Source organism: Homalodisca vitripennis, chromosome 3, assembly GCF_021130785.1.
Source record: "Homalodisca vitripennis isolate AUS2020 chromosome 3, UT_GWSS_2.1, whole genome shotgun sequence".
Classification (NCBI taxonomy): domain Eukaryota; kingdom Metazoa; phylum Arthropoda; class Insecta; order Hemiptera; family Cicadellidae; genus Homalodisca; species Homalodisca vitripennis.
This window is the reverse complement of record NC_060209.1, coordinates 45,498,688-45,787,045: the sequence shown is the minus strand read 5'-3', so window position 1 is coordinate 45,787,045 and position 288,358 is coordinate 45,498,688. Positions and strand designations below refer to the sequence as shown.

The 288,358-nt window shown below is 33.0% G+C and overlaps 4 protein-coding genes across 9 annotated transcripts; 3 read left to right on the top strand and 1 right to left on the bottom strand.

Annotated features, from left to right (window-relative positions):
• Positions 1-50,482: 50,482 nt before the first annotated feature.
• LOC124358639 (outer dynein arm protein 1-like) lies at positions 50,483-71,764 on the top strand. The gene is made up of 10 exons (XM_046810938.1): positions 50,483-50,855; positions 53,121-53,250; positions 54,471-54,668; positions 57,134-57,315; positions 57,941-58,073; positions 58,958-59,182; positions 60,636-60,727; positions 65,888-66,054; positions 67,514-67,727; positions 71,541-71,764. The coding sequence occupies exons 1-10, from the start codon at positions 50,704-50,706 to the stop codon at positions 71,593-71,595; spliced, it is 1,548 nt and encodes a 515-aa protein (XP_046666894.1). The 5' UTR covers positions 50,483-50,703; the 3' UTR covers positions 71,596-71,764.
• A 21,373-nt stretch (positions 71,765-93,137) lies between these two features.
• On the top strand, positions 93,138-164,579 carry LOC124356857 (nidogen). Of its 3 annotated transcripts, XM_046808119.1 has the most exons (25): positions 93,138-93,383; positions 120,499-120,780; positions 123,652-123,860; positions 128,072-128,172; positions 129,737-130,111; positions 132,262-132,462; positions 133,861-134,079; positions 134,911-135,007; positions 135,095-135,267; positions 136,661-136,795; positions 136,904-137,170; positions 137,378-137,524; positions 141,335-141,460; positions 142,081-142,206; positions 143,731-143,859; positions 145,502-145,627; positions 146,158-146,230; positions 151,993-152,128; positions 153,165-153,321; positions 157,460-157,588; positions 158,127-158,237; positions 160,132-160,303; positions 161,206-161,378; positions 163,491-163,599; positions 164,305-164,579. In XM_046808119.1, the coding sequence occupies exons 1-25, from the start codon at positions 93,201-93,203 to the stop codon at positions 164,426-164,428; spliced, it is 4,080 nt and encodes a 1,359-aa protein (XP_046664075.1). In that variant the 5' UTR covers positions 93,138-93,200; the 3' UTR covers positions 164,429-164,579. The 3 variants fall into 3 exon arrangements, with proteins under 3 accessions (XP_046664075.1, XP_046664078.1, XP_046664076.1); XM_046808120.1 differs by lacking the exon at positions 137,378-137,524 and having other exon boundaries at positions 93,140-93,383; XM_046808122.1 differs by lacking the exons at positions 137,378-137,524; positions 141,335-141,460 and having other exon boundaries at positions 93,139-93,383.
• A 2,120-nt stretch (positions 164,580-166,699) lies between these two features.
• LOC124356854 (ATP-binding cassette sub-family C member 3-like) lies at positions 166,700-244,457 on the bottom strand. 4 transcript variants are annotated; one of them, XM_046808114.1, is made up of 30 exons: positions 244,320-244,457; positions 243,710-243,838; positions 243,129-243,260; positions 242,104-242,252; positions 241,374-241,550; positions 226,410-226,590; positions 222,703-222,871; positions 218,004-218,155; positions 212,902-213,039; positions 212,262-212,405; positions 211,136-211,220; positions 210,788-210,984; positions 208,073-208,249; positions 205,643-205,855; positions 204,508-204,685; positions 201,488-201,581; positions 198,234-198,294; positions 195,490-195,709; positions 194,319-194,539; positions 192,442-192,531; positions 191,623-191,713; positions 190,516-190,624; positions 187,118-187,241; positions 185,612-185,710; positions 184,387-184,515; positions 179,811-179,957; positions 174,201-174,359; positions 172,243-172,409; positions 168,597-168,791; positions 166,700-167,782 (listed from the first exon to the last, which is right to left on the bottom strand). In XM_046808114.1, the coding sequence occupies exons 1-30, from the start codon at positions 244,422-244,424 to the stop codon at positions 167,674-167,676; spliced, it is 4,341 nt and encodes a 1,446-aa protein (XP_046664070.1). In that variant the 5' UTR covers positions 244,425-244,457; the 3' UTR covers positions 166,700-167,673. The 4 variants fall into 4 exon arrangements, with proteins under 4 accessions (XP_046664070.1, XP_046664073.1, XP_046664072.1 ...); XM_046808116.1 differs by lacking the exons at positions 166,700-167,782; positions 172,243-172,409; positions 174,201-174,359 and having other exon boundaries at positions 168,639-168,791; XM_046808115.1 differs by lacking the exons at positions 166,700-167,782; positions 168,597-168,791; positions 172,243-172,409; positions 174,201-174,359 and adding an exon at positions 175,361-175,537.
• A 3,939-nt stretch (positions 244,458-248,396) lies between these two features.
• On the top strand, positions 248,397-279,451 carry LOC124358172 (ATP-binding cassette sub-family C member 3-like). Its single transcript, XM_046810465.1, has 12 exons — positions 248,397-248,519; positions 250,146-250,331; positions 264,404-264,493; positions 265,956-266,046; positions 266,834-266,942; positions 268,483-268,609; positions 269,639-269,737; positions 271,772-271,918; positions 275,736-275,894; positions 276,970-277,136; positions 277,245-277,439; positions 278,151-279,451. Exons 1-12 carry the CDS (start codon positions 248,397-248,399, stop codon positions 278,260-278,262), a joined length of 1,605 nt encoding a protein of 534 aa, XP_046666421.1. The 3' UTR covers positions 278,263-279,451.
• The last annotated feature ends 8,907 nt before the right edge of the window (positions 279,452-288,358 follow it).

Below are 288,358 nucleotides of genomic sequence, written 5' to 3'. Positions count from 1 at the left end.
TCCAAAGTTTTGAACCATTTCTTCTGGATTGTCACAAATAAAATATATATATATATATATATATATATATATATATATATATATATATATATTATATATTTTATATTATTTTTTATATATAATATATATATATTATATATATATATTAATATATATATATATATAATATAATATATATTTTATATATATATTTATATTATATATATATAATATAATATATATATATATTATGATCTTCAAGACTTCTCTTCTTTAAAATTTTCATGGATATATTCAAAATCTAAAGTCACGTTTCTAGATTTAGATGTTTTTATTGAATCTGGATTTCTCCAAACTAAATTACACATAAAAGAAACTAACACTATGAATTACCTACATTTCTCCAGCTGTCATCCAATGTACATAAAAAATCCATTCCAAAAAGCTTGTCAGTAAGAGCAAAGAAACTATGCAGCCAATCTGATTTCTTAATCTACATTGAAAAATGTTTCAAAAATCAAATTAATAAACCATAATGTCCAAAAAATTCATATGATTATTCAAAAGAACCTAAAATTATTACTCAATTCTTCCCTGGTCTACACAAAATTAATTCTATCATAAAAATTGGATTTAATTTACTTCAAAGTTCCCCTGACACTTCAAATTTATTTCAAAAGCACCTCGAGTAATTTTTAAAGACCTCCAAATTTAAAAAACAAGCTTTTTAACACACTAGTTCCAAAATCTATCAACTATACAAGAAATGGCTGTGATCCATTTAAAAAATCACGATGTGGAACATGTAAAATTATGAGTTCTTCAAGAGAATTCAAAAGTACTGGAAGGACCTATCCTATAATTGGCAAAATTGACTGTAATTCAAAAAATGTAATATACCAAATTAATTGTAAGTATTGCTCCAAACAATATATTGGCCAAACATCGAACCATTTAAGAATCCGCATGACGGGGCATAGGTTTGACATTTTCCATAAAGATAAAGATAAACCATTGTCAAGACATTGTCTAGAATATAAACTAGACAAAATTGAAGAGTATTTTAAATTAAAAGAAATACACCATCTACCACAACGCCCTGATCAAAACTACAACAGATTAAAACTAAAGCACATGGAGCAAGCACATCAAATTATGTTGAAGACAAAAAAATCCATTTGGTCTAAATTTAAGATAACTTTTTAAATAATTGTAATACATTCAAAATTTGGTCATAAATTGCAAGTTGTACAGGTTGTACCTGTATTCCATAATTTTTAAAAATCAACTGTTCCAACAAGATTGAATTAGAAAAATTTCACGTCAGCTTTCAAATGTTATGCACTGTGTTTACATTTATGTTTTCTTCATTCTTGTTTTACGTGTTATATAATTTTTAGTAATTTTTATTTAAACTTCCTGAAGACGGGGGTATTAAATCCCCCGAAATATAGAAGTGAAAAATAGTTTTGTTTTCTTCTATTCAACACAGTGATAGTATATATATATATATATATATATATATATATATATATATATATATATATACTATATATATTAATAAAAAACTTCATCAATGATAAATATGGATTAAATTCCGAATCAATTAATGTAACTATAAAAATTAAGAATGACTAAACCAAGGACTCAACTCAGAAACAGGTTGAGGCAGACCAGGATTTAAAAATTACATGAGACCTCGTTTACTTAGAAAAGGATGTCAAGAGCCTTCATCAGCAATTCATTGAAAATGTTTATGCCTCATAACTACTATATGTGCAGTTTTTCCTTTTATTGCAGCAATACAAATATTATTATTCCCGCTATATTTTTGTTTTAAACAGGCATGCATTGACACTAGGTATCACATTAAAATTAGTATAAAAAACCATACAAAATCTTTTAGTTTTTTTAGATCTAAGTGTAATGCTAGTAGAAACCATTTTCATACAATATCTTACTTTTTTCAGTGGCTATAAAAAAACTAGATAAGAAGTTCCCTTTTAATATTTACGATAAACTATCAACTTTTAAACTGCTCACCCTATCAAACGAGAACGAACTCGGATTTAGATGTGCATAAAACTCGTCCAACTTCCTATTTTATTGGTCTTACTTTGAATGTGAAATAGCTAGAATGTATTATATATTTAATACTATCTTATCAGCTTATCTTACTTATTTTCTTGCAAAGTTGCTGATTGATGTCAGCAGTCTGATTCGTACGTAAATAGTTAGTCATCAGTTACATGATCAAGATTTTATGTTAAAAATATATGTAAATTATGACAAATTTATCAGAGATTGTACGATTAACGTGGATATTGGATAGGTTTAAAAGTTACAATCTCTAAAACACTCTGTAACTTTCCGAATGACTACCTTTATTAAGAGTAATGTGGCCGTAAAAATCTTTTGAGAATGTCTACAGACCGTTAAAAACATTCATATTACAATAGTAATTTCACTAAAATGTGTTTAACGAAACTTAAACTAATAACCACTACGGAGTATAAATTTATTTCACAATAATTTTAAATCATTAAATTTCAAAATAAAAACAAAAAATCAACAAGGATTCACCTTGAATCAAAATCTTTGTAATAAAACGAAACTATAACAGTGTATTATTTATATTTTCCTACTCTTTCTTCTCCAGTGCCAAGATTTTTTGAAACCTTAGAAACCTAGTAAATAAACATGTAGAGTATGATATGCTTATATGAGTAGAATCAATGTATAATCTTTACCCTATCCTATTAAACTATCCTTACAATGAGTCATTAATAAATAGCCCACTGATCAGGGAAATTGAGGACCCTTTATGAAGGCGAGATCCGGATCCATTTAAGACTGGTTTAATAGTATTAAATTGGCCATTGATGAGGGCAACCCCCAATTTCACTCTGAAATAATGACCCTTGCCTGGCTTTATCCATTGTTCCTCAGTAGCTTTCAAATTGTGGTATTTTTTAAAGAAATCCTTCGTTGTATCTTCCTAATTTCTCATTTTCAGGGGTTCAAAGATGTGTATTAATTTACGTTTTACTATTCTAGAATGTATTATGTCAAAATCAAAATCTTTTTTATTGCAGCGACATTGTATATACATTGTATGGCAAACGTCAATACGGGGTTTCTAAAATTCCAGGCATTCATACACACAATACACATTCATACTTACAATTTTTACAACCACGCCTCTTTCATTCTTAGCCAATATAGCCCACTTAGCACAGCAGAGTCAGTCTTCTAATTGGGCGGTCTCCCAGTCAAATGCCAAAACTCACCCGCATTATAGAATGCCTGAGACACCAAGTCTTTAACGCCTTAGGGGGGGCATGTTTAATTGAATTGGGCAGTCTGTTGAGGAAATGCACAACCGCTTGCGAGGGTAGGCGTTCATAAACTACCGTTCTGTGTCTCCCAGTCCGGTAGTTTGCTCTGCCCACTCGTCTCATACTTGTGTGGTGTCTTGGCCTCTGGTTAAGGCACATTTACTCATACAAAACAAAGTTGTTTCCAAAATGTAGAGGCACGGCAGAGTCAACAGCTGCAATTTCTTGAAAGCTTCCCTGCACGACTCTCTAAATTTGATTTTGGCGATTACTCTAATTGCTTTTTTTGAAGTCTGAATGCTCTTTGAAACTGAGTGTTTTGCGCAATGTATTTTATAACTTGATCTATAGTATAGTTCAAGGTTGATGAAACACGATAAAGTGCAGCGGTAAAATACAGGTTTAGGTCGACCTACGCTATATATGTCAGACCCTACGTCCGACATCTTAGAGTGCTTGGGAGTTTAGTCTTTATATTGTTTTCTAGGAAGTAATATTGTTTCTAAATAACTGATAAGACTTATGAAAAGACACCTCTTTTAACAAAATTATTACAATCCTTCTCTCTAAAGCTGTAAAACTAAATCTCACTTATGAAAATAACTATACAATTCGTAATCAAAACTACTATTCAACTGAGAACGTTGAACTTTTTCCTAAAACGAATTCTCAGGTAAATCAAAAATAACAATCAAGCACATAGTTATGTATTAGGATTATTACGCGAGTATACCGCGTATACTCGCGGTATACCGAGTATTAGGGAGAGGACTTGTAGCTTATTCATACTAAGTGTTACGTATTACGTTCTGTTGTGTGACTAGAGTAAAGTTATAAATGTTATCAATTTTTGAAGGGCTTAATTATCACTGTTCTATTGTGCAGTCTGTATCTACGTTCCCTTACTCCACTGCTGTTACTTACTCCACTGGTAGTAACGATTAAGAATTGCCTGGTCTGGTCTGCCAACTAAAAATATGTTGGTAATTATTGAGGCCTGTCTGACGACGATCAACGCTGAGGAGGCTTGTGTTTAATTTAAAATTTATTAAACACTAATTAAATTAATTAATTTAATAATTATATCACAATGAAATGTAACTCAGATCAATAGGGTGATGCCGTAAGTTGAACAGGAGATAAGTTTTCCCAATTCACTACTTTCTGTACAACTGCTACATCCGTTGCCAAGTATAACTTAAATCGGGTTTCCTCTGTGGAACCTTAACTAGACCCAATTTAGTTGTTTGCCACGTTTACGAGACAAAGTGGAGAAAGAGGTTAAGAAAACCCAAGAAAATGGGAAGCCGTCTCAGATGATTTGTCTATTTCCGCGCTGGAGACGTTTCAGATTTAATGTTAGCCCACTTTGTAATGTAACACACCGCCTCCACTCTGGGGCCAATTGGCGAGAGTGTGCCATGCGATCGCCCATTTGGAATAAATTGCGAGGATTTGGTTTGATGCAGGTTTTTCCCCTAAGGCTTATATATTGCTTACATTAAATACAACTCGTCCTAGAAGTTGTCCTGTAGATGGAAAATACTGCATTCTCATTAACACTAATTAAAATCTTTTCAATTGCGCAATCAAACGAAAGCTTATATCGTATACAGCATATTAATATCGTAGCAATATGAACGTTGTGGAGAGTAAGCTGAATGAATACAATTTATATTCAGTGTCACTTCCTTACTCGTTGGAAAACATCATTTCTCACACACTTCACAGCTTCTGACGTACTTTTACCGGTTAGATATTCAGTAAAAAAAAAACAGGTATAATTTATTCTGCATTCATACATATTATTAGTTTAGTACATTCAATACCTAGATCAGTCCAAGATAAACTGTCAGACGGATGTCTATTTGACAGCTGGAAGAATGGATAAATTGAGTTTAGGATTTAATTGTAAGTGTTGGTTATTGATGTAAAGCACAAATACAATATTCTTGGAATAGTGATTTATTAAAGCGGCCACATTTCTACAAAAAGTTAAACATAAGATCTCGTTAAGAAGATTTGAGCTATTTAAAAGCAATTCGAAGAATTATTTTCTTGTTATATTCTCTCTCTCTCTCTTCCGTTTTAAATTGACCACTGCCGTAAACTTCAATAGCCATTACATCAGATATGCGTACATGTGAGGGGGGAGAGAGGGTGAATGTGACGTCAGAGGTTAAAATATTCATTAAACCATTCCCGCACACAGAGACCGGGGGAGATCTGGTGATGAACAGACATCAGTTCAAGGGTAATGTGGATCATCTACTTCTTTTAAAATGTTTAATATTAAACCCAGAATATTTTATAAAATGTTTCAGAGTGTAAGGGTTAGTAGCGTGATATGCTGTGGAGAGCTATTGAGAATTCAGAAGTAGAATGCTTCCAACTAAAACATTCTAACTAATTGGTTAAAATTCTTCATTTCAGTTATGAAATGTTCATATAATTATGATATACTATATATTAAGCTAACACTTACACCAAACTTGTTTTTAATATGTTTAGTAGTTCAATTTCATCTACTTTATACCTGTTATTCATCAACTTTCACTTGTGAAGATCCATTATTCTTACACTTCGATGGTAAATTACTCACGGACATTGCGGGGGACACAGTAAAAGTTAACAGAATGGTGATTCTTGTTACTGGAGTCACAAAGATTGATCGTAACACTGAACAGGAACAAGCTAAAGCTTGTCTAAATGCTCTGATTTATTAGAAACTGGGAAAAAATGTGTGTGCTTTAGTATTTGACACAACAGCGGCCAATACAGAGTTGAACAGTGGCGCACGTGCCATTCTTGAAGACAGTTAAAATTCTAGCCTTTTCTGGATTCCATGTAGACACCATTTACTTGAAATTGTGCCTTCCTCCGTTTTTAGTAGAGCTTTTGGAGTTAGTGATGACCCTGATGTTGACATATTTAAGTTTTTCAATAAATACGGCCTCAGATTTACAAGGAAAAGTTTCCCCCCGGCAGTAAGGATTTGTTTGAAACAAATGACCGAACAAAATATCTCATAAAAATACGGTGTACTTTTAAGGTGCTATTTAAGAGGACCCAAATCAATCAAAGCAGCCTCGAGGTGACTACTTGGAGCTTGTACAACGTGTAACGTTTCTCTTAGTGATACAAGCTTGGAATCGAAAATTCCGAGCCCCAGTTGGTTTGCACAATGCACGTTGGATGGCTAAGACTATTTATTGTCTCAAAATATATTTACTTAAGGATCAGTTTACCCTTATATCTAAAGAAAAGAAGTGAATCACTGAGGTATGCTTGTTTGTAGCACTAATTTATGGATGACATTGGAACGAGGCCCAAAGCTGAGAAGGCAGTTATGAATAACGTTCTATTTTTAAAGTTGAAGCATATCCTAACTGCATTGTTAGGAAACTCGCGGTAGTAGCAGTTAAACGCAACCTATAGTTTTTATCGTATCACTTGATTAGATTAGCACTTTTTGGTTCCCGCGTCAGTAACAAAACCAAAATTGTAATGATTAAAAACTAAATAGCCACCAAAGCCTAAGGCCCTTAAAGAAACTAGAGAGTAAATAGTTTAACCATGAGAGTCCTCTTGAAACAGAAGACAACGGAACTGTTCGACATCCTACTTAAAAATGGTAAAGAAAAAGGAAATGGTTCTTTCCTTTTCATGGACTGTGTGTTGTGGCCTACTGATCCGAACTTTATGATTTTCAAGAGAAAGCAAAGAACATTAAAGTAGTGAATAATTGCGACTAAAAACGGATTGCTCTGATTCAAACATCTAATACTTCTACAACAAAAAATGAAGAACAGTTTCAATAACTTTTTCAGTAATGTTAGTAAAACTACAAAAATAACAGTTTACAACAGCGAAGAAGGCAACGCTGATGGCTGATAATGTTAATAAGCTCTATTAAACTCGAAACTATTAGAAACTTTACATTTATGGAGATATATTTATTATTTTAATAAATAAAGTTGTTTTTGTACCAAAGTATCGATGTTTAACTGAAAGTTTAATTTCTTTAAATTCTTTAAAGTGCTAAATATTGACCTATTCGCCTAAAATTTGTTTCTGTGTTATATAATACCAAATGAAACAAGGGCCTGAATGTGGAGAAAATGTGTTTTAACATTTTAGTTTTTGGACCACCTTGATATATATATATATATATATATATTACCTCTTACAAATAACTAATTCTGAGATCTTAAGAATTTGCACATACATGCTAAAATCAAAACATCACTATAAACTTCAAAAACACTCAATTATTGTATTGCACTAAATTTCTAGTTGTCTGAAAATGTAAAAAATATGGTTATATAGCATTGTATTTGTATTTTATAACTAAAAAATGATTAAAATGGCTATATGGATCAAACGAAACTTCCCTCTTAGAATCTGAACCATTGAATATTATTCTTTTTTTTCTTGTTATATAGTGTTTACTTTTTTTAATGGTGCACTTGAACATTTTTTTATACAACGTAATACTGTGTTCTGTTTTGTTCCAACTATTCAAATATTTCTGAAAATTAATTAAAATATAAATATAGATACAATATCACTATCAACAGTTTATTCCTGCTGTTCCATATTCATGGATTGTTGTATGTGCGTAAGACTCAGATAATAACCTACAACATCACTATCACTAACACCTTGGAACTGTTACTGCTAATGTAAGAAACCAAACATGGAATGTTAGTTGAAAAGCACGACACCACAAAACAAGAAGACTTGGTTTATTCCTGCTGTTCCATATTCATGGATTGTTGTATGTGCGTAAGACTCAGATAATAACCTACAACATCACTATCACTAACACCTTGGAACTGTTACTACTAATGTAAGAAACCAAACATGGAATGTTAGTTGAAAATCACGACACCACAAAACAAGTAGACTTGGTTTATTCCTGCTGTTCCATATTCATGGATTGCTGTATGTGCGTAAGCCTCAGATTGTAATCTACATCCTCACTATCTATCAATTTGGAACGCTTACGTCTACTGTAAGAAAACAAACATGAAATGTTAGTTGATAAGCATGACACCACAAAACACGATCACTTGGTTTATTCCTGCTGGTTAAGCCTCAGATCGTAACCTACAACATCACTATCACTATGACCTTAGAACTGTTACGTCTACTGTAAGAAACCAAACATGAAATGTTAGTTGATAAGCATGACACCACAAAACACGATCACTTGGTTTATTCCTGCTGGTTAAGCCTCAGATTGTAACCTACAACATCACTATCACTATGACCTTAGAACTGTTACGACTACTGTAAGAAACCAAAAATGAAATGTTAGTTGATAAGCATGACACCACAAAACTCGATCACTTGGTTTATTCCTGCTGGTTAAGCCTCAGATTGTAACCTACAACATCACTATCACTATGACCTTAGAACTGCTACGACTACTGTAAGAAACCAAAAATGAAATGTTAGTTGATAAGCACGACACCACAAAATACGATGAGATGGTTTATTCCTGCTGTTCCATATGCATGGATTGTTGTACGTGAGTAAGCCTCAGATTTTAACACCAGCAGCTTAGTGCAGTCGACCTAAGTTCACTCAGTTTGAGTTAACCTTATAGCAACATGACAATAATATTGTTATTTATGCCCTCTAAACTATTTTCAAATGTTACATCTACTGCAAATAACCAAAAAAGTTATTACAATTTTAATCGTTGATCATTACGGACCCAAAACAACAGGTAACGTGCAAAATAAATGTTCTTCTATTTTTTATGTATTTTTCTATACTTCGCAAACACCAGCAGGAACATTTACGATGAATCTAAAAAGTCCCCATCTTTCTTTTAAACAAATATTTATATATTTTCTTTAAAGTCTTATATCTCGAGAACTACTTTTTTATGTAAAATCCTGATGTCTAGAAAGTTAAAATATCATAATATTTAAGAAATGTTTTGTATAAATAACAAAATGTGTCAAGCAATATATATTCCTGAACATTATTTTACAGCTTTAAAGGTTTAGGATGGTGGTGTCTTACATTTTGGAGAAGGAACTATTATACTTATTATACAAGTACAAGAATTAAATTAAAAAGTGTTAACAAAATAACAACCACTTACTTTTTACGTTTATTTTACCTTTTTTTATGATTTTATTTCTTTCATAATTTCAATAAAAGGGCCGTACTAACTTTGTGATGGATGCAATAACATCGAATTATTGCAAGTGAATTTGTTACAAAATATAATTTTTAACTAAGCGCAACCAAATCAAGTTCACTATTTTAGAATCACTATGCTTAAACTTTTTTAATCTTGTGGGGATTCAAGTGTTTCTAGTTTATTAATATGCCAACTATAGTCGAAGTACTAACCGTGTTGCACAAATTATTGACTACTATTGGTAAACATTATAATACAGACCTAGGTGACATGTGAACAGGTGACATGTGACATGTTAAGTTGACATCTTAATTTAAATAGTGAGTGATTCGAAGAGAGCTTCAAATAAGGATGGATGAATTCCCGGCATTGTGTATGAAACAATATAAAAAGGACACTTTCATTTCAATAAACGGACGGAAACTTTGAAGTTTTCCTTAAACTCTGAAACACAAATATAATATTCTTGGAATTGTGGTTTATTTAACCAGCAAATTTTGTATGCTAAGCTAAAGATTGGGTCTGGTTGAGAAACTTTATTCTTTTTATCGGATATTACCAAGCGTTCCTTGTGGAACTGTAAAAGGTTTATATTATATTAATTTAAAGGTAAAGGAAACTTGACTTGTAAACTAAGCGGAATTAAACTAAAATAAATTAAACTCATTATTTATGTATTTAGTCTGTTATATATACCTCGGAGTTATTTTGATGTAACTATAAAAGACTAAACATGATTGTAATTAGCAACGCGGTGCAGTCACCTTAATTCACTGTCAGTGAGTGTCAGAGTGCCCGGCTACGATTGATAACAGTACTGTGAGTGAGACCTCATGAGTGCTATCTCCTGCAGTTAATAACTGCGTCAAAACGCACGATGTCTGGCAGTCAGTAGTTTCTCTCTATATGTATTTGATGTACCACCCCCTTTTCGTTGCTAAACACAACTATAACATAACAATCAAACAAGTTTTATATCGTTATAGAGTCTTACACTGTATAATAAATGGCAAGGTATGTCTAAATAAGTCACGTCACCTGTCTTCCAATAGACAAATAATAGATTATTCATAATCGTTAAACAATAAGAAATAGATTTTAATTTTTCCATCTTCCCAACGTCTTTAGGAACATGAACTTTGACACAAATGATACTCATGACTTACATAGAAAATCTAAAGTATTTTGCGAATATCAATCAGCCATAGGCATCGAAATAGGAGTGTAATCCCTAAAAGAGCTATATTTTGTTTTTAACTTCTTGATGTCCTAAATAGGTAAAGTTATATACACATGTAAAAATGCCATAAACATGCTACTGACTCCAAAAATGTCTCTGACAGTATTATATCGCAATGGCCGGAAGTAGTTAGTTTTGTTTAAAGAACACTTTTATACCTATCGTATTTGCTTAAGTAGGGCATCAATGGAAACGTAACTATGGCACCGGCAGTACATGCCGTAAATTGTAACTTTTGACTGAAATAGTCTTCTCAAACAAACGTATTTACGATTTCATATTATTTTAGATTCATAAATTTAAACACGACTATAACACCGGAAGTAGATATATGAACAACAGTACAAACGCTAGTACGCTGACGATTTTGAATTTAAATTTACGCTTTTTACCAAAGAAGATCTTTCAAACCTATTCGTGTATATATTTTCTTGTTCATGGCAGCGATGCAAACGCTATTGCACCCTGAAAATACCTCAGACCGGAATTAAATGAAATTATATTAACTTTTGGCCAAAGTAGTCTTTTCAGACCAACGTGTTATTATTTTTTATTTTCTTAATAGGGGCAATAGTACACACGCTAATATGCGACCGTATGTAGATTATACTATCCGGAAGTAGGTGCTTTTTTACTAAAGTAGATTAACATCTAAACAATACGTACCGGTACCATAAACGTGTCTACTTCAAAACCAATATTATTATAAGTTTCTATCACATTACATTTAAGTACTTCCACTAAGATTACATCGACAGACTTGGCTATTATTCAACTCTGGTCTCAAATATTTTATGTGTTACTAAGTTTGTTCGAACTATTATTAACTATAATCAAAAATATTAAGGAATTTTACAAAAACATTTGGATATATTATTTATACTCTCAACACAATTCTCTCCACTTCAGAACTTCAAAACATTTCTCTTCAAATTTAAATTTGAATTATTCTGATATTGAACAGGAGACTGGAATATCTTTCGATGGTCATTACTTATTTTCTGGAAGGTTGATTATGCCTTCTTAAAGGGCACGCCTTTGACGTAACAGTTATTAAATAGAAATTTACGAGCATAGCCGCGAAAATCTGCTAGTAATTTTATAAGGTACGGTCAATTGTGACGGAAAAATTCACTAGAGGAAAATTTCCATTCGTGATCTCACCCTGATCATGGCCAAATACAATTCGTTGTCTCGTCTTCTTCGTGGCCAAATACAATTCGTGGTCTCTCCCTGTTCGTGGCCCAATACAATTCGTGGTCTCTCCCTGTTCGTGTACCATTTTAATGACGAAACATTTCGTGGAAGCGTGCGTGATACTAAGTTAGGCACCAGTTTACTTTCATTTAAATAGTGAGACATGTCATAACAGTTTAGGAGATGTTTTTACCAGAATTAAACTAAATTTAGGACAAAACATAATTCGTTTAGTTCACAACACTGAAATCGTAATTTTAATCTTACTTTAATTAGTGTGCAAACTCAAAAAATTTAAATAAAAACAATCTATATCTTGCTCTTAATTTTTTAAATTTGATCTGACCTGATTTTCAAAGTTTGAAAGTTTCGCTCGTGGGATGAGAACTAAGTAACGAATTAAGAACATCTCAGATACTCTGGGAGCTTTTAGTCTTGTGGAGGTTAATACGATTGTCGTATCGTAGGCTAATGGAACAGAAGTAGTTCCTTTGTTAAGAGATTTACTTCAATCCCTTGTATCGGTATCATTTAGAATCAGTTTCCTCATATACAGTAGCCCGAAAATAGTATTGCGACAGCTACAAAAAAGTGTCTGATATATTATGTATTATCGATTGTGAGAAGATTTAGCGATAATCAGTAAATTTAAAGTTTGCAATTAACAATATTGTTCGTTTGTAGTTTTCTTATTGAAAAAAGTGAAGCCTATTTGGATATGCAATGCTTTCAGTCATACTTTTCATTTTAAACGATTTTTACACCCTCAGCACTAAACTAATATTTTAATTGTTAATATGTAAAACAGGTTAACCTCTCAAGCGTCCTATCCGTATAACCACCAAAGAGGAATGTGAGAATTTTAAACGTTATAGCAGTTTAGTATTTCGTTTTTCCAATAAAACCCGAAATGTTGGATTTGGGTGTGACTCCTATCATTAATTATTCTATATCAACATTATTAATCGTTATTACTATGTAGAACAAGCACCGTTCCTATTCTTTAATAATTGTTCTTGTTTGTAATATTTCTGCACATATTTAATTCTATTTTCGTTTTCAAAAAATAACATTTTCATGCTTATGCTAATGCTAATGCTTTTAAATTTAGGTTTATTTATTATTCAAAGCAAATAAAATAAAAGTTATAAATATAGGTATACTATATATATACGTTGTAGTTACTTTTGCGAAGGTTTAAGAGAGGGTGGGTTGCAGACAGGCTAGAGACCCAGATATAATCGTTTGGCCACATTCAAGACATTGTCATAAGTTATATAATCTATTATCTAGATGATACTATCTCAGGAAACTGACTTGTCCTTGTAAAATTTAAAGTTCTATGTTACACCGACTGTAGGAGACAGGCTAGAGACCCAGATATAATCAGTTGGCCACTATTCAAGACATTTTCATAAGTTACATAATCTATTATCTAGCTGATAATATCTCAGGAAACGGATTTATAGAATATACAGCTCTATGTTACACCGACAGAATAGTATGTGTATTTGTGTATTCTGAAAAATGTCATAAGTAACTGTTATAATCACTGTACTATTTTAAAGTTATATTTTCAAATTTCGTTATGCTTAAATAATATTTCATTCAGAGCTTTATTAAATAAGGAAGAACCTGAAAAGTAATGTGTAGATTCTTTCAACTATTTTCGTATAGAAAGGGATTAAATCTGCCTAATTATTGTAACCAATATTTTTTTACATTTTAATTGTATATTAATAAGGTAAGAAAACTAAAGTATTCGTACATTTTCATTGTATTAGTAATATAAAATAAACCCCTTTATATATAAATAATGTAAACTTTTATAGTAACTTTTATCCGGTTATACAATATTATTAGAGAGTGGTGCGTTTTGTATTTAACATCTCTTATCTACGAGCGACAGAGAGAAAACTGCTTGATGTAATGTATTGAACGTCTTCTCAACTAAATCAAACACTCAGTATAACGCTTTTAAGAATGTTTAGACATTCTGTTTAGTACCAAGGAAAACTGATTTCTAAATATGTCTTGGAAAATAAAGCGGCTTCCTTTGAATTGGAAAGTCAAAATATAATGTTCTGTATTATTGGTATTTTTATATTATAACCTATAATTGGAGGTCTAATTAATATTATAATGGTGTGCATACGTTTTAAGTTTTCGTAATGTGAAAGGCGTTGCCTTAAGATCTCCAAAATATACAAACGCTCCAAATGCTCTTGAAGGTCAGGAGGTTTTATACACGTATGTTTTATAATATGAGGATATTGTAAAATAATATAATAACATTACTTTTATACAAATTTCACCTTTTAATGTTTATTGATTTTAGACTCCGTTACACGGCACTTTTCAACTCTAAGGTTTGCAATTTTTTAAAGTTATACTACGATTTGTAAAGTTGTTGCAAATTTTTCTAGATTAAATCAAAATCATCAAATATTAAAACGAAATTCGTTCTTACACTAGTTCCAGTAAAACATTGAAACTTCTTTTGATCTTTGTTTGGAACTCAAATATGAACCAAGGCAGAGACAATCTTTATTCATGTAACTATGCAACTTTTATGTAATAACTCTCTTAAACTTATCACGTAAAAACAGCTGTGAAAGTCATGTGATCCCTTTGTTCGTTTGACTTTAAAAACTACGCTTATTACCGAAAATAATCGGGGCTCATTCATTTCTTTATTGTTTCATAAAGTAGTTTTGTGTTTAGTTCCCTTTCTTGCGGCTTACTTTTAGTATGATACCCCGTTTATTTTGTTATTTCAAGCAATTTTTAATACTTTCGGATATACCGTTTATCAATTCTTAGACATTCAAGAGTAGTATGTGAGCCCTGATTCTCTCTGTGGACCATTAAAGACAACGGTAGAGTTAAGTGCAGCTTCTTTCATGATTGTTGGATAACCCCCTTACCCTTTAATTTATTCTACCTTCATTCTCACCTGATTTATTGACAGTGCTATCACTTAAGACGCTAGAAATTTGTTATTGTTATTTTGTATAGAGGCTAGTTTATATGTCTGCCTGTCAGCTTTTTCGCATGATATATCAAAACGCATGATTTCACTCACTATAACTTTCGTTATTTTAACTTTGCTATGAAACCTAACTTACTGAACAAAAATCCAAATTTATCATGTGGCAAGTTGTCCCGAGAAAGATTTCATGTGTATATTTTAAATTTTTCATGAAACTAAATATCTGTCTGTTTAATTGTCAGCAGGACATCTCTATAATGAGATTGACTAGATATTTTAAATACTTCATGCAACGTCAGCGAATCCTGTTAGGCGAATCGTTTTGTTGTAGGTAGATTCTTACTAGATCTATTTATATATTAGATAAGGTAAGAATCTATAGTTTTAAACTATAGTAAAAAACTATAGTTTTTTCAGGAGTAAATTTTCCTATTTTGGCCAAGGATGATCCGTCCGAAGTATACATATTATTTTGAATCAAGTTAGAGATAGGTAGGTTTAAGCACTGTCTTAATGAATCCACAATTTAATTTTTCGATGATAATTAATAAGAATCTAGTTCTGGCTAACAAGATTAAAGTGTGAAACATCGTTATATTATAGCATCTTCTTGAACTGTAAATTGGATGAAAAGGGAATTTATTCCTTTTTGAGGCCTTATTTTGTAACAATTTTTTAGTAAGCCATATTATTAGTTGTGCTACTGTTTATATCAACATACTATTAGTACACTAAGTAATTTTAAGACCTAGCGGTATGCATCAATTTAATAAGTTATTCGTTACAGCAATTACTTTCAATTAAACCTAAAGATTCATTTAATTGAATGCGCATGTATATCTGGGAGCGTGAAAACGTTTTCAATATTGGTTGCTAAAAGTGCGGCATTTGGATCAGTGTAGTTGATGTCCCCAGATCACGTAACGGGGTTAATAAATAACACTTGTTTAATATTGAATATCGACTGGGAAGCAACCCACATTTCCCGTCTCCGCTAGTATATACTTTATTGTTTTAAATGAAAAATCGTGTTGCTATAAATTGTTATTAAAATCTTCAACCAGTTATTGAGTCATTTACTAAGGATTTTAGAGAACATGAAGATTTATAGAGTAATTAACACTAACTAACAACTAACTACGTCCAAGCCTCATGTTGACCGACATTAGACGTATTGGTAGCGTGACATCCATTGGGAAATAAGATGATTCAGTGGGTTCCTGGAACATCATTTTAATGGTTACATAACTAAGAAATTAAATTTAAACCTGCGTACAAGTTTTTAATTAGAAAAGTTGGAATAAAATAATTACGTCTTTAATATTTAAAATATTTAAGACTTAAGTCTTGTTAAGTCTTTTCTCATAAATAGTAAATGTAATGTAAAAATTTATATTTTATCATGTGATAGAAATATAAGTACTTGAATTATAAAAATTTAAAAAAATTTAATTTACGATACTCGTCTTTTCCTTCAAATTATTAGTTTCTTTTTTTACATCTCCAAATTTTCTCTCAAAACGTCTTAAATGGAGGTTATCTTAACATGAGCAAACATCACATTTCCTAGTATCCCTCAGGCAAAGTTGGAAGAAAGCTCCTTCTTTGCAATACCATAGTTTCGTTGCGCCATTTAAGAAAAATTCTCCCTTTTGTTCTCAGATCACATAGTAACAGTCAAAATAACTTAAAAATTGAAGTGCATAAAATTAGCTTTATAGTTAACACACTCTCTAATTATTAAGTTATATAAAACAGCATATGATATGCATTGTATAAGGTTATTGAGTTTCGTTTTTGACTTATAAAAAGGTTTTAAAATCCTGTACAGCCTCAATTTTGTAATGTAAAATTCTGTTTCCTTATTATTTTTAATTGCTTCCACAACTCTGCGATTTTTGATGTTATTTAATTTATACGAAAAAAACAGATAGAAACGGGTGTCTTATTCATGCTAGCAAGATAACACTATATTTTATAAGCTCGTATTTCGATTGGACATCCAACGTAACTACAACCAGTTAAGTTTGGTGGATAGACTCTTCGATAACTAAATAAGAATTATTGTCTGGAGTAGCAATGTTGAGCAAATAAATCATACTTATCTGCATAAAAAAAGGTTTAAAATTTAAAACTCTGAAACATGCTATCTGATAACAAAAGAATTGAAATCTTTCCATTTCGAAAAAGCAATAAAGACAAAGGTTTAACAATGACAAGGGAATAAGAGTATTAGGTGATGTCACACAGCCCCAGGTTTGCACATTCCATATGCAGTGATACTCCAAATCCTTTGAAGGAATCGGCAGCGAAATATTTATGTAAAACATTTTTATTTATCTCTGTCCTTAAATAATTTATGAGTTTATTTTTTTTCTTTATTTGTATAAAATAGTAGTAAAGCTTATTACAATAAAACTTCCAAAGTTTTGACCCCATTTATTCTGGATTGTCACAAATAAAATATATATATATATATATATATATATATATATATATATATATATATATTAATAAAAACCTTCATCAATGATAAATATGGTGTAAGTTCCGAATCAATTCATGTAACTATAAAAATTAAGAATGACTAAACCAAGGACTCAACTCAGAAACAGGTTGAAGCAGACCAGGATTTAAAAATTACATGAGACCTCGTTTACTTAGAAAAGGATGTCAAGAGGCTCCATCAGCAAGTCATTGAAAATGTTTATGCCTCATAACTACTCTATGTGCAGTTTTTCTTTTTATTACAGCAGTTCATATATTATTATTCCCAGTCTATTTTTGTTTTGAACAGGCATGCATTGACACTCTGTATCAAATTAAAATTAGTATCAAAAACCATACGAAATCTTTTAGTTTTTTAGATCTAAGTGTAATGCTCGTAGAAATCATTTTACACAATATATTACTTTTTCAGTGGCTAATAAAACTAGATAAGAATTTCTCTTTTAATATTTACGATAAACTATCAACTTTTAACTGCTCACTCTATTAAACGAGAACGCGCTCGGATTTAGATGTGCATAAAAACTCGTCCAACTTCCTATTTTATTGGTCTTACTTTGAATATGAAGTAGTTAGATCGTACTATATGTAATAATATCTTATCAGCTTATCTTACTTTTCTTGCAAATTTGCTATTTTATGTCAGCTCTGATTTGTAAGTACATAGTTGGTCATCAGTCCTGATAAAGATTTTCTGTTAAAGATATATGTAAATTATGAAATATTTATCAGAGATTGCACGATTAACGCCGATATTAGATAAGTTGGATAGGTTTAAATATTACAATCTCTAACACACTCAGTAACTTTCCGAATAACTACCTTTATTAATGAGTAATGTGCTCGTAAAAATCTTTTAAAAATGTCTATAGACCGTTAAAACATATTCATATTACAATAGTAATTTCACTAAATTGTGTTTAACTAAGCTTAAACCAATAACCACTACGGAAAATAAATTTATGTCACAAAAAGTATTAATCATTTAATTTGTACTTGGATTCACCTTCAATCAAAATCTTTGTAATAAAACGAAACTATAACAGTGTATTATTTATATTTTCCTACTCTTTCTTCTCCAGTGCCAAAATTTTTGAAACCTTAGAAACCTAGTAACTAAACATTTGAGTATGATATGCTTATATGAGTAGGATCAATGTATAATTTTGTGACCTATCCTTACAATGAGTCAATAATACTGTAAATAGCCCAATGATCAGGGAAATTGAGGACCCTATATGAAGGTAAGATCCTGATCCGTTTAAGACTGATTTAATAGTATTAGATTGGCCATTGATGAGGGCAACCCCCAATTTCACTCTGAAATAATGACCTTTGCCTGATTTTATCCATTGTTCCTCAGTAGCTTCCAAATTGTGGTAATTTCTTAAGAAATCCTTCGTTGTATCTTCCTAATTCCTCATTTTCAGGGGTTCAAAGATGTTTATTAGTTAACGTTTTACTGTTCTAGGATGTATTATGTAGTTTATAACTTGATCTGTTACCTTTATTAGGGAGAGGACTTGTGGCATATTTATACTAAGTTTGACGTATTACTTATCTTTCTCTTGTGTAACTAGAATAAAGTTATAAATATTATAAATTTTTGAATGGCTTAATTATTACTGTTCTGTTGTGCAGTCTGTATCTACGTTCCCTTACTCCACTGCTGTTGTTAATGGTAGTAACGATTAAGAATTGCCTGATCTGGTCTGTCAACTAAAATTATGTTGGTAACTACTGAGGCCTGTCTGACGACGATTGACGCTGAGGAGGCTAGTGTTTAATTTAAAATTTAATAAACACTAATTAAATTAATTCATTTAATAATTATATCACAATGAATTGTAACTCAGATCAATAGGGTCATGCCGTAAGATGAACAGGAGTTTTCCCAATTCACTACTTTCTGTACAACTGCTACATCCGTTGTCCCAAGTATAACTTAAATTGAGTTTCCTCTGTGGAAACGTAACTAGACCCAATTTAGTTGTTTACCACATTTAAGAGACAAAGTGGAGAAAGAGGTTCAGAAAACTCAAGAAAATGGGAAGCCGTCTCAGATGATTTGTCTATTTCCGCGCTGGAGACGTTTGAGATTTAATGTTAGCCCACTTTGTAATGTAACACACCGCCTCCACTCTGGGGCCAATTGGCGAGAGTGTGCCATACGATCGCCCATTTGGAATAAATTGCGAGGATTTGGTTAGATGCAGGTTTTCCCCCTAAGGCTTATATATTGCTTACATTAAATACAACTCGTCCTAGAAGTTGTGCTGTAGATGGAAAATACTGCATTCTCATTAACATTCATTAAAATCTTTTCAATTGCGCAATCAAACGAAAGCTTATATCGTATACAGCATATTAATATCGTAGCAATATGAACGTTGCGGAGAGTAAGCTGAATGAAAACAATTTATATTCAGTGTCACTTCCTTACTCGTTGGAAAACATCATTTCTCACACACTTCACAGCTTCTGACGTACTTTCACCGGTTAGATATTCAGTAAAAAACAGGTATAATTTATTCCGCATTCATACATATTATTAGTTTAGTACATTCAATACCTAGATCAGTCCAAGATAAACTGTCAGACGGATGTCTATTTGACAGCTGGAAGAATGGTAAAAATAAATTGAGTTTAGGATTTAATTGTAAGTGTTGGTTATTGATGTAAAGCACAAATACAATATTCTTGGAATAGTGATTTATTAAAGCAGCCACTTCTCTACACAAAGTTAAATATAAGATCTGGTTAAGAAGCTTTGTGCTATTTAAAAGCAATTCGAAGAATTATTTTCTTGTTATATTCTCTCTCTTCCGTTTTAAATTGACCACTGCCGTAAACTTCAATAGCCATTACATCAGATATGCGTACAAGTGAGGGGGGAAAGAGGGTGAGTGTGACGTCAGAAGTTAAAATATTCATTAAACCATTCCCGCACACAGAGACCGGGGGAGATATGGTGATGAACTGACATCAGTTCAAGGGTAATGTGAATCATCTACTTCTTTAAAATTGTTTAAGATTGAACCCAGGAGTTTTTTATAAAATGTTAAACCATGTAAGGGTTAGTTAAGTGTAGGGTTGTAGAGAATTCATAATCAGAACACTACTAACAAAAAAATGCCAATCAATTTAAATCCTCCATTTCAGTTATGACATGTTCATATAATTATGAATAAGTGGTAGCAACATACGCTATATACATATATTTCTATTATCTCCTACAAATAATGAATTCTGAGATCTGAAGCACTTGCATATACATGCTAAACTCAAAACAACACTATTGTTGTAGTGCACTAAAATTCTAGTTATCTAAAAAATTTACAAAATATTGTTATATAGTATTGTATTTTTATTTTATAATTTAAAAAATTATCAAAAATGGTTAAATGGCATCAAAAGAAATTTCCCTGTTAGAATGTGAACCATTGGATATTATTCTTTATTTATTTTTATACAGTGTTCACCTTTTATAATGGTGTACTTGAACATTTTTTATACAACGTAATATTGTGTTCAGTTTTGTTCCAACTGTTCTAATAATTTTGAAAATTATTTTAAATATGATATAGATACATATATTTCAAGCCACAGAAAGTCAATTTAAATTCACTTCAAAGTGTAATATTATTTATAATATAAAAATTTTAATTAGTTTTAATTATTAAAAACTATAAAGCTTAATTTATTTAAAAAATCTTTATGCATTTTGAGATTTTATATTAAATTATAATTATATTTAACTTCCAATTATGCTAATTTACAACCTCATTATCATTGAGGCTTGTAGAAACCTAATATAAAATTATAGTTGAAATACTCTACACCAGAAAGGTCCAACACAACCAACAAGAAGTTTATTCCTGTTGTTTCTTATTTATATTGTTTTATGTAAGTAAACCTCTGATTGAAACCTACAACCTCACTATCTATCAGTTTGGAACTCTTATGATTACTGTAAGAAACAAAACATGAAATTTTAGTTGATATACACAAGACTACAAAACACGAATCATGGTTTATTCCTGCTGTTCCATATTCATGGATTGTTGTATGTGTGTAAGACTCAGATTTTAACGTAACACTGGCAGCTTAGTACAGTAGACCTAAGTTCTCACAGTTTGTGTGAACTTTATATGAACACGAGAATAATTTTGTTTTTAATATGCATTTTGAAGTGTTTTCAAATGCTACATTTACCGAAGATAAACAGTACCTTTATTTAAATTTTAAACGTTTTCAATCAGGAACCAACATAACAAATAACGTGCAAAATAACTTATTTTTTTTAATGATCATGCATTTTTCCTGTACTTCATACAAAAGGAACATTCACTAAGAACCTAAATGGTCACCGTCTAGAAACTTGTTATCAAATTAGGTAAGTTAATAAAATTTTCCTGTAGAATATATTTTTAAGGCAATTAGCTTTTAAACCAAAGCTACAATCTGAAGTACATTTTTAAGAATGAAAAATAACAAATTTTATTTGAAAAATATGAATATGAAAGCCTAATTAGATTTGAATTTACAACAAATTGATATTTAATTCGTGATAAATTTCTCATATTTGAATTGGTATACAATATTCAAGGATTTATTAAAACTACAAATATGAATAGACTTCTTAACATATCTATATATAGAATATAAAACTTTTTTCCTTATTTTACATATTTTAGTGAAAACAGATAGTTAAAATCTCTGAAAATCTGAAATTTTAAATAAGTTTGATAGAACTTATTGGAAAGTTAAGCTCTTTTTAGATGAGCTTTGGGCGTAATTACACAAATAAAACACTATTCATCTTTATGTTCAAAAATAACACAACCTTTTTTTATGTGTGGTTCAGTATAAGGCAGATATTAAAAGAATTGTGATTGCTTAATCTTAATATAGTTGGAGCGCATATGTTTAAAGTCTATCTTAACTTTTAAATTTTTTTATATTTTTCTCACAAATAATAATCTTTTTTAAACTGGCTTAAAATTAAATCATCAACATTACAAATATTTTCAAATTTGACTCACTTACTCAAACACTTTCTGATATCCTAGAAAGTTTAAATATCTTAATTTTTAAGATATAGTTGTTATAAAGAATAAAAAATGTCACGCAATATATATGTTTACACATTTTCTTATATCTCTCATGGATTAAGATAGTGGTCTAATACATTTTTGGAGGAAATATACTCGATAGACATTGTAAAAGAAATAAACTACAATGTTTTTTATAATATTTAAGTCAAATCTAACAAACTAACAATCACTTAATTTTATTTACTTACATACTTTTTACTTAACTTGTTTACGTGTTTTTCATACATATTTTTTATCTTGTATAGTCTCAATATAGAGGCCGTACAAAGTTTGAGATGTGTACAATAACATCGAATCATTGCAAGTAAATACGTGTAAATGTAATTTCTAGCTTAGCTCTACCATATCAAGTTAAGTCTTTTTTTCTTTGTCACTGTATATGCATATAATTATTTTAATCTCGTGGGATTCAAATTTTTCTAGTGTATTCACATTCCAACTAGAGTCGACGTACCATCAGTGTTGCACAAATTATAGACTATTTTTGGTATACATTATAAGACAAGCCTAGGTTACATGTGCATCTTCATCTTAATCTGTCGATAAATGAAGTGAAATAATACAATAATGGATGATACAAAGAGAGCATCAAATAAGAATAGAAAGAAGTTTCGTTATTTTGTATGAAAGGATTTGAAAAGTTTACTTTGATCTCAATAAACGAAAGAAAACTTTGCGGTTGTCCTTAAAGTCCGAAGCACAAATATAATATTCTTGGAATTGCGATTTATTTAACCGACAACTTTTCTACGCAAAGCTAAAGATTGGATCTGGTTGAGAAACTTTATTTGAATTTATGCGATATTACCAAACGCTTCTTGTGGAACTCTAAATAAGATTATATATTATTTTAAAGCTCCTTAACTTGACTTAAACAAAACAAACACTAGCTAGGTAAAACGTTTTCATCACTTTTTCCTTTACTAGTTCAATTTTCCAAATGCGAATTGTCAGTTCCATCATGTATGAGTATTTATAATAAAGATACCAGAAATGCCTTTCATTAACATTAGTTACAAAGTTGTGACTTCTCCATTGTAGTCGTCATTGTATTGACTGAGACTCAGACTCACTACTCTATTATTGATGTGGACTGATCCTGCGCTTCGTCTAAATGTTACGTCGGATGGTAGCCAGTCTCACAGTAAAACAAACCTAAAGTGTTGAATCTTAGTATTAGCGAGCGCTCTGTTTAATTTGCTAGGATGAGAATTTGTTTGGAGTTTATAGTTCCCACCACGAGTCGTCTTGTCCCTCTGTTGACAATTCGACGAAGCGACACGGTGCAGTCACCTCAATGTCAGTGGGTGTCATAGTGTTCAGCTGTTATTGATAACAGTTCTATGAGTGAGGCCTCATGAGTCCTATTGAATGCAGTCAAATAACTGCGTCAAAATTCATGATGTCTGGCAGTCTTTTATATATATATATATATATATATATATATATATATATATATATATATATATATATATATATAAAATAATGTTGTCTTTATTTTCATCAAGCGTTTCTCAGTTACATACAGAACAGCTGCTTTTCAGAACAACTATCGTCACATACAACATATACATGAAAATGAAATACAAATAATAAAGAAAATCTATGCATTAAGCAAATTCTGCCTCATCTTATTCTTAAATGTAGCTATTGAACATAGTTTCACGTTTGGTGGGAGGTCGTTGTACAATTTCGGGCCGAAATAAGAGAAGCTCCTCCTTCCCAACTCCAGCCTAACTTTGGGAAAGTGAAGATTCCCATGGCGGGTTCTGCGCTGAGAGACCTCAACCCAAAATGAGAGCTTCTCACTAAGGTACTGAGGCTCCTGATTAACAAGAGCCTTGTGGACCATGCAGCACGTCATGACCCTGCAGACGGTCTCTACCGACATCATACCAGCGGCATCTCTGTAAGGAGAGACATGCTCAAATCGTTTCAAATTAAAAATGAAACGGATTGCAGAGTTTTGCAACTTTTTAATGCGATGCATGTCTTCTCCAGAAATACTATTCCCGTAGGCTGGGAAACAGTAGGCGAACACGGACAGGACTAGTGACTGCATGATACGTAGTTTCGCAGACTCAGGCAGAAGATCTCTAAATCTGTAGAGTCCCCTCAGTCTACCGAGTGCTCGTTGACAGGCATGCGTGACATGGTCAGGGCACATGAGGCCGCTGTCTAGTACAACGCCAAGAGTGCTCGCCCTATCAAATACAGCCAAACTCTGGCCATCGAGCATCACCATCACTCCTCTTTCACTGAGGCACTGCACAATGTTGTGTGGCGCCGAATGCAACACAGTGCACTTGCCTATGTTAAGTTTCAGCCCATTCGCCATTGACCAACCCAATATATTTTCAAGGTCGACATTGATCATATCAATGGCTGACACCATCTGCGATGGCTCATAAGACAAGTGCAGCTGCGATTCGTCAGCATACAAATGAACTGTGCAATTTTGCACACAGCTTGGCATATCGGCTGTGCACATATTGAACAATATAGGCCCTAGGCAACTAGGCAACTAGCTTGAGGAATGCCTCGTCACTTCACAAGCGGGGGTGACGTTTCACTCCCTGAACGTGTCACCTGCAGCCTGGAGTCTAAGTATGACCTTATCCAATTGACTACGATCAAGTCACAGCCATAATAGCTCATCTTCGCTAAAAGCATCTCATGGTCCATTGAATCAAAGGCCTTAGAATAATCCAACTTAACAATGGAGTTATATTTACCCATGTCTTTTGCGTCAATCATATAACTGAAAAGATTTGTCAGCTATGTACATGTACTATGATTGCGCCTGAAGCTCGATTGCAGCTTCGGTAAAATATCCGATGTTTTCATAAAACTGTCTATTTGTCAAATGGCAATCTTTTCCAGTATCTTAGACAAGGCTGGCAGTATTGAAATTGGCCTTAGCTGGTCTACCTGATTGGCAGCTTGCCCTTTCGGTATTGGCCGAACAATATTTGTTTGACGTGACTTTGGAAACACGCTGCCAACCAGGGAAACGTTTACCAGGTGTGTAATGGCTTTGAAGTGCGTAGTTCACTGACTTGATCATGTCAATCGAAATTTTATCGCTGCCCACAGCTTTAGATTTTATTTCATTCATTGCCGAAATAACGTCTCTTTTACTGACAGCGTAAAACTTAAATTTATCTCTGACTTGAAAAATCCAATAAAAATATAATTTCATATAATTCAGGAAACATGGCTTTCTTCTATCAAGTATATTACAACATCTGGGAGCCCTGGAATGCAATAGCGGTTTCCACTGATGAACCATTCACACCAGAACAATGCGAACTTACTCTCTATAAATACCTCATATATGACGTACCAACTTATACAATGATATGGATTATTTTGTTCTTAATTACATACCAATATTAATTAACACATTTAGACTGTCCTACAATCTAGATAGTTAAAGCAGTTGCTACAATTCTTTTAACATTGAAATTTTTAAGCTGTATAAGTGCTTCCACGATAAATTTCGTTAACTTTTAACAAAATTAGAAAACATTTATAGTTTATCAACACTTGTTTTGTTATCTTGTTTTAAGATTTAACATATAACTTCAATTTAATCTGTTACCCTTGAAATGAATTTTCTTATGCTAAAACGTAATGTTTAACATATAACAATCGATATTTTAAAATATCGTATTTTATGTGCAGTTTTTACATTACATAGACCAAGTTCATGTTAACCTGTGCGTGCTGCAATAGCAACTAATAACTATTTTTCTAAGGAAGAACTAACAACTGGCATGGGAATGAAGTAGCAAATAATACTAGAAAGACACTGTGGTTCATACAGATTGCACATTTGTATGTTCGACAGCGTCCTGAATATAGCATTTTATTATCCTATTTCTAAACATTCCTACATGCTACGGCCCATATATTACTGGTTGTAAAAGATGAGTATCTATTCATTTCTTGTGAGCAGAGAATTTATTTATACATAGTATTCTCAAATTTTTTCCCGCAATATTATTAACTATGTTCACACAATCACCGGAAATTACTAATTATGGATGGACTACTTGATCCCGTATAGCTTTTGCAGTCCTGGTGGTCATTCTATTCAACACATAGAAGTTTAAATGTTGCTTTGTAGAACTCGAATTAGAAGAATTAAAAGACTAATTACAAGAATATATATATATATATATATATAATATTAATTTCACCGTTGCGTACATGTGTTTTAAGTTCCGAATCAGTATATATGTAAATATAAAAAATAAAAATGACTAAGCCAAGGATTCGATTTGGAAGCAGGTTGAAGCAATTAAATATTTTATATGAATTCTCGTTGACTTAGAAAAGGATGTCAAGAGCCTTCATCAACAAGCCATTGAAAATGTTTATGCCTCATAACTATTCTATGTGCAGTTTTTCTTTTTATTACTTGAGCAGTTCATATATTCCTATTCTGTTTCGCCTTTTACAGGCGTTCCAATATCTATTATGATATATTAAAATTAATATCAAAGCAATACGAAAATATTGAGTTTAAAGTTGGTAGAATCAATTTTCATACAATTTCTTACTTTTTTCAGTGAACATCAAAAGCCGGCTACGAAAGTAGCTTTTAATATTTACGATAAACCATCAACTGTCAACTGCTCACCATATCAAACGAATACACGCTCGGCTTTAGATGTACATAAAACTCACCCTACTTCCTATTTTATTGGTTTTACTTTTAATGTGAAATACATAGAATATTATATGTAATAATATCTTACCAGATCATGTTGCTTATGTTCTATCGAAGTTGCTGTTTGGTATAAGGTTTGAGTCATAAACTGAAAGAGTTAGATATTAATTACATTATAACGATTCTATACTTAAAAATATATGTAAATAATTTATATTTAGCTTAGATTATATGAATTATGCAGCTATAAGATTAGTTTAATATATTAAAATCTCAAGCACATTTTAATAATGATATGCTTATAATAGTAGAATCACTCTGTAGTATTTTAACTGATCCCACGATGAGCAATTAATATTGTACCGTAAATTAGTTAATTAAATTTCATATAATGTAAATTTCGCAACCTAGTCAGCCAGTATAATTTAATATTATTTTTATCCAATGTTCCGGAACTAAATTATCGGCGGAGTAACTACCTAATTGGCACGCAGATGAATATTTTCTTCTAACCCTTTGTAGCAGCCCAACTACGTGACCGATCAGACCTCGCGCGCTTTGTCCGTAAGTAAAATTTATCTTTTCGTATTATTAAATTAGCCCTTTGATGCCAAACATATAAAAATGAATGCAACGTAAAGTTGTAAATAGTAAAGTTACTTACCCTTGAAGATCTTTTATTTGCTTGATTGAGATAGATAAAAGTTGTGGCGTCGTCCTCAACGGCGAACACGTTGTGAAAATAAGTAATTTGTATCATTAAATGGCTAATACCGTCGCGAATTTGTTTTAGGCGAGTTCACGTAGTTCACGTAGCTCACGTACCTGATGTATCTCACGTGTTGTTTGAGTAGATGGCTACCAGTTTCCCAACTTCTACTCCTCTTCTAGAAATAACCGTTCTTAGACTGCAGCTTCAATGTCTCGTGCCATGACGCCGACACCCGGGTTGTGAGTCCACATATTGCGAAAGGAAGTGAAATCTTATTGTTTTATAAAGTAGAACATCGTAGGCATAATTCCAGAGAACATTGGATATTTTAGGCCCACTTAGAAGATGTTCGTTTTTAGTTCTTGTGTTCTAATTGGCAGCAATGTGGCATTACATACTTTTCCTTTACCATCTAAAAGTGGTGCTTGTAAGTTTTCGTAATTAAACTGAACTTATAAGTAAACTTTGCATTTCTAGTATTTATTACTACGACCTCAGAAGTCACCACCCTCATGTGTTATCGTCCAACGGTACAATATATAACCCAGTTATCAGGGGAATTGGGAGCCCTATATTGAATGTAAGATCTGGATCCATTTAAGATTGGTTTGATAGTATAATATTGGCCATTGATGAGATCAACCACTAATTTCACGCTCAAATGATGACCTATGCATAATTTTGTACATTTTTCCTTAATAGCTTTCAAACTGTGATATTCTTTGTAAGAAATGTTTTCATACTTCTTAAGAAATCCTTCGATGTATATTACTAGTTCTTCATTTTCAGAGTTGTAGAGTTCTTAATCATTTAATCATTCTTAGAGTGTCGTATTCCTTGTCGCCCTGTTGTGTAACTGGAGTAAAAGTTTTAGTGTGATGACCTTTTCCTATATACTTATCACACTTCTAACAGTATTACTACTTTGTTCAAGGGCTTACTTATTATTGTTTTAGTATGCACTCTTTATTTACAGTTCACTTACTTCATTGTTGAGTTGATGGTATTAATTATAAGAGTTTCCTGATATATTCTGCCAACAAGAAAGTATATGGGTCATTACATTTTAAAAATTGGTAATTAAATGACGGCGAGTAACTCTGAGGAAGTTCCGATTTATTTTAATATTCAAGAATAAAATATATCGCAATAATTTGTAATCCATATTAATATAGTCATAACTTTAGTTGAATTAAGAGATAACTGTTCCAATTCAGTACTTTCTTTACGACTCCTCCAATTGTTGCCAAGAATCTTTTAAATTGCGTTTCCTCTCTGGAAGCTAAACCAAACAAAACTTAGTTGTTTGCCACGTTTACCAGACAAAGTGGACAAAGAGGTTAAAAAAAACTCATGAAAATGGGAAGCCGTCTCAGATGATTTGTCTATTTCCGCGCTGGATACATTTGAGATTTAATGTTAGCGGGAGTACACACCGCCTCCACTCTGGGGCCAATTGGCGAGAGTGTGCCATGTGATCGCTCGTTGGAATAAATTGCCAGGATTTGGTTAGATGCAGGTTTTCCCTCTAAGGCTTATAAATTGCGTACAATAAATACTGCTCGTCCTAGAAGTTGTCCTGTAGTTGTAAATTATAATATGCATTTCAATCTTAAGCGATTGCACAAAGAACAGCTCAAATTATTGATAGTACATTAGTATTTTAGCTATAAAGCCGTTGTGCTAAATGCATACAATTTATATTCGGTCTCATTTACTTAGACGTTCAAAAGTATCACACACTTCACAGCTCTCGCATTCTTTTACCGGTCGGACATTCAGTAAGAAAAGAGGCATAATTCCTAGCAAACGAAGGGAGTGAATCAATCAATATTATCAGTTCAGTATATCCAATAACTATTTCAGTCCAAGATAAATTCTGCTACTAATGTGTATATGACAGATGGTAGAATTGTCATAACACATTAAACTGTGTCAAGGTTTAACTTTTGGTCCTAGCTATTGATGTAAAGCACAAATACAATCTTCTTAGAATAGGGATTTATTGAATCAGCTACTTTTAAAAGCTAAAGATACGGTCTGGTTGGGAAAGCTTGTGTTATTTAAAAGAAATTTTATTATATATATTTCTGTTTATTTTCTCAGTATTTCGGTTTAAAATCGAGTCTTTGGCCACAGTCACAAACTTAAATAGCCATTGCATCAGATATGCGTACAAGTGAAGAGTGCGAGGGAGGCTGAAGGTGACGTCAGAGAGGTTAAAATATTCATTAAGCCATTCCCGCACACAGAGACCGGGGGAGATCTTGTGATGAACTGACATCACTTCAAGGGCAGTGTGGAAACGATCATCCTTCTTCTTTAAATATATTTAAAGATAAAACCCATAATTTTGTGTAAAATTGTATAGCTTACACAGTTTAGTAGGAGTAAACTGTTTTCAATACGTTGTAGAGGGTTATTGAGAATTCAGGAGAGTTTGTTTGATATAAACTGACTTTTTTCAAAATTATCAACAAACTAATTCCATATAAATAATTACCAATCTTTACTAATATATATATATATATATATATATATATATATATATATATATATATATATATATATATATATATTGATAGAAACACAAAATACGATGACATGGTTTATTCCTGCTGTTTCATATGCATGTATTGTTGTATGTGCGTAAGCCTCAGATTGTAACCTGCAACGTCACTATCTATCAATTTGGAACTGTTTCTACTACTGTAAGAAACCAAACATTAAATGTTAGTTAATAAGCACGACACCACAAAACACGATGACATGGTTTATTCCTGCTGTTCCATATTCATGGATTGTTGTACGTGCGTAAGCCTCAGATTGTAACCTGCAACGTCACTATCTATCAATTTGGAACTGTTACTACTACTGTAAGAAACCAAAAATGAAACGTTAGTTGATAAGCACGACACCACAAAACACGATGAGATGGTTTATTCCTGCTGTTCCATATTCATGGATTGTTGTACGTGAATAAGCCTGAGAATGTAACACCGGCAGCTTAGTGCTGTCGACCTAAGTTCTCACAGTTTGTGTTAACTTTATACCAACATGAGAATAATATTGTTTTAAATATGGCTTTAAAGCATTCTCAAATACTAAATTTACAAGAAACAATAAGAAAATTTATTTAAATTTTAAACGTTGTTATTACGGAACCAACATAACAGATAACATGCAACATAGAGGTTCTTTTAAATTTGTATGTATTTTTATATAGTTTGTAAACACCGGCAGGCAAATTTACGAACATTTACTAAGAATCTAAATGGTCACCACCTAGAAACTTGTTATCAAGTTGGACAAGTTAATACATTTTTGCTTTAGCAAAAACAAACATAACATTAGTTTTTAACAAAAGCTGCAATTTGAGGTAGTTTTCTTAGAATTCAAATAACGAGTTTATCTGAAAAATATGGAATTTCAAAAAAGCAAATTCGAAGTTTGCTTCCATTATTTTTATAGTCTTATATTTCAAGAACAATTTTTTGATGTAAAATACTGATATACTAAAAATTTTAAATATCTTAATACTTAAGAAATTGTTTTTTGTAAATAATAAAATATGTCAATCAATATATATTCTTGCACATGTTTTATATCTTTTCAGGTTAAAATGGTGGTGTATTACATTTTGGAGAAGGAACAACTATACTCATTATACATCGTATAAGAACTAAATTAAAAAGTGTTTTGTAATTCTCAAGTCTCTTACAACAAACTAACAACAACTTAGTTTTACGTAATTATTTTTAAAGTTATTTTAATACTTTATATAGCCTATTATTTTGTTTCTTTCATAATTTCAACACAGCGGCCGTACAAACTTTGGGATGGTTAAAATAACATCGAATAATTGCAAGCAAATATGTTAAAAAATATAATTTTTAACTGTGCGTAACCAAATCAAGTTCACTTTATTAAGTCTCTGTATATGCCTAAAATGATTTTAATCTTGTGGGGATTAAAGTGTTTCTAGTTTATTAACATGCTAACTAGAGTCGACGTACTATCAGTGTTGCACAAATTATAGACTACAATTGGTATACATTATAATATAGGCATAGGTGACATGTGCATCTTAATCTTAATCTGATATCATAACTGAAATAGCGAGTGATACGAAGAAAGCTTCAAATAAGGATGGAATGAATTCCCGGTATTGTGTACGAAAGTATATGAAAAGATCACTTTTATCTCAATAAACGAACGGAAACTTTGAAGTAATCCTTAAACTCCGAAACAAAAATATAATATTCTTGGAATTGCGATTTATTTAACCGAAAAAGGCTAAAGATTGGGTCTGGTTGAGAAACTTTATTCGAATTCATATTACCAAGCGTTCCTTGTGGATCTCTAAAGAGATTATATTATATCACTTTGAAGGTAAAGGAAACTTTACTTATAAACTAAGCGTTTTATATAAATTTTTTTTTAGTCTATTAATTATATCTCGGAGGTACTTTGATGTAACTATATAAAAACAGAACGAGATAGAAAAAGTCTTAACGTTCTTCACTAATCCCTCTTGTATCACAAACAAATCCCATACATGCCAATACAAACCTTACAGTTTAAAGTTGTTTCATTTAGGTTTTTATATGCATAGAAACAGTTACTTTATGAGTTTCAGCTATTAACCTCACTCAACTTGACTTAAACAAGGCAAACAACTCAGACATGTAGGTTCAAAGTATTCATAAGGTGTTCCTTTACCAGATTTTTTTTTCAAATTTGAATTGTTAGTACATATCATCAAGCATGAATATTTGTAATAAACGTACCGGAAATCCCTTTCATAAATATTAGTTTCAAAGTTGTTCATTAGTTTCTCCTGAGTAGTCGCTATTGTATTGTCTGAGACTAAGACTGACTGCTCTATTAATTATTGATGTGGACTGATCCTGCGGTTCGTCTAAACGTTAGGTCAGATGGTAGCCAGTCTCACAGTAAAACAAACCGAAATAGTGTTGAATCTTAGTATCAGCGAGTACTGTGTTTAATTTGGTAGTATGAGAATATTTTGGTAGTTTTTGGTTCCCGCCACGAGACGTTTTGTCCCTCTGTTGACAATTCGATAAAGCGACACGATCCACTCAATTCACTGTCAGAAGCTCGGGTTAGATTGATAACAGTACTGTGAGTGAGGTCTCATGAGTGCTATTGACTGTAGTCAAATAACTGCGTCAAAACGCATGAGGTCTGGCTGAGTAATTTGTCTCTGTCTGCATTTTATAAAATAACAAGGAGTTTATTAAATCTTAAATCTTTTCTCTTACTTTAATATTTTGATGCTTGTGAGCATTTTTTATGGTATTGAGTTTTAAGTGTACCCCGTCTCGTTGCAAAACATAACAATAACATAAAAATCAAACCGGCTTTATATCATTAGTGTCTTACATTGTATAGCAAATGTCAAAATAAAAGTCACTACACCTGTCTTAAGCTTTCAAAGAACAAATGACAATTAATGTAATGAAAATAACTAAAACCCTTTAAATTAAAACTTTTTTATTACATACACGTGTTTCGGTTTGTAACCATCATCAGTGTACATTAACCTCTAAATAAATAAATAAATAATAAACAATTAGATATACACATGTGGACCTTTTAAACATATGTTAAATTTAAATGACACAGTTGTAATTTTCTTATTAGTAATCTGTATTTAATATTTTAATTTTTTCAAAAATTGGATTTGTCTTATTTTTCAGATTACTATTTAAAATGTTATGAGGGTCTTTACTATAATTTAGATAAATATGTAATTCTTCTTTTGTGTTTTAATTTCTCTCCTTTCCTTTCGATATCTAAAATTTCCATGTTCTTTTCAATATTTGTGTAGTTATGGTCAGTCTCCAATAAGTGTTCAGCAAAATTTGATTTTATTGTAGACATTTTATTTGTTTTTTAAAGCTTGTATGTGTTCTTTAAACCTTTTATTACAATTTCTTCCAGTTTGCCCAATATAATAGCTTTCACAGTCACTACAGTTAATTTTGTATACTCCAGATTGTTTGTATAATTCCTGTTTGTCATCATTTTGGTTCACTTTGTTTTCAATAAGTTTAAATGTATTATTTCTTGTTTGGTGACTGATGGAGAATTTTGAATTTTGAAAGGTTTTTCGAACAGCTTTGTTTAATTTAGTATTGAATGGTACACATATATATTTCTGAATTTCTGTAGTATTATGATTAGGTAGTATTTTGTTGGTTTTATTAATTTTTCTTGTTTTCTTCTTAATCATTTTGTCTACAATTTGGGGTTGATATCCATTTTTGACAGCTAGGTATTTTATTATTTTTATTTCTTTATTTTTATTTTCATCAGTCATTGGTATATTTAACATTCTGTTTACCATTGAGTGAAATGCTGCTAATTTGTATTTCCAAGGATGGTTAGAGGATGATGGTATTAGAAGATCTGTTCGGGTTGTTTTTCTATAAATTTCAAATGAGTGATTTCCATTAAGATTAGAAATACTTATATCAAGAAAGTTAATTTTGACTTTTTGGATTTCTTTAGAAAACTTAATTGTTGGTGATATAGAATTGAGAAATGTTAAAAAGTGCTCTGCCTGGTTCTCATCTCCATTGAAAAGACATAATATATCATCCACATATCTAAACCAAAAAATTATTTTGTCTTTAAATGGATTAGTGTCACTCATTATTTTGTTCTTTTCTAAATGTTGCATATATATATTTGCAAGAAGGCCTGAAAGAGGAGATCCCATTGCCAACCCATCTTCTTGTTTGTAAAAGTCCCTATTGTATTGAAAATAATTTTTATTAACAGTTGCTTTTGTCAATGATAAGATATCGTCAATTTCATTCATATCTAGTTTACTGTATTTTATTAGATTATCTTTTAGGATTTGAATTGTTTCTTGTTTTGGAATGTTTGAGTACATGCTGTTAACATCAAAAGAAATGAAGAAAGAATTTAATGGAATTTAACATATGTTTAAAAGGTCCACATGTGTATATCTAATTGTTTATTATTTATTTATTTATTTAGAGGTTAATGTACACTGATGATGGTTACAAACCGAAACACGTGTATTTAATAAAAAGTTTTAATGTAAAGGGTTTTAGTTATTTTCATTACATTAATATATATAGATAACCCTATAAGTGGAGTTAATAACATAACAAATGACAAATTCACGAAGATCTCACAAGAAAAACTATATTTGAGTTTTCCCACCTTCCCAACGTCCTAGGAACATGCAATTTGATACACACGAGACTCATGACTTACATAGAAAATCGAAAGCATTTTCACGAAGATAAATCATCCATAGGGATTGAAATAACCCTTAAAGAGCTAAATTTTGTTTTTCAACTTGTTGTTGATGTCCTAAAAAGGTGACGTTTGACACGCACGTATAAAACGTCCTAAACATGCTATCGACACCGGAAACCGTTTTAAACTAACGTATTTATCTTAAGCGGGGCATGAATGGAAACGCAACTATGACACCGGAAGTACATTTAAATGAACTAAAATAGTTATTTTTACACCAAACTAGAGTTTACAAAACAACTTCCTTGATAGGGAAAACAAGGATAACACTACTATGGCGACGGAATTACCAAAGAGCCGCGGTTGACGATTCCTAATGTAAGTTTATTCATAAAGAAGATATTTCAGAAATATACATATCTATATTTTCTTGATCAGGGTATCGACGCAAACGCTAATACATCCTGAAAATACCTTACACCAGAATTAAACTATACTGACAGTAAGTAGTCGCTTTTCAGACCAACATGTTATATATTTTCTTGATAGGGGCAATAGTACACACACTAATACGAGACCGTATGTAGATTATATTGTTCGGAAGTTGATGATTTTTGACTGAAGTAGATGAACATCTAAACCATACGTACTGGTACTCGTATAAACATTTCTAGTTCAAATCAATATTATTATAAAGTTCCACCACATTACATCCAAGTGCTTTCACTAAGATTACATGCGGACTTAGTTATTATTCCACTCTGTCTTGAAATATTTCTTGATACTAAAATTGGTGGAGCTACTCATTCAAATATTAAGAAATATAGCAGAAATATTTCTGTATTTCATTGATACTCAAACAAATGTCTCTCCACTTCAGGACTCTAAAACATCGCTCTTAAATTTCAAATTCAATTCTTCTGAAGTTGATCAGGAGAAAGGGATATCTTTCAATGGCCATTACTTATTTTCAGAAGTTTTGATTATGCCGTTTAAAAGGGGACGCCTATGATGTAATTGTTATTCAATAGACACTTACGTGCAAATTACCGTGCTAATCGCGACCGCTATAAGTTGTGTTGGAGATTATCTTTTTCGCCAGTTCTGCGCTCTTTTTGATATTATTGTTTGGTCTACATTTCTTTATTTTTTATTTTATTTTAAAATATATCCAATACTATACAGTAAGGTTTCCCAATGGTATATATATATATATCTGTTCAGGCACCCTCGCGGATCGTTGTATTTTCGCCTAGGTTATTTTTTGCCTTCGCTTTTTTGATATCAATAACCTTACTATTGTTGCTATCACTATCTTTCATTCTGTTTATAAGGTTGTCATGTGGATTTCTAAAATTTGAGTTTTTGAGTAAAGTTTTCATCAGGCAATCTGCTTCCATTTGGGCTATTTCACACTTTTCTTTTATTTGCGAATTATTTACTACAGTCATGTCTCAAATAAACTTAATACGGCCGACTCTCAAAGTGAAAACACTTATTTAGAAGGTATATTCTGTTAGAAATCCCTTGGAATATATCAGTGAAGGAAGTGTTACTAAGAATGATTACATTAAACATGTTTGCACCAAATTGTCTTCAAGAATTTATGTTTTCCCAGGCATTATGGCTTGTTTTACTCCCACTTGCCAGTTGGTATCGCGGTGAGCTTGAGCAAATAATCCATTAATAAGAGCATCCAAACTGTACAAACAAGCCATTCCCGTAATTGCACAGTCTTACAAGGAAGCATTCCAAATTCTTGCTGTACATTTCCTCTAACATTTTATTTTTTATATCTAATGATGCTATGATAATTGTCCAAAACATACCTACGTATTATATTAAAATGCTCAATAATGACGAACTGGGAGGTATAGAACGGCAGTGTATAAAATCTTTTGCTCAAATACCAGTATTAAAACTATCAAATTAAAAATATTGTGTTACATTACGATTTTATAACATATATAATTTGTATATTGTTATTAATATATTTTAATATAAATGTTTGGTTAAGTAGTATAATGGGCCGGAAAAAAAATTGTCTATCAAATCACTAAAGCTAAATCACACACGCAAACGCACTCGCGTTTCATGATTTACGTAAAACCATCGTCTGTTATCAGAGAATACTACAATAAATACTTATTATGACATATTTGAAGAGATCTTTACATGAAAATATTTTTTTCTTTATACACTTTATATATATAAAATATCGCTGTTGTTTCAAACTAGCTATCTGTTTGGCAAGAAGTAATATACCTTGTAAATACAGACTCTTACTCTTATATGACACTTCTGTATTTGAAAAATGTACTACAAACTGAATTTCATATAATTCCAGAAACATTGGTTTCTTATACCGAGTACAACTGGAAGCCCTGGAATGCAATAGCGGTTTCCTCTGATGAACCAATTCACACCAGAGCAATGCGAACTTGCTCTCTATAAATACCTCATATATGACATACCAACTTCTACAATGATATGAATTATTCTGTTCTTAATTACATGCCAAAATTATATAGTTTGTTAACTTTTAACAAAATTAAAAAACATTAGTATCTTATTTTAGGATTTAATATATAACTGCAATTTAATCCGTAACCCATTCAATTAATTGATTCGGGTTACAGGATAGGCGTTACAACATAGAACGAACGAAATTTTGATATCACATATTTTTCATGTACAGTTTTTTAAAACCTTTTTATTGCAAAGATCAACATCGTGTTAACCCGTGCTGCAATTGCAACTAATAATGGAAAGGAAGTGGGAAATAATACTAGAAAGGACATGGCGCTCATACAGATTGCACATTTGTATGTGCGACAGTGTCATGTCTATAATATTTTATTATCCTATTTCTAAACATCTTCCCACATGCTGCCGCCCATATTGCTGGCAGTAAAAAATAAGTAGCTATTCATTTCTTGAGAGCAGGGAGTTGAGTTATATAGAAAGAGCATACTAAAAAGAATCATTTTCGCTATCATGACAATATTTTATCTTGGTTTTTACCTCAATATTAAAAATCTCTTCTATAATATCTATGCATAAAAACTTTTAATTTTTTGTTCTTAATTTTGTGTCATTGTTAAGAAAGTTTCTGAAGAAGGGGTTTATTTAACAAGTATCTGTATTTCCAGTTCATGTAAAAAGTATATATTGATTACATTTTAATTATTTAGAATTCTGTAATATTCGTTATAAAAACATATCTAAATTGCTTTATTTAAAAAGTACTCGTTGTTTTATAAAAATTGATAATAATCACAAGTTTACAAAAATATACCATAAAGCGCAATAGGTGTAATCAACAATGAAGATCCTACAAACATCGACTGTGCAGGATAGTCTTTACTTTTTCTAATCTAATTCGTAACAAATGTGCGTTTGCTAGTTATAATATGGAAACAGGGGAAGAATAAATATAGGTGAATAAGGAAGTCATGGTTTTATTTTATACAGATTGAGCTTTACTTTGAGATTTATGGATTTGAATTATTCAAAACTTTATTAAGTACAGTATGAGCATTTAAGAGAGGAAGAACAGAATACAGTATATACGAATCATTTAGTGGGTTGGAGCCGGATTCTAAGTTAGTATCCAGTTTACATGTTGCATGTGTTTTGGGGATTTTTTATGCCTAGAGTTAGACTAAATTTAGGCCAAAGAATAATTCGTTCAGGTCAAAACTCTGAAATCCCAATGTTATGCTTACTTTAACCAGTATGCAATCTCAGTAAAAAAAATATTACTGAATAATGTAATTTTCCATTTATGCCTCTCTCGTATATTGGAAATTAATTTTTTTATTATTTGCAAAAACATTTTGTTTTAATCCTAAATCTTGCTCTTAAGTATTATCATTTGGTCCGACCTGATTTTGAAACAGTTGCGCTGAAAGTTTCGCTCGTGGGATGAGAACTAAGTAACGAATTAAGAACATCTCAGATACTCTGGGAGCTTTTAGTCTTGTGGAGGTTAATACGATTGTCGTATCGTAGGCTAATGGAACAGAAGTAGTTTCTTTGTTAATAGATTTACTGCAATCCCTTTTATCTGTATCATTTAGAATCAGCTTCCTCATATACAGTTGCCCGAAAATCTTATTGTGACAACTAAAAAACTTGTAATATGTTATGTATAAGCGATTGTGAGAAAACTTGGTGATAATCGTTAAATTTAAAGTTCTTCAATTAACAATATTGTTCATTTGTAGTTTTGTTATTTGTTATTTGAAAACGTGTAGGCATATTTGGATATGCACTCCTTTCAATCAAAAGTTTTTATTTTTGACATAATTTTACACCCACAACACAATCCTAGTTTTGTCAAATTGTCTATGAATAATTCATGAATTGAGTAATATTAGCGTTTTCCAATCCTATTATAGGTAAGTGTATCACGTGTATTAGTAAGGTACTGTAAAATGTTACATGGTTAACTTAACAGGGAACACTGTTTCCCAAATAGATTTCTTTATTCTAAGTTAAGTTTCAAGTCTTTTGTATCTGTCTATCAAGGGGTATCACACAGACTGATAAATGAAAACGACACGATTTTAAGAAGGATCCGATTGTTTTTCATTACCTCTGACTACACTAGCAGTTACTACTCATATGTTATGTATATAATTATGTCATATTATTTGGAATCCTCAAAACTTTCGCCTGTTACTGCCATGGTTTACGTCATCGATACATTTACGTTGATAAATTACAACGTTTTCTATAGAATTTTCATAAGAAGTCTGGATTTAACAAGCATGAATATTGACAATGGCTATAAACGATACTAAATATAAAGAGGGTTTAATTCTGTATATTTTTAATTAAAGTTCAAAAATGGAGATCAGCGCCTCATTTTCAGTAATTAATTATGAGTATTTCTTCATTCAGCTTTCTCAAGCTATTCTGTTCACTCTTTGATCTTAGTTATCCAAGTAACTAGTATAATCAAATGTTTACTGTATTTATAGTTTGTATTACAAGCGTTTTATAATTTGCCTTATAATAATTTTCAATATTTATTATTGTGATAAGTTCATATTGTTGATGATCTCAATTAACGATGCAATCGTAATCCTACAATTCCTCCATGTAATCTATTATTTTCACAAAAACTTACAATTACTTATGCTGATTAAAAGATCATTTGCTTTCAAATGCTCAATATTATCTTAACGTTACATTCTTAAAATCTCAGCGTGTACTATAGTACTGATCCAGATCCACAATCATCAAAACATTTTAAGTACTTCTTGTGACTTGCAGCAATATGTCTATAAAGATTTTTAGCAATTAATATATCTACCTTAACAACAAGCAATTGTGAAAAGCTTTGTGAATCTTCATTGGTTTGCACTTTAGTACTAACATCAATCATGAGCTGAATGTAAACATTTTTAAGAAATGTACCGGAAAACCACCCTGGAAAATGTTATGGAATCCTCTTAATTCAACTCAATGGAGGATCACATTTGACATTTTACGCTAATCCAAACTATTTCGGTTACGTTTAGTCATTCTTCTTGAATATTCCTTCGCAGTAACTTTGTTTATATTTCCATTTATATTTCTCTCAAGAACTGAAGTTGCAATTAAATGTCACAAACTGACTTACCGCAGCAGCACAAAGTTTAAATAAGAAGGTAATGTTTTGAAATTAATATTAAAGTTCATTATTAACTCAGCATAACTTTGCTCTTCTATAATAAACTTGTGTTTCAGAACCAGGTTTACGCAGAGAGTTTTCAACTGCAAATAATTTTTCTTTTTTATCAACGATATTTCTATATTTTGATGATAACCATACAAAGAATTATAAATAATTAATATAAATTAAGACGATTACTATAATTAAGTAGCATTGATAATTTGTTGAATAAATATAATCTTATTTTTTTGTCTTCCAGCTATTCTGGAAGAATGACATACATACATACACATGCTCCATAACTTCTTCATTCATTGATTATACATAATCAAAGTAGAATTTTTTCACCAACGTATTATGATTTAAAAGTATATCTCTCCATCTTCATCCATAAAAAACTAAATAGAATGTATCCATAATATTTAACTCGCACTGTATGTTTTCTTAATAACAACACAGCTGTTACTACGGCACCACAAGTAGATTCTAATGGCCGCAAATACTCATTTTTGACTAATGTGGACTTCTCAGACTAACTGTCTTGATTTGGAGCAACAAAGCAATCTAATATGGCATCAGTAATGCCTTACATTAGAAGTAGTTTATTTTGATTGTTTTTATACGCTTTTGGACAATGAAGACTTTTCAAAACTATATATTTTATTAATTTAGGTGACAATGTAAACGCTACTATGGAGCGAAAATACCTTTGATCAGAAATAGATTACAATTTCCAACAGTGTATACTTCTTAACCAACATATTTAGGCTATGTATTTCCTTGATGGGAACAACTATGCAAACGCTACTACGGCTCCGGGAATATCTTAATCCTTGAATAAGATTACAGGGACCGACATTAGACTAACTTTGACTGGAGTAGGCATATCAGACCGGTTTTATTATTTTTAATAATGGTAACATGGCAAATTCTAACTATGGCGAGTGAAATATAATTGATCCGAACCAAAAATGCTTTTCCCCCTGCTTTAAGAGTCTTAAAAGAAAGAGCCTGTTTCAATTGCCTTAATCTTTTGAACCTCTTAACAATGAGCACTGAAATAACACGTGCAATTAACATACCATTTCTGATTCAAAAGTATTGTAAGGGTCCATCGTATTACGTCATAAGTACTTTAACTAAGCTTACTACGATGGTACATTCCTTCACTCTGTCCAAAAATATTTCGAGTTTTATTGAAATTGTTGGAGCTACATATTCAAATATCGCGGAATATTGCAGGGAAATTTGTATACTTTATTGATACTTTATAACAACTGTTTTACTCACCGACATCAAGGGGTATCAGCTTATGACGTATCTTATATTTAATAAAATCACATGTGAAAAGCCGCGGGTAAATGCTATCATGATAAAACTAAAACGTGATGAAGGTAAGCGAAACACATATCGAACGTATGTTGTTGTACTTTACCATCAGATATACCTTCTATAGAATTTTTACTAAATTAAGATTTACAAAACGAGTTTAAACCATCATACTGATGTACGTTGGTATTAATTTGGTTAGTGGATGTTATATGCAATATATAACCCATTATTTTTTCGTTACTGGATTGAAAATAAAGTTATTGTCTGATCAACATACGAGTGTTTTGGTAACCAGCTGTTTTAAACTGTACAAAAATATTCCCTTAATAATAACATTGGAAATTTGGAAGCATGTAAAGCAGAGCTCTATAGTCGGATGTATATAAAAACTCAACAGGCACATCTAGGGAATACGAGCTTTTGATTGATATCTAATCAGATATGGGTAGACCTATAAAATGACGGTGGAGATGTACTGCGTGAGACTCACTAGTTTACTGCTACCAGAGAAACGTTTCTTATGCAGTCAACACGTTTAGACATGTTTTGCAGCTTTAGCTGGGATTCTAATATCATTACTAGATATCATCTTGAATAAATTTAATACCAAATATAGGATAAACATTACAAATATTTACTACAAAACCACACTGTAATAATACGTTTCTAAAACAATAGAGAGGAACCACAACATTTTAATTGGTGTTAAAAGTAAACGAGGAGTTAAAAGAGGAAGTGAATGAGAATTTTGAAGTTCTGACGTGTTTGATAAAGCCGATTAGAGCTCGGTGGTGAAATGCGGCAGCGGCGAAGCTCTTGGGCCTAATCCAATGATTTCACCTCTCTGGAAACAACAGCGCTTCATTTCTAACTATGATAATGCCTATCACCGGTTCTTATATACTGTGAGAGCGTATTCATTTTGTAATATTAAATTAAAAAATAGCAAGTATTTCAATCGTGGTGTAACGAATTTATGTATTTTATTTTTTAAGTTTTGTAATTTTTGAATGAGGATTTATTGTCCTATTTCTAAATATCCACAAAAGAAGGTACCCATTTATGAGTTTTAAAGACAAAAAACGATATATAAAGAAACAGGATAGAACTAGAGCAAGGAAGGAAGGAATGTTTGGACGCTTTTCTCACAATACTATTACCTATTCATTTACTCACTCACTGGGGATTGGGATTTGTGGACTGGCTACTCGACCCCGCATAACTTTTGCAATCCTGGTGGTCATTTTATTCAACATATTGAAAGTCAAAGGTTGCTTTGTAGAACCTTAATCGAGATTGCTCTAAGCGGAAGAAAACATAAAACGCTAATTTACTAAACATTGAGAGCTATGATTCTAAATCCAGCTCTGAGTGATATTGAAAAGTCAATGTAACTGGGTTGACCTCAAGGTTGTATTTATTAGTCAAAGCCAATGACTCAGTTCAATGATCGTTTGTTGACCTTTGCAATACACATACTATTCAACACAACCATTTTATTACAATTTGTTAATAGCTTATAGGTTGTCTCCATTTCAAACCCTATATTTTATATAGGTTATTACGATTGGGCCCTCTTAGTGTTTTATATTGTGGTGCATTCCAACCGGAAAGTGTATACCGGTGTTTATGTAGTCGTAAATACCTCTGTAAATTCTTGTGTCCGCTCCAAATTTTCAAGATCCCAATCAACAGTTCTAACAGTGATGGAAATACCATCCTAAGAAATTATTTGTAAATTGATTATATTTCAAAAATATGTCATTGCTCAAAAATATATTCAGTCATGCTCAAAAATATTAAAACCGTTGAATATCAGTAATCGAAATCATTCCCCTGTGTGCTATTAAATTCATTGTAGTTGTAGCTTAGCTCACCTTTCTATACGAGCTCTTAAATTGATTAGGTACAAAAACTTCAGGACACAAAAAAAGATCTGTCTTGTCAGACACAGATGTGAAACCAAGTATGAAAAATATTTGACAAAATAGTCGTATCTTCAAAAATTCCTGTTATCCTAGGGTAGTGAGGGAAAAATTATCGGAAAATAAAATAAATTCAAAAATGAAAACATCAGATAACCAAAAAGTTAGTAGAATGTGATGAAAACTGCTGACTTTTTCCCCCTCCACCTTACTAATAAATGGAATAATTATGGATCATTGGTGCTGTCAGTTTCAGTTTAACGTCTTTTGACTAAACACGGCTCTTCCAAGCGAGGTGTTGATATCCGGAACATCGATTGTATAAAGCTAATGTTTCAACTAGGTGAAATATTCCTTTTCAAAACTATTCACTTAAGTCTGATAAAAAACGATAGAATTTTTGTAAATCAATAAAGTTTATGCTACTTAAAATTACTAACTGCAATCTCTTGGCTCGTTTAGATTGTTACTAAAACATATGTATTTTCATGTCATGTTGTAAATTTATACATGTCATAAATTTACAACATAACATGTATGTAGATATAATAACAATTGAATTCCATAAATTTCAATCTACACGAATTGTGATGAACGAAAACATTGCACTAGTGTAGTGCCAGAAAACAGCCTCCTTGATTTTGTCAACTCTTAATAGATTAGATTCCTGTGTTGAGGGTTGTATTTTCCCCTATGGCACGTGTCCTCCCTCCGATCACACAACTACTGATAAATCCCTTAGGTATACTGCAAACATATCACAGCCACGTGCCTCAAGTAAAACAGAGTACTAATTTATACCTAAATAATTGTGTCAGTAATAATATTACAACATAACGAATTATACTGGACCATATATTTAAATTTTATAAGTAATAAAACTTTATAGTTATGAAGTAATCAAACTTGTTACTGGACAAAAATATTTATTAACGTTATTTTGGTGATTTGAAACTAAATTAAAATTGTCTAAAATGTTACAGGATTGCAATTTATTAACGTATATTTTTATTTAAATAACTATTATAAAATATCTGATCTATTCATTCCATGCAATAATTTAATTTGTACTATCAAAATTATATCAATACAACTTATTCACAATTAAGATTTATTTTGTGTATTGCCATCCCTGCGTAAGTTCTTTTATTATAAACCAGTGCTTGATTACGCATACTGGTCAATTTAAATTAACAATAAAAACCATGGTATATTAATTAATACTATTATGTTAACTTTATATGTTCTATTAAGAAGAGAATGATTTTTAAATGTTTTCTTCCTTTCGTAACAAGATTTTACAAATATTTCTTAGCTTACACCTTATTCGTCAGCGGTTTTATCAAATATTAACATTTACCCGTGACTTTTTACTCAATTTCATTTCGAGAAAGATGGACAACATGACCATTTTCTTTTTAAGTGCCATTCCAAACGATTACGTTATAAGTGAAAGTCACCGAAAGATATTCCAATCTCCTTATCTATTTTATATTTAATTTTAAATAACAAGGTTTTTTGGGATACTAAAATAGTAAAGTGAAATCACGCTAATTTCTCTGCAGTACGCCATGATATTTTATTAAATAACTCCAACTATTTCAGTGATATTTTATGTATATTAGGCTAATTTCGATGAGTCTTAAAGTCGAAGTACTTAGCATTTCAGTTAACGCACTTACAATGTAATAAACTATGGAGCTCTATGAACTCGTAGTTTAAATCGGAAGTAAGCATATTTAACTTAACCATAACAGTGTTCATGGTTAAGAGCATCAGATATTAAGCGAAATTCCGTTTGGTTTTTATTTTTGGATTTGCGCGTGTATGAGCACTTCTGGTGCATATATACATATGTACTATGCAGTTCTGAGATCCTACTTTAAAAGAAAAACAAAACAAATGGTATGTGTTTTATAATAGCTTTAAAATCTGAACCAAAATAATATTGTAATTTTTTCTTATATCTACTTTACACTACTGACCCAAGCACTGCATACATAATATTTGCTAAAATTTACTAATAAAGATAAGTGTTTTTTCTACTAACTTCTTCTACTAACTAAAAAAAAAAAAAAAAAAAAAAAAAAAAAAAAAACCTCTGTGGTCAATAGTTATTAAAAAAAGGATGAAATAAGAAGTGTTGTTTCTTTTAAGTTTACTCTATGCTTTCATCCTATAAACCTAAAGAAATTTAAATTGGTACTAAAACGTATGATAATTTTGTCACATTTTAATGTTTATAAAGAACAGCTGATTATAAAAACATATTTAATATCTGCTTATTACGCCAGAAAGGAAGTTTCCTAGGAATAGTGGGCCATAGCCTGGAGGAATTTACAAATTTAGAAGAATCCTATATGTTAACCAAGTAACCTAAGAAGTCTCCATGCAACATTTCAATACAGTCGGTCCAGTAGATGTTACGTGATTGAGTGACTCACGAATATACACACGGAAACTGTTATATTTTAGTATAATAATATACATATAAAACAGAATAAAACTGAGGAGAACACTGACGCCCTCCCTATTCGTTGACAGTCGAACAGAGGGAGAGTTAACGTGGTAACAGGTTACCTGTCAATATCACTAATTAAAATGAATCACGACAAAAACAAGGTCGAATTACCATTCACCATCCAGCCTCTTTGCCACGTAGTCCCAATTCAAATATGTAATACTATATTTTATTATACTTATTCTATCAAATCGTGATCAATCTACGTGCTTATGCCAATCTGGAAAATAGTTACATACAGTTGAATCCGAAAATGGTTAAGAATATCAGCTATAAATCTCGATAGGTCGATTACTTCGTATATTCACATTACGTTACACTTTATGTTAATTTTTAGTTTCAATCTCTATTCAACCATAACCCCCACAAAAGATGTAAATTTACAATTATTTTACCTGTTCTTTAAAAATATACCATAAAGTGACTAAACGAATACTAGTTCATTATTGAACAAATCTAATGTCATTACATCTTAAATATGTAAAGCTGTTACTTTATATTTTTCCAAACTAATAAAGAAACTGTTAGAACTATAGTGGTATTGATAACGTTGATTTTTGTGAGATTTTTCATAGTAAAACCGTTTAAAATATTCCACAGAACTAAAAGAATACAGTTAATGAGTTGCATTATCTAATTAATTATAACGTTGTACATTAGCTGGATATACTCAATTCACTTCATAATCACATATTTTTATCAATAACTATAATGATAACAGACGTTTTCACAATAAAATTCTACTTATTCTTTTTTTTAAAGAATGTGTGTTTATTCGAATCTTATTGAATTATATTCTTCGCTTGAGTATAAGTCCCAAAATTGTAAGTTTATAACACACAGCAAAAGCGGAACAGTTTTTGTTATGTTGTAATGCCAAAATTGACTGCCACTCGATTTCGCGTTGTGGTAAGTCAACGGAAAAGGGAGATCTCTGTTTCAGACATTGACACGTGCCACTAACAAAAACCGTCCAATCAAATAGCTCTTCTCTGCAAACATTCCTGTGCATTGTATAATTTGTGTACAGTTAAATTAGTCTTCATTCAATATAAATTGGTGGATATAAACTGAGAACCACGATTTTTTGCCAAATATCAAATCGCTGAATTTAAAAAATAAAATAAAATAAAAAATAAAAAAAATAAATAAATAAAAAAAAACAGTACAATCATATGACATTTGAACATTAAACATTCTAATACATGTAGCCTAATTATTTGCATGCAACCTCAACACGTTGTGTAGCATGTACAACCTCCTACCATGTATAATATAATCTTAAATCTTTAATACTGCAAATATAAATGTACCTAAGGTAACACCTATGTACAAATCACGCTAACCATTATTGGTTCTACACCAAGACTATAAGGATATTAAGAATGATAACCATAATATTGTATAATACACAAGGATAATATATAATAATTAACCAAAGATAATCAAAGCACAGATGTCTTCCTGAAGTTAGTACCTTTAACCTGTAAACAGAATTCGCTAGTGATGCGCCTGTGTTACGTACAGTATAATACTTCCTAAGTCTGATTGTCAGAGGGTACGGTGAGCAGTTTTCCGATAAACTTTTGTGTTATACCTTTTCTGTGATTGGTACTACGCTCTGCCAAACAAAGTCACCTTATTTAGCAATTCTCTTTAGCATGTTGGGAAAAAAAGCACTCCGAAAATGAAGGAACATACATGAGTTCGTAAAATCAGTGCCGATACCTGCTTTACTGATCCCTCTTAATTCCCACCAGTATCATAGGAGAATAGTCTACTTCACAATGGTCTTTCAGGTATATAAGTCATAAAATAAAGGCGCTACTACTGTGTCCCATACAGCCCTGTGGCGCTACTACTGTGTCCCATACAGGCCTGTGGCGCTACTACTGTGTCCCATACAACCCTGTGGCGCTACTACTGTGTCCCATACAGGCCTGTGGCGCTACTACTGTGTCCCATACAACCCTGTGGCGCTACTACTGTGTCCCATACAGCCCTGTGGCGCTACTACTGTGTCCCATACAGGCCTGTGGCGCTACTACTGTATCCCATACAACCCTGTGGCGCTACTACTGTGTCCCATACAGGCCTGTGGCGCTACTACTGTGTCCCATACAGGCCTGTGGCGCTACTACTGTATCCCATACAACCCTGTGGCGCTACTACTGTGTACCATACAACCCTGTGGCGCTACTACTGTGTCCCATACAGTCTTGTGGCGTTATTACTGTGTCCCATACAGGCCTGTGGCGCTACTACTGTGTCCCATACAGCCCTGTGGCGCTACTACTGTGTCACATACAGGCCTGTGGCGCTACTACTTACTGTATCCCATACAACCCTGTGGCGCTACTACTGTGTCCCATACAGGCCTGTGGCGCTACTACTGTATCCCATACAGCCCTGTGGCGCTACTACTGTGTCCCATACAGCCCTGTGGCGCTACTACTGTGTCCCATACAGCCCTGTGGCGCTACTACTGTGTCCCATACAGCCCTGTGGTGATACTACTGTGTCCCATACAGTCCTGTGGCGCTACTACTGTGTCCCATACAGCCCTGTGGTGCTACTACTGTGTCCCATACAGCCCTGTGGTGCTACTACTGTGTCCCATACAGCCCTGTGGCGCTACTACTGTGTCCCATACAGCCCTGTGGCGCTACTACTGTGTCCCATACAGCCCTGTGGTGCTACTACTGTGTCCCATACAGCCCTGTGGCGCTACTACTGTGTCCCATACAGCCCTGTGGCAACACTGTGTGTTCTGTGGCGGCTTTGCATCAGTGTAAATAGAACTCTCCGATACATTACAACCAACACATTACTGGACTTCGAAAATAATTGTTTCATTTATAGTTCATATGGAGAAAGTTGTTTCAAATGTGGAATTGAAGTTTAGAACTTTATTTTGGTGGTGCAGGCTTTATTGATTCTTTTGTAAATACTCCGTTGGATTTCTAAATACAGTCATGCATGTTTAATTTTTTTCTTATTTCTTTAGACTTTCCAAAACTAATACGTAAATTAGTTTTGTAAATGCAAATTAAATACGTATATGAATCATGCATAATTAAAGTAATTAAATCTTATAAGTTAAATCGAATACAAACAATGAAAAGGTTAACGTGGATAAGTAAAAAGATTTTACTCTTGTGTACAAAATTGGGACATCAAAAATGTCAATCAGTTATAATGTCATGACTGATCGGACAAACTGTAACCCATAATCTGTTGAAAAAATTATTTGAATGTTGATTATTTTTAATTGGCACTTCTTGGTTGGTTACGGAAATTAGACATCCAATTTATGGTAAATTGTGTGGTTTCAACCCCTTAAAATTAGAAAAGGCTTTTTGTCCAAATGGATGATGTAGGGCAGGAAATTTTATCGGTAAATCTAGTTCTGCTCTCGGTCGCGGTAATATCGCTATCATACTTTAGTGTCTCTTTAGAGTTGTGATTCGTTTAGTCTTATAGTAAAGGCCTTATTTATATCATTTAACTTTAACATTTTGAATATATTTAATCGTTATTAGAAATTATTCTACATAAAATGTATAAATTCTTTTAATTTATAATATTTTTAATAACTGTTCATTTCGCCACAAGATAGCGTCCTTCCATAATGTTACAAGAGTTTAGCATTTGATGAAATATTTTCTTGTAAACTGTTACATGATTAAAGGTGCCACAAAGTGAGATTGAGTAACATTCAAATATTGCCATCAACTTGTTTCTCTATTTTATAGTATTATTTATTTTATGGTCAAAACACCACCACTCACTAATCATGAAAGCAGGTCATATTTTCTTTCTTCATGAATATTTTTCTCATCAGCTGTGCAGTATTATTTTAAAATGCATAAACTATTTTCCATAGTATTGTTTAGTAATTATTTATTTAATATTTTAAGAACCTAATTTTCAATTAATGCAGATTCAAGTTCGAAGTCTTTAAATGTACACGAATGCATATAAGTTAATTCTAAAACAAATAACTGTAATTGTCTGTTGAAAAGAATATTTAAATTTATTGCCGTATCATATACCCGTAGTTAGACCACCGTACGATGGCACCGAAAGTAGCTAAAGTCGAGATGAACGAGGAGGAGTTGAAGCTGAAGCAGAAGCTGATGGACGATATGGAACTAAAAAAGTTGAAAAGAGAACACAGGCGAATGAAGAGTATTGGCAAAAGGGATGACGCCATCGAGAGACAGGGGTAATATAACGTTTGTTGGGTACTTTGGGATTATACCGACCACACGAGTATGAAGAACACAAAAATATAAATTTATAGAAACAAACATGATAGAACGAAAAAACAACTGTTTAATTATAAAATTTCAAACATACTAGTGTTTCCAGGTATTGTGATCGGTATTGTTGTCGCTGTTATCTTATCTTTCTCGAGAATCCCGATTACGGCAGGCCGCGCGGTATCACATGATTTGCACGGTACATAATTGCCTTTCCATTACAATTCAATTTATATTTCTGATCAGCCCCTCTAGAATTTGATATTTTACTGATAGGTACTATCTCGAGGGATGTTTTTCTTTCGTCGACATCAGCGCGGCACTCGCATTTTTGGGTGGCGGAGTGTGATCAAGAATAAAAACAAGTTTTGAGTGTTTTTCAATAAAGAGTTTAGTTTTAGTTTGGTAATGTTTGTTTTTGTTGAATTTTTGTGTTTGGAGAAATGTAGAGGTAAAACACGGAAGTACAACGAAGCGACGAACCAGCTGAACGGGCGGCGAGACTCTGCAATCACGTTATCTACTAGACCGCTCGACTTTGACCTCTGTCTGAGGATGGGGAGGGGTTTGCGATAAGACAATTCCTATTTTATATTGACGAAATATTGTTCTACGCTAATCTAGTAATCAGTAGAAGCAAAATGTCAAATAACGATTCATGTCTGGGTGTAGTCGGTATAATCCCAAAGTACCATTTGTTGTTCACCGCAAATAGCATTTAAACCTTGTTCTAAAAGCTGTTTGTTTCCAAAATGTTTTTTTATTTGCAGTATACTGACCACAATTACTTGTTCATTTTTCTGTTAGACTTAACTAACTAATGTCGCGAACGTGTCCTAGAGTTATATTAGGTTAGTAAGATTTTTCTTTCAAATTTCTTAGATCTGGAAATTATAGCATGCCTTGTAGTTGCAGATTCGCATTATGCTGTACAGAACTGTTAAGTATCTTTTTCATGATATGGACAGATACAGGTACGTCAGATATCAGTGTCACAGATGAAGGTGTACTCAGGTTACCGGTAAAATTCAGTTCAGGAAATTGAAACACGCTAGTAGGTATATAAAATCCTTTTTATTAGACTTGAGGGTAATATTTAATCCTAGTAAACAAAGAAAACTAAAATTCTTGCTTGATAACTACCTAAGACATCAACACTAATAAGCTGATGTAATTTTACTTGAACTTATTTATTTTTTAATTTAAATTAAGTTGTATTATATTCAATATAAAGCAACTTAAAATTTACATTTTTAGACATTTATGAAATAAATATCACTTATAGAAATTCTAATGTTAGCCAGTAGAGTGTGCAATGGACTCAAGGTTAAACTCAAACTCAAACTTAAAAAGGGACAATCCTGCAAACCACTTTTTAAAAACCATAACAATCTCACTTTACCATCTCTATATATTCTAGAAATCCTATTACTATTTAAAACTAATAACAACTCTTTTCAAAAAAATCAAGTATTGCACCATCATGACATCAGATATCAACCCTTACAATACCCCATACACCGATTAAAACTATTCGCGCAGGGTCCTTATTATTCAGCTCTTAAAATCTATAATAAATTACCTCCAAATCTAAAGAAGGAGAATCCCATAAATGCATTTAAAACTTCCCTAACATGCTACCTCATTAACCGGGCATACTACTTAGTTGATGAATACTTAAATGAATAACAGTTGTTTACTAGTTCCTATTATTGAATTTTTAGACCAAGCTTCCAAAGCTTTGCAGATATGTAACTGTTTCTTGATTAGTTTAGTTTAGTTTATTAGTTTATTTTTAACATTGACAATTCATATGTTTATCTTTAGCTATGCTGAAAATTATAAACCTATGTGAAGCTTATAATAAATAAATAAAATAAATAAGGTATATAGAGACATCATGAAGCCAATAAATAGCGATTTATCTACTTCATTATGCTTTTATGTAACCAGAAATATAAGGAGAGGGATAAGATGATAAACCCCAGCATTATAGGAGTTTCTGGTGGAGCAAAGATATTACTATAGAGCAATCGCAGAAGACAGATCTACTCACGTTTGTTCTTCTCTGCACAAATTTTTGAGTTGTTGCGTCCGGGATAGGAATTGTATCTCAACAAAAAAAGGGGGGAATTGTTATTTTAAACTGACTTGTATGAGATAGAAAATACATATGTATGAGTAGTTTTTTTAATTCTTCATATAACGTATGGTATCTTTGTAACCAGGAAAGTTATCACAGCTCTTACCAAGGAGAGAGACAATCTGGTGAGTGACCTGAACGTGATGCAAACGAAAAAGCAATGTGTCATGGACGCCAAGCAGACCGCAGAGATCACCGAGCTTTTTGCTCGAGGGGTGAGATTTTTATTTCTGTTTCTGCCTATTTTTAAGGAATTGTATTTATCTGTCTACGAATTTTGATGCTATAGTCATATTTGAAATGTATTAGAGATAAATGGTTATTTTGGATATCTTACAATAATGAGCCAATACCAATTTCACATGCAAATTTCAAATTTTTAATTGGTTATACCAGGTTAATTAGATCACCAGGCCGCAATCTCCTGCGGTTGAACCGTAACTATAGGATTCCAACCTGACCCCCATTTTCGGGCACAACCTGTTTTTTAAATATTGCAAAAACAATTTTGCGACGTTCGCCGTATAAGATTTATTAAGGTTCCAGTTTTTGCAATGTTCTATGTTAAACGGTTCAATCACAGGAGTTTGCGGCACAGGAGTTGGTGGTCTGAAACACCATGTATAATGGACTCAGGCTATCCTGTTCACATTTTCTTAAAATTATCCGATGTTGTGATTTTCATAAGCTCTTAACTTTTCAATTAATGGCTAAAAGTATCTATCCAACAGTGAATTCCGCACTGTAACTTGGATTTTAACAGAAAAATTAATTCTTTTAATAAAGGGATGTCACAGATATTTATAAGGAAATAAATCTTTCGATTTCTCTACTTAAAGAGTGACAAACAGTTTATAAACTGAGATTACTTTACTTTCTCAGTTTTAATTTTCATCTAGCATGATTTCAAGAATTTTAAAAACAGTAACCTTCTCAATACATAAACAGGATTACTCACTCAAGTTAGTTATACAGTCTTAAATGTGAGAGTTTAATTATAATGGAAACACCACAATGAAACATTTATCTCAATTGTGTTTATTATGTTCCAATTACCCTATAATCTTTATTTTTTTCTTGCGTGAATCCAAATTTTATACTACATTGATAAAATTAAAAATTCAGCATCACTAGCAAAACCACTACTGTAGTTATATCATGAAGAGGTAACATCAACAAACCATTTAAGAATTCAAAAATCAGTGCACTGTCCCTTGCGGAACTCCTAATTGTGAGTGGAGAACTCATTTTCCTGAGATTTTCACCTTTTGGTAGATGTGTCTATACATAGAGTTTAGCATCTTCTAGAATGGCAAAGAGAACATAGTGTAGTTGTACTATGAAAACTATTTCTGAATGAATAATTGGATCACATGCCTACTAAATAACTGTTGCGAAAACAATCAGTCAGTCTTTTGATCGCAGTACATTTCAGGACAGTCTCGACGTGGACATAGCTCGTGAGCAAAGGTTCATGGACGACCTGAAATACCAGACTTACAAGGAGTCTAACAAGCTGGAGCGCCGTCGTAAGAATATAAAGAGTCAATTCTCAGCTAGTGACTACCGGCAGCATATGGAAAATCAGCGTGGAGACCGCGCTTTGGATGCTTTGAAGTCAAAACTACACGCGGTGAGTGGTTACATATCAGATGTTTGTTTTGTATGTGTACTAGCTGATTCCCGTGGTTTGGCACGCTATTCGTAATCTGTGCCCATGTATAAGCACTTCAGATTAAAGTTAAAGTCAGGTTAATTTATATTTCCAACGCCGATGTATAGTTTACCTTCTTGCCACAATCAAGATAATCTGTGTGTACATGTACTTTATTATAAGGTGGTCTAACACTCAATCTTTAAGTTTAACCATATGTTTATTTTAAAGAACTTAAAACAAATCTGTCTGTCTGTGGGATGTCATGAATACATTACAATTTAGCGCCTTCAAAAAGTGTTTAGCTATTTAATATATTAACTGTCGCGTTATTGCATTTTATAATGTGCAGGCGCTTTGATAATTTAATCTATTTGACATAGCATATAAACCTTCTACATGGGAAAATACATATACATACAGATTTTCATGATGATCGGTCAAATAGTTTCTGAGTCTATAAAGGACATACATTCACATATATACACAAAATATACACTGACAATAAGTTGCATCTTTGATTGCATTAGTTTCTCAAGAGATAACTCATAATAATGCTATAATTGAGGCACTGAAAAAGTGAGCGCTCGTACTGTATGTGGAGTGGAAGACGGGGAGCTAATTGAACGTTAACAATCAAGGTTACGTGGTCGTCCTCGGAGCCCTAGCGTTGGTGCTCAGAACTAACTGAAGTAGTCCTCCGGTTATTAACTGGAGTATGATATTGACGAATATCATTATATTATATTACTCCCTTATTATATTTACATATATTGTTATTTACTGAGAATAATTTTAAAATATAAAATAATGATTTATTCTAGCATTTTTTTACAATAAAAAGAACAAAAACTCTTTCTATGGAATAAGAACTGGCCAAGTTTACAAGTATTGTGGCCAGATTGACCAAACAAATAACAACAACAAAACTAGATTCCAGATTTGCAATTGAATGACACAGAGCCCTGCACTGTGACGTCTGTTCTTTGTAGCACACTACAATCACATTAAACTATACAGCCACAATTACAATTATTATATTTAACAAAGCAATACAATTAAGAAAACAAAAATATCAAAATTATTTTAACAATAATATAGTTTTAAAGTTTATTGTTCTAAATAATAATAATTTAAAAATATTTACAAAGTGCTTAAAGAAAACCACCATCGTTTTACCTTACTGCTATAAGTTCTTAGACCTACTGATTCTTTGATTGACAAGGGTAGCTTATTAAAAAAACGTAGGACCGCTATGACGAAATAAACATTTAAACGACGATTTAAAACTTTTGGAGTTCTAAATATTCTACGATTTATATTACGCGTTAAGTATAAATGATCAGTAGTTCCAGTATTGCCGCTTCTCTGGTAAAATAATCTAAGAACTTTATAGATATACATATGCTCAAGGGGCAAAATGTTTAACTCAATAAACAAAGGAAAAGAACTGTCACGGATTTTTTTTCTTCTTAACATAATTCTTAAAAGTGCTTTCAACAACACGCAATTTTTGAATTAAACATTTATATGCACTGCCCCATATTGTAACCTGGAATCAACTAAGGCAAAATACAACGCTCTTAACAAATGTGTAAAGAAAAAATTTCTTAGAAAGTAAAATTTTCTGACCGAAGCTTTAAGTGTTTTATGTAAGGAAGTTGTATGTTTTCCCAATTAAATTTTCTAAAACTAATCTAAAACTATTACAAGATATTAGAATTCCTTCACTTTATTAATGGTCTCACAATTACAGCTAATCTCACAAGAACGACTGATATGATACTTTAAACTATTTAAAATCAAAATTTACATATTTTGTTTTGCTAACATTTATTTGCATTGAATTTAATTCACACCAATTTCTTAATTTATGCAGATCGTCATTTAGAATTTCAGAAAGTATTTTAATATTTTTATGACAGTAAAAAAGTGCAATGTCATCAGCAAAAGCATTTGGCTTTCCATTGAGGTTTAAATACATGGTTCATTTCAATTGCTTATTAAACATATATATGGTCGTTACTATATACTGAAAGTAGTATACCACTCTTTTGACTGTTTTCTTTTGGTTCTGAAATAAATAATTATTTTAAATAGTCCAAAAAATATTTTGATTTTGAAATACTTGACGTTTTCAACACGAACTAAATTTCCATTTATACGAAATGTGAAGTAATGTAAAAAGGGTGACCTGACCTGTACAAAACCTCCCTAGCTTACACGTATTCATTTTAATCGAATTTGTAATAACTTCAATTAAATACAGATTCAAAAGTATTCAACAAATTCGTCAATACTGTATATAGTTTGATAATTTCGATGACGCAAAGACCTGTTGTGTGTCTTAAATGTACTTGCTGATTATACTTAATTTTAATAATAAATGTGTATATTGCGTTCACACAAACATATGCAATCAAACTGTGTTGTCATGTTTGCAGGAACAAGTCAAGCTGGGTTCCGCGATCAAGGAGAATGCAGAGTTGCGCAAAAGTATACTACTGCTGTTGAAGTCCAAGACCCACTTCAATCAGCTGTTTGAGGAACTCGTCCTCAAACTTAAAAAAGGGAAGAAAATCATGAAGGATATTGTGGAGCAGTCACAGTTACAGCTCAAGAAGAGGTGAGTGTCGTTGCTGGCGGAGGAGTTAAAAGAATACCAACAAAACTTGGTTGATGCTTTCAACTCATAGCCGACATTGTCAGTACATGTTTGTACGATACCACGAAAACAATCTGAGCCAGACTTTTAAACTTAAAAGTTCACAATGTCTACCTGAAGCTTACTTCTATTGATTCTATGAAACAAGTTACATTACTAACAGCTAGGAAATAAGAAATAGTGCACAGAAAGAAACGAGCGTGGGTTCAAAGAGTACAGATTGCGTGCGCCAATCTACCTTAAATTGTTTTATATCGAACAATTTCTCTTCAATTGATAATGGAAGACATACTCTTTCTTTATTGACCATAACAAAAATTAAGAAATTTTTGACTAAATAATAAAATTTCCCCTCTGTATTGATTACTATTTTCTGTATTACATTTTTAGTTATTAACGTATCTAATACATTAACTAAGTTTTTCACTGATGGGGGTTTGTAATAGAAATGCTGTAAGAGAGAAATATTCTAAACAAAAGAAAACCTGTTTTTCAGAAAGCATGCATTTCAACTAAAAAACTTTGTGATTTTTTAGTTTTGAAACTAGACACTTTGTACTTGCTGACGTAGTGTTTTTGTCTGTAGGGATGAGGTGACTCGCAAAATCCAAGCACTCAAGCAACGGGATGTGGCAGACCTGCACAAGCGACAAGAGGAGATGCAGGATCTGGAGATGAGATATGCAGATGACAAGAATTTGACGAAGTTTAGAAATATGGTCAGTGTGAAGTATTGTGTGCTGATTGATATAAGGTAAATAGGGAAATTAACTCCTCGTTTTGAAGCCAATGTTGAATGCAATTTTCGGAAGCGATGTGAACCAAATGGCCTAGACCTAATCACCTAATCATCACTTTTACTATATTTGGACATTGATTGTCAGTCTCAACGTTCCACTAACCGATTCCTGAGATAATCACCCAAATCTACAATCTCGGGACACCTCATTAAATGTGGTAGGTCAGAGTCTTTAGTGGGATTAGGATTTCAAACGTATATAGTGTACAATTTATATACTTTTACTTGTAAAAATAAAAAAGAGTTGCTTTTAAACATTAACTCCATCGTTTCATATAATTAATACTTAATAGTGCTATTTGGACTTACATAGAAAAAATCCTATTGTAAAGAAATATTTCAGTTGAAATTATGATTGGAACTACCAACGATCTATATGACTTTCGCAAGACGTAATGCTTTGTCAATTTTTTGAACTTGTTATAATCTTTTGGTTTCCAAAGTAAGATTTCTTCATCTGAGGATTCTACTTGAGAATGATAACTTAGGCTCTTCCTGCACTTGCAACTGTAAGGGACTGTATGTTTACCGTTGGATCCTCTATGGTAGATTCAAAACTATCTTGTTTCTTGAGCGAAAGATATTAAATTTTTAACATATTTCCGCAGCTTATCCAAAAGTTTATTCATTTGCCATGTTAATGTTAACCGTGATATAACCAAGAATTCGTGGTACTATATTTGAGTGTTTGAAATGTTATTTCTATGTATGTATTTGAAGCAAACAGTTCAAGTCAAAACTACATTCTCGCTGGGTAATTTACAAGATAAAAACACAAAATACACTGTTACATCTACTTTACAGGTGTTACACGTGAGGACAAAACTGAGCGAGGGTGACAAGGCGACGAAGAAGGCGGCGGCCCAGCGACTGCAGCAGGAGGAGGAGTTGCAGAAGTTGCGGGACACGTGGACAGCAGTCAAGGAAGTGACGGAGCTGGAGGAGTGTGGTGACGTGTGCGAACTGCTGTTCAGGCAGGAGGCGGAGAACTTCAGTCTCTTCAACTACAACAACGAGCTGCACGACCAGGTTTGTGCAAAACACAACTAGAACCGTTTCAGGCATCCGTGTCGTCAGCATCAAAACTTGGGGGGGGGCGAATGGTGATCCGGCGCACTCCCCCAAAATTTTACTTTTCTACAAGCAGGTTTTTCCTTCAAACAATGTTTTTCTGTCTGAAAGCATGTTTTTATTTCACACACACACAAACACACACGTGTTCTTTACATGCCCACGCTTCAGTTCACAGTGTAATGACTTGGTAATGGTACTAAACCGGACATTACAACCAGAAAGCCTAGGAGAAACAATGCTGGAATCGAAGGCTGCCTGGGACGCAACTAGTACTTTCGCCACAGAAGTTCTTAAGGAGCTGCGGTCCATCGAAAGAAAGAGATCCAAAGACATGGAAGAAGTCAACTGAAGAAGTCACTACCTGAAGAAAGAGCTGCTGCTCTATATCTTCTCCCAGTGAAGTAATGGCTGGCGGCGGTTTCCGCGGGGATACAGAGGCCAGAGAAAGAGGTTTTAGTCGGTATTGACATCTGAGTCCAACATACCCAGGCCAAACGACTCGACCTGCAGGATAAAAAAAACAACACACCACGCGCGCGCGCGCGCGCACACACACACACACACACACACACACACACACACACTGCTGTTATTAAATGCGTAAACATTAACTTTAAAATTCTAGACTTATCTCTCTTTTCATTACATTATAACAATCCAAATTGACCCCTTGCTAAAAGGAGGTATACTGGAGGTATACGCAGTGCGGGCGGACTGCTTGCTGGCAGCGACTGATCGGGCAAGCATGGGCACCTTCTGTATAATTTAAACACTTTTAAAAAATATTACGATTTCTGTATAATTTCTTACAAAATTTAGAGGGGGAGACAAAACTGAGGTTTCCAATATTGGGGAGACGCGTCCCCCATGTCCCCTTTGGTGGCGACGCCCGTCGTTTCAGTACTATAAATGTTTATTTACTATAAAAATCAAACATTTACTCTTGTTTTTAAACATTTGATTGGATTGAACACGACGAAAGTTACGGTATTACACCATTCTTACTACTCTCTGCTCGACCGATTGTACTGAAATATTATATGGACTATCTTAGGATCCCTGGTTAACATATAGGCCTGTTCCTATTTCGAAAATTTCTTCGGGTTACGCCCGACTGGTCTGTAAAGTTGCATGACAGCGAACAAAAACTGCTATTAACTAAAGACCCTGTTAAATGTAATCAACTGTTCTGTGTAGACATTGTTTGACAGCACAACCATATGATTAATTAATTGAACTATTATTTGTTTACATGTATAGTCTTGAAAGCAAAGAGTAGGCTTGATAATAACAAAACTTATTTACATTTTTTCCTCGAACCGCTATTGATCACAGATTTTAACCGGTAGTAAACTGGGTCTAATGACCCAGTCTTAAGGTAGTGCATGATGTATTTCCATGTCCATAGGTGGAGGCACTGACAGAGCAGACTGCTGAACTGTTGAAAAAAGTGGACGATGAACAGGAGGACAGATATCAGTGGGAAGATCAACAAGAAAGGTATTGATTAGTTTCCATAATGCTACCTAACAATAACTAAGCTAAGTTACCGCCAGGCGCCTCGCTTCTCGTTTGAAAAGGACAACATATACTACTGGGAAGATCAACAAGAAAGATATTGTTTAGTTTCCATAACGCTACCTAACAATAACTACGCCAAGTTACCGCCAGGCGCCTCGCTTTTCATTTGAATACGGAAACAGATACCAATGGGAAGATCAACAAGAAAGATATTGTTTAGTTTCCATAACGCTACCTAACAATAACTACGCCAAGTTACCGCCAGGCGCCACGCTTGTCATTTGAATAGGGTAACAAATACCAATGGGAAGATCAACAAGAAAGATATTGATTAGTTTCCATAATGCTACCTAACAATAACTACGCCAAGTTACCGCCAGGCGCCACGCTTGTCATTTGAATAGGGTAACAAATACCAATGGGAAGATCAACAAGAAAGATATTGTTTAGTTTCCATAATGCTACCTAACAATAACTACGCCAAGTTACCGCCAGGCGCCTCGCTTTTAATTTGAATACGGTAACAGATACCAATGGGAAGATCAACAAGAAAGATATTGATTAGTTTCCATAATGCTACCTAACAATAACTACGCCAAGTTACCGCCAGGCGCCACGCTTGTCATTTGAATAGGGTAACAAATACCAATGGGAAGATCAACAAGAAAGATATTGATTAGTTTCCATAATGCTACCTAACAATAACTACGCCAAGTTACCGCCAGGCGCCACGCTTGTCATTTGAATAGGGTAACAAATACCAATGGGAAGATCAACAAGAAAGATATTGATTAGTTTCCATAATGCTACCTAACAATAACTACGCCAAGTTACCGCCAGGCGCCACGCTTGTCATTTGAATAGGGTAACAGATACCAATGGGAAGATCAACAAGAAAGATATTGATTAGTTTCCATAATGCTACCTAACAATAACTACGCCAAGTTACCGCCAGGCGCCACGCTTGTCATTTGAATAGGGTAACAGATACCAATGGGAAGATCAACAAGAAAGGCATTGTTTAGTTTCCATAATGCTACCTAACAATAATTACGCCAAGTTACCGCCAGGCGCCTCACTTGTCGTTTGAACAGGACAATATATACTAGTGGGAAAATCAACAAGAAAGATATTGATTAGTTTCCATAATGCTACCTAATAATAATTACGCTGACTTACCGCCAGGCGTCTGGCTTGTTGTTTGAACAGGACAACAGATACCAATGGGAAGATCAACAAGAAAGGTATTGTTTAGTTTCCATAATGCTACCTAGCAAAAACTACTCTGAGTTACCGCCAGGCGTCTGGCTTGTTGTTTGAACAGGACAACAGATACCAATGGGAAGATCAACAAGAAGGAAATGTTTAGTTTCCATAATGTTACTTAACAATAGCTACGCTGAGTTACCGTGTGGTGGCTGGCGTGTCGTTTGAAATGTTTTGTCTGCTCAAGTGATTGATAATAAACAATCAGTTTTCAAAAGGTCTCATATATTTAAAATATTTAAAGCTATTCTATTTTTCGATTGCCTACATCTGAATAGCTAATTTTAGAGATAATATTTCCAGATCAGATTTTAGAGGATCGTGTGGGGATTAAGGATGCCTGGCAGTTGTAGGGAGTTATATTTTTGGACGAGCGGCACCAAACTGCCTGTCTTTTAGTGTACCATAGCATAATAATTATTTTCAAATATAATAATCTGTTTCCAGTCTTGTATAATTCTTATAGCACACATAATTATTTAGATGACTTACACATATACATTATCTAATTTCAGAAATTAAACTATTTCATCCTCCTTCACAGCACATAAAAACCACCTTAACAATTAATTTATTTTTAAATGTGTGGGGGCTGCTTGGGCTTCTTTTCTCTGATTGAGACACTTACCGCTTAGATGGGACATATTTAAACCTATAAATGTTTTTTTTTAATTGCTGGTCGAGTCATACACGAAAAAAACTGTTTTATATGTGCTAAGTTCTTATGTTACAGAAACAAGAAAAATAATATTTTATAAATCTGCAATGAGGGTTAATTATGCATTATCCACGTCCAAATTGTTTTTTTTTTTTTTCATTTTTATTTTATTTTTGTATTATTGTGACCATATTGGTCTCTGGTGGTATACTGCGAAGTATAGGGCTTTAGGTCATTGGGCTCACATACCAAGGTGAATAAGTGTATTTACTCGAAGCTTCTTAGTTGAACTTATAACAAGAGACATAATATTGCACTTTGCCAAACTACATACGATATCCTGAGCTACTGCCCATGCAGTCTGCTTCACCTTATCTAATTTATTGTGTGAGGACCACACTTCTTTTTCTCAAACAAGATAGGAGCGCCAGCAAAAGCAAACTCGCTAATTCTAACTCTAAAAGCCCACTTCTTCAAATCAAGTATAAGACACATTGCAAAGCAAAATTTAAAACATATCGCCTTGCCTTACACCAATGCGCACATGTTAAATATGCAACCTCTCGCCTGCTACTCCGTACAACTTCGCTTGCTCTCGAAATCCGTTTACACTCATTTTTGGACAATATTGATGGTGAATTAACTCATTTTGTCAGACGGATTTGCATCATCTGAAGACTAACAAGACAACAAAGGAATACGATATCAGATAAGTCGCGTCAAAGTAATGTTGGTACAAATCGAATAGTTCTGCCAAGAAGTAAATGAGCCAATATGGAGTACCAGTAAAATGGGTGCTGATTAGTCAAATATTCGCTGGCTGAGTAGAATTGAAATATTACTCATAAAGTAGTATTTCTGATATTCATTAAGAGACATGTGAGCCAAAAATAGGGTTGAATGAAACGGCTACAAATAGATAAGGTGAATTCATTCCACTGTCGAGGGGTCAGGGGGGATTAACTTATCAAACCCAAAGGTAGACAACAGAGTGATCTACGTGAACCTACTGACAGGATAGATAACGACTCCAATGATCGCCAGCCATCAGTTAATTGGATAGCAATGATTCATTGCTACTTTTACAGTAGGAACGTTCGTGTTTCTTATCACTTCATCACGCACCTCTACCGCATATCAGCTTTTATACCCGTGAAGACCCATAGCCTCAACATCTTATTTGAGGGATTACTCATCTCTTATCACACTACACTGTTTGTACAGTATTACTGCTGAACCCCGTATATAATGCCCCCTTTGACACACTATTGTTCAAGGGGGTAGGGTACGATAAGCGGACCCGGTTTTCATATCGAATATTGTAACCATAGATACCTAATATTCGCATCTCAAATCCTAGACTATCAATCGATATAAAAGTATTCATAGTCCTCAATAACAATCATATGTTTTAAATAAAAATATGAATTTAATATTTACAGTGATCAAACAAATTATTGTAACCAAAATTAGGAAAACTGAAGACGACCATATTTGCTCCTGTCACAGTTACAGTTGTTTCTTCCCCACAAATTTAAAATGATGGGTTTTTCAGTACGAGTCCAACATGTTGAAGCCACGAAAAACGTGTCTTATCATCTTTCAAAGCAATGTCGTGTAGTTCTCTAACATTGACTGCCATTTTTAATAATCAAATGTTACTTATTATAAAATTGAAATATTATCTTACGTGTATTATTTGAAAGTGTTTACAGCTGTTGATATAGATTATTTAAGTTAATTGTTCAAAATAATTAATTAGTATCGATTGATTATATCGATGGTTATGTTTTAAGTAATAACGTTTACCAATTTCGATATAAAAAAACCGAGTCCCCTTATCGTACCCTACCCGATCAAGGTGTTGCCACCTAGTTGACACAATGACTAACAACGATAGCTTGAACTACCGGTAACATAATTATGATCGATAGCAGAGTGGGGATATATAGTTCGAAATAATATTTGTATGCAACTGTACCAAAGGCGGACTCCAAAATCTATCGGCTTTGTAAACCAAACTGATATATTAGTCATTTATATCACTGAACTATGGCAAATGTCCGGAAAAAATCCTCTTTCCTTCACAATCCTTCCATCGTCAAAAATAAACTTCAAACAGAACATTTGTACTGTTGCGAGAATGCGGGAGAATCTTCCAGATAAATAGGTCAAACTTTAGTACAAGGAAATGTAACTGAACAATTGAGATCCCTGACAATAACAGAAGTTATAATAGATTAAGAGAGTCGTTGGAGAGTGAGCGCTCAGTGGGTTTGATCAGCTCCTTTGATCTGGCCCGTCTTTGCCCCTCCTATATGAGCGGTAGGAGGGCTCTGTGACCCTGCACCACTAGTCTAGTAAGTTCTCTAATTTAAATGTTCTCGAAACACTAATAACCATGTAAGGAGTTGTAGTGACCCAGCGAGTTAGTTGAGCTGCAGAAGTGATATTTTGACTCCCACCTCGTTTTTTAGATGTTGATCCAGTTTGTTCAAGGTTGTTTATCCACGAACTAATTGCGTTATCCGAAGGATCAGGCCTGTTAAGCGGTTTGTTGAAATGGCGTCGAAAAGCACGTCGCGTTTTCACCAAACTCTCACCATTTGCATAATACGCTTTACCGCGTAGCCGCGATGTTCAACTGTCTGACGATCCATCTCAACTAAATGGCGGGACACGCAGGTAGAAAGGAGCCGGCCACTATTACCCCCACCACTCACATTCCAACTGTCAAAGCCATCTCCAATCTTCCCGTTTCACTAGCTAACCCGTTATTAGTAGTAATACTCGTGAACGTGACAGTTGTTAATAGTGTTAATAACTATTGACTGTTGCATTGTAAAATAGATACGTGTGTAAATATATATATACAGTACAGGTAATAGTGATATTACGACAATATAAATTAGTGACAGTTTTATAAAGAATTATTTTATTTAAAGCCAGCCTAGTTTTAAGTAGATATTATATTTAGATTTATGTATAAGAATAATAAATATTTAGTGTATTCAATATTCGCGTTCACAGTTCGAGAGCGTAGAACTTTTGCACTACTTGCCAAGTCAAAAGCTTAGACAGCATTATTCCCTTAGGATATTACACCAAGGCCCATCATGTCTTTTATCTATTTTTTATGTTTCTAGAGATTTAACTTTTTTTTAAGTATATAGTTGTTACCAGTAGACATAATTAAAGCTCCACAATTTTACTAGAGAAAAAGTCAAATTGGAAAGCTTGCTGGATAATATGGACAATGAACAGAACTATCGGAACGACATGTGTGAGGCCAGCTTCCGACTGTTCGACCGTCTGATGACGAAACTGAGAGCGCTGTTCGACCTGGCTCAGTGTGAAACATGGCCTCTAGAGGACCTGTTAGGTAAGAGTTACTATATATCAGGCAAGTTTTGTGTTCATCATTACGAATAAATTTGTGATTGTAATAAGAGAAAAATCTGATAGTGGTCTTATTGTCAAGGTCGTGGAGTAAAGTATGGCATAACACTTGCAGAATCACCTGCAGCGTGTTACGTTTAGGACCTGCTATTCTATCTGTAAGGTTCTCGACACAAAGCTGTGCTAATAATTTCATATGGTTTAAGTTTCAATTTTCAAAAGCGAACTCTGCTCATCAGCTTCGATCTCTTATAAACCAACTCTCATGAACTTTGTTAATTCCTCACTTTCTCAAAGGGTCGTCAAGGGAGGAGTTGGTTTGGTTTTTACCGAACATAAATCAATTTTGATAAGATTTTAATGATTCCGTTTGTACTAAAACCACTTATATGCAAAATTCAAACTAAACTCGTCTTACTTTGAAAATGATTATCATTTAATTTGTATTTTTGAATACTAAATACCTATACTATTTGGGTTATTTAAATAATGTTAATTGGAATGGTTAAATGTTACTCGTGTCCACTTATGAGTTAAAAGCTAAGGGTTATAATAAAAAGTTGAGAAATATAATTGCATGGACGTGAGTGAGTCGATTTTAATTGAGTTGCACAATGTTTGTATATGAACTTAAATACACCATCACTATTATATCATTATTGTTAGACAAGCTATAGCTAATAGGTAGCAGAAAGGACAGGTTTGGTCCATTTCCAGAACCAAGTATTGTCCTTACATGGAGTCAACCCATACGACAGCGCCAGACTGATATGATGCAGTCCAGACTGATTGGATAGCTCCATTTTAATCCATTATGTTCTCTCACCCATGCACAATTTTTTGTATGTCACTCTATATTCGTGTACAGGTAACAACAAACAAGTGACGCAGTGCAACCAACGACTGTACCTGGAGTTTGTAAATCAATATTAATCAGGTTTATCACAATGTGCAAATGTGCACACAACTATACTCCCTTTACGTTGCAACATTTTCTGTCCTCTACAGCTGTAGCCTGAAAAGAACAAAAAGGAAAGATCACCCAGTCCAAATATTGTCCTGTCATGGAGCGGAGTTGGTGCAGTTCAGGCTGATTTAATAATCCAATATATATTCTCACTCGTGGAACATTTTTTATGTAATTCTACATTCATGTACAGGTGACAATGAGCAAGTGACGCAGTACGCCACCGACTATACCTGGAGTTCGTGATTCAGTATTAATCGGGTTTATCACAATATGCACACAAGCTTATAATTATATTCACTTTACATTGCACCATTTCTGTCCTCTACAGCTGAAGCCTGAAGGGAACAGAAAGGAAAGATCGCTCAGTCCAAATATTGTCCTTTCATGGAGTGAAGTTGGTGCAGTTCAGACTGATTTAATAATCCAACATATAATCTCATTCATGCACCATTAATTCTATATTCGTGTACAGGTGACAACGAGCAAGTGACGCAGTTCAACTACCGACTGTACCTGGAGTTACTGGAATCCAGGCTGATGCAGTTGATGAGTGCATGTCCACGACCTGACACAAGCCCACAGTACGGCTTCATCAGCTCGTTCGTGAACCCTGCGGCGCAGAGTAGACTTTCTCCATTGAGCACTATTGTTGTGGATAGGAAGGAAATCTCCAGACCTTGTCTAGAGTGAGTCTTGATATAGGTTATGGAATTTAAGATTTACTAAATAAGAGAATGCGTGTCAAACATTTCATCTTATACGCATATAGTTTTACTTTTTGGAGTTGACTACTTCCAAATCTCAAAGTCTACTGTGAATTTCGGATACATTTTGATTGGAGACGTTTATAAATTATTGTTGCACACCACTTGACCAATCTTGATGAATGTAATATGAGATAACCGGATACGAACTTAGCTCTACTTCCCTGAGTGACATTATGTCTGTAACATATTCTCCTATTGTCTTGTGTGCTCGTGTTCGAGCATGCAGGCCACTACGTTGTCGGAGTTATTCTTAAGAGATCATTTAGATGGTCTCTTCAGACTTGATAAGCGCTACACATGAAGAGAGTATGCACGCCGACTGCATACCCTATCTGCTGTTCTTAAAAAACATCACATCTTGAAGCTCCCATACTCGATGAAAACTTGGGTTAGCTAGAAGTTCATCTCGTTATGGTTCCTACTCATCCACGTCTTAATGTCATTGATAAAACGATGGCTCAATCTTCCTGTACCATCCCATCCCGACTGCCTTGCTACCTACCTACTAGTTTATGTCTAGTATTTTTCCAATTTCCTAATAGTAATAATACAGTTAAAACTAAAAAAACTAACCAATGTGTGGCAATGACCTCATCTAAGTCACAGTTGACAAGGATCAAGATGTACATGAAAAATGCCAGTACTCAGACTCTCTCCTTCCCTGGTGTGGGCAAAGTGTTATTCTGTGTGCTTTTTCTATGCAGTGACATGTTTGGTACTTACTCCAATCACTCAGAGCCCTCAGGTGTGTGCTTTATTTTTTTTTAAGCACAATTACAACGTGTGCAGTTCCCAACAGTTGGAGGAGGTCGATGGCATACTAATTTTTCTGTCTTTAATATATGCTTAAACCTTTGTCTTAAAGTGTTTTGGCACCTGATGCAGAGGATCGATTCCAATTACCTATATCAAATGCCAGAAACCTGTTATCCTTTCAAATCGTGAATTGGCAACAAAGAACCACAATGTTTTTTATATAAGTATCTGCCTTCATCTGTTGGCATGAAATCCTAAAACACAAGTATAATCAATCGGCCTCTACTTGCACGATAAGCGGATAAATGGTCGTATTTTTGTAAGCTGCAAATAAAACGCATATCTATGCATTCATCTAAGTGTATCTGCACTTTGAATTTTTTGTATTTACTCACCGTCTTTTATAAGAATACTGTTGCCATATGCCCGAAAACAATAATAAAACACTGACAGAATATTAGATTTTACAAGTTGCAGCTAAGCCACCTCAGGCAATAAGGTGTTGCATCGGTAAGGCCTTCTCAACCTACCCAGACCTTGCTACCAAGCATAAGTCACATGATCGGTAAATATCAGAGTACTGTCCAGCAATACATTCAAGCGTCTTCAGAGTGTCAGACACGATTAATCTTTGATCTCAGAGTTTGACTTGCACTGGACACTTCCTGATAGTTTGCAACACATGTGGACCTGCTACATGGAGTGCCGTGTACACACACACACACACACACACACACACACACACACACACACACACACACACACACACACACACACACACACACACACACACACAAACATTAAGCTAGAGGCCAAGGCTTATTGACCATTTATGTATGCTATTAACATCGGCATTGATTTTCGAAATGACAACTCTCGAGAATGAAGCTGCAAATCATCAGCATAACCATAAGCCGTGCACTAATTGACGCAGTCAGACAAATGAGCTGTGTACAGAGTCAACAGGAACGGCCCTAAACAGCTGCCTTGAGGGACACCTCTTACATTCTTGAGAGGTCTTTTGCACTCTTGTCACCTGTTATCTGTTTTCAAGACATGACTTCATCTAGCTAACGACGTTCTCCTCAAAACCAAAATAGTGTAACTTCGCCAGCTGTAGCATTCCACTGTGCTACACAGGCACTTGTCTCTCGCACCAAACAAATCACCGAACATATTAACCAAAACGGTGGTTTCGTCAGAACCCTGATTGGGGTTTCGTTCATAAAAATAAAAATAAAAAGTAAAATTCATTCCGTAGCCATACAATTCATTATCTGCTGAACAGCCAATCTATCTATTGTTTTAGAAACAGGAAGCAGGATCAACATCGTTATTATATTCCAAGCTCAACACCGCATTTCACATGCTTAGAATTACCCAAGCTTCTATGAAACATACACATCTCTCACACTTCATTTTATTGGCTATAAATAAAATACTAATTTGGCATTTTATTTTAGTTACTCATCATAACTAAACTAATTGACACACACACTAATGAAGCACATAAATGCCCTTAAAACCAACTGCTAACAGTGAATGTTAAACTTTATGAGGTTATAAATTATGAACTCTGCTGCAATAACTTGCGCATTTTATTACTGCATACTCGAGAAATGTCAGTTGTAAAACACTCCAGGAATGTAGTATTAGTACAAACTGATTTTTCCCACGATAACATACGCTTAAAATGTAACGATTTTTCTCTACTAAACTGCTGGATTTTGCGTCCAGGCGATCCTTTAGCTAACGTTGTCTATTGGTAAAAGAAACATTTATAAGAAAAGCCGTTCCATTTCAAAATTATGTGGGTATATTTAAAGTAGAAAATATACTACATAATAACATAATTATTAAAAAGCCACTTTTTTAGAATTCAAACAATTTTTACTATTACTACTGCCGTATTGTTGTTGTTGTTGTTGTTATTATTGTTATTGTTATTATTATTATTTATTATTATTATTAATATTATTATTATTTATTATTGCAGCTTCTACTTTGGTAGGGTGTCGGTTGCTTTCACAGTGCAGTTATTTTAAGTGACTTATTTATTGTTATGCGTTGGCTGAGCGTTATGGAATATTTTTACTGATTGATAATATGTTTTTATGATGGAAACAATAAAAATAGCAGAATAAAAAAATTGTAAATGAACTGTGTATAATCATATGAGATTTCAAATGTGACATTTTTATTCATAGAGTTAAATGAAAAAAAACGATAGAATGGAAATTCAATGTTAAAATTCGGTAAAAATATTTGATTTCTGCGCACTTTTGCGATGTAATGATCCCGTACCTCATCGGATTTTTAATTATGTGATCATTGCTATGAAATCTAACTGTACTATCAAAAATGTGAATGTATCATGTGGCAAGACATTTCGAGAAAGATGACATCCGTAGACTTTAAATTTTGCATGGAACTTTATTTCTACATTCTAGAAAAGAATGTGTTCTATGATTGTGCATGTCGAACTATAGAATTTGACTGAGCGTAATTTTTGAGGAAAAGCTTCTATTTAATTAACTGTTTATCTATCTGCTCGCAGTACATCTCGAAAATTAAATGAGTTATACATTAGAAATTTGGCATGCAACGTCAGTGAAGTATGTGACGCGACATTTGGTGTAGCGTGCTTCTTTTTTGTTTATTAGCTACAGTAGGGATCACGAAAGATTGTAGTTGGTAAACATGTTAACTGCCGCTTGGTATGGCGCTCTACCGGCTGATACAAACTGTTGTCACAGTGCTGTAGTATACAAACCTCAAACTAACTTAGTTAATTAGTTAGCTCAGTCTTCGTCGGCTGCTCCAAGGTCACCCAAGGTCACGTGCCAGATAGGTTCCCCTCAAATTGCACTCTTTTGTGGCCCCTACTATAGATATTAACCTTACATGCTAATTAGATACGACAGACTAATATATTCTAATGTGTTACAGTAGAGTCATATATTTTTCACTTTCTAGGTGTGAATCCTCAAACCAGGCCAAAAGGATGATCCAAGTTACAGATTATATTTGAGCGACTTGGTTTGCACGATTAAGCACAGAGGTTTGACCAAGTTGTCCTGACCTGTGACCCTGAATCTGACAGCTGTAGATCCTGGACATTAGAAGACGTACCGTTCTAAATCTGCTCAATATTACACGGGAAAATTTTGTACAATAAACAAATTCCTGTTTACAAAGTCTTTACACTCTACGTTATACACTGGATCATCTGTTAGATTCATTATACACCAGTTATATCTACGAGTATAACGCAATAAGAAATTATGTTATAGATATACCATTTTTCGAAAATATTTTCATCAATAATTTACTATAGTTTATTAAAATCCAGAAGAGATTTTTAACAATATAATACCACGCCATTGGTAAAATTGTAGTTTATAAAAACTATTTTAAAGTGTTTGTAAATTTACGATTTGAGATTTTTTTTTTTGCTTTAAATCCTTTATTAAGATAATGACTGTTTATATATAATATTTATCTTAATAATGTAAATATTATTAACAATTGTACTATAAATTGCTACTAAGTACAAGTTGTCAATCAAAGGGAATTATTTATATATTTTGAGATTACCCGGGGGCAAGCTGTATTTTGACTAATATTTTATATGAATTTGTAACGGTCTGTTATCTTTCCACCCGTTTTATACGCATCAGTTGATTTCTAGGTTATTCAAATTTTAAAATTTAATAAAAATTGTATAAGTAAAGAATTTTAATACGGTTCTAAAATTAATACACATATAAGAGAGGAATTTAGTATTTACATTCCAACCATAATGAGGAATGCATCTTTCTTAATATTTCTACTACTTAATGTATAAACTGTACACGCCTACAGTTTTATCCGGCAATAATAACGCAGTAGTAGGCAGGAGATTCAGCACTTTTCCTGCAGGCGTTATTATATTCAAATAATGAAATAAATCCTACAACGTAGTATATAAACTAATTAGGAGCTGTATGTTCTGGGAGCCATCTTCATTTTAATCTCATAAATACAATAATGTTAAAAACCAACGCCCTTATTTGAATCGTAGAATTAAGACATAAGTATCATTTTAAATGCATAATTTATTATTAATGAACAACCGAAAATTTTTAACTTTTTTTAATTTTTGGATTTATTATTCAGAAAATATTCAAACATTTTGTAGTTTGTATTTAAAATATTTAAACAGTACATACTTGACAAAAAATTAAAGAGTTTGGATGTGTATTTATTATATATTTACAAGTAGACATCTTCCACAATTCGTGGTTCAACATTGTTTCTATTTGATCAAACTAAACGTCGTTTCACTATAACTAGCTCTTAATACGATAAACTATGAAATAGGTTTCAAAATGTAATACTGTATGTGTAGATTTCCATACAAGTCTAGTGGTATTTATCTTCGAAATAGCAGCGACAAAAATAAAGTACAACTTAAAAAATCGTTATTGCCATTTATTATTTTAGAAGCGTACAATTCATTTACAACTTCGATGCCCCTTCTTTTAAATAAATAAATACCCACAATATTATCTAGAGGGCTTCATGATTATTACGTATTACAAGACTTATTATTATTTTTAATATATTTAGATCTTGTTTATCAGTATGATGCCTATATATTTTTTAATCTTTTATCTTAATAATATTAACAGTAATAAATTTTCTTATCCAATACTTTTTCGATGTGTTTTATTCATATTCACTCATGTATTTTAAACTGAATTATATTAGAATCAATGTAAAGTATGTTTGTGCTTTGAGGTTTCATACTAACATCTACGGGTGGAATGTGTCCACTCCACCCTATATTTCCTGAAGCCCAACTTTTGTCCGTTTTCTTCTTTTTTCAAAAAGTTAACAAATTGAGCAATATTGGTATAACTTAATTCCAATAAATAGTAATGCATAAAAAGTACCTGCTCCCCCAAAAACTTCAATTGTATCGAAGTTAGAACAGATATTCGTCGATACATTGACGATAGTGTAAAACTTACCGAACAACCATACTTATAACAGAGCAGCTTGGGATGTCGTGAAAAAGGAGCTGCTCTATATGAGAAAAACCCTAAAGCATTGTCTAACACTAATATGTAATGGAGAGGTTTACAGAACTGGAAATTACATATCTACTATATTTAACCATAAATTAGCACAAATATACCCAAGGAGATGAATGTTGTGTCCAATTTGGAATTTATCGAAAACAAAAAATGGTAAAATATCTCATTAATTAGTCTCTACGTGGTTTGATTTTGTCAATGTACTCGTTTTATAGCGATGCTATGTATTATAATGTTTTCTGACAATAGAGAACGTTTAGTTACTATTACAGAATATAGACCCCACTTTGTGTGGTTTGATTTGTTTGGATGTTTTTCTGAATGAAGAGCCATGTATTCTAACTTCATAAGCCGCTGCTAAACCACTTTTCTTCATATTTGGTACAAACCCCCGTAATAACGGTCAAAACTGATTGAGGAGAATTTTACAGATGTTTATTTGAGAAAAATTCCATTTTGTGGAATCGCTTTTTGGACTAGAACTGTTTTAACTATTGTTAGTATTAGTCTTAAAATTTTAAAACAAAAAGTAAGTATTATAGACGCATAGAGGAAAGTTAATTACATTTTAGCTGCCTGTATTGTCCCATAGTCTAACAAATCTTGGAATACAACGTGACGTCATATCCTAATCATTCTACCGCTTCTAATTTGTAACACAATTTACTGTATTAATTATAACTCTATTATGTGATACAACACGTTAGGTAGTTTTCTAATGATAGTCTCGACTCTCGTTACATTGAACCTCAGCCGAAAAAAGTCTAAAACTAAATTAATGGCAAGTCTAAAGGTCTAAGCTTTTACATGGCAAAATGTTAATTCTGTAAGTACATGAATTAAATATAAATAGTCAGCTCTTTAACTGTAGTGGTGGAAAAATAACAACTAAGCTAAATGTTTTGTGACACTTTCTCCAGTAGTTGTGTCCCATTGTCTCCAAGTGTTGGTCATTATAAAACGAAATCTTGTTGTTGTACCTCGTTAAAAAAGGGTAAAGAAGTTCGTAACACCTCGTTATGCATTTTCACAGCGCCATTATGCCGTTTAATTTAGCTGAATTCTACAACTCCAACTATGCGTATGTTTAACTACGCGTAACTAGAAACTACAGTACTTTATCATTGTTTAGTAACTGATACGTTCAATAAAATTAAATTCTGTTCAGGACTAAAAATACTAACTATTATTTTTTGTGATGAAACATATTTTATAAAACAAGAGAATTAGTGTACACATCAGCCCTTCGAAATTCTCAATAATATTTGCCTAATTCTTCTAATACGAAAAACATCAAACGTTTAGATTTAATTCCAGTTGTAAGTAACAGAGATGTTATCGTCCAAAATCATATTGCATTATGTATGAGCTAGCAATTTCACCAGAAATATTCACTACTCTGATTGAGTATTGCTATATCATAACAATACAAATGTAGTGTTAAATCATCACTTTCTAGATTGGTATAGCCTGCACAATCTATTACTATTGTTACCTAAAATTATGTTATTCGCTAATAATAAACAATCCACGTTCTGACTCCTCATAACCCAAGTATTAATACTCATAAACCTTACAAAGACATAGGAAACGCCTAAAAATGAAATTTAAAACCCAACAAGAGTTAACTACCAGCTCGTACTGAAAATTCTCATTAACTGTTATTTAAAGGAATACAGATTATATGGTATGTAAGGAATTAGTGGCAAACATGGATTTTTAAAATAAACCGTATAAACAGCATAAACGATATCAAAATTGTGAGATTAAGTATTCCTTTTACACAGAACACAGAACTCGTGTCTTCAATTTTTTAATCCTTATTACGCAAAACTGATAGCTCTAAACAAGACAAATAACTTCACTACAATCGGCACTTGGCTATATTTAGATAAACAGTATATTAACGGTGTCTCACATTGTACACTTTGCTCGTCGCAGATATAGCAAAATTTCCGAAAATTATTTTACTATTGAAGTGTTCCTAGTAACACCGAAAACATTCAACGTACTACTCTAGTGCGATGGTAATTCAGACAACGCGTCACACATGGATTAAGTTTAAGAAATCGACTAAGAAAACGCAAAATTATTGATTCTAAGGGACCTTTAGAAGCCCTTGGGACTGTCAGCTCATGTGGAACACGCACATCCCTGTCACTCCAGGGGTTCAACTTGGGTCACTCAAAGGAGAACCTTGTATTGTCGCCCTCCTCATTGTTTAGATTCTACTCCCGATCGGTCCATTTTGCCCACCCACCACTCAAAATCCACACTCCACCCACAGTTTTACTCTGCAGATGCTGCATTCAACAATTCCAAAATCCTATTTTTCTCGCGAGTGTGCATTCTGATGCACCACTGTGAGTTTCTTATCAGTCCGCATGATCTCCACCAAATTACTGAAGGCAAATATTGTCAATCATCATTAGGCTCCAATTAAACATTATTTTTTCCACCAAGCATCGAAAAACTTGAGGAAATTCAAAAAAAGTTGATTAATCAATGCTGATAAGACGAACTACCTAGCAATGTACTCGTACTTATATAGTAACCCGGGTCCTCGGATACCAACATTACTCTTCTATGGTGACCCGCAGGCATTAGTGCATTTACAGATTACAAGTTTAGTGGAGTCCATTTGTTAACCACGTAACCAGAAACTAATTTTTGCATTTCGCAACTGCCTCAGGTGGGTCGGGTCATAATTATACCTTTGTCTACCTGCAGTTGGTGTCCCTTCCGGAATCTTACCCTAAAGCGGTGCTTCTATTGTGTTTCGGTGTTAGACCTGATACAAGTAATAGTGACCTCTCAGAGGATGATACTAAGGATAATCTGAAAAAGAATCAACGTTACCAAAGTTGCAAATAAGTTATTTTTCAGGGCTTAATGTTTAATGAGCTTTTAACTACAAAATATTGCTTATTAAAGTTTGCAAAATAAACTTATTTCCTTGTATTCAACATTTATGGAACTCCAAATAGGAGCTATCTGGGCCCTAAAGACTGTAATGTTAACTTTTTCCTGCCGTATAGTTTTTACTGTATCTGTACAGAAATATTCTAAACCAGGTGATCAGGCGAAGTGTGGTAGTCTCGTGTTCAGCAGTTTTGCCTGGAAGGTAATCAAAATAAATAGACTATAGTTTAGAGGCGGGCTGCGTTAGTCCTTCGAGACGTTCGGACTATTAAAATCTTCATATTACCGAGAAAATACTAATAAAACATAAACATGCTAAAATTACTTTTTTTCTTGCTCAGTGACTAAGACTGGCTTTCAGGTTGTGACATGTGACAAAAATCCAAAATACCGGCTGATTGTGGCTGAAAGTCGTTCGGAGAAGCGTCGCGATCGGATTGCAGTGGATGAAGAGGGATTTAATTCCCCCCAGTACCCATAAAATGTAAAAAGTATTTGTATAACAGAAATTCTAATTATTTGAAATTCAGCAGGTAAATGTTTTACTTTGAATTGGACCTAATCTAATTTATTTAGTTTATTAGAATTATTTTGAATGTATTCCTTACATCCCTGTGCAGTATGTTCTTCAATCAGATTCACCCCCTCCCCACCCAAATCCAAGCTAAATTACGGCACTGTCCGCCTGTATCTAGAAATATAACAATATAATAACAGACTATCAACTGAGACTAACTATGTTCAAAGTCTTATTCTAGATCTTTTATTATTATTATAGCAATCAATTATATCATTTTACTGTAATTGATACAGTGTATGTCTTTACAACGTTACGTTTTCTTAAATATCGGCATTCAAGTCGCAATATAAATAACATAGTTAAGAAGGAAACGGCAGACAATATTGGAAAATATTACATTTAACTTTGACAGCTGAATATTAAAAAGAACAGGTGACGGTGACGTTAATATTGTAAAGGTTTGTCTTGGGAATATCTTATCACACTCCGTTTTATCGAACTAACCTTCAAATGTTCTCAACCTAGAGGAGTTCTCTTGAATTACGGTGTAAGATATATTTTGAGTTTGTTTAATTTAATTGACTTATTAAATTGAATATTTATCTCCACGTCAAATCTGATTACTACAAGAACATGCTTAGACTATAGGGCGTTCTGGTTTTCCTTAATTATTTTTCATGGTCTTAAAATTTTCTTACTGACGCTTTATTCAGAGAAATGCAACTTTAAATTACGCAAGTTTTACGATCTAGAGTTGAGTTATATAGCCGATTTACTTATAAAATATAAAACCGTTTTAATTAACTTTTACATTTGATGTTCTTAAGTAAAATAAGAGAACTATAATATTGTAAAAGTAGTACTAATTTTTAACTAATGAATATTCTAACTTACTTAAATCTATTTTTGTTATAACAATGATAAGAGTTAAGGATTTTTTAAATTTTCTTTTAGATAGTATGAGTATTATATAACCTACGATTATTTTAAAGGTTACAAAGGCAAACTTAAAGTTGTTTATTCAGAATAAAGCCGTTTTAAAAATGGTTCTTGTATATGACAGTAACTTTAAACTAACAGTTCTTTAGTTTAATTGTTGTGTGTTGATAAAACAACAGCTAATTGTAATTCTACAATCGTAAAGAAACCTTTTAATAAACAAGTAACTTTTAAAAGGAGGTGATTTTGACTCAATATAAGAAACGTATTATGTGATGTTGGGATGTGATAAATGAGTGATAAAGGAACCGTTACTAAAGAACCATTGTAGTGTATATATTTTTATTCGTTTTTAAAGCGTTCCCCTTATTCATTTAGGTATTATCACTAGTGTAATAAGACATTTTTTATGTTTTAAAATAACTCACAAGCATGGCAATTTTGAATAATACAAAATATTACAGTTTCGAGAGTTGCATCTTCCTTAATAATTTTTAACGGATTAAGATATTAAACGGAATAAAATGTGGATTTAAAACGGTCACACATCTTCTTTCTTATTTGATATAATAAAGTTAAATTCAAGATATCGGATTTAGAATGACTACCAAAACTCAAACTCATCACAATCAAAATAAAATTTATTTTATGAATATATACCAAAATAAACTGGTAATTCTAAGCCACTGCTGAGATTCTTCACCTACGCATTTCATTCTTTATGGACACACTGTATATTTATAATGTTGTTAAACCCATTCGATATGTGTAACAAAGCTCAGAAATAGAACAATACATCCCCGGGTGTTAATTAAAACAAAAAGTATCGTTAACAAGGATGAAGGAACACATATACGAGTACGAGTATATGTTTACGATAGAGGTGGACACAGGTCAGTGTGCACTGCGCCCAAACGCGACGCCCAGATAAGTTATTGCCCATTTTGTTTGTTGTCTGGCGGGGATTTGGCCATCAATTGTATATCTGATTTGTACACATTTACGAGGTTCAGAGCAATTCGTATTTATACGTTCGCTGCCCATCCCAAACTTCATCATTGTACGAGTTGTATATTGTATCTTTAGCTGGTTGTTTGAAAATAAAATAAATAATAGAGAGGATTAATTTTAATTATTTTAGTTTCTGCGCTTCAGGTTCTGGTGCAAAGGAACTCATTCTATCAGGGGTCACATATTCACAAAGGATAGGAAAAAAAGCACGAGTGTTCAGAGTTCTGGAGTAATGGTCGGTAATGTAAAAAAACGTGTTGAAATATCGTAATTTGGTACAAGATGATTATTATAGCTCACCATATGTGTTATTAATTTTCTTAAAGAGTATGTAAGTACTGATTAAAAATATACATTATTTTGTGTAGATAATAATCAAATAAATGTTCCCAATTTATTTGTTGGTAAATAAATGTTTTAAACTCTGCCAGCATCGTACACTGAAACAGAAAGAGAAATAGATGCATATGAGACGAATTAAATAACATTATAATGCTTATAACCAACGGAGGTTTCCGTGTACTCAGCCATTGCCACAAGGTTATATGAGACTACTGGTCCTCCTCTCTCGGAGACTCCTGGTTAACCTTTATCAGAGACTTCTAGTCATCCTCTCTCGGAGACTCCTGGTTAACTTTTATTAGGGACTTCTAGTCATCCTCTCTCGGAGACTCCTAGTTAACCTTTATCAGAGATTTCTAGTCATCCTCTCTCGGAGACTCCTAGTTAACTTTTACCAGAGATTTCTAGTCATACTCTCTCGGAGACTCCTGGTTAACCTTTATCAGATACTTCTAGTCATCCACTCTCGGAGATTCCTGGTTAACCTTTATCAGAGACTTCTAGTCATCCTCTCTCGGAGACTCCTGGTTAACTTTTATTAGGGACTTCTAGTCATCCTCTCTCGGAGACTCCTAGTTAACCTTTATCAGAGATTTCTAGTCATCCTCTCTCAGGACTCCTGATTAACCTTTATCAGAGATTTCTAGTCATCCTCTCTCGGAGACTCCCGGTTAACTTATATCAGGGACTTCTAGCCATCCTCTTGGAGACTCTTGGTTAACCTTTATCAGAGACTTATTGTCATCCTGTCTCGAAGACTCCTGATCATCCTGTCTCGAAGACTCCTGGTTATACTGTCTCGGAGACTACTAGTTATACTTTCTCAAAGGCTATTGGTCATCATGCCTCGGACACTCGTGATCAACTTGTCTCGGAGAGTTATGGTCTTTGTGTATTAGAGAATCCTGATCATCCTGTCTCGAAGACTCCTGGTTATACTGTCTCGGAGACTCCTAGTTATACTTTCTCAAAGTCTATTGGTCATCATGCCTCAGACACTCGTGATCAACTTGTCTCGGAGAGTTATGGTCATTGTGTATTAGAGAATCCTGATCAACCTGTCTCGAAGACTCCTGGTTATACTGTCTCGGAGACTCCTAGTTATACTTTCTCAAAGTCTATTGGTCATCATGCCTCGGTCACTCTTAATCAACTTGTCTCCGAGAGTTATGGTCATTGTGTATTAGAGAATCCTGATCATCCTGTCTGAAGACTCCTGGTTATACTGTCTCGGAGACTACGGGTGATCCGGGGTCCCCTTATGGCGTGATTTCCATATTTTTCGTTGTGCACGTTGAACAGCCAATGTTAACTTCTGTACATTCGGAACAGAGCCTATATAATAAAAAAGCCATAAACATTTAATAGAAAATACTACTTTAACCAACCTCATGAAAGAATTGTTGGAAGGTTTCTTTGTATTTTCTCGGATTATAAACTCCAGAACACTAAACCTACATAATTTAAATATTTAAATTTACAGTGTGTTCCAAACTCGCCAAAAACTAAATAACCCTCAAGCAATGGTTTATTTTCCCTTTCTTTGTGTTTGTTTGTATGTGTTTTTCTTTAAACTTCATAATTTTTTTAAACATGCCCAACCATAACCAAACTTTGGTAAACTATTTATGTTGATATTAGGCATATGTAAATAAAAATGTTGATAGAACTCGATACTTAAATTTCAAAATAGTAACTATTTACACTATTTGAACGAAATTTCTTGAAAATTTTAAGCATGTTTTTATAGGTTTTAAGATGACGGCCGATCACAGTTTGATAAAAGAATTATAACACATCAGTTTGTATAGAGGAGCATAATCAAAGACTTTATTAAAAGGCTCAGGTAATTTGCAATAATGTTTAATCTTACACGCTACTTTATATCTCGTAGAGTTTCCATCTGGTTTCCATCTATCTAGTGGTCTTACACAGTACTGAGTGGATACGCCGACTGCCGTAATCTCAAGCCAATTTAAAATGAACTAAACACATTTTATCTCTAATATTTCACAACATAAAAAATCGCATGTATTTTAAATTGTCAAGCAAGTTTGAGCAACTTTATTTTTACTAATTTTTCGATAAATGGTGCAGCTCAAAGTTTGGTATTTTGCAAATAGTTATATTTCATACTGTCATTATCTTAGAGCAAAGAAAATCAGAGTTTTAGAAAGCTCAGTGTATTTACAACAACGTTTGTATTTACGTGGTTTTTTTTATCTCGTAAGGTTTCAAGATAATGGCATTACAAATTATTAGAAGTGTAACGTAAATTTTAAGTGAATATGTTTACAGTTAGATTGCAAGCAAACCAAGTCAACATGTTTAGACAATATTAATTAAATTAGAAAATTTTAAGTAGGTGCAGTTTATAAATATTGGAAAATTAACATGCCAGCTTTATGCAGTCGTCATACAATCAGTTTTGCACAAATTAACACAACAAAAGTTGTGTTATAGTGTTAATATAATCATACAGGGCTTCAGTTTGATATTACGAGATGACAGGGACACACAACATCTTGATTTTTTTCCGCCTAAGACGGAAGGTTTTTTTTTCATCTATTATTGGTCAACTTAAATGTCTGAACTTTAATTGTACTATGGTCACTGTACTCTTTTTAAGTTATGGCGTCTATTGCCAGTATCGACCAATGACCTTGTACTTCAGTCCAGCCAGCATCAAATAGACCTGGTGTCTCCAAAATGTGTGATTTTGAAATAATCTTCCGGCAAGAACAAGATTTGTAGTGGAAAAGACGGGAGTTTGTGATAAAACTTATGAATGTACGACTTTCCTTTACGATAGTTATTTATTTAGGAAAACGAAAATATCTGCTCATTATTTCTTCTCAGAATAATCATGAATCACAAATCTTGTGCTCGCCCGAAGCAATCTTCACAACCTTATTTTCTCTTCTGGGAAAACATCAACCAAGAGAGGCATATTAAACTATCAATTAGGGTAAAACTAACCAATTTTACTCCGGCTGGTAAATACCTATTTTTAAAGTTTAATTTAGTTTTAACTCATATATCATGTCACATATTTCTTTGACTGTGAGCTACCCTAATACAAAAGAAGCATCAATAGAACGGAGGATGTGCTGTAGATAAAGAAATCAACAGGCTATTAATCTTGAAGCAGGTGTAGCAAGAATAGAGCTATCACCTCCATAGAGTCGCTTCCAACCCGCCTGAAACGTGACGTCTCAGTCCCTTGTCAGATTCTTGCTCAAAATAACAAAACAGACAATGTTTAATGTCAAATGAAAGTTTTTTAACAGATGAAATGATTTACTTTGATCAGTTGTTAATTTGTGTGGATGATTAGTCAGATGTAAGTCCAAGGCACTTGAAAAGTATATGATGTAATAAATTAAATTAGCTCATCTTATGTTGGTACTGTGAGTTTTCAAGTCTTCAGTTTTTTGTTACCTTCGTATAGCGCTTCCTCCTAATTGTTTTTTAACGGAGAACTTTTTTTACAACCAAGAGTTCATTCACAAATGATGGATTCGAAATCATATTTAGTAGCTTTGAAAATTCCGATTTTTGAATTGTTATTGTCAGTAGGTATCATAGATGCCATAATAATACGAGTGTGGTCAATGGTTGAGGAGGCTCTTCACTATTTCATCTCGGTTCATTTATTTGTATTCATGATGAGTGAGTTATCAAGTAGCCATTCTGGCGTTATAGTCTGAATTATCCATCTACGTGGTTTTAGACAAAAAAGTGGTAACTAAGGAGCTGACTTGGAGGATGTTTACGAGACACCAAGCGGCTTGTCTGTGGGTGTCGGAAGGTGTAGTAAAATGGAGAGATTGAGAACGTGCAAGGTCTTTAAAACTCTCTTGTCGGAGTTTCCGTGTGGGTTATATCAGGAGAAGCGGCGTTTGGAGTCATTGGAGGGGCGTAGCCATGCGGGTACCATTGATCACTGTCATTGCTATGTTCCGCTAGACAGCAACTTTCCTCTGGAAATATCTTTTAAATTTGAGACTATGGGTGCTTATTGATTTTAAGAGTATTTTCAAGACATATATTAAATTTAAAGTTAGCTATTCTGCTCTCAGATGTAACTGTACTACTTGTATTTTTAGGAGTTGGGTTTAAGCTTTTGTATAGGCGAAGATTCTGAGGGCACCATGGTCATATGTTAGAGTAGATTCTACCAAATATTTCTACGTGTGCTGCAAAGCAATGGTAATGTCATCAGGATAATGTCTGCTTTCAACACTGTCAGCACCATAAAGAAATTTAAGTATGACTGACCCTTGATCCTCTCTTCATGAAAATACCTGAAACCGCTCATATTTTAACCAAGTTAGACCTAGAGAGTAACGACAGAGGATATTGGCGAAGAATTTAAAATTCCACTAAGAATTCTTTCCGACTAATGGTTTTTTATAAGCTGCTGATAAATCTATAAAGGCGAGAGATTGTCGTTCTGTTATGTTCGTATCAATGTAAATGAAACATTGAGTGCTTAAAACTGAACCCAGATAACGGATGTATATACCCATCGTGTTAAAGAAACATTCTGACAGTGAGAATGGGAGAAATACGATTGAGGTATCGGTTGTTAGCTAGCAACACGAGCTGCTGTCTTTGCTTGTCTCAAAACAACAATACCTCTCTCAAAAGCTTTGGAAAGAGACATTTTCCCATGGATAAAGTTGAACAAAACTAACAACCAAGTTATTTTTTCCAAGACCAGCATGACAATTCCAGGTCCTATGAATCCTTCCTTGATATGCAGAGCTTCCAACAGGCATCGCAGAAATAGCCACTTCAACCTCCTGGACATACAATTATTGAACACCTTTAGGAGAGAATGTTTTAATTCATTGTCTGTAGAGCATTTGAATATGGTCAATATATGGTCTCAGAGAGATTAAAGTAGTTCTTCCGAATATAAATTTTCAAAAAATGACAAAGTATGCGAGATTCAAAGGCCTTTCAAAGTTTTCTACACACTTCTCTCTCTTCTAACGTTCTAAGAGACTGGCCGTATTTGGATATGTATTGTTAGAAACGTCATTGTAGAGATCATTATATTTAAGTTGCCATTTATGACTGTGTAATATGTATTTTTTTCTAGAGTCTCTGTGTGTACAGAATGTTGTAGAAGTCTCAAGCCGCTTTATCAATCTGTAATAGTTTATTACGAGGAGTAAATTCAATGCCATCGTTAGGTTATTTTTAATATTATTTGGACCAACTTTATTAAAAATTGGTTATGCAACGAAAATTATGTTATAAAAGTTAACTGTATCATAACAGAAGAATAACTGGCTCGTAGATTTTAAAGATGAAAAGAAACAACAGTGTTAGTCAGGTTAATATCTTTGTTGTCATCGGACTAAGAAGATAGTGCTAATGTCAGTTAGTTACATTGTACATACAAAAGAGGAAAGTTATTTATCCCCATCGGTCCCACTGTTCAAGTAGCCGCTTTACAAGACAACATGTGCGAAGATAAACAGAATGTTGTTTCTTCAAAGGTTTTACAAATATTGTTTGTATTTACATTACGGGTTTCTCGGAAGCCATAACTGTTCATATAAAGATACCATTTTGAAACTTTCATGTTTTCACCGATATCATCATTAAAGGTGAGTTCCCCGTGATTTAACAACATGAAATTTTTAAAATTACATATATGCCATGGAAATTCCGCTTGGAAACTTAAATATGGTATCAGAGAATCAAATTAGCGACTGAAGATCTGCTACTGTGAATTTCGTACAATTCAGATTTTGAGGATCGCTCTTGGAAAGACTATGTCAGTATACTGTGTTAAAATGTATACCTATATAGTTTACAATGTAATATTCGGTTGAATTAGTATTTACTGTTCAAAAGTAAAGACCCTCCAGACTCCCTGCGCCTGTTTGGAATGTTCGAGGAGTCTGTTAGCAAAATTCAACCTTCTCTTTGACAAGGTTAAGGCATTTGTCAATATTGCCGACCTTGCATACTACCCCCCCCCCCCCACCAACATATTATAACTTTATAATCTTCTCACACATGCCAATGAAGGACCATCATAATAAGGATGAAAATATACCAGTCTCTTGGTTAAAGATAATTCAGTAGTTGTTGGCGTTTAAACTTGCTTATGTACTGATTCTTTGATTTTGTGAAAATAGGCTCCATATACTCCAATTCAGAATCAAAGCAAAACCATGTATTTTCACAAGTACGCTATCTAGGTCCACTGAATGGAATCGTTCAGCCGCTCACGTCACTGTTCAGATTATACTCACGTTAAATTGCACATAACAATTAGTTACATTAATGCACAGAACATGAATGTGGCTTAAAGTCTTATATTAAAATTGCTTTGCTTTACTCTTGAAAAAGTAAGTACAAATTATTAAATTTCAAATGTATTATTAAAAAGACTTTAGTAAATTGACTATCTATATCCTTGTATCATTTGTATTAGGGCTACGCTTTTATTGAGCAGCAATAAAACATCTAATATTAATTATTTCCTAAGCTAACGCGTTTTAAAAACCAACTAATTTCTTTCAATACAAATCATTTTATCTTTATTGATGAACATAATTTCTCCATCCAACCCTCTTTACATGAATTACTTGTATTTATGTTTTACTCTCTATTCTCTTGATTTCTCCAATTCGCAGTACAATAGCATACACAAGAACTCGTTAGTTTTTTTACTATTAGTAACTAGTAACTAGTTGTTAGTTTTACTATTAGTTACTATTACTTTTTACTATCAGTCCAAATAAATGACTTACATATCAATTCACATTTATTACAGAATAACCTGAAATTTCATCTGTTATCTACCAAAAGTTTGAATTTACAAGAGAGAGACGAATCTACAAGATTTTTTATTGGAACCTCATGTGCGTCCTCCAACATCGTAGAGTCAACTGAAACTACTTGAACTCACCGCCCGCACCAGGAAAGACCAGAGATCTGTACAATTCCAGATCACCCGAATAACCCCCTTCAACCTCAGCACTGTTTCTTGACCAAAGGATCCTGCATACTGCTTTTTATTCCCTGATTCTTTGGTCTTTGACGTTAGTTATAATCGAAGATACTGCGGGAGACGCCCTCCACACTTTTCAATATCACTGCGAGCTCGTTCCGATAATAATACTCCAAGTATTTTAACTTAATACAAGTATAAATTTCTCTGCGTACAGTCCACTAAGGATTCTGAGATTACATTTCCATTCTTCATGAAATATTGCGCTACCGATCGTATTACGTACACTTTAAACAAGTTTTTCTATATAAATAAATTCTTACCTTTTTCATTTCAAACAATACTTTTTATCAATTAAGAAAGTGTTATATAATAGGGACTTATCCTTATCAGCAACTCTCAATCTCTGAGGTGGATGCAAATAGCACTTCTGCTTCCTCCCCCCCCTGGCTTTTATCAGGAACCACAGAACTACTTCAAGGTAATTTTATAATGTAAAATTTCTTATTTTTATTGATAAGTATACTTATCAAGTACAGCATACGTGTAGCAAATACTAGTCCAGAATGAATACATATCTATCTCATTCATCATCCTCTCTCATCTCTTGAAATATTCTCAATGTGTCCCCCAGTGAATGTGTACGAGCTCCTCCCGTTTGTGTTCAATGGGGTGATCGTGACAGGCGGAGAGAAAGAGTGGGGGCAGAGCCGAGCAGTACCGATAAATCCCGAACATTCCTGACAAACCCTGTACATGCGGCTGATAGCGACCTCAGTTCGGAACGGTTCTGATTTCTATTATCTTACGAATTAATGAGTCGTTTTATATCCGAATTAATGAGTCGTTTTATATCCGAATTAATGAGTCGTTTTATATCCGAACATATCTGCAAAACATAGAAATTATATCGAATTAATTATATTAATATTGAACTTTCTTTATAACTCCAAAGATACTTTACAAATGTGAGATGGTGCACAACGAATAAAATGTCATAATCTAGAATAGAATAGAAAAATTATTTATTTTCTTGAAAATATGTACAATAGTAAAATTATATAAACATCATTTATACCTTAAGCACAAACACAAACATTGCTCCTTAGTTGTAGACACAATTGACATAAGAATAAAAATAAAACAATGTTACTTTTTATTAAAGAAATATGAACATGTCTTTTTTTATTTTAATACAGCTAGGGTACATCAATAAACAAAATTCAAGAAAACAAAATAGGACCTCAAAAGGCAAGGAACTGCCTGTGTAGAGGCTCCAACTTCTTAGAAAAACAAAAGAAAACAACACTCAAGCAAATGAAATTAACAAATAAATTCAAAATACGATAAATCTACCCATTTAAAAACTAAGCTTTAATAAAACAAATTTGAATAAAAAACACATTATATAATTTTCAAAGTCTAAAGCTAATTCAGTATACATAAAATGCCATAAATATAAATTATAACCATATCCAGTTTATCTTTTTTTGTGATATTGGAATATATTTCAAATTAATAGGACAAAAAGCAACATATTATAATGTGGAGTCCTTAATTTGTAGTAAAATAAATTAATAATTACTTAACCAAAAACATAATTATAGAAATATGACAAAATCAATGACAACTACCTGACTTAAATACCTAACATAGCACGTGACATAATTAATAAATACAAAATTATCCTAATTATATTATATTACTGTACAGATTTATGATACAATTATACAAATTTATACAATTTATTGAATTTATTGTGTTGTCTGTCTGTCAGCTAGCTGCTGTAGATAAAATATAAAATCAAATAAACACGAAATTGAACTAAGAGCTTGCGTCGACAACGAATATGATTTCAGTTTTTTCACATTCAAGTTGAAATTTGCCCCGAATGTTTTTACCACTGTGGGTGTTACAAGCCCCAACACCCCTCTATTTGGACTAAATTTAAGATAAATTTTGTTAGTAATTTTTGTAGATTCAAAATTTGTCTATAGATTATTAATATCATTCCATAATTTACTAAAATCAACTATTCCACAAACATGATATACATTTCTCTGTAAAATGTTTTCGCTCCCTGAAATTTGCTGAAATTGGCTATAGCCATTTAAGCCTATATGTCCATCCCAGCTATATGCCTAAACTACAAAAATAAACCAGCTAAAATGAAAATGTGGTTCCTGTTATTGTAACTCTAGTGGTTACTCTGTGGTTATTTAAAAACTCTGGTATTTATACGTTTTAATCTGAAAGCAATTTCATCTTTAACAGTACCCATTACAAAATCAATTTCTCCAACTTACCTTTGGAAGTTATTGGCCGTAGATTAACATTACATTTAATGAGAAACACTTCAAATTATTTAGTTTAAATATATATATATATATGATAAAACTAGTGATAAGTCAAGCCAGCGTTTCTACGCCAGGTGCAGGGTTGCAGTATTGGTTGACTCATATCTCCTTTCTGTGGCATGTCCTTTGATATCTTATCGTATTTTCTTTTGAGAACTTTAGTATTTTGAAACACTTTGTTAAGTATTCATATTTTAATAACCTCAAAATTATTACGATCAAGTTTTAACTTATAGCAATAGCAATATATTTCTCTGTCTGTTTGTTGGATATATAGAGAATGAGAAATAAGCTATAGACTTGAAATTGTGCATGCAACTTCGACCAAGCCTGATAAGTGTCATTTTTGTGTCGTCTGGCGTACGCGATTATAATGCTGATCTGATCTATAGTACATGGAAATTATCGAATAATTTCTAACTAATAGTAATGTAACCTACAAATTATATTTATTTGATTAAGGCAGTTGGAAAATGCAATGAACCAAATATAATGTTACGAAACAATTTTTATTGGTTTACATTTTAATACGAAAGATGCAATTAAAAAACTCAACATAATTGTTGATTTTGTGTTTGGAGACCCTGAAGATAAATTCTTTAACTACTATGCTAAGTAGGGCTCTTTTTAATCCTCCTGGATGTTTAATCCACCCTCGAATGTTTTTTATAGCTACGGCCACTGAATGTAACGAAGTTACTTTTGTTACATTAGACTTCCTTACGTCTTTTTTGGTATTTCGATACTCCGTTGTATTGGTTTTATTTGTATGTAGACAAGAGTAATTGCCTGCCATTAATTACGTTGTAAAATCACGGTTCAATGAAATAAATTTAATTGCGCTGCATCCTGCAGCATCCAGCTTTGAAAATGTAATATATATATTACATTTATACATATACATACATATACATATTACACCACCAGGCTCTATTAAATTCAGAGGAGTACAGAGCGAGAACGCGCGGACTGCTTATTCCACTATTCTAATACGCGGGCTATCTCTAGTTGGCGGGAGGGGCCCCTCCATCCCCACTTTTTCTCTCCGCCTGTCACGATCACCCCATTGAACACAAACGGGAGGAGCTCGTGTGAATGTGTTCCCTAGTGTACCTTGCGGCTTCCCGGATCAAATACCTGATACCCTTCTTATAACCCCCATCATGTCCGTAATTGCCACTATCCGCAACTGTCACCTATCCATCAGACTCAAAACATCAGACACAATGATGTTTTGAAAATAATGTGTGGTAGTAACTTGTGGTAAGACAATATTACGTCATACCTGTTCTTACTATTCATTCAACAACAGTATTAAGTGTTTATCAAACGTAAACTTTTATTTTAAACGGTTCAAATATTTGTTTCTTACATTATCGTATCTATAAGCAGTGGCGTAGCAAAGGGGGGGCCGCACCGGGTGTCACCTTTTTTGGGGTGACACCCAATCGGTCTCTGAACTTTAAGAACAATGTAAAAACAAACAAAAATAAATCACTAGCACAAAAATTTCTTTTTCGGGGAATCCCGCAAAAGAGCCTGACGTTGTCGTGGGGGATTCCCCGTCCTATATACTCGCGATCTTTGAAGTTTCAGTTGCAACATTTCTAATTTGTTTCGTAAAGTGTGTTGTGTTTAGTTGGCGTGAACTGATAAACGTGTATTATTCTATAGTGAAAGAAGATTGGGTTTCTCTAGATTTTTTATAGTTTATTGCAGAATGGGATTTTACAGAATCTCTTCCAAATCTTATGATTGCACTGAAATTGTTCATGACGGTTTGCGTGTCCGTAGCTTCATGTGAAAGGAGTTTCAGTAGATTAAAATTAATAAAACACTATTTTTTGGTAACAATGACCCAATCTCGGCTTAGATATCTTGGTATATTAGCCATCGAACACAAGGCAATACAAAATATAAATTTCGATGAAGTTATTCGATGAGTTTGCAGCTGTCAAAGCTATAAAGAAGAAATTTTAATTGTATAACAATTCCTTTTCTGTCTTAGTTATTATTGTTTTGTTTTTTCTTCAATATTATAAATAATAAATGATCCATGACCTTTATCACATAAAATGTATTACTTTTTACTTTCGATGGGGTGACACCACCAACTTCCGCACCGGGTGCCACCCAAGGTAGCTACGCCACTGTCTATAAGTACAAATAACAAATACGTATATTGCAATAAATCCAAGAACAACTTGGTATTTAGTTTGATGTATTCTTGAACCTCTGAAGTAGGCTACATACGTGTCCCAAAACCATCGTTTTTTGGTTTCTTATGTTACAGTATGCTTCTATAAGCACTTGTAAAAGCCGATGTTTTTAAATGTTCTGTTCCATTCTGCTTCACCCACAAATTTTGGTTTTGAAAGCCAATAAAATAAAACTGTAGAAATTTTACGATAGTTTAAAATGTTTTGACTCTAAATCTAAATCTAAAAGTTTTACACTGCCATCAGTTTGTTTAGGAAGCAACCACGTTTTAAATATTTCATTCGTCTTTTTAGCATTTGCATTAAATGAGTTAAATTTATTCCAGTTTTTTTAGAGAATTATACAGTTAACAGACGATCTAGTATTTTATACTCTTCTCCGTGTATAAGGGACGGCAAATAAGCTGGTGATACCCCAAGTTGATATTTTATTTGAGATTTTGATTGTTTCTCCTACGTAATTTCCTTGATGAGGCAACAAATGTCATAAACGTTAATTTTTAACCCAACAAGTTTTTAACCTAAAAACCATGCATAGAATTTAATTATTATAAATTGAACTATTAATGAGATTTTATGCGCCGTTCCGACATGATCAAACTCCAGTTTATATATTGATGTGTTTAAATTGATTGCTACTAAACTTAAATTACTCATAACAAGTATAAAACGCAAGACAAAGGAGTTGGGTCAGTAACTGTAACTTCGCTGCTTACTTTAAATAGGTTTCTTTGTTGATTTCTTTAGTAAAAATAATTTTTTTAACTAATCAGTCAATGGTCATAAACATTGTAAAATTACTAAGTTCTCCAATTTTGTAGAATTTCTAGGATTAATGTATGAGAATGACTGATAATTCTGGGTTTTGTTTAGAGGTTGCGGAATTATAAAAAAAGCCTGCGGTTCATATTTGACAGTATCCAAATTACATAATATTTTACAAAAATCCAAAGTCTTCCTCGATACATCAATATCCCTACACTCTCTTGAAACACATTCGGCAACTCCTTCCACGAAGTCTGGCATTTACGTAAAAGTGAAAAGCTCATTCGCAATAAAAGTCGGCAGCCGGAGAAACAACAACTGACTCCAACTTTTGTAACGACGGCGCTGTGGGAAAATAACAATCATTTAAATGTGTTTACGGAACAGAACTTTGAAAGAAATGATTTAGTTTTGACCGTTTATGTCCTGCGAAAACTTTCTCAACGAAGTCGACAATTCCATACGTTATTTATTTGTTTGTTCAACTTTTACTTATTGAACACAATGTGAATATGTTACGGTTTATTCCCCTTTTTTGTGAAATGGCGTAAACCTTTGATATGGGTTTTGAATTTTTATTATTATCTGTTGGCACGAATACTATATGCACGTTCATAAATGTGCTATCTTACTGCCATTTCATTCATTACGTCATATTATTATTACAGCCTATTTAATCTTGATATTCGTTTTAAGAAAATGCATTACAATTATTGGCACGAATACTATATGCACGTTTATAAATGTGCTATCTTACTGCCATTTCATTCATTACGTCATATTACTATTATAGCCTATTTAATCTTGATATTTGTTTTAAGAAAATGCAATACAATTATTACACAGTTTTTTACACAGTGTTAGACAAAATCATAACCAATTTGTGGTGTAAAAAACGAACCTGACACTTTCCACAGTAGTAATCCTAAGTTTAGTTTGTAGAACGCATAATCATGTTACTGTTACTCTAGACAAATACTTTCAAGAAGCTAGACGTTTACCACACCACACGTGACTCATTGAACGGTACCGACGTCTACTACAATCACTGTAGGGTCAGTAAACAAACAGATCAAGAAAGGAAGGAGTGTCAGATTGGACTAATCGTGTTGAACGACCAAACAAGTCAATATTGACTGACACGACAACACGACCGAGGCGGTCGGAGTTGGAAGAGTCCCAGCACAGAGGTTGTTAACTCCACAACACGTGACGTCATCGCTGGACCATCCGTGTAATTATAACGTCCACGACGATTGTCTAATTGTTACTCAACAATGGGATGACAGATGGAGTCCGGGACGAGCGAGGCCAAGTGTCCGGACTCGGACTGTGACAGTGCAGCGCGGCACGGCGCCTATTATTAATTTTTCACTTTTGGCCGTTTGCCGCCCCAAAATACGAGCGCTGCCGGAGTGAGAAGTGGCAACACTGCCGGGAGCCTGCCGACTGCAAGAGCTGCCGCTGCCGCTGCCAGTGCAAGCCGACGGCTACTTGTGAGATGACCGCTCTTCGCGTGACTCTGTGTGTCGTGCTGTACGCCGGGGCGGCTCTGGCTCTAGACTTCTACGCTTACGGACCCGCCTATGATTCACAGCTCCCTCCTCAGAATGACATCTCCAGCTCGGAGATTCCCTTGGCGGTGCCGATAAAATTTTTTGGGGAGACCTATAACTCGATTTTTGTAAGTATTATAAGTACTTGTTATAAAAATTTCGTTGAGTTAGTATTTACGTTTTGGTGATTATTTCATATCTTCATCACGGGTTTCACTCTAATCTGTCACGTATTTTAATCGTGCATAACTCAAAAATATGATGTCATAAATCAATGTGAATTAATTCTGTAGCTTCTTTCTGCAAAATCTTACCATATAAAAGTGTTTATGTTATTCTTGTTTTGTTGCATTCCCACTTCCAACCCGTACCGGGTGCTGTAATGTCTATATGAAGGCACATGTTCAAACGTTTACATGTTCTAATGTAATATAGCTTTTACATTACTGCCGCTCTATAAAACTGTATGGAAAATAAGACAATGTTCAAACTGGTAAACCAATTGATACAAGTTCACTTTAACGCAAGCCTTATTTTACTTTATGTTATTGAATCTAAATTTTTAACTGATAAAATTGTGCATTACAATGTTTTTTTCTGTGATATTATTTCACAATTGCTATTTAACCTACGGGTAGTCTACACAGTACCGTGAAGGACTACGTTTCAGGTTTATCAAAACATTCCAGGCTCACATTATTGTGGTCAGTACACGGTTTTTGTGCGGTGCGTCATTGTATCAATAAAGGTCAATCACTGCAGTAAAAAAATAATAACAATGACACAGGTACTCACTTTATTTAGTTTTTTAGGAATCCTTGATGTCTTAATGCAAATGCAAATTCCAAGATTCAAAAGCTATGATTGTTTAACTTTTTACTTGAATCTGACTTCATGTAATGTGAACTTCGAATATCATTTGAAACGGAAATAGACAGCTTTGGACAACTTATTATCGTGTTTAAAAACAGTCTATCTCTAAGAAGGGATTTCAGAGATAAACAACAATTTATTACAATACGTTTATACTGATCCTTTTTCAAAAACAGAGACGCTTAAAAAACTTCAAGCGCGAAAGGGCACACTCAATACACAAAAGAATGTCTTTGTCATAAAAGCAATATAACCTACACAATTGGAACTCTCAAAGGCGGCAACTGTTTCAAATGAAACCTTTAAAAGTGGTGGGATCTTCCCATTGTGATGTTCTCTCTCTCTTTATCTCTCTCGCACCTACAACAGGTGTCTGCCTCTCACCTGCACGGTCTCGCTCTGCCACTGCCTCTAATGACATGGACCCCATCCTGACCTTCACTGAGGAATTTCACACTAACATGGCATGATTGAACGATTTCATTCTAAGTATAGCAATAATCTAAATCTACATCAATACATCTAAGAAGTACTAGCATGTACATGAGTATTTATTATGTAGACTGTACTAACAAGCATCTGCTACCGAAAACGCACACGTTAACTCGTGTCTGTCGGAGAAGCTACTTTTTTGAATAAATTTGAAAACTAACAGTAATGTTATACTTACTTTATTTTCTGAGGTAGGTGTAGTAATTCTTTCATTGGGTTTGTACTTCTTAAAAATATACAGATAAATAGGAGTAAAAATGAAATTTTTATGAAGCTCCTGATGGACAAGATTTTTTTGTACATTCTCAGCTTTAACCGGATTTGTATATAAGTTTTACCGGTGGCATGTTGAGGTGTATTTATGAATACGTGTACAAAATATCTATATTTAAAAGAAGTATTTGCTTCAACGGGACCCGAATCTGATTCTCTAAGGTAATACAATAAAATTGTATACACTTACAAGTATAGGTATGCATACAAACACAAAAGAAACAGCAACCTATATTAGCACACGATCTAAAACATAATTACAATTTGGAAGGTACATATTCAGTTACACTTATCAAAAACATCTCAAAATTCAAGTTCGACAGTCTAGGAACCATGGAGCAGATCCCATCGTAACAATTAAAACTTTTTAATGGTGTGATCCTATTCTAAGGTCATCAAAGGTTTGCTCTTAAAATCTCACGTTTAACATGTCTAATCAAACTGGCCCTTTTTATGTATTTATATTTTTCTGTGTTGATGTTGGTTTTTTTTAATTTTATTCAATTTGTTGTATCGTAATGACGGTTAGACCGAAATGAAGATTTTTAATCGTCTTTTCATATATTTACAGTGAATAGATAATACGAAAGAAATTATTATTATTCATTCTATTTTTTTTTTTTTTTCTTAATGAATTTAAGTTAAATAAGACTATTTAGGTGAATATTTACAGTTTTATGGCTAAAATAAATCTAAACTACATTTCATAAATCAATGTTTTTTAATTGACAAAAATACCATTATTATATTTAAAAACAAACATAATCAAATTGAAGATGTGCCTACGGGCCTTGGAAATATATTACGTTTCTAAGGCTATATTGATATTTTCCAAGAAAATTTCTAATGAGCTTATTATTATCATAAGAAAACTTAAATGTTCGCAAATGAATGTTTCATTATAATGTTAACTAAATATTTTATTACAGTTTATTTTGATTACGAAACGGTGAATCTCAACTACCGTATTTATCAAAACCATGTTTCATTTCAATATTAAAATTGTAAAATAAAATGAGTGTAGGAAGAAGTGGCCTAGATTTCTCTTCAAAAATGGCTATAATTATTACACAAGCAGAAGCAAATAGACACTGAAAAGGACGTACGAGTATATAATAAGAACACACAGACCCTCCCCCTCTCACTCTTTCTCTCATATATATATATATATGTATATGAATACAAACATTGAGCCGAGAATATAAATAAGCTTCGACAGTTCCATTGTAACGCTAAGTTTTTTTAGAATAGCAATCGCTTCTGCTCGCGTTACTTATGAGAATTATAACGTATGTACCGCACATCACAACAGAAAGCTTTTTATTTTTATCCAGAAATACAAATAGAGTAAAATTCGTTCTTGCATCTGATACATTTGAATATGTCTCTATTATTAGAAACAAGGGGAGCCAAAACAGAATCTAGGACACATTCGCGCGCCAACGCGTGCATCTGTAGATGACAACAGAAAACATGGCGGAACGACACAACAACGATTTTATACTTCATAATGACTATTTTATATTAGAAATAAAGTCATTAACCAATAGTATTAACCAGTAAATACTATTATGGGAGCAAGGTAATGGTTTTATGAAACAAAATACAATTTTAAGAACGCCCATTTTAGTTTCTACTTGCTTTTGATTGTATAAATCAATTGCAGCCATTTTTATCACTTTAGAATGAAAAAATAGGTTATTTCTCCCTCTCTACTTCCGGAATTCTATTTTCCACTTTATAATTTTGAAATTCAGCATGATTTAAAAATATGTAATTGATATTTACAGTTTCATAAACAGCATATATAACGGTTAACAAGCTCATCCTATTACAAAATGTGAATGTCAGAGTTTTTATGATAATCATTAACAAAACAAAAGAGCGGAATAAAAATTAACACAAGTATGTTTACTATGTTTGTCGCAGTCTCCATTAAATCGGATGCTTCCAAAATCTTGCATGTCCTCTATATTCAAGGCAAATTCTTGCTTTAAATCCGCTTAAAATAAGAGCGCGAGTATGATAATATAATAAGATATGTGTAAGATATGAGTATGTATGTATGGATATGACCATAAATGTAATTAAAAAATGTATATATTTGTGCTTTTGTATTATAAAAAAATCCATATGCCACATTTTATTTTATATGCATATTTTGTATCGAAAATATGGTATACAAACTGATACGCTTATCTCCTTTGTCAATGGGCAATATTTTTCTTAATTAGAAAATTAAAAATTACCAATTAGTGACTTATGTTAATAATACTACGTACTTTACAAAAGGTGAATTATATAAACATTTATTGCAAGGTCATTTTATTTGAACATTGTATCCAATCATTGGTTTATTGTGATGTAGTCTAGAACAGATTTATTTATTGTATTAGTTACAATCAGAGCTAGGATTTCATAAGCCGAGAGCTATACTTATGAAGTCCAGCTTTATTTATGTAAAGAACATAAGTTTGAATTTTATTGTATTAATTACAATCAAAGTTAGGAGTCTGTGACTCAATAGCTATATTATGTAGTCTAGAAAAGAAGCTTTGATTTTGTTAATTACAATCAAAACTAGGAATACATATATAGGCCGAGACCTATATGTATGTAGTCAAGAATAGAAGCTTTAACTGTATTAGTTACAATCAAAACTAGGCGTATATGAGCTGAGAGCTATATTTATGTAGTCTAGAACAGAAGCTTTAATTGTATTAGTTACAAAGCTAGGAGTCTAATAACCGAGAGCCAGGTAACGCTTTGTACACAACAAACATTTTTCCAAAAAATCGATAGAGGACTTTCCTCTTGGAAATAAATCTATGGTCAGCCGCATAAATTTTATTTTGAATCAAAATTGAGTGGTAGTAAAAGTACTAAATATAGGTTTAGGAATAATAATTTTTGTCCCAGATGATTTGACTCACTGAAAACTAATCATCAGATTTGTAAATAACATTCAGCCAACGGATAAAGAGACAGAAACTTGCCATTTTCAGTCAAAGAGCAGACTATATCTTTATTTGGTTGGCTACCGTTGGTTTAACCTTTATTTACGTGTCAGACAGTTGCTTTTAAATGCCTCAAGTCTAAAAAAATATGTTAAAAGAGAAATAACTGGTTGATATTTCTAAACTTTACATTAATATCCCCCTAAGATTTTTTACTAAGACGTTCATCTCCTCCATCAATTTCACGAAACACTGCATAAGTTGCATTTTTATACAATGAGAATTGGCTCTCTGGTTCTGGACTAGTTGTTTTGATATTAATATTCGGTAATCAGACGGTCACGTCAGTAAAATAAAACTTTGACTGCCCAGTATTCAATATTTATAGTTTAAACGGAACACATCAGTATATGGCCACGCTTCGCGTTTTATGACCTTCCTCTCCCGGCAGATGTTGGGCCTGTAACCACCACCTTCTGCGTTTTATTTACTGCGTTTTGCTCCAAAGACAGTATAAACTTTGTTCGCAGCCATATTGTTTTACTTTTGCTCAAGCAAAGAAATCCGAAGTGGAACGACTGCATTTATCTTAATATTTCCAAAGCTGCAAAATACAGTTGAACTGGACGAACTACTGCATGATTCTAAAATCGGGGACCACATGATACAGTGATCTATTGTTATCTATGTCATAACATATTCCTTCTTATTTTACTCATACTTTATACTTTAATATAGACCTTCCGAATATGCCCATAAGGATCTACGTTTGGATTCGTGTTTCTTTTAGATTGAGCCAATGATCCAGATTGTCCAATGAAGTAAAACTTGCTTCGTGACAGAGTTCCGTCAGTTTCGTTCTGTACATCACGTGTTTCACATTTATTCACATTCCTACAAAACGTGTTTGAAAACAACAGCTAATTTTTATTGTGTTTTTACAACTATTGAAAAGTAAAAAAGGCTAGGGAATCCTTTTTTCTATTTATGTGCGAAACAAAAGAGCGGATCATAATAAGTTGAAAATATTAAACAAATAACTTGTATGACTTTCATCATAACTTTTATTAACAGGTTGAAGTGTTTTAATGATTGTAATCTCGAAATATCGTTGTGTAAATTCTATCATATATATGAACCATTTATTTACAGTTACAGCCATTTTTAAATGTAGAAAATCTTAACCATTATAAATATTGAACAGTATGGTACCGAGTTGACCGTGTTATATCGAGTTGACTGTACCATCGACCATCCAAGCTATCCCACCTAGAGCAATTCTTAAATTTCAAACTATTTTACTACTTTATATTTAGACATACACTTTTGTAACACGTCTCGGTTATAGGTGGCCTGTCCTAAATACCTTCCGATGGATCAACAACAACTATGGGGTAAACAAGACTGTTCAGTGTTGTTTAGGAAAAAAATAAAATATTGTTTGAGTATAAATTGGTCGGGACGGAATTACAGCCATTGTCCTCGTTAATCATAGCGCTGTGCCCACTGAGGTATAGAATTGTATCATTAATTTGTCAGTGAACATTATAGGTGTAGTAAATCGAAAAGATGTCATATTCCTTTAAATTAAAATGGATTAGACGTGTTGGGAATAGATATATATATGAGAAATTTAAATGTGTAACTCCATTATCTTTTAAAAGTAGAAACAAATTGATTGAAAAAAGCTAGTCAAGTATTCTTCATCTGATAAAAAGGTGTACAGATATATAGATATATTGTAACAAGCCGTTTTTAAAGCAGGTAGTACTTAATAATAAATAAGAGGGTTTATAATTTATTAAATATATTAAATCCTCCCTCCCGCTATGAGGGCAACGCTCGTGGTTCCCAACAATATAACTGACGCGACCGGGCGCGACGCCGGGTATTTTTAACACCAACAGAAACAAGGATCTGTATATTTACAAACACTGGGGAATTAAGTGTTTTCAGAGTAAACATTTATCCTCCGCCTAAACAAACTTAGCCGTTCAGAATGCCTCTTTATGTAACTGCCCCATTCACAGCGCCCATTCGGATGCTGCAATGGGCAAATGGTAACAGGAGCTCGCAGTTGGTGATTCTTCCCCCTTCCTTTTTTTAGAATACGTCTCTAGGCCTCAAATATAAATTGATGGTGATCCTTATTTTTATGCCAAAAGTTTTCAAGCATTTCTGAAACCGATAATGATTTCTTGGGAAGATTTCAATCTCTAGATCATTTCCGTTTCGAGATGGAAAATTTGCAATGGATAGGGAAATATTATCTTGAATGGTTTTGAGATTTCACTTGAACTTACATCTGACCAACCGTTTAGGTCGCATGAATAATCGCAGGGTCTAGGGGTACTTTGGGCCCTCTTAAGACTCCCCCTTAATTTTTAGAAATCTGCTTACAGATACTAAGGAAGTATGAAATTCCCTGCCCCTTTGTTCATTTCCGAAATATCCAGAAATGAAACTTTGGGAGTACGTCTGCATCAATTGGACATACTAGTTTGCCATATTCAAAAATTCTAAGGGATTTCTCCTGAAGCTTAGTAGCTTAATAGTCAAATATTTCAAAGTAAAACTCTCACTTCATTTGCGATACTTAAACATTACAGGAGGGGCAATAAAAACTCCTTTAGAATGCTTCCACAAACTAGATAGATCAGGGATCTCCATTTTTATTCGTTTTATAGATATCCAAGGACAACTTTTCAGTTTGGACATTTATATTAATGTTCTGTAAGCACAATGTTTGAAATTCAGGAGGTCATTGTTGTCATCAAAATCTTTTTTTGCTGCGATAATTTATAACTTTGAAAATGTAATATTCCGTTCCTTAGCATTTCAATAAATATTAATTGCTTCTACGCCCGTTTAGTGAGCTGAAAACGAACAAAATAAATAACTGTTCTGTACTTTCTAACAACTGATTTGAGTTCGTTTAACTGATATCATTCGACAGGTTATGAGACGTATACACTAAACATTCAGTAACTCTATGCAAGTCGATGACTGCAACTAAGCTTACTCTATGCATGTAAAATATACCATTATATTTTGCTGGGAATGTTAAGCATAAAAACTTATTTGTAGCGGAAAACACTGTAATCCACAGTTAGAGTATTTAAAAGAGCAGCGTCGACCTTGTTATCACAATAGTAAGTTGACCTTGAACCTGTAATTGATGAAGGCAATGAGATCTCAAGCAGACTAAATAAGTAACGGATTGAAGGTTATTACAATTCAATACAAAGATAACAACACTATCAGTTCCTCTGTACTGTAAACCATGTGTGGCATGTCTGTTTTCTGCTGAGGCCCAGCTGTGCTGTAAACCTGGTTCTAGTTATAGGTTATGTTTGATGTACTGAGCCGTGCAACCAGCTTGTTTATGTTTAGTCTTTAGGCGGGAAACTGTTTACAGTCTGCGTGCAATTTTATTGAAGTTCTGTGGGTCAGTTATTTGTTATTTAGGCTATTACTGGATCAGACACTCCGGTGTTTCGTGGAATCTAAACATACTTTACAGCGTTTCATTCAAATTTTGCACTAACTATATTTTGTGTAGCAAGCGGGGTTTTATTTTTAAATACATCAAAAGGTTTCTTAGTACTTCAGTGACACAACCCATTTCTTGTACTTATTTCGAAACGCAGATGAGGCTACCTAGCCGTTTTCACAATCGAACCAACTTAGAGCCCTTAGTTCAGCAGGTACAGAATAAAATAAACCGCTAATATAAATACATTCATTTTCTGTCTCGTCAAAAGTCGTACATCCGTTAACTATTACTTACATTCTAACGCCTACAAAAATACGAGGCTCAGTCGTCAATTCCAAATGTAAAAATTCAAACTATGCTTAATATCTACAAACAGACTTGAGGGATGTACATTGTACATGAATCTTACTAATTTTGTTGTTAAGGAAAAACTATTTTAGACATTTTGGAGAAGATCGGAAACCAGAAGAGTGATAATCTGAAAGAATTCTACAAAATATTGATTACGTTTTCACTACAGGTCTGTAGCATACAAAGATTGGCAATAGCTAAATTTTAGAATAATAAATAAAAATATTATTGCATCGATCAAATTATTAGGCAACTGTTTGAGCGGATGGTTCTTCGATTGTGTAAAATACTTACATAACATAATAGTACACTTACATAAATAAAGTTTAAAAGTTCTATTAATTCAAACTTATTGATTCTGATTCTGGTTATTTAGGTATTTTTTATATTAAAATCACCATTTTTATATGACAATGAATAACTAAAACTGTGAAATATAAGCAAACTGTTTGTTAGTTGCCAGGAAAACCAAATATTACTTAACTCCATTGTACATATCACAAATATGTTGTTTAAAGTTTGTAGTTGTTATGGAAAAATATCGCTTTAAGTTAAATATTTAATTATTGTTCATCTTTACTCTATCACTTGCATTATTAACAAGTGTATTAGTAAACAAGTAGACTATTGATATGTATATGTATTAGTACTTTGTTTTATAATTAAATAATATTTAATAACGTCATTTAAAATCAAATTAACTCCAAAACATTAGTTTCGTTGATCGTTTGTAAATAGTAGGTGCAAAATAATAGGAGCTTATTAGTCCTAGTTGTACCTAACAAAGCTGTACTGTTCTAATGATATGTTGTGGGCTTGTGTGCAACAAGCAACAAACAGAAGCCAATCAGTTTAATGAATGGATCATTCATTGTTTACGAGTCAAGTGGACGGACCATTGTTTTACTACGTTTACAGTATTCCAGTCAATAAAATATGGTGAAAAAGTAGTTATATTAAACACCTGAAAGAGAAGGTGAGGTAAAAAATTGCTATAGTTTTAGGCTCGTTTGTTTTGTGAGATTTCCTAGTCAAAACCTGTTTATGTTGCTTTCTTTAAAAACAAGACAGAGCAACATTTTACAACTTTCATCAATCCGTGGTGAGTTATAGCCATGTAAGTAGTTGAAAGTAATAATATGAATTTTTATTTTGTATATGAAATATAACTCGGTTGAATGCCTTGTTTTCGTGTAACCTATGATTGTATATCTATAGAAATTAAAATTTTTCAAATATAAACTTAATTATTTTTTAAATATTCCATTTTTATAAGTATTGTTACATTAAGAAACACGTTATTCCCTTGTCATAATGTACATACAATTATTATTACATACTGCAAAAAATCCACTTAATTTCATCCATTGTTGTAGCCTGGCAACAAAATGTCCAAAACAACTATTTACTATCCCTATTAGCTATTTAATAATTGTTACTTCAGATTGCCCAACCAAAAATAGGTTACACTACATTAAGCGGAGTTAAAATTCCAAAATATAGTGTTGTGAGTAGCTTAAAATGTACTTTCTGTACATGTAGCAAGACCACAAGTAATTGGCCCGTGGCCTGTACCAGCCGAGTGCGTAGAGAGATGCACCCACCCATCCACTGCACAAGACCGAGACGGCCTCGGCCCCTCTACCGTTGTAGTAGGAGTAAAAATACCGAGCAGTGTCGTTATTTTAATTGTCTTGACGTGTATTAGCTCTGCCCCCTAAGTTGTCACTGTCGGGACCACACTTGCCTCAAGAATACCATGCGTGTCTGTTTCCAGTGCATTCCTTCAGATTTGGCTCGGTCCTAGTTCGATCGGGAGCTGTAGCACTCGGCACTGACTCATCTTCTGTTTCCCGTATATTCCTTCATATTTTGTTCAGTACTAGCTCCATCGGCAACTGTAGCACTAAGCACTGACTCATCTTCTGTTTCCGAGCATTCCTTCAGGTTTGGCACGGTCCCAGCATAATCGAGAACTGTAGCACTCAGCACTGACTCATCTTCTGTTTCCCGTTCTTTCCTTCAATTTTAGCTAGGTCCTATCTCCATCAGGAATTGTAGTACTCAGCACTGACTCATCGTCTGTTCCCCGTACATTCCTTCATATGTTACTCGCTCCTAGCTTCATAGGGAAATGTAAGATCCAGCACTGACTCATCTTCTGTTTCCTGGACGATAGTGGTAAAATATATATTGAAGAGAACAAAATTACCAATAAAATGTAAAATCTTGACCGATGAAATTGCTCAATTACTCTCTGATAGCAGGAAAATAAACATTTGTATTAGAATGTGAAACATTGATTGTACATTGGCTTATAACCCTCAGATGATAAGAGAACAAAACTTACATTAAATGTAACACAATGATTGTGAGAGGTTTCTCTATATCTCTTTGTTGGTATAAATATTTATATTAGAATCCGGAGCACTGATTGTAAGAGACTGCTCTATGATCTTCTATGATTAATTATAATATTAGAGTTTGAAATACTGATTGTGGAAGATTGATGGTTCATATTCAAAACATTCATATTCATGTTTTGGCATGAATTTGTCTATAATTCAATTTATACCGGTATTAGCACTTACCGACGTCTTTGCACGCAATTTCTTAGTCAAACTCCAAAGAATAGTTATAACTAATAATTATAACTAATAAATATCATAAACACCAAATTTGCCTTAGCTTTTATGTAGAACACTAGCTGATTCCCGCGGCTTCGCACGCTCTACGTAAGCTTTGCCCGTGTATGTGCACTTCTGGTACGAGTCAATTAGATTTCCAACGCCGATGCGATGTAGAGTTTGCCTTGTTGCCACGACCAAGAAAGTGTCTGTATATTTATAGCTATTGTACACGTACCTTTACTTTATTATAAAGTAGCCTAACACTCAAGCTCTAAGTTCAACCAGAAATGTATCTTAAAGAGAAATTCCCCATCATAACTTAGCGCCTTCAAATAGTATTTGGTTATTTAATATACATAACTGTCAGGTAATTGCAGTTAATAATGTACAGGCGCTTTAAAGACTATTATCTTTTGCAGCGTCACTTGGTGGCGAGTTACATCAATGGGCATAGCATATAAACCTTCTCCGTGGAAAAAATACATATACATACAAATTTTCATAATGATCGTTCAACTAGTTCACGATTCCATAAAGGACAAACACACAAACATTTATATATATATATATATATATATATATATATATATATATATATTTGTAAGTTTTGCCAAATAAATTACATTTATAAAAGAAGAATAGAGATTTATCTTATATTTAGACCGAATGGATGACTAGATTTCAAAATTAACATATGTGTGATTCCAACATTTCTGAAAATAATCAGATTTAGATTACCTTCACGATTTGGTTATAAATTGTAAATTCCTTGTAGGTTAAAGCAATATTTGAAATGAATTGGGGTTTGGCTACATTACAGTAATACAAATGTACACTGATTGTATGCCATTGCTCTCTACCTCTCAGACGGTATATTTATATTAGAATCTGTAACACTGATTATGGAAGATTACTGCAATCCCCTCTGTCGACATTAATTTTTATAATATAATCGGAAACACAGTTTATGGAAGATTGCACTACAACTTCTTATCGATATGACATTTTATTTTACAAACTGAAAGACAAATTGTGGAAGATTCCTTATAATCTCTTGTCGATATTTATATATTAAGAGTCTGAAACAGTGATTATGGAAGGTTACTGCAATCCCCTTAGTCGACATTAATTTTATAATATAATCGCAAACACAGTTTATGGAAGATTGCACTACCACTTCTTATCGATATGACATTTTATTTTACAAACTGAAAGACAAATTGTGGAAGATTCCTTATAATCTCTTGTTGGTATTTATATATTAAGAGTCTGAAACAGTGATTATGGAAGGTTACTGAAATCCCCTTAGTCGACATTAATTTTATAATATAATCGGAAACACAGTTTATGGAAGATTGCACTACCACTTCTTATCGATATGACATTTTATTTTACAAACTGAAAGACAAATTGTGGAAGATTCCTTATAATCTCTTGTTGGTATTTATATTAAGAGTCTGAAACAGTGATTTCGAAAGTTTGCTATAAAACTCTAAAAAAATTAGAATGTGAAAGACTATAATAGTACTGCCAGTTTGGCATTTTATTTTAGAATCTGAAACACTGTGTATGGTAAATCGTTCTATTGCTCCCAGTCGGAATTAATTTTGATACAAGAATTTGAAACATTGATTGTAGAAGATTTTTCTCTAACTATCTAACGGTATTCATTCTTATATTAGACACTGATTGTGAAATTTTCTATACAACTCTTTGTTCAGGTAAATGTTTATATGTGAAATGCTGGTTATAGTAGATGGCTGTATGAGCCTCCGTCGGTATTAATTTTAGGTAGATTACACACAAATCTTATTGTAATCACCCTCATTTAGGAATTTATGAGAGGTTTTTAGCATTTTCTCCGATCTTGATGCTCGTAATCCAAAATTACCATATTCCAAAAACTTAAGATATATAATATATAATATATATATATATATATAATATTTCAATAAACATTGAATCACAAAAAGTACTTGCTCCACCGGGACTCGAACCTAGATCTCTCACTTGCTGGGTGAGTGTGTTGCAACAGACACCCCCCCTCCAAACTACTTACAATACACTACTTAGAATACACACACACATATATATATATATATATATATATATATATATATATATATATATACTTAGAACTTAAAAACATTGTATGTAATTAGGGACCAAATCGTGCTACAGGAGCCCTAATCCGAGTGTTATAAACCATGATCATGTAAATCCTGTATGTAATTATTAGAGCGATAAAATTACCTTATGAAATTACAAGGTCTTTATGCACAGAGTGTCATCTGCTTCAGTATCTTGTTTATTGCTTAGATATTTTTAATATGTAGATCAATAAAAAGGCAATTATTACCATTTTGTCATCAACGTGTAAATAGATTTCAAAAAGTATCTTCTTCTTATAAATAAAAATGAATCGCAAAATGTGTTGGTAAGCGCAAATCTCGAGAACGGCTGGACCAATTCGGTTAATTCTTTTTGTAAAATGTCCATAGAACATCCGAGGAAGGTTTTTATGAAGAAAAAGTTAAGAAAAGTTAACCTTCAATATTTTGGAATTCAGAAAAAATTTGTAGTTTTTACGTTTCATAATTCAAATTAAACTGGCACTAAACAGTCTGATTGACAGCTATAGCTCGACAAACTTTCTGAAACATCTGTTTACATTTAAATTTTATCAATAATAAGTAAACAGTGCTTGATCGGTAGTGTAATGCAGATAGTAAATAAAACATTAATATATAAATTTTACTCCAGATTGCGCCAGTGGCGAATTATAATCATCTAATGCATTATATACTGTTATAAAACTAACTTTAGTGAACAAAGTTATGAATGTTTTCACATAAGTTACTTTAAAATGGTGGGCTTCCTTGACATTATGATATTACATTTTAACAATGGCTAATGGAAAAACAGAGAAATGAATACTAACATGCCTCAACTATTCATTCTTTCCCTGGCTACAGTCCAAAAAACAAGTGTACTCAAAACTTTAATAACGATTATTTTGGAACGTTGCATAACCTTAATAAGGATTTTCCTCTTATACCGAAAGTATATAAGAAGTAGGTAGGACTTTCCCCTAGGTCGTAATAGGCTTTTCAGTCCTACTTATGTGTGTATTTTCTTCATCAGGACAAGGCAAACTCAACTATGTCAACACGATTTTGACCAAAATAGATTTCAGAGAACTAGATAATCAAACATATATAATATTTTGATCGAGGCAATATGGCAAGCTAAACTGTGACATAGTAGGTAAGTGAATTTAAACGGTCTTAAGTAGGCACTTTTTAACCGAAGTAGGCATCTCGGTCCTACGTAAGTATATACAGTATACTTTTTCTTCGTCAGAACAACAATGCAAACTCTACTATGGTACTGGAAATATCTTAGACCTGAAATATATGACGAGGACTGGAAATATACACTTTTTGACCGAAGCAAGTTTCCGAGACCTGTGTGATCCGAGATTTGTGTTTTCTTGATCGAGATGACAAGGCAGATTCAGCTGTGATGTTATGTATATAATTAATAAAATTAGAACCAGAAATGCTCCTACACGTGCCAAACATGATATAATAATTAAGTTAAACTCTGATACTATGTACCATGAACTTAAATAATATCTACCTGATGTATGCCTACTTACGTTTTAAAATGTTTGTAGGATTCCCATCATAATTGCTTTTTATAAGGACTTCGGATCTAAACATTGCGTGCGAAGCCGCGGGTAACAGCTAGTATACTTATAAATAAAGATATATAGATGCCTATTTACGTTTTAAAATTTTTATAGGAAATCCATCATATTACATCATAATTGCTTTTACTAAGTAATGTAAGGACTTTGGTTCTAAAGATTGCGTGCGAAGCCGCGGGTAACAGCTAGTGATTATATGAAAATAAGTAAATTTTTAGATCATTATATCAACGGCATTAAAAACAAGCGTCCCCAGTACCAAATGCTTTTTAAAGAATCGTGTCAAATCTTAATTCTTACGAATACAATTTTCTTGACGAATCATTTGAACATGTTATAAATCAATATGTCTCCAAACAAGGTGCTATATTATGGATTTCTGAACGGTTCTTCAATATTTTTAATCATCCATACTGGTAGACTAAAAATACCACGTCCAATTTATACAAACTCATTGTAAAACGAGCAATTTTCTTTTTTTACACATTTGTGTACTTTAAATAAGGAACAAAGTCTAAGTTCAAGGCTGCATTTATGTCTAAAAACACCTTTATTGATATGGTTTGGTAATCTAATGAGTTGAAAGATTTAAGGCTAAATAATTTAAAACAATTAAGTAATTTTTAATTATTTACAAGGGTTATAAAAATTAAATACATGATTAAAAACACAACTTTAAAATTACTTTTTGTGTGAAGTGAGTTCATATTGAATCTGTAGTTACAACCCAGATTTATAAATAATTTGTATGACCAATTTAAGAAGCGTTTTCTTTTTCACTGTTTTCCTCGTTTAAATATGAAAGGAAAATCGTTCCAAAACGGGAAGAACGACCGATTTCTACTGATTATTCTCTATGTTGGTATCGTTGTCGTCGATCAAGACGATAGTTTTCATTAGGACAAGAAAAGTACTCTGATTTTCTGTCCATATGAAGTTCTGCAGAACTATAACCACGGTTCAATGAAGTTGTTTTCAAAGTAATCTTTTTTACGGATAATAGTTCCTCTAGAGGTTTTGCTTAGTAGTTATAACTTCCAATTCAACAAACCCACCACAGCTTTTAAAATATTTTTTGAACGTTATTAACCGGAACTATATTCTTCAAAAACGTTTAGTTCCTGTTCAATTCGTCGTTATTCGTAACCTGAAATCCACCATCAGGCGTTATGACTTCAAGAATTCCATGTCGTACAATTACATATTTAAGGTGTATACATTACTTAAAATGTTCTAATAAATACACTTCTGCAAATAGATAAAGTACTCTGCTGGAAGTAGAGTCCATCTACACTAGAACAAACCCATTCCCAAAGTAGAATAGGTCGTCGAGGAAATAGTAATCTGGATGATTCACTCTACATGTGGCACACTTAGACCTACTCTCAATTAGATCCTGAACTGGGACGATAGTTTGGCATTCAAACTCTATGGCTTGCGAGATTTTACGATTGGTTTTCCTTTATGTCATTATTTAACTTTATATAACATTGCTTTCGTCATTAAGGTGTGACAATTTAAGTTCTCTTTAACGATACAGTTTATTAACTTATGGCGTGTCATCTCAAATTTCAGAAATATTGTGCATTGAGCCGATCATTTTCATCAAAATGAATCATTTTCATACAAATAACATCTAAATGATTTCGGTGATTATATAATTTAGTTCTCTTTAAAGATACAGTTTATTAACTTATGGCGTGACATCTCAAATTTCAGAAATATTGTGCATTGAGCCGATCATTTTCATCAAAATGAATCATTTTCATACAAAAAACATCTAAATGATTTCGGTGATTATATAATTTAGTTCTCTTTAAAGATACAGTTTATTAACTTATGGCGTATCATCTCAAATTTCAGAAATATTGTGCATTGAGCCGATAATTTTCATCAAAATTAATCATTTTCATACAAAAGACATCTAAATGATTTCGGTGATTATATATATATATATATATATATATATATATATATATATATATATATATATATATATATATAGGCCTATATATGCGTTTTCATTTACTGCACAGAAGCAGCCAGCCGTCTTCGCTCTCTTGATTTTCAGCTTGTAATAGATCTCCAATGGTCAATTTTTTTCCAAGTGTACGAACCACATCACTTAAGAATGTCTCATCTTAGTCTTAGAGTCTGTAAGACGGGTTACTAGAATGTATATTCATATAAAGAGCCAAGTTCCATGAGCAATACTCTCCCGAACGCAGTTGGATGCAACATTCTGTGGCTACATCTGCACAAGGTAACTTAAAGATCCAGTACCCGAAGCCTATTAGTCTAGAGCTAACAATTAGAAATAAAAAAAAGATTTATCATCTGATGTCTGAGGTTGACATCTGAGAATCAAATCTACTCATGTAGCCTGCAATTCGAAGGAAGCCTTTGATTTCAGCGATTCAATTCAGGAATTTATATAACTTATGTTACTTAGGTGATTGTGCCAGAAATTGTTTAATCCTCATGTGCCACAAATTTATTAAGTTTTGTTCAACAAATACAAACACGCACTATATATTGCCGTTAGATTTAGGTAAGATCAAAGTTATTAACCATTCTGTAGTAATGTAATGATTTCGTAGCCAAGCCGTGCGCCTTCTTACTGCAAATGATGGAGTTAGTGATGAGTGATTGGTGACGCTAAAATTAATCCTTGAGAATTAAATATGCAAACCACTTAAGCAGTTTAGATAATATCCATACATCCGATGTGATTAAGATGTATAAAGATTGCTAAATTGCTTGCAGTAGGATACATTTATTACTAGTCATACTGCCAACATATACAATTTGCTCATATGTATATGTATTTCTTAGTGGTATAGTAAGTAACTCTATAATTTATACGCTACTTTAATTAAGTTTTTTTTACGGATCCACCTGCATGTTGCACTTGCTTATAAACTATATTGCTGTTGTAATTTTTCTTTTTATTCACGATGTTGATGTTATTTGGCACTTGTTTTGCTTGTTTTTGCTTTTGTTTGCTTTAGCATGTATGCATATAAACTATTTATGTAAGTTGTTTTTATCAAGTCTCTTGTATTTTCATGATACCTATATCAATGTAAAATGGTGTATACCGTATGTAAATAAATAAATAAATAAATATCCCTCAGCCTTTATAACTGAATTCAACTTTATTTTCATTTTATTCCGGACAGGAAGTGTTCCTTTTCTAGAAACTGTTCATGCAAAATGTATTACTTTTGGACGTGATTTAATGCCACAGACAGCTCGCAATTACTTTTAACCCAAAGACACAGAAGAAAATTAAAATCATAGAGATTCTACAAATAGATTTCTTACATGCATATATTACTTTGAAAACGGACTATATCATTAACAATAGAAATCATAATTTAAACCATGTTAAATAATTCCGTGTAATTTAAACGGTAGTATTCAACTATTCCAAGGAAGTGCCTGAAATACCGTAACGTATTTTACTGAAAAAAGAAATTGAAGAGTGTTAGTAATATAGCTGTCAATAACTGTATTTTAACGAGCAGACCGATCGGGTTCTGTGGAAATGTTTGTATTTACAATACTATTACATAAACACAGCATGACCTATTCGCCTTAGGCCTACTGATATTCAAACCCAATTGCAGCTACATGTACAACGATCCTTCTTCACTTGGTCTTCTCCATGAATTTCATGTATATTTCATTGAAACCGAATATAAACACGTTACACACGGGGTCTTAATCTTATCAGACAGGGCTGAAAAATATATAGATCGCGACGCGAAAAAGAGAGAGGAAGACAGAAAGTTTGCGAAGAACTTTGTTATTACATTGCCAAAAACGTAAACGGGAATAGGACAATAATATGAGAGGAAAGGAATTATAGAAGGACTATAGCACACACACTACTTACTATTTATTACCTCACAAAAATTTCATATGTGAAATGAGTGGAAGGACAACCTGATTCACATAGATCTTGCAGTTCTGATGTTATTGCACCATATATAAAAATTTTAATGGCTGCTTAGGACAACGATAATGTTAATTTCGGGTAAAGTAAAGTACGTTGGTTCAGTTTTTGAATATTTAAATTATAAATTAAAACTAATATATATATATATAAAATACAATATAATTGAATCGTAGAAAGTAAAGGCTCTGTGGTGTAATAGTAGCACATTCACCCGGCAAGTGAGAGATCCGGGTTCGAGTCCCGGCAGAGCAAGTACATTTTGTGATTCAATGTTTATTGAAAAATTAAATAAGGCTATTGCCATTTATACAAATTTGATTTATATATATATATATATATATATATATATATATATATATATATATATTCATATTCACTTTCTGAAAATGACTGAATGCTACGTAGAAGAGAGCGTCTAAAATTATGTAATAACTTCGCAAAAATGTTTTATCTTTCGCTATGTTTGTTAAGTTTTTGTAGTTCCATTATATCTATCAAGCAGTTTATATTGTTGTGTATTATTCTAGTTTCATACCTTTACTATTATTTAGTAAGTAGATACGTTGTTATTGATTGAAATGTATCGATAGTTTTTATTGATTGAAAAGTATCGATAGTTGTTATTCGATATATTAAACGTCGAATGGTATATCGGTCCGCTTATCGTACTTTGCTCCTGATGTTGGGCCTCGCAGCTATTGAGATTTGAGATATAAACCGAATGTACGCTCTGAACTGACCAAATTCCACGTTGGTTGATCACGCACGATGAAAGAATATCGATAGTGGCGATAATATCGTAACATTGAGGCAAAGTCTAACTCGACGATTTGCAATTCATATTCTTTAGAAACTTCGTTGATTTCATACCACTTAGCGCTTGTTTCTGCAAAACAGGTATAACTGCAGGTTTTTGTGCGGGAATTTGCGAACATGGCGTGATTTTTGTATCAGGAACTACCTAAGCGTGTAATAATCAAAATGTTAGTGAAGCAGCGCAGCACAAGTTTTAGGTTAGGTACTGAATTACAGTGTTATAAACACAAAAAGTATCTTTTTGTTACATATGGCAAATCATTAGTCTATGTAAAGTTATTTTTACTTTAAATGCTTGCTTCTGAACTGGAATCTACAGGTATGTAGCTTGTGATAACTAAATCGAGATATTAAATCTGAAGCAAGTTTCAACAGACTGATAGTCCTCAGAATTTCCACCACTTTGTATGTTCCACTCATTACTTCTCCCGTTGGCACTACTAATGCAAACGTGAGTCGGAAGAACAAACAAGGCGTTCTTGTATACGCATGAACAGAAGCTACTGTGCAGCTCGATAAGCAAATGGTTCTGTGATAGTGAAATGCCCGTTTACAATAATTAATGTCCTGTCTGAGATTCGATGAAAAAAAAATGTTCATCAAAACAGAAGATTGTCACAACTAAATGTTGCTGCTTTTCAGTGTCACTCAGTAGTAAAACCATGAGAAACAATTCTGAAAATATATGTTCGACTAAAATGTAAGATCTGTGTCATAAGAATAACATGAGTGAACCTTGTATACAAATAACTAACTTCAGACAGAATCAGGTCTGATTCGATTCAAACATACTGGAACTAGGTCTGCTGCTCTGTTTTACAGTCTTTGAGTATTCTAAGCGGATTTATTTGACGTTACTAGGTTAAGTATCGCCTAGTAATATTTCGGGCAGACCCTCCCCCTCCTTCTTCACGTAGTAGTGTCCACGTGTAGCCGGACTTGTTCTTAAACTACTACTTGTTTTCGTCATTATGGCATTTCGTTTCTTCATTAATACCTTGTTCGATCTGATGAATTATTTACTTGTCACTCACTTTTTATAGTGCTTCATTTACGAATTATATTACAGTTACTGATAGATATTTCAGTGCAACATAGACACAAGAGGATGCATCTAAATCAGTCACTATTCACCTTAATTTTAATATATGCGTTGTATTCTTTAATGTTTACGAAAAGATGTCACCTTAATTGTATTGTACCTACCATTCGTTTTGTATAAAATTTGGATATTTCTAATGTTTTATATAAACTCTATGATTATAAAAGTCTATCATATCTTTTAACGTAATCCAAGGATCACACATTTCTTACTTTTTATAAATGTCTTTGTTTTACCTCACAATATAATATCCTATGTTTTATTTTGCTCATTGAACAATAGCATCTCACTTCTTTGTTTAAAGCTTAGTATTAACTATGGATGATTTGAACATAACATAATTTCAGACATTCCCCATCCATTGTTAAATGTCATTAAAACTACGTCCCGAGAACTTGTATCTATCCTCTTATTTAGGTCTCAAACAATAAATAAGATACTATTCAAAACTGTAGTTGCTTTGTATAATGTTTTGTTTCCTTTTTTATATATGTAGTTTAGCTTAAAATAATAAATTCAAAACATTTATTTTTGTTTAAGAAGAAGTTAGAGTTTAAACAAATATGATTAATATTAACTCAATAATTATAATATAATAAGTGTAAATAACTATTGTTCTGTTGTTAATTTTGAAGAAAATTACAAGTTTATTGTTAAATTACTTCTTTCACGACATATTATTCCATGAAAGTAATGTTCACGGCAACTCTAATATAATGTCTAATAAAAAAAATAGTAAAATTGTAGCCTATTTATAGAATTATACGATTAATTACTTACTATGTTCATTTTAAATTGCGTTGTTTCGACAAATTTATCATCTGTATTGAGTTTTTAGGTTTTTATAGTCTGTTTGGATTTTAACAGGATATATTCTGAAGTACTTCTATATCCATACTAGCGCAATAGTGACAATAACCTGCTATCTCTTGCCCGCTACACTACGATATTTAACCTAAGTAAGTATTTTACCTACGAAGTATGTTAAGTCAGGTAAAGGACGGAACGGGTACTTGTGTTTTATATATATTTTATATGATCTTATGGCCTAAATTAATATGATTTTTCGGACTAAGAGTTTTGAGTTTCTAGAACTTTTGAATCGGGAGATCGCACAGACAGTCAGATAGACAACGATACTAATTTAAGAACGACCTTAATGATACCAAGGTGTATTAGATTTATGGTATCGTAAAGAACATATTCTGTTATTTAAGGAATTTGGCTGATGAAATTACGGTAAATTTTGAGAAAGTAATTGTTTATTATGATACAAAACACGCCGAGTTTGGATTTCATTTAGCTACAGTCTCGTGCATTTCCTTATTATACGATAGTCTAGTATACAGGCGGTGGGGAAGGCCATTCCAGCCAAATGTTAACAGTACATTCTTATTAATAGAAAGTATTCCAACATTTATCCTTCATGTTTCAACCCAGTATTAATTATGACCAACACATTTCCCTTTTTAGATGATACAAGAGTGTAGCGTATATTCAGTGATAAATAGTGGAGTTGGAGCAACGAAACGTAACCAAACAAAACCCCTGGCTGCGTTGCAAACTCTTATTGTCTGAACACAAAAACAGTTAAGCTGTCTTCGCGACTTTTCCTTTAAAAATATAACACGGTCGATTTAACATTTAATTTTGTATAACGTCCCCGTTCTTTCAAAAACTTGTTTGTTACATAACAAAACACATCTGAAACAGAACTTTTCTGAGTTAGTTTTTATTTTCGCAAACTAGAAATACAAAATACTCTTCCCAGTCGATCTTACTATAAACCCAATTTACGAATCAGTAAGCTGTCCAATAATTATGGTCTGAAAATATATTATTTACGAGTATATCTTTGAACTGACTTGGTAAATTTGTAATTGTACCAAATTATTTTAATAAACGCGATTGACTTGTTTTTAGTTTTTTTTTTTTTTTTTTTTTTTTTTGGACATTCTTTACTTTAAACATCAAAACTAATAATAAACCAAAAGTTTATAACCTATGAGTTGTTTCAACAGAGTCTAATCGCCAAGCAGTTAGATTTTTCTCAGTCTCAATCATGTCAATAAATAAAGGCGCAAGACTTTATATATGTAAAATTTTACGTATAAGTTAAACCACATAACTCACAACCATGTTTTTCTATCCTTGGTAACTCCAAGGGCAAGGGACTCAAATCTACCCCTCCCCCTTAAGTCAGATTTATTCTATTTATTGAATGTATACAGTTGAAAAAGTTATGACTAAAGGTATTAAACAAATTTCAAGCAAATGTTTAAAAATCATGAATTGCTTTGCTTTAATGGGAAGCATTCATTAATAAAGCCGTTGCGTTTAAAACCATATTTATAACAATTGTGTTTAACTGTAAAGGTTTATGTCTGTCAAATTACTAAAAAATTAGCGATATAAGTAAGTTCAGCTTGCTTGGACACAGTAATACGCAAGTAGTAGCGACAATTATAACTTCAACTGTGAAACATTTCACTGTCCTATCGATTCGCAAACGTTTACTCTTTCAAAACATAAACTGTCTCCTTAATAACCTATGTGTTTTAATAACAACAGATGATTTTAGCATGGTGACTGCGGTAATCACCCTAGGCCCTTTGCACTTTACACGATTCTGCCCGTCCGGACGGTAATTTTTCTTAGTTGACTGTTGAAGTGCAGGAGACTTTTCAGATTGTACGGCTACAACACCGGGACAATTTGTATCCGTGTTGTAACCGTACAGTGCCACTGGAGACACACAGTAGCCGTGTCGTCCTCCCAGCTCAGTGGCCTATGTGACCAAATGCACGCTTTCACGCTAGACGATTTTAGTAATCCGGGCGCTGTAACTTGCAGTGAGCATTCAGTCTGATTTTAGGTTGCGCTTTGGCGGTGTCTTTCAGTTTGTGCGTTTCAGTGGATTATATAAATGTTATGGAAGGAATTGACGGGAAATTTGTATAAAGCTGTGTTATAGGACAAAGCTTAAGATATGTACTCAACCCAGAATTTAAAAGCATGAGCGAGACAGAAAAATTCATTTTATATGTACTATTTACTGAACAAAGTTAATATATTGTTTAGTAAATATTCTACAGTGCAATTCATCAAAAGGAACAACTGACATACGACTTTTTTTTAACTTTCGGTCGTCATTTCTCAGGTCTTTAAGTAATACGTAAAAGGTCCCGACTTCCTCACGCCTCTGATAAGCCTAATATCACGATTAGAGGAACCCAGAGCCGATTGCCCCTTTTTTCTTTTCCGATGATACAGTAGTAGCCATAATGCTATAACTTGCTCATGACCCATATTAACAAGACCGCATAAGAGTTGTTTTCGATTTGTTTGATTAAATTTTCCCCGTCCGGGCGGAATCGTGCTGAGGAATATCAACAGACCACGATTTAAAACCGTCCGCGTTTTCCCCGGACGGGCAGAATCGTGCTGAGGAATATCAACAGACCACGATTTAAAACCGTCCGCGTTTTCTCCGGACGGGCAGAATCGTGCTGAGGAATATCAACAGACCACGATTTAAAACCGTCCGCGTTTTCTCCGAACGGGCAGAATCGTGCTGAGGAATATCAACAGACCACGATTTAAAACCATCCGCGTTTTCTCCGGGCGGGAAGAATCGTGTAATGTGCAAAGGTCCTATGACTACACTAACCGGGAATATCAATCTTGAACAGTATAGGTCTAACCTAGAAGATTTAACATTTTTATTGATATTCTTTACTTTCCCAGAAATACATTACTACCTTAGAATGACCAGTGTTTCCAAAGCATTCTATTTGTTGCCCTCATATAACATTTGTTCTACTCTTCTTTGCACAACATTTGTGCTGATAAGAATATAAGAAATGCTTTAACAGTATTTCTATTAATTCATATATCAGTGAATTGCTCTATAATAAAAATCAAATTAATCAATAATGCAAAGAGATATATCTATTGTAAATGTATAATTTAGTTTGTGCTGTAAGAGTAGTCTTGTAATAATTTTTATTTGCATGATTATTTACTTCTAACCACTTATAAATCATGTTACAACATCTCGTTACATGTTGTCAAGGATCACCGAAATATGGAAAGTAGGGACTTTTGAGCTAAGATGTGTACAAAAGATCAGAATTTAACTTTGCCCTAAGAACTTTATGCGTAATAAAACTTTTCTTCCGTAATTTAGCAAGGTTAGAACATATTCAATATAAAAGTGGGTATATTGATAGAATTAAATATTTATTAGTAAGCTATAATCTCATACTGAAATATTACAATTAAGGATTCACTCACCGCAGCGCTCAAGTCGTAAACAAAGATGATAGGCTAGGAGATACCTAATCTAACCTAGGTTAGGTTAGGCTAGGTATCTCTTAGCCTCTCATACTAATAATGTCCTTACCAATCGAGTGATATTTATCGTATTGAACGTAGGTACAGCTAAATCTATGCTTCCCATTAACCAGGTTTCCTCGTATTCCATAAATCCGATACTAAAATTTACATTTTACTGTCTCTTAAATGGACTTTTTGTCACATAATTGCTTTTACAACGAATTAAAAATAGCACGAATATTTTGTTAATCAAGTTAAATTTACATAACATAACAATAGCACAGTATTCGACTAAGGCACAATTTTCCGACGGCTTACATGCTGTCTATTTATATTGGCTCGTGCCTGACTTAAGTGTGCCGTACAAAGAACTCTGCTGGCTGACCCCCGATATCGCGCTTCTCTTAATAATAATAATAAATATACGAGATTCGACTGTATGTTGTCATGAAGTACCCTTTCATCACGGTATGTTGTATCGTTGATTTACTCTATTGTGATATAATTGCAGACGTGTGTGGTTTCAGTTGCCCTTAATACTTTTTTACGTCTAATGACAGATTCGCTTAGTAACAGTAAGAAAATTAAATTCCGACTATATAAACAGGGATGAGAATAAATAGCAATAATTTTTAAAATGAAAGATAGACAACGAAATCAGGAGAGAATTAACTGAATAGAAATATATTAATTTTCACTCCATAATTGGCACTCCATTCCTCTATATGTATTTTTATATGGATGTTTTGTGAATGTTGAATTTAGCTACTGTTCAACTTCCTCTTAGTGCAGCATTTGGAATCTAACTTCAATCACAGACTTCAAATGCTCCACTAAGAAGAATGTGAACTAGAGCTAAATATTCACATTGAATCCCTCCCCATCATAACTACGATATGTGTGGAAAACTCGGTTGCTTCGTCGTACTTAGAGATCGTGGTCTAATACATGCTAAGTGCACTCAATTGTGCACCTGATGAGACAATAAGAATATCTCTTCACCTAGATTACGTTATATTTTGTAGTCTAGGTTTTTTTATATCAAAACTATGTGCAGATTTCATTTAGAGTTTCTTCGTTTCCGGCTTTTTTGGATCTATTTAGACAATTATGACTCTCAGATTCCAGGAGTCAAGTCTGTGACAGCGTCATATTTCAGACGCTGGACTAAGGGGAAGGTGAACTGGAGCTAAATTCAACATTCACCTTGAATAATTCCTTCCCACCATAGTGGATATTATGGATATTTTATTCGAAACAAAAATTAAGCATTTAAATAATTGTTAACTATGAATTTGTCTTTAAATGTAATGCACTGCAGATTTTAGCGTAAATTATGCTACGAGCTCTATATTCCAGATACAGGTCCACCTTACAACTTCCAACCACAATATCTGATATTATTTCAGTTCTACTGGCATACTATCATTGGCTGAACGTTAGTGGAGTGTAACACTGAAGGGTTGGGCAAAATTGCTCTCCTTTCTCTCTTCCACAAAATATCTTGAGGACTAAATGAGATCCAAACTTTACATTTTGCAGAAGTTTCAGTTACATTTTGGCAAGATGGCGTTCGAGTATGATTCGTGTCTGCCCATTTGCTGTATCTGAGCGTTAGCGTAGCGAACTCTTATCACTCAATGGATACATCATGCACGAATTGATCTATAGCCTTGAATTCTTTAGCATGAAGCTTCATTGCTATGCAGGAAAGATCGATTTGGATGATGTTGCATGTCTCCCATAGGATGTGGCATTAGCGGAGCTCAACTTTCCATAGAATGTCTCAAGAATGGATTGAACTATAGACTTGAAATTTTACATATTTTGCTATCCTTCAAGGGGCTGACGCATTCTTCTGTCTGTTTTGCGCAAGATATTGTAAGAAAAAAATTGGCTAGAGGCTTAATATTTGTAATGAAACTGAACAAAGCGTGTTACGTGACATATGGTCTGACACAATCCTGCTTTGTATTATTTTAAAGTTATATAGTAGTGCACTCCCATAAACTATCTCAGAAAGCATATTTTCACTGATAAAGTAGTTGCATTAGAGTCAGTTGATTCTAAAACAGGTATACTGATAATACTAATTGAGATATCAGGTATTCAATTTTTGTTTTAAATATTCATATACCTCTGGTTAAAGTATATTTGCTTCAATAATCTCATTTATGAAGGTCTTTCTTCAACTCAATATTATAGTTAACTGTAATATCCTCATGATCTGTTTGCGTAGGTGAATAGCAATGGGCTGCTGTCATTTCTGACGGAGATCCCAATGTTCTTCAGCATTCAGTTTCCACTCAACTACCCTATCATCGCGCCTTTGTACGCCAACGTGGACACTAGTGGTCACGGGCATATCTACTACCGTGAGACGCAGGATCCAGACTTACTCAAGCGGTTCAACCACAGGGTGCAACACTTCTACCCCAACCTTCAGGCTCCGTTTACTGCCAAGAGTCTCTTCATCGCATCTTGGTTAGAAGTCGGCTACTTTCCTTCAGGTACTGATAAGGTGAGACAAACATAACATTCAACACAGAAGCAAAGGAAATTTGTATTATTTTTCAGGTGATGAGGAGGATGTAAAAGAATATAATTTCAATATTAGCAAATTGAATATCTTCAATACTGAGTAATGTATCATTGTTTTTTACTACTTTATGGATATTTACTCATCCTGCATTATATTTATATTTTATTGATTTTTAAAATTGGATTGTAAATCTTAATGACAAATCTAAATTGTAATATTACTCCCGTTATTACAACTCTACTACGTAGTTAAGTTGCGGTTAACTTTCAAACTCGGTACCTATACTTTTTTTCTGAGAATAGTACTTATTCTAGATATTTTCTAGATTATTTTCTACTAATTAATTATAAACCCAAAAGCATTGCAGGTTTAATTTCTTCAGATCCATCTTCTTAATCATTTGTATTGTAAGATGTTAGATTTTATATTTATAAATAACTAAATGGCCTGTACCGGGGGTTACCAAATGGCAGATCGCAATCCGCATCTGAACCGCCAACCTTATTTGTACGGACCTTGTGTTACCAATTCCAAATATTTTACATATGTACTTGAGTACGTTATTTGATTTTTCCCGCGCTTTTTCTTTCCTACCGTCGTCGATTCGCCAAAGGATCGGTGCGAAGCGCAGAGCGCAGGTCGTCAGCGTTTGCGCGGCTGGTCCTGTACGCCCATTCACGAAACATTGACCTCACCTACGCGCTGTAATTTATTTAAAAGAACTGAACTACCAGAAATCATTTTTTTATATATAAATTTACTTGAGATCAAAACCGTCTTTTATTATTAATATTGTTTTCGTACCACTTTTTTCTCCTAACAATATTTACAACTCTGTAAATTAGGCATTATTTATAATCAACAAATAAATCATTTATAATCTATAGTAACTGTTTTAAAGTGCAGAATCACGGAAAACATTAAATGTTCAAAATTTTTAAAACAAAAATATTATTCCATTGAAAATAATTGGAAAACACTTATGATATTCCAATTTTGATTCCAAGTTCTTCGCTTCCGCTCATGTCCCCACTGTCAGAGTAAGAATAATGATCCTCGACCATGCTGGATATTTTCTCTTCTACAATTTTCTCAACTTATACCAGCAGGATAGAATTAAGTGGGGGTTGATAGGGGAGTAGTCTTAAAATAGTATGGTCATCTATCTGTACAGTCCCATTCAATAGGTAGCAGTATAATCTATGTTTATGTAGGCCCTATATCATAATTTTAAAGTTGAAAAAGCACCAAATTCAAAAAGCAAAAAACCAGGCCTTAAAGATTGGCTTGGAAAAAATATCAAAGTGATAACATGTTTGGCCCAGAACTTTACAGATTATGTAATTTTTCTCATTAATACTGTAAAAACCCCCATGGTACTTCCTTTTGTTTATAAAGTTTGTTTATTATTTAGTAAAATAATGTTCCAAAACCCATTTGTTTCATTTATTCATTGATATTGTACCTACAAATATTTAAATAGTAAAATTAGTTTATTATTTCAGTTATTAAGCTTATAGGGAGTATTTTATATCCCATTGCGGTTATGTTATTTTTAAAAAAGGACTCTTAATAAAAGTAATTGGTGTCCCCTGGCCTATACCATAAAATATAGAATTCGTTTATTGATCACAAAGCTAAAAAAAAGCTATGTTTATGAACACAGTAAATTAATTCTATCAGTTTTCAAGAACAGTTGCATATTGATGAATGTTATAGGTAACCACAGATAACCATCACTATTACTGGGCTGTGTTTACAGTATGAGCTTTTTTGATATGAATTATAATGTGCTTAATTAATTAGTTAAACATTGGAACAAAGAGATCAAGAATTCATTCTATATTCTTGAATCTTTAGAAAAACAGATTTAAAAACGCAACAACATTAAATTGAATGAAACATACGATTTTAATAAACATATTGGTCATGTTGTTTCTCTTAAACTAGTCAAGATGAAAAAACCAGTGTTTCATAAGCATCGACTTGGCCCTTATTCACTTAGAGAAGTAGTTGACGCTGAACTAGACAAATTGAAGACAGAAGGTATCATAGAAAAATAGACTATTCTCAGTGGGGAACACCCATGTTGTCATACCTAAGCCTAAGGGTCAGATCACAATTTGTGTTGACTTTAGGGTTACTGGGAATCTTCAGGTGCTAGATCCAAGATACCCAACACCGAAGATACACATGGTTCTAATAAAAATAATGAAATTGATACATAAAATACTTATACGATGTCAGAAGATCAAAATCATTACTTTAAATATATGATAGTAAATAATGATCAAAAGAGTAAAGTTATTAATTTTACAGTTTTAGATCAGTACATTATAAAATAATCTTATGTTCTTTTCTCTTTCCCAAGGACATAGCCAGCGAGGGACAATATTTGGGTCGGGACAATATTTGGGTCGGTGGCTTGTTATTATTACCCCCTTGTAGGGGTCCAAGAGGTCTGGATTTCCCTCCCAAATTTTCAACTTTTCAATTACTTTTTTAGTAAACGATTCTTATTATTTAAATACTTCAGTATTACTGACATGTGCTGTTGAAAGATTGTTCTCAACAAAGAAACGGGTCAAGAACTTTTTAAGGAATAAAATTGGGCATTACTCTCTGTCCACTATGGGAAAATATCAGTTATCTGGACCCCCGAACATTTTTTGCTGGCTACGTTCTTGTTCTTTTCCAATGCTTTTTTTATAATTCATGTAAAATCAATCTTTTGGTAAATTTATTTTAGAAAAAACAAACCTTTTTTTAACTCAGTATAAGTTAAAAACAGCTTATTTCGTATCATATTTTTTAAACCTGAAAATACTGACTTTTTTATGTTTCCTGTAGGTAAATACATTCCAGGCCGTGATAGGCAGTGATGGATCCGAGTCATTTGTGGAATTGCTGTATCGGCCAGGTGGAGTACAGTGGGTCCAGGGTCGAGGTTCATCTGACAGACTGCCAGATGCCAGGGCTCAGGCGGGTTTTGTGGCAGAGGATGGTCGCCTCTACACTCTCAGGGGCAGTGGCACTGATCAGATACAGAACCTTGACAGGTATATTTATAGTCTTGTGCTTATTTTTCTTTTATATCATTTGGGAGATTTCTAGAACCTTTAGTGCAGCTCCATATCTCCAGAAACACCTTGAATTATTAATTCAAAATGTTATTTCCACAATGTCAACAATGTGCAGGTAAAATTGTAGTATGGGATGGAAACAGGATAGGATCAAGGTATAATGGGAAGTGTCCTGCTATCGACAATACTCACCCTTTTTACTTTACACAACTACCACATGTAAGATGTAGGTAAAACTACCTTAGTCCATTCTACTCATCAAACCAGTGGTGTTCTTGTTCCATCTTCAGTATGGCTGCCTCAAAGAACAATAATGACGATGAAAGAATAGTAATGAGTTCCCTAAGCAGCTATGATGTGATATAAATATAGAACTTCATCTACAGACATTCAAAATTTGGATAGTGCTTTAGCACAGATTCCTGTAGTGCAATTCCTTAAATATGCTAGATATTTTGGTCATCTTACTTTTTTGGTCAAAATAATTAGCTTAAATGCATTCACTGAATGTTTTTTAATGTTAGAATTTGATTTTTCACATAGACCAAGATGAGAAAACCCCTCATTGCGCTTAGTCCTGATAGGACCTTTGTGGTAAGATTAGGGGTAGAATCTCCCTCCTGACCGAGGAGGGATAACAAGGACAATCTCATTCATGTCACTCTGGAAGAAGGGAGGGCTACCTCTGTTCCAGCCTCTTCCAGTCAAAGCAGGAAGGGGAAGCCATATCTCTTCATGTTTAGGCCTTAAAATTCTTCAACATAACTGGAGCCCCATCCTTCGCAGCCAACTAGTGTACCACTTTTTATGCTGTTATTTTGACATTTGCGGTTAGTTATATGCCACTTATGGACATCCACTAGGTTAGTTTTTATTATACCTGGTATAGGTTCCACTGGCGGGTATAAGTCACCCAGAATTGACCCCTCCTGGAGGTGGTGTTCAATATGTCTTACAAAGATATCACTCCAATCTGAATTCAATCTTCAGGATCTACAGAAAAGGCATTGAGTTGGCAATGTGTTTATTCGTAAACAATGCATTCCTGGACAGCCCTGAAATATGTGATGCAGTGGATATCGTAGTGCCTGTACGGACTAGATGTGGGATCTATTTAGTAGAAACCATCATGCCAGATGTAATAAATAAACTTTTTTGTCTAATGGCAAAGTTGCTATAACTGGCTAACTCTGTGTGTTGAGAAGTAGATTGATTTGTTACAGTGGTGTCAATGCATTCAGAAGATGTTATCTTCACTGCATACATCGGAACCAATGATGCTGCCTTCCTTGTCTTCATTATCTTCTCTCAAACATGCCATTTATTATTTCGTTGTGTGCAATTATTTTTCATTCAATTTAATATTATATAAATAACAATGTTAAATAATGATTCGCTATAAGATGTGAACTAAAATAAAATAACACTTTACTTTATAGACAGAACCAATCCCATCAATTACATTTAGTTGTTCATGCTGTGTGAATCACTCAATGCAAGAAAACTACTCAGTTACATTGAGATCATCTCTTTAACAGACCGTATCATACACTTCTCACTTCACTCAGAGAAATAAGCTGCTGTAATATCTGGATATGGTGACTTGTGCAACTGTAACTGTAATAAGAGATTGTAGGATCTGTAAATATCTTGATCTTCTTAACAGTATCAGCAGTATAAGACACAATACATTGTATTCTCAAATTATGAGCGAGTCCATGCTATGCCACTACAATCTAGAATTTCCGAAAAAAATTTAGAGGCACCTCTGGAAATACAACTCAACAAAAAAAACAGCATCAACAATAATAGATTACCCGTACAATATACTACTGACCTCTCATATGCTGTGTATCTGATACGCACTTTCAAAAAAGGTTTGGCATCCCTAAATTTGCAAAAATGTTGGCAACAGCATAAACTGTATCTCTGTTAAATGCCTTCATGAGATTTACTGATATAATGTGAAAGTGATAACACAATATTCAGGACTGTGACATTCTTAGAGTTATTGTTTTTATTGTGACATACATGACTATTTTACATCTACAGGTAAGATGAGGTGTGAAAAATAAACTAAGTGGTAGTATTATTAGAAAATATGATAGAATCAAATTATAATAGAATGTATATATTGGATTCATGGAGATTGACATGTGTTGCTTAATTTTTAGTATGTGTTTATACACACAAAAGAGATGTTTTATCAAGTTCAAGTTCAAAAAATGTTTATTTATTTAAGAATTTACATATATTTATTACATTTCATATGCCAACATGGCACATGCAAAATGAAAATCAGTGTCAATTCACACATTTTATCCTAGAATCAAATTATTTAAGCACTTACACTTTTCTATCTATTTTGCTTAGTTTGTATCAGCAGTAATTAAGTATATGTGATAAAGCATATTTAGCATGCATATACCATGCCATGTGATAAAACATATTACTATTTTTAGTCAAAAGAGAAATCTTCAAGTTGTTCTCCAAAGAATGTTGACATGTTAGAATTTTTAAATGTGATTATATTAAACTAAAACTAAGTAACTTTTTTCATAGTTAATGCTATAATATTATTGGACACAATGTGATTCAGTCTGGAGAAATTTAATGCAAACAAAGCTTTTGCAAAAAAGCACTTCTTTCGTATGTTTGATTTTACAAGATATCTAACTAGGCTAATACTAGTATTTTTTTATAAACTAACAAATCTTCTATTTTCTTGAGATTTTCATTATTTAACTATTACAACAAAACATCTAATGTGTGTGGACAAGAAATGTTATCTGTAACAGTAAGTAAATAAAATTATGTTGAATACCACTATAATGTTGATTCTATAAAGCCACTAAAAAAAGATCAACCAAGAAACTAAATTCAGTGATTTATGACGGTTGTGGTGGCTTTACAGTTTGGATATTAATTTAAACCGCTTGTTATAGTCTGGTTACCAGTGCCGCATTTCCCTATAGGCCCACTAGGCCCAGGCCTAGGGCGCAAAATTTTAGGGGGCGCATAAATTTTAAAGTACACAAAAGAAAAAAGTTGCGGCGGCGGGTGGTGTTGGCGCTCGGCGGGGTGCCAAGGTCAACTAGGTCCGGGGTGCGACGTTGACTCATTCATTGGTTCATTGCTTTTATTTATTCAAAACACTCCTATATATATAATATATATATATATATATATATATATATATATATATATATATCAATATGTATTCTCTTCATGTAGAAATAAAAAACCAAATATTGGTAAACTCTTTTTATAAATTTTCGTATGTCAGCATACTTCTTCAGATAACAGTGTATAAATATTTACAAAATTAAATAATGAAACTAACTAAATACAAACAAGAAAATGAACTGAAATAGAATAATAAACAGGCGAAAAATACCTCACAGCTGATGTTTCATCACAAATACCAGAGAGTAAAAAATTTAAGAAATTAACGAATGTTCAAACCTAAAGGAATATTTGACCTTAAAACAAGTTGATGAGCAGTTTCGCTCCTTCTCAAATTAAACCTATTTACATTTTCGTTGGCATGCAATGGAACATTATTGATGCCTTTTAATTTGTAACATTTTTCAATTTTGTCCTGATTATGTTCTCTGGAATGTACAGCGAGGGGCTTGTCATCTCCATGAACAATACTGTAACGGTGACCTGTCATTCTGATACGATGAGGGTTAGAGGTTTGGCCGATATATTGTTTATTACAAAAATTACAATTTAGCTGATATATTATATTATTTGAATTACAATCAATTGTTCCTTTAATTGGATATATATATATATATACTATTGTAATTATCTTTCATCAAAATTACGTAATTAAGAAGTTTACTGGATTTCTACGTCAGCGTAATCAGAGTCCTCTGGGGGGGGGGGGCGCTTTTTGGTCTGTAGGCCTAGGGGCGCCGAATTTGTAAATGCGGCCCTGCTGGTTACTGTAAACTTTAGAATCCCAAAGTTGCCAGGGAACTTTCTTTGGTAGCAAAAAAGTACCACATTAGTGTTCATTTGAATTTTTGAATTGAATTATTTTTACCCCGCATTGCCCAGCCATGTTCAGTACAAAAATAAATGTTTAAAACCTACTTGATAATAACTATATTAACTTTTAATTGGAACAGAGATTTTTTGTTAAGGTCAATTTTGCTAGCCTCTATGATGTTCTGTAGGTGGAGTAACACTGACGAGCCAGGGGTGTGGTTATTCAGGGTGGGAAACACAGGATCCTCCGGTAACGTGGAGCCTCCTCAAGCTGACAACGGAGAGAGTGGTAAGCTTTTACACTTATATTTATGACATTCATTTCAATACAGTTTTAACTTTGTATAAATTAAATTTGTGTTGTACTTGAGTATAATCAGAAAAATAAGTCAGTACATTAATGTATGTTAGTTATAAAAATAAATGGATTCCTTAGTAGTACATTTTGTATGAGTTTTCACAAACATGCAATGAGAGTTCCTGGCATACTTGATTGGCATATATACTACTTGAATTTCTTTATTTTATTCATTTTTGTATATATAATATTTTTTATGTGAGTTTAACATATAATTCTGTCGTATAAACATAATTTGTGTTTTTGAGGAGCAAATCTGTCAATTCAACTTGTGGAAAAGCGTTGCTGCACTGGTTGGAGTTTATTTAGTTGTACAGAATACAGATTAATGTATTCAAGAGCAACAAGTTCAGGACGGGCATCATTTACAAAATAAAGTACTAGTAATGGAAAATGTCATCATGCATTTGCAAAATCCAATAACTCAATTGATTGTGTAGACAGATTTTGACACGAGCCAGCAATGCAGTTTTCTTATTAAATTTATTCCTTTCATTAATTTGTTTGAATTCGATTGGAAGAGAATTAAACAGTCTTGTTTCAGCATACACTAAATTGTGATTTGAGTTACGACCAACCGTTCGGCCGTTATCAACCTCAAATCATTAGATTAAACAAAAAATCTCTGGAATGTCAAATATTCAAGCGTGTTGTCACCTAACCATAGGAGATGAGACAAAAAGTCATTGGAACTTTTTTGTAGTTCACTTCATTTCTGACTAACAATTCTTGTCAGATTCGAGTTAGATCTAACGGTTCGCCCGCTATCTGGCTTCTAAAAAATATCTGTAAGGGTGAAAAATGTATGAATTTCTCGAATTTTTTAGAGTATTTTTCAAGTAAAAATTCCCAGTTTTCAGACTTTTACAAAAACTGGGTTATATTGCAAAAACTACCTGCGTTTCAAATTTCAAGTTTTCAGCACTTCTAGAAGTACGTTAGAATTTGCATCTATGGATCAGTCAGTGAGTCAGTTTCACATACGGCTGTATTTACAGGGTGTAAATCGATTGAGATATCTGATACGAAATGAGGTATCAATGTACAACCTTCACCATACTTATTAAATTGCTTTTTGGATTTTTTAGGGTAAAACATATTTCACCCTCCTTTGCAAAGTAGGGGATAGAAGGAGGTAACTTTAAATTTTCAAACTGCGACCGCTACCTTGTGACATGTCATTTAAAGGTCTATTCAATGGAAACACAATCTCAGTCCGTTTGGAATATATCTAGGCGTATCAGGATTTAATTTACACAATTTATAATAGGATATATTTCATTCTGTAATATACATGAGTAAGTAGGTTTATTAAAGTAAGATTTATCTGAACAAAATTTAAAAATCAATGATTATGTGATGTGGTGAGATAAAGTCTAATTGTACAGTCTATGCCATTGGTAGGTTTTAAAGGTTTTAATACATTTAGAAGTATCCAATAGCTTTTAAATTAAAATGTTCGATTTATTTATTAACTGGTCAATTGTTGTGTCAGAGAACCTGATAGATGATAGCAGCTGCCAGACGGGTGCCATGTCTTGTCACAGCAAAGCCCAGTGCATAGACCAGGATGAAGGCTACTGCTGCGTCTGCCAGGCGGGTTACTATGGCAACGGTCGCACCTGCCTGCAGGATCAGATTCCCCTAAGGGTGAACGGTAAAGTGTCAGTGAGTCTCAACGGGGTGACAGAGCAGGAGGTGGATGTGCAAGCCTACATCGTGACTGCCGATGGTCGCTGTTACACTGCTCTTAGCCGAGTGCCCCCTGCTGCCGGTACCGATGCCCAACTGATCAGCTCCACTGCTGACATTATCGGCTGGCTCTTTGCTAAGTCCATCAACAATGCACCCAACGGATACATGCTGACAGGTCAGTATAGTTTTTTTATATTAAAAATGGTTCCCATTATTTTCAAAACACTTAGTAATAGTAATAATGCCCTCATTCCCAAATTAACTAATTTTATAGTCCCACACTAACTAGTTTGCGGTATAAGGGAGCCGTATTCTACCTAGTATCCATTAGCTTTATGAGAGAGCTTCAATCTAATTCATTCATAATACATTGTTACTTATGCAATTAAATTAAGTTGAGATAGATTGATTGATTTGATAAGGATAGTCCAATTATGATACTTGATGGCTTAGATTATTTAACTTGATACGAATATCACTTTCTTTGATTAAAATTTTATTGTTAAATAAAAATATAAATTTTCAGGGTCATATATACGTCAGGGTTGATCAGAGAGAATAAGATTTTGATAGGATTAGTAGGATTAGAAACAATGCAACATGTTGGTTCAGATAATTCACTCTTGAAACCTCTAGCAAGTCAATTCCATTGACTAAAGGCTCTCTGCTTTTGGTAGCAGCCATAATGCTGAGGACAAGCAGAAAATTAATTGTATGAAGTCAGTCGCCGTAGTAGTGCTCGTTGTTTTGCAGGAGTACGTTGAGCGTTGAGTGCCAATAGCCTTATTGGTAATGGTTAGGAACCATTTCTTTCATTCCATAAGTCATTGACTCCACTTGGAATGGATAAACAGTGTATAGAGATAAGACTGCTCTATCACTTATAATCCGTGTTTCGATCATACTAGATCTCTTCATGTAGGTGTTGATCACAGATTTCAGTGATCTATCCTACAACACAGTTGGATTACAGAAAACTTGGGGATGGTGTGAAGGCACAAGAACTTGTTACCCTAAATTGATTGAAAGTCACATATTTTTTATTTTTTATTGAATTAAGAAACATAATTAAATTAAGACATGTTAAAAGCACAAGTGTCTGATTAAAACATTAAAAAACGTTACTCTTTAGTCATTCATGTGAGATCAATAAAGTTATCATGTCTAGTTGGAAGTCCACAACAAGCTCTGACAGTTCATAAATTATTCATGTTACATGTCACTTAAGTTATGGCCTAAAAATAAACAGCCTATCAGAAGTTTGGGTACACAGAGAACACCTCCACTAGTTTTCTGTTCTGACCACTGTAAAATCATATGAAGAACTACAACATACTTCAATTCTAAAAGACATTCTATTACCTCTGAGACTCATGCTTTAGTTGCTTCCATAGAGCCTTCCTTCATCCTATGTTATAACTGTGATCATGAACTGATATAGCATTAGTAGCCATTAATGCTGAATAAGTTTATCCAAGATCATGAGCTATTTTTACGTTATTAGCATAAAGTTTTGTTTACGTTTTCTTAATCACACTTAAGATCAAACTTAAACATGTTTTAAACACTATTTAACTCAGCAGAGAGTATACTGAACATCAATGACGTGGTGCGAAAATTCATAAAATTTGGTCAAGTAGTTTTTGACCTTAACCATCTAAACTCTAGGTCATTAGCCCCTTAGTCTTGCTTCTCTCATAAACCAAAGAACTACTGGATCTGAGTTTACTTGACTAAGTCTGAATTTTAATATACGGTGTATTAGATGTGCGTTTGGCAAGAAATAAAACTATTTTCATTTATCAGTCCTCTGTTTTAGTTCAATCATTTTTATGTAGGATTACTGCAGTTTTTTACTCGTATAAAACACAGATCTAAATTTATTTTATTCGGTTGATGTCAACAATTTAAAGGATTGAAAGACACATTTAAAAGCGCAAAAACACTGAACAATTAACGAAATCTTCCAGAACTTAAGTGTTTTCCTTAAACCCAAATAAAATTAATTTGGACTTTGAGATCTGATGAAGGACGAGTAAAATCCAAAAGTGCGGTAGTCCTACATATAATGAAAAACATACCATGGACTCATATATTGTATGTAAACCTATCTATTAGAAAATTAAAATTTTGGTTTGGATGCTAATACAAAGCAAATAAAAAATATTTTAATTCATTCATAACTAGAAGTGAAGTTTTAATTTCAATTTGAAATTGATCTGAATTCACACATTATTCATGGAGCCGTTGATGAGAACAACTTTTTAAACTATTACAACTATAGTTTAAAGCAAAAATGGATCACAATGGTGTTTACTGTTGCAGGAGGTGTGCTGAACCATACGGCATTCCTCACCTTCAACAACGGCCAACACCGCACTACTGTGGAGCAGAGGTTCTTGGGTCTGGACGTGTTTGATCAGTTACGAATGGAGGGTCGCATCTTCGGTACAGTGCCGCAGGTTCCGCATGGCTCCAAACTCTCCCTGCCAGACTCTCAGGTCCAGTTCCGCAAAATATCTCAAGGCAGGCTGGCATTTTTTCTTTATCTTGAGATATATAATATTTTATTGTTTTGTGACCAACACATAAATTATCAAGATTTGAGTCTTGATCTGGTTTCAAACAATTAAAGGTATTTTATGGTTCATTAGATAAGACTATTTTGCAGACACAGTGCCGTGCAGCAACAGATAATTATATAAATAAATTAATGTTAATTGATCTATAGTTTAGAGAAGAGAACCACATTAAAATATAAATACTGAAATATACACAATTGCGACTTTACAATGAGATAAATAATGAAAGTTGATATTGTTCTATAATATCACTGGATCTTATGGATTCCAGAAAGTTCCAGATATAATGGATTACAAGGTTTCTCTTTCCTTTCCTGTTATTCTGAGAATTTAAAAGTCTTCGCCTGGCAACGAGCCTGTTATCTCCCAGCTTGCATCCTTTCTGCAACAAATAAAATCAAACTACCTATTGCTTTGTAATTACAGCAATGTACAGTTCGAGGACTTAAGCTGTGCGCGTGACCTTGAGTGTGTGGTGATAGGCGGGAGGGATGGCGGGGTAGCATTATGCGCTGCGTCCCGAAAACATTTCCTGTGACTCATGGGTAAAACCCTCCTTTCAGGAATCATATTGACCCAAATAACTCATCACACTCCCTATAATCAGTCTGTTTTGTGACAGTGCTTTGTTTAATGTATTTAAAAAAATAATGTATTTGTCAATACTAATCTGCAAATAGAAATTGTAAGTTTAAAGTCGTTAAAGAGATTGTTGCGCTTTCATATCAGCGGCTAGCACATAAACGCAACCCGCCACACAGATAGCGTTTATTTGTTGAAAGGGTAGTATTAGGACCCTACGAGCACAGCTAAATTCCTCCAACTGTATTCAGGGGCTCCATGTGGTCTCTCTTCTCAAACTGTTTAAAAAGTAATACAATCTTCTGAACAGAGATTTATAATCACGTCTACTTACAACTTTAGCATGAAATAAAATTGAACATTTCATAAATTTGTAGTTTTAAGAAAGCTGACTTAAAAGTGATGTTTGTATTACTGTAGTTACTTACTTACAACCCTAAGTGTGAAAGAAACTCCACTTGCTTCAGTCTGAACTTCATCACTACACAGCAGGCTAGTTTATGTTTAGGTGTATGTGTATGTTTATAATGTGATACTTGAAACTTAATGTTAGAGATAAATCTTGGATTTTACTATAATCAAGGTTTACCAGTTCAAACTGCTTCAAAAAATTGCTATTATTATTGAAATCTTAAAATATTTCACCCTCACTGTCGAGAGCCATATCCAGTCAACAAATGTTAGACTATGAAAATTTGATGACAGTCACGACAATAGCTGAGTAAGATTAAGAATTAAAGTCTTTGGTTTGTTCCAAAAGGTGTGGTTCGGTCTCAGTCATCCTATGTTGTCCACGTAGACAACTCTCTGGATGAATACCCTGTTACTGTAGAGCAGACCATCAGTTTCACTGAACACTGCTCCACCTCCACCTCAGAGAGCACTTTCCGCCTCAAATCCGCTCGCACCTTCATCAGTTATGAGGAGACTGAGAATATTCTAAGGTTCGCTTCTACCAACAAGGTGTCATCAATGACAGGTTTGTGTTAAAATTTAAACTGTGAATTTAAATGCGGAAGTATCCTGTTTATTCTCTAAACTTATAAACTAATGTATATATGTCATAACTGTCCAATGAGAGAATCTAAGGGGAACAGTGTACATTGGAGAATAAAATGAAATGGAAGAGAAATTGATAATGTCTAAATACTAAAAAAAAGAAGAACAAAGATCTTTTTCTTTTTTAGAAAAAGAGACAATCTTTTCCTTTTTTAGAAAAAGAGGAGATATACTTGAGGATAACACAGCAACAATTATTAATTTGTTTACTGTCAACTTATTAAACATTGACTAGGTACAGAGGACATTCTTAGTTGTTGGTAAAGAACATAGTCAAAAGGTTATTTAGAAATCCAATTCTTATTCAGTGTAATATCAAAAATCCAAGTTAATAATTTAATACTCTTGTTAAAAACTCAAAATAGTACATCTATTATTTTTATAGATTATTTTGTTGATTCAATGTATCTAATTCATTTGTTATGATAATATGTGTATTAACCCTCCAAGTAGGCTACTGATTAAACCACTAAGGTCCTGGGTAGTTTTAAATACATTACTTGACTTCTTCAAACTAGTAATTTATTAAATAAACCGTTCTGTCATTATTTGGCAACAATGAATGTATTGCACAGTGCGATATTAGAAGTAGTGTTATCGTATAAGAAAGTGGGCAATAGTAGCATTTGGAGGGGTTAAGTAATCGACAGTGCATCTGTTTGCCTAATATGAAATAGGTTTACGCAATAAAGATTTGAAATGGGAATCGTAATTCAGTATAAAATACTATCCACTTCTAAAAATGTTGTAGATAATGATGACCCTTGTGTGGTCGGGCAGGTGAGCTGTGTCAACAACAGCCATTGCATCCCTGAGGGTTCCACCTTCAAGTGTGTCTGCAACAATGGGTAAGTTACTCATGTCATGGAGTATAATAATAAATATAATGTTTGTTACGTACAGAACATATATATGATTGTTCGTGTTCTTGCCAGTTTCCAGACGCTGTACACTGACGAAGCGACTGGGGACTATGGTTGTGTGGATATCAACGAGTGCCAGTCCGGTTCTCACTCCTGCGACAACAATGCTCTCTGTATCAACGAAGTAGGCTCCTTCAGCTGCCAGTGTCGCCAAGGTTACACAGGCAACGGATATTCTTGCCAGGGTAGGTGTTTATGTGTTAACTCTCATAAAAAAGAGAGAAGATTTATTTACACATAATTATAAAATACAATATGAAATTTTCTTTGAAACTTTATCCCCGTGCATCCATCTGTGGTGGGAGGTCACACAGGACTGACGTGCCATTATTTAAACATCATTCCACAATTTTAAATGAGCTGTTAAATACAGGGTGTCCCGTAACTCTCTGGACAAAGGTATACCACATTATTGCTCAGGTCAAGATAAACATATTTCACCATATGAACATGAAGATAGTTTTCCATCACTGTCTATATGCATGTTTTTTATTTAAAAAATTAATATCTTAAAAACTAATAAATTACATTATGCCAAATTTGGCTGATATGTTCATGATAACAAAACTAGTTACTGAAAAATATACTATGAAATTATCTTAAGTATTTTCAAAATGGCGGTCATTAAAACTTAAACTTTGAATATCTAAAGAACCTGCAATTTTACTTAAGAATTACAAAAATAACAGTTTTAGAGGATTTTATCACAAATCTAATGACACTAAAATTATTTGAATAATAAATAGCTGATTTAGAGCAGATTTTCTTTGAGGCTCACATTTAGGTCCTTAGTAAATAGCCAACAATACAAACACTGAGTAAACGGCAGCTCTCAGGAAAAATTATTTCCTATGGGTCAGAATTAACACATACGACACGCATCGCTGTTTGCGCACGAGTACACACCCTGTGGCAATTTGCTCACATCTTGTATAAACGGATTATACCAATGATAATATATACATAATGATAAGTAATCTTCCAAAATGTTAGCAGGTTTGTTTTTTTTATCATTATCTTTAACACATACGGATTTTACTTGGAAATAATTTTTCTGAATTAAAAAATACACACTTACTTCAACATTGCGAAAGTAAACATTTTGTGCTGTACCGTGAATACATGCAATGTTAGCAATTTGTGCTGACTTATTTTTCTACCACTATAATATGTATACTAATTTAACATATTGAAGTAAAAACAGAATTACAAGTAAAAAATAATACACCTGCTAACAAAATATACACATCAGTCAAAAACGACAGTTTTCCATCACATGCTGATCTGCAAAATGTTCACACATTAACTTAATGATCGATCAGTACGAGACCGGAAACCACTGCGAACTAGTTTTACCCAAAATCAGGTAGTGGCGGTAGGGGATGAGGATAACATGGATGTTCCACTCCTACTTTTCTCAAAAAAACAAAATATTAATCTGTCTTTGATGCATTTTGCTGTGGGGAAATGTATCAAAGTGTTAATTATCTGTCGATAGTTATTAAAAATAGTAGTAAGACAAATTGTAAGTTTTATTTTCAAATCGAACACTGATTGATGCTCACTTAACATTTCCAGAAGTTCCACAAGACTGCTCCAGTATTAGTTGTAGTCCGGGAGCAGAGTGTATCGAGAGTGCCGAGAATGGACCCCGCTGCTACTGCATCCCAGGATTCGTTGGGGACGGCACTACTTGCACTCCTAATGCTGAAGGTAGAAATGTAAGATGTTGACTGTTCATAATTTTTGAACTTTTCCAAGAATTTGAATTGAAAATTGAGACTTACGATGATGACTTTATAGCTATGGAATTTATTGCAGACGATTGTCTGATGTGCTCACCTCACGCTTGGTGCAATCGTACGACCAGTGGTGCAGTACAGTGCACCTGTCTGGATGGTTACCATGGCAACGGTCGGGAGTGTACACAATCCGAGGACACTGTGATACGGACTTGTCTACTAGGCGTCTGCTGGTGTCCTTCTGGCTTTGTGGAGAATGGACAGATCTGTGTGAAAGATGAGTCTGCTTCTACCTCTACACCAGATACCACAGTTTCCTCTAATAGCCAAGAAAACCAAGAAACCGGTGAGCAATAGCTTCAAATTTCTAGAATCAGCCTAATCTTCATTATTGATCAAACAATGTTCTATTATAGTTTTTTTTTTTTTTATTCCAACTAAGTCTTCAAATTTTATTTAAATAAAATCACATTAAATTGTCTACCAGTTTTGGGAAATATTTTACAGCTGATCTGGACAAATTCTAGTTTCTCATATTTTGTCCTTGTTGCAGATTTCTCCCAACACCCTGAGCCCGAATGTTTCTCCCAATCCCAATGTTTCTGTCCTAGAGGGTTCACTCTCTCCGGTGATGTTTGCTTACCTGAGGCAGGGGCCAATGTTCACTCGCACTTTACTAAGGGCTTCTCTGGAAATCCATGTACATAAATTTCATTCAATCTATTTTTCTATTAAAATTTTAGTATACAGCATCAAATATCATTACTATCTCAGTATGTACAAATCAGTTATTCCATTTCTACTCTAATAAAAAAAACTAATTAAATAAATTTTCTTTCTAACCTATTATTTAGAAATATTTTCAAAAAATACAATTTTTTAATTGACTATTAATATAAATTTTTGCATTGAGTACATTTTTATAAGCTTCAAGTATATCTTAAAAACTAAAGCTAAACAAATTCGAATTTTTTATTCTGATTTTGTCCAATTCTTAGTGCCGGTTCATAAGTTCGAGTTTAATGTTACAGAACCGGTTCTATCTCTCATGATCTAAAAAAAAACACATTTTTCATGAGATTAATAGTAACATTAGCTCTAGGTCAAACTAAATAGTGCAAGAATAATTCAAATACTAAAAATATGGTTCATGACTTTGAGTCTAAGTTGGTAACAATTGAACTGATAATCCAGCTTGCTTGAGCAGTTTTGGATTTTAGAGAAATAAAATATTGGATTTTAGGGAAAGGATTTCAGTAGTAGGGTAAAGAGAGATATACAATTTTCAAATAAAATCTGTTAAGTCAACCCTTATTGGTTTTATTCTTACAAGAGCAAGGTTAAATTAGGAATTAACATAATTTTGTAAAGAAAATATATGTAGCCAAACATTTGAATAAAACAATGTAGAGTCATGTGTTATTTCCTACACACATCAGTTATCAACAGTTTAAGAGTATCCTCTGAGATTGACACACATGCACACAAAAATTTATGTTTTATTAATAAAAATTCTATGTTATATAACAATTAGTTGCATGTTTAGAGTATTTTTATTTAGAAAATATACTAAAAATGGTTTTTATTGTCTTTAGACATTTACAGACAATACTTAATACAGTATGAACTATTCCATAATTCTTTTACATAATAATATGTCAACATACCTACTGTACTTCTAAAATATTTTACTGACACATACAATATTTTAATATGTACATACAAAACAAGAACATCACTACTCATCAGGTCGCATTTTAGTATAAAATTTTATACAGATGTATAAGTAAAAAAAACAAGCGATATTTACTGATAACAGTAACTCAATGCTATAAAAATATTAAAACTTTAAGAAACTAATGAATTTGTAAAGTGAAAGATATTATATATTGTAGATGTATTTTGATTAGGTCACTGTGTAGTCCTGACCCAGTTTCAGAGAGGAACAAAGAAATTTCTTTCAACATATAACAAATAATGCTGTCATTGGCTGGAAATATAACATTTAAATTATATGATATTAAATAATAGATGTCCTGTTACAATCCAAATTAACTCTAATATATTTAAATTATTATTATGTCATCAATGAATTATTCAACTTCACATCACTATAATACTTCATTAAACTTCCTATATCAAGAAACAATCCATCTAGTTTGTTGTTTTTAGCCTTCTATGGTGTGAATATTTATTGTTCACAAACCATTAAATAATAAATACTAGCAGTTTCCCGCGGATTCGCACGCAATTTCCCGTTGAAAACAGTACACTATATTTACTTATTCTTTTTCTATCACATTCTAAACATTGCTGAGATAATTGACAGTCGTTCCTTCGTGAGCCTCTTGGGCGCATTATGAAGGTATGTATCATATTCCTGCCTCTATCTTTCGTGGTTTTTGCTAGGTGTTGATAAGTTATTCAGAACAGTTACTGTATATGGATGAATCTCGGTAAACTAATTAGGTTATAAAGAATCACATTCGGTCTGTTAAAATTGATTTTCTGTCTAAGATATTTACCAGTATTATTTTAGGAGTGTGCCTTCAAGAAAATGATCAAAGAAACCAAGTTTCGATCATAAAGTGTCTTCTTTCGGCTCTTTTCATTTACCTTCGATGTAACCAAATTCGATTACCTTATGTGCAAACATTCACGGATTTGTATAATGAGGTTGTTTTCCATAATAGCGTTTAATAGTATTTTCTTTGAATTAAATAGTTTATTGATCATTGATGCAATCTGAATTTTAAAAACACTACTGATCAAGCACTTTACAATAAAAATGTTTTAAATTTTAAATGTAAACAAATGTTTCTGCCTCTTTGATGAACTTCAGCTGAAAGTATTATCAGCTGTTAAGTATCAGTTTCGCTTTGTATTACGTGTTGTAGCGCAGTCTGTCGGATCCAATATAAAAACACACCAACATCAACAACAATTTATAATTAAAAAATTAATGAAATAAACTATTAAAATTGGACTAAATACCTCTCTAAAAGTATGCCTATGTTACTTTCCAGGAACGTGTAGAATCACTGTACAAAATTTCACGATGTTTCGTGCATTGGTTCCATTTATATATATATAGATTAATAATTGTAATACCAGTATTGTCCTATAACTGAAATTGTCTCCAGCTGACCTTGATACTTTAATAATTATTCATTCAATATTATTAAACAGTAATTGAACATTGTAACTCCAGTATGTCCACTTCTGTGGATTTTAATGTGATAGAGTCATATGTAAAACAATTTTGCCTGTTATTTTATATATTCACTGCACTGAAAATGGTAAAAACTTATCTACCTGTGACAGGCAGATTTTGGCGGAACACAAACTTGTTTTCCAATTTTTTATAAAAATTCCTTTTTGTCTTTAAAAATAGTCTTGTTACAATTGAATGTTAAAAATGTGAAGAACACATATAGTCCAGTCAATGACCATTTTTCCTGTGTTTTTTATCCCATACAACACAAATTTTTATAAAAATTTGGTTTTAGGTTCTGTCCTCTATTTCAAAAATTCAATCCTGTGCCGGGGTTGCCTTTTCCCCTTGAGTAGGATGCCACCCCTCCTTGGGAGTGAGCAATTTTTACTGAAAATAAGTACGGAAATCAATAAATTGACTAATTCTAAGCAACTTTTTTTTCTATGAAATTTTGAAAAACCTGAATGTTTTAGATTTGAAGTACAAAGTTGTAGACTATATATATATATATATATATATATATATATATATATATATATATGTATAGTATATTTAAAATGCACTTTAGACATTTAAAATAAGAATATAAAATCAATAAAAAACTTGATTTTATGACAGATATATAAACAGTTTTCACTCAATAACTCTTTTGCACTAAAACAACACTATTATTATCACAACATAAAGAGATTACAAAACTGTGTTACACTTTCTTGCAACAACCAGAACAACACTGTGCAGAATGGAGGACCATGAATAACAGCAGGATGGAGTACAAGTTTAAGTGCTGAAGTGCTGATGTACATCGCAGTAAACTAGTTTTATGCTACTATATCATGTTCATATGATGTAATATGAAAACAAAGGATGTCAGTTATGAGTAGAATTATATGTCTTATGTAGATCAAATACATTTGATTTTTGCCAAATGAAAGTGGTATCAATCATATATTTTTATAGAAAAAGTATTTGTGTGTTTAACTCTTCTAGCTGACAAATTATGAAAGATATTTAGACTGAGAGTGGGTTAATTTGTGGATTTTATCGAGTCTTCCTGTTGCAGGGTTTATTCAGTCCATTTTTTATGTAACATCCAGTTAACTATGACGTATTTGCTATTTTTACCTGTCTAATTTTTTAATATAGATTAATTAGCTTTAAAATAGCTGACTGTCTAAAATTCATACCACTCATACGTAAATACATGTTGAAAGGTTAAAGGATTAACTTCATACATTATCCATACAATTTCTTTCACTGATAGCACTAATTGTGTTGTGTCATCTCTCACAGTATCATGTAACACCATCAACAACTGCCATCCCCAAGCCCAGTGTGTCTTTGTCGAAGCTCAGGAAGCATATGAGTGTCAGTGTAATGCAGGCTTTGAAGGCGATGGACTCCAATGTTCTCAAATTGGTGAGAACATGTTGTTATATAACATAGGTTTATAGATAAGATTAAATCTATTCAAATAATAATACCTGCTTCAAAAAAATTTACAAATTAGAAAAGCATTATTATAACATCTATATTGGTTCATCTTTCTACAAAATCTTTAACCGCTCAAAATATATTTTTTAAATAATGTTTTGGTTTATTTGGTGAAGATTTCTTAACCCTTACAGTGCCAGACTTCCTCGTGTAGACTGTGAGGAACATCTAGATAGTGTCAAATTATGTGATACATTGGTACTCAAGGTGACATACAGCAATAATCAGATAACAGCTATACTATGTGTTGTTAACCCTTTTAGTGCCAAAGTCTCGTGTAGACTGTAAGAAACATCTAATGGTGTCAAGTAGCATGAGACGCTGGCACTCAAGATTATCTTGATTCCTATTCACTATACTTTGTTACTATCCTCGAAGTTCTTACTTCAGCAGATTCCTATATAATCGTGTATTACATAATTGACCTGGGGTATCAAAAGGTCTATTCATGAACAAATTTAAACAGCTGTATACCAACGGATGTCCCATACATAGACTTATTCACTTAATCTTCTGTTATTACTGATTGGTATTTTCTCCCCTAGAGTCCTGTAACATCATCAACAACTGCCACGCTCAGGCCCAGTGTATCTATGTTGGTGCTCGGGATGCGTATGAATGCCAGTGTAACGCAGGCTTTGAAGGCGACGGATTCAATTGCTTTGAGATTGGTGAGACCATATTTGTATTAAAAGTGTATAGCTACAAATATATTGAAACTATTTCAATTATTTATTTATATTATAAATAGCTACAGGTTTTTCAGGTATATGTACTTAACTCTCAATGAGCAAATCTTTCTCATACTTACAGTGCTCTTGTTATCAGTACAAAATTAACTATGCTAACTTCTTTAGACGCACAGGTTTTGATAAGTAATTGTACATACCAGTAGCCTAAGGTTTTATAATGAACTAACAGTTACCCACGGTTTTGCACGCAATTTCCTATTGAACAACAGAGTCATAGGCATATCTTTTTTAAATAGCATAATGAACATTGCTATAAATAAGTGATGATCATGATCACTGGAATATGTATTCCAATCTCCTGATCCATTCCAGAATAATTTTACTTTCAATTTAACAATGTTTAGGGGCCCTGAAATTAAAGAGTGAAACAGTTTTTGTGAGTTCCACTGAAAAACACAATTTCTCTGCAAAATTTCATACTCGTATTTGAATAAATAGCTCCAACAATTTCAGTATCTTAATTAACTATTTTAGGCTGGAGTAGAGGAATACAAATTCTGCAGTAATTTAATGAAAGCACTTATGATAGAGCCCTATATTAATTTTGAATCAGAAGTAGACGTGTTTCATTTACCTACATACTATTCCATTGTTTATTATTGAGGTTCAAAAGGTAAAGCAAAATTTTCACTACACTTATTTCAGGTATAGCGTGTAAAGAAGCATTTGTGGTTCAAATCCATTATACATATTTCACACGCCATTGTAGGCTTCGCCTTGTTGTCCTAATCAATAATATATACATAATAAGCATCTACTTCCGGCTATTTTAATCTACTTTTGATCTAAGGTATTTGTGGTTCCATAATAGTGTTCGCATTATTGTCCTAATCAAGAATGTATACAAATAATTAGCCTGAAGTCTTTTTCGGTTAAAAAAAGTCCCTTTCCGGCCAGTGAATAAAAAGGACAATAAGAACACAATTCAGAGATTAAAATCAGAGCAATATTTAATCTGATTTACCTGTTACCTGGCATGGAAAACACTTTTTAGCATCCAATCACACCGTATAACTTAGTATGAATTAACAATATTTGTAAATGTACTGAATATATAAATAGGTCTACCAAAAGTATTATGTAAAATTGGTGACGTAATTAAGGGGGGGGGAGGTTATTTAATACAGGAATTAAATGTTTTATTTCGAATTAAGCCCATAAAATTGATTTACATTTAGATGTATTCATATTTATTCCATAAGGGTGTTGTGTGCTTCGCAATCAGATTCATCTCCCTAAAGTCCTAATTACACCAATGTGTAAAATAATTGTCTTTAGATTTTTACTGCTTCATATATTAGACTAATTTTCAGGGTTTCTCCTTTATTGTAGTTCATTACGCAAACCAATGCTACTTTTTACCAATATAGAATTATCTTGATAAACATAGTAATTACATGATATTTACAAATTACAACTATTTACAAATGTTGATGTTGGCAGAAATGTCGTGCCTGGATTCAGACATCTGTCACTTGTATGCTGAGTGTGTGGTAGAAGAGGGCTCAGAGAAGGGCATCTGTATTTGTGACGAGGGCTACCAGGGCGATGGCATGACCTGCTACCGTACAGGTAAGTTCATGTCTGGCACTGTGCTTGTATTTAACTTTCTCACAGCTGTTCACTGTAAAATAAATTATAAGGAATTGATTTTGTTCGTTTAATTTAAATACAAAATGTGTGCTTGCGCGTAATGAGTGCTATACCCCAAACACCCTAGTTGTTGTAACAGCAACATAGTCTGTTTTGGTGGCTTTTATATCATTGACTCTCAGTTGGAAAGTGGAAGGCTATTTAAGTGGTTTGCATCATTAAAAGGCAATCAAACATCAAGCTAACCAGTCATAGTTTCAAACTGAATAGTTATGAATCTCATAGAAAGAAATTTTAAAATCTTACAAAATAACAATGAGTGTACAGAGAGAAGCTTTTGAATACTTGTATTGTTGATGAAAAGGTTATAACGTACACTTACTATGAATTTGATTTTTTTATTGAAGAATGTAAAATAATTATATGGTCCATATCTTGAGATAAGGCGTGGTCTTAATGTCTGTTGCTTTTGGCGGTTTAAATGATAGATAAGTGACTTAATACATTTACCACTATATCATAGATCAGCAGCAGGATGTTTACTTGTACAGTAAATCAGAGTATACAGTCTTAGAATTAATTTACTTGAACAATACAGTGTGTAATACTTCCTTGTTTTTAATAAAGAACTATTTATAATTTGGCCACTTTAACAACAGGAACAAACAAACAAAATTTCAAAATCCAGCCAGCCTGCTCACTTACCTTACAAACATCCTGTAAGCATTTATTACGTTTTCTTGAGGTAAAATTGGTGCAAATTATAATTAAGTTGCTTCAGCGAATTGAACAATAATAGAAATAGCAATGTTTTCTAGTTTATTTACTGGAGACATTAGTGTGGGACTGAGGGTACAACACAGCCTGTCCTTAATCTCATGACACTCACTCGACGATATTATGCACACCACATGCACACAGAGAGGGCATAGAATTGGAAATAATGCAACTTGTCTCTGATCTGATAACACTTACTTGGTGTTATTGTTTGAAGACTGTGCACAGAGGATATAGAATGTGGGGACAATGTAGCTTGTCAAGAGATGTCACTCACTCAGAGTTATTGTTTGCAGAAATGTTCAATAAAGATGCAGAATTTTTGAACAATGCAGCTTGTCTCTGATCTGATAACACTCACTTGGAGTTGTTGTTTGCAGACTGCGCACAGAGGATATAGAATGTAGGGACAATGTAGCTTGTCTCTTGTCTGATGTCACTCACTCAAGAGTTATTGTTTGAAGAAATGTTCAATAAAGATGCAGAATTTTTGAACAATGCAGCTTGTCTCTGATTTTATAACACTCACTCGGAGTTATTGTTTGCAAACATGTGCACAGAGGATATAGAATGTGGGGACAATGCAGCTTGTCTCTGCTCTGACGACACTCACTCAGTGTCATTGTTTGTAGTCATTTGCACAATGTCTGATAACACTCAATCACTGTTTTGTTTGTAGACATGTGCACTGAGGATGTAGAATGTGGGGACAATGCAGCTTGTCTCTTGTCTGATGTCACTCACTCAGTTTTATTGTTTGCAGAAATGTTCACTAAAGATGCTGAATGTTTGAACAGTGCAGCTTGTCTCTGACCTGATACTCACTCAGAGTTATTGTTTGCAGACATGTGCACAGAGGATATAGAATGTGGAGACAATGCAGCTTGTCTCTGGTCTGATGACACTCAACGCAAGGAATGTGACTGCGATCCTGGCTATGTCATGGACTACAAGATCTGCATTAAACAAGGTCTGTATTTTAACAGCAAGTCCATGACTCCATGAAGCGGAAGAAACCTATGCGTTTCAATGTACATCAACTTTTAATTTTTATAGTTTTATGGAACTATGGTTAATTATAAGTTTTTTGTTAGAAAATGGACATTAAATATTATAAAAGATATTAATAAAATATAGTATGTAAAATCAATATTGGATTTTCTAATAATTGGACTTTTTGTAACATGTTGTATGACTAAAAACCTGTGATACTCAAATATATGACCTTATTTTTATTCAAACTTACTCTTTGCAATACAATATTTTGGTGTAATAATTTCTTTTGGGAACTCAATGTTATCAAAGTATTACAGATTTATGTGAGCAGAAAGTATCGTTTACTGCAAGTACAAGAGTTTACAAATATCGATGTGGATGACTCGCATCCTCGGCTGACATGCACACATAAAGGACTTGAGCACAATCTACAAATTATAATTTGACTATCTTACATGTGATATCAAATATTTGAATATTTTTTATAATAGACCACTGTTATAGGATGTGAGGAGTGCCATGAGGATGCTGAATGTGTGACAAATCCGGCCACTGGGCTGCCACAGTGTGTCTGCAGGTAAGCCCTAGATATATAAAATTAGACTAGATATACCATATTTTTTTTTTTTTTTCAGGAGGAAATGCGTTACGCACCTAGGGTCTCCGCTTTAGAGCTCCCCGTGTGTGGGACTCCCTTTTCTTCTTTTTCTCTACGATCCCTAGGTTTACCAACTAAAACCTCCTGCACTTCATCTACTGGAACTGGGATCACCAAAAGGCATTACTTCAGTCCAGCAGGGTCTCAGCAGTATGACATATACTACTCTACTCTTCTAGTCTATTGATGTCCTTCCTACATCTTCTTTTGCCTCATGATCCTCTCAACCATTTCTGTCACCATGTCCCACTGATCTTGGCTTTCAATCATCTTAGTTATGATGTTGCCACTCGTCAGGATGCCAAGCTCCACCAAGTACGGTCTTCTCAGCTGGTCCCACCTCTCACAATCCAGTATGGTATGCTCTGCCGTGTCTACATCCTGACAGTATCTGCAGTTCTCGGATTCTGTTTTCTGCATACGAAATAGGTATTTTTGGAAATCCCCATGCCCAGAGAGAAACTGTGTAAGGAAGAAATTCGGTTCGCCATGTCTTCTTTTGACCCACTGAGCAACATCAGGGATGAGAGTCCTTGTCCATGCTCCTTTCTGACTGCTTGACCATCTTTCTTGTCAATGATCTAGTAGTCTATTCTGTGCTTCAGTAGTTTCCATGCCATTATGCCGATGTACTCTTTCCTCAGCTTTTATGCTTAGTGGCGGGACACTTGCTATGACAAATGCTGCATCGGCTGCAATGGTGCGGTAACCACTGCAGACTCTTAGAGCCATTTTTCTTTGTACTTGATCTAATGTACTTCTTGCTCTTGCCGAGTTTAAAGCCCTTGTCCAGACTGGGGCTGCATAAAGAGCGATCGATTCAACAACTGTTGCCAGCAATCTTCGTCTACTTGGACTGGGCCCCTGTATATTCCCCATAAGACAGCCAGCAACTTTAGTGCATTTCTTAGAGACTTCTTCGATGTGGACTTTGAATGATCTTCTATGGTCTAACCAAACTCCCAGGTATTTGAACCTTCTAGTAGGTTTGACCTCAATTCTATTGAGCTCAAATCTAATGTCCAAGAGCTGCCTAATCTAATACTCTAATACTCTTCTACCTGCCATAACTATAGCTTCTGTCTTCTCAGGTGCGATTGCTAACCCATGATGTTGTAAACAGGTACTGATCTGACTGATGGCTCTGTTCGCCTTATTCATAAGGAGTCGCCCTGATGAGGCAATCACAACTAACGCTGTCATCAGCATATCCCACCAGGGATACACCCTCTGAGAAAGGAAGCCTGAGCACCCCGTCATAAAGCAAGTTCCATAAAGTGGGTCCCAGTATTGAGCCTTGAGGTACTCCACTGGATGTTTCCATCTCTAAGAAATCTTGCTCAGTCTTCACAAGTATACTCCTGCCCTTTAAGTACTGTTGAATCACTCTTCTTAGGTACGCTTCGATTCCCCTAGACTTCATTATGTCTAATATCTTCTGCCATGATGCTCTGTTGAAAGCATTCCGGATATCCAGGGTAATTACTGCCGGGATTTGTCTGGTCCGTGTGGTGCCACTTGCCGCACGATCCACTAAGCTTAAAACTTTCTGGACAGCGCTCACCGTAGAATAGCCCTCCCTGAAAGATATACCATTTACATTTCTATTTTGTGGCATTTTATTTTGGAGATCAGTTGGAGTCCAAAATACTCTAAGACTATCTTTGAAACAGCTGAAGAAGGTAACAGGAACCATACAGTAATAGACCAACAAATATCTTGGGGTTTTGGCTTTATCTAGTTATAACTACAAGGACTGTGTAGAAAGAGATCTTCAAATTAGCCTAGTGTTTGACCCTTTAAGTTTTGATGAGATTGATAATGAGAATGTGCCCATTAAGAATGTAGCCACCTTATTGCTGAGAAAGGAGCAATAGGATATTTTCTCTCTTTTGTTATTGGCTTATTTACAAAGTTCCTCCTTGCCAGAACTGGCCCCCAAATAGTGCAAAAGTCATCTGAATGAACTACTGTGAATAAGGATCCTCACTTTGCTATCATTTGTTTGTTTTCAACCCTTATTTAATATCTTTTGTTGATAAGGTACGGATTTCTTGCATAATCGTTAATTGATACAGATTGGATCCAATGTGTTTTTCTCCACTTCAAACTGTGTTGCATCGGCTGAAAGTATGCTATCTCTTGCTAACCCTTCAACTATGAATCAAAGGCAAGGGGAACATGCATGCATTCATAAAATGTCTAGGATGGATATGACCAGAGATCAAGAGAATTATTCGGTTTGGTGGAGGAGTTGCTTAAAACAAGATTCCAAATAATGTCAATGCTTTAACACTGGGCAAACATTGGTTCCTTTTGAAATCTTGGTTTTGGATTGTGTTTTAATGCGGTGTCTTCACTCAAGAATAGGTCTATGCATTATAAAAATAGTCCTGTGCCAAGCTTGATTTCATATCGAAGACTACCACTCACATAATCCAAAAATATCCAAAAACATTATAATATTGTCTGTGAAACAGTGGCTATAGCTTTATCTTATGTGAATTGAAATATGAAACAGGGAGAGTTGTTTAATACTAATACAAAACACTCTAAGTCCATTATGATATAGAAAGATCTGTACAATTATGAGGGTGCTAACATTATATTCTCATTGTACAAAATCACGTGCATGTGATCTGGTCTTCTCAAAGTGTTGATTTCTTGATGAATTTGAACCCTACATCTAGACTGGTTTAGGAAATCTTGAGATCTTTTGTTTAACATATGTTGACTGAAAATGGCTCTCTATGAGGCCGAAATGTATCAAGAATTTAATTTACATCTAAGTTTTCATGTGCACACAGCATAAAAATATCTTAGCCTTATGCATAAGTAACATTAAGTCTTCTGGTTCACACTGTGTAAAAACATTGTTTACACAGTTACATTCATGAAATATTGAATATTATATGACTGAAGATAGGTCTTTACATCAGGGCTGAAATACTTCAAGAATGTAATTGTGTAAGCAATGTTTTCACACGGTGTGAACCAGTAAACTTCAATGTTAGTTATGCATAAAAACTATGAAGGATTCTATTGTATGAGTTTATAATGTTGCAATATGCATTATGGCATTATAGGAGTCGAGCATACTCTGTATTTCACATACCTGGAATCATCAACAAATTATTCAGATTTCAGAGACATATTTTAACATCAGTTATATTTTTAATTACTTAGATATTAATTAGTGTAGTTAATTAATATTATGTCTATATTTACATGTGTAAATTCTTCATATGTAGTTTAGTGACAAATTATCTGTTATAAAATTATGATATAACGTGATGCTTAAGAATAAATAAATAAAAATTGCTAAGTAACAATCCTAATATAAATAATCCACAGTTGACCCTCACTCTTAAACATTACCCTTCACCTAAACAAAGTCTGCCAGCGCCTGTCATATTTTGAAAAATTGTAATTTATTGTTATTGCTTGTCCATTTTGTTGTTTTTGTACTCTGTTGTTGAATGTTTATTATATTTCTTTATAAACTTGTATTGCTCAACTTTATTCTGGAATGATTTAGTGCACTTGTATACGAAGTCGTGTAGCAGAATGTGGTCTAGTGTAGTTAGCTACTGTTTTAGTTTACACAATCTTTACCCTTTTTTAGTACTAGCCTATGTATTTGCCATATTTTTTACCCATTATGATATTCTCTTTGTTAACCCTCTGAGTGTCTATCGTATTTTGTGAAATGCATACCCATTTTGTGAGGTTTTGCAGGTTCAAATCTAAATAGTAACTTAAATATAAAATTTTATATATCACTCTTTTCGCAAAGAAATGTGCTTTAAGATTGTGTAAGTGTGAAGTTTAAAAAATAAATTGTTATTTTATAAATAAAAACAGTTAAAAAATAAACAAAAACAAAATTTCCAAAAAAGTATGTAGATGTATTTAAAATATTACACAAATTTGAAATTCACAATAGCAAAATGTAGGAAATTTTGTTCTGAAAACAGAAATGTATAATATTAAAAAGTTTATATTAATAAAATTTTATATAAATATATTTATTTATATGAAAAAGCACATATTTTATATTTTTTCTGATTGCAGTAGTTAAATAAAAGATTGATACAGCAATGTTCTTACTTTTTATATTATACTAAATATAGCAACAATACAATATTTAGAATAGGCTTCTTGTACCAAAATTTGCCATGAATACAGAAATATAATTGGTGTAAGATTTTTTTAGTATTCATAAATTCATAAAAATTTCATAAATATATATATATATAGAAATTCATAATATAAATATACAAATATATAAATTTTTATATATTATATATATATATATATTATTATATTTTTTTCAATAAACATTGAATCGCAAAAAGTACTTGCTCCGCCGGGAGTCGAACCCGGATCTCTCACTTGCCGGGTGAATGTGCTACCATTACACCACAGAGCGCTCACTTTTTCCGATTCAATTATTTTGTATTTGGCCGTTTCTGTCACATATGCGTTTAAATAAGCAAACTAACATATGTTCGGAAGACCAAATACCTGTCATACTTCTATTTACATACAATCTTTAATTTATTTCATTAAATATCATATATATAGGAAAATCAAAATAGTGAATATATTTTATGAAACAAATAAACAACATTATATGCAATAATATCATTTCTACCAATTAGTAACTACATAACAACAAATTGAAAAGAAAAAGGCACAAAATAAACAATAAAAAATTAAATACACACGTTCATATCTGAGCAACAAAAAAACTGTGTATAACTTGGAAACAATGTTATCTAATGATAACGATGTAGACTACGAGAAATCCAAATAGGTTATAATGTGAATTTGACCAGTCTGGCATCGATAAACTGAATTTAAAGAGTTGAATGTTTATTGTGAAAATTTTCTATGACATTCAGTGACAGTCCGAGTCATCAAAAACATTTGACGATGGATGCTCGGAAGGGTTAAATAGATTTTATGCCATGTACAGGGTGGTCCGGGAGAAAAGGAAAACATTTTAACAGGTGATTGTATACCTAAAAACAAGACAAAAAGTTCATATAACCATATGTCTGGAAATACTTCATTAACGTGATAAGGCCAGTGAAAGATTCTGCCCAGATTTCCAGTCCAAGGATTAAATTAAACCGGACTGAAACCATTGGAACGGTAACTAAGATCACATTTGCTTGTCTCATATGAATTTCAACTTGAAGAATTGTATAAACTAGGTCCCAGAACTGTAAATTCTTTAGTTTTTAAAATAAGTTGTTTAAAAAAACAAAAATGTACTGTCATACAGATAAGTACTAGTGTACTGTCTTTGAGTATCAAAGGTTTGAATTATATGAAACAAAGTTATTAAATCACCATCTTAACTTTTATTCTTGACCGGGTGATTCAATAAATTCAGCATTAGTCTTGTTATAGAACTCTTAAAATCATTATTTTTAGATTGTAATTTTGTAAAACACTATTTAAAATGCTTATTTTTTAACACAAATGTAATTGAGCAGATTTTGCTCATTTACCGCAGCCGGCACCTTCTTGTGCGAACACGCAATCCGCCAGGGTGGTTTTGCCTTTAATAGTTATTTCCTATTTTGGTTACAATTACAAGTTACCTTATTGGTTTATACATTGTTATCCTAATAAGAACAACACGTAACCTGACTAAGAGTATGTTTCAGATCTGGCCTGGTGGGTGACGGGATAGAAGAGTGTGTGGAACAGCCACTTGGATGTAATGTGTTGGCCAACTGTGCTCCAGAGGCTAACTGTGTTTATGTTTCTCCTGATGCAGGACATCGGTGCCAGTGCCGCACAGTAAGTCAATGCGTCAATATTCAAATATTTCAAAATACAAAACAGTTTATAAATGTTGGTTCTAAAAATAGTTATTATTCCTTAAGCAGATGAATGCTGCATTACAACATTCAAGATTCCCTTGCTTTATAGGCAACACTGAACATTCCACGTTTAAAACATTTAAAGTGCTCTTTCACTTGTGAATGTGTTAGTTTCAAAATGGATCTCATTTCAATCAGATTCTTCATTTATTTACTAACAAATAGTAAAATGTTTCATTTGTCATGTGTTTTTGTGTGTGTGTGTTATTTGATGAGTTTTTTCCCACACATACGCATAGTAGTTCCAGCAGTTTAGAAATGGCTGAATATGTAGTAATGAAAAATATTGCATTAAAACTGTACATGGTATTTTTTTTAATGAGTACACATTTCTACTTTTATGTATTTTGGAATTTATGGATAACGTACCTTTCGTGGGAGGTTGCATTACTATGAGCACTAAGAGGAAGGTGAACTGGTTAGATTTTATATTAAGTTTTTACAGCTATAAGATAAGTTAGTACCACATTAAAAACCCAATCAAGTATATTAAAAACCATACACTATTATGAAGTTACAAATAAAAATTATTGTTGATAATATATTAATATTCCTTAAATTTTCAATCATCAGAATTTTTAGCATTAATGTAGAATGTTAATGAAGCTAAAAATAATGTAAAATAATATATTTGTAATATATATCTCAATAACAAAATTTAAATAAAGAACTGTGGGTTAATAATTTCTGTGATAGACAACAGTTTTAAGTCATAATGTACATTAATGATTTAAATTGCACTGTGGTTTATTTAATATTATAAAGACTGACCTTGTACGCTGAGTATATTTCATTGACAATCTCATGCAATATTGTTTTGTAACACGACAATAAATATTTTAAACTAAATGTTTGAAGAGATCATTCTATTATCTTGTATGTCACCTCAAAAGCAATGATCTCCTTGTATAACCACAGATAAAGTGGAACTGATTCATTAAACTGTTGAATAGGGCTACGAGGGAAATGGTTTTGAGTGCATACGAGTGGTCAACTGCCTCAATGATCGCAGCCTCTGTGATCCTAATGCTCAGTGTGAGGTGACGGCAGGGTCTACTTACCAATGTGTGTGCCGCACTGGCTTTGTGGGCAATGGACAGAGTTGTAGAGGTAAATAATCGTACATAAAATACATTTTATCACAAGTTTTAAAAGTAAATTAATGAATTTTTAACAAGATTAAAAAGTAAACAGTTTTTTAGGGTTTGTTTTTATCAAATTTAATGAATAATGAATGTATTTCCATAGTTAAAGATATAATACAAAACAATATTTAAATTAGGAAATTACCTGATCACTTTTCCAAGTAATTGTGATCAGAGGAAACAAAATAAACAAAAAGTAAACAACAATGATTGAGCCTAGTTGGACAAAAACAAACATTGTGCCAGCCAATGCTGTGGTGATAAATCAAACTTAATTACATATTTTACAACTAACATAAATAATTTTTAAAATGAGAAAACTAAAATAAATGCAATGGGTAAAACATAAAAATACCCTATTATAAAATAAATTTGTACAAAATAAATTAACTTAATACCCTATATAAATAATCTAAGACAGCTTTGCAATTTAACAACCAAGTATTTAATTATCTAAAAAAGGATCCTTAATTAACACTAATTTTTATATCACTTGGTAAGTTGTTAAAAAAATGTGGTCCCAAAAACTATATGATCACAAACACATCACACATGAAGTAAACTATGGCATTGTATGGCTTTATTATGTTTTGGTTTTCTAAAAAAATTACTTACCTTTCTTGTGTTGTAAATAAATTTTGAGAACCAGTATAAAAACTGGAAATGTAAAAGATTCTTAAGACAAATTCTTAAGATTCTTCAGTATAACAAACAAATTCTGTATTGGTAATATTTTAAATAATTTAAATAGAGGAAAAGAGCTTTCATTTTTACTTTTTTTAAATATAATTCTCATATAAAAATTATGAGTTTGTTTCTTAAAGGGGAGCAGGTCGATGAAAATTAAAAAAAAATTAGAAAAAATTTTTTATTGCAATTTTTTTAATAGTTTTTAAAGTGTGTATTTTAAAAAATATGTAAGTATTAATGCTCAAATAAATTTATAAATTACCAAAAAAAATTCACAAACAAAAAGATGTTCACTAGTTTTTTTGCAGCCAGTTCGTAAGATGTTGGCTGACACAATCATATATATCATGTGTGTTAGTTATAAGTATGTTATGGCTTTGCTCTGTTGGTCAACCTGGTACTGACAACTGGGAATACAGATGACAGAAAAGAATATTGCTTTATTTGTTTTGATATGTTAGGAGGTTATGTTATATGTGTTTGTGTCGGATAATTGTGTTTTACTAAAAGTGTTGCACTTTATTTCATAGTTAGTGGTAGATTAGAGTGTGTATTGTTTCTTGAAGTGTTTTAACAACTTCTTATAACCATGCCAAGAGCAAAGGTTAGTTACAAAACTAAATCTAAACGTGAGTTTAGAGGAAACAAGTACCGTAAGTTGGACTCTAAATCTAGGCCTACCCAAACAGATTCTGCTAGCCCTAGCCCTAGGCCTAGGCCTACTACTAATGCAAACATTAGCTCTGCTTCTAAAAAACTGTCCTTTGATAAATATGACAATTATGAAGGAACTGGAATGGGTAGTGTTATTTTTGGATCTTAGTTTATTTAGTGAGCAATTAAAAAAATTTGTAAAATGTAAATTCTGCGATAGCGAAGACTGCATAGAGACTTTGTACTACGGATAAGAAAAGATTTGGATTGGCTGGTGAATATTGAACTGAAAGTTTGTGTTTGTTTGGAATCAACTAATTTTTACAACTCTAAAAAAAATGAGAATGGAAACATATGAGGTAAACTTGAAATTTATTTACGCATGAGAACGATTCGGAAAAGGTAATCAGTGCAGGTAACATTCTGTGTTGATTATTAGACTTACCTTATTACCACTCTCAAAAAATAGGACCTTGTAGTAACATATATATCAGGCTGTTGAAAATTGTGCTAGTGAAAGTATGAAGCAGGCAATTGAGGAAGCTGTGTCTGTAAATGAGTGTGAAGAAACGTCAAAAAGAGATTTGACGGTTTGTTAGATGGGTCTTGGCAAAGGAGGGGGACAACAAGTCACTGAATGGGGTTGTCAGCGTAACATCATTAGATACTGGCAAGGTTTTGGATGTTTTCCATAATGTCCAAATACTGTCAAATCTGCACTGTACATGAAAATAAAAAAAAAATAGTACCTGATCATATATGTTTTCCAAAAACTACGAAGGGTCAAGTGCGCATGGAAGTTTGCGGGTGCCCTAGATGTTTTCCGAAAGTCCAGAGATCGAAATGTACGGTATGTACGATACTTAGGAGAATGGTGACAGCAATGGTTTTAAAAAGGTGGTTGACGATAAGCCATATGGAGATGAAGTAGAAGTAAGAAAACTGGAATGCGTCAATCATGCGTCAAGAAGAGAATGGGGAGCAGACTAAGGGAATTGAAGAAACGGTTGGGAAAAAACAAAACTAAAAGATAATAGAGCAATAGGGGGCAAGAATAGGCTAACAAATAATGACATAGACAAGCTGCAAGAATATTATGGCCTAGCTATAAAAAGAGGTGGATCAGATCTTCAACAAATGGTTGAAAATGTGTGGGCAAATTTATTTCCACAAAATATCGAATGATGACCACTCCGCAACATGGCCTATGTCCTCAAAGGGGCCGGAGTCGTGGTGCGTTATAATAAAGCCGAAAGCCCTACATCAGACTTTCAGCCATAAGTCACACAATTTTGCCATATGAAGTGATGGTACAGATCAAACAAATTTATAGAGATTTAGAGCCAATTCCGGATCTTCCTAAAAAAATGCCTTGACCAAAAGACTCAAAACCAGAACGAAAGTTTCAACAATGCCGTCTGGTCTAAGGTGCCTAAAAAATGTTTTTTGTAAGGCTAAACACTCTAAATACTTGGCATATATGATGCAGTTTTAACTTTTAATAATGGATTCATAACAGCAAATTGGATGTGTATAACAAGCTAGGAATCAAACTGAGCGAGAAGTCTGTTGCCCGCATTGCGAAAATTTTGATACAATACGATTGAAAAAGGCAGAAAAAATCTGCTTTAGACATGACCAAGGAGGCTAGAGTTGCTAGGAGGAAAAGAAAACATTGCATTAGAAGAGGAAAATGAAGACCCAGATGACCCTGAGTACAGAGCTGGGATGTTTTAGCCAGCAAAAGGTTAGTTTTAGCAGTCATTTTTGCCTTTACCGGACATTTCCCGGAAACTTGGTTTTTTTTCATATAAAGGTACATGTATCTCAAAAAACTATAAATGCTAGAGAATTGAAATTTGGTATGCATATAGAACAGTGCAATTCCAAATGGTGTTGCATCTTTTATCATTCTATCTAAAAAAAACAAAATGAGAAAAAAAAATTTTTTTGGTATAAAAAAATAATTTTTTTTTAACAACACAATATTTAAAACATTCCTAAAAAAATTTTTTTTAAAGATTTTTTTTACTAAAGTTGCAAGAGATGTTTATAAAGGAGTACTCTTTGCCTACAAAAAAATTTGAAGGTTGTAACTTACTTAGTTTTGACAATACATGTACCTAAATTTGTAAATTTAACATGCGCGGGATAGGAACGACCCGCTCCCCTTAATTTATTAATGTGAATTTTAAAAGTTCCTTCCCAACACACTATAGCATATTGCAAACATGAATGGGTTAACGCAAAATATAATGTTCTAAGAAAATTTTCATAACAATAATTTTCAAATTTTCTTATGGACTCTCACTTGGTTTTGTAGATTTAAATATGCTTTGCCCAAGTGAGCTTTTCATCCATAGTCATTCCTAAATATTTAAAACTGTCAACTTTTTCTATTTGCTCATAGCAACAATTATTGAAAAGATTTTATTTTCAAGTCAATAGCTCATGTGAATTCATACATTGCTAGTCTCAGGTGTAAAAAGTGTTAGGCTTTTAAAAAGATAAAAATATTTATTTTGTCTCCAGAGTATAATGTTTTTGTCTAGTTTATGTTTACATGCCAACAAGTGTACACATAAACATATTTTGTAACCCCACAAAGGAAGTTGTAGAGTAAATATTTCCAGATTGAAAGCCAAAATGTGATTTTTTAGACGATCATGATACTATTTCTATACTACATAATTTTTATCCAAATTAGAATTTTATTTTTATTCAAATTGACTTGTAAACAATTATTTTATGACCTACAGAAGTGCGCAAAACAGAAGGAGGATACCTTCTTGTCAACAAAGGCATGGCAACAGTAAGAGTTCCGTTAGAGCCCACCAGAACCGACCCTGGCCGACCAATACAACTGCAGTATGACCAGATCACTATCGGTAACTGACTAGCAGTTGTTTCATACTAATAACAATTAATGTTAGTTGTTCACATATTCGTTTTCATTACATATATTGAGCTTGTAGCATATGTATTAAGAGTACTTAAAAATTCTATCTGAACACATTTAAAATGATTTTATTCCTATAAAATGTTCACCTTTGTTTCTTATCCACCAGAAGGTACATAAAACATTCTTTCTTTTTCAGACTACAAAAGCAGAATATTTTTTTGTTGTATAATAAAATAGTAATTTTTTTTATTTTTATACCTGAAATATGAATATATTTACAAGTATTTTCATATTGGTATATAATTTGTACAAGTCACTGAATAAAAAATGCATATATAGTAAACTTGTTATCGACACCAAAAATAAAAATACGCAAAAATTTCACTAACTAATTAAATAGTTGCTTTTAGATTTAAACAAACTTATTTTTAAGATTTAAGCTTCATTTGAAAATAATATAAATTCTAAATATAATAAATTTTATTTTCCCAATATGTTTTCTGAGTATGCTCTATTTTTCACAGGTCTAGCAGTAGACTGTGTTGAAGGACTCATTTATTGGAGTGACATTACTGGTCAAGTTATCAAGAGTTCTTCCCTCAGTGGAAAAGACATCACCAATTTTGTTGAAGATGGTACGTAATTGATGAGTGAATGTAGGTGAAAAAATCAATTCATCGCTTTGAAAAATGTTTTGCCTGCAAGCGTGTGTGTGTGTGTGTGTGTGTTTTTTTTTTTTTTTAATGGACAATCAAGGAATGAACATATAAAAACTACAAAAACAAGCTCAAATTTTTAATTTGAATGTTAGATCCTCTTATCATGAGATCCTCAGAATTTAAATATTGCAAAAAAGTATGTGGCTTGCTTGTATTGAATAAGTATGTGCCCTACTCATCACATATATACATTTTTATTTGCAGGAAAATTACATTTATTATTTTGAATTTTTATGTGCAAAATGTCTAATATGAAAGAAATTACTGTTTTTTGTTGTTATTATTAAAGCAGAAACTTGAACAAATAGCATATGGATAGGTAGTCATAATTTATACTATAATTTATCTAAATATTTATGTCAGTATATTTTTAATGTTGTTATCAGATAACCTCCATTTGGATAGTCAACTACTATACATGCTGTAACAATAAGGTAGCACAATGTATAGGGATGGTGTACATGCTGTAATGATGAAATAGCAAGTGTTCAAATAAAAACAACTACACAACTCACAACAACACACACAACACAACACAACTACTGTGTTGGTTGTGTGTTCAAAGACGGTGTACTTGCTGTAACTATGAGATAGAACAGTGTTCAAAGATGGCGTTTCTTCTAATGTCTACCACTTACCTCTGGGCCGCTAAGGAACATTTAGATGATACAGGATGAATGTAGAGATGGGGTTTTCTATTACTGTTTATGTTACAGTTCCAAATGTCTACCATTTTGATAGTCACCTATTGCACGTCCTGTAACAATAAGATAGCACAGTGTTCAGAGATGGTGTATGTGCTGTAACAATGAGATAGCACAGTGTTCAGAGATGGTGTATGTGCTGTAACAATGAGATAGCACAGTGTTCAGAGATGGTGTATGTGCTGTAACAATGAGATAGCACAGTGTTCAGAGATGGTGTATGTGCTGTAACAATGAGATAGCACAGTGTTCAGAGATGGTGTATGTGCTGTAACAATGAGATAGCACAGTGTTCAGAGATGGTGTATGTGCTATAATAATGGGATAGCACAGTGTTCAGAAATGTTCTTTTCTCCAATAACTTCCACTTATCTCTGGAATGATAAGGGACAGTTAATTTTTTGTATATGAATGTCCTACTGTTTTAAGTTTAGCGTTTTCAAAAATCTTTGTGATAGAATAAAAAGCTGAACTGTGGTTTTCTTCCCTTACCTTATGTATGTTTGGGAAAATTTTACTATATGTAACAGTTCCAGATGTCTTCCCTTTTGGAGGAAAAGTGCAATACGTCTTAAAGCAGCAAAATTAGATGGAGTGGAGTAATATAGATATTAGCACTGCTCGTAATTTACTTTAGGGATGGAAGAAAGCAAATCCCTATTTTTACAGAATTATATTAATCACTATTAATTTATGAAACCTTAATCAACATGTCATAGTTTTTTTACACTAACTAAACACTGCAGTTTCTTATATAACTGGTTATGGACAAAAGTCAGCATATTATTGAATTTTATTGAGTTATTAATTTTTTGATTGTTTGTATTGTGTTTACTTAGCCTAATTTTTTTCTTAGCAATTTTTAAGTAATATTCCTTTTATTTCAAATCATTCAGATAATTAGACTCACTTCAATAAAACTCAAGCATTGAATGCAAAAGAATTATTGAAATTCAGTTACTTACTTATTTTTAATTGACCTTGACTACAGAGATTCCAGCTGCCATATGCATTATGAAATTGCTCTTCTTCCATCCGATTCTAAAACTGCAAGTTTCTTATTGTATGGTACATAGACTTACTGTCCTGTGTAATATCTTGTTCAGATATCAATTCACCAGAAGGGTTGGCAGTAGACTGGATAGGTCGGAAGCTCTTCTGGACAGATTCAGGCAAGGATGTTATCAGAGCGGCCGACCTAGACACTGGGGAGACCGAAACTATTGTATCTTCTGGTCTTGTCAATCCCAGAGGCATTGCTGTTCATCCAACCCGCAGGTAACACAATTTGGATATTTATTTTTATGGTTTCAATAACATAATTCAACCCATACTTGAGCTAATGCTGTTTTAGTAGTTTTACCAATTGTTCAGTCTGGAATCATCTTATAGGCTGCATAGGGCTTTTGGACATTTTCAAATTTTAAAATATTCAGAAAACAAAACTTTTTAACTGAAAGGTATCCAAGCTTGTATTTAAAAAAATTTGTATCAAAGCCTTTTTGTAAATAGATAATGCATTGAAAATATCACATCGCCTAAACTAAAACAACAGACGATTAAATTAGTCTTTTTTATCTTCTTAAGTGCACACCACAGTCATGGTATTAGGTTGAAGAACAGGTGTTAAATTATTGCAAGGCTTGTATTGTATTCTTAATAGAACTGATTAAGCCTTACAAAGAGATGTGTAAATGAAAATTCATGTACAGAACAAAATAATGACCTACAATAGAATGTTCTGTATTAACCATTACTAAAAAAATCTATTTTGGCTGGATCAAATAATTGAGATACCAAATACTGATGTCTTTAAAACTCATATTAGACATTTTGTTTTAGAACATTCTGTTAACAATAATTAATTACCAGAAACAAGATCCCATACTCTGTATTAGAAGAGAAAGGGCAGTTTGAAGTTTCAACAGTAACAAGATTTGTAAATAAAGATCAGAAACAGTGCATTGCTTCAGATTGTGTATTCCAAGTTACATATTAATAATGCCCACTGTTTAGTAAATAAAAAATGATAAATATAAGTAATATTATATTGACATATTTTTATAGGTCATAACATTTGTCACATTCAATTCTTTCCCACATTCAACTCCACGTTGTGATCTAGAACCCTAACAAAATCCAAACAACAAATTGTATGAATGTTCTGTAATGTGGTACAGGAAGATTTACTGGTCAGACTGGAACAGAGCTGCGCCTAAGCTGGAGTCTGCAGACTTGGACGGTGCGGCCCGTCAGCTGCTCGTATCCCGAGACGTTCAGTTGCCTAACAGTCTGGCCATCGACTGGGCCACTGATGAGCTCTGTTGGACTGATGCTGGCACCAAAAAAATTGGTAACACACCATTTTTGTTTCGTTATAATTAGTGTTAGTGAACCCATATAACCCAGACAAAAGTTATGGTACATGTGCCAGAAAGGCATTGAAGTAGAATGGCTACCTTTTTGTATGAAGATGGTGGTCAACTAATCACAAATGTGTACATGACCACTATTTCCTAAAGTATTTTCATGTAATAGCTATTGAGTTTTTAAGTCCAATTCTCTTCCTGATCTACGTTATCTACGTAGGTTCATCACTTCTGCACTGAACGATTTTGTCCAGCATGCTGATGAAACGACTCTCTGTTTCACTACTAGCAAATCAAAATAGATTCTGGAACAGCAGAGTTTCGTTGAGATCAACAACTGTATCAAACATTTTAACAGCGTCAATCTTAAGACAAATTCTGCAAAATCTCCAATTTTATATATTTTAGCGAGTAAAAAGTAAAAAGTTGACTTTTGCCATGCGTTGCAAAATATTCCGGTAAGAAAAATCTGATTGGATTTGATTTGAAGTACTATTGTACTAATCATAAACGATAATTACCGTAATTTCTTGTAACTACATACTGCTCAATTAGCTATATTGTAGAATTTTATTTTATTAATGACTTTAATTGATTTTATCCAACATACTTCATAGTTTTTATCAGGAATATACTTTAGAGCAATTATTCTCTAAAGACATTGTTCCAAATATACATTTTACCAAAAATTCAAGAAACTGTAACATGAACAGGGACATGAAAATTTAGAGCATAGTTTTATATAAACACAGAGAAAATTCTTTCAAGAACACAAACATATAATACTAATCCAATATTTCCACAATTATAAGCTCTTTTAAGGTACAATTTTTAGTTACAGGAAAACTAAATTTAGCTTTGTTTGATTACTTTTTGGTTACGATAGTGAGATTAAGCCATGGAATCAAACAGATCCTTGTGAATACTGGAGATAACACCTAAAGAGCAAAGGTAAAAATCCTTTAAAACTGGAATTCATCGCTTATGTTACTTCCTTCATCCATTTTATGTCCTCATTGAACCATCAGTACACGTTTAGATCGCAAACTTGACTAGAATGATGCAAACTTGCTGCAGGGACCAGCAAGTTGACCTGTCAATTAAACAAATCAACTAGTTATTTAACCAAATACTGGTTAAATCTATGTATTTCTTCACACTGGCAGATCAATAGGGCTACAATCAGTCATGAGTTTGCTTTGAGATGAGTGAACAAAATAACACCATGCCTCTGAGCTTCAACAAAATGATTGTAATTGTCACTATTAGTTGTAAAACTAATCTATCTTTGTTATGGGATTAACAGCTGTAAGATCAAGAAAGTATAGCATGCAAGATCTTGATGATCAAAGCTGAACTTCTAAACACATAAGTATTGTTTTGAAAAGTAGGGAAATTTGGAGCTTGTTATGTGGAATGCCACCTTTTCAAAACTAAAGATTCTTTTCTAATGCATTGCAGACCCCATGGTTTAAAGTGGCTTACAACTATTATCTAGATAGGTTTACACAGATATAGCAATTGATGCTGTGGACAAAAAATTCAATGGTGTAGATATTTCTAGAGAAGTTTAGAGCGGATGTAGGAAAGCAGCTTCATTTTACTGCTCTTTCAGTACTGAGGACTTGTTTTTCTAGACCTCTACGTGGTTACAAACTATAAGCACAAAATTTTCACAAAAAGTCTCAGATTTCTGTTGTATTCCTTTTGTAGGAGAGATCCATTCATTAGTCCCTGATCATTGTTTTGTCTCTCAGTATTAATACTTGCATCAAAACACTTAACTGGTTACAATTTTTTATAATCATTTTGGTAAGTTGTTATTTTAATCAGAGAAAAGATGATTATTATTACTATCCACACTAAAATCATCTTAAGGCTTCTTTTTCAATTGCAAGGTTAGGCATCGGGGCTGTTATATCTTCAATAATTCTATTAGTCAAACGTCATTGGCCTATGGTAGGCTTGATCTAATATAAGAGTAGGTGAGACCAACTAATACATCTTTTGAAACTAATATGATTATGTAAAGTTATTATTTAAAGTATATAAAAGTAAGACAACATTAAATAAGTTTTCTGCTCAATTTTTCACAGAGTGCCTAGGTCTGGAGTCCGGTATCAGGAGGACAGTCGTCTCTAACTGCAGTTATCCTTTTGGTCTGACCATCACAGCTGATAAATACTACTGGACGGACTGGCAGACGTAAGTTATAATAGTATAATTCAATTTAAGAAAACAATAACCTGGACTTTGAAATGAACTTAACATTAATTACAAAGTCTCACAAACTACAATATTTAACTAACTTTCATAGCTGAAATATTCCAATTGTTATGCTGAAATGTTTGCATTCTATTTTTACTGTTTGCATAAAGGAAAACAGAAATTGTACCTAATGTGCTATAATGCTAATTCCTTACAGACTACATTCAGGAAATTGTTGACTTCATAATACAAAGTGCAGTTAAACCTTATAAGTCAGATGTTTTAAACTAAATTTTTGGTTTGAACAACTAATCCGAGAAATAGGCAGATTTGTTAGGCAGACTTGTTCAATTTCCAATTCTTGGTGTAATACATATGACAGTAAACTGCTCCTGTGACTCAAAGCGTACAAATCAGTCATGAACACTGATTTTTCAGAAACAAAATGTTTTAACTATGTTGTCAGCATGTTGTGACCTCTTTTCTAATAATAAAATTCAAAGTAGGAAAATCAACCATGATTAATAATACAGACATGATTTTCCTAACATAACAAAATCTCACTGCTATGATTAAGCTTACATTATGTTGAGCATAGAAGTGTGTTTTGCCACAATTATGGGAGATTATGTGTTATATTGAAAATGTATAGCAAATAAATCATACAAACATACACAACAATTATGGCTCATTCTGTTTCAGCCAAAAAGTAGAGAGTGCGTTTAAGTACTCTTCAGTTGCCAGTGAGGCCCTGACGGTGCCATTGGGAGGTGCCGGTAAACTGTACGGCATCACAGCAGTCTCGGACTCCTGCCCCCAAGTCTAGTTCCTATATCTAGTTGTCAACTATTTATTGTCTGTGTGCCTTAATCTAGCATTAATATGTCATAATTTATAAGCTTGAAATACTCTCACTCTGTTTTGTATGTAGTTTTATTTCTGTTAGTCACTTGACTTAAAATATATTTCTTTATGTATTAGTTAGTTTTATTTTACCCCATTTCTTGCCTATCCTAATATAAACTCTGATACAATTCATATACAGTAAATCAAATTTTACATTGGAAACTTTAAGAAAAATTTTTAAAATTATTGTGGTGTAATTTAGTTTGAATTTAAGTCAGATTAGTGTAATGATTGTATACTAATAATTTCCATCACAAAAATACAAATACAGATAAATTTTCAAATGAACTTAAACTGTCAAGTATTAGTGACGTAATACATAATTTTAATTCACATTGTTAAATTTCATGTCACATGAAATTCTGACAGTTACATCAAGTCACAAGGTTAAGTTTAAACATAGAATGCCAGATATTTTTTAAAATTCCATTAAAAAGTGCTGGGATTTTCTGTATATAACTCCAAGAGTCAATGATAAACAAAGTTACCACGTTTTCAATTGTTTACTAAAAGGTTTCTAAAAACGTTGAAACTTGTCATGGAATTAATATTATTTTATTGTTACTGAAAGTATTCTCTATAGCAATAACTTTACAATAGAGTTGTAACTATTAAATATATGTTAAGTCAATGTCAAAATGTTAGTGGCAGACTTCTTTTGTACACTTAGGTATAAAGGATAAAGGTAAGGACTGTCAACAAAATAAAGTAGGATGATTTTAGAAATCATTTTCTTTAATTTACATAACTGTATAAAAATGAAATAATCATCTTTAAGTATCAATAAACATTTCAGGAGATTCTTACTTAAAATAAGGTAAACACAATTTTTTGTTTATAATCATGACAAAAAACTATATAACTCAGTTGCTTGGAAATGAGAAAACTATTTGAAAGTAATAATTTGAAAATATTCACATGACTTCAAAACTGATTCTATTACTTAATTAAGCACGGAACTGCAGGGCTCCAGCAGCAGAGGTACAAAACGGTACTTACTTAAAAAACAGTACTCACTTAAAAAACACTCCTCATATTCTTTTTCAAAGTAGCAACTCCCATCACAATGGTTTAAAACAATATTCTACAATCTAGGTGCTAATAATAACTAATAATTACAATTGTTAATTGTCTATAGTCTGTTCTGTTTATAATTTGTGTATGTAATAAGCTGAATAATATTGAAATAAATAAATAAAATATTTGTCAAATATTCTTGGCTTTTATATACTTGTTCATAAAGAGTTCTTAACTGTAACAATTATTTAATCTTGTTCCAATGTTACATACAATCTCAATCCAACATAATAATGGCAAATTGGCTGAAGAGCTGTTAATTTAAGTAATTGACATTACCAAGCTTAACCTGAGCTCACCATGCACAGAGTAAGGTTAAGTTGGAGATTTAAAAATAGATTTTTATATAATGAAGATCAGCTGTCATCAAAGCTCTAAATGTTTTAGAATTTTTCGCTTTACCATGCGCAATATTATTTCTTGTTGGCACCCTTTTAAATGATCACTAGTACACCACTGCAGACTTTAGGTTGAAATATGGAGTTGTAACAATTGTAACTCACTCATCAAAACAGATAGTCAAATATTTCAAACTTTTAGTTAACTTAAAACTATTCACTTGACTCCAATTAAGATGGTTGGATTTCCTACAGAACTTACAAAAATTTGTCTTTCTCTGAGATTCTAGTGAACTTAACTAAATATTAATTTAAGTTCATCTTCAAAATGTAAAGTTCATATAACAAAACACAACTCTTCTTAATGGCTCTGGTTACCAGTAATAAAATTCATTACCTTATAATATTAAGTTAACCCTTTGGACCCCAGACCAAAATATTGATGGTGAGAAAAACGTACCAAAACCATTTGAACTAAGAACTACAGAGAATCCCCGGAGCAGAAACAGCTGTATTGCATACTGTTCATAAAAAATTAATACTTTTGCTATTTTTTAAGCTATTGTCTTATATTACACACCAAAATGTCCAGAATGAAATTGTATACACAGACAAATTTTAATCTGAAGTATTAAAAAATTGTTAAACAACATTAAAATAACTTTAAAATATATGTATATAGATTATTAGGTAAAAAAAATTGATTTTAAGATTTTTTAATTCTAAAATAAGAAAAATTTTTACCATGGGCACCCACATTTTATTTTTCTAAATTTAGTTTTATGTATGTACAAAAAACAATTATATTGATATCTCTAAAGATAAAGATTTTGCAACCGCGATCTCACTGAGGCCGCTTGGTCATTGTCCGGAGTAGGCCTAGAGGCGGCGTTACCGTGAGAAGTAGATAGCTGACTAAATGGCATTTCTTCGTCATCTGAGTCCGAGATAGTTGGTCTATAGGTAGGATCAACATCAGTGTCATCACTGAAAATTGATGAGACGTCAGACCAATCGTCATCTTATAGGTCAAGATCCAGTTGTCTGTCCAATTCACTCGGGTGATTTACAATGTTGTCACTCATTGTTCACAAAACTGATTATTACTGTAAGATTAAAACTAAAGAAAAAGTGACTAAAAACAGTCCTCAATTACAACATTTAACTCAATTCACACGCACAAAGACAATATACGTAACATTAGACCGATTTGTAAACAAATACAGCTGTGGAGTAGAAATGGCATGGTGGCAACAGCTACGTAGCAACAAAGAGTAATATATTTTTTTGAGCATAGATGTTATTTTAAATACACTATATTACTAACAAAAAAATTAGTATTTTACTGAAATACTCATAAATATGTATTAATACTCATAAAATAAGTATTTTACGATTTCAAATAAATATGTATTAAATGCATATACCATGGCGACGATATTACGTCGCCTGGGGATTCTCGCGTCTTCATTGGCTCCGATACATCATCGCCGCAGGGATCTTCGCATATTTTCTCGGCGACAATATATCGTCGCCTGGGGTTCAAAGGGTTAATATAACAAATCATATCATTCAAATTAATGTAAGCCTATATCCATTGCATTGTAATACAAAGTCCGTTTAAAGTTCATTTAATTACGTGTAGATATATTATTTTATACTCTTGGGAGTTTAATTATCAACTCCATGTTCAGCAATATATATTTTGTTTTGTTAAAATATAACTAAAAGATAGTTTAAACTACGAAAACTATTGGGCAGCATTCTGAACCATTTTGTAGAAAACTGAGTCACGATTTTTTAGAAGATCTTCTCGTTTACCAAATTCAATGATTTTCTTATTCTCAATTACCATAATCCTGAAACATATTTTAAACATGGCTAAAAGATTGTACAAGTTTTTAAATAAAATGTATTAGCTTACTTGAAGTACTTTAATATCTAAACTGTGTTAGCTGGTACACCTGGATTTTGTGAAAATAAAAAGGCTGTATGTAATTTAAAGGTTGAAATGTATTGAAGAGTAGTATAACATAACTTAAACAGAATTACCAGGTACTAAATATTGTAAAATAAACAAATGTATAACTTAATTAATAATTCTAAAAATAACATGTGATCCACCTTTTTGCAAGGCAGTATAGTTTTAAAGGCATGTTTTAAAGGCAGTTTTTATGTTCATCTGGGATGGATTTATGTTTTAATTTTTCTTTCTTGATACTCTCTGTGAATGACCTGCTGGATCAAGACTTCCCCATCCCAGATTTTTACCCCATATTAACCTGTTACAGCCCATAATGGTACTGAGATGGTGTGCAACAAATAGCAGTGCTGTGATAGCATCGAACACTTAATGAATGATCTGCTAGATCACATTTTCTATCTCCAGATTTACTTACCCAATGCTCAAATTACAAAGTATGTGATGGTGTAGATGGTGTTTACTCATCCCTCTTGTGCATCCTCTCTAAATCTATTTACCACAGATTTACCTGTCAATGGTAGTATTCAGATGGTGTACCAAATTGAGTACTGTAGAGTCACTGGATGCTCTGAAATGTTTGCTGGATTTAGCCATCCATTTCTAGATGTATTTACCAGAGTCACTTATTTATCTATGAAATGTTTACTGATCAAGTAATTTGATCCTTAGATTTAGTTAGGTAAACTCACATGTCGGACCTCATTACAGTGCTGAGCCGATGTGCAATGGTGAACACAGTGCAATCTTTGAACTCTTCATGGACTTTATCATTTATAAAGTTATCTGTATTCTGATCCAATGCAGATGTGGCCTCATCCAAGATCAACACTTTTGTCTTTCGTAGGAGGGCTCGTGCCAAGCAGATCAGCTGTTTATTCCCAACACTTAAAATAATACAAATAAATAATAAATCAATAAATAGTATAAATTAAAGACGCTTTTGTGTTGGCCTGTTTGTACATCAACATTTTCTAAATAACTCAACGGATTTTGATACGGTTTTCATTGTTGGCTTAATTATGAACTAGGGCAGGTTTCCAGGCATGATACATCAATATTTTAATCATAGAAGTAGAAAAAAGTTTGTTTAGTGCGAAAATTTATATTTTTGAGGGTTTTCCCCATAAGAACTGCATTGCATTAAACGCAACCTATTAATTTAAAAAGCGTGTTAAATGTAATCAACTGTTCTATGTAAATATTGTGTTATGACAGCACAAACATATGTTTAATTAATTTAACTATTTTTTTTATTCATCTATAGTCTTGAAACCATAGAGTAAGCTTGGTAGTAACAATACTTCTTGTTTCAACTTTTCTGGAATCAATATTGAGGGCAGAGCTTATCGGGATAGTAAAATTAGAAGTTTTAGTAAAAACATATTTTTAATTGTACATTATACCACAAATTTTGTAGTGTTTGATTATTATTATAATGCAGATATCAAAAGACAAAGTTACAATCTAATGTTTACTATGCATAACTGTTATAAAACCCACCTTAGTTGTTTTTTGACAGAGCAGGCTACTCAGACTTATTATATATCTTCTTGATCAGGGCAACAAAGCATACTCGATTTTATTTTAGACTGGAAGTAAATTACAATGGCTGAAAGTACTCTTTATGACCAAAGTAGGCTCCTTAGAACTGTGTATGTATTTATTTTCTTGTTCAGTGAAACAAGTCAAACTCAAAATTGGCACTGAAAATATAATTTACTCACATCAGAAGTGCTCATATATATATATATACAAAGGCTACGAAATTGTGTGCAAAGCCACGGATAACTTCTAGTAAAGTAATAATAATAATAACGTCTTTATTTAAAGCGATTTTCAACATTACATTGTTGTTTTTCAAAATAACTCGTCATACATTTTCAATCAAGGCACATACAAATCTATCTATCATCATCCGAGAAATACAAAATTAAACTAATCAAACCAATAATACATTACATTAAACAGCTATTTAGGGGTAATACAAAATTTAATAAAGTATTAATATCAGTCTGCTAGTTAAACATACCAAATTTAATTATTATTACTACTAAATAAGGATATAAGGTTAAATGTGAAATATATTTGCTATGTAATCAACATAGTTGAATTTCTATTGTTGCAAATAAAAATATAAAACTGTATATAAGATTAATATTTCCATGTTCTTCTAACTCAAATTCAGAAATAATTTTAATAGCAGCTTTGAAAACATGAATTATTGCATTATGTACTCTATATTACTAGTGTAAAACTAGGCTATATCATGTACGAGTGTGTAACAAATTCCAGCAGTTCTCTTTTACTTTTCTAATAATAGGTGGATTTCATATAAACTGTCTATTGCTATCACCCTCAAGATGGAATTTCCACAAGATTTACATGCTTTGTTGCCCTGATTAACACGTTAACTGCCACCATAAAGAATTCTAGAGTTCCCTGTATTGCCAAAATTGTCTGTAGTCGTTTTCTATGTGATATTGTTTTCGTGATGAATGTAACTGTAAATGAAAACGATTTATGCAAATTATACGATAAGGGGTGTGGGACTTAACTTTGGACTGATCGGGTTGGCAGATTTATTTTTCATCTGAAATTGCCTGAAAAAAATTCTTGCCGACCCGATCGGGCTGACATAGAAATTTCAGTTCACATTGGGATATTTAGTTTAAATGGCTGTGAAGACAGCATGTGTTCCTTTTTTATTGCTCTATGGTGCGTGTGCAATAAAAGGATGACTGAACAAACATTCCCAACTGCTTTCCGCTCACAGCCGATACGTCGCGTAGTTCGCACCAATTTATGTAACCTCACTTGCACTCTCTGCTTTCATTGTGGTTATTCGTTAAATAGTTGTATGATTGTTTATGTTAGTCCAAGCTTTATTATTAAATATCAGAGATGAATGGAAACCTGGATGAAAGTGATATAGAGATGAGTAGTGAACGCGATAGACATGGAGGTAATTATGGTGAATTGGAAAATTATAGTGGATCTGAGTTTTCTGATTTGGAAGACATTGTCGCTGCGCTGGTACCACAAGATTGCAGAAGAACTGCTTCTTGGAATAGCTGTTGTCAACACGTGGCTAGTGTACGAGAATGGTGTAGAAGTTACTGCTCAACATAGAAGAAGTCATGTGTATTCCATCAAAACATTCAGAGAAATGTTAGTGTATTCACTCTTGGGTCTAGAAGACGAAATTCTATCTGCAGTGCCATCACTATATTTCTGAGTCAACAACTTTTGTTGGTGAGGGAAATAACAAACAGAGATCAAGGAAAAACTGCAAGATTTGCTACAACAAGGATATGCGTGAGGGAGGTCATCAAACATCACAAAATCTGAAGAAAGTGAAAACTTTCTGTAATCTGTGCCCAAGAAAGCCCTACCTCTGCAAAGACTGTTTTAAGAAAGTCCACAAGTAGACATTAATCTGTATTATAGAAGTATTAATCCTCTTTTATATATCAAATTAAAAATAAACTTTGTTTTTATTGAATATCCAATAATTCCAATATAAACGCTCCCAAAATAGTTTTTCTAATTTCATTGACAACGATAATGAGGTAAATGAAACGAGAATAATTAATAAAACAATATAATCACATAATAAAATCAATTAACGAAAGTATAGAAGAAAAATATATTGGTAACAAATAAATTTTCTGACCCGATCGGGAGAAAAAAAGTTCATAATATTCCGCAGTGTTTTATTGAACCTTAAAAATAACGAAAATACTTCAAACAACGTTCTCTGTTCATTCTTGTATCTAATTAGAACATTTAATCCACTGGTTTGCCATCAGAGCCAAACGCAATGCTTGTAGCTGCAATAAAGTAAAACTATGTTATCGTCATGTTGAGGCCTGATCTGGTCGACTTGGCAGTTAACGTGTTAAGAAGTTATATAAGCAAGTCTGAGCAGTCTACTCTGTCAAAAAAACAACTAAGATATTAACTCTTTAGCTCCCATGCACCATAATGTTTAGTACTGGACTGATTGGTATATGTAAAGCACATTCTATTTTGTAGAAGAGTTCTTAACCTGTGATACATTTGAAATATTCTACTTTAACTAATTTTATGTTACTGCATTTTATTTTATTATCTAATTATCAATTATTAGTTTTAATTTTAATGTGTACACAAATTGCATGTTAATTTGTTGTTGCAATATACTTGTATCAAGAAAGCTGACTTTGTTCATTAGATTTTTATATACTTCTTACGGTATTGCATACAGATATTGAATCAAGAATAAGATCTCATTATCTCTAAGTTTTATCAAATGAAACCCAACAAAGAAATCAGTTGAGAAGGAGAATAACTCACCTAAGGTTTGCCCCGTCCTCTTTAATAACAAAGTTCAGTTCAGCTGGTTGTTTTTTGAAATATTGCTTCAGCCTTACCGCCTTCAAGGCATTCCAGATATCTTCATCTGAGTTACATCCTAATGGATCTATGTTCATCCGAAGAGATCCAGTGAAAAGTACAGGTTCCTGCCAAGATTAGTTCAAACAATCTAGATATCTCCATATTGATTTTATTTATTAATGTAATTTGAAATGTATACAAGAACAATACATTCTAGACATTTGTTCCAAATTATTTTTGCGTTGACCTTTCTATACTGCCCACAATCAAACTGAAACTCTGCAAAACCAGATGGTCTCAAAAGTCAGAAATCAGAAATATTTTATTGTCATTAAGCTTAATTACAGCGATAGACAAAGTCAGCTTATTCATTTATGTATATACAGATAAATTAATAAATAAAACACTGAATAATGGCTGAGTAATTGTTTGTGGCCATAACTAAAATACACTTGGTGATGTTTTTAAACATTAGTACGGTACTTTTCGTAGTACAGGTATCTCACCATAAAACGGTTCATTGGGGAGGATGTAGAAATCTTGAAGGTCGACAAATCTGAGTTTTAACTGACATTAAAAGTCTTGGCTAGAAAACAACTTTATTAAAAACCAGACCCCAAAAGATATTTTTATTGGCAGCCCTATCAATGTTTCAAAAGTTCTTCCTAGTTTAAAAGTACCGTAATAGTGTGACACGATTAATCATATAATGGTACACAGCCAAATACAAAAAAGCTGAATGTAAAATAATAAACAGCCTTGTTTTGATTTTTCCGTTTTTAACCAAGACTACATCAACAGCAACAACTCTCAAGCATTCTTGGAAATGACATGTGGTATCCTGAAATTGACATTAAACATCAAAGGAGCGTTCACCATCTTACAGGATTGTTTTATTGTAATAACAAGTTTTCTTTTCATTCTTGATCTAAGAGTTACTTTTATTTACATAATATGTTCTAAAATAAACTTCATAAAAATGAAGCAATATCAAGTATACATAAATGTATCATAAAAGGGGTATTGTTTTTAGATTTAACATTATATGAATTACTTGTTCTTCTAAATTATAAATTGTGCAAAACCACAAATTATAACTTTTTTTTATTTAAGCATTCTAGTATTAATGCTGTAGATGGAGCTTATATTGGTCACTGTTAAATTACATGAAAAACATAAAACCAATATTTAAAACTTTTATTGTTTTGTGAGGCCTTTCGATAGCGAGGCTATCATCTTCAGACACATCACAAAAGTAAATATCTTTTGTGATGTGTCTGAAGATGATAGCCTCGCTATTGAAAGGCCTCACAAAACAATAAAAGTTTTAAATATTGGTTTTATGTTTTTCATGTAATTTAAATTCTAGTATTAGTTTAAATTCTTCAAATTACATATCCTTATCTCTATCAAATACAAAAGCAACCAATGATGTGTTTGTCACTTGTTACATGTTTTGGAGACAACACTCCACCACAGACTACATATAAAATTGAATCCGCCAAATGGCTTCGTTACTAAAAACAACATATAGGACAACATAATTAGAGTCATATAGGAGGCTAAGCACCTATGAGGAAATGCTAGCTATGAGGAAATGTTTGCACAAATATTTATAATAGGCTATATTTAACTTTATTTTATAAAGTCATGTTTTTTTAATTAATAAATTAATTTTATATTATAAATTTAATATTGTGCTCCTAAGATTTATAACATTTTGTAACATAAAAGAAATAAAGGATGTTTTTGATTTGATTTGATTTGACAGTACCTTATCACTTGATTTTGATTTGTTGCAGTTAAGGATAGTTAAACATAATTTGTCAATTAAGTCCAAAAGGGGCATAACTAAATAATTTTAATTTACTTATATTTCATAAGCTATTACTTTAATATCATTTTAGGAAATTTACCTGTGTTATAATGTTTAGACTTGATCGCAATTGTGCCAATGTGAGCTGAGAAATGTTGACATCATCAATGAGTATCTTGCCTTCTACAGCCTCGAGGATGCGGAACAGTGACAAGGCGAAAGAAGTCTTCCCAGCCCCTGTGCGACCCACTATACCAACCTGACATACAACAATGGTTACATTAGCTTACAAGCCTTGAGGATACAGAACAGTGACAAGGCAAGTCTTCCCAGCCTCTGTGCGACCCACTATACCAACCTGACATACAACAATGGTTACATTAGCTTACAAGCCTTGAGGATACAGAACAGTGACAAGGCAAGTCTTCCCAGCCCCTGTGCGACCCACTATACCAACCTGACATACAACAATGGTTACATTAGCTTACAAGCCTTGAGGATACAGAACAGTGACAAGGCAAGTCTTCCCAGCCCCTGTGCGACCCACTATACCAACCTGACATACAACAATGGTTACATTAGCTTACAAGCCTTGAGGATACAGAACAGTGACAAGGCAAGTCTTCCCAGCCCCTGTGCGACCCACTATACCAACCTGACATACAACAATGGTTACATTAGCTTACAAGCCTTGAGGATACGAACAGTGACAAGGCAAGTCTCCCCAGCCTCTGTGCGACCTATACCAACCTGACATACAACAATGGTTACATTAGCTTACAAGCCTTGAGGATACAGAACAGTGACAAGGCAAGTCTCCCCAGCCCCTGTGGGACCCACTATATCAACCTGACATACAACAATAGTTACATTAGCTTACAAGCCTTGAGGATACAGAACAGTGACAAGGCAAGTCTCCCCAGCCTCTGTGCGACCTATACCAACCTGACATACAACAATGGTTACATTAGCTTACAATCCTTGAGGATACAGAACAGTGACAACGCAAGTCTTCCCAGCCCCTGTGCGACCCACTATACCAACCTGACATACAACAATAGTTACATTAGCTTACAAGCCTTGAGGATACAGAACAGTGACAAGGCAAGTCTTCCCAGCCCCTGTGCGACCCACTATACCAACCTTACATCCAACAATAGTTACATTAGCTTACAAGCCTTGAGGATACAGAACAGTGACAAGGCAAGTCTCCCCAGCCTCTGTGCGATCTATGCCAACCTGACATACAACAATGGTTACATTAGCTTACAAGCCTTGAGGATACAGAACAGTGACAAGGCAAGTCTTCCCAGCCCCTGTGCGACCCACTATACCAACCTGACATACAACAATAGTTACATTAGCTTACAAGCCTTGAGGATACAGAACAGTGACAAGGCAAGTCTTCCCAGCCCCTGTGCGACCCACTATACCAACCTGACATACAACAATGGTTACATTAGCTTACAAGCCTTGAGGATACAGAACAGTGACAAGGCAAGTCTTCCCAGCCCCTGTGCAACCCACTATACTAAACTGAGATACAACAATTACAAGCCTTGAGGATACTGTTGTTGTGTACCTAATCAAGTACTCACCGGGCTTCTGTAAAGCGTGTTTGCCGATTGCCATTCATTTCCTTATTGCATTTTTATTGTTTGCCTTTTTTTTTATTATTGCAGATCATTTATAGGGGCACATACAGGGTGATTCATGAAGTTCTCCCCCCACTTCTACAGCACATTGTACTAGTAAAAATAATGAAAAAATGTTTATATAAACATAGGTCCGAAAACGCTTCGTTAGCGAGTTACAGCTAGCGAAAGATTTCGCCTGAATTCCTGGGTAAAGAGTAAAAATAAAGCCATACTGAAACTTTTGGAAAGGTTAATTAAGTAAGAAATATCGTGGATTCTTATGTATTTTTACCTGATAAAGCTAATAAAATAGGTTTCAGAACTGTACCTGTAGTAGTTTTTGAGGGATTCAGGGTTAAATGCAAAAACATTGGGGCACGAAACAATGTTTTTTTTTTAAGTTTTGATGTACAATAACTTTGTTAAATTGGTAATAATAACATAAAATCAACAAACATTAATTGTAGAAAATTTAATTCTGAGAAAATTGATATAATCAAAGTCTAAAATAAAAACAGAAATAAGTACAAAAAATCGATTTTATTCAGTATAATACATTACTAGCTGTAAAGAAATACCGTACGGTATTTTAAATAAAATAAAACAAAAACAAAATGTTTGTTCCTTAATGATGAGATAAATTGAGAAAACAAGATTAACTGTTAAATAAATTTGTTTGTAAATAAAAATATCATGTTTTAATTACGTTGTATTTTTTTTTTTTAAATAAAAATGTACGTAAAATGTTCGAAAATAAATGAAAGCAAACATTTTCCCATTATTGTTTACTAATCATCGAAATGCAGTTTTTTGTTTTATTAATTTCTAAGTTGGTAACGCACGAATAACATGCTGATCAACAATGGTATTCTGTACTGTTACGTTAGAACTGTGTATTAGTGGTGTTTTGCAAGCTACAGCAGGAGATCGGGTTTCTGTGAATCTTGTTATTAAATGCAATTTTTCTGTGAGTTATAATTCGATTGTTTATTCAACGAAAAAATGCCTTACTTATTTACATCAGAGGAATACGCTGATATGGTTTTTATTTTGGGTTACTGTAAATGGTAATGCTAGAGCTGCTGTAGAAAGAATATGAACTACGTTACCCTAATAGGAGGATTCCAGATACCAAAACAATTTCAGGAACTTTTCGTTACTCTTCGGGAAACAGATCACTACCAAGTACTAGAACCAATTATGAACGAGCTGTCCAACTTGATGATGATATTGTTATTAATGCTGTTCATCGCAGTCCAGGTGTAAGTACACGACGTATTTCTAGGCGAATAGGAGTTTTCGCAGTCAACGGTGTGGAGGTCACTCAATCGAAAACAAATTTTATCCGTTTCATAAACAAAAGGTTCAACATCTACAGCTAGGGGATGGTCCGCTTCGCTTGGAGTTTTGCAACTTTTTTAATATTAATAATCAACTCTACAAAGCGTATTTTGTTTACGGATTAGGCACAATTCACTCGGGATGGTGTCAATAACTTGCACAATGAACACTCATGGGCAGAAGAAAATCCACTTGAGGTAGTGGAACAGAACTTTTCAACACCGATTTAGCGTCAATGTCTGGTGTGGCCTTTTGCACAATCGGCTGATTGGACCTTTCATATTACCTGGGACGCCTAAATGCTGAGTTCTATTTGCATTTCCTTCAAGAAGAGTTGCCGCAGCTGTTAGAGAATGTTCCTTTACATCTCAGACAAAATTTGTACTTCCAGCATGACGGAGCACCTCCCCACTTTTCACGTGCCGTTTCTGCTTACTTAAATCATCAATTTCCTGGACACTGGATTGGTCGTGGAGGGCCTCACCCTTGGCCACCAAGATCACCAGATCTATCTCCATTGGATTATTGCATCTGGGGATGGATGAAAGACATTGTATACAAGACAAAAGTGAATTCTCGTGATGAATTAATTGCCCGTATTATGGATTCGGCTGTGCAGATACAGGGAAGTCCTGAAAAATTAAGAAACACAACAAAAGCAATACACAAACGTGCTGCAAAATGTATTGATAATGATGGCCTCATTTTCGAACATCTATTATAAAAAGGTGCGTACGGTTGGCCCAACCTGATTAATTTGCTTAAACCTAGTAATGTATTATACTGAATAAAATCGATTTTTTTTGTACTTATTTCTGTTTTATTTTAGACTTTGATTATATCAATTTTCTCAGAATTAAATTCTCTACAATTAATGTTTGTTGATTTTATGTATTTATTACCAATTTAACAAAGTTATTGTACATCAAACTTAAAAAAAAACATTGTTTCGTGCCCCAATTTTTTGCATTTAACCCTGAATCCCTCAAAAACTACTACAGGTACAGTTCTGAAGCCTATTTTTTATTAGCTTTATCAGGTAAAAATACATAAGAATCCACGATATTTCTTACTTAATTAACCTTTCCAAAAGTTCAGTATGGCTTTATTTTACTCTTTACCCAGGAATTCAGGCGAAATCTTTCGCTAGCTGTAACTCACTAACGAAGCGTTTTCGGACCTATGTTTATATAACATTTTTTCATTATTTTTACTAGTACAATGTGCTGTAGAAGTGGGGGGAGAACTTCATGAATCACCCTGTATATGTGTCAGTTTGCCTGTAGTATATTTAACTGCTATTGAGAACAGTTTTTAAATCCTATAGACCAAGTGTTACATAAATGTGTCACCAGCAAATATGTTCTTACACCTGATAAATTTGTTACAATATAAATTATACATTACCACAGATTACTTGTATTAAAACAAAGAATTTAAGCAATTTTTTAAGTTTTCTTTATAGATAGGGTCATATTTAATATGGCTGGTACCTGGGAGCTAATTAACTTGTGCCACATATATGTGGCACCTGGGAGCAATTGTGCTAATGCTGCATCATTAGAATAAATAATGCAATAAGGCTGTGTAAGCCTTGGAAATTTTAAGAATGTGGCAAGGAAACAATGAAGTGTGGTATCTTACTAGTCCCCTCTCTTGTTTATTTTAGTTAAAAACAAATATGAGTGTCTCCTTATTCATTTTTTCTGCACATTTAAATAACGCACCAAACAAATTAAATTTTTAAATAAGTCTGATGAAATCAAAACAAATGCAGTAACCAATTAAAACTTACAACATTTTCCAGTAATGTCATATAATGTTGATGAACTGATATCACAGACTAACTAGTCATGTATGGAATAACATTATTTTTTAAACATTTACATATGTAAATCTATTCAGTTTAACAGTTCTAGCTTCTTGAGGGAGTTCATTAAATAGCTCTATTTTCGTAAAAATGTGGCTTTTTTATTTTCTACAATCTAAATGATACTTGTATCAATAAATGATTATTTCTTGTATGTATATGTAGTCTACGTAGTATGAATGTAAGTGCACCACAATACTATGCTTACTTTATTTATAGCAAAATGTGATATGAACATTAGCTAATAATCAATAATCATAATAAATATTCAATACAGTTTGTTATACTTAAGCTGTTAGGTCCTCACAACCCAAGAGCATTCCCAAAAATAATTACTTGATTTTCGTTTTAGGTGGAAGTATACATAATAAAACAGTTATTCTATAAGATTAAAAAGATATTATGGCCATTTTAGATTAATGCAATTTGAAACCATAATTAATTAGCACCTATTTAACTCGAATTAGGACTACTTATTTATAGCTAAGATAACTTTTCCCAAACAATCACAAAATCAGGATATTATTTAAAAATTATAAAAGAGTATAAAATAAAAGGATAACCTTATGATGATTGTATTTCCTTAAACATAGACATTTCCCATCCATTACAACAAGACTTTTTTGCCTGAGGCAAATACAAATGATTCTATTATTTTTTTCAAAATGTTTTATAACAAACTTTAAACCAAGAAGTAGAAATGTTGTGTTCAGTAAAAATGAGTGCTGGAGGGAGAGGAAAGGAGAAAATTAGGAGCCATGTGTTTGTGTATTTGGTTCATGTGTGTGATGACATTTAAGAATAACTCATGTGATTTACAAATATATAGGACATTATAATAAAATATGTAGAGCATCAAAACCTTATTATAGCCGGGCGAGGGTGAGAAAACAAAGTTCAGATCATCAAGTACCCAGGGTTTTCCTTCCCTGTATCTTGTTTTATATCTCTTGAACTCCACCTTTCCTTGACTGGGCCAGCCTACAGGGATGAGAAGTTCTTGGTTTTCCTGGAACATTCATCCATATGAAAATAATTGAACAGGTTTATGGACTATCGTAAGTGATAATATGATGTTTATTTAAGACATTAATGAAAATTATTTTTACTGTAAATTTTTTCAAAAATGACAGGCTTTATCTACATGAGTTCAATATTAAAATAAAGTACATACAGTAAAATACAATTAATTTGGTATAATTAAAACTATACATCAAAGTTATATTCTTTTAACAGTTGATGAGTACACACAACAATTACCTAGCAATGCAAAACAAAGCAATAAATGGTTAATTAAGGACCTGCAAATTTTCTGACAAAGAGAGGTGACAAGAATGAGCGAACTTTAAGAACACTGAGACTTTGAATATTTATAAATGTCTGCAACTAACCTACAGACATGTTCAAAAACGAGTGTCGAAGAGGTTTCTCTGACAAGTTAGACACATGAAATAGTGAGCACAACTGTGGCACAATAGGGCGATAAATGTGCGGAAGAAGTTCATACACAAAATATGACCTAATGGTAAACTAACACTTGACACATTCTATGTCGTGGGAAACAAAAAGAGGTTGAAATGTTAAGGGTCAAAAAAACTTGTTTGAGGTGAGAGAGTACAGTATGTCACTGATAACTTGCACTTGAGGTGCTCCCGCCAGAGTGGCAGACAAAACCATACTAGCCAACCGAGCATAGAGACTCTACACACAGTGCTAAAATAGGAAACAAACAGGTAACCTATCTTCACCCTGTGTTAGTTTGTTTCATGGATTATTTAATTACAACTACTAAGTAAATATGAATTAAACTAAGTCTAATTAAAATCACACAACAGTATTTATGTTATTTCTCTTTATCCTGTTTTATTCTTTTATTGTAGGGTACTTAACTTCTGTAAAAAAATGTAAAAGTTGGGGTTTATGTCTTATGGAGACATAAAGTTTCAAAGGATTCCTTCATTATTAAACAATGTTAAGTAATATACTGCTTCATCAGTGTTTACAAAAAATAGTTATTAAATCAAATTTTAAAACACAACAAAAACAAGTGATAAAATACATAAAATAAAATTAAAAACACAATTGTGCGTCATTAAACAAGTGGCGTTGCGGTGACAAAACAACTGGACAGAGTGACGTAACCTGAAATTGCCCTTCTGGCAGCAGTGCAAGACTTCCAAACCTTGGCAAATGTCATCTATGCTGTAGTTCTCATCAAGTAGGTATTCGATAAAACTGGATTTTGTTTTTAAATTTTTATATTGAAGCAGTGTTTGTTGCATTTATCTCTCTAAATGACCGAGAGTCTATCCTATGTGGTTTTTGGGACAATCAAGACACTTCATTTTGTAAACACCTAGCATATCAAATATGGCATTAGTTTAACTGTTTTAATTTAAAAATGAAATTTTTATTTAATTTATTTGTCATTCTGATGGACATCTTTTTTTTCTTTGCTGGTTTTATTTTGTACAGACTGATTGCATGCTGTGCATACATAATTTTTCTTATTTTCTTTATGCAAAAAACTGTTGCATTTGGCGATATATTTTGTTAGATTGAGTTCTTTTGAGTAGTTTTCCTTATCCATGAGGATATCTGTAAATCATACCATGATAAAGTGCTTATTTTTTAAATATCTTATATTTTATCTTTTATATTTTATCAGATAGTAGGAAATTGAATAGATCATTTGGCTAGAAGTTGTTGGTTTCCCGTATGTACATGCTGTTCCATATACTATCATTTCTATTTTCCAGTGCTACAGATACAAAATTTATTTATGTAACTTCTCCTGTGAATTTGAGCTTATAATCTTTGTGTTTGTTCAATAAATTCGCTTAAAGAGTTGAAATACATTAATAAAGAATTAACTGTGAACCGTGTAAAACCGTGTAAGTACTACAATCAGGCGCACACTCACGGGGGGCTAAAGGGGCTGTAACCCCCCCTCAAGAGAAAAATTACATTGCAGCTCAAAAAACACACCAAAGAGGCAAAATGTTCTCCAGGAAAAAAGTGAAACACTAGCACCAAAAACTAAGAAACAAAAACTCAAACAGCTATGCCCAATCAGATGGTTTCAAAGGTATGATGCTGTCCTCATCATGAAGAAGCTGTACAACCTGTACAATCATTTCATCCTTAGAAGAAATCAAGTGTTGGGATGATAAGGACACATCTTCAGGGGCCAATGTCCTTTTGACAGCTATATGTCAGTCAGAGTATATATCAGCTGAAAAGCTACTCAGCTACACTTTGATATTGTGTCAAAAGCTACAGTCAAGTGACGCGGATCTCTGGGTTGCTTTGAACTATGCTGACTGACTATGTACTTCAGAGTCTGAAGTCACTAAGAGAAAAAGTTAATGAAGAGTTTTCAGTCTTGATTCAAGAGGCACAAAAAATGGCCGAATTGAATGAAACTACAATTAGTGTTCCAAAGACTGTTGGGAGGCAGACACACAGAAGCAATGTCTCAGCCGAAAGCACAGAACAATTTTATAGAATTAACGTATTCATCCCTTGGATTGAAAGTTTTATTTCCTGCATCGAAGAACGTCTCTTAAAGCACAAGAACATTTCGAAAGGGTTTCACTGCTTGCTTCATACTTATTTAGAGAATAGTGAAGAAAGTAAAGAGATGAAAGTTTTTGAAGTTGATTGAAGTTTATGAAGAAGATTTGGAAAACAACAACTAAAACGTGTTGATGACAGAAATGGAAGTTTTGGCAAGCTTTTCTCCAACAAAACAAGACACACCATGTCAATGCAATTGATTTTCTAAATATTTGTGATAAAACAATCTCTCCAAACATCCATATCCTACTTAAGATTTTCATCACTATACCTGTATCGACCAGCACAGCAGAGCACTTCTTTTCCACTCTTTGAAGAATCAAGACATACTTAAGAAACACAATGTCTGAGAGTAGGCTAAATGGCTTAGCCAATCTCAATATCCACAGGACAATTCCAGTTGGCACAGACAGTATATTATCCATACTGACGAAGACCCAAAGAAGACATGTAATTTTGTTTTGTAAGACAGCGGATTAAAAAGATTTTGTCAAAATAAAACGTAAAATCTTATTTAATCTGCTGGGTTTTATCATTCATTCCTATAGTCCTTACTTAAAACTTGTATTCAAAGTGCTAAAATAAAGTTAAAGTAATGCCTTAAAATACTGATTTTTCATGGAATTTTTAAAAAGTTTTCCGTTGGTTGGCCCAGGGACCCCGGTCAGCCCCTCCCCCCTATAATTATTTTCTGAGTGCGCCACTGCTACTATGCACTATGAAAAGAGTTTGATGACTTATTAAAATTCAGTGTTTTGAACTATGAATCTTGCCATAGAACTAAATAGTTACTGAGTTTTGCATAAAATAATGTTGAAAAACACACAATGTTCTGTGTTAAGAGTTTATTTTTGTTACAACTTTTACAAACGCAATTAACTATTTTCCCCTGTATAAAATATTGATTATAAAATACTAGATAAATAATTTTTTAGCTTTACTTTAAAAAGTCTTGATTTTGTTACTTTGTTTTCTGTAAAGATTGTTTACACATATATATTTTAAGAATTTAAATCTTAAACAACAATATAGAAAATTATTGACTTAAAACAGTATTTCAAACTGTATTGCTCATAAAAAAAAGAAATACGAAGATATAACCAAATGCTTAAAATTTCATCAAAGTTTTGTTTTAAAAATAGATACTAATTATTTTAAATAGATTGAACAGAGTAGGATTTTTTTTAAGATACCGTTTTACTTTATACAGAACTTCTAGATTTATTCTCAATGAACTATATGTAAGATATATATATAATTAAACACTTTTAATTACTTCTTCAGAGACAGAATCATATGTTTTGAGTTGGAAACTGTATTTTTAACTTAAAAGTGAAGGAGCTCATAAATGGAAATTAGCACATATAGATTTAATTTGTGTTGCAATTAATTGTTTGAAAACTTTTAATGGTGTAACATAAAGAAAAAAATAAAATAAGTATGTACTCGGTTGAATTATACAAGGCAAAAAGTAAACTTCATCTTTTGATATCTTCAGTAACATGTTCTGCAGGATGCTACATAATAACAGTGCTGTCTAGTTTATGTGAGAGTGAAGTTCTTAGGTTCCATTCCACATCAAATCAGTAGTGAAAAAACTCAGTAAAATTCAACAAAATTAAAACAAATTTCTAATTAGTATAACTATTTACTCTTTGGATGACCTTTGCCACAAAACTCAATATGATTTTATTTTCTTTATACTAAAAATGATGCTATGCAAAATCCAATCTCTGTACATTATTTGAATAAAGAATGTTTAACTTTGTCTATATTTCAGGAAAAAGAACTCTAAACATTGACCAACTCAATATAGTTTGTACACGTATTGTTTGAAAACATATTATCAATGATATTACATCTTCACTTGCTTCTATGAATACTTCAGAGAGTCCAATGTCACCCTCACTAGGTTCCTCATTTTTTCTCAGGTTGTTTTCTTTTTTATCACGTAAACTGTTATGTGATGGTTTGAGCTGCAATACCTCCTGGTAAAATAAAAACAAATTATTAAATTATATGATAACAAATCAAAACACTGAAAGTTATTTAAATATTGTTTAAAAATTGCAAATACTTAAAATTTCACTAAATAAATATAAATTATGCTAGGAAATAATAAAACTTCCAAAACTAAGTAAACACGTTTATATCACGATACAAATTTAAGAAAAATTAAAATCAGAACCATAAAAATAAAATAAAAAAGAGTATGTTTTTAAATTAAGCGTAAGAATACTATGATACTCTAAGTAATTTGCAGAGAATCTGGGAAATGAATATCTTTTTAAAACTGCAAGTCAGATCCTCTACTTTCTGCTTTTAAATCATATAAATAGTACCTTATAAAACAATTTTCTAGAATATATTCCATTAACGTTAAAATGTAATGATTTATATTTATAGATAATTTATTTATGTACAACTACACAAAGTACGACGAGTGGATAAAATAAAAACTTGTAATCGTCTATTTGCTGCAGAGCAGCTAATGTCCGCGTATATAACCAGCAGACTCAATGGTGTTGACAAATATAGACAGATAATACAAACTGCAATAAAAATATTATGTATAGATAGATCACGTTATTTTGTTTCTAAATGATTTTAATACACAAAGAACTACAAAAGCACGTTTTAGAAGTCGGTAATTTGCGTACTGCTAATTTATTTGTATTTATGGTTATTATTAGACAGACAATTTTAATCTCATGAGTTGTCCATGTTATGAGACTGTAATTTTCTTACTTTCAATATTGGAAAGAAATATTGTTGGGAAAAAGGGTGGTACCATAGATGTTATAAAACTTATATTGTTTGATGATGTCTTGTATAAAATGTTATTGTAAAACCTCTAGAAAGTAATATTTTTTAACTGAGTCAATCAAAACACTCAAGAGATAAAGTGTTACCATAGATTCAGTTAGCATATCCAGGAAGCTAGCATTATCATGCGTCACAACTTTAAAAATAATTCACACGAGTACGCACCAGTCAACACAAACAAACCATTCTTCATATAACAATATTTTCTTTTATTTTCATATGCTTATGACACAGGTTTTAGACATGTAAGTCACTTACTGTTGGTATTTCGCTATATTCCTTTATTCGTTCCACAGCAACAATATTGGTCTCAATTTCAGCAGCTGATAACACTGAATTACGAAGGTAATGTACTATCTGTAAACATTTTAGGTTATTGAAAACAACTCCATATTTCAGTAAAAATTTTTCCTTAATCCTTTTTCCCTTTTTGTATGACCCACCCACAAGGTCAATAATATAATTATGTACAACTACTAACCAAATTACAACCAGTCAAGTTTAACTCCCAAACAATTAAGGGAATAACAATCACTTTTCACCTCAAAGACCCCAAACTTATAAAAAGAAAAAGCGGAAAAGAGTAAAAAAAAGTGGAATGCTATTGAAATTGTGTGAAAATTGCACGATAAGCAAAATGTGATGTTCTTCCAACTACACAAATTACATTATTATAAGGTGTGAAAATTATATGATCCAGTCAAATAACAAATATAATAAAGTCAAAGAGAAACTACTTTCTATTGTGTATAACAATGCTAAGATGAAGTGTGTTGGAAATGATGACATGTATAATATTCGCAATATATCTAGTTAGAGTAGGATTAGTATCATCTTTTAGAATAAGACTATCTTTAAAATAGTCCAGGACATCCAAACAGGGCATAAACCGATGAGCTGACTCAGTCATTGGACCTATCGTACAATCTAAAGGCCGTCTCTCTCTTAGTTACTGAAATCGCGCGTTTGTCTTGCCCTAAGCGTCCCTTGGATGTCCAAAGAGTCTCAGTCTCGTCTTGGAACTCGCTGTGTTATGAAGTAGCACAAGCATCTTTATTTTCTCTCTGCCGAGGTGCATAAGTATTGAACCCTCCTTGTATTTTTCGTTGGCTGTAGTAGTGCCATTAACAGTTTTAATCTTGTGCCCAATTTTAATAACAGTGTTTTATTTATTAATTTTTCTGTAAGAAAAGTTTGTTCTATTTTAATCTATTATAGCCTATTTTTATGAACTATTGATCACTTTATTACTTTATACTTATTTAGTATCCAAGGAGTTTTAAATGAGAAATCTTGCAAATACAAATACAAATATTCTTTATTTTCAAATACATTAAGTATTTAAATGGCGTATTGCTGTTGATGTATCAAAACTGAAAAGCTTTTACTTTAAGTTATGTTACATGTTTTATGTCATGTCTTACTTTTTATTTGGCAATGTATTGCATTATTGTAAAAAAAGTGTAATGACAAAAACTTATGAGTTCTAAATTTGATATTATTTTTTATTGAATTGGACTTATTAGCATAAAATTAGAGGTGCATATAACATTTTAAGTAATAATTACCAAAATAGGTTTTGTTATGAAAAGTAAAATAAAAAAAATTACTAGTATGAATAACAGATCATGTATTATAGATTTCAATAATTTATTTTATTCTATACATTTATCAGAAAAGGTTACAACCTCAATACTAATGGCAGTAAGAATAACTATGAACTAATTAATATGACTGTAATTATTAGCCTAAAACCATAATTACCACTGTTGAAAAGTACAGAAGACCGTAATATACTTCATTTGGTGACTGTATGTAAGAGGTTCCCATCAGTGATACAAGGAAAATAATGAAAACACCACACATAGAGACCCACACTCCAACCCACCTGGAAGCAAACTTATCACATTACGATATATTTTGATAGTGACAAAATATTGTAAACAGAGTAAGTCTAACTGACTATAACCAAATATTGGTTGATAGTTAACTTTATTTATGATATTTTCACTATCACTGAATTAGTAGTTTAACTCTGTACATCACACACAACAATTGTAGATCAATACTGATTTATTACAAAAGTAAAATAAATTTATTGTAGTAAGAAAGAGTTCCATATTTACAGATTTATCATGTGCAAAAATGTTACCAAATTGCTATGCCTGATTCAACCAAAAACTGCAAATTAAATAAATATTTCTGGAAAAAAACATTTATAAAATATCATATTAGTGTCAACTGAGCAAATTTTATGTTACAATGTTAACTAAATAAGAATTATTTTATGAAAAAATAATACAATAAACGGAACTATTCAAACTTCTTATGAAAAAAAGTATTAGATTCCTATTTTTTAAGCGAATGCATGTAGTTCATAACAAACAAACAAAAAAACATATTGTGGAATACATTTTTATAGTTACAAACTTATTCTGTGTAATTATAGTAAACATTAAAGTATTTCAATAAAAAGGGACAATAGATTTATCATTAAATTTTTCATTAGGTTTTTCCTGATAAACTGACAATGTCAAAAGTTGTTCCTATTCATAAAAAAAGGTGCCAAAGATGAATATGGTAATTTTAGGCCTGTTTCACTTGTTCCTGCTGTGTCAAAGGTCTTTGAGAGATTAATTAGTTTACAAATAATAAAATATCTAGAAAGTAACAAACTACTTTCCACACAATAATATGGTTTAAGGAAACAAAGGTCAACTACAGATGCTGTCCTTGCTTTTATTCAGGATTGTCTGGAAGGTTTAGAGGATGGTGTGCATATTAGTGCAAAGTTCTTTGATCTCTCAAAGGCCTTCGACACAGTATCTCATGATATCTTATTAATGAAACTTGAAGCTCTTGGTTTTGATTGCAAGTCGATTCATTTTATAAAATATTATCTTACTGATAGATCGCAGGCAGTTTATTTTAAAGGCAATTTATCTAATTTTAGAAATGTTGACCAAGGTGTCCCACAGGGTTCAATTTTGGGACCTCTGCTTTTTTTAGTATATGTAAATGACTTGCGTTGTAATATTGAAGATAATGATACTACTTGTTTTCTGTATGCCGACGATTTGTGCTAGCATGAAATCTCAAAATGCTAATATTGATGATATTTTTGCTTCAAAAGTTGATGCTTTGGCTAAGTGGTGTGATGTAAATAAATTATCTATTAATTTGACTAAAACTCAAGATCTTGTTATATCTTTAAGGAATAATACTTTTCAAACAATTAAATTTCTTGGCGTAATGGTCCAGTCAAATCTTAAATGGCAATCTCATGCTAAATAGATTGCTCCAAAAGTGTCTAATGGAATTTTTATGATTAGAAGGTTAAGTTTAATCGTCAGCTCTCAAGTACTTCTTTTAATTTACTATAGTTTTGTACATACATATCTTTCTTATGGTAACATCTTGTGGGCAAACAGTTCAGTGTCTCAGTGTTTGTTTGTACTTTAAAAAAGAGCTATCAGACTAGTATGTGGTGCTAGGCCTAGAGCACATTGTAAATCATTATTTAAAGAGTTGAAAGTTTTATCCTTACCTAGTCTATATGTTTATAATTGTTTGCTATATGTTAAAAAATACATTGATAATTTTAAAAGTCATTCTGAGGTGCACTGCTATAATACAAGATTCAAGGATAATTTAAGGAAGGAGCAATGTAAATTCTCAACAACTCAACAAAGTTTTAAGTCCAATGCCATACATTTTTTCAATCATCTGCCTTTAAATGTTAGATGTTTAGAATATAATATATTTAAATTGTGTGTAAAGAATGTACTTATTGAGCATTGTTTGTATACTGTAAATGGGTTTTATGACATAAGAATGTAGATAATATTCACTTTAAAAATACTTGACTATGCTAATACAAAATGTTTTTTGTCCTTGGCAATAAATTATTTGATTTGATTAGTTTTCCTAAAGAAGTGGTGTACAATTTCTATCAAAAATTGGGGGAGGGGGAGAGTGAAGTGAAACCAGGTTACAGATGAAAGAGCAATCAGCTACAATCAGCTATGGAATACATCAAGGTTTACAAGGTACAGACTGAAGGTTCGGCATCATCTTTGTTCTATTAACCAAATAATAAAACTGACTCTCCAATGAGTTAACACAAACAGAGAGCCCTGAGATGCACGCTTTATTTTAGACCTTATTCTACAATCAACTTGTGATTTGTCAAACTTCATGTTAAATGTTCTTTGTAAGACATGTCCGTGACCTCCCTCATCGTGCACATTCGTTCATCCATCCTTACATGTTTGACACTATTAAAATACAACACCATCACTCATAAAGTTAGCTCAGCGTAAACTGGCTACTTGAGTTCGGCAGTGACAAGTGTTGTAGTGGGGAAGATGCGCGATCGACAACTGCGCACATTGTGGACTTGCCACTTGTCTGGCCATCATAACATGAGATCGGAGGTAGAAAAAGAAAATCGGCCCTCATAGTGATAACATTAGTGCTGAGAATATGCCTACTTTAATGGCTTTTATAGTTGGAAGTGATCCTTATTTTGAAACTGTAAAATCATGATGGTGTAAGTTTGCAAGGTCTATTTCAACATTTATGTAAACTTAGTATTTTAAATCAAAATTTCTTTAAATTAAAAGGAAAGGAATTAAACTATTGTCTTCATTGTACAGTAACTAGATGTTTGTATCGAAGAGGTTAAGTTAACAACGAACTGTTTTCTGGAAAATCATCATTCTGTAACTTCCTACATTGTTTTTCAATCTGTATTATGTAAAAGATTATAGGAAATTTTATGAATATTCTTTTAGAAACTGACAATAACCTTCCAATCCTGTTTCCCTGTGTTCCCAATTGCTATATAATAAATCTGTTAGGCTATAATTCTACTAGCAACAGCAACATGACAATAGCAATGAACCAGACTACTCATTGTAATTTAGATAAGCTGTCTTAATTACTGTGACTGATACCTGGTTGCATGTCCTCTGGCCAAGAATAAGTTTCTGAATCCCTGGGAACTTGTTTGTTCTGTTGAACAAAAGTCGATAATGTATCAACGTTTCGTTATATTATGAAAGTTGAACTAAGACCGCAATAACTGCCTGTATGTATATAGATTCTTTATAATATTTTACATCTCCAAGCTAGGAGAAAAGTTTCCAACCTACACTTACATGTTTGAGGCACTTAATGAAAAGTTGCAGCGTTGGTTTGAGTCCACATTTTCTTCAAACTTTTGTATGAATCTATCCTGGGCACCATATGCACGAATTGAAGTGGCTCCTATACCAAAATATAAACATTGCTGTTGTTAATTTATTAAAAATACAAAGGACACAATGTCACAGATTAATATATACCAGTACAATCAATTTGTGTATGCATTTTGTGTTTGTGTGTGCGCACACATTTGTATGCATGTGTGTGTTTTCAGCTCTAGGGCACCGCATACAAGATATTTTACTGGTAGTCCATGAAATATATAAACTCATTTTTTTGTTTGGATTTACAATGTAGAATCACCTAATTGTACAATCCACAAAAATTTGTAGAAATTTTCATTAATGTTTTATAACTATGAGCATATTCTAATATTTTTAAATAAAGGAATCTTACAATTATTTGTTTTTTTTTAATTGAAGTTGTGTTCAGAATTATGACAATGATATCTTTAATTGAATATAATGTAGATCAGTTCAGATGAGTTTGCGGCAATACACAATGTGAGTGTCCTTTGATGTAGATCAGTTAAAGGATTTGTAGACAACTATCTCAGCCTTAGTTTCTAGAATTCCACCTTAGCATTTTCAGCAGGCTGCACCATCAAGCGGCTGGTGCTCAAAAGTTTAATGTGGGAGGTAAAGAAAAAAATTCAAGATTCTTATCCTACACTTACTTACCCTGCATCATTTATTAACTTTAATACCTAAGCTTTGTTACTAGTGCAATGCGTACATTTTAAGATTGAAATTTTCTAAGGATTTTTTTTTACATTTGATAAATTGATTACCGTAATGTATATACTTTAAAATTAAGCAAATATGTACGACCTTCAGCTTGCTACTTACTAAACAAAAATCATTAATGATTCAAATTTACCATCTGATCGGTAACAAATTATATATTTAATTGAAGAGACCATTTAACACTCATCCATTCCATCTATGAACAAGAGTTAGATAAACTAGAAAGGACAAGTAATTTTCTATTATTCTTTTACTATACTATTTTCTTATTAAATCTAACTAATTCTACATAACCTACCTTGTTTAATTACTAACCTACGAATGATTCACTGAGATGTGAATAAATAGGAGAGCGAGACACTGACTCAAGCCTCCTTAGCTGTCTAGAAGTTGCAATAAAGCAGAGCTGAAAAATACAAGCAATTAGTATTAAAGCTATGTTAGAGCTGAGCAGGAACTTGTCAATATGTATATTTTATTTTATCTGTTTTATTAATTAATCTATTACTATTAATTTGTGAATTTTAATTAAAAATATATTTTTAATCAATATCTATTGAATTTAGAAATGGAATGGAAATTATATTTATAAAAGACATTTAATTAATGACTTCCATTGATACTTGATTCAATATTTTAAAAATCATGGTTTCAATCACAAAAATCTATTTTACAGGTCTTATCTGCAAAATATTAATATTTAACTTAATTACATTTAAACACATAAACCAATATTTAAAACTTTTATTTTTGTGAGGCATTTTGATAGCAAGGCTATCTTCGTCAGACACATCACAGGCTTTTGTTTATATTAAATAACAGTTTTAAGTATTGGTTTATGTGTTTTAAATTTAATTTAATTAAGTTAATAGTATCCAATACAAGCTTTATCTTCAACAAAATATTAATAAAGTAATTAGTATTTTTTTTTAAAGAGAACTTATTTTTAAAAGTAAGTAATTCACAGAGAGTGTACAGTTTTTGACAAACATTTTGTTATTACTCGCTATGCATTGAAAGTAATAATATACCACAACAATATACCATTCTAAAATGTATCAAAATAATAATTACGACAACAAAATAAACTTTTTTTTCTCTCATATTACCGAAAATAAAAAATGTATATCTTACCATTATTAAAATGGAGAATATCACGATGACTACTGCAGCAAAAGTAAAAATTGAAGGTTCGAGCATTATGGCAAATGAGAACATCATCACCTGGTCATAAAACAGTATGTGAATATTGTTTATGTATTAAAAGTAAGAACAGACAACTAATTAATAATTCAAACATATTTTAAAACTTCTCACAGGTGCTCATCACATGTAAGGTTAAAAATAATGAGATGTGTTCAGAAGTTAAAGATAGAAAATTGTTTAACACTGGAGCATAGATCTGGTATATTTTTCCTGATCTTATAATAGACCTGTAATTAAGTCAAATCCTGAGAGAAGGAATTTTTAATTTAACCTATTAACCCTTTAAATACAAGACTATGATTTATTTGATCCTGGTTTAAAATGCAAAAATGACTAGCAATTAATGTTTGGTAGCAGACTCCTTTTCAATTGCAACTTCTCAATGTGCTCAAAGTAGCTAAATGACAGACTGACTCAAGCTAAACACATATATCTGACAAGAGAAAATGGAATATTGATTTTCAATAATAGTATAATAAATACTACAAAAGAAATTAGAGCAATTTTACCACAATACTGAAGTGAAATAGCAGGTCTTTTAAGCTATGACAGCTATTATAAATCACCTACTTTTTTTACCAAGGACTGGACAAGTAATAGTTATGAGTCTATACTATACTTATGGGTTAATGAATACCTACCATCCAATATATATTCTCCTTCCTCTTCCTAAAATGTTGGAGACATTCTGGATTCCAGATGAACCTTGGTATTGCTAATGCATTATCTGTGTGAGGTCAATGATGACAAAGCAAGTACTCTTAATAGATCCTAAATAAAATTTCCACAACATCAAGTGAAACCGTATGGGTCACAAATTATGAAAATAAACTAAAGTTTTATAGTTTGTCTTGTTTAACTTTATTAATGTTAAAGTAATATATAATGAGCAAGAAGCACTAAGTTCAACTGACTAATAAACACTGCTTTTTTCATCTCTTAATAAACTGATCAGTAAAGATGTTTCTCAAGGATAAATTATTGAAATGAAATGAAATATGCCTTTATTTAAGAGGCGGAGTTAGGGCTATTTAGCCCTCTCTACCACTCAACCTCACATAATATACAGATATATGTACAGTGAATGATCTTAACAAATTTTAAATTAAAATAAATGCTTAAAAATTAACCAAAATATATACATACTATTTAATAATTAAAAATAAAAGCTTAAAAAGTTAACCAAAATATATTAAATTAACAGATTACTTTTTAAAGAATTTGTTATTAATGTAAAAATAAAATAATAATTATTAACAGATATATTACGTTGATGTAGAAAAATTCAAACAAAGTTAAATTAAAACTTAAATTAACAGATTACTTTTTAAAGAATTTCTCGTTATTAATGTAATTATTGGTTCACTTTTATTTTTAATTACATGATGGTGAAACAAAATAATAATTATTAACAGATATATTACGCTGATGGACTGTTCTAATTATTAAAATCAATTAAATATTTGGCATCGATGGTATTAAGCTCGGCTGCTCATGAGCAGCAGCACTGCGCAAACCTGGCTACCTTCGCTGGCCGGCAGGATTTTGTACAGATATCCCACCTCGCACACTGTTTAAGTTACATGCACCTAGCTCACCTATTACTTTGTTCATTGGTTTAGAGTAGAAATTTTCTTGTGGAAAACTAAATTACCAATATTATGAGCCAATGAAACACTGTTTGACCAATTAAATATTCAATAACATTGGATCAATTTGACATTGTTGTTTTTTCTAAGAGATATTCCTATACTAATTATTGTACATCAAACTTAGATCATAAATAAGTGAGCATATAAACTTACTGCAAAACAATAGTAGAGAAATGAATGAAAAGATGTCGGAAGATTGTAATCAAGAATATCCATATCTCGAGAGAACCTGGCAATGATACGGCCACAAGGGTTGGAGTCTGTGAAGGACAGTGGAGCATACAGCACGCCATGGAGCATAGAGTTGTGGAGCTTGGAACTACTATTGAGTAAAGCCCACCGTACTGTAAGCTCAGCACCGAAGAAGGTAATAGCTGCACACATTTAGTGAATTATTACAACTGGTAACTAACTAGCAGTGGCATAGATACAAATTATGTTTGGGTGGGAGTCTTGGAAGTATGGAATACCCCATAGTATAAAGAGGAGTCCAGGGAAGTACTACTCCGGGAATTCATTTTAATATAGTGTAATCTAATTTATCTGGATTAAATAAGACTGACATGATCGGGGTAAACAAGGAATACAGTAAAACACAATAAATTTCAGATTATAAATATAAGAGTAAAAGATAGTTAATTTATTTATTATTTTATTTTACAGAGATTAACTATAGAGAAAATAAGTAAATTAACAAAAAGGAATGTTTAAGGTTTCATAAAAATCGACGGTTTTGTTGTAGTTTAACTTTGGTATACTGCTTCTAGGAAGTTCGATGATGTAGATGTTTTAAGGCATAATATCCACTGTTCTTTTTAGAGGTGTTTTCTTCAACAACCTTAAAGATTACCTGGTAGCAGGTTCTTCAGTTTATGCCCGATATATGAGGGAGTTTTCTCGAAAAGGATAGACCGGTGCCAGGAAGGATGTATTTTACTGCATGTCTTGTATTAAAGGTGCAAAAATTTTGATTTATTTCCACTTGAAAGATGTAGAGACTAGTAAATATTGAATGCTAAGTGTTTTGAATACCTGTCTACAGCTTCAAAAATAACAAAAATTTGAAAGGCACAAAAATAACTTTTTGCATAAAAAAGCATATATTTAAATTCTACAAACCTGTCTCTGTACAAAAAAACAGCAACAAATCAACATAACAACCTAATTTTAGGTATAATAAATTCCTTTAAGGGGTTAATGATTAATATTATAGTTGTTTCTTAAAATGTTTCTATGTCTTAATTTATTTTTACTGTCAAACTATTTTTGGCATACAGCAACCTTTTAATTAATTATCTCTGATAATCAGTACTGTACTACTTACCGAACATGATTCCAATTACTGTGTAGGCACAAAGACGACTAAAATCACTTTTAGTTGTCTCTGTATTGTTCTCTCCGGGTGTCCCTGCGTCCGTAATCCAAGCTTCTGGCGAATTAATGAGAACAAACAGAAGCAACTGATGGAATACTAGAAAAAGAACAAAAGCTGCAAACCACAGCCCTCCTGACTTGAGATAGTGGTTGTATACAGCCCACTTTACCTGTTAACCACAGAAAAAGAATTAACGATCTACAAGAGGAAGCCAAAAGAAACCAAAACTATTTTTAAATTATAATATTCTTCATATTTTTTAAACAATTAAATTTCCTTAAACTACTCCCAATTTCTTTTTTTGTGATATATATTTCCAATCAGTAATTCGATTGTTCAAAACATTATTTATGTTCAGCTTCAGATGCAGCCAAAAATTCCTCCCCCAATTTTTGTTTGGTATGCTTTTATGCATGAAAATATATTTTTCATAGTTACACAAAGCTTAAATCTCTGGTTAATTATAATAGTTGGAAAGAAGAAAAAAATCTACTTCAAATAAGTGTTTGGGGTAGTGGCATCATGCTATTTTTCTGCTACAAAGTGGCCAACAGAAATGGCTGTAAGTGCAGGTGTATTGTTGTCGCAGTAGAATATTTGTCCCATTTCTGCTACAAATTGTGTATTTTTAACAGCACTATTGTGTAACCTTCTTACAACTTTAAAAAAAAAACTGCTCAATGGTCTGTCAATTTTATGTCAGCAATTTTTCTCATAATAATCTCATAAATTCTTTTCAACATCAAAACTGCTTCAGCAAGGTTTTCTTACTGAGCAGTATGCAAATTTCATAGCTACAGGTTGTTCACTTAAATTCGTCATCATAAAAATATAAAGAGAGAACATAAATAGCATTACCTGTATCTGTAACAATCACTATGATAAACAAAACAAACCAATTCAACGACACGGATAGAACTGAACTGTGAATGAGCTGTACCACACACACCTAATAGGAGAATTACATACTATCCAAGAGCCTCCATGAGTAGCAATATCCTGGTTTCTTTTGTATACCACTTGTATGTATGGTATATATAGGTATGGTATGTATAGGTAAATGGTATATACTTTGGATATTAAAACTAAACAAGCTAACATAACACAATGATATTGCTTAACAACACAGCTCTTTTAAAATATGGTTTATAAGTTTTGATACATGTATATAATCTAAAAGATTGTGCCAAAAAAAAACACAGAAACAAACACTCTGTGGAACAACACAGAAAAATGTCAATGTGGAATAGCAAGTGAGACTTCAGTTTTGCAGAAGATGAGGAAACTTGTACTTGAAAGTTATTCTTCTATTTAAAATACAATATTATGCTATATCATAATAATGTTATGTTGTAAACAAGAATGTTATCACTATTTTTGATAAATTGTTTTACCTTTACAATTAAATTCCTTGATCTATTATAAAGAAGTCCTCACTCTGCAAGTTACCATAACTTAAAAGAGACCATTACTAATATGCTCCATGAACTGATTGATGTTAGCAATGCAATAAAAATTAATACAATAGTATTATTGGCTGGTCAACGCCAACAATATTACTTTTATTGCTATGTGTATTTGTAATATTTGTGCATATATAAATTTTGTATGACACCATTTTGAAACAGGATATGATATTTATCTGAAAACTTTTTTTAAAGCAGTACTTCATTAGACTAAAAGCTTTGGTAACTTTAAAAATGTATACCTTTATTTATTTTAAAGGCATAATTTTTCCCTAAAAAACACAAACAGGCATACAGATGGTAAACCAAGCAAGATAGGAATATATTTTTTTATGAGACTTCTTACTTATTTTGATCTTACAAATCAAATGGTGAAATTTGATAGTATAAATGTATGAACACACTGTAGCTATAAAAGATATGTATTGTTCTAAAACATCACCAAATTACACTTTTAAGTGTTTTAAATTTCATTATAAAAAGGAAAAAATATATGGCACTAATACATACATACATAATACATATATATATATATATATATATATATATATATATATATATGTATGTATGTATGTATGTATGTATACATATATAATTATACACATATGTATAATTTTATATATATATATACATATATAATTTAAATAAATAAATATATATAATTTAAAAATATATATATATATTTTTTTTTAAATTATATATATAATAACTTAAAACTATATATAACTAAACTAGTTATAACTATATATAACTATATATATAACTATATATAACTAGTTATATATATAACTTAAGTTATATATATATATATATATATATATATATATATATATATTTACATACATACATATTTTTATATTAATTTAACTAACCTTTAAGTAGAAAGTTAACATGTATTCTAATCTTGACAATTATGAATAAAGAATTTCTCATGTCACACATAATATAGAGGCCTATGTGAAATATATAAATTAGTAAAGTCAAATAAATGTATTTGAGACAGTATCATTTTTATTACTCACAATGACTTAGATAAACAATATTTCAGCTTTCACTACTTTGCAAACATATCATATTACATCACACCCAAACTACAACTGCGAGAGTTTGTACCCTGTAACCGATTCAACAACAAACATCAGTTGGATACAGTAATAGAATTATTATGTATTACTTTCCAAAGCCAAAATATTTTATTGAGTTGCTAAATAAATCTTTTGCACTTACTTTTCCCACTTCTGTGGTCTCTTCTTGGATAAGCTTGTCCTCCTCGTTGGTATTATGAAAACTACAAAATAATAAAAACTACATATTAAGTACATAAGTAAACGTCTTTCACTTATTCAATTTTTTTACTTTATAAAATAAATTATAAAATTTGTATATAATAAAATACCCTGAATTTACTTAATACATGACCTATAACTTCAATCAACAGATACCAAACAGGACAATACAAAAATATTCCTTCAGACTTGGTCGGAAAATTTAAAATGGGGCTGTCATCTCGAAATGTTAAACTAAAGTTATTAATAGTATAGATGGTTAATTTGTACAACACTGATGGTACGATGACTAAAGATCGGCATGTAATTTACTAATAACACATTCAAATACACCAATATACATGAATACAAATATTTAGAATCTCCATTACCTTAAAACCTTACAAGACAAAACATTCTGTAAGCCTAACCACATAAAAAGAATGATTTGTTTAAATGTGGAATTCATTTAGTTACAATCAATCAGAAATTTTGTATGTAAGATATTTACTTATAACTATTCAATATTTATGGTAAACTTATAAAAGTTTTTTACAGACATTATCTAAAAAAACCTCATTAAATATCGAAAACCAACACTTATTGTTTAAAATTACCTAAGCATTCTAAAAAACTTTTTATTTTGATCAATGCTACATAACAACTGAGATATAACAATTCTTTTTCCAAATTTTGAACAGCCACAGTCATAAAATCTAATCAAAAAATTGTAACAGATATGGTAACACATTAATAAGTCATTATAGTAGTTTTTTGGAGCAAAATAAAACAATAATCAACTAAATCTAGATAATTTTAATTAATGGTATGCTTTAAACTATGTTAATATATTTTTTTAAACATTTCTAAAATAAAATAATACCACCTTTTTAAGGAGAAACGGCACTGAAGGGTTTGAGGTCATCTCTGGAGAGAAAATCAACTCTATATAAGGTGACCTTGACTCTGATTGGTGCATGAACCAGCAATTAAACAAGGGAGGAAGTAAAGGAGAGGGAAGAATTCAGCTGAGATTCAGCCCTGTTATACGCATTTGTATTGCCTTCAAATATTACAAGTTTTGTTTTTAAAAAAGATATCAATAAAGAAGAAAATTGCTATAGAAGTTGTAGAATGCTTTTATCTATTTACAATCTAAAACTGGTGTTATTCAATTGGGCAGAAATAATCGGAATTGTACATTAAACTTAACCTTTATAAAATTTAAAATTTACATTGTGTGTAGAGGAATTACAGGTGGTTTTAGGGATTTTGAAGTAGAGGAGAACTAACAAATTCAAGATCATGAGGTTTTATTATTTATTAACAGGGAAGCAAAATGTTTACTTAGTTTATTTCAAAAAAATTTAGATATAATTCAAAATTAATTTGTTAAGAGATGTTTTAATGTAAATAAGTTTAATAAAGTGAATGATCACAAATCTTTTGGTATTTTGGTTCTCCTGAGTAAAATACCATTTGAACAAACCATAGTACAAATTTTATTGGAGCATTTTAGGAAGTGAACTTGAAGTTATTCCCTAATTATATTACTTTATAAACTTGTGTGAATTTCTATTGTAGAAAACCTGCAGTTCCAATAAATATTTGGTGATTTTATAATTCGGAGCAACTTATTTTATAGACTTAAAACTTAAAATTTAAATATGCTATCAAGGAGCATTAATAACAATAAATAGCCTAATAATACTATGCTCATTCAATTAGCACTATATATCAAGCTATGTGATTTGACTTTTGAATTTGAGTGATTGGCTGAGCATTAGCGAAACTTATAGTTCAGCATAACAGTTACTGGTGCTCATACAAAGCCTTGGACTTAAAGGCTACAACTCACTGCCTGTTAGACTCAATATCCAATATCCAATTATTTGAAATTGGATTGTCAGATGGAATCTATTAATATATGATAAATATAATATAATATTACACACTCTTTCAAATAAGTAAAAGTATCCATTTGTCAGAGTATTTTATTATAAAGGACAGACAGGTCCTTCTTAAAACCATGTTGTTATCTGTCTCTTTATATGTCCGTCTATAGATATATCCTGAGGTGTGTGCAAAATGCATTTGTGTTATTATGCATAGAATGGTGTTTGGATTGTGTGCTTTATTACCTTCATGTTGGGTTCCAAAATAACATATGTTTCCATATACTAATTATCTGTTGTTAAGAACAGAAGAGAACAAATACTATTTCTCAAATGTTGTTTTTCAGATTTTGTATTTGGACGGAAAGCAACAAGAGTTCAAACCTAAACATGTTCCTGAGGTTTGTAAATGAGAATTAAATCATTAAACAAGTCGCCTGTAAATGCACAACTAGTTAGTGTAAACAAATTTAAATATGCATTAAATAAACAGTTAAAATTAGAAGATTTTTACTCTGTTGATGAGTTCCTTAATTTTGATATTAGCAAATTAAGTTTTAGTTGTTAGTGTATTATTATATATTATAATATACTATGTTTATTAGTTTTAAAAAGCTATGTAATTTAGCATCATGTCTTAGACAACTATTTTTTATTTTAACTTTTTACAATTATATTAGAAACAACTGAGAGTATTTTTCAAGTTTAAGACTCTCTGTTGTTTAGTTAATGATTAAATTATGTCTGACGATGTCTTTTGCACTTTTGTAATGTGCTTAATGACTAATAAAGATCTTGAATCTTGAATCTAGGACCCGTGAACTAAATTCACTAGAGATGTGCTATTTCCTGCCAATGACAGTTCCTAGAAATAGCAATTGGATAGTGAGAACATAGTTCCAGTGAGACAACTGTCATCGTTAAGGTTAACAATGGCAAATGTCCGAAATCCTGTTATGGTGTCAAACCTTCCATCGTCAATAACAAACTTTAAACAAAGAAACAACTGTGTTCTCTTTACTGTGTCCACTGTACTACAAGTGTCCAAAATACTGTCATTCTTTTCAATTAGCCATTCTCAATAGCAAACTCTAAGCAAAACATTATTGTTTTATTTTTTGCATTTTAATTCAACCTACTGGGGATCATTTTCATCAAAATCGTAACTAGATAAAACATGGCTAGTAAATAGTAATACTTTTGAGTAAAAAAGTAATTTAAAAAATTCTTTGACATGTTTGAAAAATATTTTACATACTTAAAACGCCACCGCACGAATAAGTACAGCGATTTATGTTAGCTAATGTTACAAAATACTAACCTTTGTGAGCTGCTTCCGGATTTGCATTTCTCCATATTATCCGATATTCTGTGATTTTCACTTACACTATCATTCTGACTAATCAATTCATCAACTGCAACAAATGTGAAAATTAGCTTTCACGTATAACTTATATATAATATACAAAATGTTTATATTGTTGTTGAATAGTTGAAGTGTTTTTCAATCTAAGACAAAGTGCTACTTGATGTAAATGTACAGTGAAAACATGTACATTAATTAGTACTTCTATTTACAATGTATAATTTATATTATTTATGCAATTTACATCTTTTTATTTTTAATGTTCTGAGATTACACAAAAAGCAAAATATGGTAACAAAATATTTTATAATACAAGGTTTTTATGTTGTAATACCTTTTGCACACCTACAACTAATAACAATTAATTATTTAGGTAATATGTTATGATGAACTAAATATTTTTAAAATTGTGGCTTTTGAAATAAAAATAACAATGGTTTTAAGTTATTCGTTAAAAAGTTTAATTTGATTCTTTTCAAATGTATATTGGCATTTTGATTTTTTTAGAACATAATTATAATTAAAAATTAAAAACACTTTTAGATAGTAACTTTAAAATGCAGTTGTAATAGAAAAAGTATAATCATAAATAAATATTTAAAAAGCAAAAAATTAAAAAAAATCAATAAGATGGTAGAGTTTTATTTCTTTATACTTTTCAATTGTAATATGAACAATGAAAAACAACCAGGAAGACAGGACAACAAGTGACCTGGTATTAAGATAAGGACAGGACTCTGTTACAACTATCAAGTCAAAGCCAAAAAGATCTTTATTACATTATCATCAAGATAAGTATAGTGTCACAGTAAGAATGAAATTTTTAGAAGTTAAGTTTTGCAAATTGTAGTAAAAGAATTCACTTATGGTATAAAAGGGTCACTCTGGTAACTCAGATAAAGATCTGCTTGTTGCCATTTTTCAGTATATCCAGCAAGGCGGTCCACATCTTGGCACTTATAAAGCTTGTTTTCTTTTCAGTAGAAGTTGATGCACATGTAGGCAGTAGTTGTATGAGTGCCAGGTATTATAATGGTGAATTTGTGATCCAATTAGAGCCGTTTCTGGTTCCTTATTGTGGACATGGGTTATTGTCTCTAGGATGTAAAAGTTGATCACTTTAAGAATTTCAATTCTTGAAAGGATCTTCTAGAGGTATCTCTGGGCTGCAGATTATGCAGAATCCTAATTGCCTGTTTTTGTAGAACAACAATGCGTTGCATGTTTCCAGCTGTAGTGGTGCCCCAGACTGCAATTCCGTATAGAAGGTGCTACTCAAAACAATGCTTGATACGCTATTTTAGCTCTCATCACGTCACTAACATTTTTTATTCATGTTATTACAAACAAGCCTGTACTTACTTTATTGTAGAAGGAATCGGTATTTCGTAGTTGTAACTTTTTTCAAGTTTAGGTAGTCTTCCGGTGATCTTGTTTTGCCTATCCAAGGACTACCTGCTTGATTTTACTTTCGTTCACAACAAGATCATTGTTCAAGTCAATATAGCTGTCTATTTCAAGTTCATCAGATCTCTGTCTATCAAGCAATAGTATTGTGTCATCTGCATACATAAGCGGTTTACTATAGTCTTGCATGTATGCTGGGAAGTCATTTGTGAATGGTATGAAAAATACAGGTCCCAGAACCAACCCTTGCGGGACTCCTCTTGAGATTTGTTTAATAATTATAGAGTTGACATTTTCTGTTTTTTTTTTTCCATTTATTAGATGTTTTTATTCAATCACCTGGCTTCTTTGGCTAAGTAGCTAGAAAACCATGAATTTGCAGTCCCACATATTCCTAGGGTGGTCAATTTCTTTAGTAAGCAGTCATGTTCCAAGCAATCAAAAGTTTTACTGGAGTTTAAGATAATAGCAGTTGATATATTTCCCTCCTTCCTTTTTGTTGATTTAATAGAACATTATGGTCATTAGTACTATGCTTTTTGGATTTCCACTAAGGAAGCAATGACAATGTTATTATCTAATCACACTGCTATGTCTGTATTTGTAAAAACAAAACAGTTTAAGTTCTGAATTGTTTTCTATTTACTTTCATGTCTTCAATTGAAGAATGAATCTTATTTCTCTCTGTTTCAACTTCCAAGATGGTTCTAAATGGGGATAGATTATGGAAGAATTATATGGTGGTGAAGGAAAGAGGTGATTGCTACAGAGAAAAGTGTACAGTTTCTTCAACATTTTCTTGAGATCATTCCAGGGTGAATTATCGATAAAACCAAACATATCAAACAAACTGCTACTTGTTTAGAGGCTCTTTAAAGCATTAAGGCTGCTGTGGTTGATATGGAAGATATCTTAGAGAAGTAAAAATATCCACCCTCCTTAATTTTATGATGGATTCAAAAGATTTTCCCTAGCAAAACCATCCCCTAGAACTCGCATTTCATCTTTTCCAAATTCATTCAGATGATGTGCTATTGCAACTTAAATTAATAAAAACAAACAACAACAAAATCCAGTATTGGGTTAATGCATATAAGGAGTGACAACTTTAAATAAATGATCAAAGTTAATGAGAAAAAAGGAAGTATGATGTTTGGTTTAAAGACAAGAAAATAATCTTTAATCAGAAAATGAACCACACAAAACAATAGCAATACAACATATATAAAAAATAAAGATTAGATTGAAATTCCTGACTAGCATATATATATATATATATATATATATATATATATATATATATATATATATATATTATATTTATTTATTTATTCACTTATTTTAATTCTCTGGACCCTAGGAGCCAATTTTAAAGCAGAGTAAATGCATTTTTATTGTCAACTGAAATGTCACTTGGGCTCAGAGGGTTGACATTGACGATCCAGTTGACAATCAAAATGCATTTACTGTGCTAATTGCCACCTAGGGTCCAGAGAATTAAAATTAATATCTGTTAGAATATAACTCAGTTATTTAAGTATATATTGCACTAAATATATAAAACTGACCAAGCTGATATTGCCTATTATTGCTCTCTTCCATATAGAATTTATAAAAATCTCTTTTCTTGCCCCACAAATCGTCAAAAGTCCCACTCTCAATAATTTTACCATCTTCAAGCATTACAATCATATCTGCATCTTTTAGAACAGTTTTTGATTTCGGACTTGTGGTGATAATACGTGTCTGAAATATAAAACAGTACAAGAAAATATTAACACTATGTACTAACAGAATGACTTCTACACTAAATAAATAAACAAGTGCTAACTGGTGGAGTGTTATGAGCTATAAGAAAAAAAGTAGTTGCTGTCCAGAATAACTCATAGTCCAGAAATTTTACATAGTTTTCAACTGTTACATTGGTGATGTTGAGGATATGATCTCTTTCTTACTGATATTAATTTGTACTGTTTTTGCAGGTTTATAGCCAGGTCATTTGATCTGGATTAATTTAGAACCTTATTTAGAGAGGGCACACCATGCACAGCTGCACAAACTCCTTCTGCAATGTGGTTCCCTATCAGAAGTGTCATATTGTCTATACATTACACATGAAGTATTATGATCTTGAGTGTACGCTGGAAAATCATTGACTAACAGTACAAGAACATTTTGGAATTCCTCACAGGAAATGTTGTGGTTTCAACTGATATGTAAATATTAAACCCAAATAACTTGTAATATCGCTAAATATGGATAATTTATACTTATCAAGTAAAACACGTTTTTTTTAGTACTTCAAGTAAAAAACAAAAGTGCTTATTTACAATGCTTACACTGTCCACAATCATCCGACAGTTCATTATTTATTTGTCCTATCCTCTTCACTACTGTTCAGATGTAATCGAAAACTATAATATCAGCACAGAACGTGATAATATTACACTAAATAACTCAAATTAAACTGAAATATGTTGCTATAAAAATATAACCAATGCTGTTCCCTGAATCTTCATGATATTGAAAATGGACTATACAAGATATTAAAACATATTTTCTAATCATAACAAATTCAGATGAAGTTTATACATTTAATATCCACCTTGAGACTCGAAAAACTACGGTGAGCTCTTCCTCTTTGTATGGTCTAAATAAAATTATCTCATCTTAACAAAGAGAGTAAAAGTAGACAACACTGACCTTATCTTTAAGTACACCTTCAGGACCCATTACATTTTTATATACACGTCTGGCTACAAATGTGTCCAATGCACTGAGAGTATCATCAAATAGACAAAGGTTGTAATGACGTTCTCTAGGTGAGTTGCTGGCTTTAGGGTGAGAGAAGAGCATGACATACACAGCTCGAGCCAGGGCTACCCTCTGCTTCTGGCCACCACTTAAGTTCAAACCCTAACAAACAAACAATACTTGTACCTCTTTTATTTGTAAAGAACATACTTAAGAGGATTAGAAGAGAAAGGTGATCCGTCTAATAACTCAATGTGTAGAAAGTTCCTGTCAGAGCTCTCATCTGCTCACAACTAGGACACATAACTTTATCGACAAACACAATTTGTATCCATATTATTGCTAAAGAACTCACAATAAGAGGGTTATTAAGTAAGTAAATAATCAATCTAAGTTACGGCATAGAAAATATCATCTAGGCAGTCCTCTATTTCCGATATAACAGAGGCAGATGAACACACGTTATACATTGTTATCCTAAAGAACATCCAACAAAATAAGTTCATTAAGTATATGTTCATTTTATATATAAGTCTTAGGGGTTGAAGAATTTTTTAATGTTATCCAGTTTATGAAGAATGGGGATATCACAACTTACTGGAACATGTTCTTGTCACATTCCTTCACATTAAACATGGATAAATTAAACAACAGAACAATGACATCGAGCAAAATGAACAGAGGAACAATATCAGGATACAAAGGGAACCCTATGTGCTTAGTGTATAAAAGTCTAAATATTTGTGCATTTAATTAATACTATACTAGTACCTTAGTCAGTTAAGGCTACTGTAATTTTCCATAAATGTAAAAACTCATAAATCCTCTTTGATTTTTTTAAGCTTATAACTAATACTTCATGTTAATTCACTTGTTACGCTATAATAGTTCACTAATATAACTCACAACATATAACACTAAGATACAGATGTACAGAAGTTTTCTTATGTTTCTATTGGCTGAGCGTTAGCAAAGGCCTATCACTCAAGGAGCTGGCAAAATATATAGAGTAAGTTTTGCATGAAACTTCAGCAAAGCATGCACTGTGACACATCTACCATGTACCGTGAGGCATACTCTTACTTATATATATATATATATATATATATATATATATATATATATATATATATATGCACTCTTCAATAAAATTAACAAGTCATCTGGGTTATTTGATCAATGGGGAAAATTATGGTGAAGATATGCAGAAACTATTGGAGCACAGTATCTGCATATCTTCATGAATCGCCTTCTATAAAATATCAAAATGATACAGTTTGACTCTACTTTAAAGACATTATAACAAAAGACATGAGATGTTAAAAAGCCTGATATGGCAGGCTCATGAAGCCAACTGGACTGTGAGTAAATGCCTGATATTGAGCAGAGCACTGAAGTGTCTCAGGGTTTCAAAATCTATCTCAATTTGCCTTAAACATCACCTACTTCACAGGGGTAGTATACTTTTAATACGATCCTTGAATTCTACAAATATATAAGACTTGTAAAATACAACGCTGATTCTTGTCTATTAATAGTATGAGAGTAATTTTTTTAACCTCTGATCTCACGGTATGACTGCCAGACACATGGCAGGTGCACAATGTGTGCAGTAGTCGATCACGCAACTTTCCCACTACAACATCTGTCACCACCGTCAAGTACAAGTAGTCAATTTGGGCTGAGTTGCAATCGCATAAACATGGCCGCCTCTATTGATTCTTCCGCCAAATGTAAGTTGAAGAGTGTTATTTCTTTCCTGCAAGCAGAAGGGAATAGTGCAGCAGAAATCTATTGGAAAATGTGTAGTGTTTACACACAAAACATTGTGAGTGACAGTCTTTAAAGATAGCCGATTGTCAAATTCAAGCATCAATTCAAGAAATGTCAAAGCTGAAGTCATTTGGCGATTTTTGTGCTTGTCAGTGAACATCTTTGACTTTCTACACCACTCACGTACAACACTATGATCCATGTGTTCTCCGTAAACACAGCACATTCTCCAGGAAAAGAATAAAACTCCTTAATTCACATTTGGCAGGGGAATAAATATTAGCGGCCACATATATGCAACTGCAGCTCAGGGTAAACTGACTACTTGAACTTAACAGGGACAAATGTAATGGGGAATATGCGAGATCGACTACAGCCCACACCGCCAACCTACCACATGTCTGGCCGTCATGGCGTGAGATAGAAGGTTGAAAAACGGTCCTTTTATTTAACAATTTTATTTCAATACATACTTTGCTATAAATCTGAAGGAAAAATCATAATGTTTAGCACAATGACAACTGATAATTGTGAATTCATTTAATAAATGAACTAATTCATAGAAATTGAAAAAGTAACATTGTACAGTAAAAATAGGAATTATACCTGTTCACCGATTTCAGTCATGTCTCCACCTGGCAGTAAGTCCAAGTCCTGGTTAAGAGCACAGGCTAGTAACACACTGTGGTAGAGGATCGGATTGTGAGGCAGGCCGAACAGGATATTGTCTCGGATAGTTCTATTCTGGATCCAGGCCTGCTGAGGCACATATGCTTTTTGCTCCTGAAGATTAGATCCAAAAACATTTAAAAAAATATTCTTGGTAAACTAAGAAGAATTATTTACATATTTACAAAGAACACTTGAAAATACCTTTCATACTATATAACATTAAAACATCTTTCATCAAACAATTATTCCAGAAATCACTACTTAGTTTGGCAACCACTGATGTATCAAACTACTAGCAACAAACAATCAGTAGTATATTGAGGACCACTCAAGTGAAGAGGACATTGGTAAAGATGAAATGTGTACTGGATATCCATAAGGCAGTGGCATACCCAGGATATGAGCCTGGGGGATTAAAACCCACCAACATATTTTGTATATTAAAGGTATAGAAGTTTCGATAGTATAGACCAAATCTTTGAGAAATTGTTAAAAGGAATCGATTACCTGAAATTGTACAGAAACAAAGCAACCTTTTCTACCATTATATGTTGTCTCCACCTACCTCAGAACATATTGTACCATGTACCAATCTGCTATGTTGTGATAAATAATACAAACTAAAGAACACATTTACTTTCACTATTCTTACATGAGTGGTAGTAGTTTTTGGGAATATGTCCAAATTGGATTCTAGTTGTAACAAAAGTTCTTAAGTGTAAAACATGGAAGGTAAGGAAGGTAGTATATAAAACACTAAGTGAATAAAGCCAGATTTAAAATTATTTCTAAAATATTCATAAGCAAATTTAAGACAAAATAAAAATGGCTGAAATTAAATGTAAGATTACATATTATGAGTATCCTGATAATGCTTCAAAGTATCACGATTTTACACGTGAGGCCACCTGCACTAAGAGGTTCACATAGACACATGAAGAGGAACAGATGCATGCTTTTAAGCAAAACTAGCTTTCATCTAAGCTGAGGGAACAGAAACATTTAATGCTCGGTTTCACACAAAAATTGAAAACAAGTGAACAAGTGTTAAGTAATTCTAATATATGATCTTGTGGAGTTTATCTTGCATGGAACCTAGCTATCGGGTTGAAAGTGAAACCAAACTACTGGGAATCACTATAGAATCAGATCCATCCTGGACCAACCACACTAATAACCTAAGTAAGAAGATAGGGTCAAGCATTTTTGTGGAGAGAAGACTGATGTGAGTTGGAGGGCTGGATATGGCAAAAACAGCCTACTATGCACTTGTGGAATCTCACATCAGATATGGATTATCAGTATGGGGCGGTACAATCAAGCAAAACTTGGACAGAATTTTAATCCTACAAAAGAAAGCCATCAGAATACTTGCACATCTCACACCAACAGAGAGTTGCAGAGAATCTTTCAAATCTTTGGGAATCCTAACAGTGGTCTGTCTATACATACACACTGTGATTATCTACACATACCAACAGGATTACAACCGAGGAGAAATGTTCACAGTTATAATACAAGACGAGCCAAAGACTACATCCTTCCAATTCACCACTCCGCACAATACAGCAAGAAGCCATCATACAATCCCATGTCATGGGATGCAAACTACATATAATGCACTACCTGAATCCATGAAGAACCTCAGCTCTACGAAACTCAAGAAACAACTGCATGACTGGCTGATGGAAAGACCACTTTACACACTGGAAGAATTCTTCACTACAACGAAAAACTCATAAGCAATGTAAAGCAAGACCAAGAAAAATACCTACTATGCAATTTTAACACCATTACATTTCTTAACGAAATTGTAAATAAAGAATTTTCGACTTTCACTGACTTTGACTTAGACTTTGAACATTAGCTGCAGAAAATATACAAAACCAATGCACTTGCAACTTGGTGAAGAATATAAATAATCAGATTAAAGTAGTAAGAGACGTTTTGGTAAGAATCTTACACAAGTAACTTAAGTTATTAATTTAGGAAATTGTAATATTAAAGACTAGATACATACATATTCCTATTATTTTAAATTAAAATTCACTAATCCTAATATTGTATTTCAATAACAATTACTTCATATTTCATTAAAATAGTTATACTTTTTACATAGGCTTGGTAGTAGTTTTTTTAATATTTTAGGAACACACAAAGTTTAAGAAATTATAAGATGGAAGTTAATCACACCACGTGTTTAGTTTCAGAATTTCTGAATGAAAAATAGTTCTTTCCAATCTTAAACTATTACTCCTGTCCACTTATAATTTACAATTTGTATTCATTGGTGATTTGTATGTGGTGTGTATGTGATGTGTATGGTATGTGATGTGTATATGACGTGTATGTGATGTGTATGGTATGTGATGTGTATATGACGTGTATGTGACGTGTATGTAATGTGTATGTGATGTTTTAAATTTTAGTGAGTTTTAGAACACAGGAAATATTGTTGATCAAGTGCATATCAACATCTATTGATCAATGAATAGATGGATTATTAATTTTTAAAAAAACTATATTCTATAACAAGAGTTAAAAATTCACTCTTTGGGTAAAAATTATTGCAATAACTGAACTGTTGTAAATAAGACACAATCATAACTACCAAACTTGCAAATAACATATGGAGGCACTGAGAGTTACCTTAGCATAGATTTCACCACTAATCTTGTACATCTCTCCCAGGATGGCTGAGAGGAGAGAACTCTTGCCTGAACCTGATCTGCCAACAACAACCACAAGAAACCCTTCTTTCACTGTTAAACTTATGTTAGCCAATGTCACTCCATTTTCTGAATCTTGCCAAGAAAACACTCCATTCTGTATGTCTATTGCATTTCCTGAACAAATAATATAGATTAGCTTATAAAATCACTGCTTATAATGCCCACAAACTAAAAATCATCAATACAAAAATTCAACAGAAGAATGTTACCAACAGATTCACTTAAATAAATAATGTGATATTAAATAAACTGTCAAATGTCTCACCGATAGATAAGTTGTGCTCCTCACTGCATGGTTGGAAATTAACAGAGTTCAATAAATCATTAACCCTTCTCAAGGAAACACAAAACTGCAAACAAAAGCTCATACCATTACAAAAAGTAAAAGAAGCAATAAAAATATTAAAGGCATAACAATGACAATAAATTATTTTAAAGAATGTACATGAATCCATACAAAAACACAACTTAGAGATTATAAAACATCTTATTCAAAGAAAATATACCTTTTCATAAAGTTAATTTTTATACACAAATTTTTTTGTTTAACTGACTTATTTCATAATTTAACTTTAATATAATTGGAAATATTAATAGTAACACTATATTATTCCAGTAAAACATTGGTACAATGATTGGATTAGAAGTTTCAAAGTGTAAATGTGTTTAATATATTAAACCTTCTCAAACATATTACAGATACTTAACTTTAATTTAATTGGAAATATTAATGGTAATACTATATTATTCCAGTATACAGTAAACATTGGTATAATAATTGGATTACAAGTTTCAAAGTGTAAATGTGCTTAATATATTAACATCAAGAATATTACAGGTAATCTCACACAGTAAACTTTTGCTCAAAACACGTATAATGGAACATCTTGTAATTGAAGTTTTTGTTTTTTATCGTGAACTGTAGTTTATAAAACCAGTTATAAAATGCACTATAATGTTTACTGAACATCAGACAACAGTTGCACTTCATTTATTGTTTTTGGCTTCCTGTTACCGATCTGAAACTGATTTTTGTAGCAACATAGGTTGCAACCATTTTGGACTGATTGCTAGCACATTTTTCAGTACGGAAAGAGTGCCGGTCTCAGGTGTTGCACCGGCACTCTTTCCGTACTGAAAAGACGCTTAAGCTTTGTTCCTGTGTCAAGTTGTGATTAGTAGGAGTTGCATTTCTTAGAAATAGTGATTGTATCTGTGTTTAAAGTGAGTTTTTTTAGTTTTATATTAACTCAGGCAATGACAACTTTGATTGTGATATCAGTGACATTATAAAACATATACAAAAATATAAAATTCTTACAAAAATTCAGGTCTTTTGTCTTATAATAACTAAGAAACCTAAATTCAAACAGAACTTTAATGATACATACCTGAGGAAAATGCGTAATAAAATTGGTAAAACTTATAGATGAATCCCACAGAAATAAAAATGTCTGAACTAACAGAATAACCGTTGCAGGAATATTTTCAGGAACATGTGTACTGAGGTACATCCAATAAACTGCAAAAATCATCTGCAAATCAAATTATTATTTTTACATTTTTTTAAACACTAACATTAAAATATCACTTCTGGCCAATCAAAAAAGGTAGTTTTTATATGTGTCTGTAATTTCAAAATATCAATTGAAGATTTATTATTATCTGAGGAGGCTAATTTTTACACAACTGTTAGAACGGAATGCTCTTTATTGACCAGTGATTTACATAGTTATATAATAACATAGGGAAAGGAAAATTTTGCATTAATAAGCCTTAAACAAAGCTATACTGTTTAATGAGTATAAAAAAATAAAATGCTAATGTAAGTTCAAATTTGTACTTTCAGTTATTTACTAATTCACACTTTTCTAGGTATATAATATGTATTTCAAATAATGAGGCGAAAGAAAGCGACACTAAATTCAAAATTTACTCTAATATCAGAATAACTTACTGAATAGTTAATAATACTCATAAATCATGTTCAGTGCAAAATCCTACATAACTAGAATAATAAAAAAGCATTACCAAAAATATGGTACATAACGAAATGAAAGAAGATAGTGCTTGAAGAAATGCTATAAGCTTAAGCTTAAATGTCTCTTTCTTTCGTATATTTAATACAATTTTCTCAAATCCAGATTCCCAAACACTCATTTTCACCATCTGAAAAACCATGCATGAACAAAATATTAATAACATCAAATAATTACAATTTTTGTTTTAATGCTAATTACTGTAGGTTATGAAATGTGTACAAAAAATACTTATGTGACATAAATTGTGTAATTACATGCTTACAATCAAGATTATTCATCTTAAGTTTTATTTATATACATTTTAGCAAATTTTCACCATACAGTCAAAGGACATAATATATACTAAACTAATGTATAATATATGTTCGTTGTTTAAGTTCCCAATATCTTTTAGAAAAAAATATCCCCACAAATAATAAGACAAAATATGTAAATGGTGTGTAATTTTAAACTGTCACTATCTAGGTTAAATATAGGAGACTATGGCTGCCTTCTATATTCTTTTTATTCACAATTGTTTTTATTTTATTTGCTTCATTGTATTTTTGTGGATGTTTGCCAATTACACATTGTGTAATTTATACACCATGAAGTGCACTTACGGAATCAGTTTATGTTTTGTATGAACAAGTATTTGTTTACTTTAATACATTGTGTAACGCAAATTTTAGAAAAATACTTATTGGTAAATAATATAGTTTGTAATAAGAAACGTTTGTGCAGGAACTAAAAAACCTTACGTAAAAAAAGACTTTATAAACCAAGAAGTATACTGCCCCCATAAGTTAAAAGGCCCTAACTCCAAAATTTTTTAAATTGACTTTTTTTTGTTGTTTTCGGTTTACTGGGATAAAATACGTCTTTTTATGACATAAAAAGGCCCTAAATTCAACTCCATGGTTACTATTACTACAATTTATATTGGGCCCCTAACTCCGAAATGTCGTGGTTTTTGACATAAGATGGCCCTATGTAACAATTAAATGTTTAAAAACACCCTAAGTGCATAGGCAGTTGCAATTAGGGCCTTTAGACTTATGGTTCAATAGTCCACCCAAGAGCATCAAGGAACTTGGGGCCTTCTCTCATAAGACTAAGTAGGAGATTTCCTGGAATTAGGGCCTTCTTTCATCAAACATAACAGCATGACTAGGCTAGAGTTTTTGTTGTTGCAGCTGTTCTCACTTAGTAACAACAACCTATCAAGTTATTGTGTCATGAACGTGTGTTTTGGTTATAATTTAGTTATTCGGTTACAGTGTTTTAAATTATATTGTGTCAAATAGCCTGATTTTTTTTCTACTGCACTTCAGGTAATTTATTTTTTAAAGTTGTAATTGTTGATTTTGCAAAAATGGAACATGAAACACAGTGGAAAGGTCTATGATTTCCAGGACTTTGTTAAATGTGTTGAAAAAAGCTAATTTAGGAAAGGTAGGTAAAAACTAATTTCCAAAAGTTAATGCCAAAAGTTAAAGTAAGATAGTGATCAATTCTATAAATGGCAGAAGTGTTTTTTGTTTTCAGCTAATCTTATTATTATTACTGTTTAAAGTTAAGGTAAGTGGGGACTTATTTATCACCAGCATCTCTTAACTGTGTAATAGGTCTACAAGTTAACCCTGGAACCGTACACCGGGGTACTGAGTGCCCCAGGGATTTTTCATTTTGCTGTAGTTTTATGTTGGCAACGCGCAGCGCCACCATACTCCATGACTTTTGCTTGTTTGTGGCGACCAGTCAGTTGCATTGTTTTGCCGTGTGCGTGACTCATCGCTGTTTGTCTACAGTTCATGTTTGGGGCACTCAGTTCCCCAGTGTACGGTTAGTGTTACTTTATCCACAGGTGTACATATTTTAGTTATTTTGTTTTATGTCTGTTATTTTTTGTTTTTGTGTGTTTAAATAATCATGGATAACCTGCAAGATGATGAAGACATTTTAAATGAATTACTTCGATCATCTGAGACCGATCAGCTTGATGTATTTGAAGATCAACCTGATTATGAGAATGAACTGGACTATGTAGAAGATGACGATGTCTTATCAGATTTGTTTTCGCCTGATGCATCGGAGGATGAGTATTTACCAACTGAAAGTGACAAAGAGGAAGAAGTGTCAGAAATTCTGCATAAGAAAAAAAGGGCGAGACGAAGTTTTGAAGAAAGTGTTGAGCCTGTACCCACAACTTCAGCACAGGTTCTGTCAGAAGATGATGAAGATGACGCAGACATAAGAGGTAACAGTTCTCTCATGATCAGCAACAAAATGTAATCCAACTAAAAAAAAAACAACTTTTGGGAAAAAATAAACATCGCTGGTCTACAAAACCATCTACAAGAGTTTGGGGAGAACGCCAAGAAGAAATATAATTTTATTTAGATCTCGTCCAGAAGGAGCTGCTAGGGGAGTCACAAATCCTACTCAGGTATTTGACCTATTTTTGGATGAAACTATTATAAATAAGATAGTTTATCATTACTAACCAGGAGATTAGAGATCAAAAATTTACAATACAAACAATCAAAGTTGTACCGGAGAAACGTGTCCAGTCGAGATAAGAGCCTTATTAGGACTTGTGATTTATTTTGGTGCTCAAAAACAAAACCACACTCAATCGAAATTCTTTGGCATGAATCAAGAGGACTTCGCATAACCAAAACTGTCATGCCTCTTCGTAGATTTGAATTCTTAATCAATTGTTTGAGGTTCGATGAAAAGACTACTCGAGATGCGAGAAAAGAGCTGGATCCTTTTGCTGCAATCCGAGAAATTTGGGATATATTTATTCAGCACTGCAAAGAGCTCTACACTCCTGGAGCGTATTGCACAATTGATGAACAGTTGCTAGCTTTCAGGGGTAACTGCCAATTTCGTATGTATATCCCAAATAAGCCTGCCAAATATGGTATAAAAATTGTAATGTTATGTAATACAAATGGGGTATTTGATTAATGCCATTCCTTATATTGGGAAAAAAAAATGGATACTGAAGGAAAACCCCAAGCAAACATTTTTTGTGGAAAAGTTGTCGGATCCCATTAAAGGTAGTAACCGAAATATAACCGTTGATAATTGGTTTTTCTTCGGTACCACTTTTCAACGAGATGCTCGAAAAGCATAATATTACAATGGTTGGAACTTTACGAAAGATATAAACCACACATTCCACCAGAAATGTTGAAAAACAGACCAGCGGAAACATCACTGTTTTTGTTTGACAAACAACTAACAATGGTGTCTTATGCAGCAAAGAAAAATAAAATCGTGCTTCTCCTATCTAACATGCACCAAGGTTCCAGCTTACAGAAAGGTACCACTTTTGCCAGAAATGATTCACTTTTATAACTGTACGAAAGGAGGGGTTGATGTACTGGATCAAATGTCTGCTCAGTACTCATGCAGCAGGAAAACGAGGAGATGGCCTATGTGCATATTTTATGGAATGTTAAATAGTATTGGTTTGAACTCCTACATTATTTACAAAGAGAATACCTATATGAAGTCAAACCAGACCCCAATGTCTAGACTTACATTCTTGTTTACTCTGGCAGAAGACCTCATGAGGCCTTGGATGGTACAGCGGCTGCAAAAACACATCAATTCGAAGAGGGATTAGGCTTTCCATTGCGGAACAACTTGGTGTGCAAGTGCCAGTCAAGCCAGCACCTGTCAACCGTAAGGCCGGAAGGTGCAGCATTTGTCCCCGGAGCAAAGACACAAAAACCACCAACTTATGTGATGAGTGTAAGCAGTTTACTTGCAAAACACATTCTGATTCTGTTTGTGTTGATTGCAGGAGTGAAAACTAGAAAAAAACTTGAAAGTTCAGGGATCTAAACTAAACCTTCATACAAATGTAACTTTTTCTCGTATGTATGTTTTACAGCCTTGAAAATATACTTAAAATTGTATCAATATATTTTTTGTTTCATTGTTCGAAAACTTGTAAACCAATAAGATGTGTTTTTAATAAAAAAGAATTTACTTAATATGAAAAAAAATATTTTTTAATTTTTGGGGCACACAGTACCCCAGTGTACGGTTAGTGTGACAAAAATTGAGGTGTATGGTTCCAGGGTTAAACTATTCTAATGACTTTGTGCCAGAACAAACTTTGTTTTGTGCATAGATTACTTCTAATTCTTTTTTATTTAAGTCATGTCTAAAACATACAATGTATATTTAGTTTTTTCTAGTAGTAGGCAGCCTACAATTTAACACTTTTTTCTCATTTTAAAGTAACTTATTTTTACAAGTTTGTAAATTGTTGAAATATTTGTATGTACTTGTTAACTTTACTGTTTTAAATTTATGAATGTCAACAAATATAACGAGATAGGTTTCTTATTTCTAGTAATAAGCTTACAAATTAAAATTGATCCTTGATTAAAGGAATATATTGTTTTTTACAAGCTTTTAAATTTAAAAATAAACTTTTACTTGATAAATACTTTGTTTTGTACTTGTTCAATTGTTTTATTTGAGTAAAATCTAATAAAATAACATTACATGTTGGTTTGTTTTCTTAAACTGCAGTTTTAACACTAAGGAACATTTAAAAATATGATTATGCCAATTAGGTGTCACAACTAAAACAAGTCCATTTTGACGATGAAAAGCCCTAACTCCCATAGAAGGAGTTAGGGCTTTTCAAGGGCTGCGCTTTCAGGCCAAAACAAACTGTGACATAAAAAAGCCCTAACTCCACTTTTTCTATAAAAAAAATTAATCAATGAAATTTCACATCAACATAAATATTTTGTAGGTCTATCAATAACATTTTAGCATAAACCTTTTTTTTAAAGTGCTAAAATGTTAATGCAGGTAAAAAAATTAGTAATCCTCATTTCCTGAACAGTTTTGTTTCTTGGAGTTAGGGTTTTTATTCTTATGGGGGCAGTATAAATACAAGTATATCATTTTTTACAACCTCAAATTTGTTATTTTGCTGATCAAAACCTGGTTTTACATAGATACTGGATAACATATTGGGAAGTAGTAATTCTAAGCAAGTATCTGAAAAACTGATATGTGATCTATTGCTTGTACATTTAGACTCTATTATATTATTCTTAAATAATTACTCACCATAATACCAGCAATAATTTCATAAATCATTTTTATTCTTTGATCTTTCAGTTTCATTTGTTCAGATTGTACTCTTCTTATAATTTTTGCAAGAACAGTGTACAAGACTAGTGACACTACCAAGATTATAACTCCTATTAGTACTGTAGGCCCTTTTGACAGAAATACAAACATGTTTTATACATGTGCTTTAAATTAGGTTAAAGTGAAAGGATTGAAATAATTTAAAAATCAGGTTATATCCCTTCTTACGTTAGCCAAAATATATGTCAGTCAATATTATGTTCATAACATAAACAAAGCAAATGTATAAATGAGTCAAACAGTCCTCATCAATATATTTTATAATAAAACACACACAAAATAATTTAATATAACCTAAAAGTAAATTAAGCTCATTTTCAAAGTTGGTGCTAAAGTAATAAATACTTCAGCTTTCTCACTAAGTAAATACAACTAAAACAGTGTTATCTATTAATTAGTAAACATTAATCCATAGACAGAAATCTTTTGTTTTAACTTTTTCACAAGTCTATTATACTATCCTTATCTTATAAACATCTGAGAAGTAATACAAAAGTACAAATAATACGACCATCATAAAAAATATTGCTAGTTTGCATTAAAAATACAGATTACTATAGCTTTACCCGTTGCAGGCAGTGAAAAAGTCACCTCCCATGGCCAGAGTTACTTGTATTTGTAGTGTTGATGATGCAGTGGCAATAGATTTATTGTGACTGTCCTTTTTGCACTAATACTATTCTAAAACATACTTACATACATTGTATACATGTATATTGTATACATTATTTACATAAATAAATATTAACTAATAAATATAAATCTTAATTTGTTATTCATATTGTTTTAAGCTATAAATATATATATATATATAATATATATATATATATATATATATACACACACACACATTAGAGTGGCAATACATATACACTATTTGACAGATTTTCTTAATCGGGGCAAAGGCAAACTCAACATTGGCGTCGGAAATATAATTCACTCGAACCGGAGGTTCTCATACACGTGGACAGCCCACGAAATTGAGGGTGAAGCAGCGGATAACTGCTAGTATGTTATGAAATGTATAACACAACGTATTGAGGATAGAAATCTTTCCTCTTCATGATGAGATAATTAGTACATTTAAAAACAGAGAGAGAAAAGGGGTGAAATATATCTGGAAGAATATATACTCCGGAGCGCTGATAGTTAAGTACTGCGGCTGCGGCAGAGACCATATCACCACTCACTCGCCCTTCTACACCTGCGGACGAGAGGGCTGCAGCATCACCATCAACACCTCTTGTAAGTGCTGAGGGGGTGCCAGTCGCGTCTGGGATTGTATCACCAACATTTTTGCATATCACCACACCGGCAACTGACTCTGCTACACCATCGGGAAACGGACTTCTGCCTTCGGTGCAACATCCTCTTTAGAATTTAAGTGTAGAAGTAAGCTAAATGTCTTGACTATAAACATACAGTCAATAAGAAACAAAATAGGGCAACTTGAAGTAATTTTGAATATTAACAATATTGATGTGCTGTGTATTAATGAGCACTGGTTACACGAGGATGAAATTACTCTGTATGTCCCAGAAGGTTTTATTGTGGCATCTAGTTTCAGTAGGAAACCACCTCTTACTCGGGGAGGCTCATCAATAATGGTAGATTGTAGCTTGAAATATGAAAGTATAAATGTATCTAAGTATAGTATTAATTATTTATGTGAAGCATCTGCTATTTTACTGTTAGACTTTAATTTTATTTTATTAAATGTATATAGAACTCCAGACTCAGATTTTAATAATTTTATAAACAATTTAGAACGCTTAATATTGGATTTAATGGATAGACCACACACACACATTTTGCTTTATGTGGGGATGTAAATGTAGATATTTTAAAACCAAATAGGCCCTATGTACAGTATTTTTTTAATGTTCTTAGGTCTACTAACCTATATTATGTGAATGAGCAGCCAACCAGAAACTATTCCTGTCTTGATAATGTCTATACAAATGTCAAACAGGAGCTATATTGTTGTTCTCTCATTAACCAGGATATAGTATCAGACCATGCTGGGGTCTTGGTTGAGTTTGACTTAAATAAAGTTAGGCCAAAACAATGTAATGACATACAATCAACACGACTTCTTACAAGGGAACGATTGTTTAGCCTTACTGAAAGTTTAAAAAATGACACAGACTGGACTCCTTTGTATCTTGTAAGTGATGTGAATTTAGCATTTGAATTCTTTGTAAATATTGTGTCTAATATTTTAAATAACAACTGTCCAATAGTCAGTGCAAAAGGCAAGGGCAATTCAAGACAACGTTATAAAAGATGGTTCACACCTCAACTACAAAATATGAGAGCTTACTTGTTAATTTTATATGATAAGTGGAAGAAAAGTTGTAATACCGTTGATAAGGATAGATATAAGAGATATAGGAAAATTTACAATAAGACTATTTCTGAAGAAAAAATTTCTGTAAATAATTATTTAATATCAAATGCTCCAAATAAATGTAAAATGGCATGGAATATTGTAAGAAATGAATCTGGAGTTAAGAAATCAAATATCTCAAAAAATATACCACTCTTGCCAGGAGAGTTAAACAGTTATTTTGTTAATGTATCATTAACTAACAACACCATAAATTCTGTAAATGGTTTAACTCACAATGATTTTTTGAATAATTTTCCTCTCCCTGATAAAGAGAATTTGAATTTTAAGTGGAACACGATTGATGGTAGTTTGGTCAAATTTATTGTTAATAGGTTAAATAATACACGCAGTGAGGATATTTACGGGCTCTCAAACTTTGTAATAAAGCATATAATTAATGTTATAATAGTGCCTCTTACTTACTTGATAAATTTAACTATGTTTAAAGGTCAGTTTCCAGATTGTCTAAAATCAGCTAAAGTCACCCCAGTTTTTAAAAAAGGTAACAGAAATTTACCAGAGAATTACCGACCCATTGCAATTGTGCCTGTTTTCAGTAAAATAATTGAATCTTGTTTGTTGTCTCAGTTGCATAATTATTTTGTAAATAATTCATTGCTATATGACCATCAATATGGATTTAGGCCTAAACTCTCCACTGCAATGGCTGTGGAAACTATGATTGATGTAATTTTAAAAGGTTTTGAAGACAAGTTAGTTATAGGTTCTAGTCTGATTGACTTGAGCAAAGCTTTTGACAATGTGTCCCATAGTATATTATGTAGAAAACTAGAATATTATGGCATTAAGAATGTGGAGTTAAGTCTGTTAGAAAGTTATCTAACCAATAGAAAGCAGGTTGTTAAAGTCAATGATTCTCAATCTGAGTATTTAAATGTCATAGCTGGTGTCCCTCAAGGATCTGTATTGGGGCCATTTCTTTTTTTAATCTATGTAAATGACTTTAGTGTAAATATACCTTGTCTATCTGTACTATACGCAGATGACACCACACTGGTTAGTGCAGATGGGAATATTGCCAATGTAATGTTGCAATTAAATACATCCCTAGAACGAGCTAAAGCTTGGTATTCTGCAAATAGCCTTTTAATAAATGAAAACAAAACTGAAAATATAATATTCACACTTAAAAACCATTTGACTGATGATAGTTTATTCAAACCTGTAAAACTACTTGGCTTCTATCTAGATAGTAAACTGTGCTGGAATGTACATATTGATAATCTCTGTAAAAAATTATCTAGGGTAATTTTCCTGCTAAGAAAATTGAAGTACTGTGTAAACTTAGAAACACTTATAATGACGTACAACGGCTTATTTCATAGCCACTTGTGTTACGGCATTCGACTGTGGGGTAATTCCAGTACAGCAAAAAACGTTTTTGTCTGGCAGAAAAAAAGCAATTAGAATATTAGCTGGATTATCATACCAAGAGTCTTGCAGACAACATTTTTCTAGGCTTAAAATTATGACCTTGGCATGTATTTATATTTTTTATAACCTAATATATGTAAAAGAAAATGAAGATAGATTTGAAACACAATGTACACTCCATGAGTATGATACCAGATCAAAAGATAATCTAAGAACTCCTAATATAAGGCTAGATAAATATTATAAAAGCCATAAATACCAGCAGTTAAAACTATTTAATAAGCTTCCTCTTTTTGTTAGAGCTTTACCTTTTAAACAATTTAAATCAAACATGTCAGAGTGGCTTAAGCTTAAGGAATTTTACAGTGTTGAGGAGTATATGAAATGTGATATGTTGTAAATAACAAATATATATATAAGGATACTCCATAATTTATTATATTTATTTTAAATTTTAGATTTTAACTCCATGTCTCTGTGTGTTGTTATGTTTTATTTATTTGAGTAGAATTAAGTATTTATTATATATTTATTATAATAGATATGACTGGAAACTAGTATATATTTATACTATATCACTAGAATTACACTGAAAAATAATGTTATTTTGACGAAGCCTATTGTAATCTTTGGAATACTTAATGGCCAATAAAACTTCTGATTCTGATTCTGGTACTGATTTGTGGAATACTTTTAGAGAGATCACTGCAAAAGTGAATATTCTTCAGGCGAAAACACCAGGCTAATATCTTTCCAGACACGCCTTGTAAATAATACGTAGAAATTTGAATGAGATATACAGTTTTTTTAGAAAAAGATTTTGTTTACCTAATGTACTGAAGAGAAAGTAGAAAGCAGTGGAGACTTGCACGGGGACAAACCACAGGTCATGCACATATGAGATTATGTTCAAGATCTGTGCAACATCTACAGCCATAAGGTTCACTATGTCTCCGACAGTTCTCTCTCTCTGTGCAGTTGATGACATCTTTAAAATCTGTCACATATTCAAAACAATCATTTGTCTATTTTTGTTTTCTTCCCATTCAGATTAAATTATTAGATAAAATGTTGTAACGATCAAATAATATAATTAAGGTTTACATTAGAATTACAATTTTGAAACCATTTGAGTAATTTTGTAATTTGAATAAAAAAGTGGTTTATCTGAAAATTTCTTATGTGTGATTGTTCTCTTTACCTCTTTGTACCTCTTTAAAAATTCTTATTCAAATTTTTATAAAGATAATTAATTTTGGATTAAATGCAGTTGAGACCCAAATAGATACTAAATTTCTATTTAAAAAGTAAGCCTTTTTAGTTTGAGAATGTCTGATCAACTGGTGCCTTCCACAAAAACTAGGGTTACATTTGCTTGAATACCCTTACAATCATTGGTATTATATAATTTTTATTTTATGTTTATTTTTAAGATATTTTTACTATAGGAGAATTGGTCAAACATATACTTTTCTAATGGAGACTGTAAGTACAATGTGTTTAACTTTAATTTATCAGTGTAACTTTAATTTAATTTTTACTTTGAGAAAGGTAAAAATACCTGAAGGGAAATGAATATAATTGGATTAATAAAGACTTGGCAGCAAAACATAATGTCATTTTAATTTTAATGAAACTAGCTAAATGTAATGGTAATATTGTATTGTGGAATTAATGCAAGATATGGAACAAAAATTATAAAAATAACCAAAGTTAAGAAAGTGTTTTATGTTAATACAAAAATAAATGTCTTGTAATAGAATCAAGAATCAGTCTTTATTACCCATAAGGCACAGATTTACATGCATGAGGTATAGTCAAAAAAACAGGAAGCATGTTGTTCACAATTGTCAAAAGGAACTATAAAATTGAGATTGAAAGTACACAAATATGAAAGTTTTGTGGTTGAAATTTAAGAAAACAACCTTAATTATTTGGTAAATTAGAACTAAATAACAATGTACAGGCAGTGAGAGAAGTGAGAATAGAGAATATGAGAAAGATAACATGGTAAATAATCAATAGGGACTTAATGTTACTATTATTGATCCAACACAAATTTATAATCAATTCTATAACTATTTTCATAATGAAATTGAAGATATTGTTAATCAGCACCTACATATACAGTTAATGGACCATGGTATAAATGAATCAAATAAACATATAATAACACTAATTTTTAGATGCCTACCAGTGAAAGAAAATGAAATGAAATTAATGAGTTAATCCCTAAAAAATAAAGAATGAAGTGGTCATGATGATGTTCCCATTAAACTAATCAAACATGAACGTGAATCCTTATTAAAACCATTAGTCCACTTAATAAATCATTCTCTTGTAACTGGACACTTTCCTGAAAGCTTAAACATTTCTTCCAAAGTACTTCAAATTATTAAAAAGAGGGATAGAAATCAACAACTGATGTCAGCTATCTCAAAAATCTATGAGAGAGGAATGTTTATTCGATTGTGAATCTTTTAGAAGAAAGAATCTATTTGACAAAACATGGTTGTAGAAATAAATCTACAACTACCAAATGATTGGTCTTTGGAATCTATAATAAATTAAATTGATAAATGTGATAGATTAGTAGTATTTTATCTGTCTAAAGCATTTTACAGTATATCCCATGAAATAAATAAAAACAAACTAAACTCTTGGGTATTTCAAAAAATTCTTTTAACTGGTTTTCTACCTATCAAACAATATTCAATATATTGAAATTAGGTTCCCACATGGAAGTCAACTAATTAAACACAAATACAAATATTTAACAGTTAAATATAATGTGCCCCAAGGCTCAATACTAGGACCCATGTTGTTTTTATGCTACATTCAAGGAATGCTGTCAATATTTAAAAATATAAATACCAGTAAAACTTAATTGGTCTTATAAGCAAATGACTCAAATTAAATGGTTTCAGCTAAAAATTATCATTCTTTGGAGGTCTTTTGTGATGACATTCCTCTTTACTCAGTGGCATTTTATTGATTTAAAAAAAGTAATTCACACAGTGTGTTGGGCTGGCCCTGTGGGGCATTGTCACCTCTTGTTCATTAAACTTCAGGTGCTAACTATGGTGAACTTTAATGGTGAATAAAAACAACTCAGATGAACTTATCGTCAGAGAAAACATAAATAGTCATAATACACATGGGAAAATCCAAATTAATATCCCAATGCATAGATTAACAAAGACTATCAAATAACACAAACTGTACGGTATACACTTTTTTCAACAAATTATGACTGCCTGTTAGAACTAAAAGCACATAAAAGTATGTTTAGAACTAGAATGTACGGCTTGTTGCTTTAGACTCCATTTGACACTATAAAAGAATTCTTTATTTGTGAGATTACTGTTGATTTTAATTAGGATAATATAGTTTTATATGCATTTTAATTTTGACATTTATGGAAAAAAATACTTCATTAATAACTTATGATCATGGTTACTAAAGACTCTGACTCTTAACCCTTCCCACGCGGAATTTATCTTTCAATTTTGACTCATAACGCGTAATTAACTTTAAAATTTTTTCTAGATTTTACCAACTCTATTTTTTTTAGTTAGTGGTGGCTATTAGGAATAAAAAAATAATACAGTATCACAAAATAATCAGACCCCTATATTTTTTTACAAATTTTCAAAATGTACACAAAATTGAAAAAACAACCTTTTTACTTGAATTTCTAAAAATATTTTCAACAAATAAAGTAATAACAACAAAATAAAAAGATAATATAATGCTAAATACAACAGGAACACGAACAGTAAATAAGGAAATATGGCAAAACAGCGTTAAACACTAAAATATGCCGTGCCGGGATATATCCGTTTACAGCGTAATGGTTCACCGCAGACTGAGGCTAAATCACGCCACGAGGGACAAAGCCACGCCCTCCCACCACTGCGACGCGCCAACAGAACAAGGGAAGTTTCGGAACAAGTATTCAACACTCCCTTGAACTCTAGCGAATTCCACGGCAACTACAATTTATTAAATAACACAAAATAGATTTTGAAGGATATATCCGTTTACCGCGTTTCGGTCAAAATTAGGCCTAACGGATATATCCGTTTGCCGCGTGGGAAGGGTTAAACTATTGAACGAAGGTTAAGTCAAGGCTTTGGTAATGGGTTTATATTTCTTTGATCAGGCCTGTGTTAACATTTGGAGCTGTGGTCTAGTGGGCCAAAATAGAGCTTAATGAGACAGTGGTCAGCATCTGAAGAATATACTGTCTTATTGGTATTTGCAGTATAGTTTTCAAAACAGAAGAAACTACTGCTGTATGGTAGTTCCATAACTACCATACAGGAACTACTGTATGGTAGTTCCATAATACAGGAACTACTGTATTATGGCTTGTGAGAATCTTGATCTACAATAAAGGAGCAAGACAATAATTATTCACTGCCAACCAGGCCTTGAAGGTACTGGTTGAGAAGGATACCTGATTGGGAAGAAATAACTTTCGGCTAGATGAGAAATATACATATTAAAAATAATTACATTTTTACCATTACCTTTCTATAAACTGCTGAAAATAGAGATGACTGCACTCTAATTTGTATGAGCTGTACTCTGTATTCATGTTGATACTTTAACACAACATTGCTGGCATTACTGAGTAGTATAATAGAAGTCCAGAAATAAATTCTAAATTTTGTACCAGGTTCACCATCTGTATATGCGTCAATTACATTCCTGAAAGAGTAAAGAGAACATCTACATTTCAGGATAAAAAAACCCACAAAATTAAGTACTGCTCATATAGTCCCTATGTTATACCAAACATCTTGGAAAAGGGTGACCATTTTAACTGGTCAACTTATAACATAATAACTTTGTACATAACACAGGACCTCACAAAATGTTTTGCCAAATGCAACTTTTTTACACTCTCAGGAAAATACTGTGATATCAGAACCTGTTCTTGCTGTCTGAGAAAGGATGGAGAGGACACCAGATCAGAGCTCACATTGAGAAGACAGTAATAGTGTGTGTGTATCTACTGGACTGAGCAAGGAGACAACACCACGGTTCAGGATCAGTAGTACCAGTCATCTTTTAAGGATCTTTTTTCCTGATTGTAGGGGACTTCAAGATGTGCCAGACTCTTACCAGCTAAAAACCACCCTTCTCTGTTTTCTTTCAAGTTGGAACCACTTATAGTATCACTTCAACTTAGAAGTGTCAAGCTTCTTAAGACTGATCTACATGGGAATCTCGTCGAGGCACTCACTAGCCCATCGTCATCCTTTCGTCTCCTATCTTGTTCTAAAGGATACTTCGAACAAAACACTAAGTGGCCTTCCAATTGTCTTGCTTCCTAGCATATGCCATACAATACAGTGTTGGTGTTAAACAATCCCCAATGAGATTGCTCAAGTCCTCTCTATTCACTCTACGCTGCTAAAACCTCGGAACCGAGTAAGCACAGACTGAGGCGACATTGTTGGTCCATTCAATCCCAAGAGATACAGCAGTACCTCAAGCCGGATTCTAACCTTCAGCTAAAGTGATTGTCAACTCCAGGCATGAGTCTACACCTGTAATGTGACTGCTTTACCTTCACTTTCTAACCCTTCATAATCAAAAGTTTTCAGAAGGCTGTATTTCAAACTGTCCACAGCTAGTCCCATCCTGGGAGAATGCAACAGTTTAACTAGCGACACAATGTTTTGTCTGGCCTTCAATAGAATCTGATTGCTGACTCTGGACTTGCTTGTGCTTGGCTTGCCAGAAATCAAACAAATACGGCACACCTGGATACCTTTGGGAACTTTCACTCCAGTATTCTCAAAGTTTGAACACATTCATATTGATCTGGTCAGACCATACTCACAGGGCCTCAGGTATTGCCTCACTTGTGTGGATAGATTTTCTCACTGGTCGGAAGCTGTACCTCTGGAAAATATCGAAGCAAAGACCCTTAGTGCCCTCTACTCTGTATGAATTTGCAGGTTCCTTCAACCTTAGCAGGGTACACGTCATGGTGAACACATGCCTTTTTTTCCAAAAGTAGATCTTTGTGTGCACCAAAACATCCAAGAGCCTCTAACAAGGGCAAAAGCAAAAATAGTTGAAAGAGAGTCAAAGAGCCTTTATTAACCATTGATCATACATAATGAATTAGGTTTCATCCATAAATTTTAAAATTAAAATACCCAGGATGTCCTGTAACTCTCTGGATAAATGTATATCACATTATTGCTCAGATAAAGGTAAATATATTTCTTTATATGAACATGTGTTTCAAATCAGGAATAGGTTTATACAAATTTGGAATTGGATCCCAGATTTAAAGTTGTGGATTTGACTATCACTACACAAAGCCAATACAGCTGCAATATTGCAATCATTAACAACAATATTAATACGAGGGTCGTCCATAAAGTAACCGCCGTTTGGGTGTGGCGCGATAAGTAGTGGGGGTAGCGCCGACATTCTCACATCGGTGTGCGCAGCCGTTCAGTACGCTTGTAGCTGTGCAAGAGAGAGCATCGTACGATCGCGCGTTCTTTTGTTACAACGTAAAACCATGAGCGCCGTGATAGAAAATCCCGCCAAGTGTGAAGTGCGTGGTGTAATAAGATTTCTGTGGTCGAAAAGTTACACAGCAGCTGAAATTCATCGTGAATTGAGTGCGGTTTATGGCCCAAACATTATGAGCAAAGGTGTAGTCCGTCAATGGGTTCGTTTTTTTAAAAATGGGAGAACGAACGTTCACGATGAAGACCGGAGTGGTAGGCCATCTCTCGTCAGTGATGACTTGGTGAACAAAGTGGGATGCTAAGGGCAACTTGCTCGTTGAATTTATGGAGCGTGGTACGACCATTACAGCAGCAGCTTACTGTGGTCCTTAAAACGGCTACGACGAGCGATTCAAAACAAGCGTCGTGGTCTTCTGACATCTGGTGGTGTGTTTGTCCATGACAACGCCCGCCTCATACAGCTCAAAGAACAACAGAACTTTTGGAAAAGTTCAAATGGGACGTTTTTGACCACCCCCCCCCCTACAACCCGGTCTTGGCTCCAAGTAATTTTCATCTTTTCCCGTACATGAAGTGGTGGCTTGCATCTCAGAGGTTTGCGAGTGATGAAGAGCTTCAAAACGATGTGACAGGTTGGCTACGTTTTCAGGCAGCAGATTTTTTGAAAAGGCGGAATTTCAATAACTGTTACAAGATATGATAAGTGCTTGAAATTGTATGGTGGATATGTAAAAAAAGTAGAGAAAATCTGTAGTTTTAACATTTATATAATAAACTTTTTGTATCTCAAACTGGTTTATTTTTTATTTCAAAACAGAGGTTACTTTGTGGACGACCCTCGTATATATAATAGCCAATAATTAACTATAATATTAATAGCTTATTTATAACAAGGCATAATTCTGCTAAACAAAAATAGATTTACTAACAAATATATTTTATAGTGAAAACATAACCTCTTCAACCGTAGTAAAAATGGCAAATTGTACAATTGATTGTAGTTATCATTAATCAGATTCATTCCACTACTAGTATCTGACAAAAACTGTATGTGTAGTTTGTTTTCAAAATTAATCAGCAAAACTCAGCGAGAAAACTGGTGTTTTCACTTTGTTTTTTTTTTAATATGATTTAAACTGGCTTTTCTTTGTTGAAGACTTAATTTAGATGTATTTTTTTACTATCTTCCTGGGAAAAGCCAGAATTTAATTTCCCCTTTCTCTGAGCTTGTACATTCCTGAAAGAGTAAAGAGAACATCTACATTTCAGGATAAAAAAAAACCCACAAAATTAAGTACTGCTCATATAGTCCCTATGTTATACCAAACATCTTGGAAAAGGGTGACCATTTTAACTGGTCAACTTATAACATAATAACTTTGTACATAACACAGGACCTCACAAAATGTTTTGCCAAATTCAACTTTTTTACACTCTCAGGAAAATACTGTGATATCAGAACCTGTTCTTGCTGTCTGAGAAAAAGATGGAGAGGACACCAGATCAGAGCTCACATTGAGAAGACAGTAATAGTGTGTGTGTATCTACTGGACTGAGCAAGGAGACAACACCACGGTTCAGGATCAGTAGTACCAGTCATCTTTTAAGGATCTTTTTTCCTGATTGTAGGGGACTTCAAGATGTGCCAGACTCTTACCAGCTAAAAAAACCACCCTTCTCTGTTTTCTTTCAAGTTGGAACCACTTATAGTATCACTTCAACTTAGAAGTGTCAAGCTTCTTAAGACTGATCTACATGAGAATCTCGTCGAGGCACTCACTAGCCCATCGTCATCCTTTCGTCTCCTATCTTGTTCTAAAGGATACTTCGAACAAAACACTAAAGTGGCCTTCCAATTGTCTTGCTTCCTAGCATATGCCATACAATTACAGTGTTGGTGTTAAACAATCCCCAATGAGATTGCTCAAGTCCTCTCTATTCACTCTACGCTGCTGCTAAAAACCTCGGAACCGAGTAAGCACAGACTGAGGCGACATTGTTGGTCCATATCAATCCCAAAGAGATACAGCAGTACCTCAAGCCGGATTCTAACCTTCAGCTAAAGTGATTGTCAACTCCAGGCATGAGTCTACACCTGTAATGTGACTGCTTTACCTTCACTTTCTAACCCTTCATAATCAAAAGTTTTCAGAAGGCTGTATTTCAAACTGTCCACAGCTAGTCCCATCCTGGGAGAATGCAACAGTTTAACTAGCGACACAATGTTTTGTCTAGCCTTCAATAGAATCTGATTGCTGACTCTGGACTTGCTTGTGCTTGGCTTGCCAGAAATCAAACAAATACGGCACACCTGGATACCTTTGGGAACTTTCACTCCAGTATTCTCAAAGTTTGAACACATTCATATTGATCTGGTCAGACCATACTCACAGGGCCTCAGGTATTGCCTCACTTGTGTGGATAGATTTTCTCACTGGTCGGAAGCTGTACCTCTGGAAAATATCGAAGCAAAGACCCTTAGTGCCCTCTACTCTGTATGAATTTGCAGGTTCCTTCAACCTTAGCAGGGTACACGTCATGGTGAACACATGCCTTTTTTTCCAAAAGTAGATCTTTGTGTGCACCAAAACATCCAAGAGCCTCTAACAAGGGCAAAAGCAAAAATAGTTGAAAGAGAGTCAAAGAGCCTTTATTAACCATTGATCATACATAATGAATTAGGTTTCATCCATAAAATTTTAAAATTAAAATACCCAGGATGTCCTGTAACTCTCTGGATAAATGTATATCACATTTATTGCTCAGATAAAGGTAAATATATTTCTTTATATGAACATGTGTTTCAAATCAGGAATAGGTTTATACAAATTTGGAATTGGATCCCAGATTTAAAGTTGTGGATTTGACTATCACTACACAAAGCCAATACAGCTGCAATATTGCAATCATTAACAACAATATTAATACGAGGGTCGTCCATAAAGTAACCGCCGTTTGGGTGTTGGCGCGATAAGTAAGTGGGGGTAGCGCCGACATTCTCACATCGGTGTGCGCAGCCGTTCAGTAACGCTTGTAGCTGTGCAAGAGAGAGCATCGTACGATCGCGCGTTCTTTTGTTACAACGTAAAACCATGAGCGCCGTGATAGAAAATCCCGCCAAGTGTGAAGTGCGTGGTGTAATAAGATTTCTGTGGTCGAAAAGTTACACAGCAGCTGAAATTCATCGTGAATTGAGTGCGGTTTATGGCCCCAAACATTATGAGCAAAGGTGTAGTCCGTCAATGGGTTCGTTTTTTTTAAAAATGGGAGACGAACGTTCACGATGAAGACCGGAGTGGTAGGCCATCTCTCGTCAGTGATGACTTGGTGAACAAAGTGGGATGCTAAGGGCAACTTGCTCGTTGAATTTATGGAGCGTGGTACGACCATTACAGCAGCAGCTTACTGTGGTCCTTAAACGGCTACGACGAGCGAGCGATTCAAAACAAGCGTCGTGGTCTTCTGACAATCTGGTGGTGTGTTTGTCCATGACAACGCCCGCCCTCATACAGCTCAAAGAACAACAGAACTTTTTGGAAAAGTTCAAATGGGACGTTTTTGACCACCCCCCCCCCTACAACCCGGTCTTGGCTCCAAGTAATTTTCATCTTTTCCCGTACATGAAGTGGTGGCTTGCATCTCAGAGGTTTGCGAGTGATGAAGAGCTTCAAAAACGATGTGACAGGTTGGCTACGTTTTCAGGCAGCAGATTTTTTGAAAGGCGGAATTTCAATAACTGTTACAAGATATGATAAGTGCTTGAAATTGTATGGTGGATATGTAAAAAAAGTAGAGAAAATCTGTAGTTTTAACATTTATATAATAAACTTTTTGTAATCTCAACTGGTTTATTTTTTATTTTCAAAACAGAGGTTACTTTGTGGACGACCCTCGTATATATAATAGCAATAATTAACTATAATATTAATAGCTTATTTATAACAAGGCATAATTCTGCTAACAAAATAGATTTACTAACAAATATATTTTATAGTGAAAAAAACATAACCTCTTCAACCGTAGTAAAAATGGCAAATTGTACAATTGATTGTAGTTATCATTAATCAGATTCATTCCACTACTAGTATCTGACAAAAACTGTATGTGTAGTTTGTTTTCAAAATTAATCAGCAAACTCAGCGAGAAACTGGTGTTTTCACTTTGTTTTTTTTAATATGATTTAAACTGGCTTTTCTTTGTTGAAGACTTAATTTAGATGTATTTTTTACTATCTTCCTGGGAAAGCAGAATTTAATTTCCCCTTTCTCTGAGCTTGTACATTCCTGAAAGAGTAAAGAGAACATCTACATTTCAGGATAAAAAAACCCACAAAATTAAGTTACTGCTCATATTAGTCCTATGTTATACCAAACATCTTGGAAAAGGGTGACCATTTTAACTGGTCAACTTATAACATAATAACTTTGTACATAACACAGGACCTCACAAAATGTTTTGCCAAATTCAACTTTTTTACACTCTCAGGAAAATTACTGTGATATCAGAACCTGTTCTTGCTGTCTGAGAAAGGATGGAGAGGACACCAGATCAGAGCTCACATTGAGAAGACAGTAATAGTGTGTGTGTATCTACTGGACTGAGAGCAAGGAGACAACACCACGGTTCAGGATCAGTAGTACCAGTCATCTTTTAAGGATCTTTTTTCCTGATTGTAGGGGACTTCAAGATGTGCCAGACTCTTACCAGCTAAAAACCACCCTTCTCTGTTTTCTTTCAAGTTGGAACCACTTATAGTATCACTTCAACTTAGAAGTGTCAAGCTTCTTAAGACTGATCTACATGAGAATCTCGTCGAGGCACTCACTAGCCCATCGTCATCCTTTCGTCTCCTATCTTGTTCTAAAGGATACTTCGAACAAAACACTAAGTGGCCTTCCAATTGTCTTGCTTCCTAGCATATGCCATACAATACAGTGTTGGTGTTAAACAATCCCCAATGAGATTGCTCAAGTCCTCTCTATTCACTCTACGCTGCTAAAACCTCGGAACCGAGTAAGCACAGACTGAGGCGACATTGTTGGTCCATTCAATCCCAAGAGATACAGCAGTACCTCAAGCCGGATTCTAACCTTCAGCTAAAGTGATTGTCAACTCCAGGCATGAGTCTACACCTGTAATGTGACTGCTTTACCTTCACTTTCTAACCCTTCATAATCAAAAAGTTTTCAGAAGGCTGTATTTCAAACTGTCCACAGCTAGTCCCATTCCTGGGAGAATGCAACAGTTTAAACTAGCGACACAATGTTTTGTCTAGCCTTCAATAGAATCTGATTGCTGACTCTGACTTGCTTGTGCTTGGCTTGCCAGAAATCAAACAAATACGGCACACCTGGATACCTTTGGGAACTTTCACTCCAGTATTCTCAAAGTTTGAACACATTCATATTGATCTGGTCAGACCATACTCACAGGGCCTCAGGTATTGCCTCACTTGTGTGGATAGATTTTCTCACTGGTCGGAAGCTGTACCTCTGGAAAATATCGAAGCAAAGACCCTTAGTGCCCTCTACTCTGTATGAATTTGCAGGTTTCCTTCAACCTTAGCAGGGTACACGTCATGGTGAACACATGCCTTTTTTTCCAAAAGTAGATCTTTGTGTGCACCAAAACATCCAAGAGCCTCTAACAAGGGCAAAAAGCAAAAATAGTTGAAAGAGAGTCAAAGAGCCTTTATTAACCATTGATCATACATAATGAATTAGGTTTCATCCATAAATTTTAAAATTAAAATACCCAGGATGTCCTGTAACTCTCTGGATAAATGTATATCACATTATTGCTCAGATAAAGGTAAATATATTTCTTTATATGAACATGTGTTTCAAATCAGGAATAGGTTTATACAAATTTGGAATTGGATCCCAGATTTAAAGTTGTGGATTTGACTATCACTACACAAAGCCAATACAGCTGCAATATTGCAATCATTAACAACAATATTAATACGAGGGTCGTCCATAAAGTAACCGCCGTTTGGGTGTGGCGCGATAAGTAGTGGGGGTAGCGCCGACATTCTCACATCGGTGTGCGCAGCCGTTCAGTACGCTTGTAGCTGTGCAAGAGAGAGCATCGTACGATCGCGCGTTCTTTTGTTACAACGTAAAACCATGAGCGCCGTGATAGAAAATCCCGCCAAGTGTGAAGTGCGTGGTGTAATAAGATTTCTGTGGTCGAAAAGTTACACAGCAGCTGAAATTCATCGTGAATTGAGTGCGGTTTATGGCCCAAACATTATGAGCAAAGGTGTAGTCCGTCAATGGGTTCGTTTTTTTTAAAAATGGGAGAACGAACGTTCACGATGAAGACCGGAGTGGTAGGCCATCTCTCGTCAGTGATGACTTGGTGAACAAAGTGGGATGCTAAGGGCAACTTGCTCGTTGAATTTATGGAGCGTGGTACGAACCATTACAGCAGCAGCTTACTGTGGTCCTTAAAACGGGCTACGACGAGCGATTCAAAACAAGCGTCGTGGTCTTCTGACATCTGGTGGTGTGTTTGTCCATGACAACGCCGCCCTCATACAGCTCAAAGAACAACAAGAACTTTTGGAAAAGTTCAAATGGGACGTTTTTGACCACCCCCCCCCCTACAAACCCGGTCTTGGCTCCAAGTAATTTTCATCTTTTCCCGTACATGAAGTGGTGGCTTGCATCTCAGAGGTTTTGCGAGGAGTGATGAAGAGCTTCAAAACGATGTGACAGGTTGGCTACGTTTTCAGGCAGCAGATTTTTTGAAAGGCGGAATTTTTCAATAACTGTTACAAGATATGATAAGTGCTTGAAATTGTATGGTGGATATGTAAAAAAGTAGAGAAAATCTGTAGTTTTAACATTTATATAATAAACTTTTTGTATCTCAACTGGTTTATTTTTTATATTTCAAAACAGAGGTTACTTTGTGGACGACCCTCGTATATATATACATAGCAATAATTAACTATAATATTAATAGCTTATTTATAACAAGCATAATTCTGCTAACAAAATAGATTTACTAACAAATATATTTTATAGTGAAAACATAACCTCTTCAACCGTAGTAAAATGGCAAATGTACAATTGATTGTAGTTATCATTAATCAGATTCATTCCACTACTAGTATCTGACAAAAACTGTATGTGTAGTTTGTTTTCAAAATTAATCAGCAAACTCAGCGAGAAACTGGTGTTTTCACTTTGTTTTTTTTAATATGATTTAAACTGGCTTTTTCTTTGTTGAAGACTTAATTTAGATGTATTTTTTACTATCTTCCTGGGAAAGCCAGAATTTAATTTCCCCTTTCTCTGAGCTTGTACATTCCTGAAAGAGTAAAGAGAACATCTACATTTCAGGATAAAAAAAAAACCCACAAAATTAAGTACTGCTCATATAGTCCCTATGTTATACCAAACATCTTGGAAAAGGGTGACCATTTTAACTGGTCAACTTATAACATAATAACTTTGTACATAACACAGGACCTCACAAAATGTTTTGCCAAATTCAACTTTTTTACACTCTCAGGAAAATACTGTGATATCAGAACCTGTTCTTGCTGTCTGAGAAAGGATGGAGAGGACACCAGATCAGAGCTCACATTGAGAAAGACAGTAATAGTGTGTGTGTATCTACTGACTGAGCAAGGAGACAACACCACGGTTCAGGATCAGTAGTACCAGTCATCTTTTAAAGGATCTTTTTTCCTGATTGTAGGGGACTTCAAGATGTGCCTCAGACTCTTACCAGCTAAAAACCACCCTTCTCTGTTTTCCTTTCAAGTTGGAACCACTTATAGTATCACTTCAACTTAGAAGTGTCAAGCTTCTTAAGACTGATCTACATGAGAATCTCGTCGAGGCACTCACTAGCCCATCGTCATCCTTTCGTCTCCTATCTTGTTCTAAAGGATACTTCGAACAAAAACACTAAGGTGGCCTTCCAATTGTCTTGCTTCCTAGCATATGCCATACAATACAGTGTTGGTGTTAAACAATCCCCAATGAGATTGCTCAAGTCCTCTCTATTCACTCTACGCTGCTAAAACATACATAATGAAATTAGGTTTCATCCATAAATTTTAAAATTAAAATACCCAGGATGTCCTGTAACTATCTGGATAAATGTATATCACATTATTGCTCAGATAAAGGTAAATATATTTCTTTTATATGAACATGTGTTTCAAATCAGGAATATAGGTTTATACAAATTTGGAATTGGATCCCAGATTTTAAAAGTTGTGGATTTGGACTATCCACTACACAAAGCCATATACAGCTGCAATATTGCAATCATTAACAACAATATTAATACGAGGGTCGTCCATAAAGTAACCGCCGTTTGGGTGTGGCGCGATAAGTAGTGGGGGTAGCGCCGACATTCTCACAATCGGTGTGCGCAGCCGTTCAGTACGCTTGTAGCTGTGCAAGAGAGAGCATCGTACGATCGCGCGTTCTTTTGTTACAACGTTAAAACCATGAGCGCCGTGATAGAAAATCCCGCCAAGTGTGAAGTGCGTGGTGTAATAAGATTTCTGTGGTCGAAAAGTTACACAGCAGCTGAAATTCATCGTGAATTGAGTGCGGTTTTATGGCCCAAACATTATGAGCAAAGGTGTGTAGTCCGCTCAATGGGTTCGTTTTTTTTAAAAATGGGAGAACGAACGTTCACGATGAAGACCGGAGTGGTAGGCCATCTCTCGTCAGTGATGACTTGGTGAACAAAGTGGGATGCTAAGGGCAACTTGCTCGTTGAAATTTATGGAGCGTGGTACGACCATTTACAGCAGCAGCTTACTGTGGTCCTTAAAACGGCTACGACGAGCGATTCAAAACAAGCGTCGTGGTCTTCTGACATCTGGTGGTGTGTTTGTCCATGACAACGCCCGCCCTCATACAGCTCAAAGAACAACAGAACTTTTGGAAAAGTTCAAATGGGACGTTTTTGACCACCCCCCCCCCCTACAACCCGGTCTTGGCTCCAAGTAATTTTCATCTTTTCCCGTACATGAAGTGGTGGCTTGCATCTCAGAGGTTTGCGAGTGATGAAGAGCTTCAAAACGATGTGACAGGTTGGCTACGTTTTCAGGCAGCAGATTTTTTGAAAGGCGGAATTTCAAAAACTGTTACAAGATATGATAAGTGCTTGAAATTGTATGGTGGATATGTAAAAAAGTAGAGAAAATCTGTAGTTTTAACATTTATATAATAAACTTTTTGTATCTCAACTGGTTTATTTTTTATTTCAAAACAGAGGTTACTTTGTGGACGACCCTCGTATATATAATAGCAATAATTAACTATAATATTAATAGCTTATTTATAACAAGGCATAATTCTGCTAACAAAATAGATTTACTAACAAATATATTTTATAGTGAAAACATAACCTCTTCAACCGTAGTAAAAATGGCAAATTGTACAATTGATTGTAGTTATCATTAATCAGATTCATTCCACTACTAGTATCTGACAAAAACTGTATGTGTAGTTTGTTTTCAAAATTAATCAGCAAACTCAGCGAGAAACTGGTGTTTTCACTTTGTTTTTTTTTTTAAATATGATTTAAACTGGCTTTTCTTTGTTGAAGACTTAATTTAGATGTATTTTTTACTATCTTCCTGGGAAAGCCAGAATTTAATTTCCCCTTTCTCTGAGCTTTCTCAAAATAAAAGTTTTGGAAGACTATAAATATGAGTGGTAGGTAATTTAGTACTCTTATTATCAGAAGCCTAATACCAATTACATTGCAGCTTGCTGACCTACACTTGGAGGCCTAGTAACCAAGTTACATTGAAAACATATTATATCATTTACCTACGTAACAACATTGTATACATTGGGTCGAAGCTTTCACTGAAATAAACAGCTAAACAGCATACTCTCATTCTTCACGTAAAGTTATATACAGAGTGAGTTTTATGTCCTGACACACCTGGATATAATTTATGAATTTATGGCTCGAGAAATCTATGTGAAACTTTGACCCTACCTATTATAACATATTTTTTTAATTTTTCAAGTTGTCTAAAATTTTGCCAGGGGGCTAAAGGGGGGCAACTAAACATTTTAAAATACAAACCCCTATCATGTGACCCCTCATTTTAAAGGGAATAAAAAAAGAAATCCAATAATGCAAACTAGAGGTCTCTACGTTTATTTTAACAGATTTTATGACAAATTTACAATAATAAAATCAGTAACTGTCTTGTCATGTTCATCTGCAACATTGATAGATTTAAGTAAAGCGTTTGACTGTATTAATCATGAGTTGTTGTTAAAAAAGTTGTTTAGTTATGGCATAAAACATAAAGCATTACAATTATTGTCATCTTATTTATCTGACAGGAAACAGATGGTTGTCCAGGGGGAGAACAAGTCCTAATTTCAGAACAGTGAAATTGGGAGTTCCGCAAGGCTCTGTTTTGGGACCTTTTCTGTTTATTGTTGCAATCAATGATTTTTCATCTAGCCTACCTTGTAATTCTGTTTTGTACGCGGATGATACTACTCTTTTAAACTGTAATAAAGACTCACAAATCTTAAAATCTGATCAAGAATGTTCATTTAAATTAGCTCTAGAATGGTTTAAAGCAAATGGGTTGGCAGTGAATCATAATAAAACTGAATATTTAACATTATCTCTACACAATAATACTAAATACAGTAATGATTCTGTTAAGTTATTGGGTGTTATCCTAGATAGTAAATTAAGCTGGCAACATCATGTTAATTATTTATGTACTAAACTATCTAGAGTTATATACCTATTATGTAAACTAAGGAATACTGTTACTCAGGAGATGTTGATAACTGCTTATTATGCATTTTTCCACTCACACTTGAGGTATGGTGTGACTCTTTGGGGAAACAGTTCCAGTGCCAAAAAAATATTTTTATGGCAAAAAAAGCTATTAGGATTTTAAAAAATGTTTCTAAACAAGAATCTTTGTTCACCTTTTTTTAAAGAACTTCAAATTATGACCTTGCCAAGTTTATACATCTACTGCTCATTACTTGATGTAAAAGAAAATTTGAATAGTTTTCATAAATAGACAAGATGTTCATACACACTGCACAAGAAAAAAGTATTTACTCGATCTACCCCCAGTCAGACTCGAAAAGACCAAAAACAGCCAGATATTTTTCAGTATAAAATTATTTAATAAATTACCAGAGAAGGCATGGAATGTTACACTTAATAATTTTAAAGTTACCATTGCAAAGTGGCTGAAAAATAAAGCTTTTTACACTGTTGAAGATTACCTAGCCTGTGATATTAGCTCATTAAGTTTTTAATCCATTGTTAATTTAAGATTAGGATTGTTAGCACATAATGTATAGATTTTTAAATTATTTAATTGTAATTTTATTGTTTTTATTTACATTTATATTATTGTTATTTAGTTCTAGCTGGCAATACTGTATTTTGTCCTATAACTGTGCCTAGACTAAAGATTAGATTAAAGTAGGCTATATAATATGTTGACTTTGTCTATTGCATAATATGTATTGTGCTTAATGACAATAAAATATCTTGAATCTTGAATCTTGAATGAGTCAACACTAACGCAAATTCTAAAAACTGTTACCTGTTTTAATGTAGCAGGTGTTCAAACTGTTCACCTTCGGCTGTTTGACAGTGTGCTATAGACGTGTGTAAAAACTTGAGACAGCATTCAATCATTAACTGTCTTGTCCTGTTTATTGTAACATGAGTCAACATGCTTTGGAATTTCCCTTGTTCTTATCTTACCGGTTGCAACAATCTACTGTTGACTTTCTCTTTACTACTCACTTGCATTTCATCAGCTGATTGGTTAAGTTGCTATAAACAACATCAGTTTAAGCTTATTTTTCTGACAAATAGTGTTACTTATTTTATTTCTACATGGAGAATTCTGAGTTTGAAAGAATTACTGTGTTAATGATGAGAGGTTATGGAGAACGTATGAGATCATATGCTGAAGTAGCAGAATTATTCAATGAGGAATTTCCTAACCGGAACAATCCCATAACTAGATTTACGGTGGCGTAAAAAAAATATGTTATAATAGGTAGGGTCAAGGTTTCACATAGATATCTCGGGCCATTTAAATTATATCCAGGTGTGCCAGGACATAAAACCCCTTCTGTATTTTTTGAGACCAAAGATACCAATAATGGATCAACTACAGTTGATATTGAATGCAAAGGCATTAATATATATAATATAATAATAATAATAATATAAATATATGTTTTATATATATACATACACACACATATAAACATATATATATATACACACAAAGGACTGTTCCCAGCTTGGGCGGGCCCCAGATAAGATATGTCTTGCCACTGTACCAACCGTTGACAAGGCCCTATCAAATAAACATGTGGGAGGCCCGGCCCTGGCTCTGGTAAAATTGTCCGAAAAAACTGGTCTAAGTACGGGCCTGTATGAGTGTGTAGCTGTGAGCACAACAGCACAAGGTGTACTGTTTCTGGCCGTTGAAGGCCTGCCAGATCGGTCATCACTCTCCACTGATATATGGCCATTTTTAAACCGCCTAAACCACTCTTTTATTTGTGTACGCGTCACCATAAACTTTCCGTGTCATAGTAATCGTCTCTGATGCTGAATGGCCAAGTTTTTGGCAAAATGTAATCCAAATGCGTTGCTCAACACGTTCAGTCCATATTGAAATGCGACGCACACACACGGCAGTACTGTACGGAACAAAGCGCTGTGACTCGCTGAGTGACCGGATCGTATTCCATGCCTAATATGGGAAGGAGTAGGCTCGCCCCTCTCCCCAATAACCGGTTCGAGCCGGTCGGTTACGCCGCGGCCACCTACTGGTCGGCGGTCATATACTTTTTGAACAGACCTCGTATGTATATATATATATATATACTTATTAAAGACCTAAGTTAAAAAATATCAACTGGTGCTTTATCACCAGTTTAACACACATTATACACTTTACATTAGGTATGGGAATGTACTTACTTTAATAGAAAGATATTGCAGAATGTTAGGAAATCAGAACAGAATTTGAGACTTGCAGCAAAGACAAATTCTGACCTAATAGCTTTCAAGATGGGCCCAAAAACAGAACATGGTGCTCTTTTATTTTTAAATGTTTTTAAGATTTGCTTAACAGTTTCACTGACTCCACCTGTTTTCCTGAAAACACAAAACATATTATGGTGATGTTTGAGAATTTAGATTAACACATAATTATTAGTGTTTTCAAATAACACAGGACAAAACTAGTTCATAATAAATTACCATTGCTTGTTGATTTAAAACGTTTAAGCTGCATCAAAGCAACTCATTTATAGTTATTGTAAATGATCACAACAATCAATTTATTAAGTCCAGAAATCCTTATATTAATAGTTTAAGTAAAATCCTTTTGCAAAATTTTGAAATAAATTTTGCATAATCAGCTAACGTTAGATTATAGAATATAACTGTAAATGCATAGTGTTCAAGGTAGATACAAATCAGATGTTTTGTGGTAGAAACGAAACAGATGTCAATTAATATGTGGTACACATGAGCCAGAGGCCGGCACAGTTAGGATCCGCCACACATGCTGGTCATTTTGAAGTTTAAGAGTTAAATGTTTTTGATTAAATAAACTAAATTCTAAAAATAACAAGTTAAAATGTTAATGGGTATTAAGTTAGCATTACTAACTACTTAAGAGCAACAATTTTAAAATCTTACTCACCCATTAATAGATGTTAAAGCTTGTTTAGGATACAAGTTCCACAGATGATCTAAGTTTAGTGTGGTTTTACATCCTTTCCTCAGCAAACTAACGCACCAGAAAAATGTTATTTTAGTTGGAAATGTAGATATCTCCTCTGTGCACAGTTTCTGTTAAACATGCCAAAATATAACTCATGAAAATAATTCTTTTATAATTTACCAACACATCAGATTTTGTATTCTTGTTTGTACAATGTGATACCAATTGCTTCTTCACGAGCAAATCATAAAATAAGAGCCAGAGACAACTTTTGAACCTCTTATCAATAATCACTAAAATAATATATACTTTAAAACACATTGACAGCGGTGGACGCAGCTTAGTATTATCCTGGCTGTTCCAAAGTCAGAGTACATGGCTTGCGTTGCGCTGAAGGTGTTATACATGTCTACATTATAAGTGTTTCTACTAACATTACTACAGACTTAGTATTCCTATACTATAGCCTGAAATAATTGAAGCGTTACTGAAATTGTTAAGAGCTATTCATTAAAATATTATGAAATTTTTCAGAAAAATGTATTGTATTTCATTTGTACTCATCACAATAGTTTGATTCTCATACTTCAAAGCCCTAATACAATGCTCTTTAAACTTAAAGTCTAGTTATTCTGAAATGGATCATGAGATTGGAATATCTTCCAGTAACCATCACTTATTTTCAGGACTGTTCACTACGCCATTTAAAAAGGATGTGCCTAATACATGCTGGTTGTTCAACAGGAAATTATGTGCAAAGCCGCGGGTAACTGCTAGTATCCTTAGTATCATTTTCATCTGCTTTTCCACGGACCTAGTTTCAATGTGGTCCAAATTATTACAATAAACTACTACAATTCCTCTTGGAATAAGAACAATACAATAAATTAATTGCAGCATTCGTTTAGAAATAATTTGATTTTTATGAGTATAAAAATAGCTGACTAGATTAAAAAAGTACATCCAAGATGTACAAAAAAGTGAAAAAAGAAAAATTATCATACATATTTTTCTTCTGGACGATCAGGTATAATAAAGTCAGATTCTGGGAAGAAGCTCAAAAGGAAACTGGCAACTACAGCAATGTAGAAAATGTAGTAGAATCCAGAAACAGAATGGAATGTTTCTTTTGCCCACTGGAAACAAATGCAAATAAATTATTATAGAATAAATTCACTGTTCGATTTATTAATTATTCTAGACAAGTATAAGAGTAACAAATACTTATTACCTTAAGAGTAACTAGAGTAATAAGAGTAACTACCTAACTGTTTACCTTTTTCCTTTTAGCATTGTGTCAGATCTGGAATAGATATTGTTCACAGAGCAACCATCTTGAACTTTGATCAAATCAAGCTAGTTTGCAGACTTATCTAAGACATACAAATATATGCATACCCTCTATGCTAAGTTGGTTGGAAATTAACAGTAAGTGTAATGTTAAATATTATATTTTAGATAAATTTATATATATTAGGCTATTGACACTTATACAAATTTTATATATACATATAATATTGACTTTTAACAACTGTTGTAAGAAAATACTATATAAGTCTGTAGTACTATATTGTGTAAGTCTTACATTGTCTTGAACATGAATGAGATACAGTTGGAGGGTGCCAAATATTGTATAGAGCAACCAGAACATGAACAGTATACCTGACAACTTCAACGCTCTCCTGGAATAGTTTTGTATTATAAATGCCAGACTCTGTAAAATAAAAAATGTATTACAAACAATTTCTGTGGATCCCCTTAATTTTTTTCTACGATAAAAATATTTGATCAAAACTATAACTTGAAATGTTGATACAAATTTGTCAAAAGCAAAATTAAAAAATAACCCATTATTAACAAAAATTTTGTTTATTGTGAAACAGGATTTTTTTTACAGGTTTTATTATAAATGCGGAATATTTCATACATTTTCTTACAATTCAAATTATATAACCATAACCCAAAAGAGTTATAATTACATAAAATTTTGATTAAATCTTAGCCACAAGATTTAAATAAATATTGTATCTGCAGTTTAGTCTCTAATGGAATACAAAATCATTACTGCTTTATAATACTTCAATACATATTCACAATATTTCTATATTTTATTTATCATACAAAACCGAAAAGTTACATAATATATTATTGTACAAGTAAAATTGTAATTGAAATGGATTCTGTGAAATACTTACAAAAGTAAACAATTTTAAGAAAGGGTACGACAGGACTTTGTCCACTAATGTAAAGTCTCTGTTTTCACTGCCAAAGAATATGTCTACAACGCAACATAGCATCATAACTCCCAGAGCCAGCTGAAAACAATAATATGGTTGTTTTAATACATTTGTTTAAAAAATTGGTTTAATACATTCTAGATTACAAAATTGATTTATTCATAGACATACACATATAGATGCTGTTATGAATACCCCATAAATTCTAAGTTTGCTATTAGTTTAAACGGTTCAATAAAATTGATTTAAATTAATTAAAATCTTTGCTACTAAAGTATAAATAACATGAAATCACTTCAAATATGTTTTGATGAATGTTAAAACTATTCCACCTAGCTAGTTAGCCTATCAATAACAATACGAGCAATTAACAAAATTTTGTAGCAACAGGTACTTGAAAACTTTATTGAAATTTATCGAATAAACGTTAAAACTGATAACAGCCACCAGTGACGCACACAGAAATCTTTTCTGGGGGAGGTCCGGAACACGGGGTAGTCGGGATTATGGAAACCCCTGATATTAATAGGAGGATTTGGGGCCTACTCTCTACATTGATCTAATGTGGTAGCTGGCCTTCGTTTGCCCAGTGGGAGGCGAAAGGTCTTCTCTTGGGTTTGTGCGAGGAAGGTTGTATAAACTTTTTTTTAAATAAAACAGCGGAGTCAAACTATTATATGGTTTATTTAATTGTTGTACACAATTTGGATCAGGTTAATAACAAATTAGGTTTAATTAATACATAATTAAAAATTTAGAATTTGGCTTCCAAAAATTTAAAATAGAGAGAGAGAGAGAGAGAGAGAGAGAGGGCCTAATTTAACATCTGCCACGTCCTGCACAAGTTAACCGACTCCCGAGCATGGCTTTAACATTGCCCGATCCTCCCACTGCCAAGGCTCCAGACCAATCAGAGCATGTTTCGTCTTAGGATGGTACTGTGGGAGGTGCTGCCACCTAGGCGATTCATTTAGTAATTAACAAAGTACATGGTGCTTTTAGACTGTTCAAGGCCTGCGTACAACACAACTATTGCTGATTTCAGCACATTCCGTACACGTGGCTGTGACAACACTGGTGTTGTTGCATCACCCGCGGGCTTCAATTTTATGCATATACAGGCTGTGGCAGAACTCCTGTCCCTTTTTTCTGAAGTGGCCTTAACGCCTATATTAATCCGGATGGCACTTGATGTGTACGGCGGCATTGTTACATATTGTGGAGGTCTTACCAACATAAAGGTGATTAAAATGATCACTAAAGTAACAATAAGACATTTTCGTAGAATTCTCAGCTCAGTATTAGGTTAAAATAATTTATTTGTTGAAATTTTGGGGCGTTAACACCGAGGTGTCACACTAAAACTAAATTTAATTATAAAAACAAAATATTGTACAAAATATTTAAGTTAAAATAAAAAAATTCCAAAGCTGACTCTTGATGTCTATTCTCGGATCAAAAAGTATAGGTATCCAAGTTTGAAAATTGACTAAAACTACCTGATAGGCTATAATAGAGAGAGAAAATCCTTCACCTTCATTCTTAACTGATGAGCGGAACATCAATGAACTCTCCGAGATCATACCAAACCCTGAGCAGTCAACACTTGTAAGATCTTCTTCAGGAAAAGTACCACCAACAGCCCAACACTTGGATACTTAAGATGGCTCCCGAGCATGGCTTTAACATTGCCCGATCCTCCCACTGCCAAGGCTCCAGACCAATCAGAGCACGTTTTCGTCTTAGGATGGTACTGTGGGAGGTGCTGCCGCCTAGGCGATTCATTTAGTAATTAACAAAGTACATGGTGCTTTTAGACTGTTTCAAGGCCTGCGTACAACACAACTATTGCTGATTTCAGCACATTCCGTACACGTGGCTGTGACAACACTGGTGTTGTTGCATCACCCGCGGGCTTCAATTTTATGCATATACAGGCTGTGGCAGAACTCCTGTCCCTTTTTTCTGAAGTGGCCTTAACGCCTATATTAATCTGGATGGCACTTGATGTGTACGGCGGCATTGTTACATATTGTGGAGGTCTTACCAACATAAAGGTGATTAAAATGATCACTAAAGTAACAATAAGACATTTTCGTAGAATTCTCAGCTCAGTATTAGGTTAAAATAATTTATTTGTTGAAATTTTGGGGCGTTAACACCGAGGTGTCACACTAAAACTAAATTTAATTATAAAAACAAAATATTGTACAAAATATTTAAGTTAAAATAAAAAAAATTCCAAAGCTGACTCTTGATGTCTATTCTCGGATCAAAAAGTATAGGTATCCAAGTTTGAAAATTGACTAAAACTACCTGATAGGCTATAATAGAGAGAGAAAATCCTTCACCTTCATTCTTAACTGATGAGCGGAACATCAATGAACTCTCCGAGATCATACCAAACCCTGAGCAGTCAACACTTGTAAGATCTTCTTCAGGAAACGTACCACCAACAGCCCAACACTTGGATACTTAAGATATAAAAAGAACAATACTGCATCCTACCTGTAGTTTAAATCACACTTTAGTTAGAGAACTGTATGTGTTATGAATTCTATCAATAAGAAACAAATTTAATGAATTAGCTGCAGTTTTGCTGTTACAAGATCTGTTAACAACACTAAATTATGAAAATAACATGTTACTAAAAAACTAATACATAGCTAAAAGAAGATTGTATAGATCTAAAATTAAAGAATCAAACATCATGTATAATGAGAACATAATACAAATTAAATATTTATCAGCATAGCATGTCATTAAATCAGAAGCTGGTAACTACTATGAATGAGAAAATCCAATACCACCATGAACACCAGCTGAAGAATTTAACAACCAGTGTATAAAAATTGGAGAAAAGATAGTTATAGTGAATGCTAGAACATTAAATAATAGTAATTTAAGTCATATGTTCTTCTTGTACAAAAGAAAGTAAAAAAATCTTGACCAACAAGAAGAAAGGGACCTAGAAACATCCCTAGCACCAGCTGCTGAGGCCGGCAGCTTTCTAGTTCAAGAAAATGATGAACTTAAACAGGAACTGCTAAATGTTAAAACTCAAAATGCGAGACTGTCAACTGAAGTATGCAGATTGAAAACTGCCTTACAAAATAAGGAAGACCTGGAAGATGTTCTTAGACTCTCTGAAGAGACTGTCTCTACCCAACAAGATCGAATCCAAGAACTACAACTCAAAGACCAGCATCTCAACAGAAAACTAAACCAGGAAATATCTCTAAAAGAGGAAATCATCCATCAAGCAGAGAGTGATAAGCTTATATCAAATAGTATTCTTAGAGATTAACTTTCCTCAAAAGTAATCTTTTACCTGACATCCTGTTACATAGCACCTCTGTCCACAGTAATTCCACCAATGAGTAACTGATAGATGGTATAGAAGAAAGCAAAACACTGTGTATGTCACCGGTACATACTACAAAAAAGCACTGACATTTTGACAGGAGAAACTAAAAAACTAAACCAGGCCGTGAACAGGAGAGACAGCCAAACTCCTCCTAAAAAACTAAACCCGATTATGACCAGGAGAGACAGTCAAACTCCTAAAAAACTGATCCCAGATATGATAGGGAGAGACAGCCAAACTCCCAGTAAAAAACTAACTCCAAAAGAGAGACTTCCACCTATGACAGCCAAAATACGAGGAGATCAAGAATCTTTAGATGACTTTTACAAGAAGTATATAGATTACTACAAAGACATCATTCAACGCCAAAAATCATCAGCCTCATTAAGTCACGCTAAAACCCCAATGTTTGAAGGGATCTCAATTCCAGCCCTAATAGTTACCAGTACTCCAAGTACCAGGAGGACAACAGACAGTATTATTACTTACCCAAAAAACTCCATTGAAAGCCCTAATGAGATCAACCATTTTTTAGACGTACCTCTAAAAACCACACCACAAAAGAAAGAGCAAGACAAAAAACTCTAAACTCCATCTCTATAAGAGAAAATGCAGAATTAACAATCTTTCATCAAAATGCTGACCAATTGTCCAATAAAATTGACATAATGAACCGCTTCCTCAGCACTACTAATCCAGACATTGTAATCATCACAGAACATGGGCTCAAAAAGACAAATTTAGAAACTACTTACCTACAGAGCTACACACTCATTGAAAGTTTTTGTCAAGTACACCACCAAAAAGGAGGAGTAGCATTTTTGGTGAAAGATGATATTAAAAACTATGCAACCAGTCTGGGATAAATACAGTCAAGAACTTTTCTGTGAGCTGTCTGCAATAAAATTAACATTGAAAAAAAACTTCTTTCTACATTGTTGGAATCTACAGACCAAATAACAATTTTGACGATGCATTAGAAATTTGATCAACCACCCTTGAGTCTATATGTACATGGAATAGCCCAACTGTAATTATTGGTGATATCCAATATTGACTGTCTTGAGACCAGTGGAAACAACAAAAAAACTCCATGACACACTTAAGTCTCACAATAATCACAAGACTTAACCCAACACCTACACAAGTCACCTCACACAGTGCAACTTCCATAGATATGGTCTGCTCTAATCAGCTTCCTTGCGAACCAATAGTTACTGTTATCTACACCTTTATCTCTGACCACACAGAACAACTTGTGAAACTAAAAAACTATATACCTGACCTGTTGTGTAAAAATTATACACAACAGACATCTCACTGACAGAAACCTGGCACGTCTTAATAATCTGTTGAAAAAAGAAGGATGGAATGACATACTTGGCTCTACATCAGCAGAAGTCTCCTATAATACATTTTTAGAAATCATGACTTACAACATGGACTTGGCATGCCCTTATACTCATACCCGCATTAAGAAGAAAAAAAGACAACGGATTAAATATTACCAAGAAACAAAATACAAGCATGAACAATTTCTTATAGCTTAAGTAGAGTACCTGCTAACTGGTACAGAAGAAAACAAAGCTACTGCAACAGAAAGAAAGAGGACCTATGATCTCCACCTCAAGGCCCAAAGAAAACATCTGACAACCAAGTTCATTAATGATGCTGACAACAAAAGCAGAGCTATATGGAATGTTATAAATCAAGAGAGGTGCAAAAATAAGTATACAAATGAACAAATAAAACTTAAAAACGATGGTACACTGACATCAGACCCCATGATAGTAGCAGAACAACTCAACGAATTTTTTGCAAGTATCGCCAACAACACACTTGCTCAAGCTGTCTATGATGGAATGCCTGTTAAAACCGCCTCCCAGGGTGAAAATAAATGGCGCTCTTACTCTTTGGCCGACAACTCAAAATGAAATGAGAACAACCATAATGCAAATCAAATCGCAAAATGCAACTGGCTTTGATGACATTTCTACACAACTGATAAAAACCTGTATTGAGCCACTAATATACCCACTAACAGACAAAATCAATAAATCATTTGCACAAGGTATTTTTCCATCAAAATTAAAATCAGCAAAAGTCTATCCAAAGTTCAAAAAAGGAGACCCAACTCAAAACAGTAATTATCAGCCAATCTCCTTGCTCCCTGTAGTATCCAAAATTATTGAAAAAATTTTACTGTTACATCTTCTAGACCATCTCAATAAAAACAACCTGCTACCAAGCAATCAACATGGTTTTGTTGAGGGTAAATCTATGACAACAGCCCTGGCAAGCATTGCTGAATATCTAGTGTCAGCTTTAGACGTGAAAAATACAACAACTGCAATATTCCTGGACTTCACCTAAGGCTTTTGATTGTTTGAGTTACAACTTGCTTCTCAAAAAACTAGAAGACCAAGGGATCAGAGGAACATCAGCAGATTGGTTTCAGGAGTTACTTAACAGGCAGAACTCAGGCAGTTGAAATAAAAACTTCAAATAATGGAGTAACGAAAAGAACTGTCTCTAAAGCATTGCCAGTTGACAGAGGTGTCCCACAAGGATCAGTACTGGGCCCTATTCTCTATATCATCTTTGTCAGTGATTTCCCTGAATATATCACAAACTACTGCTCTATCTAATGTACGCTGATGATACAGTCCTCCTACTAAAAAATACACACCCATCACAATTGGAAATAGAGTCCTATACAGCAATAAATCTGGCAATAGAGTATTGTCAAGCCAATTACCTAGTACTAAACAATACCAAGACCCAGCAACTGGTATTAGAAAGAAGAAGATGAAGTACTGGAAACTGCCGGAGGCCGAAAGGGTGAATAGTGTGAATTACCCATCGACTGACCCTCTTTGAAAAACAACCTACATATGCCGGAACAAAATTTCTAAGCATCCTACGACAAGAGGTCAAAAACACCACAAGACAACAGCAGCTCAGAAGAAAACTGACTACCTGGCTTCTTCACCGCCCTTACTACTCCATTGAGGAATTCCTGGACTGGAGCAGAAATGATGAATCAACACCTTTTCAACCGACCTGAATTAATACAAATTTTATTTTTTTGTACACTTATGTAATGACACCATTCTAATCTCAAAGATTATGAATAAAGCATATTGTCTATTGTCTGTTGTCTTGAGGACAGTTGAAAGGCCTTCAGAAAACTTGCCTTACACAATTGAACGCAGCTCACCAGATTGAGACAATGAGAATATATATTCATCTAGATTACACTATATTTTGTAGTCTAGGTGTCTTTACTGTTAAAACGATGCACAGTTCGTTTTGAGCTTCTTCATCACAAACTTTTGGTTGGATCTCTTCAAATGAAGATTCAGGTACCAAGAGTCAAGTCTCTGACAGCATCAGATTTCAAATGCTGCACTAAGAGGAAGATGAACTAGAGTAAACTCAACTTTACATTAAATCAACTCTTCCCACCATAACTACATTATGCGTATAAATAAGATGGTTGAAAAACTAATATTTTTTAAAGCATTTAAGTTGAATTATTAAAGTTCTGTCTCCTAACTGAAGGTATGAGAGTTCTATATGAGTCAGCTCTCAGATAAGAAGGGTCATTATGATAATTTTTAGGTCTTGTAAAGCTAAAGCATTTAATTTTTGCATTCAAGTGCCTTATCTGCATTTGATGCTGTGTCCAATATATAATTGGTGGGTTTTTATTTTTACGCATTTGCACTTTCACCTCTTCTTTTTATAAATTGCAAATTGTGGTATCTATGTAAAAACCTTCAAACATAATCAAGTAAAATTGGCGTTTTGTGAGTGTGATAAGGAGTTTTCATGGTACTTGTCTGAGTATGAAGCAAAGCGGATATTGAATGTATGAGCTGATGGTTTGACTTAAGAGATAAATATAAATTGTGCTGAACAGAAAAAAAACCTGCAGTCAGGAGGGTAAACTTTCTCTGGAAGACATCATGAAGAAAATGTTAGAATTTGCAGAAAGTATTAGTGTACCTATATAGCTTTCTAAATTTGGATTTTTTATGTTGATAAGTCTTGTACAGGATTTAATTTGTTATATTAGTTTAATTTTTTTCTTTTAAAAACATTATGAATGTGTATAACCAATTTCCTAGTCTAATTAATGCAACTTCATCAGAAATCAAATTAAAATAGTAAAGAGGTGCTTGTTTACTTCTATTTGATTTTACTCATTTTTTCTAATAATACAGTATAATTTATATGTATTTTAAGAATTATTTGTTACAAGAAACTTTACCATAACATGAAATAATGCAAAAATTAAAAATTATTTGACAAAATCAAACATTTATCACCAGAACTTTTAGTTCCATAGTTCAAAAAATGTGTAATAGATTACCTGGAAATTTAGCCAATGCCAAAACCTTTTGGTTAAGTTGAAGAATTGGTTACTTAAATGGAAAGAAGTTAATTTGTTTTTATTACATTACAATAATATTTTAGTTTTAATTTATACTCAAACTCTAAATTCTTTATTGTTGTTGGCAATGTAAATTACGTAACAATCGTCAGTACATAAAATTACTATAGCTAAATATAATAACCTTAAATCTTAAAGTTTTTATCAATTAAAATACAATGGATGCTGTAGTATTCTTTAAGAACTAGAACTTTTTTTAACTTATTCCTAAAAGAGTTTAAATTAGTGGCCTATTTGGACCTTGTGGGCAAGTTGTTAAAAAGCTTGATGCAAGAATAAAACATATGTTTTTCAATGAAGGATGTCCTATGTTTTGGAAGGACCAAGGAATTATTATCTCAGAGGTTATAAGTTGTTTGTTTTAAAGATAAGAGCACACTATGAAGAGCTGTACCACTCAGAGACTAGACATTACATGCTGTGGCTCAGAGACATACTTTAGGTGGACCAACGAGCCACCTGGTGGCTCAAGTGCAGTGTGCAGTTTGAAAATATAAACCTTAGTATAAATAAGGTATTATATATAAATTAATTGTAATTGTTTAGTATGTAATGGAAGTGTTTTTGAGTTGCTATGTACGGTGGGGTGGGGGGGGGGGGGTGATGGATGGGGGTGGGTTGGAGTTGGGATTTGGATTGTGGGGGGGGGGGGGGGGGGGGGGGGGGGGGGGGGGGGGTGGAGTGGTGGTGGGGGTGAGGGGGGGGTGGGGGGAGTAATTAATATTACGTTAAGCAATAAAACAGCTAAAATGTACTAACCTGTGTTTTTTATATCAGATGTTCAAACTGCTGTTCCAGGAGAGTTTGACAATGTCCAAGCCTGTTGTATAAAGTTGAAACGGCATGCTGGATTCATGCAGGAATTTTTGAATTTCCGCTACTATGGTCATTAATGTTCTGGGGTTTTTGTTTTATAGATGTTGTTTTAAATATGTTCCCACACAGAGTATCTTGGGGAAATGATTTGATTTTTTTTTCCTAGAGGGATGTTCTGAATTTCATTTTTCTATCTTTGTCCAGTGGAGGTTGAGCACTATCCATCTGTGCTTTTAACTTAATAAATTTCAATGAGCTGCCATTTTGTTCTGAATTGAGATAGAAAGCTCTAGTATCCACTGTTCTTTTTCTTTTATCAAGATCTTTCAAATGAGATGTCACTTAATGGGTCTTTACATATAAAGATTTTGAGCCACTCATCCAAAATCCCATTTTGGGGAAATGGGTAACACAGTTGTAACATTGACTAAAAAGTTCACCTATATTTCCTAGAAAGGTATCAGAGTTCCATCCCTCCATCTTTATCGGTCAAAAACTAAAGAAAGTGTATTTATACTTTTAACTCACACTGTATATATTTGATTTAGTGATTTGATATTAGTATTTGATTTATAATATAGTAATTTCCACATTTGTATTAACAAATTAAAGAATTTTTATCACTTCATAAAGATTTTATAAAAATGTTTAACTGTAAGCAGTTGGAACTCTGGTGCAAATAAATGTGCTGTACTTTCCTCTGAGAGAAAAAAATACAGCGCATCACATTTTCCATGAGTTGCGCTATGCCTTTTCTAACTCTTAATGATAAATTGATACAAGTATATTACAGCATATACCATATATCGCTTGTATATGAAATTAAAAACAAAATGTTCTTATCAGTAGTGCAACCTAGCAGTGAGCGATGTAGTTGAATGTGATTGTACAATCAAGCTATTATGTTCTTGACAAGAGAAAAGTAAAGACTTTGGGCATTTGCTTTTTCTGCAGGCACTGCTAGATTATTTATAAATTAATTATATGATTTTAGTTTTTATAAAATTCACTTGCATTTTGTAATTTTACTCTAATGAAGTTCTGTGTCCAAAATGTTCTTGGATGAGTGTCTAACTCGTCTAACATTTTATTTGATTTTTAAAATTCAGCCTGTGATGCTCTCTTTTGGTTATGAAAAAAATAAAGCAAGTGTAATTTTAATTCAAAATTTTTGTCACAAAGGAAGTACATACTTAAAAGGTGCTGTTTTGAAAATCCATAAGAATATATAATTTAAACTAAAAATTGATAAAAGACTAAAAAAAATTGTAGTAAAAAAGATAATTTTTAGTTTCTTAGGACATTACTTAGGATGTGATTATTATTCGTGATTAAATTACTTGTTTTATAACTTACCATTAAATTTGATCTTTTATCTACCACATTCTGTGTTGTTATGCCAATGCTGTCTTTTTGGTATAAGCAAGAACACCACACAGGTCATAAGATGTCATTGAATGTCATTGAAAAAGGACAAACATACAGTGAGTACGAATGTTGAATTCAGCTCCATTTCACCTTCTGCAGCGTCTGAAATCTGACGTGGTCACAGATTTGACTCCTTAAATCGCCAGTCTGTTTGTGCAATAACTCGATAGGAAGATTTTAGAGACTTGAAGAATTGTATTGTTTTTTGTGGTTAAAACATCGAAAGGCAGTCATTCTGTTTGTCTATGCGATAACTCTTGCGTTACGTTATGTCAAGTTCTTCGATACATGGTATTTTACATTATTACTTACTGTTAATATATTAGCTTTATCTCTGATGACAAAACTTTTTATGATTCTAACCCATCATAGATTATGATTTAGTATCATCGTCTTGTTAGTCTATGAATATTTAACTGCATGTTGTGTGCATTTTGTTATTGAAAAATATTGCTGCATGCAGTAATCAACTTATATTAATTTGATTCTTATTAATATTAGTTTCTCATATTTTGTATTTCATCATAGACATTGTAGTAAAGAATGCATATTACAGATTTGCATTATACTGGCTGATCTGTTATTGTCCACTTTGTTGCATGGATATGTGAATGCAGTAGGCTAGATGTGGTTAGATTAGTTAGTAAAATCTTGTTTTAGGTAATTTTTCATTTAAAGTTGATGGGAGATTATTTATGGTCACACGTCTGTCTTTTATTATAAATCTAAAAATACATCTCATTATAGTTTTTTTAAAAACGGATTTCTTAATTATCATACATGGAATAGTGTCAGACTCATCACTAAATCAGTAGATGAAGTGGCAAGTGCAAGTCATGCAATGGAACAGTAGCAAAGCTCAGACTACTAGTGTTATTTGTTGAATAATCAATGAAGAGACAGAATGATAGCAGACATGACTTAATTTTCAAAATCATCATAGACTCTGTTTTAATTATTATTTATTTTATACTTGAAAATCTGAGTGTTTTATTGAGGAGATTCTTATTGTTGTTAACACGTACATATATTTATGAGTAAAATATAATCATGTTGTGAAAGTTCATATTTTAATTTGCTAAGGTATACAGTTATAGAGTAACAGAAAGAGAACCCAAAAGTCATTAGATGTACAAGTTGAAAGTAGGAAAGAAAATAACTTTTTTGGGAAAAATTGATGGCACATGAAAGATGATATGAAAGTAAGCGATTTAAATGTTAGGATCTTATGTAGTCATGTATGTAGTAATTTCAACAAAAAAATAAAACTATGATTTTTCAAAAGAATCTTGTAAAACTATTCTAAACAACACACATCAAATATCTAGGTTATGCCTTATAGTTAGCCAGTAATAAAGGAATGAGATAGATAAGGCGGTAGTGTGACCACTAAGTAAGTACACGTTGTATGTTATCAAGTAGTGTATGATGTATTGTACGATCTATACATTTTTAAGTATAATGTTCCTCAAGTGTCTGTTTAGAAAATAATACTACATTATGTGGCGTGACGACCACACGTAATTTAATTTTAAAAGTTCTCGGGTTCTAATGCGGACACGGTGATGGAATCTAGCCCAGGTTGCTGTAATAAAAATTCTCTCCTCGGTTGGCCAAATAAAACAATTTAGTTTATTGCGAAAACAATTTGAATTTTATTGCATAATTTAGAATCAGTTGAACAATTACAAATTTAGAACGGGAGAGAGAGCGAGAGAGCGATTTCACACGCGAGCTTGACGCGTTCAAAACCCTGGCACGACTGCGACTCAGAACAACGAACTCCAGGGAGCAGCGTTGTTCCAGACGCTACCTCAGCAAATTCCTGCCTGTTTACCACCCAGTAACTGCGCAGCTGCTCTGGGTATGGAAAATTACCAGGCTTACTGCTGACAGACTTGGACTTACAATTCATGTGCTGAATTAAAATATATATCTTCTCCACCTGCACTGCTTAACCTAATAAGTCTGGCTGCATATATTCATTACTCGTTACTACAATTAAATGTTATGCTGAATAAAAATAAAATATATTACTGATGATTTAATATTTTAAATTGGCTGATTAAGACCGCATACGATGTTACCCGGTCTGGTCTTAGAACTATATGCTGGGGTCGTCACACTCCCCCCACCTTAAAACCATACTTGTCCCCAAGTATGAGGAACCATCAGCCAGCAGCCAGAAGAAAAGTCTCTAATCTGCAGGGGAGGATCTCTGTCCTATCCTTTAGCAAGAAAATCTTAGTATATGTTCATTGATTACCATGCCAGCTGTCACTCAGTAGCCTCAACTAAATGAAATTTAAATAAACAATTGAGTTCCCTAAAAAGGCAGAAATTTCTTTTAATAAAAAAAAAGTATGCAAACGCGATACGTAATTCTTTAATTCGATCTGATCGCTCGCTCTCTTCTCAATGATTGAACACAAAAGATTCCAGGCTTACAACACATATATCATGGTATACTACAATACTAATTCAAGACCAGTCATTAACATCAGATAAACATTATCTCTAATGACCCAAATACGACTACCTAACCATTAACACATTTAAAGCAATACGTAGTACAAGGGAACTAACCAGTGCTTCTAAACTTAATCTAAAATACTTAAACGTTTCAAGTTGAACTACAACACAACTACATTTGATTATTCTGGTTGAGCACTCCAGGATAACTATGGTTTGATGGGTTTAATTTTAATAATTAAAAATATTAGTTGATAACATACCACATTTTGCAGAGCCTAATTAAAATTAAAATAATTATAAAGTGGTAGTCTTCTTTGTGAATTTTGAACGCTACTCCCCCATTCCTGGTTAAGCCTCGTGGGTTTTCACTCGGGGCCGGTTTCCTCAGTCACCCCTACTATGGATTATAATGGAGTTATCCTGAGTTAGTTCACTTGTACGTTGACTATAACACAAAACCATTATAATATGCTCAGCCAATAAGTAGCATGTCATGAATGACATCAAACTTAACTAACAAAATAAATCATTAAGAAACATCCTCAAGAATAGTACAAAAATTGCTAACATCTTAATTGTTCTTATTAAGCTACTAAGGCATCGACCAAACCATTACAGTACTACATTCCATAAGGGCCCTGACAAAATGACTTAAAACTAGTGGCTCGACCCAGTTTAGTGGGTGGCCGTTACACTGTAAATGCGAGGGGGGTCTCTGGAAAAGCGGTTCAAAAACCTTTCATCTTTTAAAAAGTTTGCGTTGACGTTCTCCTGAACATCCAACAACTGGAGGACACATTCCTCACACTTCTCGACTTTCTTCAGTTTCATGGCAGAAACAACAACAAAAAAAAACTAAAACTAAAGGTTCCGCCCCCCACGCTTGGTTTTTAAGGGCATTGTGGACCTGGGGGCTCCCCAAGGTTTTCACCTCGCTTACCCCTGGAAACAGGGTAGCTCACCGAGACCTTCCTCCTACATTTCATTACATTCTACTGATGCCTTAGAGCTTAAAATTAACATAAGCCAAAAATGTTCATATAAAACTCACAATTCACTTAAAAGAAAACTAACAAACGAATTACAACTTTACTACTTCGGCCAGACTGGAGACGTTACACCGCTTAGTTGGTTGCGCAAGCCAACTAGGCAGTTGCGACAAGTTAGTCTAACAATTAATTATTGTTGAACGCATGGGTATCAAGCCAACAATGGGTTACACAGTCCAGAACTTTGGGGTAAAGGTAGGATCAGGGTTAAGGGTATGTTTGGATGGCCGGCAGGTCCTTTCCTGTGCCCCATGTGGTTGTCCTCACATGTTTATTTTACTTACGTTTTGTCAATCGCTTAAAATATTAGCCAATTATCGAATAATTTGGAAAATTATATCTCCAAGTCTGCCTGATCAAAACATAAGATCAGTTACACATTCCACAACACTACAATTTAACAAATTAAAATGTTACATCTAAAAACATGGTTACATCAACAATCACCAATCTAACATAACTACGAGTATATTCCTTAATACATCTTCCAGTGTCTCCTTTAACAACTGTCCCGTGTGCACACATCTCTCAACACAACTTGACTAGTCAACCACAATTAACACAAATCGATCATTCCTTACTCAAGTTCTTTGAAAGATTATTCTGTCACAGCATTAACACGAATGTCTGGAGCAATCGGTATGGAGTTTGCCAAGCAAAACTTCCTCACCATACCACAGTGAGTTGAGGGGCTCACACTTATTCAGAGTGTCATTACTCACAGTTACAAAGCTTGTATCACGTCCCGCAGTCGCTCGAGATTAACAACTTCGACTGCCTCCACGTTCTGTTCAACATCGTTTATCTCTCCAGGGTTCACACCCTCTTGGTCTCCTTCAGGACTGTCTAGTGACGTCAGGCCTCTCACTTTTGCGAAGACCTCGGTCAGAGCGGCGGAGCGACGCTGTCGGCGACGGTTCCGGCGACTCGACCACCATGCCATCACAGGCATAACAAATCTGTAACACATGTACACAAGCATCAGGATTGACACTAACCCAAAACTACCAGCAGCTGCCACTTTTGCAGCATAAAACCTTCGACCAAACAGAATGTGGGACTTCAGATGGCGGACTACGTCCTCCGGACGGTACTCCTTAACACCTAATGTGCCCAGCCGTTCGTTCAGTCCCTGCAGGACTTTCACAGCCGTCTCCTGCTCAGAGCTAAACAGCTCCTTCTCCTCGCTTGTGTAAATTTCTTCCACATTTGGAAACACAATTTCACTTATCTGTTCTGAGAACACAGAGCTGCCGTGAATACGGGCAGGCACCTTGAATTCTTCAGAGACAACATCACACATATCAATTCCTCTAAATTCACCGACCCCCTTCACTACCGCGGAAGTTATATTCAGGGTCCCGTCACTAGTTAGACAGTTTCAAAGTCAATCTGTGCTCCTCTGAGGCACTGTATATCCATCGGCTTGGAGTTTTGACAAGTACCGGGGACCTTAATCCCGATATTAATTTTCTACCACAGAGCCTCACTTGCTCGTAATGAAACATCTCAACTGCACAATTTGGTCTCTTGCTTACGCTTAACAGGACATTCGATAACGGGCAAACAATCAGTTGTTCCCCTCGACACTCTCGGTCGAATTCCAATTGATTGTACATCGAGTACATCAACCGATCCTTACTGATCAATAATTTTTGGGTACCAACTTCCCACTGGGTCCATACTTTGAGAGAGGCATCATACACCGGATAGATAATAATATCATATAATTGGAACATCTTATTATCGTTTGAAAGAGGCAACCTCATCACTACCCTTAAGGTGTGAATCGTTGTATAACTATGAACAACTACAGCAGAATAAAATTGATGAATATTTTCTAATTTAACAGGTGAATACAAGTCGTTGGAGGTATAACCTTTTCAATTTCCTTCAAAATTCTTAGATACTCATGAGGTGTTAGCAAGTTACTGTCAACCTTCCCAGCTGCTAAGCTCTCAATTGCTTGATGGAATTTAGTTATCTTTTGTCTTGCACTACTTACTGTTTCTTTAGTATCCGAAAGCGCAGAACTTAACTTCAAATATTCAAAAAGAGTTTTTAACTGATAATGAGCAGCATTTGCTTGTGTGAAAATTTTAACCATTTGTTCATGCATATTAGAATGATATTCTTTCAATATAGAAATTACGTTATTTATTGTTTTTGCATGTGATACTATTTCCGCCTGCATATTTGCTAGAACAGTCACCTGCTCCTTAGCTTGATGCACTATTTTCTCGTTGGTGTTGTACAAATAATCCATTTTTCCATCAATAATTTCTAAATCGCTATTTTCAAGTGTACCAAACAGAAACTTTAACACATGACCTCCTGCATCTACTAAACCTCGTTTTCCACGTCTTTGTGGTAACAGTTTTATTAGATCATCAATTTCATTTAGGTATTCACTAACTGACTGCTGTAATAGCACAAATTCGTAACGAAATCCGGCTTCCAATTGAATTAATGGAGAGTGTGAACTCATATTTTCATTAAGTAGATCTTCGAAAAATGTATTAAAATGATTCTTTACCTCAGTTACCAAGATACTTAGATTTCGGGATTCCTCTTCAATCTGCGTCAAGTTGTACTGCAACGTGACTCTCCAATGGCTGTCCGTCAGCAGCACATCTCTGCCTCCTTCAAATATGACCCCTTGCTGGAAGCAGCTTACTACTCCCAGGATTAGAAAAATCAATCCTAAAACAGAACTTAAAATTTATATCGAGTTTTACTTTTACAACACGAAACACCAGTCCCATAAGCATGTCAAGCACTTCCCACTTGTCAAAGCACCACCGATATAATTCCCAACTATGAAACATAGTCTTCGAGGCGTGCTGGCCTCCTTTTTGCACGTGGCAACCTATTTCCCGTACGAGGTGTGCCAACACTTGGTACAGGGATACCATCATCTGCTGATGGTGTTCCCTCACCAATACAGATATTCGAGTCTGGAATCTCGATATCGTCAACATCGTCGTCAACGTGCACTCCCGGCACCTGATTCACCTTGGTTCTACTCACGTACGGCTTTACTCGATTCACGTGAACCACGATTTCTCTATTTCTCACTTTCAAAACTAAATTCAACGACGATAACACCTTGACTATCCTGTAGGGACCCTTCCATAGTTTTGACAGTTTCTTCACTCTGTGACGTCCGATACTCGGCACGTGCAGCAGAACGTACTGGCCTTCCTCGTACAACGACTCCTTCACTTTCTTGTTGTACTGCCTTTCATACTTGGCCCTGGCCAATGCCTTACGTCGCGCAGCAACTTCATGGGTTTCCTTTAACTTCGCGCGCAGAGTCTCTACATGATCACCAAATACCTCGTTATCTTCCGTGATAGTCAAGTCACCCTCCATAGGAGCTTCCATTTTTCGCCCAAACAACATTTCGTACGGCGAAAATCCCGCATAAGTACTCAACCGGCCTTGATCCTCCGATCGAATAAAACTCAAGGCGGTTCCAGCCAATCTCAATTTAGCAACCCTTAATTTTTCGTCGTTTCCCCAATGACTTAATTCACCGACATTGTCGATACTCTCAAAGAAGTGGAGAACAGCCTCCGGCTTTCCTCCATCAAAGGGAGTGATCGAGCCTACCATGTCGAACGTAGGTCGTTCTGTATGACCTCGCAAAGTTTCCTCCAACATGGTGTTCAGGTGGTCACTTCGATCCAACCTAGCATGACCAAGAGTCTCCAACCGTTCAGTTACCGCATCAATGGCTTCCTGGAGGTCCATTTCTTGCCCTCCAATACTAACGCGACCAGCCATTGTCAATCAGTTCAGGCACACTTACTTTCAAAAAGTGGACAAGTCCCAACTTAGTTTTCCAAAAATAATTTTAAAAGATTTTTCTCAATTAAATTTTCAATTAAATAATTATGTGCTCTCTCCCGTTTGTGAAAAGTAATTAAAATCAAGAAATAATTTTAATTTATCGACTTGCAATCAATCAATCAACTTTCAATTCAGCTCTAATCAATCCACTTTTTGTCTAAGTCCTGAACACTAATCAAATACGAAGTTACACCACGATTTATTCTAAGTCAAGACAACCTACTATGTCTGAGCAAAGAATAATTCCAATATTTCAATATTTACTTTTCCTTCAAATTACCCAAAAAATATTTAAAATACCTTTTTACCTATCACTCAATTCATCATACAATTCATCACGAATGTCGAAACCTATTCCACAAAATTTAATCTTCTTTCTTCGTGCCTGTAAATAAACTTAGCAAACTAACTCAATCAGGGTTTGCTGGTTCCACCACGGACGAGAGGAAGAATTTAAACCATAATAAAAAAAATCAAAAGTCAAAACTTTAAAGTTAATCAAAAGTTTAAAGTTTAATTACAATTTAACTATCATCAGATGAACAAGTTCCCAAAGTTTCAACAAAATATAACCAAGTCCAACTTTAATTTTTCAAAAATATTTAAATTTATAATTTATTTCACTTTCCTTTAATGACTACTACCCCTTATCTTCCTTCTCTCACAACGTGGTTAGCCTCCTGCCCTGTACCGGTACCTTTGAGTTAGCCTAACCAAGTCAGAAAGGTTAGGTTATCAACTAATTTGTATAATTAAGTTAGTTTTAGAAGCAGTTAATTTAGGTCAATCAGGTTTTAACTACCAGTTAAATCAGTACATTAAAACCTTAGAGTGTACGTTTATTTTTGATCAATATCAGGTATAAGAATTGAATTACTGAGGGACTAGTCCAATCAAAACAAAGTACTACCGAATAACTACTCAATTATTCACAACTACCGAAATAACGATTGTCGAGATTCAAGTAATCGACAACCGAATGCCTAACAAAGAATATAACTAGTTAGTAATGTCGAATGGAATTGTGGGAGCTTACAACAAGTATGGCGGACTATTAGCGTCTATTGTTCTCAGCCAATATGGCGTCTCTATTACAAGTATTACTTTAAAATTCAATAAAAATTATAAAAATTAATCAAAACAAGTTTTTAATTAGTTTTAAATTTAAAACATTAAATTATCTTTGACTTAGTCACCTCGTGATTTCAACAATTTCAAATATTACGTTTTATAAACAGTTTCTAGGCTAGCATTATTCTACGGGCAGAATAAAAATTACTTACCCATCATCCTTGTCCCGGCTTCTTGCACCAACTTTTCGATTTCTTCAACGAAACAAAGAAACACTAATTTATTTTTAGAAAGACGAACCGACCGACAGAACCAACTGACACAACCCCACAGAATTTTACCAACCGCAGAACTATACCCCACACCTGACACCAAATATGTGGCGTGACGACCACACGTAATTTAATTTTAAAAGTTCTCGGGTTCTAATGCGGACACGGTGATGGAATCTAGCCCAGGTTGCTGTAATAAAAATTCTCTCCTCGGTTGGCCAAATAAAACAATTTAGTTTATTGCGAAAAACAATTTGAATTTTATTGCATAATTTAGAATCAGTTGAACAATTACAAATTTAGAACGGGAGAGAGAGCGAGAGAGCGATTTCACGCGAGCTTGACGCGTTCAAAACCCTGGCACGACTGCGACTCAGAACAACGAACTCCAGGGAGCAGCGTTGTTCCAGACGCTACCTCAGCAAATTCCTGCCTGTTTACCACCCAGTAACTGCGCAGCTGCTCTGGGTATGGAAAATTACCAGGCTTACTGCTGACAGACTTGGACTTACAATTCATGTGCTGAATTAAAATATATATCTTCTCCACCTGCACTGCTTAACCTAATAAGTCTGGCTGCATATATTCATTACTCGTTACTACAATTAAATGTTATGCTGAATAAAAATAAAATATATTACTGATGATTTAATATTTTAAATTGGCTGATTAAGACCGCATACGATGTTACCGGTCTGGTCTTAGAACTATATGCTGGGGTCGTCACAATTACAAATGTGTTTTTGGATTTAAATGTTTATTAAATAATAAATAATAAACATTAAATAAAAATGCCCAACCAAATTTTTAAATGAATTATACATATAACCTCTTTCTATTGTTTTCTTAAAACTTTCGCAACATTGGTAATTTTTCATAAGCTATTAAGCTATTTTGTCTAGTCATTATTTCTGTTAGGAGCCATCACTGTAACTGATATAATAATGTGACTATCAATTCTATGTCATAAAAGCAATATTATGTATACAATTTTGATTTAGAAAAGAAATAAATTAATATAACTTATTTAGATTTTAGAACATTTAAACAAATTGCTGTATAATACAGCTTTTGTCATTGTCACCAACATTTTGCTTGAAGATTGTGTTTTAAAAAGTGTTTATTAGAATATACCAAAAAACTAAATAAACATTTAATAGTAGAGTACTAAGTATAGTTGGTAATGTAGTGTCTAATTTTATTCTAATTGCAGCTCGTATTAACTTTATTCTGACATAATCATTGTTTAGGTAATAGCAACATTGACAGTTATCAGCTACACAACTCCCATCTTTGTAATCATCATTTTGCCTATTGGGATCCTCTACTTCTTTGTACAGGTATGTTGGTGTTATAGTTGCAGTAACTGGGTACACAATACTCGTAGAAATAATCGTACACAGTTTGAGATTTTACTGTACCTGTTGTGAGATTTATTAAGAAAGTATCAGGAAGTAATTGCTATAAACTTGTTGAATCGGTCTGATTTTTGGTTCAGAAACATATGACCATTTTAAGTAATTCCCTTCTGATACATCAGAGTTTCCATTGCTGATTTCGAAGCCTTGCTTTTGAAAACTTAATATGTTGTTATATTTTGTTGAATATCCCCAATATCTTAACTGTGTACTCTCTGTTGAACTTTGACTGTGGGAATAGTAAAAGTCACAAAGGCGAAGGCCATTTGCTTAAGGATAAATTTGTAAATGTAGAATTCAAATTTGACCCAGAAGTTGTTATTGTCTGGGTAAGGGCACTCTGGATAGTAGAACATTGTTTTAAGGGCCAACTGTACTGGTTACTGTTTCGATTGTGGCTCCATAAGAACAATGTTGAATATCAAACACTTTTATGCTTTTAATATTTGTTGAAGAGTTATGGTAGATGCATTGTATAAAAACATAATTAATTCGTATTCTAAAGTGTTATTAATTTTTTATAGTTTTTGGTTTTTAGAAAAAAATCTTAAACTTTTATACTATATTGCTTAAATACTTATAAAATAAACAATTTATTAGATGAAAGAATGTTTGGATGTGTAATAATTAGCGTATATCTTTAAAAGGAGACATCAACCATATTTATTATTCATTTGACTACCAAATCTTACCTACCAAAGTCTTAAAATGTTTTGAGGTCTTACGTTGTTCTTATAGAATAAAACTCAGGGTTATGTCACTACAACGGCTCTTAATGGAGTTGTCTATTTTGTTGCATATCTGGGATTTTGTGGGGAACTACATCTGGTTATTAACAAATAACCTCACATTACTGTTTCACCATATAGAAACTAAATCTCTTCACAATGAAAATAGTACTGGTATCATTCTCTTTCCCATATTTTGTCCTTTTTAGTTCTAGCACAACTTAATTTTGAATTCTAAACTACTTCCTTTGTAACATTTATGTATTCATAGCTGGAAACTTGTATTAGTAGTATGTAAGTTTCTTTACAAGTTTTGACTAAAGTGAATATATATGTATTTATATAAAGCTAAAAAGAATGTAACCTATAGAAAAATTTATCATTTGATATTTTTAATACTTAATATTCTCAAATTTTATCTCCACCTAAACAATGTGTCTGATGATTAATTTATTCTTTAGGGAAGATTTCTCTGATTTGATAAACTAAGTTTTGTGCTTGTACACTGCAAATTTGCTTCAGCTCTTTGAAATGGCTTTTCCATATTATTTACTCGCTTTTTTATTTTAATGCAATTTAGTGTAAAATTAGATATAATAATAGTTTTTCTAATTATTGTTATTTTCATAGTCTTGATATATTCTGTTCATTTTCAGCGTTTCTACGTCGCCACATCAAGACAACTAAAGAGACTAGAGTCAGTCTCCCGTTCTCCTATATATTCACACTTTGGTGAAAGTGTTACAGGTAATCATTCTTGTTATTTTCTGTTTTGTACAAGTTTGTTAATATTGTAGAGAACAATTCCTAAATTTAACTAGTTCATTTTAAAAATAGTAATGCATTTTTGTTTAAGTAGGTCATAGACAATTGAAATCCTGATGTCTCACTGAGATACATAACTTTAGGACTAGTTAACAGAATTCAATAGTGATGGTAGTTCTTCAAACAAAGACAATTGAAACCCAGATGTCTCACTAAGATAAATGACTGCAGGACCGATTAACAGAATTCACTAGTGATGCACTGTACCACTAATGGTAGTTCTTCAACCTGTCTACCAGATTGTGCTGTGAACAGTGTTTCAGTGATACAGTGTAAAATCACTTTATTCAGTGATGTGAAATGTTTCAGTTTTTAAATTGCAATGTAGTTTGAAGTTTAAGGATTCATATATTTCGCTCTTAAAGCCAAGTTAATGTACTGTACGCATAAATTATGTTTAAAGAACATAAAAACTCCTATATTGTACACAAGTAGATTTGTAAATTGCAGATTTTGATTTACATCTGTGTAATAGGTAACCCAAAAATCACATTGCTCAATAAATTCTTCAATAATATTACGTCCAAATCACTCTAGAGATTGTTGTAACTGTTTCCCTTCAAAAAAAAGAGGTAGGGTGAGTTCTGAAACACATGACGAATTTTATAAAATAAGGTTTTAATCAATCTAACTGCTTCTATTACAATTGATATAGGTATACCTTTTTTTAGATTTTTGTTTGTATAAAGTGACTAACATAAACTTTCAGGTGCTGTTTCAATACGTGCTTATGGAGTTCAACATAGATTTATTAAAGAATCAGAGGATAAAGTGGATTTCAACCAAGTGTGCCTGTTCCCCAGCTTAATCTCTAACAGGTGAGACATTTTATTAGTCTGATTCTATTTGATTTTAAATAAATCTAAGGACAGTTTAACAGTAGCAATACCTCATTGTACATAATAATTAAACAAGTAAATCAATTGATATTAAATATTACTTTGTAAGATGTTTTATCAGGAGACATCCGTTTTATAATTAAACGATTGTCAATGATTTATATTTGTAAACTCAGTATTTAAATTGTAAATATTGTTACTGTAGATAGAATGAGTAAAAAGTGAAACATTTTTGTACCCCTGTAATTTTATTTTAAACGTGCTTCATTTAACATGCTGAAATTTTTAAAGGAATACGATAAAAGACCCTTAACAGATAAGTGCTATTCTTACAGATGCTTAGCAATTATAAGGCATGATAAATTACCTATGTTAAAAACTGTGATAGTCTATTTTAAACATATGATTAGCATTCTTGACTGTCATCTACATAATAGGAATACAAATATTCTTATACCACCTGATGGCTTTTCTATCATAGGGGTAATATAACATAACATGTATAACATACCTATGTATAAGTTTAACATTTTATTTAACCCATTGCGGATCGTATTGTTTTGGCACGCGGGCACCAGGGGGCACGAATTAATTTACGGTCAGCGGCCGCACGAACAGCAATGGTGCACCAGAGTATCGCTCGCTATTGTATACTAGAAAATTGAGCTGTGAAGGTATTCGTTCAGATGGAACATGGGCCTGCTGGGGTATCCGTGATGTAGGAACGATAACACGCGAGCAAGGTTCCGGGGTAACAGGGATGATGTCTAAATAAAGCAGCTCAGGCGAAGCGATTACAACATCCAGGCCATTGTCTAGACTAAACCCGCCAACATGTACGTCTGCGTCGTTTAGTTCTATGTCACTAACCTCAAAAGTATTATAACAACTGAGGAAAACACCCAATCAGAAGCGCTAAAAAGTAGAGAGTAAACTCTTATGAATGATTTTTCAACTTCAACATACAACTGCGATCTGTAGGATATTTATAAAACTTTTGAAAACTCTAAATGTAGACCGTTGTTAAACACTCTTAGTTAATAAGTGAAGACGATCGCCCGATCTATCAGTCATTAATAGAACTATTTGGAGGGAAACTTAAAAGCAGACCGCTTTAGCAACCTGAGCTCGTCATCGCCGTTAGGCCCGGCCGCTGCATGATGAGCCTAGCTTTTGGTTAAACCATTTACACATTTCGTTATCAAGACCCCTCTGAGAGTTAGGTTTCCCTAGTGCTTAGTCAAATCCCATGGATGAATATGCTCCATTATCAAACTTGATCTTGCCTATGATAAAATGAAGGTTCGTTCACAAAATGATTTTTCAGCCATTCTCCAATGTAGCTCTAAGAAAATGTGGCATGATATATTGAACTATTTGCTAGTTTAATATCATTTGTTTCAAAAATGAGTTGATCCTTTTATCATTAAAAATCATAACAGACTATCTATTTTTCTGACTGTCGGCACTTATATTATTTTTTTCGATACGCATGTTATCAGCTGTGCTATTCTTGCAGGTGGTTAGCAGTAAGGCTTGAGACTGTCGGAAATCTTATTATTTTCTTCTCTGCCTTGTTTGCTGTGCTTGGTCGAGACACAATGAACCCCGGATTGGTTGGTCTGTCAATCAGTTATGCTCTTCAGGTAAGTAATATTTATGATTGAGAAGTTTTCTTAGCATATAGCTATCAGTTCATTTGGTCTTGAAGTTCATAATTGCATTGTTCTACTGTTTTTCATCGTAGTATAGTAATTTTCATGAAATTTTGCTTTAAAACTTTTAAAAGACCGTCATTTTGAAACTATTAGCGATAGATTTTTCTTTCAGCAGAAATTAACATCTCATTAAGACATCCAAACATTCATAATTACAACACCGTAATTTATGATTTTCAAATTAAAAATACAGGCAGACACTAAACAAAGTGAAATAGACCATAGATTTGTAAGAATTTTTTTGTTTATTTCCATCTGTTTAATACTGCAAGTGCAGATCCTATAATTTTACAACATCAATATTTTTAATTTTAGCGTATTATGTAATCGCTAATTCTAAGTCATAATGGCATGTTGCATAATTAGATGTCAATTTTATTGTTAGTAACACAATTCTGCACTAGATTATGCATTCTGTAGTAAATCAGCTTGTTTATAAAGCTATAGCTGTTGATTTGCATTTTCTTAATTATTTTCATCCATCAAGATGGCCTGTTCAGCCTGTCTTAGTCATGCTTTCACAAAAAAGTCCCAACTTTAATAAGATTGTACTTATATGTCGTTATACTCTTTTGTGTAATAATAAGTGTTTACAAATTATTGTGAAAAGAAATGGTTTGCTTTCTTTGTATAAAAACATTGTCTGTGAATTTCTTTACAGAAAAGATCTATCAAATTATTGTATACGTATAGTAATCAAAAATATAAATTCTACCTCACAGAAAAGACAAAAATAGCAATGTAAGTATCTTTTTTCTACCTTAACTAGTTTCTGAGTTATGAATTTTTAAGAAACCCTCAAAACTCCGAACAATCTATGGATGACAACATGCCTTAGGTCCAGCTTTAAGTGTTAACTATGTCCCAAATATTTTCCCACATTTTATGAACACCCTATATACTCGTATTCAATCCAAATTGGTTCAAATAAAACTAACGTTGCTCATTATGTTTTAGATCACACAAACTCTAAACTGGTTGGTGCGGATGACATCAGATGTGGAGACCAATATTGTAGCTGTTGAAAGAATAAAGGAGTATGGAGAAACTCCCCAGGTAAACCTCGTGTTCTTGGATATCAGTCTAGACAACAAAATACAATCTTTGAAGATGGAAAGGTTTTAGAATATCGTCCTAATTGAGTATTATTATTTTTAACAAACAACAATTATCATATTTGTTTTACAAATTTACATATTCTTAGACACCAAGAATAACAACAATATTCTGATAACTATATTGTATACCTGTAAAATGTCATTATATTTACTCAATTCAAGGTCTTCTCACTAATAAATACATAATACTAAAGACTTATAATGTTTCCAGAATCGTTCCATTCCAGTTTTAATTTTAAATAAATCGTTATAGGTTTTAGTCTAAAACCAAATTTGTGCATATTTTGAAACCTGTAACCTCTTAAATGCAATGCAATTCTTGTTTAAGAAAATTCCATCTATATCTCAAGTGTTGGACAAGTGTAATATACTACTACTATACACTTTAAATCAATGGTTAAACTTAATTTGTATTCTGATGATTATAGCTAGAAATAATAAATAACTCAGTATGATACAAATGTGAACTTTAATGATGATAAATTGACATACAGGTTTGAATTTTGAAACAAGATGGAGGATACAATAATGATAAATTTCTTTTAAATATAGTTCTTAAATTTTAGGGCAGGGTGGTGTGCTGGCTTAATGAAATAGAAATATTAGGTATTGTTTTTAATAAAAGATATTGTAATTTTGAAAAATAATTTTGTTAAATTTTAATTATATTAATTTTGAATTGTTAGCCAAATTGAATGTTCCTGGGTTTTATGTTCTTCCAATGGATCACTATTAGATTTAAAAGGAATTTTCTCACCCAATGTCTGTCTTCTGCTTCTCTGTACTTCAGTGATAATATGAATTTAATAAATTAACCTTTCTTTTGAATCAAATACTGCTGAATAAAATGTAACCAGTTTATTTATTTAATATAATAATCTTGCTTCACTTCTTCTATATCCCTCTCTCCTCTAAACTTTTAAACCTCTGCTTTCTTCACTCTTCAACAATCATCCCTGCACACTGTATCACTGACTTTAGTTTACTTTATTACTTTTTATATGTAATAAGGTGAATTTTGATTAATTTTGATATATTTAATTTTGCATTTATTATTGTTTGTATTAAAATTTGAGACAATTTATAAATAATTATTCCTTAATTATTTAATTATTATTACTAATAAATTTTCTAAAATTAAATTAAGTATTCATATGAATGTGAGATGGGTGTATGAAATGAGTCATTACACAAGTTGGTAATAGATGTCTTTCAAGCCTTGGACAACTAGTAAGAGATATCTCTCAAGCCAAGGATAAAGTTTTTGCTCAGCCCACATCATGTGACTCTAGATTGTGTATGTACCTCAGTGATCTGTCATAAAGTTGTCATATACAAGATTGTGCCAATTAATTTTATTTAATCATGTCATAGTAATCAAAAATGAAAAGCATGTTTGTACTATAACTGGCCTGGAAGCAGTTAAGTACAGTGAATGAATTGGGAAGCAATCAGATACCAAAATATCTGTGCTACCCCACATCTAGCAGCTACGAGCAAAAACATATCTGCTTCTGGACAGCCTTTGTATTTCTATTTTATCTTGCTTCACATGATAAAATATCTTCATTCATATTGTGCACAAGTATTGTAAACTACAACTAAATTACGTTAACAATGAATTTATTACTCTATTAATGTACTTCAGAGTTTCTGAGAACACTGGTTGTAGGCCTGTAAACCTCTGAATATATTATTTTGGTGTTGTATTTATTTAAATTTGCTGTAGACTTTTGGTGGAATACCAGACACATGATTTCTAAACTATATGGGATAATAAACAATAAAGCTCCGTTTCTTTTGATTACGTTATTTAATAATTTAGAATAATATTATAGATTACATTATTTTCTGCATGCGTAAATTTACAATTTTGCTAAATAACTGAATAATAAAGCCAATAAATGCATCATATGATTACAAGTTATGATTATGATGTCATTACAAGTTATGATAATGATGTCATTTGTAGGAAGCGGCATGGGAGGTGAGTCCTGGACCACCAGCGTCTTGGCCGGACAAGGGACAAGTGGACTTCAAGAACTACCAAGTACGATATCGAGAGGGACTGGAACTTGTGCTCAAGGGAGTCACTTTCTCAGTCAAAGGGGGGGAAAAGGTATGTCTATTAAAATTAATCACACTGTCTTATACTCATGTTCATTCTGGTGGTTTTGTTTTTAACCCTCCGGCTGGCAACGTCGTAAATTACGACTCATTTTTTTCCCGCCGTGAACTGGCAGAGTCGTAATATACGACTCATTAAACATCGTCTACTAATTACGTCATAGTTCCGATAATTACCGCTCGAATAGCATAAAAGTTATATCACTTTAATCACAAGATCCCAAGCCTTCTAATAATGTATTCACTTTTATATATATATATATATATATATATGAATATTTGTTCTTTTACTGGCCGCTAAAAGCTCCCGACTACTTCCGCGTGACGCGACTCAGCAACTGTTAGTGCTTGTATATAGTCTTGTTTTTTCAATTGTAATTTCATTTGTAAATAAAAGTGTTTATAACTATGTATTTTCTTTTTGTGCATAAGTAAGTGAACATTATGCATATTTTAGATTTTTAAATAAAATTAATTTTGAGTTTTTTTTTAATGGCTTAATATAAAAAAGTGTTTTTTGAAAAAAAACAGTTTTGAGTTCTGACCATCAAACATCCACCATTATTTAGGCAAGTCAAATTATAATTATGTTTATATTGTACAACATATTCTGCAGAGTAATTTTTGTGTTTTTTCCAATAATTAATTGTACAGGATAAAAAATTAAAAACTCTGCACGAAGCTTAAAAACAGGGTGCCAGTCAAGGCTCAAATGCGCGCCAGCCGGAGGGTTAATAACAGTGCTGAAATAAATGTATACTACAAACATGTGACTACCAATCAGCGCAAGTGACTAATATTGGAAGACGTGGAACAGTCATTTTGTGTAAGCTGCGGTAGTAAACATGTTCACTCTTTGACTGCCAAGACCGTGTACACTTGTTTCCAATAGCTGTCCAATTACGTAATATCTGACACCTGTAAACCGATAAATAAGATACCCTATCGGTGATTGTTTGTACTACAAGCACTCTACCGTAGCACTGTTTAGTTGTTACTGCACTCTAGAGGTTGACCATGAAACTATTATCACCAAAGCAAACACAGAACTTTTTTTGTTCTCTTAGGACAAGAAGCTTATAAATTGCACTTAGTCCTACAAGGACCTTAGCGCTGCTTCCGGAGTGACAGGATATTCAGGATGGGTAAGGTTAGGGGTTAGGGACCGCCGCCTCCTATCGAGATCCATGAGGAAGAATTAGGGCACTAATCTCAAGGTCATGTCACTCCAGAAGAAAAGGAGGCCAGCTCTGAACCAGCCTCCTCAGTCAAAGCAGGCAGGGGGTGGCACACCCTTGTTGAGGCTAGCAAGATCCTCTAATAGTTAGGGAACGAACCCCACCAACTCCAACAGTCATCTCCCACAGTAGAATACGTAGACCTATCCAACTACACTTGCACCCCAGAATCTTGACATTTGTGGTTAGTGATCTGCCGCTCTTGGACATTCATAAGGTTGCCCAGATTTAAATGATACATCAGTTTTTGCTGTGTCCAGTGGTAGGTTCAACTGGAAGGTATAAACCAGCCAGAAGTGATCCCCGCTGGGTAAACACAGAACATAGTGCGGTCAGTTTTGAGAGTTTCTATTAGTTTGTCCTGTGTTTCTGTTAGCCTAGCAGACACTAGTACAATAGTGATGAATATAGTCTTTATTGTTTTCTACATTTACTCAGTTCTGGGGTAGACCTTGAACAGAGTGGCAATTCGGAAGAACTATTCTGAATTAGACTAATTTGAATAATGTGACGATTGGGATGTGAACCCAGTGTACACTGTCTCTTAACAGTAAAACTTACAAAAAGTTTCTAAATTTTAATTCTATGGAATTACTAATAGCAAAATAAGTAATAATTTTATATCATTGTCAATACCAAGAGGTATCACAGCACAACCAAAAACCTGACAATCATTGGAAAAACTGGTCATTGGAACTTATTGTAAGTATTAGTGCTAACAATGTACACATGGAATGAAAATTTTTGAACATATAAATTCATTATAATACAATACAATGCAAGTGTTGGTTAAATTTAATCCTTACATAAATCATTCACATTTTAGTTCAGGTCAATTCAAAAATGAACATTTCAATGAAAATCTTATTTAAAAAATTTAACAATATTGTAGTTCATAACATTTTGAGTACAAAATCACAAAATTACATTACACATATGTTTATACGAAAGCATAACAGATATAACAACTACAAATTCTGAGTCAGAGCAGCCATGTTTGATTTAAATACAAAATAACAGTAAGTTGTCAGTCATCTGACACAGTGAAGTAAAAAATGAAGATTCCAAATTTGCATTCATCACTCTCAGACGAGGATTCTTTGTTTTCAAAAATTATTTTATATGTGGTGAAAAAAGCATTGATAATGCTTTGAATTTACTAAAATCTCTATAAATAAATAATAAATATATATGATATAAATATCATATGTTTTATTTAGCTCAAATATGTGTTACCTAGTGTTGGTGTGATGCGTGTCAGTGACATTTCCTAGCAATTCAGACATGTATGTCTTGATACACAGTAGAATCCATAGATGGCTTTGTTGTATAAATATTCTCAAGATCACTAAGTTGATGAGAGAGGATATGCATCATCTAGAATAACCGTTACTTAATTTGAGTGATGGGGGAAGTAATATTCATTGAAGCCTTCTTCTCCTCCCACATTCTTATCAATTCACACGAGAAATTGGTGAATAATTTAAAAGTTAACATGTTTATTTTGTGTACAATACAGATATTAGTAAATATTACTATTATTTAAAAAGTAAGTGGAACTTTCATAACAATAAAGGAGTAATACTTTGATGGTGGTAATACTCTTTCTATTGTATGCATTTTAAAATTATGATCTCTATGATTAAAAATAATGCTCCTAAATCCCCCTTTAAAAATAGATATTAAATAGTTTTCCTGGACGATTAAAGAAACAATAAACACAAATTTAATATAAGGTGAATTTTGAGATATTTTTCTGAAAGCTTTTAAAAATTAATTATCTTTCACCAAATATATTTGTAAGCTATACTGTTTTACTAACTTTGTATTATATCTATTGTATCAACGTATTTCGTATATTTATTGCTTTGTTACTAAGATTATCCATTTCTTAGTAAGTTCCTATGTATAATGTGATCTTGATGAGTTTAAACAATTTAGGCCTAAATAATTGGAATTAAGATTTTGTCTACATTTTCAGTCTCCTTCAGTACATTTTCTAGCTTGTAATGTATCCCATTCTTTTACCAATAGTGACTTGATTCCAGTAGCAACTTGAAATGCTTGTTGAGTTATAATTGTATTAAATTTAAAATATATTTATAAGCTCTACGGGTATTGGATGTAAATAAATTTTATAAAATACAATAAATAGAAACATTTAGTGACAGATTCCTTTCAATGTAAAAACAGTAATGTGTTTTATTTAAGAGAAATATTGACTGAATTTTACATAGAATAATTTGAAAACAGCATTGTGTTTTTTGTTTTGTTTACTTCTTTCTAAGTTAAAATATTTACATATGTAGTTAATTATTTTTCTTTATGTAAAAAAGATGATAAAAAATACTATAGTCTATACATAACAAGTTTTGTTAATTTAAATTTTATATAGCAATATATAAAAACAATGTTTCAAACTTCTTGCTCTACAACAAATCCAAAAAAAAGTTATTAATGTAATAACCAAACTCTTGCATTTTAAACCAAAATTAATTGTTGTCACTATGTCTACAATAACTATTACCTCAACGGGTTGAAAGATCCTGTATTGATTTTTCTTGATTTCAGGTTGGAATAGTAGGACGCACAGGAGCTGGAAAATCTTCCCTCACTCTCTGTTTATTCCGTATACTGGAGGCTGCCGGGGGTCAGATCACAATCGATGGACAAGACATCTCCAAGCTGGGTCTGCACGACCTCAGATCCCGGCTCACTATCATTCCTCAGGTACTTCAGTCAGACAATCTGGCAAAGATCTGATTTTTATGGTTGTGTCAATCTCTGCCTTTTCGTTGATAGACTTTATAGTAACTCAGTCTTCAATCAAAATTCCAGCTTTTAATTTAGAAGATTTATTTGTTACAGATCAAAATTCATTCAAGTGTTCTCGTCCAATGTCCTAAGTTCAATTCACAAATTTCAAATTAAATTTCAATAAGAAATTTTGAAGTAAAGTAAAGTTGAATTACCTAACTGAGTATTTAGAACATTTTTTCAATACCACTCAAGTCAATTTACCATACCATTTTTTTCTTCAAGTTAATACATTTATTTGATGTATGTTAAACTTAAGTAGGGTTTCCGTCCACAATTTGTCAGGTCAATTAACAAACATTTCAATAGAATTAAATTTCAAAAGTGAAAGTTCAAAATAAAATTAAAGTTCATTCACATTTATAATGTTTTAAATGCAACTTGAATATTTCACTGAAGTTAATCAAGTAATAAAATAAATTTAGAGGCTTTAACTAACTATAAATTTTTAAGTTCATCAGGAGAATTAAATCTTAATCCAATAGTTTTTAATCACTCAATTTATTTAAATTTCTGTGTTTATTCATTTATATAAATAAATAAAAGATTTAGTGTTATTAATTTTTTTTAATACTAATATTCTTGTTAATTTATTTCATCATTGTTAATCTAAATATAATCTAAATAATGGAGAGAGTAACCCACGACCTCTTACTTCAATAATTTAGTAAATTTTCATTAAAACTTCTAAGGTCCATTAAAACACTAGCACTTCATATAATTAAAAGCAAAACTATTATGAGGTCTATAGAAAGCTTCTTATTAATACACGATGTGATATGTACTGGGATCAATAGACATATGTCCCATTATAAATTTGACTCATGACTAACTTTATGGACCCTACACACCAAATAATTATTCAATCAAGATAGTAAACACTCAAGACGTTACCACAATTCTTCCTAAGATGACAAAAAGTTGCAATGCAACCTTTTGAGTCTTTCAGTATTATCTAGTCATGTTAATTAACACACTAATGTTCCAGGATCCAGTGTTATTCTCAGGCACTCTACGGATGAACCTGGACCCATTTGACAAGGAAAAGGATGAAGCTGTTTGGCGTGCCTTGGAATTGGCACACCTGAAACACTTTGTGAAGGGCCTCAATTTAGGACTACAACATCAAGTTGCAGAGGGAGGCGACAACCTCAGGTACTATAAAATATTTAAGATTATAAATGTTATAATGTAGTTTATTGAATCAGGAGATTTTGGAAAAGCTTCTGAATATAGAATTATACAACTTTTGGTTTTTTACAGTGTTGGACAAAGACAACTGATATGTCTGGCCCGAGCCCTCTTGCGCAAAACTAAAGTCCTAATACTGGACGAGGCAACAGCTGCTGTGGATCTGGAGACGGATGATTTGATCCAGCGGACTATCAGGTCTCAGTTCAATGACTGCACAGTACTCACGATCGCACACCGGCTCAACACCATCATGGACTCTGACAGGTTAGTTTCATTTAGTTTAACCGTATTTACCATACTCTGTCCCTGAGAAATATAACTACTAAATACCAACTAGAATTAAATTTATGTCAGTTTATTTAAACCATCGTTCTTTGTTTATGATCTGACATATAAATGGATAACACTTTGAAAGCATTGTCAGAAATACCAACTTGCTTATTTATTTACCTTAGTAGTGTATAGTCCACAGTTAAAAATACTGACCTGTTAAAAGCATTAAAATATGTCTATAGTTGTAAAGACTTTTGGAATGAGAAGGTTAAAGTATTTATAAGATTGTATGTATTTATAAACTGATATCTGATAAGATCAATGTATAGTAACAATTGAACCAAATATTGATCATCATAGCCTTCTTAACATAACTGTAATCATTGTTCAATGAATGCAGCTTTCAGTTTTGCAACATTGAAAATGAATTGAGATAGAATATTGTACCTAATGCATTATGAAAAATGTTTATTCAACATTCGGACGATTACTGTGCCTGGCTTCACATTGTAACATAATTTCCCCCCCCCCTTATTTTGCAATAGTTATTATTACAAAATTGTTTGGTAAGTTATCCTGCTTTATAGGACATGTTTCTATTTCAACATCTGCCTTACATTTTTCTTGACTCGTCATTAAAAAGAGTTATCCTGTTTTTGTTATATTGTTGTTCCACCATTGTTATTACTTTTTGGTTTTCAGAGTAATTGTTCTGGACAAGGGCCTGATTGTTGAATACGACTCTCCAGAAAATCTGCTGAAGAACAAATCTTCAATATTCTACGGAATGGCAAAAGATGCAAATCTTGTCTGATATTTGGTTAAATTAGTATGTAGTATAATTTAAAATGTGCGCCATAAGACTCTAGTACTTCAATTTTAAAAGTGTACTTAAAAGCCAGAGCTTGCAACATCACCATTGTTATCTTTGTTGTGTAGTCCATTTTGTGTACAAGAATACAATTTTACAAGTTTAGGAAGTAATCAAAAGAGTTTTAGTATCAAATTAATTTTTATTTTATTCTATAAACTCTGTTATATTTAAATATTTTTAAATCTTGTTTTTAATTATGTATTGTGTTTTTCATTGCTAAAAACATTTTGTACCTATTTTACAGTATGTTTACTTTATAATAACTAATATAGTTTATATGAATTGTCTTCATAAAAAATACAGAGAAAAGCTATAAATGAACAACTAATTAATATAACATTTTATCTCATAATTCTGTCTTGAAGTGAGCTTTAGACAAATATAATTACATTTTCAACCGGTTTAATACTTTTTCATGGTAAATTACTGTTTCTGTAATTCAACATTGCAATAAAGAGTCAATTTAAAGTGTGCTATATTACTGCCATTTCAGAAATAAGTTGCCCGTTTTCTCTTTATATTAATTACTGGTGCTGTTGTTATTTTTATTTCAAATCTATATTTTTTATGTTCTTTTTACTAGAATGTATCCTATTTTACTTGTTATTTTATTGTTTAAGTGTAATGGATGAGTTCAACTACTTAGTTATTGTTTACATTTTTAGTGGTAGTACATTTTCATTTCAATGTTACATGTAGTGTAGTTTTGTTGTAAATTGATGTAGGTGTTTATTTTAACAAAACATTTTTACATCTTTCCAGGTACATGTTTTTACAAATAAAATCACTTATATTCATGTAATATTGATTGTTAGAACTCTGTAGGTTCCTTTTTGGTTATGTGGTTTCAAACAGTAGATTAAATTATTTTTGTACTTATACAGGTACCTATTTTGTAAGTATGTAAAATGCTAAGTAGTAGGCTGAGTGATGGTAAGTGCCTACTTGTTGTGTTTACAAATTGCTATAATGAGCAGCATAGGATCAGTACGAATTAAAAAATTACCTATTTGTATTATAGGATAGAATTTTGTATACTTAAAATACTGCTGTGTTATTTACATTCTCATGTTATAATATTTTGTTAAATGTAATGTACCTTATTTTTTAAACTATCTTTTTAACCGTATGTGAGTTTTAATTTATCACCTTTAAGTTAATCCTTACGTTTGATTTGCATAGACCACAGATCCATAAGATATTGTCAGATACAGAGCAATCATCTGAATAGTTACAAGTTATCTCTAGTGCAAACTATAAACTAATTTCCACATTATCTACTTTTTCAACCAAGATCTTGGAGAAGCTCATCTTTAACCTGTTGGTTTTGTCAACTGTTGATGCAATGCTTAATGTTATCTCTCAGTTACTTCAGACTTATTCCGAAGTAGGACATATCTGATTGGACCCTAAATCGAGTCTCTGACTTGGCCAATCACAACATTTTACTGCACAAGATTTTGGTTCTTATGAGGACAGATTTAAACTGGTTCCATTCTTAACTTGTTGGTCACTTTCAACTGGTTCCCTTCCCATATATTGATAATAATATATGTCTAAAGTACCAGTTATTAGAAGAAGAACTTATTCTATCTGGAGTCCCTCAAGGGTCCATATTGGGGCCAGTTCATTTTAAACTTTTTTTAAATGACATCTCTCAAAATTGGTATAAATTAGGTTCCTTGGATTGAGTATTGAGTTTTATTATTATTATATAGTATTTTTCAAGTCATATTGATTCGATTGTCAGAAGAACCATTAGTGGTCTGTGTATTCTTTGTAGACTGGCGGGCTATGTGAATAGACAGGTCCTACTTGCAGCATATTATAAATTCATATTTCTCTATGTCTTAAGCTGTGGCAATCTTTGGAGCACTGAATTTGAGAAATATGTACATTTTTTAAATGAAGAAGAATTCCTACAGGAACTTATTCCAACTCAATAATCTTGATTAATATTAAACTAGAAAATCAAACTTTCTATTCAAGTAATTATGAAACTGCTACAACTATGTACTCAATGCGTCCATATCAAATAGAGGACAAAATTCACTCTCAAGTTGATGAAATGGCAATGGGAGTCTCTCCATCACACCATTTCCAATATTTTCTGGAAGAATTTTAACAAAAAGCTCTGGTTATTTTTCGACCTTTCAATTCAAAATTTGTCTTTATCGCAAGCTATCATACACATTAGAGGAGCAAACTGTCAAAGTGCCTTCGACGAAATGATTCACTTCGCTTCCAAAGCAGGGTTTGCTCCTCGAGTGTGTGTCCGCCTAAGGAAGTTCCATCCACATTCCTTTTTCCCGTGACCACGACCCACTCAGTGTTTTGTTTGGCTATGCCACGACTCTGAAACGAAATCGATTTAAAGGACTTAAATGTCAGAGCAAAGACATTAGCTGACATTAGTTATGTAGAAGATTTAAACAAAGATAAACTGGTCAAAGAAATAGACGATTTTAAATGGTCTGGCCTTTTAATAAATAGATAAAAATTTAAGAAATGTTACATCTCAATTGACATTTAAAGTTAATATTTATGAGCAACACTTAGACGAAGGTTTCCCAAACATCTCAACATAACTACAAATAATCCTCACTATATAAGTACATAAATTATATTAATCCTTTTTTTGTGGTAATGTATTACAAAGTTTTATGCGTAATGTAACATGCTTTTATATAAAATAGTATGTTTTTGTTTTGTTTAAAAAAGAGCTACCGGTAATGGGTTGTTTGTTTTAACTTAAAAGAATGTCAAATATTACATGCATTGTCAAACTAGTCGTGAACATTTTGAAAATAGTAAGTAGTATTAATGTCCTAATATATAATTAAGGCGCTGTTATCATTTTATTTTTTTTATTCTACGTAATTTAACTAAACTACAGAAAAAAGTTAAATAAACAAAATTGTTTTGGTTTTTTCTTATCTTTTTAATAAACAAGTTACAAACTTTAATTTTATAATTGGTAAAAAATACTGTGTCAACAATAATTATTATTAAGTACTTGTGGATTCTTTACAAGGTGATTTTAGAAGCAGTATAAAAGTAAATTTATAAATTGACGGAGTGGTTGGTGGGAAAGAGCGGCAATTTTAGGAGTTGCCCCCTCTGGAGAAATACTTAGCTGGGTGGAGGTATGTGGATGATACCTTTGCTTTTTTCTGATGGAGACACTAAATTGAATGAGTTTTTGAATCACATTAATAGTATGTATTTCTCCTTCCGTCTGCCTCAAAATGGATGTGGAAGTCCAAAACAAATTTCCTTTCTAAATAAATGTGTGTGTGAATTAAAATATATAGGGATGTCCTTAAGACTACAGTTTTTCTAAAGAAAACACGCAAAGAACATATTTAAATTATCAGTCATACCATCAAAATTTTGTCAAAGGAGTGGCATACTCGTTATTTGATAGAGCAATGAATTTACGCTAAGATAAAGATGGATTAAAAGAGAAATTTATGAAAGTTGAATGGATCTTAGACGCAATGGATACCATCGATCAGTAATAAACAAGTGCAAACTATCCAGAAGAACCATTCTTGAGTCTGTTATCAGAATAGGAGGGATCAATGATTGGCATGGCTACAAACAAAGCAGTATCAACACACAGGCAACATCGGCAGAAACGTTAAACAATGGCGGATAGTGAGGACTGGCCTCTAAAGTGGTTGACCTAGAACAGACGTCATGTGATAGGATGCGTGGGCACAATGTGAAATCGGGTTTTACTTAAAATATGGCCATTGTGTATGTGTATTTGTATATAACCATAACATAGTGATACAACCATTATTTACAAATTGATATCAGTAAGGAGATACGTACTTCACTGGCAATGACATCATGGGTTCTAATTCAAGGACCTTCAGGAGTTCGAGTCATTACAGCCCCAGAAGGAGAACGCACAGCTGCTCCTACAACTGTCAAGTCCGGATATTTTAAAGACTCCATAACTAGCTGATCAGTGATTGCACTGTTTCTTTATCTACCTCTAAGTCAACCATACCAGTGCTATAATTTGGTCAATATGTCTTTCCCGCAATAATTACTTTGCTATCCTATATACATGACACTACTCAACTGATTAATTACAATACCTTAACCCCAATTACAAGTTGCAAGAAAATATTTTATTAACACAGGTTAGTTTGTAGACAAGTATCTAGTTTTATTACTATTAAAGTAATTTTTTTTTCTTGTTTTTGCTCTATCCATGTATTAAGTCAAATTTGGTTCTCAGATATCTACCAAACATAAGATTTACAGGCGTTTCATTAGTAGTTGCATTAATGGAACTAATCAAATAAAATTCTACTTAATGTTATTGATAAATTTACTGTGTACTTAAATTCACTACCTACGCAATTCCTGTTGGCATACTTACAGAGTTTTCATCCTGACCATTAGACTGAGGTTGATCATTTGATGATGTTGTCTGTTTAATACATTTAAGAAACCTTTTAAATTCGATTGGATTAACTTGTGGACCATTATCACTGTGAACCATGAGATGAGATATAAACCAAACCTGGAACATAAAGATTTTCAATTGTCAATGGCCATATGGGTCTCTGTTGAGGCAGTTTCAAAAACCTCGTCACTTTGAATGGGCATCAATTATAATTAAATACATCTTTCCTTTAAATAGACCAAGATTATTGGTAGGAATATGCTTCCATGGCTTACTTGTATAATGCTACACATGTTATGTTGCTTTAGTTGAACTCTGTCGCTATTTGCCAAACGCTCAATGTCTGAGTCGATACCTGGCCAATACACATAACTACGAACAATACCTTTCACTTTTACAATGCCCAGGTGAAATACATGAACCTCTTCTAAAATTAATTCTTACAAAAACCTTGGCATAACTATTCGATCCCTCCCCCCCCACCCCACATAATTACACTCACCTCGACAGTTAACTCTTCCCGTCTTTGAAAGAACGCATGTAGTTCCTTATCTTCCTCTGATAAGAAATTAGGCCACCCATAAATGATAAAATTGTATACTTTTTTGAGCTTTTATTTGCCTATGAGTTTCTACTTTTACAATCGATGGGTACATTATGGTATATTGTTTAATTATATACACTATGGGAGTAGTCGATTTAAATAAGCACACTGCTTGTACATTGGCATTAATACCGTGGTCACGAATGTTTCGTTGGTGGAGAGTCCTAGAGGCTAGGCTAACACTGGATCCAGACTGATTTAACAAAGCAGGAAAAGGAGTCGAGAGAGTGGAACATGAGGTGGCGTGATATTAGACTATTCTGATTGGTAGGATAGGATCGCAGGACCACAGTGACCTTAAGCAGGTCGTCCACTGCGACCGGTCTGGCCCGGATTTTGTAGGATGTCAAAAATACACTTAACACCCGCCCAATGCAAACGGCCCGGTCTGGCGCAGTCGCCCCAAGAGCCGACCGAGGCCGGGCTGGTCCGGTCGCGGAGGTCCGGTGTCCGTTTGATTGCATGCATTTCGAAATCTTGAGAAAGGCCGGAAGGGAGGTGATGTATGGTGGGTTGGGGAGATAACCCTTCTACATGGTTTCCGTTACCTGCCCAGTGATTTTGCCACTCACCGAACCTACAACAGTGTAGATCGTTGTATTTGGCGTTTTGAGAAAAACGGCTAGTTGCGTATATTCGGACAAAAAACTTATTGAAACAGTGCGCCTTTACACACATTTATACAATCCAGCACATAAAAGTTACCACGACTCAGAAATGAAAGAAAACTCGTGGGAGGAGATAGCAATTTCACGATATTCTACTGGTAAATATATTATATATATATATTTATTTATTTATTTAAATGTATGTATCCGAATCTCAATGCTATGAAATAGTCAGGGCTCACATTTTCCAAATATTTAATGTAAACAAATCTTCCATCCTTTTTGGTCAATATCAATGCCAACGTCAACAGCTGTTTAGCTTGTTATTTCAGCTTTGATTTTTATCATCAGTTTATGGGAAACTAGCAGTTTCCCGCGGCTTCGCACGCAATTTCCTGTTGAAAAACAATACACTATATTCACTTATTCTTTTTCTGTCACATTCTTAAAATACTCCTGATATAATTGATAGTCGTTCCTTCGTGAGCCTCTTGAGCGCATTATGAAGGTATAAACAATATTTCCTGATCTGTCTTTCGTGGTTTTTGCTAGGTGTTGATAAGTTATTCAGTACAATTACTTTGTATAGATGAATGTCGATAAACTATTTTGGTTATAAAGAATCAAATTCGGTTTGTTAAAATGAATTTTCTGTCTAAGATATTTCCAGTATTATTGTGGAGTTTGCCTTGTGCTCCGATCAAGAAAATGTATCAACGAAAACCAATTTTGATCATAAAGCGTCTTCTTTCGGCTCTTTTCATTTACCTTCGGTCTAACCAAATTCGATTACCTTATGTACAAACTTTCACGGCTATGTACAATGAGGTGGTTTTTATAACAGCGTTCAATAGTATTTTCTTTGCATTAGATAGTTTATTGACCATTGGTGCAATCTAAATTTAAAATTAGGTAATAACTTCGTCTTTGCAATCTGCATTACACTACTAGTAAACAAATGTTTCTGCCTCTTTGATGAACTTCAGCTGAAAGTATAAACAGCTGTTAAGTATCAGTTCATTTTGTATTACGTGTCGCAGCGCAGTCTGCCGGATCGAAGGTAAAATATTATAAAATCAACAACTACTTAGAAATTAAAAATTCATTAATAAAACATTTTCCAGTGGACCAAACCACCTCTCTAAAAGTATGCCTATGTTACTTCCAGGAACGTGTAGAATCACTGTACAAAATTTCACGATGTTTCGTGCATTGGTTCCAGAGTTATAACGGAACATACGAACAAACATTCGCATTTATATATATATATATATATATATATATATATATATATATATATATATATATATATATATATAAAACGTTACATCAAGATGTGGTCACCCCAACAGTCTCAAAGAATAAATAACCAAATTCAGTCGCATTTATCTTTCAAGATTAGAAGATCGTCCAAACTACCTTGCGGTAAATCTACTTGATAATTCTAAAAATGTGTATAGACTCCACCGAACTGCTTTCCTGGATCTACCTTTTAGGTTCTTGAATTAATATGTTAGTGTTAATAATGGTTAACATATAGCTCAATTTTAATTGTTAATGTTGTTTCTATATAAAATATTTACTTATTGTTCTTCTCAAATTGAACAGATTGTAAATAAATAAAATGTTGTTAAAACAAGTGTATTGGAAAATATTGCATTCAATAATAACTTTTTCTATTTGAAACGTTGTGGTCGGCCCTCAGTATTAGAAAACAAAGGAAACAGCGATTATAAATATATTACAACAAATGATTAAACACGTCTTATGTTAAATAAATTCTGAAAATAATAAAAAACAACATTTAAAATTTAGTTCATAAAAATAGACCAACAGAGTATGGCTGATCCTGAAAGAAATGACAGGGACTAATAAACACATAGTCGACATAGGTGACTAATGTTTTTTTAACGGGCTGGCAATGTAAATCTTGAAAAAGTACGTTTGTTAATTATTGTTACATGGTTATTTTTATATTTAAAAATAATATGAGACACTAAATTATTTAATATATAAAAGTTTTCTAATAATTTAGACAAATGTTTTAAAATATTTGTTATATTTCATGTATTAAAATGATAACTGACTTCTACATATTAAAGTAATAAATATTTATACATTTCATTATTATCGTTTATAAGAGTGTCTATAATTTGGTCAGTACCATCTTCACTACAAACTTATATTTCTGAAATAATTACTTCAGAGACAAATATTTATTATATGTGAATCCAAATAACATATATATATATTATTATACCGGTAATAATATAATATACGTTCCGTCACAGCTGATCACAGTATTCTCATTGCCCAGTTGTTGACTGCTGGTAGTTTCAGTAAAACTTATGCTTTTTTATCTCATTTAAGCCTCAGCGTCAGCTATGCCGGCTTCGAAGTACACTGGTTTTTTTTATTAAAGTACAAAGTACATGATTGGACCTTCCCGGGATTTGAACCCGTGATCTCTCGGTTGGAGAGCCGAGACTATAACCATTAGTCTACGGAGGAGGACGGTTTGTTCATGTTTCGGTTCGGTGTTTATGCTCTCATTCCAGTTTGAAAGCATGGGAATACGTAAACATGCGTGACGTTCCGTAACGCGAAGCGAAAGTTTCACCCCGTACAAAACATACGTCCATAGTCCGCCAAAAGAAGTAGGCACTTCAATAAGGCAAAAGATTAAAATGCCGGAACAAAGATTTTGTATAGTCGCGCTATCTAATGTATGTTATAGAAGGGAACTAGTTTTACTGAACAAAATATCTGTCACACAATCCCCATATGGATGCAAGGTCTATTAATAGATACCTTGAAAGTCAAATGCGTCAGTTAAATTTTGATTATGTTTCATAAATAATATTATCATTATTGTTCCGAACTCTAATATATTCCGTGAAACTTTTCAAAACTTTCTTTTAATAAAAATAACTTCCTCTGATTTCACCGAATTTAACAAAAAAATTAGTCGAATGCCCTTTGACTGTCCATATAACACTCAAATGTCCAGCCGCTCTGAAGAATAACAACACGTTTAGTGATTCATTATTTTACATGGTGTATTTATACCTCTTTGCTGCGTTGAGTCAGCTGGTTTACTTCAACACTCAAGCCTTAAAAAAGAAAGGTTTGATTTCTGGAGAAATCAAATTTGTTATCAGAATGAATAAATTAGGCTCGCGCATCTCTTGAGTGCGTGTGTAAGATATTTTTATGACAGCTTGGCTTATTTTAAAATTAAATACTCGTTCAAAAACAATTAAAAGTAGTTTTGGTTGGTTTTGAAATTTTATACTTGTAAAACATTATCAAATATTCCTAACACCTCAAGGAAAAGCTTATTTTGAGTAAGTAGAATTAATATTATTTGTAGTGTTGTGCGAATTTGTGTTATGGTTGCAATATAGTAAGTGGAACCACCACAATCGAATCAGGGTACCAAGTTATCGATTTGAAATACCTAAACTATCAATACAACAATATTCTAACTGCAGTTATTTACAATTAATTATTACCATATCTTTTCAATCTATTGAATAATAATATAGTTCTAAATTAATTCAAATGAAGTAAAATCATTTGTTTCTTACTTGAGTATAATGACCACATATACATTGGTGATAACATACATGTGTTATTTGTGTCACAAGCTATCAGACAATCCTTCAAAATAGTAAAAAGAAACTAAATGTTACACTGTTTTGTTTGTTACATTTTATGTATAAAAATAACATAGATATTTTTTATTCATCAATAAATTATTCTTTTTAGATATAAAAAAACAGCAGAGCTATACTTTTATTTTAAATATCTTTAACACAATTTGGTTTGAAATTTTGATTTCAGTAGTTTAGATAATAAATTATAAATATCAATGCCATGATTGTGGTGGTGGTCACTTATTATAGTGCAGGCACACAAAAAAATAATAGAATAACACAATTTAAACTTACTGTTTTTATTACTACATATAGTTGCAGCATGCATTTTTTTGTCAAATTTAATCTGAACAGTTGGAAGTGACAAGCGACATATAAGATATAAATTTATAAATCTTGCAACATGTTGAAATTCTCTATAATGGTTATTATATTTTTAAATGCCAGGCTAATTAAAAAATAATTAATAAAGTCAACATGAACACCTATTCTTTTACATATAAATCTAATGGTGTCTGTCTGTTTGTATATGTATATGTGTGTTATTCACTCATGTTAAAAACTACTGGACTGATTGTACTGAAATTTTACATTGGCATTCTCTGTGCCCTGGTTAACTTATAGGTCTATTCTCATTTGAAAATCCCTCTGACACCCCATTGGTCTGTAAATTTGCAAAAAATTCCATCTTGGTCTCTTAAGTTGCATTACAGCAACAAATATTATTAATTGAAAGAGC

Excerpts from the sequence above, each read along its gene's own strand:
- LOC124358639 (XM_046810938.1), top strand. The coding sequence starts at position 50,704 with ATGGCACCGAAAGTAGCTAAAGTCGAGATGAACGAGGAGGAGTTGAAG. Across the intron at positions 57,316-57,940 it reads CAGTTACAGCTCAAGAAGAG|GGATGAGGTGACTCGCAAAA; the intron begins GTGAGTGTCGTT and ends TTTTGTCTGTAG. Across the intron at positions 66,055-67,513 it reads GCCTCTAGAGGACCTGTTAG|GTGACAACGAGCAAGTGACG; the intron begins GTAAGAGTTACT and ends ATTCGTGTACAG.
- LOC124356857 (XM_046808119.1), top strand. The coding sequence starts at position 93,201 with ATGACCGCTCTTCGCGTGACTCTGTGTGTCGTGCTGTACGCCGGGGCG. Across the intron at positions 123,861-128,071 it reads CAGATACAGAACCTTGACAG|GTGGAGTAACACTGACGAGC; the intron begins GTATATTTATAG and ends GATGTTCTGTAG. Across the intron at positions 161,379-163,490 it reads TGCTGGCACCAAAAAAATTG|AGTGCCTAGGTCTGGAGTCC; the intron begins GTAACACACCAT and ends AATTTTTCACAG.
- LOC124356854 (XM_046808114.1), bottom strand. The coding sequence starts at position 244,424 with ATGATGCTATGTTGCGTTGTAGACATATTCTTTGGCAGTGAAAACAGA. Across the intron at positions 208,250-210,787 it reads GTGGTGAAATCTATGCTAAG|GAGCAAAAAGCATATGTGCC; the intron begins GTAACTCTCAGT and ends TCTAATCTTCAG. Across the intron at positions 167,783-168,596 it reads ACTGTAATGAGGTCCGACAT|GATTATGGTAATTGAGAATA; the intron begins GTGAGTTTACCT and ends AATATGTTTCAG.
- LOC124358172 (XM_046810465.1), top strand. The coding sequence starts at position 248,397 with ATGAACCGCTTCCTCAGCACTACTAATCCAGACATTGTAATCATCACA. Across the intron at positions 275,895-276,969 it reads GGCTCACTATCATTCCTCAG|GATCCAGTGTTATTCTCAGG; the intron begins GTACTTCAGTCA and ends CTAATGTTCCAG. Across the intron at positions 277,137-277,244 it reads GAGGGAGGCGACAACCTCAG|TGTTGGACAAAGACAACTGA; the intron begins GTACTATAAAAT and ends GGTTTTTTACAG.